Below are 255,335 nucleotides of genomic sequence, written 5' to 3' on the forward strand. Positions count from 1 at the left end.
ATGTGAAAATTTTATTTTTACAGCTCAATATTATAAACTTCTGTGAAGCACCTTGAGGTTCAAGGTGCTCACCACACATCTAGATAAGTTCCTTAAGGGTCTAGTTTCCAAAATGGTGTCACTTGTGGGGGGTTTCCACTGTTTAGGCACATCAGGGGCTCCCCAAATGCAACATGGCGTCCGCTAATTATTCAAACAAATTTTACATTCAAAAAGTCAAATGGCGCTCCTTCCCTTTCAAACCCTGCCGTGCGCCCAAACAGTTGTTTGCCTCCACATATGGGGTATCGGCGTGTTCAGGAGAAATTGCACAACAAATTTCATGGTGCAATTTTTCCTATTACCCTTATGATAATGCAAAATTAAGGGATGAAAAACGTTTTTGTGGGAAAAATGTGAAAATTTTATTTTTACAGCTCAATATTATAAACTTCTGTGAAGCACCTTGGGGTTCAAGGTGCTCACCGCACATCTAGATAAGTTCCCTAAGGGGTCTAGTTTCCAAAATGGTGTCACTTGTGGGGGGTTTCCACTGTTTAGGCACATCAGGAGCTCTCCAAACGCAACATGGCGTCTGCTAATTATTCAGACAAATTTTACATTCAAAAAGTCTAATGGCGCTCCTTCCCTTCCGAAACCCTGCAGTGCGCCCAAACTGTGGTTTTCCCTCACATATGGGGTATCAGCACGCTCAAGAGAAATTGCACAAAAAAATTTGGGGTCCATTTTTTCCTGTTACCCCTGTGAAAATAAAAAAAAATTGGGTCTAAAGTAACATTTTTGTGAAAAAAGTTAAATGTTAATTTTTTCTTCCACATTCCAAAAATTCCTGTGAAGCACTTGAAGGGTTAATAAAGTTCTTGAATGTGGTTTTGAGCACCTTGAGGGGTGCAGTTTTTAGAATGGTGTCACTTTTGGGTATTTTCTGTCATAAAGACACCTCAAAGTGACTTCAAATATGATGTGGTCCCTAAAAAAATGTTTTTGTAAATTTTGTTGGAAAAATGAGAAATCGCTGGTCAACTTTTAACCTTTATAGCTCCCTAACAAAAAAAAATTTTGGTTCCAAAATTGTGCTGATGTAAAGTAGACATGTGGGAAATGTTATTTATTAACTATTTTGTGTGACATATCTCTCTGATTTAAGGGCATGAAAATTCAAAGTTTGAAAATTGCAAAATTTTTGCCAAATTTCCGATTTTTTCACAAATAAACACGTTATATCGAAGAAATTTTACCACTATCATGAAGTACAATATGTCATGAAAAAATAGTCTCAGAATCAGGGGAATACGTTGAAGCGTTCCAGAGTAATTACTTCATAAAGTGACAGTGGTCAGAATTGAAAAAATTGGCCCGGTCACGAAGGCAAAAACAGGCTCTGGTGCGAAGTGGTTAACGTAATATTTAGTTGAACAACATTTTGAGGCAATCACTGCAATCAAACGATTCCTGTAACTGTCAATGAGTCTTCTTCACCTCTTGACAGGTATTTGGCCCACTCCTCATGTGAAAACTGCTCCAGTTGTCTCGTGTTTGAAGGTTGCCTTTTCCAGACGGCATGTTTCAGCTCTTTCCAAAGATGCTCAATAGGATTTAGGTCAGGGCTCATAGAAGGCCACTTCAGAATAGTCCAATGTTTTCCTCTTAGCCATTCTTGGATGTTTTTATCTGTGTGTTTTGGGTCATTATCCTGTTGCAAAACCCATGACCTGCGACTGAGACCAAGCTTTCTGACACTGTACAGCACATTTCTCTCTAGAATCCCTTGATAGTCTTGAGATTTAATTGTACCCTGCACAGATTCAAGACACCCTGTGCCAGATGCAGCAAAGCAGCCCCAGAACATAACCGAGCCTTCTCCATGTTTCACAGTAGGGATAGCGTTCTTTTCCTGATATGCTTCTGACGCGCCCCTGGGCCTGTGTCGCGCTGCGTTGCGCACGCGGGAGCTTACCCGGAGCCGGATCTGTTGAGGGTTGTAGTCTCGTGGCGGTGATCCGGTCCGTGCCCAGGGAGTCAGACTAAGTGGCGCTGTTTTAGCGGTAGATGTTGGACGACTACGCCACCCGTTGAGTGCAGCCAGGGAGCTGCTGCTGCAGGGCAGACCGCTGAGGCCAGTGGTAGGATTGTGCAGCGTGATAGTATAACCCCCAACGGGAGGGGTATGGCCTCAGGGCAGCCGACGTGGATGATGGGGGTAGCAGGAACCACTCGGAGACGGTACTGTGTAGTTCAGGGTCTTTACTGGTGACAAAGATAGACCCTCCCGGAGTACTGGCTAGCGATTGGGGCCTGGTCAGTCCTTGAGCAGATGGGATCTCCCCTGGCCAGGCGGAGTTGTAGGCCTCCCAAACTAACGATACTCTTCTGGCTACCTTGCTAGTGGCGGGTATAAGTAGCCCACGTCCCTGAGTGTACCGTGTGGTGCTCACCCGTATGGCCGGTGACTCGGGGCCTTCGGGTTTCTGGGCCAGAGGACCTGCAATCCCCTGCCGGTCGGTTTCTGCTGCTGGATAGGAGTTAGTCCCCACAGCCTCGGACTCCGGGTCCGGTGATAACTTCTCAGTCAGGGCGAGCTCTGCAGCTGCCAGCCCCTGACTCCTTGTAACACTGCTTCCACAGAGCTCCTGTTGTTTCTTCCTATATTTGCTTCTTTTCTCTGCTTCTTCTCTACTCACTCACCCTGCCTCAGCCCTAGGTTTATATAGGGGAAGTTCTTCCCCTCCCAGGACTGGGCAGGAGGTGTGGCATGCATAGGATCCCTGACCAAGAGACCTCCCACCTGCTCTCAGACATAACATTGCTGTTACTGTGGAAAACCAGACCCCTGGGGTGCCACATTCCCCCCTAGTGAAATTTAGTACTCCGGGACTAAACATATTTTAGAAAAACATAACAAGATATAACAATAACAATAAAGAAACACATAAAGGTGGTCACGGCATGTCCGTAACCGGGTGCAGTCTTTGAAGAAAGCAAGGTGTCCATTTCACCAAAACAGGGAGACGTAACCAGGTAGGGGTCTGTCCTGCCCCGAGTCCTTAACAGTCTTTAGTCCGTCCTGGGTTACGCTCCAACTATGTACAAAGGATTCCCGGTAAATCCACCAAGGACTCCTAAAAATAACTAGAAACACATAATTATACACAAGCAACAATAAACAGGTAACCACAAATAAAACAATTTATACACTTCAAATCCTCCAACGTGCGGATAACTGGCCCCTAGTGGCCCTAGTGGACCTACGGAGCTGACTGTCTGGCCCTGAACTACAGGGTGTAGAAGCTGTTAAGGGTAAACTGGGCAGCGGTCTACGGGCCCTTTGGCTCACTAGGGATATGGCAGGCTCACTGCAAGCAGAGGGTTGATCCTCCTGGTCTGCTGGTGTGGGGTCTTCTGCCTCCTGGACCGGCTGTTCTTCCAGCTCTACCTGTTGCTCCGTAGGTGCTTGGGATGCTGGTTGGAGGAAGGTGAGTACGGGTACCACAACTGCACCATTGACTTGAGTCCAAGACCGAGGGAAGTCTCCGAGCACAGTATTAACCATGTCTTCCCTTTCCTCTACGGGTCGAGGGTCTTCTTGTTCCTCTTCAGGGTTCCGTAGCTGTTCGGGACACTTCTTCAGGTGATCCCGGGATACAATGGTTGTGGTTTCCCCTCCGTCTTTACTGATGGTACAGACCTTTGGGTTGTCGTGGCTTGAGGGCAGTACGGTGTACGGGTCCTTCTCCCACTGGTCGTCCAACTTGTGGAGCCGTCTTTTTCTCTTCAAGACCTGCTCTCCGGGTACCAGGGGAACAGCGGGAGCATACTGGTTGTAAGTTTTCTCTTGTCTTTCCCTAGCCTGACAGAGACTTCGCTCCACGCTCTCCTGTACTCTCCGGTACTGCTGCTGCCTCTCTGTGTCCCAGTCTGCTTCTGGTGAAGTGTCCTCAGGTGTCAGGACTCCCATTTCCAGGTCAACAGGTAACTTACCAGGTCTCGCCCTCATTAGGTAAGCCGGGGTACAGTTGGTGGAACCTACCGGGATGTGGTTGTATAGGTCCACCAGATCGGGCAGCTTCTCAGGCCACAGACTGCGTTCTTCCAGGGGCAACGTTTTCAGAAGATCCATTACCACCTGGTTCATTTTCTCACAAAGTCCATTAGTTTGCGGATGATAGGGTGTCGTCCTTATCTTCCGGCAGCCATACAGAGTGCAGAATTCTTGGAAGACCTCCGCTTCAAAGGCAGGTCCCTGGTCTGTCAACACTTGGTCCGGGTACCCGTGTGGACGGCAGAAATGCTGCTGGAAGGCTCTCGCTGCTGTTCGAGCTGTTAAGTCCTTGACGGGGACGACAACCAAGAACCGGGAGTAGTGATCCACGATGGTTAGTGCGTAGACGTAGCCACTTCTGCTTGGGGTCAGTTTTACATGATCCAAGGCTACCAGTTCCAACGGCTGCCGGGTGACGATGGACTGCAGGGGAGTCTTCTGGCTGGCACGGTCCTTCCTTCTTAGGTTGCACGGGCCACAGTCTCTGCACCACCTCTCGATGGTTCCCCTCATGCCTACCCAGTGGAACCGCTCGCGCAGCAGGAACTCCAGCTTCTTCCATCCGAAGTGTCCAGCCCCGTCGTGGTATGCCTCCATCACCATGGCTGCGTCTCTTCGTGGCACCACTACTTGCCAGATTAGTTCATGCGTCCGGGAGTTAACCATTCTGCGGCACAACTTCCCCTTATAAAGGAACAGTCGACTCTTCTCAGCCCACAGTTGCTTGGCTTCCTCCGGAGCGTCTGGGTCAAGGCGAGCCTCTGGCCGAGTCAGCATCTCCTTCACCAGTCGGACGGCAGGGTCACTGTCTTGCGTTTCCTCCCAGTTGTAGTGAGGCAAGGGGTTAAACGTAGCGGCTTGCTTACTCCTTACCCGGTGGGAATACTGGATAGTCCCATGCCGGTGGAACGCAGGGAGTTCGACTTCTTCCAGTCCCTCTGGATCTTCTCCTACGTCCGGTAGGTTTGGCGTCCGCGTTGGTATTGGAGCGTCCTGCCCGGTATTTGATTGTGAACTCGTAGTTGGACAGACGGGCCATCCATCTCTGCTCTAGGGCACCGAGTCTTGCTGTGTCCAGGTGTGTCAACGGGTTGTTATCCGTGTACACGACGAACCGGGAAGAAGCGAGGTAGTGCTTAAAGCGTTCGGTGACTGCCCACACCACTGCCAGGAACTCTAGCTTAAATGAGCTGTAATTCTCAGGGTTTCTCTCGGTGGGTCGCAGTTTTCGGCTGGCGTAAGCGATTACTCGTTCTTTCCCCTGCTGGATCTGGGACAGCACGGCTCCTAGCCCGATGTTACTTGCGTCGGTGTAGAGGATAAAGGGCTGGCTGTAATCCGGGTACGCCAGGATTTCATCCCCCGTGAGGGCCATCTTCAGCTGGCGGAAGGACTCCTCTTCCAACTTCTCCCATCTGAAGGGCGGCTTCTGGTTCTTGGCCTTCCGGGACTGGCCTATCAGGAGGTCCTGCATAGGAGCTGCCTTTTTGGTGAAACCGGGGATGAACCTGCGGTAGTAGCCTACCAACCCGAGGAACTGCCGCACTTCCTTTACACTGGAGGGACTTGGCCATTCCTTAATTGCGGTGATCTTATCAGGGTCGGGAGCCACTCCGTCAGCGCTCACCATGTGTCCCAGGTACTGCACCTTTGGTTTCAGGAGGTGACACTTGGAGGGTTTCACCTTTAGGCCGTAGCTTGCCAGAGCTTCGAACACTTCCGCCAGGTGTTTCAGGTGGTCCTCATAAGTCTTAGAATATACGATGACATCGTCCAGGTACAACAGGACCGTCTCGAAGTTTCTATGGCCCAGACAGCACTCCATTAATCGTTGGAAGGTTCCTGGTGCGTTGCAGAGTCCGAACGGCATGCAGGTAAACTCGCTAAGTCCCATCGGGGTGGTGAATGCGGTCTTCTCCCGGTCCGCCTCTGCTACAGGAACCTGCCAGTACCCACTAGTGAGATCCAAGGTAGAGAAGAAGTTAGAAGATCTTAAAGCAGCCAAAGACTCCTCTATCCTTGGTAAGGGGTACGCATCCTTGTGTGTGATACGGTTGATTTTCCGGTAATCTACACACATCCTCATGGTGTTGTCTTTCTTTTTGACTAAGACTAGTGGAGCTGCCCAGGGGCTACAGCTATCCCTGATCACCCCAGCCTCCTTCATGTCTCTAAGCATCCCCTTGGCGTGTTGGTAGTGTGCAGGGGGTACGGGTCGATACCTCTCTTTTATGGGAGGATGGTCTCCCGTGGGGATGTGGTGTTCTACCCCCTTGACTCGCCCGAAGTCTAACGGGTGTTTACTAAACACTCTCTCGTACTCTTGAACCACCCGATAGACTCCCTGTTTCTGATGTGAGGGAGTGGAGTCAGTACCCAAATGTAGTTGCTGACACCAGTCCTCCATTGTTTTCTTAGAGCCGTTACCTTCCTCCGGGTGAGATGGAGGCAAGGGTTCCACAGATTGTATAGCATTTTGGTTAATGGTATATAATTTGGCTAGCGTGGCATACCGGGGCAGGTACACTTCCCTCTTCCCGATATTGATTATGCGAACGGGCACCCTCCCATGGCGTACATTAACCACCCCCCGTGCTGTCAAGATGGTGGGCCTACTGTCTGAGTAAACTGGTTCTACCATTGCCTGGTAATCTCTACCTCTCAGACCAATAGCTGCCCGGCACCAAATCATCATTTCACTTTTTGGGGGCATGGCAATAGGGAAAGGGTCACACATTCTCACGCTACCAATCTCACCGCCGGAGAGTTCCACCTGTTGCCGTCGCATCAGTGCCCGGATCTCTTTTTGGAGCACTCGCTGCTCGCCGGAGCTGGCGTTCTTGGCAACCTGCTGTAAAAGGAAAATCACCTCTGCAAGACAATTTTCAATTACATTAGTTCCTAGAGTTATCTTTGGGTGACTCTCGTGTTTGTCAATGTCTACAATGATCAGTCCTTGTGCTGCCAGTTCAACTCTACCAATTTTAATGGTCACCTCTTTAAATCCGATCTGTGGCACGGGCTGACCATTGCTGGCGATGATACTCAAGTCGTCGTCAGGGTAGCGGGTAATATCCGAGTCATTCCAGTACTGCTTGAAGAGCACGTACGGGATGGTGGTGACCTGTGACCCGGTGTCCAGTAGGGCACTCATAGGAATGCCATCCAGTACCACAGGCAAGACTGGACGTCCTCCCACATATTTGTCGCGCCAGTTTGATGGGCCTGATGATCTTTTTCCTAGGGGTTGGCCCTCTACCCTAGGTTGTGCCAGTTTAAAGGACAGTACCTTGCCATATGTCCGGGTTGATTACAGCGGCGGCAGATGGGTCGTCCGTCCTCGTTGTATCGGTCGCTGGGTCTTCCTCTGGCCGGTGGGGTCCTCCTTGGTCGACGCCACGGGATGTCCTCCGGTCCGGATGCCAGCTGGATCTTCCCTGGAGTGGAAACCTGTAAAGACTGCACAGTTCGGGTTAGCGCAGCAACGCTTTTAGCTAGCTCTTGGACCTGATGGTGCAGGTCTGGAGCCGAGTCATTGTTCAAAGCCTGCGCATCAGCTCCCACAGGCCCTGCTGACAAGGGCGCCGCCTCCTGGTGGTAGGTGGTAGTGGGGCGTCTGTGGGTCACAACGCCACCTGGTGCCGGTTCTCGGAGCACCCGGATGGCTCTGTCCTTGAACTGTGCAAATCCCAGATGAGGGTCCTGTAAGGCCATTGCCCGCAACTGGGTTCGGTGGGCATTGCAATATAAACCCTCTATAAATTGTTCAGTTAACAGCCTGTCCTCGTCTCCCACGCCGTCAGGGTCGGTCTGCTTAATGGCTCTCAGGGCCTCTTGTAGGTTCAGGGCATAGTCCCTTATACTCTCATGTGCCCGCTGTTTGCACCCGTAGAATCTAAACTTGATCTCGGCTGAGGTGCGGGTATCAAAGGTGTCCCTCAGCCGGGTTAGTATCCCTGCGACAGTCCTCCCCCCAGGTGGCCAGGACTTTACCTCCCTTTGGGCTGCCCCGGTTAATTGGGCCACCAGGATGCTTACTTTTTGCTCTTCTGTGAGGGGGTACACCTGGAAGAGGCTATCCAGTTTTTCTCTAAAGTCCTGCAGGGTATGTGACTCCCCTGAGTACTGGGGTAGCCAGGCTGCCCCCGGCATATAGGGCATGGTGAAAGGCATGACCGCAACAGCGGTGGCGCTGGCGGGGGTTGGAGCGGTGAAGCTCTCCTCCGTATCCGACATCCTTCTCCCCCCTAGTGGACCGTGGCCTACCTTGCGATGATCCTCTTCCGTAGGCCGCGGCTCCGCAGTGGATCGTCAGGGTTGAGGACCTTCCGTCGCGCTCCTGTGACGTCGGCGTCTGCTGGGCTCCTTCCAGGACCTTACGCAACGTCCGGACGTGAGGCGGGGCTTCAGTTCTCGCGCGTTTTCGGAGTCCACGCCCCTCTTCTTCCCGCGCGGCGTCCTCAAGATGGCGTCCAATGGCGGGAAAACTCCACGGATGGCGGGAAGAAGGCCGAAGATGGCGCCGGATGGCGGGAAAACTCCACCGATGGCGGGAAGAAAGCGGAAGATGGCGCCGGATGGCGGGAATCTTCACCACGGGTAAGTTTTCACAGTCTTTTTCAGGCACGCAGTACCCGGTGGTTGCGGGCACGAGATCCTGCCGACTACGCCAAAAGTTGACGCGCCCCTGGGCCTGTGTCGCGCTGCGTTGCGCACGCGGGAGCTTACCCGGAGCCGGATCTGTTGAGGGTTGTAGTCTCGTGGCGGTGATCCGGTCCGTGCCCAGGGAGTCAGACTAAGTGGCGCTGTTTTAGCGGTAGATGTTGGACGACTACGCCACCCGTTGAGTGCAGCCAGGGAGCTGCTGCTGCAGGGCAGACCGCTGAGGCTGGTGGTAGGATTGTGCAGCGTGATAGTATAACCCCCAACGGTAGGGGTATGGCCTCAGGGCAGCCGACGTGGATGATGGGGGTAGCAGGAACCACTCGGAGACGGTACTGTGTAGTTCAGGGTCTTTACTGGTGACAAAGATAGACCCTCCCGGATTACTGGCTAGCGATTGGGGCCTGGTCAGTCCTTGAGCAGATGGGATCTCCCCTGGCCAGGCGGAGTTGTAGGCCTCCCAAACTAACGATACTCTTCTGGCTACCTTGCTAGTGGCGGGTATAAGTAGCCCACGTCCCTGAGTGTACCGTGTGGTGCTCACCCGTATGGCCGGTGACTCGGGGCCTTCGGGTTTCTGGGCCAGAGGACCTGCAATCCCCTGCCGGTCGGTTTCTGCTGCTGGATAGGAGTTAGTCCCCACAGCCTCGGACTCCGGGTCCGGTGATAACTTCTCAGTCAGGGCGAGCTCTGCAGCTGCCAGCCCCTGACTCCTTGTAACACTGCTCCCACAGAGCTCCTGTTGTTTCTTCCTATATTTGCTTCTTTTCTCTGCTTCTTCTCTACTCACTCACCCTGCCTCAGCCCTAGGTTTATATAGGGGAAGTTCTTCCCCTCCCAGGACTGGGCAGGAGGTGTGGCATGCATAGGATCCCTGACCAAGAGACCTCCCACCTGCTCTCAGACATAACATTGCTGTTACTGTGGAAAACCAGACCCCTGGGGTGCCACACTTCATTTTTCTGTCTGTGAACAAAGAGCTGATGTGCCTTGCCAAAAACTTCCATTTTTGTCTCATCTGTTCATAGGACATTCTCCCAGAAGCTTTGTAGCTTGTCAACATGTAGTTTGTCAAATTCCAGTCTGTTTATTTATGATTTTTTTTTCAACAATGGTGTTCTCCTTGGTCATCTCCCATGAAGTCCACTTTGGATCAAACAACGACGGATGGTGCGATCTGACACCGATGTTCCTTGAGCTTGAAGTTGACCTTTAATCTCTTTAAAAGTTATCCTGGGCTCTTTTGTTACCATTCGTGTTATCCGTCTCTTTGATTTGTCGTCAATTTTCCTCCTGTGGCCACGTCCAGGGAGGTTGCCTACAGTCCCATGGATCTTAAATTTCTGAATAATATGTGCAACTGTAGTCACAGGAACATCAAGCTGCTTGGAGATGGTCTTATAACCTTTACCTTTAACATGTTTGTCTATAATTTTCTTTATAATCTCCTGAGACAACTCTTTCCTTTGCTTCCTCTGGTCCATGTTGAGTGTGGTACACACCATGTCACCAAACAGCAGAGTGAGTATCTGTACCCCTATAAACAGGCCCACTGACTGATTACAAGATTGTAGACACCTGTGATGCTAATTAGTGGACACAACTTGATTAAACATGCCTCTTTTGTCACATTATTTTCAGGGGTACCATCATTTCTGTCCAGGCCTATTTCATGAGTCTAATTTTTTTAAAAATGCTGTGGAAGCAGGGTTGAAAAGCAATGTCTGACTTTCATTTGTTCATTTTCATAGATTTTTAATTTATTATTACTTTTGTCAGATTCAAGTTATTTCTGTGACCATTGTGGATTTTTCTTTCATTAAAAGAGGGGTACCAACAATTTTGACCACATGTGTATATATCATCATCTATCTATATCTGTTGTAAGATGACCGCCGGACAGGTCCTTGAGGGGACATATGTATCATCGCGGTCGGTAGCTTTGGTGATGTAACCTGGAAAGCATGCTCCAGCACGTATAGTGCTAAAAGGGTTAATAGGGCTATCAGGGTCGGTTTTACGAGCTTTCATAAGAGATGGGTGGGAATGGCTGCTCACATATCCCCACCCCGGAGGCGTGGTTTGGTAAATAGAATGGAAACCAAGTGTCTCATTCAGTGTCTGTGTCTGGAGATGCGTGGATCTTCAGTGTGTTGGTCTGTGCTGAGGGCTTGAGAACTGGGCACTGACCTGAGTGGGCAAAACTGCAATATTGTATGGAAATTTTTCTGTGTGTTTCCCCTTTGTGCCGAAGAAGATTGTTTTTATGTTTTTGCTTCCTGAGTGTTTTTTGCTGTCTTAATAAACCAGCCTGGATATTCCAATGAAAATGCTTCCTGTGTCTACCTCAACCGCAGCCGAGTGAGTACAAACCCTACACTGTATATAAGATTGTTTTATTAGTTCAAAAACTATATTGAAATTACATAGAGAATTACTGTATGTAAAAGCTGATGTTAAAAATACATTGCATACAGATTGCATACGCATGTCATACTGATACTAGGTGGAAAAAAAATGCATGATACTTGCCTGACACTCTCCCAATTTTTATGGCTGAAAATCTCAGCTACTTTATATACGCAAACCCTAATGTGCATCCTCGAACGCATATTCATCTGAAATGCAGGCGCAGAGAGCCACCAGTAATCTGCACCACAACTGTTAAACATGCTGCCGGCCAATCAGAGGCGATGAATGACATTACGTCTCGCTCCTCTGCACAGAAAAAGGACACCGCGTGCTGTGGGCGTGAGGACAGGTGAGAAGAATTGTTTCATTTTTTGTTTGTTTATTTATGTGTATATGAAGAGCAGATGGGGGCCAGTATTACAGGACAGAGGCCAAAACAAAGGACATTCTTACAGCATGAGGCCAGGATGATTGACATTATTACTTGATAGAGGCCAGAACAGAGAACATTATTGCAGGACGGAGGCCAGGATGGGGGGACATTATTACAGAATGATGGACATTATTACAGGATAGGGGCCTGGACAAAGGACGTAATTACAATATGGGGAAAATTAAAATAGGAAGGGGCACCGGACAGGGTACATTATTACAGGGTAGAGCCCAAGACACAAACATTATAAGATGAAGGACAATATTACAGGGTATGGGCAAAGAAAGGGGACATTATTACAGAATGGGGCACAATATTATAGAACGAGGGTGAGGATTGGACATTATTATAGGATCAGGACCAGGATGGTGGACAATATTATTTAGACTTATTGGGGGATAATATGATTGATTGGAGAATATTAACCTCTTAACGACCGCCGTAATGCATATTCACAGCGGCAGTTAAGGGTACTTATTCCTCAACGACGCTCTTTCACGTCGCTAAAGAATAATAGTGTAGCGGCCCCAGCATCAGAAAATCTCGGGGGTCTCAACTACCAGGGATAGCTGAGACCCCAGAGAACATGATCAGGAACAGTTTTTATGGTCCCCTGTCACGTGATCGCTGTTATTAACCAAATAACGGGGATCACAAAAAAAAGTCCAATTTAAAATTAATTTCTCTCTACTCAGATATGATCTAACATATCTGAGAAGAGAGAAATGGGGTCCCCGAACCCCCCCCTCCCACGGTACCTTAGGTACCGAATCCGTGATCCCCAGGCCCTCTTCCTCCTTGTGCAGAAAGAAAATGGCAGGTGCATGCCCAGTGCACCCGCCAAGATCTGCCAGCCGGTACCTGGCAACAATAGGGAAATTTTCCTATTGGTTTCTTTTGATCACTGTGATAGAGAATGCTAAGAGTATGCAAAGCAGTCATCAAAGCAAAAGGTGGCTACTTTGAAGAACCTAGAATACAAGACATATTTTCAGTTGTTTCACACTTTTTTGTTAAGTATATAATTCCACATGTGTTAATTCATAGTTTTGATGCCTTCAGTGTGAATGTACAATTTTCATAGTCATGAAAATACAGAAAAATCTTTAAATGAGGTGTGTCCAAACTTTTGGTCTGTACTGTATGTTTTTTCATTCTTTGCCATTAGCCATTGGTTAGGGTTAGGATTAGGATTTTGTTAGGGTTAGTACTGTATTGTGTTAGGGTTAGAATTGTGTTAGGGCTAGGCTTAGGGTTGTGTTAGGATTAGGGTTGTGGTAGAATTAGGGTTAGGTTAGGATTAGGGTTGGGGATAGGGTTGTGTTGGGGTTAGGGTTGGGGTTGTGTTAGGGTTGGGTTAGGATTAAGGTTGGGATTTTTTCAAAAGTAAATTTTAAAAAAATTCTGATGATATGACTAGTGTTAAGTGCAAGTGCTCGCTACTTGAATTTTAATAGGGTGCTCTGGTATACACTGAGAATCGCAAGTGCTTGAGTGACATGCTTGAGTCCCCGCCCCACATGTTTCACGGCTGTTATATAGCCAAAAAATACACGCGGGGATTGCCTGCCATACACTGGCAATCCCCGCATGTTTTTTTGGTGTCTAACAACTGCAAAACATACGGGGCAAGGACTTGAGCATGTAACTAGAGCATCTGTGATACTTGGTGCATATCCGAGCACCCGATGCAAATTTAAGTAGCGAGCATGTGCACTCAATACTTATGACAACATATTCAATATGATGACCTAAAGTTATCAAATTCTGTGTCGTACCTCTGGGTTCAAAAATGCTCACTATACCCCTTGATAAAATCCTTGGGGGTCTAGTTTCCAAAATGGGGTTACATGTGGGGGGTTTCCACTGTTTAAAAAAAAATCACACTAAAAGATAATGCCTTACCAACACCAGGTCAGATTACCAATGCACTGCAGGATGCAGCAAGCCTCCATGATAAAGGCGGGGGCTGCACATGTGCAAGATACTGATGCAGACAGCCTCTCACTAACCTACCAATTCATGGAGGGGGTGGCTGTGTAGTATTATACATGCACACCGAATCAGTCTGCATAGGACGCCAGTCACATAGATATGTGTGAGGCACAGTGTCTGGCTTGCAGCCTATTGATGATGCCCATATTATTAGATCAGGCAGGTTGCCCTGCCCAGCACTATATATGTGTACCCCCACAGGACAGACGCCCTAATCCACGCAGCCAACACTAAAGAGGCCTGGCCGCATCCTGCAAAAAAATGTGCAAAAAAGATGAAAAATAGTGTATAAGATAAATACACCACATGAAGTATTGGTCGATATTTTGGCCAAAATACGCAAGCTCGCAACCCAAACGTCAAGGGTCCTCATACTTGCGAGTCCTAACACTAAACATTAAAAATGGTAAACATTGGACATAATTTCAAAAAACATCACAGTAAAACATAATGCCTTACCAACACCAGATCAGATTACCAATGCACTGGAGGATGCAGCAAGCCTCCATGATTAAGGCGGGGGCTGCACATGGAGGCTTGCTGCATCCTGCAGTGCATTGGTAATCTGACCTGGTGTTGGTAAGGCATTATCTTTTACTGTGATGTTTTTGAAAATATGTCCAATGTTCACCATTTTCAGGGTTTCCACTGTTTAGGCACATCAGGGGCTCTCCAAACGCTACATGGCGTACGCTCTAGATTCCAGCCAATTTTGCGTTCAAAAAGTCACACGGTGCTCCTTCCCTTGCAAGCCCTGCCGTGCGCTCAAACAGTAGTTTTTTCCCACATATGGGGTATTGGCGTGCTCAGGAGAATATGCACAACAATGTTTGAGGTCTATTTTCTCTTGTTACCCTTGTGAAAATAAAAACATTTGGGTCTAAATTAAAATTTCTGGGAAAAAAGTTAAATGTTCATTTTTTCCTTCCATGTTGCTTCAGTTCCTGTGAAGCACATGAAGGGTTAATAAACTTTTTGAATGTGGTTTTGAGCACCTTGAGGGATGCAGTTTTTAGAATGGTGCCTCTTTTGGGTATTTTCTGTCATTCAGACCCCTCAAAGTCACTTCAAATGTGATGTGGTCCCTTAAAAAAAAATGTTTTTGTACATTTTGTTGGAAAAATTAGAAATTGTTGGTCAACTTTGAACCCTAATAACTTCCTAACAAAAAAATAATTTAGTTGGAAAAATTGTGCTGATGTAAAGTAGACACGTGGGAAATGTTATTTATTAACTATTTTGTGTGACTATTTTATGAGCCTTTGGAACAGCAAGCTCTGGTGGCCTCTAAGGCCTTGCAATAAGCAGGATCTAACAGGCGAAGTTTCAGGGTAAAACTGACAGATCTAATATCCTGCAGTACAGAAGTATTGTAGGATATTTGATCAGAAATCAGGCAAGTAATGGTTAAAGTCCCATATAGCAATTAAGTAAAGAAATAAATAAAAAATTAAAATGTAAAAAAAATTCAACACATTATTGCAGCCATGGCTCATTTTGTCTAATCTCTGAATCAAGTAACCCGTTTGTAACTCACAATACAGAACATTCAGTATCATATCAGAAGCATTTACTAACGGCAAACACAAGCCCTCCAAGCTTTCAAAAACTACCATAGAATCAATTGTTATGATCGACATTGGCCAAAAAGCCTCTATTTCTACAGATTGTATTTATAGGTAGAGTGATCGCAAAAAGAATATTTGTATACCAAACATTCTCTCATAAAACGTTTTATATAAAACTTTGACATGAAATGCCTCTTATAACTGTGAAGCCATGAGCACCAGCTTCTAAACCACAGAATCCAAACTGTCGCCAACATGTTTTACCTGGCAGTATGTTCATGAATAACATTCTTCAGTAATTTATAGCTGTAGACTTTGTGAAAGTTTTAACAATAGACTTCAGGTTCACAGGGTTTGAGAACAGACAAACTTCATGACACTTTAACTTTCCATGGTCATCCAGTCCTTGTAAGCAATTTGCTGAATTTGCCTGACAGTATTTCCCATTTTGCTCCTTATAATCTGGCAGCCATTTTTACATGGATATGCCTGAACCTGGTCTGTTTTTTTTAGTCAATCAACTTACTGTATATATTTTTTAAAACCAATTGGCGGCTACATGTAAGTTATTGTGTAATTTACATTTGAGTATTTGCATATTTGCGGTCTTGTGCTGAATAGAGTCTCAGCTGGAACGGCTGGAACTGACAAGCCGAGCCAAATCCTAACAGTGTGTACACTACACTACATGCCGTTAGGATTCGACATGCTACAGTGCTAGCCAAAAATTTACTCAGTGTTGTACAACCCATTTAACAAACATATCTGTAACAAAACCAACATTAACATCAATATTGCAATATAAATAATATTTTCAATACTGCATATAATATAGAATAATATATGTAGTAGTGACAATACTATGATATTACTGAAAACCTCTATACAAAGATTAACATTTATATTATTACCATATAGTGACCATATAGTGGTAAATAACAGTGCTACAGAACACATAAGAGATTACAGTGCAGTTATTGATGGTGGCTTACAGTTGACGTTGTTTCTAATGGAGTCGTTTACTTTTCCCATTTCTTCCATCTGGTCCAGGCCGATATCACAACAGGTGGCAGGCAAAAAAGATCAAGAATGTTCCCCGGAAGTAAGCAAAATGGCCAAAAAGTCAGCCTTAGTGGGAAGCAAAAAAAATCCCCAAAATGTGCAACATTGGCAGGCAAAACAGCGCACACCGGTGGTAGGAAAAAATGCCTAAGCATGTAATGTAAATGCAGAGAAACGTGCTCTTGTGGTACGGAAACACTAAACTGCACGCTTCGATAACACACAAACTTTAATCTGTGAGTTCCAGTGGCACACAAAAGCCAGGACATGTGCTCCGGTGGCATGCAAATGCCAAGTCACGTGCTCTGATGGCACCCAAACACTAAGCCACATGCTTCGGAGATACCCAAACTCCCAGATGAAAGCTACAATGGCATGCATAAGCTGAGGTATGTGCATCGGTAGCACATAAACGTCAAACTGTATGATCCTTTGGCATGTGAACGCTAAGCCACGTGCTCCGATGGCATGCAGACACGAGATACATGCATCGTTAGCCTGCAAAAAGCCAATCCTCGTGCTCCAGCAGCAAGTAAACGCCAAGTTCGTGCTCCAGTGGCACACAAACATAAAGCCACGTGCTCTGGTGACGCAAAATCGCTAAGCCACATGCTCTGATTGCATTCAATCGCTAACCCACATGCTCTGATGGCATTTTATCGCTAAGCAACATGCTCTGATGGCATGCAATCGCTAAGCCACATGCTCTGGTGGCATGCAATCGTAAGCCACATGCTCTGATGGCATGCAATCGCTAAGCCACATGCTCTGGTGGCATGCAATCGTAAGCCACATGCACTGATGGCATGCAATCGCTAAGCCACATGTTCTGATGGAATGCAATCATAAGCCACATGCTCTGATGGAATGCAATCGCTAAGCCACATGCTTTGATGGCATGCAATCGCTAAGCCACATGCTCTGATGGCATGCAATCGTAAGCCACATGCTCTGATGGAATGCAATCGCTAAGCCACATGCTCTGATGGCATGCAATCGCTAAGCCACATGCTCTGGTGGCATGCAATCGCTAATCCAAGTGCTCAGTTGGCACACAAGCACCAAATCGAGTTTTCTGATAAAACACAAACGCTATGCCAAATGCTTTGGCATACCCAAATGCCCAGATAAGTGCTGTGATGGAACACAAACACCGAGATATCTGCATTGGTAACATGCAAACGCCAAGCCTTATGCTTCTTTGGCATGCAAACACCAAATAGTGTGCTCCAATGGCATACAAATGCTAAGCCACTAGCTCCAGTACCATGCAATCCTCAAGTCTCATGTTTTGGTGGCACGCAAACTCCAAGCTACATGCTCTGATGAACACATACACCAAGGCACATGCAAATGCCAAGATGTGTGTGTCATTAGCACACAAACACCAAGTCGCATGCTTAGGTGGCATGCATCCTTATGAATTGAAGGAAAATAAATTTTCAGGTAAGCAAAATGTATGCTTTCTCTACATCCTCCAGGTAGCACCAAAGGATAATAGCAAACAATAAAAATAACTATTGCGGAAAAACTGAAACTGCCTTAGGGCTAAATGCGAGAAGAGCAACATCCATCTTGTAATGTTTCATAAAGATTGAAGAAAATGCACAAGTACCAGCCTGGTAAATCTAATGAATGGACAACTCCAGAAATACCCAGGAAGCCTCTCAGGATCTGATTGAATGTGCTCTAACCTTCAATGGAGAGGATCGACCTTGAGTTAAGTAAGCAGCAGAGATGGTATTTTCAGACCCTTCATGATGGGGACTATTTCCGTTTTTCTTTCCTTCCCTTCTTCCCAGAGCTACAGCTTTTATTTTTCTCTCCACATAGGAAGCCTGTTTTTTTGCGGGACAAGTTGCACTTTTGATTGACACCATTCATTTTACCACATATTGTACTGCAAAACAGGTAAAACAATTCTAAGTGGGGGAAAATTGTGAAAAAAATGCAATTCTGACATTGTTTTTTGGGAATTGTTTTTACGGTGTACATTTTGTGGTAAAAAATGACCTTACAATATGATTCTGCTCATCAATATGATTGCAGCGATACCAAACATCTCCAGTTTTTTTTATTATTTTAGTGGTGAAAAAAAATCAGACGTTTGCAAAAAAAATTTTTTTTTAGAACTGTATCACCATTTTCCAAAGCCCGGAACGTTTTTATTTTTTGGCCGATGGAGATGTGTGATGGGTTCTTTTTGCAGGGCAAGTCGTTTTTATTGATAGCATTTTGGGATGGATGTGACATTTTGATCGCTTGTTACAGCATTTTTTGTGGAATTGCAGTGATCAAAAAAATATAATTATGGTGTTCTTGAATTTTTTTCATTGTTTACCGATAAGGTTAATTATTTTTATATATTTTTCTCACTTATATCACACCATTAATTCCACAGCACTTTACAGACATTATAGGCACTGTCCCCATTGGGCCTCACATGTAAATTCCTTATCAGTATGTTTTTGGAGTGTGGGAGGAAACCGGAGAAAACCCACACAAGCACGGTGAGAACATGCAAACTCTTTTCAGATAGTGTTCTTGGCTGGATTTGAACCCAGGACCCCAGCACTGCAAAGATAAAGTGCTAACCACTTAGCCACCATACTGCATATAGATCTGACTTTTCTGAATGTGCCAAAACCACATATGAGTATTTTTTAATTTTTATTATCCTTATTTCCAATCGGTGAAAAAGTGGGGGATTTGAACTGTTATTTTTATTTTTTTACTACTTTTTTTTTTACTTTTCACTGTTCTTGCTAGTTCCCTTAAGATACCTGAAGCTGTGATTGTCTGTGCTATATACAGCGATGCCATAGCATCGCTGTATGTGGCAGAAATCAAGGCCTCACTTGAAGCCCGATCACAGGCAGGATTTCAAAGGAGCTTTGTATTGACAAGCAAAAAGGTCTTCAATAGACCCCTGGTTGGCATAGCAACTAGTGATGGGCGAGCACTAAAATGCTTGGGTGCTCGTTGCTCGGGTCGAGCACATTGGAATACTCAGGTGCTCGACCCGAGCAACGAACCCAATGTAAGTCTATGGGAAACACGAGCATTTTTCAGGCGGCTTCCTCCAGTGGTCTGCACAGGGCCTAAAAATTGCCCAAATCGATGGAAACAGTGCTCAAATGACATGGGAACAGCATCCCAGGTCACTGCTGTCAACAACGTTGTCAGAGGTATTACACCACTTTTACGGACAATAAAACATACAAAAATGAAACCAAAATGGATTTTCCTGGGAGATATTTTAAGGAACATCCTTTCCAAAACCAAAAATACTCCTCCACACCTTGGGCTATGTTCACACGTAGTGTTTTTGATGCGTTTTTGCACTTTTGCATTGCTTTCAACCGTGACAAATGCATTCACCGGGAATTGTCATTTTAACATTTTACAACCTTATCTGGCCATGTGGTGTGTGAGACATGATCAGACACATCCTGTTTCATTTATGAAGGAGGGACTCTGAAAGTCACAAAGCCTATTTTTATAGAGCCATCAGGCGGCCTTTACTATTCTTAAAGGGCCAGCAGTCGGCCCTCACTATTGTTAGAGAGCCATCATCCAGCTATGCTTTGTTGTTTTGATTACTAAAAAGTGGGTCTCCTCTACTGTTATTGTGTATGCAGTGAGTGCAAGGGCTGCCAAAAATTGGGAGGCACTCCAATGCACCTTGGAAAAGACGTGGAGGAGGGTCTCATAAAAAAATGTTCCCATAAGAAAGGAGCGGGTCTCCTATACTTGTAATGCCCATGCACTAAGTGTATGGGCTGACAAACATTTAACCCTGGGGGGTATATATGAACATACTGTCTAAAAAACATTTTTTGTGGGCATCATAAACACCCTTTAAAAAAATTATGTGGGTGTTGCATCATGGACCACGGTCACCCTGGTGATATGGTGGTGGAGGATGAGGATGCGGAGGAGGAGGGCAAGAGCAAATAGCCTAAATCAGGAAGCGTATACCCATGTGTTGGTGTTAAAAGTTGCATGGGAATACACCTCCCAAAAAAAGACACTGGATTTGAGTTTATGTTACGCTGCTATCATTCGGTGGTGTTGAGAAGTCTGGCCCAATCCAGCCCTTGTTCATTTTTATAAGAGTCAGCCTGTCAGCATTTTCAGTTGACAGGCGGATGCGCTTATCAGTTATAATTCCACCAGCGGCACTAAAAACCCGCTCTGACAAAACGCTAGCGGCAGGGCAGGCCAGGACCTCCAAGGCGTAGAGAGACAGTTCATTCCACGTGACCAGCTTGGATACCAGTAATTATAAGGCACAGAGGAATCACGGAGGACGTTGGTACGGTCGGCAAGGTACTCCCTCAGCATCTTCCCAAACTTTGCACTCCTTGTGAGAGTACCCCGCGCCTCAGGGCCTATGCGATGGGAGTGGCTAAGAAAACTCTCCCAGAACTTTGACAGTGTTCCCCTGCCTCTGCTGGATTGGAGTTGTGTCTCTCTCGGCTGTACTCCTTGGTTGTCCAACAAACTGTGACCTCTGCTGCCAGCGTTTTCAAATGGGAATTTTTTTAATAGTTCCGCAACAAGGGCCTTCTGGTACTGCCCCATTTCTGTACACCTGTCCCCCTCAGGAATAAGAGATAGAAAGTTCTCTTTGTAGCATGGGTCTAGAAGTGTCACCAACCAGTAATGACTGTCACTCAAAATTTTGAGAATAAGAGGGTCATGCGAAAGGCAGCGTAACATAAACTCAGCCATGCGTGCCAGACTTCTAACAGGCAAGACTTCTGTGTTCTCACCAAGAGGACTACTGACCATGCTCTCCTCCTCCTCCCTGTCCTCAGGCCATACACGCTGAACAGACGGTACCACAGTTGTGCAGGTAGTTCCGTCTATAGCGCATGAAAGTAGCTCCTGTTCTTCCTCCTCCTCTTCCTCATTGTCACTCAATCCACATTGGGATGAGATGAGACTGGGCTGGGTGTAATCACCCTGTATGGTTCCTTGCTCCATCTCATCATGCCCTGCCTGCAATGCATCCTCTTTGATTGTGAGCAGAGAGCGTTTCAGGAGACAGAGGTGGGATGGTGACGCTAATTATGGTATCATCACCGCTCACCATCTTGGTGAAGTCCTCAAAGTTTTGGAGAATGGTACAGATGTCTGACATCCATGTCCACTCCTGAGGTCTTATGTGTGGAGTCTGAAGTGATCAATTACTTGTTGATGCTGGTAGTCAACAACTGCCCTCTTCTGCTCACAAATCCTTCCCAACATCTGCAGTGTAGGGTTCCAATGTGTGGGGACATCACACACCAGTCGGTGAGCCGGAAGCTGCAAAAACTGCTGAAGCACGGCAAGGGCGGTGGAAGCTGTTGCTGACTTTCTAAAATGGCACACAGGTGGCGTACTTTGACAAGCAGATCTGACAGCTCTGAGTAGGTTTTGAGAAACCGCTGAACCATGAGGTTAAGCACATGGGCCAGGCATTGTACATGTGTGAGCTCGCCTCGCCTCAGAGCCGCCACCAGGTTCCGGCCATTGTCACACACGACCATGCCTGGCTGTAGGTTCAGCGGTGTCAGCCACAGATCTACCTGCTCTTTCAGAGCTGTCCACAACTCTCCAGCATTGTGCGGTTTGTCACCTAAGCATATTAGCTTCAGCACAGCCTGTAGCCGCTTGGCCGAGGCAGTGCTTCCAGCTTGTGACTGCTGAGGTCATTTCGGAGATGGAGGCTGAAGAGGAGGAGGAGGATAAGGTACAGGAGCTGTTGACTGTGGGGGCCACCCTGATTGACCTAGGGCCCGCAATCCTCGGCGTCGGGAGGATGTATTCCGTCCCAAGGTCCGACTGGGTCCCGGCTTCCACTATGTTAACCTAGTGTGCCGTCAGTGAGATGTACCGTCCCTGCCCACAAGCACTTGTCCACGTGTCCGTGGTTAGGTGGACTTTCCCTGTAACTGCATTGTTGAGGGCACGGCTAATGTTGTGGAACGCTTGCTTGTGTAATGCAGGGACGGCACACCGGGAGAAATAGTGGCGGCTGGGGACCGAGTACCAAGGGACGGCCGACACCATCAGGTTGTGGAAAGCTTCCGTTGCCACAAGCCTAAAAGGCAACATTTCGAGTGCAAGCAGTCGCGAAATGTGGGAATTTATTAGTGTGGCCTGTGGGGCGTTGGCTGCGTATTTGTGCTTGTGTTCCATGGACTGGGGTATGGACAGCTGAATGCTGTGTTGGGACAAGGACGTGCTTGCTGATGGTGTTTGTTGAGAGTGTGCAACGACAGGTGCAGGCCAGGAGGCATCTTCGCATGCACTATGGACAGGTGATTGGCTTGCACGCACAACATCGGAAGAAGCAGTGGTGTTACCCGCAGACACTGTTCCTGGACCCTGGGGTTCAGCCCACAAAGTCGAGTGCTTTGCTGCCATGTGCCTGATCATGCTAGTGGTGGTCAGGCTGGTAGTTTTGCTACCCCTGCTGATGCTGGACTGGCAGGTGGTGCAAATGGCCTTTTTGGGGTTATCGGCAGAGTCTTTAAAAAACAACCAGACTCGGGAAGACCTAACAGTTGTACTGGCAACTTCCGTCGTGTTGGTGTTACAGGGAACGGTTGCCCGCCTTCTGTCTGCAGCCACTACACTGCTTCTTCTTGCCTGTAGGGGTGCTCCGCCTCCTTCCCCCCTGTGTGCTGCTGTCCTCACTCTTCATGTCCTCCTGCCAGGTTGGGTCAGTTATATCATCCACCACCTCGTCTTCCACTTCCGCATCCTGGTCCTCCTCCTGACTTTCTGGCAATTGTGTCTCATCATCGTCCACCTCTTGTGATACTTTCCCACCATCGCCTTCGTATGACCGTGGCTGCTCAAATATTTGGGCATCGCTACATGCGATCTCCTCTTGCCCTGCTTCAAGTGTACCAGGCGAGAGGCCCGAATCTATAAATGGAAAAGTGAACAGCTCTTAGGAGTGTCCAAGTGTGGGATCAGTTGTCTCTGGGTACTTAGCATGGTGGGAGGAAGGAGGATCAGGGTGAGGAATATGCAGTCCAGATTCACGGCTACTGAGACTTGACCGTGTGGAAAACAGGGCGGTGGCTAAGTGACTGGAAGCATTATCTGCTATTCAACCAATAACCTTTTCACACTGTTCTGTGTTCAATAGTGGTGTTCTGAGGTCCCCTATTAATTGGGACAGGAAGGTCGAGCGAGAAGATGTGGGTGTTTGTTGTGGCACAATTTCAGCTTGCCTATGGCCTCGGCCTCTGCATGCACCATCACCATCACATCCAGTTCCCTGTCCCTTGCCACGTGCCTTGCCCATTTTAAATGGAGGGCAATATCTTCCACGCTCACTACAAATGGCTGAATTTGGTGCGAACTTATATGTGATCCGTGTGACAGCTAAACCACAGTTTTAAATAGGTGGCCTGTAGGTAACTATTTTTAACAGCGCCAACCTCATGTCAATAAGTTCACTGACACACTGCAACAAAATTTCAATGAAGGCCAGAAATGGCAATATTTTCAGCACAATTATATATGATCTGTGTGATGGAAAAAACACAGTTTTAAATAGCTGACCTGTAGGTAATTTTTTTAACAGCAAACTGGTGTCAATAACTTCACTGACACAGTGAAACTAAATTTTAATGGAGGCCAGAAATAGCAACATTTTCAGCGCAATTATATGTGATCCGTGTGACGGACAAACCACAGTTTTAAATAGATGGCCTGTAGGTAGTTATTTTTAACAGCGCCGACCTCATGTCAATAATTTCACTGACACAATGCAACAAAATTTCAATGGAGGCCAGAAATTGCAATATTTTCAGCGCAAATGTATGTGATCCGTGTGACGGAGAAAACACAGTTTTAAATAGCTGGCCTGTAGGTAACTTTTTTAACAGCAAACTAGTGTCAATAACTTCACTGACACACTGAAACAAAATTTTAATGGAGGCCAGAAATGGCAGAATTTTCAGCGCAATTATATATGATCCGTGTGACAGACAAACCACAGTTTTAAATAGCTGGATTTTTAGTGCTGTAATATGGAAAGGACCTGGCTGCATTCTGCAGTGCCAACAAGCAAATGGTGCAGATAAACGGTGTTCTCTGGATTGCTTTTTAAGCAAATAATCAGGATTAAGATAAAAAAAAAATATTCCTGGCCCCTGATAGCTGTGCCTATTTGTACAAATATCTGTAAAAGTACCAGCAGACAGAACTGGAATGGACCTTCTTGCTATGTGCACTGCAGTCTGCTATATACCCTGCCTGCCTAGCACTGATATCTCTGCAGCTGGATTAGTCCTCGGAAGAACTGTTATTTGAGATGGATATGTGTCTCTAATATAGTCTGGCATACCTACACTAACTAGAAACAAGCAAATCTCTCCCTAGCTCAGCAGCACCTCTCCCTACACTGTCTGATTCCGGAGTGAATGTGACGAGCATGGCAGCGCCAGGTCTGATATAGACCTGATGACGCTGTGTTCGGCCAGCCAATCACTGTAATGCCACAACTAACATGCCTACGGCATTACAGTGAGTGGCAGGCAATCCCTGCATGTCTAAAGAGCGCCAAACATGCAGGGAGGGGACCCAAACTCCCGCCGAGCAACCCCGGAAATACTTGGAGAGTGCCAAGCATCTCGAGCAGTGAGATGCTCGGGTGAGCAGCGAGCAATAGCGAGCATGCTCGCTCATCACTAATAGCAACCCGTTGGAGACCCGCGATCATGTCACGGGCACGCCAATGGGCTCATGGAATGATTCGCCCCCATTCTAGCGTGTGTTAAATGCCCTGTCAGAGATTAATAGAGATTACAGATTAAGGAGCTCCGCTCCATCTGAGGCAGATCCAGGCTGTAACACACTGCTATGACCTGCCAGGTATGGGACGAGCTCACACCGTGAGCCTGCTCCATACACCTGCTAAGGACTTGCGCCGTACATGTACAGCCGATGTCATGAAGGGGTTAAGCCACCTGGATAATGAGGTCTTGCTTTACAAACCTTCTTAGGTCCTTGGAATTGTAGGAATACCAATTTATATTTTCAAACAAGAAAACATTCTTCAAGTTCTTTTCACATCCAAAAGATTAAGTACTTTTTAATTCTTAGGCCATGTTCACATGTTCAGTATTTGGTCAGTATTTTACATCAGTATTTGTAAGCCAAAACCAGGAGTGGGTGATAAATACAGAAGTGGTGACGAGTTTCTATTATACTTTTCCTCTGATTGTTCCACTCCCTGTTTTGGCTTACAGATACTGATGTAAAATACTGAGCAAATACTGAACATGTGAACGTGGCCTAATTCTGAGGATCAGGACACGGTTCTAGAACAAAGATTTATTGGTTGGTATTGGTATCTGAGAAAACTTAAAGGAGAAATGAAGGCATCAATTTCAGATTAATTTTATCCGGCATAATCTTTATATTTCTCCTTGGAAGAAAAGGCTTGCAATTTGCTAATCCTTTTGATCTGTATAAATGGCCACCAAGTAGAGTCTTTCAAGAAACATTTTTAATATCAGCATCCTGCAAAGGTTCATAATGAGGTAGTGTTAGGGCTTTAAGGCCATGAGAAAGATCCCATGGAGGACACGGATCACGCACACAAGGCTTTAGATTTCTGATGCCTCTAAAAAAAACCTTTAAATCAGCAGAAGTATTCATGTTTTCTAAAAGAGCACTGATTGCAGCAGCTTTGACCTCCAGAGCATTATGTTTACAAGCCTTCATGAAGAAAAAGAAGTTTAACTCAAAAGCAAAATAATGTAATGTTATTCTTTTTTTCAGTGATCAAACTTGTTTCAAATCTGATTATAGGCCTTAGGCCACATTCACACATTAAGAATTTGGTCAGGATTTTACATCAGTATTTGTAAGCCAAAACCAGGAGTGGGTGATAAATACAGAAGTGGTGAAGTGTTTCTAGTATACTTTTCCTCTGATTGTTTCACTCCAGATTTTGGCTTCCAAATACTGACGAAATACTGAATGTGTGAACGTGGCTTTATTAGAAGAGACTTTTCTATTCCCCAAGAGGGCATTCTGGAATTTAGATGGCATTCCTCTATTGATCAAGTTTTGTTTGTCAGCCTATAGGCAGTAATATGTAAATCTTGAATTTGGAGATGAAAAATTCCTTCTGGCTGAGAAGGTTCACTTGAACTGGAAGTTTCCAGTAATTGTTCTGTGATAGCTCGAGCATGAGAAGGAACTAAGCTCTGCAAAGCCAGTATGGAGCAATTAGAATGGAAATTTGATCTGTTTTTTCTGATATTTTTTAGTACTCTCTGCAAAAATGAAATTGGGGCAGCACGGTGGCTCAGTGGTTAGCACTGCAGCCTTGCAGCACTGGGGCCCTGGGTTCAAATCCCACCAAGGACAACACCTGCAAGGAGTTTGTATGTTTTCCCCATGTTTGCATGAGTTCTCTCCGTGGTCCAAACACACTGACATGTCTATTTTTTACCCGGTACGCAAGCCACAAAACATCCCACACTGATGACATCCGTGTGTCATCAGTGTGACACATACTGGCGCCTTGTAATCAGCGGTACAGTCCCCAAGCGCCGGGTACTGAAGGAATCACTCATCATTGTCCCCTGCTTGCACTGTAATCAGCGCTAGCAAGGGACAATGTTTGGAGTAATATTCACCTCCTGATGTCTCCAAAACCAGTAAAAATAAGAATAAAATAAAAAAAATCATTATGTTCACCTGGCTTGAGGCTAACCGCACACACTGAGGAACAGAAGAGAATGATGCGCCACACGAACACACAGAAACGGATATCTCTGGTACTGGTTTTCCAGTACTGGAAATATCTGAACGTGTAAAAGAGCCCTAAAGCAGTTCTTTTCCCTCATTACAAGGGGAGCCTAAGTTCCTCCCTTCTTGTTTGCAGAGCATTCAGCAAATTGTCTGCTGAACTCACCCCAACTTGCCCTGATTATCTTTTCCTGAAACTGAAGTAATACCAATTTGATGGCTGATAATTCTCTCAGGCTGGAGTATAGGGGGGCCACTTTCATATACCTATTTGTTGTTGAGATGTGCCTCCAAGACTTTTAAGGATGCATCCATGGTTAAGACAGTCTAATTGGGAAGGAAAATAATTCCTGGCGAAACTGTATATCTGATCTTTCCACCACCTCAAATTGGTATGGGGTTTTGCCTGTAGTCAGATTTTTTAAATCTAGAAGGGTGTGCGCATTCATACTATCAATAAAGTTTTTTTTTGCAGTCTTGAAGTGAACCTTGGTCCATGGTACTACATCTTTAGCATATTTTAATAGACCTAAATTCATCACCTCTTCATCATAAATCTGGAAAAGGAACAGTAACTCCTGAAGTGAAGGATAGCAGATTCGATCTTCTGTACTTAATGTAATTGACCAACGTGGTTCTCCCAAGGAAGAAGTTTGAAGTCCAACTTCGAAAAAAGTTGTGATTAAACCGCACCAATTATCTTCATTATTGTCTCTTTTGGATTTTATTGGAATTACAACATCAGCAGCACAGATCATCATTTTTTCCCTGGAACACTTGTGATGAGATGGTAGGATACCTATCTAAGAAGTCATTGTGGATTGAATAGTTTCCATTCTGAACTTTCCATACCGGTTCAGAAGTGTTAAAGAGAACCTGTCAAGTGAAAAAACGCTATTAACATAATTAATGACGTGCAGTAATGTTATAAAAAATTATGGATTTATATGAATTCATCCTTAGGTCACTTTTACACCACATTACTATTGTCAATAATTTCCTTTTACTAGGGCCATATTCACACATCTGTGTGTAGCGGTCCATATTTGTGCATGGACCGGCCATGGGTCTCCTGACCCGAACTTGACAGTCTCATATATGCCAATGAAAAGGTTGAGTTCACGTCAAGAGACCCAGGGTTGGTCCGTGAATCAGGATCGTGCTATACGGATGTGTGAATGAGGACAAATTAATAAGATTACTGACAAAATGCTGCTGGTGAAAGAGACCTTAAAGCTTAGTAATATGTAAGTAATCAACAAACTTTCTTCTACATTCTCTTATTTTTTGTGTATTCTCAAAATATACATGGTGTATGAATTTATTGACAAGCTATCCTAATTTCAATCTCTAGAGCAGTTAAGGCATAATTACTTGTTGATATTTCTTTCTGATGACGTCTTCTCAAGCTCTGATAAGCACTGTAGTGCTTGCTGAATGAGACATTAGAAAAACACTCTTTCTGAGCACAGTATTGAATGGGTGATGACTAAATCAAGTAAATGAACCAACACTGCCAAATAAAATGTGTAGGACGTTGGGACAAGAAACAGGAAAGGTGGGGATTTAGGAAAGTCTGAATGTAGGTAAAAAAAATCAAAAGAAAGTTTATGTCTTCAGAAGGATACAAAACCATAGAACATAGTAACGTCAACACAATTCTTTCTTGTAGTTGGTTGGATGAAAGCTGTAATCCCTTAGAACAAATGGACATATCTACGTCCAAGCTGAGCCCCCTCCACACTGGGAAGGTGGTGGCTGTGTTAAACAGCAGGCATGTGTCTCTAATAGCAGAATTTACTGCTGTTTAACTATTTAGATGCCACTTTGATTCTATGTCAGCACCATTTAAGCAACATGATTGCAGAGTACCAATGACTTACCATGGCAGCCGAGGACATGTTGAATCACTTGCACAATATGCCATATCAATCACTTGTGCACTGCCCCAGTTTTGCAAAATAGATTGTATATATAGTGTATAGTACTGGACAAGATCGATGTTTATTCATACCGACTGTGGAAATTATTGTACTTTTGCGCTCACACCTCATGCCAGCAAAATACTATTGAGGATCCCACAAAGACGGGTATAGCCTTACTTTGACAAAAAGCTGCACAGGAACAAGCAGGATTCTGTCAAGGGGACAAAAACTTAAACCTGACAGATCCCTGTTCAGACTGGTAAAAGTCCTACCTGATCGCGGAGGTTGGCACCCTAAGATAACGCAATGGCGCCCCCACTGGACAGTGCCTCACAGTGAATGCCCCTAACAGCTCGTTGAATAGCTATGACTGTGTAGCAACTCACTAGGGAAAATAGGTTATACACTAAAAACTGAAACTGACCCTGCCTGTACATACTAGATATCCTGACTCAGCAGTTCCTAGTGGGGCCTAGTGGTACAAAGATAAACCTAACCGCAGACTAGAAGATGGCAACTCTGGCCTAAACTGTTTAAAAGGCCCAAGAGTTGCTTTGCGTTTTTCCTAAAGAACCGGGGACAAAGCAGAGTAAATTACCTACAAGAAGAGAAGTGTGCTGAACAAAGAAAAGATCCCAGAGTAAGAAAAGTAACATACAGTGCTGGTCAAAAGTATTGGCACCCCTGCAATTCTGTCAGATAATACTCAGTTTTCTTCCTGAAAATGATTGCAATCACAAATTCTTTGGTATTATTCTCTTCATTTAATTTGTCTTCAATGAAAAAACACAAAAAGAATTGTCCTAAAGCCAAATTGGATATAATTCCACACCAAACCTAAAAAAGGGGGTGGACAAAAGTATTGGCACTGTTTGAAAAATCATGTGATGCTTCTCTAATTCGTGTAATTAACAGCACCTGTAACTTACCTGTGGCACCTAACAGGTGTTGGCAATAACTAAATCACACTTGCAGCCAGTTAACATGGATTAAAGTTGACTCAACCTCTGTCCTGTGTCCTTGTGTGTACCACATTGAGCATGGAGAAAGGAAAGAAGACCAAAGAACTGTCTGAGGACTTGAGAAACCAAATTGTGAGGAAGCATGAACAATCTCAAGGCTACAAGTCCATCTCCAAAGACCTGAATGTTCCTGTGTCTTCCGTGCGCAGTGTCATCAAGAAGTTTAAAGCCCATGGCACTGTGGCTAACCTCCCTAGATGTGGACGGAAAATAAAAATTGACGAGAGATTTCAACGCAAGATTGTGCGGATGGTGGATAAAGAACCTTGACTAACATCCAAACAAGTTCAAGCTGCCCTGCAGTCCGAGGGTACAACAGTGTCAACCCGTACTATCCGTCGGCGTCTGAATGAAAAGGGACTGTATGGAAGGATACCCAGGAAGACCCCACTTCTGACCCCGAGACATAAAAAAGCCAGGCTGGAGTTTGCCAAAACGTACCTGAGAAAGCCTAAAACTTTTGGAAGAATGTTCTCTGGTCAGATGAGACAAAAGTAGAGGTTTTTGGCAAAAAGCATCAACATAGAGTGTACAGGAAAAAAAAGAGGCATTCAATGAAAAGAACATGGTCCCTACAGTCAAACATGGCAGAGGTTCCCTGATGTTTTGGGGTTGCTTTGATGCCTCTGGCACTGGACTGCTTGACCGTGTGCATGGCATTATGAAGTCTGAAGACTACCAACAAATTTTGCAGCATAATGTGGGGCCCAGTGTGAGAAAGCTGGGTCTCCCTCAGAGGTCATGGGTCTTCCAGCAGGACAATGACCCAAAACACACTTCCAAAAGCACTATAAAATGGTTTTAGAGAAAGCACTGGAGACTTCTAAGGTGGCCAGCAATGAGTCCAGACCTGAATCCCATAGAACACTTGTGGAGAGATCTCAAAATGGCAGTTTGGAGAAGGCACCCTTCAAATATCAGGGACCTGGAGCAGTTTGCCAAAGAAGAATGGTCTACAATTCCAGCAGAGCATTGTAAGAAACTCATTGATGGTTACCAGAAGCGGTTGTTCGCAGTTATTTTGGCTAAAGGTTGTGCAAGTATTAGGTTGAGGGTGCCAATACTTTTGTCCGGCCCTTTTTTGGAGTTTTGTGTGAAATGATCAATGATTTGATTTTTGCTTCATTCTCTTTTGTGTTTTTTCCTTGCAAGCAAATTAAATGAAGAGAATAATACCAAAGAATTTGTGATTGCAATCATTTTTAGGAAGAACCTGAGTATTATCTGACAGAATTGCAGGGGTGCCAATACTTTTGGCCAGCACTGTAGTAACATAATAACGTAGGTTGAATAAAGACCTAGGTCCATCCAGTTCAACCTTTCTCCCGAATTGTACTCCCTACACTAATATACTAACTTACTGGGACTAGGCCTCACAAATGTATTATTATTATTACCATTTTTATTATTGCTGCACTATTACAATTAAAAATGTACCCGTTTATAATTTTTTAATTAGTTTTATCTTTTGCACTACTCTTGTGATTCTAATAATGGTGTTATTAAAATCTCTATGCCTAAATCTGTTGATGCAGAAGAAGGCAAAAACCCCAGGACACATTCAACTAATTTGCATCACGGGGAAAAATTCCTTCTTGACCCCGAGAAAAGGCGATCAGTCCTAGAACCCTGGATGAAACCTAATTATGATACTAGTTATGTAATTACTATTACCGTACTAAATGTACTACTATAGGTGTAACACTTTGTCTAATTTAACTGTAGCACACAATGTTATGTGTATCGAGGAAATCGTTTAGCCCTTTTTTGAAAGCTGTGTCGGCAATTACTACCTCTTGTGGTAGGGCATTCCACAGTCCGACTGCTCTGACTGTAAAGAACCCTTTCCTGTTTAGGAGCTGGAATCGCCTTTCTTCCACTGGTAATGAGTGCCCCCTGGTCCTTAGTATGGACTTTGGAAAGAATAAGTCATGTGCTAGTCCTTTGCACTGACCACACATACACTGTGTGAAGAATTATTAGGCAAGTTGTATTTTAGAGGGTTATTTTTATTATTGATCAACAACTATGTTCTCAATCAACCCAAAAGACTCAAATATCCAAGCTTAATATTTTAGGAAGTTGGAGTGGAGTTTGTGCAGGTAACTATTACTGTGCAAAATTATTAGGCAACTTAATAAAAACCAAATATAATCCCATCTCACTTGTTTATTTGCACCAGGTAAACCAATATCGGTGCACAAAATTTAGAAATAAACATTTCTAACATGCAAAAACAAAAAACCAAAAATTAGTGATTAATATAGCCACCTTTCTTTATGATAACACTCAACAGCCTTCCATCCATAGATTCTGTCAGTTGCTTGATTTGTTTTCGATCAACATTGAGTGCAGCAGCCACCACAGCCTCCCAGACACTGTTCCGAGAGGTGTACTGTTTTCCCTCCCTGTAGATCTCACATTTGATGATGGACCACAGGTTCTCTATGGGGTTCAGATCAGGTGAACAAGGGGGCCATGTCATTATTTTTTCTTCTTTTAGACCTTTACTGGCCAGCCACGCTGTGGAGTAGTTGGATGCATGTGATGGAGCATTGTCCTGCATGAAAATCATGTTTTTCTTGAACGATACCGACTTCTTCCTGTACTACTGCTTGAAGAAGTTGACTTCCAGAAACTGGCAGTAGGTCTGGGAGTTGAGCTTCACTCCATCCTCAACCCGAAAAGGTCCTACAAGTTCATCTTTGATGATACCAGCCCATACTAGTACCCCACCTCCACCTTGCTGGCGTCTGAGTCAGAGTGGAGCTCTCTGCCCTTTACTGATCCAGCCTCTGGCCCATCCATCTGGCCCATAAAGAGTCACTCTCATTTCATCAGTCCCTAAAACCTTTGAAAAATCAGTCTTAAGATATTTCTTGGCCCATTCTTGACGTTTTATCTTATGTTTCTTGTTCAAAGGTGGTCGTTTTTCAGCCTTCCTTACCTTGGCCATGCCCCTGAGTATCGCACACCTTGTGCTTTTTGATACTCCAGTAATGTTGCAGCTCTGAAATATGGCAAAACTGCTGGCGAATGGCATCTTGGCAGCTTCACACTTGATTTTCCTCAATTCATGGGCAGTTATTTTGCGCATTTTTTGGCCAACACACTTCTTGCGACCCTGTTGGCTATTTGCCATGAAACGCTTGATTGTTCGGTGATCACGCTTCAAAAGTTTGGAAATTTCAACACTGCTGCATCCCTCTGCAAGACATCTCACAATTTTGGACTTTTCAGAGCCCGTCAAATCTCTCTTCTGACCCATTTTGCCAAAGGAAAGGAAGTTGTCTAATAATTAAGCACACCTTATATAGGGTATTGATGTCATTAGTCAACACCCCTCCTCATTACAGAGATGCACACCACCAGATTTACAGAACAGACCAAAAGTTTGGACACACCTTCTCATTTAAAGATTTTTCTGTATTTTCATGACCATGAAAATTGTACATTCACACTGAAGGCATCAAAACTATGAATTAACACATGTGGAATTATATACTTAACAAAAAAGTGTGAAACAACTGAAAATATGTCTTATATTCTAGGTTCTTAAAAGTAGCCACCTTTTGCTTTGATGACTGCTTTGCACACTCTTGGCATTCTCTTGATGAGCTTCAAGAGGTAGTCACCGGAAATCGTCTTCCAACAATCTTGAACCAGTTCCCAGAGATGCTTAGCAATTGTTGGCCCTTTTGCCTTCACTCTGCGGTCCAGCTCACCCCAAACCATCTCGATTGGGTTCAGGTCTGATGACTGTGGAGGCCAGGTCATCTGGCGTAGCACCCCATCACTCTCCTTCTTGGTCAAATAGCCCTTACACAGCCTGGAGGTGTGTTTGGGGTCATTGTTCTGTTGAAAAATAAATGATGGTCCAACTAAACGCAAACCAGATGGAATAGCATGCCACTGCAAGATGCTGTGGTAGCCATGCTGGTTCAGTATGCCTTCAATTTTGAATAAATCCCCAACAGTGTCACCAGCAAAACACCCCCACACTATCACACCTACTCCTCCATGCTTCACTGTGGGAACCAGGCATGTAGTGTCCATCCGTTCATCTTTTCTGTGTCGCACAAAGACACGGTGGTTGGAACCAAAGATCTCAAATTTGGACTCATCAGACCAAAGCACAGATTTCCACTGGTCTAATGTCCCTTCCTTGTGTTCTTTAGCCCAAACAAGTCTCTTCTGCTTGTTTCCTGTCATTAGCAGTGGTTTCCTAGCAGCTATTTTACCATGAAGGCATGCTGCACAAAGTCTTCTCTTAACAGTTGTTGTAGAGATGTGTCTGCTGCTAGAACTCTGTGTGGCATTGACCTGGTCTCTAATCTGAGCTGCTGTTAACCTACGATTTCTGAGGCTGGTGACTCAGATAAACTTATCCTCAGAAGCAGAGGTGACTCTTGGTCTTCCTTTCCTGGGGCGGTCCTCATGTGAGCAAGTTTCTTTGTAGCACTTTGTTACGGATCCGGGTGGTGGAACCTCTATGCTGCGGTGCAAGGATGGACCAGAGGGGCGTAACTAGGTATCAACTCGGACTGACCAAGGTCGCACGGCGTCTCAATCGACTCTATGAACCAGGGAAGGACCGAGCAGAGGGACCAGGTGCTACTCTGGGCCAGTCCTTGTATGAGAGCAGGTGACTCCCACGGGTCAGAAGGCAGGGACTGACCAGTACAGCAGATGAGCACGGCAGGCAGGCACACGGGTGATCCGGGTAGACGGACTGGCAGACACCACGGGTAACTGGCAGGAGCCTCCAGGTAGGCAGGCTGGTAGGCACGGCAGGTAACAAGCAGGGGCCTCCAGGTAGGCTGGCTGGTAGGCACGGCAGGTAACTGGTACGTTCTCCGGGTAGGCATGCTAACCTGGCCCATAGACAGACTGGCGGGTTTGGACCGTAGGCAGACCGTCGGGCTGGAGAGAGTACTTGGCTGGTGGAGACAGGTAGCAGGTAAAGGCTCCGGATTAGCGGACTGGCCAAGCCCATAGACAGACTGGCGGGCTGGGCTGTAAGCAGACTGTCGGGCTGGACTGGTAGTCAGGCTGGCGGACTGGACTGGTAGTCAGGCTAGCAGTGGGACCTGAGGGCTGAAGCAGAGTTAGTACACAGAGCTACAATCTTGCACGGGCACCTCCACTTTGGAGGAGGTGCCTTTTATATGAGAAGTACTCCGGCCAGTGGCCGGGGACTCCTTAGGACGGCATGCACGGCCCCTTTAAGAGGGAGGGAGGGTGCGTGCACCCTAAGCACAGTGCCCGGGTAGCAGCAGGAGAGCCAGAAGACGCCGGTCCAGGAGCGCAGCGGTAAGGGGGACGGCGTCTCTGCCTGTCAGGAGGCAGAGACGCCGATGCTACAGTACCCCCCCTTTACGCCCCCTCTTTTTTAGGCCTGAAAAAAATTTTTTTAAGAAGAAGCGGGACGTGGATGTTCTCCCTGGGTTCCCAAATTCTCTCCTCTGGGCCAAACCCCTTCCAATCCACCAGAAAAAAGGTTTTTCCTCTTACTCTTTTGGTGGCCAGAATGTTCTCTACCTCATAGACGTCCTCAGCGGAGACCGGAGCTGGGGAGGTACCTGGATCGTCGGAAACAGAATTAAGAACAACTGGTTTGAGGAGAGATACGTGGAAGGAGTTGGGAATCCGTAAGGTGGCCGGGAGTTTTAACTTGTAGGCCACTGGATTGATTTGCTTGAGGACTTCAAATGGACCGATGAACCGTGGACCCAACTTATAGGAGGGTATTTTGAGACGAACATGTTTGGAGGAGAGCCAAACCTTGTCTCCCGGACGGAATTGAGGTAGGTCCAGACGTCTCTTGTCGGCATGTCTCTTCATCCGCTCGGAGGATTGAAGAAGTGCGGATCTAGTATCCTCCCAAATGGTGGAAAATTCGCTGACCAGAGACTCCGCGGCAGGATTGTCCACTGAATCGGAGACGGGAAACGTAATCCGGGGGTGTTGACCGTAGACCACAAAGAACAGGGACTTGGAAGAAGATTCGCTCTCATGGTTGTTATAGGAGAACTCGGCCCATGGTAGGAGCTCTACCCAATCGGTATGGTGAGCGTTGACGAAGTGCCGGAGGAAGCTGGTAAGGATCTGGTTGATACATTCCACTTGGCCATTGGACTGAGGATGACAAGCAGAGGAGAAATCCAGGGAGACATCCAGCAGCTTACACATAGCTCTCCAGAAGCGCGAAGTGAACTGGACCCCTCAATCAGACACAATGTGGAGGGGTAGGCCATGGAGAGAAAGATGTGATGGATGAAGTCCTTAGCCAGCACAGATGCAGACGGGAGACCAGGCAGAGGGATAAAGTGGGCCATCTTAGAAAAGCGGTCAGCGACCACCCAATTGACAGTACAACCAGCAGAAACAGGAAGATCAGTAATAAAGTCCATAGCAATGTGTTGCCACAGGGCAGCAGGTATGGGAAGAGGCAGGAGACGGCCGGCTGGAAGATGTCTGGGAACCTTGTTGCGGGCACAGGATGAACAGGCCTTGATGAAGTCTACAACATCCTTGCGCAGGGAAGGCCACCAGTAATGCCAGGTAATGAGCAGGAAGGTCTTCCTCTGGCCAGCATGGCCGGCTAGTTTAGATGAATGACCCCAGTGAAGAACCTTCTTACGATCCGGAACCGCTACAAACATCTTACCGGGTAGGAGACGAGACAGGTCCAACGGAGCCACATTCATCACTTTGGAGGGATCGATGATATGCACAGGCTCCTCCTCTTGATCGGAGGACAGGAAGGATCAGGACAAAGCGTCGGCTTTAACATTCTTGTCCGCAGGGCGGTTATGTAGGGTAAAGTTGACACGGGCGAAGAACAAAGACCACCGGGCCTCATGCGGATTGAGTCTTTGGGCATTTTGTAGATATGCCAGGTTTTTGTGGTCAGTGTAGATGACCACCGGGTGCAGAGCCCACTCTAGCAGGTAACGCCACTCCTCCAGCGCCAATTTGATGGCTAGCAGTTCTCGGTCTCCTATGGAGTAGTTGCGCTCGGACGAGGAGAAGAGCTTGGAGAAGAAGCACCAGGTTACAATTCTCCCAGACGGAGATTTCTGGGTGAGTACGGCTCCGGCTCCGGAAGAGGAAGCATCAACCTCCAGAAAGAACTGTTTGCTGCAATCCGAATGGTGCAGCACCGGAGCAGAAGAGAAGGCTTGTTTTAAGGAGAGGAAGGCCTCCTCCGCTTCGGACGTCCATTCCTTAGGATTTGCTCCCTTACGGGTGAACGCAGAGATGGGTGCTGTCCGGGAAGAGAAATGTGGGATGAAGAGGCGGTAATAGTTAGCGAAGCCCAGGAATCGCTGAATCGCATTAAACCCCTCCGGTCGGGGCCACTTTAAGACGGCAGAGACCGTCTCGGGGTCCATCCATAGACCAGTCTTAGAGAAAATATAACCCAGGAACGGAAGAGAGGTCTGCTCGAAGAGGCATTTCTCAAATTTTGTGTATAGGTGATTCTGCCTGAGCCTAAGCAGGACCTGACGAACATCCCTCCGGTGTGTGGGTAGATCCGGAGAGAAGACCAAGATGTCGTCCAGGTACACCACCACGCATGAATATAAGAGGTCACGGAAGATGTCGTTAACTAGTTCTTGGAAGATGGCTGGAGCATTACAGAGACCGAAGGGCATCACACGGTATTCATAGTGGCCGTCCCGGGTATTGAATGCCGCCTTCCACTCATCTCCTTGGCGGATCCAGACCAAGTTATACGCCCCACAAAGATCGAGCTTGGTGAAGATCTTTGCGCCTTTAAGGTGGTCGAACAGCTCTGAGATGAGCGGCAGGGGGTATTTGTTTTTGATGGTAATCTGGTTGAGTCCCCTATAATCGATACAGGGGCGTAGTGAACCGTCTTTCTTTTTTACGAAGAATCCTGCTCCAGCCAGGGATGTAGATTTCTGGATGAATCCCCTAGCCAGATTTTCTTCGATATACTCAAACATGGCCCGGGTATCGGCCAGCGACAAAGGGTAGATACGCCCACGGGGTGGAGAGGCACCGGGTACCAGGTCGATAGGGCAATCATATGGCCTATGAGGTGGCAGTGTCTCAGCTTCCTTCTTGTCGAAGACATCTGCATAGGACCAGTAAGGTGCCGGTAGACCAGGTTAATTAGCCGGAGTAGACGGAGGTCGAGCCGGGCGAACCGGAACCAGGCAGGTCTCATGGCAATCCTGCCCCTAACGGAGCACCTCACCAGATCGCCAATACAGAATGGGTTCATGTCTCTGTAGCCAGGGTAGACCTAGCAAAAGGGAGTGAGAGAGTCCGGATAGCACATGGAAGGAGATCCTCTCCGAGTGCAGCATTCCCACCTGAAGGGTTACAGGCTCTGTGACGAGCAGGATGGTCACCAGAAGGAGTCTTCCATCCACGGAAGCAACTGCCAATGGTTCAGCCAGAAGTTTGGTGGGAATCTGATACTTCTCCACAAGGGACTGAGAAATGAGATTCCCAGCAGCTCCGGAATCCAGGTGGGCGGTTTCAAAGAAGCGGGTCTCTCCACAGGTAATAGAAACGGATAGAGTCAAGGACATAGAGGATTTACTCTTGCCTAGGACGACCTCTCCGAGCGGTCCTAGACACTGGAGTTTCCCGGTGTAAAGATGTGCGGTTGTTGATTTTAATAATCACCTAGGCAGGTTATCGATGCAAATAGTTTTATTCCTTCCGACCACGGTGAACAGCAATTCCAGGTAAATGTCCAACAGGCAATTCTCTTAGTCCTCGAATTTCCAACCTGGGATCAGTAGTTCCACTGCCCCGTACCAGGTGATACCCACTGTCCCCCAACTTTTGGTTGGCCCACAGCTTTTTGTATCTCCCGCCAGTATATTGGCAGTCACAGCATATGCTCCTTCGGATGATGGATATCATGACCGCAGCCCGTGATACCACCCAGCTCTCAGTCCGACTAGCAATGAATCTTACCTTTCTCCTGCACAGGGTTCAGCCCCCTGAATCGGCAGAAGAGCTCACCCCTCCCTCCCCCAGCTAATTGTGCCTTAGTGGAGATATTTTCTCAGGTGGAACCCATCCCCTGGGTTTGCATGTGAGACTACCTGTGGTGACGGAGAGAACAATGGCCCAAGGTCTCGGAGATATGGTCAGTGAATGGAATAGATACCTGAGGTTGAACTGATGAGCAAACAAATCACTAACAAAACACAGCAAGCAAATTTCTAACAAAATACAAAAATAAGATCGATGAAAATGGGTGCTCAGTGCTGGAAAAGTATTTAGTAAGTGGCCAGGTCCTCACACCCGGCTTCACCGGACAGGAACGGATCAGATGCTCCTTACTACCACAGTAGAAATAGCTCCCCTCGGCTCAACGTGTTTCTTGGCGACACTTGACCATCTTGGTAGCTAGTGACACCAGGTCATCCAGGGTGGTAGGAATGTCCCGGCCGGCTAGCTCGTCCATGATCCGTCCAGAAAGACCCTCCCAGAAGGTGGACACCAGGGCCTCATTGTTCCAGGCAAGCTCAGATGCGAGGGTACGGAACCGTATGGCATACTGGCCCACGGTGTGACTCCCTTGGCAGAGACGGAGCAATGAGGAGGCAGTAGAAGTCCTTCATCCGGGCTCATCGAAGACCTTCCGAATGGCCGTGAGGAAAGCTGGAAGATCGGACACCAGGGGATCCCCTCTCTCCCATAAAGGGTTTAGCCATGCCAATGCTTCCCCGGTGAGGTAAGACATGATGAACGCCACCTTGGCCCGGTCGGAGGGAAACTGATGTGCCAGGAGTTCAAAGTGCAGGGTGCACTGGTTCAGAAAACCCCGACATAAGACGGGGTCACCCCCAAAACGAGGAGGCGCAGAGAGCCGGGGTCCAGAGCTGGATGCCATGGCACCAGTAGGCTGAGGTGCCACCGGAGCGGGTGCCGCTTGGCTCGAGGCGGACACAGGTGGGATGGACAGCGTGTCCAGGCGGGAGCTGACAGACCACAGGTAGGTCAGGATGGTTTCCTGTTGGGATCTCTGACGAGAAACCTCCTGATACAGATCAGCAAGCGAATGAGCCTGGGGGCCACTGGGTTCCATGGCCTGTGTAAACAGTTATGGATCCGGGTGGTGGAACCTCTGTGCTGCGGTGTAAGGAGGGGCCAGAGGGACGTAACTAGGTATCAACTCAGACTGACCAAGGTCGCACGGCGGCTCAATCGACGCTGTGAACCAGGGAAGGACCGAGCAGAGGGACCAGGTGCTACTCTGGGCCAGTCCTTGTATGAGAGCAGGTGACTCCCACGGGTCAGAAGGCAGGGACTGACCGGTACAGCAGATGTGCACGGCAGGCAGGCTGATGGGTGATCCGGGTAGATGGACTGGCAGACACCACGGGTAACTGGCAGGAGCCTCCAGGTAGGCAGGCTGGTAGGCACGGCAGGTAACTGGTACGTTCTCCGGGTAGGCAGGCTAACCTGGCCCATAGACAGACTGGCGGGTTTGGACCGTAGGCAGACCGTCGGGCTGGAGAGAGTACTTGGCTGGCGGAGACAGGTAGCAGGTAAAGGCTCTGGATAAGCGGACTGGCCAAGCCCATAGACAGATTGGTGGGCTGGGCTGTAAGCAGACTGTCGGGCTGGACTGGTAGTCAGGCTGGCGGACTGGACTGGTAGTCAGGCTGGAGGACTGGTAGTCAGGGTAGCAGCGGGACCAGAGGGCTGAAGCAGAGTTAGTACACAGAGCTACAACCTTGCACGGGCACCTCCATTTTGGAGGAGGTGCCTTTTAAATGAGAAGTCCTCCGGCCATTGGCCAGGGACTCCTTAGGACGGCGCGCGCGGTCCCTTCAAGAGGGAGGTAACGCGCGCGCCCTAAGCACAGTGACCGGGAAGCTGCACGCCGGCAGCAGCAGGAGAGCCCGAAGACGCCGGGCCAGGAGCTACACGCTTGATGGTTTTTGCAACTGCACTTGGGGACACTTTCAAAGTTTGCCCAATTTTTCGGACTGACTGACCTTCATTTCTTAAAGTAATGATGGCCACTCGTTTTTCTTTACTTAGCTGCTTTTTTCTTGCCATAATACAAATTCTAACAGTCTATTCAGTAGGACTATTAGCTGTATATCCACCTGACTTCTGCACAACACAACTGATGGTCCCAACCCTATTTATAAGGCAAGAAATCCCACTTATTAAACCTGACAGGGCACACCTGTGAAGTGAAAACCATTTCCAGTGACTACCTCTTGAAGCTAATCAAGAGAATGCCAAGAGTGTGCAAAGCAGTCATTAAAGCAAAAGGTGGCTACTTTGAAGAACCTAGAATATAAGACATATTTTCAGTTGTTTCACACTTTTTTGTTAAGTATATAATTCCACATGTGTTAATTCATAGTTTTGATACCTTCAGTGTGAATGGACAATTTTCATAGTCATGAAAATACAGAAATTTTTTTAAATGAGAAGGTGTGTCCAAACTTTTGGTCTGTACTGTATAAGGAGCTGGCACAGGGGTAACCTTTAAATTATATAGTCTATTGAAAGGGCAGTACCACGGTCAACGCGAAACGCGCGTTGGGAAGTCGCAACAGCACTTTTTCTATTCCTTCTGGGGTCTCTAGCCTGTAGGTAAGCGGCCTCATATGTCCACGCTTGATGCCTTTGGTACAATACTCTATTACAGTTATAAGTCCCCCTTTTGGCCAACTTCAGGGTATTATAGCAGCATTGTCTGCCCTTTCAATAGACTATATAATTTAAAGGTTACCCCTGTGCCAGTTCCTTATACATTAGGGCTTATTTATTCTTGTATTTGAATACTATTATGTACCTTAGCAGGATTATATGCTTACTACTTGTGCATCCCTGGCTGGTCACTCTTTAGGGTGTTTGTTCTGTCCCTAGCACACTGTATTTTAAGTGTTTTTCACATGTTTTTTATATGTAAAATATATATGTATCTAATAAAGACTTTGCTATTTTAATTACATCTTAAAACTCTATTTGTCTCTTGTTCACATGTTTTTTGGAGTGATGTTGTGTCACGGGTGTGTCGCCACGAAGATCGTCACGATTACACAGCCTGACTTCTCACAGCTAACTTTTTGGTGCTTTGTGTTTTTCGGCAGTGAGGGAGTTAATTCTCTCTCTCTCTGTGCTAGACGAGGTCCAGCCTCGCCCAGCTGCAATCAATGCTGCTGGAGTGAGACTCCTTCAAATGCCTGCTGGTCTGTTAGGGAAGTGTCGGTGAAAGCATTTCATGCAGACTAACAGAGCGGATCGTGGTATTTGGAGTTTCAGAGATAAGTGTATTCGGAGAGTTTTTTCCCTTCCTCGCTTTATCATTTATCTCCTTTCCCGTTGGTGTTCCCTCTGTTGTAGTTGTGTAGTTTTTGTATGCAAGGTGGTTTTGGTTTTTCCCTTGTACTGTCTCGTTCGTCTAAGTACTGTGTGTGGGCATATTATTACTTGTCCCCTTTTGTTGTGATCGGGGTCCTTCTCAGGACTAGATTACTTAGGTGCAGGGATCCTCAGGAGGTAGGGGTTACGCTGGCGGCCTGGACCTCTGTACCTTTAACAGTACCTCCAGGTTGAGGGATTAGCCAGGGCCCCAGCTTAGGGTCAGCTTAGGCCCCCTACCTCCAGTATACAGAGACAGCGTGACATTTTCACCGACCACTTAGTTTTTCTCCAGCTACCATGGATCCAGTAGCCGGTCTAGCTCGGCAGTTGCAGAGTTTGTCCATGGAGCTGGCGGACGTTAGGTCCAAGGTTTTGTATCCTCAGGAGCAAGCCGGACCAGAACCTAAAGTAGCTCTCCCTGACAGGTTCACTGGGGGGCGGGACAAGTTTTTTGTTTTCCGGGAGGCATGCAAGTTGTACTTTCGGCTGCGGCCTCGGTCATCGGGGAGTGAAGAACAAAGGGTGGGAATTGTCATCTCGCTCCTACAAGGGGACCCACAATCTTGGGCGTTCTCTCTTCCCCCGGGCTCCCCGGCTCTCCAGTCAGTGGATAGGTTTTTCGCTGCTCTGGGACTCGTATATGATGACCCAGATCGGATCTCCCTTGCTGAGTCTAAGTTACGTAGGATCCAGCAGGGAGATCGTCCGGCGGAGGAATTCTGTTCGGAGTTCCGTAGGTGGGCCACGGACACCCAGTGGAATGACCCGGCTCTTAGGAGCCAGTTTTGTCAAGGTTTATCCGACAAATTACAGGATGTGTTGGCACAGTATGACTCTCCCGCGTCACTGGAAGCCGCTATGGCCCTTGCTATTCGCGTTGACAGACGGCTTCGGGAGAGGTGCGGGATAACTCTACCCCCTGTGATGACTCCACCTCCTACAAGGTCCCCTCATATGGTGGTTCCCCTGGTCAGTCCAGAGGAGCCTATGCAATTAGGAGGGACATCATTTCGGGGGAGGGGACCGGTGGTGCGCCATAAGACAGGAAGGTGTTTCTTCTGCGGGAGAAAGGGACATTTTATTGGGGGGTGTCCATCCCGTCCCTTGCAGGGTGAAGAGTCGTCGGAAAACTGTTGATCCCAGGTTGTGTGGTGGACGGCAATCTGGGAGTAGGTATTTCGTCCCTAGGTTCGTCTCAGTTTCTCGTACCGGCGGAGGTGGTGGTGGGTACGAGAACTGAGAGGATATCTGTTCTTCTGGATAGTGGGGCCGGGGATAATCTGGTTGATGCTCGGTTTGCCCGGGTTCAGGGTACGCGATTGAGTGAGTTGGCTAAACCCATCCCCATATTCTCGATCGATGCCAGGCCTCTCGGTCAGGGAAGTTTTTTGCAAGCTGTGCATGACGTAAAACTTCAAGTGGGGGCGATACATAAAGAACTGTTGTCTTGCTACGTGTTGGAGGGTCTTCCCACTCCTATAGTGTTGGGCCTTCCTTGGTTAACTAAGCATAACCCGGTTATTAATTGGCAAACCAGAGAGATAAGCCAATGGAGTAAATTCTGTAATAAAAACTGCATGAACACGGTCATCGGTGCGGTTACTCCTTGGGTCTTACCTCCATTTCTGGCGGACTTTGAGGATGTATTCTCGGAGAAAGGGTGTCAGGAACTACCTCCTCATCGTGAGTATGACTGTTCTGTAAAACTGCTCCCTGAGGCCAAGTTACCTAAAGCTAGGTTGTATAACCTTTCTGGTCCTGAGAGGCAGGCCATGAAGGATTATATTTCAGAAAGTCTGGCTAAGGGGCATATTAGACCTTCATCTTCACCGGTGGCTGCAGGGTTCTTCTTTGTTAAGAAGAAAGATGGAGGCCTACGCCCTTGCCTGGATTTCCGTGAACTTAATCGGATTACGGTCCGAGATCCGTATCCGCTCCCCCTTATTCCCGATCTCTTTAATCAGATCGTGGGCGCCAAATGGTTCTCTAAGTTGGATCTCAGGGGGGCGTACAATCTGATTAGGATGAAGGAGGGGGATGAGTGGAAGACGGCGTTTAACACTCCGGAGGGGCATTATGAGAACCTTGTCATGCCATTCGGTCTGACTAATGCCCCGGCGGTGTTCCAACACTTTGTTAATGACATTTTTCGCCGCCTGGTGGGACAGTTTGTTGTCATATATCTGGATGATATCTTAATTTACTCGCCGGATCTGGTGTCTCATCAGGAGCATGTTAGGCAGGTGTTACAGATCTTGCGGGATAATAAACTGTATGCCAAATGGGAAAAGTGTGTGTTCGCCGTACAGGAACTCCAGTTTTTAGGCTTCCTGGTTTCAGCGTCCGGTTTTCGTATGGACCCTGGGAAAGTGCGGGCAGTTCTTGAGTGGGATCGGCCAGAGAATCTTAAGGCACTACAACGTTTCCTGGGGTTTGCTAATTATTACCGGAAGTTCATTCGTAATTTCTCGTCCATGGTTAAGCCTCTCACAGACATAACTAAAAAGGGGACGGATTTTTCTAGGTGGTCTGACAAGGCTTGTCAAGCATTCTCCTCCTTGAAAAAATGTTTTGCCTCGGCACCCATACTCATTCAACCGGATGCGTCACAGCCATTCATTGTAGAGGTAGACGCTTCCGAGGTAGGGGTGGGAGCAGTATTGTCACAAGGTTCGTCCCCTGGTAAGTGGCATCCGTGCGCCTTTTTCTCTAAAAAATTGTCGTCCGCTGAGAGGAATTACGATGTCGGCAATAGGGAACTCTTGGCCATTAAGTTAGTTTTTGAGGAGTGGCGCCATTTTTTGGAGGGGGCAGTCCATCCGGTCACCGTCATCACCGATCACAAGAACCTGCTATATCTGGAGTCCGCGAAACGTCTGAATCCCAGACAAGCTAGGTGGTCATTGTTTTTTACCAGGTTTAATTTTGTCGTTACATATCGTCCTGGGTCAAAAAATGTAAAGGCGGATGCCTTATCTCGTAGTTTCCCTGGGGCCGGGAATACAGACGACCCGATTCCTATCCTTCAGGAGGGGGTGGTGGTTTCGGCAGTATGCTCTGAGCTGGAGGAGGAGGTATTGGAGGCTCAGGGGGACGCCCCTGTTGGACCTCCGGGGAGACTGTTTGTTCCAGATCAGTTGCGACAAAAGGTGATCGAGGCACACCATAACTCAGTTTTTGCAGGACACCCGGGGAGTAGAGCAACTGTGGATCTCCTCTCGCGTCGGTTTTGGTGGCCTAACTTACATAAGGAGGTGGTAACTTTTGTCGCGTCCTGTGGGGTTTGTGCGCGCTCTAAGACCTCACATACCCGTCCGTCTGGGGCCCTCTTACCTTTGAAGATCCCGGAGCGTCCTTGGACTCATCTGTCTATGGACTTTATTACGGACCTCCCTCCGTCTTCGGGTAAAACGGTCATACTCGTTGTAGTGGACAGGTTCAGCAAGATGGCACATTTTATCGCTCTTCCGGCTCTCCCTAATGCCAAAACTCTTGCGCAGGTGTTCATTGGGGAGATTGTGAGGCTTCACGGGGTACCCTCCGAGGTGGTGTCTGATCGGGGGTCTCAGTTTGTGTCCAAGTTCTGGAAGGCGTTTTGTGCACGGCAGGGTATGCATTTGTCGTTCTCATCGGCTTTTCATCCTCAGACCAATGGTCAGACGGAACGTATGAACCAGAGCTTGGAGACATATCTCCGGTGTTTTGTGTCAGAGAACCAGGAGGACTGGGCTTCTTTCTTACCTCTGGCAGAGTTTGCTCTTAATAATAGGTGGAGCGAGTCCACTGGTAAGTCCCCGTTTTTTGGGGCATATGGTTTTCACCCCCAGTTTTGTACTTTCAGTAGGGGGGGCTCTTCGGGGGTTTTTGAGGAGGAACGTTTTTCCTCATCACTCGCTTCAGTATGGAGAGGGGTGCTGAAGAATCTGAATACTATGGGGAACCGATACAAACGTATGGCTGATAGGAGGAGAGTGTCTGGTCCGGACCTAAGTGTGAACGATCGGGTATGGTTGTCTACCAGGAATATAAAACTTAAGGTTCCCTCCTAGAAACTGGGTCCCAGGTTCATCGGGCCGTACAGAATCAGTTCTATTATTAATCCGGTGGCATTCCGTCTTGACCTCCCCCCTACGTTTAAAATTCACAACGTGTTCCACAGATCGTTGCTTAAGAGGTATGTGGCGCCGGTGGTACCGTCACCTTTACCTCCCCCTCCAGTGGTGGTCAAGGGTAACTTGGAGTTCCAGGTATCGAGGGTCATCGATTCACGCTTTAATCGCCGGTCCCTTCAGTACCTGGTTCATTGGAAAGGGTATGGTCCTGAGGAGAGGATGTGGGTTCCTGCGTTGGATATTAACGCAGACCGATTAGTTCGGGCCTTCCACACGACTCACCCGGATAAACCTGGCCCTGAGGGTCCGGAGGCCCCTCGTAGAAGGGGGGGTACTGTCACGGGTGTGTCGCCACGAAGATCGTCACGATTACACAGCCTGACTTCTCGCAGTTGACTTTTTGGTGCTTTGTGTTTTTCGGCAGTGAGGGAGTTAATTCTCTCTCTCTCTGTGCTAGACGAGGTCCAGCCTCGCCCAGCTGCAATCAATGCTGCTGTAGTGAGACTCCTTCAAATGCCTGCTGGTCTGTTAGGGAAGTGTCGGTGAAAGCATTTCATGCAGACTAACAGAGCGGATCGTGGTATTTGGAGTTTCAGAGATAAGTGTATTCGGAGAGTTTTTTCCCTTCCTCGCTTTATCATTTATCTCCTTTCCCGTTGGTGTTCCCTCTGTTGTAGTTGTGTAGTTTTTGTATGCAAGGTGGTTTTGGTTTTTCCCTTGTACTGTCTCGTTCGTCTAAGTACTGTGTGTGGGCATATTATTACTTGTCCCCTTTTGTTGTGATCGGGGTCCTTCTCAGGACTAGATTACTTAGGTGCAGGGATCCTCAGGAGGTAGGGGTTACGCTGGCGGCCTGGACCTCTGTACCTTTAACAGTACCTCCAGGTTGAGGGATTAGCCAGGGCCCCAGCTTAGGGTCAGCTTAGGCCCCCTACCTCCAGTATACAGAGACAGCGTGACATGTTGCTGCTGTGGCACACTCTTGCTTATGGGTGTTGATGTGCCTCCAGGCATTATGTATCTGGGATTTCTGTTATTAGTACTTCTTTTTATGTTAAACTAGTTATATCAGGTGGTGAACTTTGAATTTTGCCGTGTTGAAAGATCTCTGGAACATACGGTTTGTTGGTGAACACCGATGAAAAGTGCCTGTTTAATATCTTAGCCTTTTCTTTGTCCTCTGTAATTATTATTTATTATTATAGCGCCATTTATTCCATGGTGCTTTACATGTGAAAAAGGGGGTATACATAGCAAAAACAATTACAATCAAAAACGCAATGGCAAACTGGTACAGGAAGAAAGAGGACCTTGCCCATGAAGGCTCACAGTCTACAAGGGATGGGTGAGGATACAGTAGGTGAGGGTAGAGCTGGTCATGCAGCGGTGTGGTGGAGCGATGGTTACTGCAGGTTGTAGGCTTGTCGGAAGAGGTTCCTTTTGAAGGTTTCCAAGGTAAGCGAGAGTCTGATGCTTTCGGGTACAGAGTTCCAGAGTAGGGGGGATGCACGGGAGAAATCTTGTATGCGATTGTGGGAAGAGGAGATAAGATGGGAGTAGAGAAGGAGATCTTGTGAGGATCGTAGGTTGCGTGTAGGTGTGCTCCGGGAGACTAGGTCACAGATATATGGAGAAGATTGGTTGTGGATGGCTTTCTATGCCTTGGTTAGGGTTTTGAGTGTCTGGGCAATGGGGAGTCAGTGAAGCGCTTTGATAGAGAGAAGAGGCCGGGGAATAGTGGGGGGACAGGTGGATTAGTCGGGCAGCAGAGTTTAGGATAGATTGGAGGGGTGCGAGAGTGTTAGAGGGGAGGCCACAGAGCAGGAGGTTGCAGTAGTCAAGGCGGGAGATGATGAGGGCCTGCACTAGTGTTTTTGCAGATTCGTGGTTGTATCCATGTTAAGTTTTAGAAATCTAGCAGAGAAGAAGGATGAGATAGCGGACAGACATTGTGGAATTCTAGTTAGTAAGGAGGTGATATCAGGTCAAGAGAGGTAAATCTGTGTGTCGTCAGCATAGAGATGATTCTGAAAGCCATGGGACTCTATGAGCTGTCCCAGGCCAAAGGTGTAGATGGAAAAGAGCAGAAGTCCTAGGACTGAATCTTGGGGGACACCGACAGATAGGGGGTGAGATGAGGAGGTGGTGTGTGAGTGAGAAACACTGAAGGTCCTGTCTGTTAAGTATGAGGAGATCCAAGATAGGGCCAAGTCTTTGATACCAAGAGATGAGAGAGTCTATAGTAAGAGGGTCCAGGAGGAGAAGGACAGAATAGTGTCGCTTGGATTTGGTGGTTAGTAGGTCGTTGGTGACTTTCGATAGGGCAGTTTCAGTAGAATGGTGCGGACAGAAGCCAGATTGTAAGCGGTCAAAGAGGGAGCAGGAGGAGAGGTGGGTGGATAGTTCAAAATGAACGTGTTGTTCCAGAAGTTTTGAGGCATAGGGGAGAAGTGATATGAGGCAATAGCTAGTCAGAGAGGATGAGTCAAGGCAGGGTTTTTTGAGGATGGTTATGATCGAGGCATGTTTGAAGCTTTAGGGGAAGACACCAGTTGTTAGTGACAGGCTGAAGAGGTGGGTTAGAGTTGGGATGAATACTGTAGTAAGGTTAGGGATGAGGTGGGACGGGATAGGGGCAAGTTCACAGGTGGTGAGGTGTGACTTGGAGAGTAAGGAGGAAAGTTGATCTTCCGTAATGGCAGAGAAGTTGGTTTTGGAAGAAGGATTGAGTAGATATGAGGAGGGGCTATGGGGACTTTAGGCAAAAGCTTTGTCTGATGGTATCAATCTTCTGCTTGAAGAATGAGGCAAAGTTCTCGGCTGAGATGAGATGGAGAAGGCGCTGGGGGACGGAGGAGATAATTGAAAGTGTTGAATAGCTTTTTAGGGTTGTGTGACAGGGAGGATGTGAGAGATGAGAAGTAGGTTTGTTTTGCTGCAGTGAGTGTGGACTTAAAAGTAGTGAGGGACTGTTTGAATGCGATGAAGTGCTCGTTGGAGTGGGACTTTTTCCATATCTGCTCAGCAATCCTGGAGGTCTGTGTCAGTTCTTTAGTCAGGCTGGTGTGCCAGGGTTGCCTGTTGATTTGGTATGTGTGAGGGGGGCGACTGAATTGGGGGCTGCAGCTGTTGTGGTGTGTTATATAAAGCAGCAGCATCTGCATCCTGTAAGGAACTTATGTCTGTAAGAGGGAGAAGGGATTCAGAGAGTGAGTGTAGGTCGAGGTGTTTGAGATTTCTGCGAGGGTATGCAAGTTTGTGGAGTGGGGATTGTGCACCTGGGGAGGAGAGGGAAGAGAATGTGAGTAGGTTGTGGTCAGATAGAGGGAGAGGTGAGTTGGAGAGCTTAGATAGGGAATAGAGGAGGGTGAAGATGAGGTCCAGTGTGTGGCCATCTTTGTGGGTGGCTGCGGAAGACCATTGAGCAAGGCTGAAAAAGGAAGTGAGGGATAGAAGCTTAGAGACAGATGAGTGGGAAGTGTCAATGGGGATGTTGAAGTCGCCCATGATGATAGTGGGGATGTCAGCGGAAAGGAAGTGAAGAAGCCAGGTGGTGAAGTGGTCGAAGAAAGTGGTGGCTGGCCCTGGGGGGCGGTAAATGACAGCCAGTTGGAGATTGGAGGGGGAGTAGATGCATAAACAGTGTGCCTGAAAAGAGAGGAAAGTAACAGAGGGCGGCAGTGGAATTGGGGAGGAGCAGTTATCTGACAGGAGGAGACCAACTCCTCCGCCATGCTTGCTGCTGGAGCGGGGTGTGTGGGAAAGATGGAATCCACCATAGGAAAGGAGAGTTTGTTAGCAATGAAAAGATCATGGATGTAGGAAGTTTGTTGCAGACAGAGCGAGAGTTCCAGAGTGCTCCTGTTAGTGGGACTGGGGAAGCGGGGGCTGGGAGGATGGGTATAAGGTTAGAGAGGTTACGGAAATTTGTGGTAGGTCATGGATAAGAAGTAGAAGTGACTGTGGGGATGTAGTGAGGAGGGCCAGGGTTTGGTGAGACATCGCCAGCAGTGAGGAGGAGCAGAGAAAGTGTTAGCAGGTGGGAGCAGGAGAGAGCATGAGGTGGCTGTCTGTGTTTGGAGACAGAGGATTGAATATTAAAGAACAATTCTGAGGAGGTGAGATGAAGGGGTAGGATGGAGGGAGAGATGAACAGTTCATTAAAATGTTTGGGTATCAGGGGGGTTAGTAGAAAGTGGAGGACTATAGGGGAGAGAGTGAAATCATATAGAAACACTGGTTAATGTGAATGTGTACTATCTTTCAGTGCATAGTTAAAGAGGGTATAAAGTGTGGTTACCTGACTCCTGCAATGACTAACTGCCAAATGAAATAACTGCCCACACTTGGCGCCGAAGACACCTAGCACGAGAAGACACGTGCATGAACCCCACATATTATGTTGATATCGGCCCCTTAAAAGACGATAATAAAATCTGATTTTTTCTTTTTAGCATTGATATATGTATAAATTTTGGGGGGAATTATTTTAATGTGGCTGACGATTTGTTGCTCTGTAGATAATTTTGCTAGCTTGATTTCTATTTTACATTTCTTATTTAGGTCTTTAGACTCCTGAAATGCTATTTCTGTATTCTCGGCCTTCAAGATTTTTGAACGCCCTTTTTTTTGTCTTATTAAACTTTGTACTACTGTCTTATTTATCCATAATGGCATCTTTTTATTCCTGGACATTTTATTACCAGAGGGTATAAATAGTCGACAGGATTCTAGTAGTATTTCCATAAACATGCCCCATTTATGTTCGGTATCCCCAGTTACCATGACATGGTCTCAGTCTACATGATTAAGCTCTTCCCTTAATTTGTTGAAATGAGCTTTCCTAAAGTTCCAGGCTTTTGCACTTCCATTTTTAAATGTTTTATTGAATAATACATTGAAACTTACCATATTATGGTCGCTGTTTCCCAAATGCTTCCAGACCTGTAGATCTGAAATTGTATCTGGTCTATTTGACAGCACCAGATCCAGCAGATTACCTCCCCTGGTTGGTTCATCTACCAGCTGAGAGAGGTAATTGTCCTGAACTGTGTATAAGAACTTGCAGCTTTTAGCACAACTGGAAGATTCTATGTCCCATTGAATATCTGGGTAGTTAAAATCCCCCATAATAAGGACCCTATTATTATTTGCTGCCTTTTTAATTTGTTGCAGCATTTCATTCTCTACCTGTTCAGCTATATTAGGAGGCTTGTAACAAACTCCAATTAAAAGATTTCCATTATGGCCATCCCCATGTACATTAACCCAGACTGACTCTACATTGTTGCAGCTCCCCTCAATGTTGTCATTGAGCACAGGTTTTAAGTTGGATCTTATGAAAATACACACCCCTCCACCTTTTTTTTTTTCTTTCCTGTCCTTTCTAAATGTAGTATATCCTTTCACGTTTGTCACCCAGTCATGGCTTTCATCCAGCCAGGTTTCCGTAATGCTAACCACATCATATTCTGTGACCCGACATAAGAGTCTCCAATTCATTCATTTTGTTTGCGAGACTTCTTGCATTTGCGAGTAGACATTTAATACTATTAAACATTTGGTACTCCTATGAAGCTTCCTACTTTCCTTGCGCATCCCAGCCCCCCTACATTCTCATTAACCCCTGCTGTCCTACTCTCTCTGTCTACTCTATCTATCCCCTTATTAGCACGAATACCCTCCCTCCCTCCAGATCCTAGTTTAAAAGCTCCTCCATCAGTCTGACCATTTTTTCCAACATAGTTGCACCCTCCCTGTTGAGATGCAGCCCGTCCCTACTGTAGAGCCTGTAACCGACAGAGAAGTCGGCCCAGTTCTCCATGAACCCAAACCCTTCCTTCCTGCACCAATTTCTAAGCCACTTATTTATCTCCCTAAGCTCCCGCTGTCTATCTATTGATGCATGTGGCACCAGCAATATTTCTGAAAACACCACCTTGGAGGTCCTGGCCTTCAGTTTCTCTCCTAATTCCCGGTAATCATTTTTAAGGACCTTCCACCTCCCTCTAACTTTGTCATTGGTACCGATGTGTACCATGACAGCTGGGTTTTCCCCAGCCCCACTCAGCAATCTGTCTATCCGATTCGCAATATGTCGAACCTGAACACCCGGCAGACAACACACTGTTCGGCATTCACGGTCTCGGCGGCAGATGACCCTGTCTGTCCGCCTAATTATAGAGTCCCCTACCACCAACATCTATCTGGCCTTTGCTGCACTCCTATTTCCTTTCTTCCTACAGCAGTCGTCTTCCTGGTTGCTAGGAGCAACGTTCTGCTGCAGTGATCCCAGCCCTGGGCTAGCATTCCTAATATGAGCCAAACAGGCACATTTACTAGGCTGTGCAAGATCAGGACAGGGCTCCCTGGCACTTTTCCCCCTACCCCTTCTTGTAACTGTTACCCAGGTACCTACTTCTGGGTCCTGATCTTCCCCACCTCCACCTTCCTCCATATCACTGGCCCCAGCCAGCGCAAGCTCAGTGTGTTAGAACCCTCCTGTTTGTTTTTTCCATCTTGTGTTTTGCGGTCACGTGACCATCTGCCTTTATATTCCAGCTCCGCCCTTTTGGCTGTGCTGGACTTCAGTGTTTGACTGTTTCTCTAGCCAGGTGCTTCTGTGCCTTTCTCTGACAGTTCATTTGGTCCTTCTGGGACCTCTAGTACCTTTTTGTCAGTTTGTATTTTTGTGTTCTGCAACTACTTCTCTGTTTAGGAGGTGTCCCATTTTTGTCCCAGTCCTTAGTTCTTTTAGGGGCCCCTCCCTTTATGCTCTAGGTCTTCGTTCAGACTAGCCGAGGACTTAGGCGGGTCTGTTCGCTACATCGTAGGGATTCAGCTTAGTCTTACTGTAGGGACAGCCTTCCCCTATCTTTCCTTAGTTCATGTTGCAGGACCAGAACCTAAAGTAGCTCTCCCTGACAGGTTCACTGGGGGGCGGGACAAGTTTTTTGTTTTCCGGGAGGCATGCAAGTTGTACTTTCGGCTGCGGCCTCGGTCATCGGGGAGTGAAGAACAAAGGGTGGGAATTGTCATCTCGCTCCTACAAGGGGACCCACAATCTTGGGCGTTCTCTCTTCCCCCGGGCTCCCCGGCTCTCCAGTCAGTGGATAGGTTTTTCGCTGCTCTGGGACTCGTATATGATGACCCAGATCGGATCTCCCTTGCTGAGTCTAAGTTACGTAGGATCCAGCAGGGAGATCGTCCGGCGGAGGAATTCTGTTCGGAGTTCCGTAGGTGGGCCACGGACACCCAGTGGAATGACCCGGCTCTTAGGAGCCAGTTTTGTCAAGGTTTATCCGACAAATTACAGGATGTGTTGGCACAGTATGACTCTCCCGCGTCACTGGAAGCCGCTATGGCCCTTGCTATTCGCGTTGACAGACGGCTTCGGGAGAGGTGCGGGATAACTCTACCCCCTGTGATGACTCCACCTCCTACAAGGTCCCCTCATATGGTGGTTCCCCTGGTCAGTCCAGAGGAGCCTATGCAATTAGGAGGGACATCATTTCGGGGGAGGGGACCGGTGGTGCGCCATAAGACAGGAAGGTGTTTCTTCTGCGGGAGAAAGGGACATTTTATTGGGGGGTGTCCATCCCGTCCCTTGCAGGGTGAAGAGTCGTCGGAAAACTGTTGATCCCAGGTTGTGTGGTGGACGGCAATCTGGGAGTAGGTATTTCGTCCCTAGGTTCGTCTCAGTTTCTCGTACCGGCGGAGGTGGTGGTGGGTACGAGAACTGAGAGGATATCTGTTCTTCTGGATAGTGGGGCCGGGGATAATCTGGTTGATGCTCGGTTTGCCCGGGTTCAGGGTACGCGATTGAGTGAGTTGGCTAAACCCATCCCCATATTCTCGATCGATGCCAGGCCTCTCGGTCAGGGAAGTTTTTTGCAAGCTGTGCATGACGTAAAACTTCAAGTGGGGGCGATACATAAAGAACTGTTGTCTTGCTACGTGTTGGAGGGTCTTCCCACTCCTATAGTGTTGGGCCTTCCTTGGTTAACTAAGCATAACCCGGTTATTAATTGGCAAACCAGAGAGATAAGCCAATGGAGTAAATTCTGTAATAAAAACTGCATGAACACGGTCATCGGTGCGGTTACTCCTTGGGTCTTACCTCCATTTCTGGCGGACTTTGAGGATGTATTCTCGGAGAAAGGGTGTCAGGAACTACCTCCTCATCATGAGTATGACTGTTCTGTAAAACTGCTCCCTGAGGCCAAGTTACCTAAAGCTAGGTTGTATAACCTTTCTGGTCCTGAGAGGCAGGCCATGAAGGATTATATTTCAGAAAGTCTGGCTAAGGGGCATATTAGACCTTCATCTTCACCGGTGGCTGTAGGGTTCTTCTTTGTTAAGAAGAAAGATGGAGGCCTACGCCCTTGCCTGGATTTCCGTGAACTTAATCGGATTACGGTCCGAGATCCGTATCCGCTCCCCCTTATTCCCGATCTCTTTAATCAGATCGTGGGCGCCAAATGGTTCTCTAAGTTGGATCTCAGGGGGGCGTACAATCTGATTAGGATGAAGGAGGGGGATGAGTGGAAGACGGCGTTTAACACTCCGGAGGGGCATTATGAGAACCTTGTCATGCCATTCGGTCTGACTAATGCCCCGGCGGTGTTCCAACACTTTGTTAATGACATTTTTCGCCGCCTGGTGGGACAGTTTGTTGTCATATATCTGGATGATATCTTAATTTACTCGCCGGATCTGGTGTCTCATCAGGAGCACGTTAGGCAGGTGTTACAGATCTTGCGGGATAATAAACTGTATGCCAAATGGGAAAAGTGTGTGTTCGCCGTACAGGAACTCCAGTTTTTAGGCTTCCTGGTTTCAGCGTCCGGTTTTCGTATGGACCCTGGGAAAGTGCGGGCAGTTCTTGAGTGGGATCGGCCAGAGAATCTTAAGGCACTACAACGTTTCCTGGGGTTTGCTAATTATTACCGGAAGTTCATTCGTAATTTCTCGTCCATGGTTAAGCCTCTCACAGACATGACTAAAAAGGGGACGGATTTTTCTAGGTGGTCTGACAAGGCTTGTCAAGCATTCTCCTCCTTGAAAAAATGTTTTGCCTCGGCACCCATACTCATTCAACCGGATGCGTCACAGCCATTCATTGTAGAGGTAGACGCTTCCGAGGTAGGGGTGGGAGCAGTATTGTCACAAGGTTCGTCCCCTGGTAAGTGGCATCCGTGCGCCTTTTTCTCTAAAAAATTGTCGTCCGCTGAGAGGAATTACGATGTCGGCAATAGGGAACTCTTGGCCATTAAGTTAGCTTTTGAGGAGTGGCGCCATTTTTTGGAGGGGGCAGTCCATCCGGTCACCGTCATCACCGATCACAAGAACCTGCTATATCTGGAGTCCGCGAAACGTCTGAATCCCAGACAAGCTAGGTGGTCATTGTTTTTTACCAGGTTTAATTTTGTCGTTACATATCGTCCTGGGTCAAAAAATGTAAAGGCGGATGCCTTATCTCGTAGTTTCCCTGGGGCCGGGAATACAGACGACCCGATTCCTATCCTTCAGGAGGGGGTGGTGGTTTCGGCAGTATGCTCTGAGCTGGAGGAGGAGGTATTGGAGGCTCAGGGGGACGCCCCTGTTGGACCTCCGGGGAGACTGTTTGTTCCAGATCAGTTGCGACAAAAGGTGATCGAGGCACACCATAACTCAGTTTTTGCAGGACACCCGGGGAGTAGAGCAACTGTGGATCTCCTCTCGCGTCGGTTTTGGTGGCCTAACTTACATAAGGAGGTGGTAACTTTTGTCGCGTCCTGTGGGGTTTGTGCGCGCTCTAAGACCTCACATACCCGTCCGTCTGGGGCCCTCTTACCTTTGAAGATCCCGGAGCGTCCTTGGACTCATCTGTCTATGGACTTTATTACGGACCTCCCTCCGTCTTCGGGTAAAACGGTCATACTCGTTGTAGTGGACAGGTTCAGCAAGATGGCACATTTTATCGCTCTTCCGGCTCTCCCTAATGCCAAAACTCTTGCGCAGGTGTTCATTGGGGAGATTGTGAGGCTTCACGGGGTACCCTCCGAGGTGGTGTCTGATCGGGGGTCTCAGTTTGTGTCCAAGTTCTGGAAGGCGTTTTGTGCACGGCGGGGTATGCATTTGTCGTTCTCATCGGCTTTTCATCCTCAGACCAATGGTCAGACGGAACGTATGAACCAGAGCTTGGAGACATATCTCCGGTGTTTTGTGTCAGAGAACCAGGAGGACTGGGCTTCTTTCTTACCTCTGGCAGAGTTTGCTCTTAATAATAGGTGGAGCGAGTCCACTGGTAAGTCCCCGTTTTTTGGGGCATATGGTTTTCACCCCCAGTTTTGTACTTTCAGTAGGGGGGGCTCTTCGGGGGTTTTTGAGGAGGAACGTTTTTCCTCATCACTCGCTTCAGTATGGAGAGGGGTGCTGAAGAATCTGAATACTATGGGGAACCGATACAAACGTATGGCTGATAGGAGGAGAGTGTCTGGTCCGGACCTAAGTGTGAACGATCGGGTATGGTTGTCTACCAGGAATATAAAACTTAAGGTTCCCTCCTAGAAACTGGGTCCCAGGTTCATCGGGCCGTACAGAATCAGTTCTATTATTAATCCGGTGGCATTCCGTCTTGACCTCCCCCCTACGTTTAAAATTCACAACGTGTTCCACAGATCGTTGCTTAAGAGGTATGTGGCGCCGGTGGTACCGTCACCTTTACCTCCCCCTCCAGTGGTGGTCAAGGGTAACTTGGAGTTCCAGGTATCGAGGGTCATCGATTCACGCTTTAATCGCCGGTCCCTTCAGTACCTGGTTCATTGGAAAGGGTATGGTCCTGAGGAGAGGATGTGGGTTCCTGCGTTGGATATTAACGCAGACCGATTAGTTCGGGCCTTCCACACGACTCACCCGGATAAACCTGGCCCTGAGGGTCCGGAGGCCCCTCGTAGAAGGGGGGGTACTGTCACGGGTGTGTCGCCACGAAGATCGTCACGATTACACAGCCTGACTTCTCGCAGTTGACTTTTTGGTGCTTTGTGTTTTTCGGCAGTGAGGGAGTTAATTCTCTCTCTCTCTGTGCTAGACGAGGTCCAGCCTCGCCCAGCTGCAATCAATGCTGCTGTAGTGAGACTCCTTCAAATGCCTGCTGGTCTGTTAGGGAAGTGTCGGTGAAAGCATTTCATGCAGACTAACAGAGCGGATCGTGGTATTTGGAGTTTCAGAGATAAGTGTATTCGGAGAGTTTTTTCCCTTCCTCGCTTTATCATTTATCTCCTTTCCCGTTGGTGTTCCCTCTGTTGTAGTTGTGTAGTTTTTGTATGCAAGGTGGTTTTGGTTTTTCCCTTGTACTGTCTCGTTCGTCTAAGTACTGTGTGTGGGCATATTATTACTTGTCCCCTTTTGTTGTGATCGGGGTCCTTCTCAGGACTAGATTACTTAGGTGCAGGGATCCTCAGGAGGTAGGGGTTACGCTGGCGGCCTGGACCTCTGTACCTTTAACAGTACCTCCAGGTTGAGGGATTAGCCAGGGCCCCAGCTTAGGGTCAGCTTAGGCCCCCTACCTCCAGTATACAGAGACAGCGTGACATGTTGCTGCTGTGGCACACTCTTGCTTATGGGTGTTGATGTGCCTCCAGGCATTATGTATCTGGGATTTCTGTTATTAGTACTTCTTTTTATGTTAAACTAGTTATATCAGGTGGTGAACTTTGAATTTTGCCGTGTTGAAAGATCTCTGGAACATACGGTTTGTTGGTGAACACCGATGAAAAGTGCCTGTTTAATATCTTAGCCTTTTCTTTGTCCTCTGTAATTATTATTTATTATTATAGCGCCATTTATTCCATGGTGCTTTACATGTGAAAAAGGGGGTATACATAGCAAAAACAATTACAATCAAAAACGCAATGGCAAACTGGTACAGGAAGAAAGAGGACCTTGCCCATGAAGGCTCACAGTCTACAAGGGATGGGTGAGGATACAGTAGGTGAGGGTAGAGCTGGTCATGCAGCGGTGTGGTGGAGCGATGGTTACTGCAGGTTGTAGGCTTGTCGGAAGAGGTTCCTTTTGAAGGTTTCCAAGGTAAGCGAGAGTCTGATGCTTTCGGGTACAGAGTTCCAGAGTAGGGGGGATGCACGGGAGAAATCTTGTATGCGATTGTGGGAAGAGGAGATAAGATGGGAGTAGAGAAGGAGATCTTGTGAGGATCGTAGGTTGCGTGTAGGTGTGCTCCGGGAGACTAGGTCACAGATATATGGAGAAGATTGGTTGTGGATGGCTTTCTATGCCTTGGTTAGGGTTTTGAGTGTCTGGGCAATGGGGAGTCAGTGAAGCGCTTTGATAGAGAGAAGAGGCCGGGGAATAGTGGGGGGACAGGTGGATTAGTCGGGCAGCAGAGTTTAGGATAGATTGGAGGGGTGCGAGAGTGTTAGAGGGGAGGCCACAGAGCAGGAGGTTGCAGTAGTCAAGGCGGGAGATGATGAGGGCCTGCACTAGTGTTTTTGCAGATTCGTGGTTGTATCCATGTTAAGTTTTAGAAATCTAGCAGAGAAGAAGGATGAGATAGCGGACAGACATTGTGGAATTCTAGTTAGTAAGGAGGTGATATCAGGTCAAGAGAGGTAAATCTGTGTGTCGTCAGCATAGAGATGATTCTGAAAGCCATGGGACTCTATGAGCTGTCCCAGGCCAAAGGTGTAGATGGAAAAGAGCAGAAGTCCTAGGACTGAATCTTGGGGGACACCGACAGATAGGGGGTGAGATGAGGAGGTGGTGTGTGAGTGAGAAACACTGAAGGTCCTGTCTGTTAAGTATGAGGAGATCCAAGATAGGGCCAAGTCTTTGATACCAAGAGATGAGAGAGTCTATAGTAAGAGGGTCCAGGAGGAGAAGGACAGAATAGTGTCGCTTGGATTTGGTGGTTAGTAGGTCGTTGGTGACTTTCGATAGGGCAGTTTCAGTAGAATGGTGCGGACAGAAGCCAGATTGTAAGCGGTCAAAGAGGGAGCAGGAGGAGAGGTGGGTGGATAGTTCAAAATGAACGTGTTGTTCCAGAAGTTTTGAGGCATAGGGGAGAAGTGATATGAGGCAATAGCTAGTCAGAGAGGATGAGTCAAGGCAGGGTTTTTTGAGGATGGTTATGATCGAGGCATGTTTGAAGCTTTAGGGGAAGACACCAGTTGTTAGTGACAGGCTGAAGAGGTGGGTTAGAGTTGGGATGAATACTGTAGTAAGGTTAGGGATGAGGTGGGACGGGATAGGGGCAAGTTCACAGGTGGTGAGGTGTGACTTGGAGAGTAAGGAGGAAAGTTGATCTTCCGTAATGGCAGAGAAGTTGGTTTTGGAAGAAGGATTGAGTAGATATGAGGAGGGGCTATGGGGACTTTAGGCAAAAGCTTTGTCTGATGGTATCAATCTTCTGCTTGAAGAATGAGGCAAAGTTCTCGGCTGAGATGAGATGGAGAAGGCGCTGGGGGACGGAGGAGATAATTGAAAGTGTTGAATAGCTTTTTAGGGTTGTGTGACAGGGAGGATGTGAGAGATGAGAAGTAGGTTTGTTTTGCTGCAGTGAGTGTGGACTTAAAAGTAGTGAGGGACTGTTTGAATGCGATGAAGTGCTCGTTGGAGTGGGACTTTTTCCATATCTGCTCAGCAATCCTGGAGGTCTGTGTCAGTTCTTTAGTCAGGCTGGTGTGCCAGGGTTGCCTGTTGATTTGGTATGTGTGAGGGGGGCGACTGAATTGGGGGCTGCAGCTGTTGTGGTGTGTTATATAAAGCAGCAGCATCTGCATCCTGTAAGGAACTTATGTCTGTAAGAGGGAGAAGGGATTCAGAGAGTGAGTGTAGGTCGAGGTGTTTGAGATTTCTGCGAGGGTATGCAAGTTTGTGGAGTGGGGATTGTGCACCCGGGGAGGAGAGGGAAGAGAATGTGAGTAGGTTGTGGTCAGATAGAGGGAGAGGTGAGTTGGAGAGCTTAGATAGGGAATAGAGGAGGGTGAAGATGAGGTCCAGTGTGTGGCCATCTTTGTGGGTGGCTGCGGAAGACCATTGAGCAAGGCTGAAAAAGGAAGTGAGGGATAGAAGCTTAGAGACAGATGAGTGGGAAGTGTCAATGGGGATGTTGAAGTCGCCCATGATGATAGTGGGGATGTCAGCGGAAAGGAAGTGAAGAAGCCAGGTGGTGAAGTGGTCGAAGAAAGTGGTGGCTGGCCCTGGGGGGCGGTAAATGACAGCCAGTTGGAGATTGGAGGGGGAGTAGATGCATAAACAGTGTGCCTGAAAAGAGAGGAAAGTAACAGAGGGCGGCAGTGGAATTGGGGAGGAGCAGTTATCTGACAGGAGGAGACCAACTCCTCCGCCATGCTTGCCGCTGGAGCGGGGTGTGTGGGAAAGATGGAATCCACCATAGGAAAGGAGAGTTTGTTAGCAATGAAAAGATCATGGATGTAGGAAGTTTGTTGCAGACAGAGCGAGAGTTCCAGAGTGCTCCTGTTAGTGGGACTGGGGAAGCGGGGGCTGGGAGGATGGGTATAAGGTTAGAGAGGTTACGGAAATTTGTGGTAGGTCATGGAAAAGAAGTAGAAGTGACTGTGGGGATGTAGTGAGGAGGGCCAGGGTTTGGTGAGACATCGCCAGCAGTGAGGAGGAGCAGAGAAAGTGTTAGCAGGTGGGAGCAGGAGAGAGCATGAGGTGGCTGTCTGTGTTTGGAGACAGAGGATTGAATATTAAAGAACAATTCTGAGGAGGTGAGATGAAGGGGTAGGATGGAGGGAGAGATGAACAGTTCATTAAAATGTTTGGGTATCAGGGGGGTTAGTAGAAAGTGGAGGACTATAGGGGAGAGAGTGAAATCATATAGAAACACTGGTTAATGTGAATGTGTACTATCTTTCAGTGCATAGTTAAAGAGGGTATAAAGTGTGGTTACCTGACTCCTGCAATGACTAACTGCCAAATGAAATAACTGCCCACACTTGGCGCCGAAGACACCTAGCACGAGAAGACACGTGCATGAACCCCACATATTATGTTGATATCGGCCCCTTAAAAGACGATAATAAAATCTGATTTTTTCTTTTTAGCATTGATATATGTATAAATTTTGGGGGGAATTATTTTAATGTGGCTGACGATTTGTTGCTCTGTAGATAATTTTGCTAGCTTGATTTCTATTTTACATTTCTTATTTAGGTCTTTAGACTCCTGAAATGCTATTTCTGTATTCTCGGCCTTCAAGATTTTTGAACGCCCTTTTTTTTGTCTTATTAAACTTTGTACTACTGTCTTATTTATCCATAATGGCATCTTTTTATTCCTGGACATTTTATTACCAGAGGGTATAAATAGTCGACAGGATTCTAGTAGTATTTCCATAAACATGCCCCATTTATGTTCGGTATCCCCAGTTACCATGACATGGTCTCAGTCTACATGATTAAGCTCTTCCCTTAATTTGTTGAAATGAGCTTTCCTAAAGTTCCAGGCTTTTGCACTTCCATTTTTAAATGTTTTATTGAATAATACATTGAAACTTACCATATTATGGTCGCTGTTTCCCAAATGCTTCCAGACCTGTAGATCTGAAATTGTATCTGGTCTATTTGACAGCACCAGATCCAGCAGATTACCTCCCCTGGTTGGTTCATCTACCAGCTGAGAGAGGTAATTGTCCTGAACTGTGTATAAGAACTTGCAGCTTTTAGCACAACTGGAAGATTCTATGTCCCATTGAATATCTGGGTAGTTAAAATCCCCCATAATAAGGACCCTATTATTATTTGCTGCCTTTTTAATTTGTTGCAGCATTTCATTCTCTACCTGTTCAGCTATATTAGGAGGCTTGTAACAAACTCCAATTAAAAGATTTCCATTATGGCCATCCCCATGTACATTAACCCAGACTGACTCTACATTGTTGCAGCTCCCCTCAATGTTGTCATTGAGCACAGGTTTTAAGTTGGATCTTATGAAAATACACACCCCTCCACCTTTTTTTTTTTCTTTCCTGTCCTTTCTAAATGTAGTATATCCTTTCACGTTTGTCACCCAGTCATGGCTTTCATCCAGCCAGGTTTCCGTAATGCTAACCACATCATATTCTGTGACCCGACATAAGAGTCTCCAATTCATTCATTTTGTTTGCGAGACTTCTTGCATTTGCGAGTAGACATTTAATACTATTAAACATTTGGTACTCCTATGAAGCTTCCTACTTTCCTTGCGCATCCCAGCCCCCCTACATTCTCATTAACCCCTGCTGTCCTACTCTCTCTGTCTACTCTATCTATCCCCTTATTAGCACGAATACCCTCCCTCCCTCTAGATCCTAGTTTAAAAGCTCCTCCATCAGTCTGACCATTTTTTCCAACATAGTTGCACCCTCCCTGTTGAGATGCAGCCCGTCCCTACTGTAGAGCCTGTAACCGACAGAGAAGTCGGCCCAGTTCTCCATGAACCCAAACCCTTCCTTCCTGCACCAATTTCTAAGCCACTTATTTATCTCCCTAAGCTCCCGCTGTCTATCTATTGATGCATGTGGCACCAGCAATATTTCTGAAAACACCACCTTGGAGGTCCTGGCCTTCAGTTTCTCTCCTAGTTCCCGGTAATCATTTTTAAGGACCTTCCACCTCCCTCTAACTTTGTCATTGGTACCGATGTGTACCATGACAGCTGGGTTTTCCCCAGCCCCACTCAGCAATCTGTCTATCCGATTCGCAATATGTCGAACCTGAACACCCGGCAGACAACACACTGTTCGGCATTCACGGTCTCGGCGGCAGATGACCCTGTCTGTCCGCCTAATTATAGAGTCCCCTACCACCAACATCTATCTGGCCTTTGCTGCACTCCTATTTCCTTTCTTCCTACAGCAGTCGTCTTCCTGGTTGCTAGGAGCAACGTTCTGCTGCAGTGATCCCAGCCCTGGGCTAGCATTCCTAATATGAGCCAAACAGGCACATTTACTAGGCTGTGCAAGATCAGGACTGGGCTCCCTGGCACTTTTCCCCCTACCCCTTCTTGTAACTGTTACCCAGGTACCTACTTCTGGGTCCTGATCTTCCCCACCTCCACCTTCCTCCATATCACTGGCCCCAGCCAGCGCAAGCTCAGTGTGTTAGAACCCTCCTGTTTGTTTTTTCCATCTTGTGTTTTGCGGTCACGTGACCATCTGCCTTTATATTCCAGCTCCGCCCTTTTGGCTGTGCTGGACTTCAGTGTTTGACTGTTTCTCTAGCCAGGTGCTTCTGTGCCTTTCTCTGACAGTTCATTTGGTCCTTCTGGGACCTCTAGTACCTTTTTGTCAGTTTGTATTTTTGTGTTCTGCAACTACTTCTCTGTTTAGGAGGTGTCCCATTTTTGTCCCAGTCCTTAGTTCTTTTAGGGGCCCCTCCCTTTATGCTCTAGGTCTTCGTTCAGACTAGCCGAGGACTTAGGCGGGTCTGTTCGCTACATCGTAGGGATTCAGCTTAGTCTTACTGTAGGGACAGCCTTCCCCTATCTTTCCTTAGTTCATGTTGCAGATCATAACACAGTGAGCTCTAAAGTCCTCTCCAGGTTTGCAATGCTCCTGAGTGTTGCTAACTACACATTTAGATCCAGTATCTGGGCTTCCAAACATGTAACTCACTGACATCGAGTGCAGACATATTCACCCTCAAACGGCTGTTCAAGGCATACATACATCTCACAAGACGCATACCTGGAAGCATTGCCTATGGAGCACATATAAAATGGGAATAAACAGTACAGGTAAAAGCAAAAAAACAAATAGAAGGCTATTAAGGAAAACAAACTATGCTCTTGCGTTAAACTATGATATTGAGTTTAACTATATACTTATCTGCCTCCTTTGTACTTATGCAGCCTCTGCACGCTCAGTAGCCTCGCTAGACAGGTCTGCATTTGTAGTACTCCAGTTAGCAAAGCCCAGTAAATAACATAATACCAAACAAAGAATAAAGCAAGTACTGTTAACAAATACACAGCCTACCTACAGAAGATAGGTGCAAAGAATAGCAAAGAAATAGCAAGGTAATAATCCAGCTGGAATCTCACAGACTTACTCCAAACATCAACAGAATGTCAGAATATACAAATAAATCTATCACCAGCAGGAAACGCCAGCAGGGGGACAAAATATAAAGCCGCACCCAAAAGGTGATTGTCACGGGTGTGTCAGATGTGACAAACAGTTGCCCTGCAATTGGTTGCAGGAGATCTCTACATTTGGCATTACAGACATCTTATGGCTAATTAACACCCTGCCTGGGTGTATAAATACCTACTGTGTTTCAGAGGGAGGTGCCAGTGATATTCATTACTACCTTTAGCAAGAGCAGTATTTCGCCCTCTCTGTAGCTTGAGGACGCATTTGTCTAGAGTTCGTCTAAAGATAAGCTTTCTCCCCTGGTTGTCTACTTTTGTTGTATATATTGTTTAGTGGAGATCGAATAGTGCTCATCTCCTCCCTTCCCTAGCCTTAGTCTTACACCAGGGAAAGACAGGGCGAGGCACGCGTGCGGCAATTGGTGAAGAGCCAATACAGGGACGTTAGGGGAGACAGGGTGATGCTAGATCAACCTAGGAGGTCTCCACTTTCCCCCTTTCCCTAGAGTCTGGGCTCCCTTTCCCTCTTCCCTTTGTGTTGCAAGTCTTTCCCACGCCTTGCGTCTTAAACTAAGCAGAATGCAGCCAGAAAAGTAGAGCCCAAACACCCAGAGAAAAGGTGTGTCTCCTGTGTCTCAGCAGAAAGAGAAGCCGACCACAGAACACAAAATCAAGGGATTGGATCCAGGGCTATGACATTAGTAGGTGCACCTATACCTAAATGTTTGTTTGGTGGACAGCTATCCATCGTTTATTGCATCTATATTTAAGCTAATATAATAACCAAAACATTGGCGGAATTGCTGGAGATGATGTGGAGACCTTGGTCCTTATCTGAACTTCCATTGGGAATCCCCAAAACAGAACTTTAGCTTAAAAAGAATGACTCAATCTGTCCTTACCACAAGGTTATAAAAATACAAATATAATTAACATGTGCTGTATATTTCCTTATGGGAGGAAATAGTTGCATTTTATAAAGATCTGTAATTTTCAGGGCTATTTTATGAATTGTCCTTGCATTATTCGCTATTCTATATTTAACATCTTCATGTATATACCATTTTCTTCTTATTCTTCTATGGTAGATTTAACTTTTTGGCAGCATTAATCATTTATCACTTTATGCAAAATACAGACACTTTTTATATTATAGTAGCACTATTATAAAGGGGTCACTTAGATATGCAATCACTTACTAATTGTGAAGATCCATTTACCATGACAAGAATTCCTTAGAATGAAGGAATAATAGTTCTGGTTAAATGAAACTATCATGTGCAAAACCATATTTACATGCAGATATAGGGCTAACTTGCAGGTAAATGCTGCCTGGCCACCTTACTAAAAGCATGGTTACCATGAGGAAATTAACTTTTATCCTTCTTGTAATTGCTCACTTTCAGTCATAGTGGTGTGCACGGAGAGGTTACAGTCACCGCTCACTATACTGTGAGTGGCGGCTATAATCACTCTTTGGCACTTTGATTGACAGCTCGCCCTGCAGTGCATCTGTGCAGAGGGAACTGTCAGTCAATTGGTAGAAACACAACTCGGCGTGTTTGGAGGAGAAAGAAGCATGGGGGTGGCAACATTATGCCTTGGGACTGTTTCTCTGCCAAGGGACCAGGACGAATGAATGGAGCCATGTATCGTGAGATTTTGAGTGCAAACCTCCTTCCATCAGCAAGGGCATTGAAGACGAAATGTGGCTGGGTCTTTCAGCATGACAATCAACCCAAGCACACCGCCAGGGCAACGAAGGAGTGGCTTCGTATGAAGCATTTCAAGGTCCTGGAGTGGCCTAGCCAGTCTCCAGATCTAAACCCTATAGAAAACCTTTGGAGGGAGTTGAAAGTCCATGTTGCCCAGCGACAGCCCCAAAAACATCACTGCTCTAGAGGAGATCTGCATGGAGGAATGGGCCAACATACTAGCAACAGTGTGTGCCAACCTTGTGAAGACTTACAGAAAACGTTTGACCTCTGTCATTGCCAACAAAGGATATATAATAAAGTATTGAGATTAACTTTTGTAATTGACCAAATACTTATTTTCAACCAAAAATTGAAAAAAAATTCTTTCCAAATCAGACAATGTGATTTTTGGATTTGCTTTCTCATTTTGTATCTCATAGTTGAGGTCTATCTATGATGTCAAATACAGGCCTCTCTCATCTTTTTAAGTGGGAGAACTTGCACAATTGGTGGCTGACTAAATTTTTTTTTTACCCACTGTATCAGCGAAAAGGTAACAATCCCCAATCACATGAAAAACTGACAATGGTAATGAGTGCCTCAAAAACAAACTGTTAAATGTATCTAGAGGAAAGCCCTGTGATTTCTCCTACCTAGGCAAATGAGATTGGCATCCTAGGGACAAGCACAAAATGACGCCCCTGCTCAACAATGGCTGCCCCTATGAAACCCTATAGTTAGTGCCAAATGATACTAAATAGATTATGCAGTACAGTGGTGTGAAAAAGTGTTTGCGCCATTCCTGATTTCTTATTCTTTTGCATATTTGTCACAATTAAATGTTTCAGATCACAAAACAATTGTAAATATTAGACAAAGATAACACAAGTAAACATAAAATGCAGTTTTTAAATGAAGGTCTTTATTATTAAGGGAAAAAGAAATCCAAACCTACAGGGCCCTGTGTGAAAGAGTGATTGCCTCCTAAACATAATACCTGGTTGGGCCACCCTTAGCAGCAACAACCGCAATCAGGTGTTTGCAATAATTGGCAAGGAGTCTTTTACAACAATGTGGAGGAATTTTGGCCAACTCATCTTTGCAAAGTTGTTGTAATTCAGCCCCAATGGAGGTTTTCCGAGCATAAACCGCCTTTTTAAGGTCCTATCACAGCATCTCAATCAGATTAAGGTCAGGACTTTGACTAGGCCACTCTAAAGTCTTAATTTTGTTTTTCCTAAGCCATTCAGAGGTGGACTTGTTGGTTTTGGATCATTGTCCTGTTGCATAACCCAAGTGCACTTCAGATTGAGGTCACGAACAGATGGCTGGACATTCTCCTTCAAGATTTTTTGGAAGACAGCAGAATTCATGGTTCCATTTACCACAGCAAGTCTTCCAGGTCCTGAAACAGTAAAACAGACCCAGACCATCACACTAACACCACCATATTTTACTGTTGGAATGATGTTCCTTTTCTGAAATGCTGTGTACTTCACCAGATTTAATGGGACATACACCTTCCAAAAAGTTCAACTTTTGTCTCATCAGTCCAGAGTATTCTCTTAAAAGTCTTGGCGATTATCAAGATGTTTTCTGGAAAAACTGTGTTCTTTTTGCTCAGCAGTGGTTTTCGTCTTGGAACTCTGCCATGCATGCCATTTTTGCCCAGTCTCATTCTTATGGTGGAGTCATGAACACTGACCTTGAGGCAAGTGAGGCCTGCAGTTCTTTGGATGTTGCGTGGGGTCCTCTTGGATGAGTTGTCGCTGCGGTCTTGGGTTAATTTTGGTGAGCCGGCAACTCCTGGGAGGTTCACCACGGTTACATGTTTTTGACATTTGTGGATAATAGCTCTCACTGTAGTTCGCTGGCGTCCCCAAAGTTTTAGAATTGCTTTATAACCTTTTCCAGACTGATAGATATCAATTACTTTGTTTTTCATTTGTTCCTGAACTACATTGGATTGCAGCATGATGTCTAGCTTTTTAGGATCTTTTGGGCTATTCCACTTTGTCAGGTAGGTCCTATTTAAGTGATTTCTTGATTGAGAACAGGTGTGGCAGTAATCAGGCCTGAGTTTGGCTATGGAAATTGAACTCAGCTTCCCAAAGATGTGATAAACCACAGTTAATTTATGTTTTAAAGGGGGGGGGATCACTTTTTCACACAGGGTTCTGAAGGTTTGGATTTCTTTTTCCCTTAATAATGAAGACCTTTATTTAAAAATTACATTTTGTTTTACCTGTGTTATCTTTCTAATATTCTGTTATCTGTCTAATATTTAAATTTGTTTTGTGATTTGAAACATTTAAGTGTGACAAACATGCAAAAGAATAAGAAATTGGGAAGGAGGAAAACACTTTTTTACACCACTTGTATATAGGGGTAACCAAAATGGAATAGAAAATACCCAAAGGTAACTACAGGTCACCCAATATGAAATATCCTAAACAATAACTAAGAAAACTAGATGTGTATCGATAGACCACCATTGTCAATATAAATCAATAAATACAATGCAGAGTATCACAAAGATAAAAAATGCCAAATTCTCCTAAATATATAACATGTGCCCATCTTATAACAAGGTCCACATATTAAAAGTATATAAAAGATTCCTTCAAAATCAAGTAACCAGAAAAACCACATGTGTCATAAGATACTCATCAGCCCACATGATGTGCCTCGATGCGTTTCCCCTCTGGAAAATAGGTTCATCAGGAGGCTGTTCTTTAAAGGATGCATAAAAATATTAAGGAGTGGAAATGTAATAGAATAGAATGTTCAGTGTTCTTAGTGTCCACCATCTATAATATAATAAAGCGTCCCTCTGTCCCACATACCAGGATTGGGGGATGAGGGGGCCACACATACCAGGATTGGGGGATGAGGGGGCCACACATACCAGGATTGGGGGATGAGGGGGCCACACATACCAGGATTGGGGGATGAGGGGGCCACACATACCAGGATTGGGGGATGAGGGGGCCACACATACCAGGATTGAGGGGTGAGGGGTACCATGCATACCAGGATTGAGGGGTGAGGGGTACCATGCATACCAGGATTGGGGGGTGAGGGGACCATGCATACCAGGATTGGGAGATGAGGGGTACCATGCATACCAGGATTGGGGGATGAGGGGTACCATGCATACCAGGATTGAGGGGTACCATGCATACCAGGATTGGGGGATGAGGGGAACATGCATACCAGGATTGGGGGATGAGGGGTACCATGCATACCAGGATTGGGGGATGAGGGGTACCATGCATACCAGGATTGGGGGGTGAGGGGACCATGCATACCAGGATTGTGAGGTGAGGGGGGGCATGCATACCAGGATTGGGGATGAGGGGTGCCATGCATACCAGGATTGGGGGGTGAGGGGTGCCATGCATACTAGCATTGGGGATGAGGGGTGCCATGCATACCAGCATTTGGGATGAGGAGTACCATGCATACCAGGATAGGAATGCGGGGTACCATGCATACAAGGATGATGGATGGGGTGCCATGCATACCAGGATGAGGGGTACCATGCATACCAGAATAAGGATGAGGGGTACCATGCATACCAGAATAGCAATATGTTGTGCCATGCATACCAGGATTGGGGGGTGAGGAGTGCCATGCATACCAGGATAGGGATGAGGGGGCCATACATACCAGGATTGGGGATGAGGGAGCCATGCATACCAGGATGAGGGGTTGGGTGTCATGCATATCAGGATTGGGGGATGAGGAGGCCATACATACCAGGATTGGGGGATGAGGGGTGCCATGCATACCAAGATGAGGGGTACCATACATACCAGAATAGCGATGTGGGGTACCATGCATACCAGGATGAGGGATGGGGTGCCATGCATACCAGTATGAGGGGTACCATGCATACCAGAATAGGGATGAGGGGTACCATGCATACCAGGATAGGAATGCGGGGTACCATGCATACCAGGATGAGGGATGGAGTGCCATGCATACCAGGATGAGAGGTACCATACATACCAGGATAGGGATGCGGGGTACCATGCATAACCAGGAGGAGGGATGGGGTGCCATGCATACCAGGATGAGGGGTAACATACATACCAGGATAGCGGTGCGGGGTACCATGCATACCAGGATGAGGGATGGGGTGCCATGCATACCAGGATGAGGGGTGCCATACATACCAGGATGAGGGATGGGGTGCCATGCATATCAGGATTGGGGGATGAGAAGGAGATACATACCAGGATTGGGGATGAGGGAGCAATACATACCAGGATGAGGGGTTGGGTGCCATGCATATCAGGATTGGGGGATGAGGAGACCATACATACCAGGATTGGGGGATGAGGGGTGCCATGTATACCAGGATGAAGGGTACCATACATACCAGAATAGGGATGTGAGGTACCATGCATACCAAGATGAGGGATGGGGTGCCATGCATACCAGAATAGGGATGAGGGGTACCATGCATACCAGGATAGGAATGTGGGGTACCATACATACCAAGATGAGGGATGGGGTGCCATGCATACCAGGATGAGGGGTACCATACATAACAGGATAGGGAAGGAGCGCCATGCATACCAGGATGAGGGGTAACATACATACCAGGATAGGGGTGCGGGGTACCATGCATACCAGGAGGAGGGATGGGCTGCCATGCATACCAGGATGAGGGGTAACATACATACTAGGATAGGGGTGCGGGGTACCATGCATACCAGGATGAGGGATGGGGTGCCATGCATATCAGGATTGGGGGATGAGGAGGCCATAAATACCAGGATTGGGGGATGAGGGGTACCATGCATACCAGGATGATGAATGGGGTGCCATGCATACCAGGAAGAGGGGTACCATGCATACCAGAATAGGGATGAGGAGTACCATGCATACCAGAATAGGAATATGTGGTGCCATGCATGTCAGGATTGGGAGATGAGGGGTGCCATGCATACCAGGATAGGGATGAGGGGGCCATGGATACCAGGATTGGGGATGAGGGGTAGCATGCATACCAGGATTGGGGATGAAGGGTGCCATGCATACAGGATTGGGGGTGAGGGGTGCCATGCATACGAGGATTGGGGGTGAGGGGTGCCATGCATACCAGGATTGGGGATGAGGGGTGCCATGCATACCAGGATTAGTGGTGAGAGGTGCCACGCATACCAGGATTGGGGGTGAGGGATGCCATGCATACCAGGATTGGGGGTGAGGGGTGCCATGCATACCAGGATAGGGATGAGGGCAGCACATAACAGGATGGGGGCAGCACAAATAACAGGATGGGGGCAGCACAAATACCAGGATGGGGGCAGCATATACCAGCATGGGACACCATATACCAATAAAAATGCTCGCCACCCGGGCGTAGAACATGCTCAATAGCTAGTATTTAAATATCACACTAACGTGACATCATGAGGTATCCCATTCATAGGGAGCCAATCCGTTCTTACTGTGTCCCTCGTTCAAAAAGGAAAAAGGAGGCATGAGTGTGGTGCACGAAACACTAGTGCACTACATGATGTGCATGTAACCCGGGCATGCACAGAGGCGATGCACGGTCCCAGATAGAAAATCATGTAATGGAGCACGTCATCAGCGTATGCACACAAATGGTTCCAACATGCGCAGACCCAGATAATGAAAGAAATCTAACCGCAAACCAGTGTTGGAGTTAGCGAACAAGCATATCAAGTGCTTAAAAATCTGCATAGATACATCAGATACAGAGATGCGCATATAAGGGACCATACAAAATTAATTCAGGCGCAAAAAGGTAATTGCGGACTACAAAACCATATATGTCCTAGGCATACCATACTGAAATAAGAATCAATGGATACTGTCAGATGGCCAAAAGTCACATCATTGAAGGGAGATTTGTATCACAGAAGTGGTTATCCTCAGTGATGTAAGCCCGGAAGCCAGCTCCAGGACATATAGTGCTGAGAGTGTTAATAGGGCTTGGCAATACCCTGTTTACGAGCAATCAGAGAAATGGGTGGGGCTGACTGCTCACACATCCCATACTGAGGTATGGTGGATATTAGGAAGTCCAGCTGTATCATTATTGCAGTGTGTGGAGGTAAGCTGGCCTCCTGTGTGATGTCTCCAGATTCAGTTTGTGTACTGATTCTATCCAGCACGACTGTACCAGACCAACACCAAAGTGCCGTTATTTGGACTGTTTACTCTGTTTTTTGTTTTGTCTGCACTGAAAAGCCATTTATTTCCTTTGTCTGAGGCATGGTTTATGGAGTCTTAATAAACCAGCCTGGATGTTTTTACTTAAACCGCTTCCCATGCTTACCTCAAATGCATCGAGTGATTAGAAACTTTACAGTTGGTACTAGAAGCACAGGCACGATTTCCAAGGAACACGGATGACTGCTGTGAGGAAACTGCATGTCCGAGGTGAAGATGGCCATAAGAGTGAAAGCATGGTTGGACAAAATGGAGGAGGTGGTCAAACAATTGGTCCTGCAACAACAGGCCCAGCAGGAGACCAATAGGCTCTTGGTCCAGCAGATACAGAAGCAGCAACATCAGTTACAGCAGCAGCAGGTGCTCTACCAGCAGATGGAACTCCTACAAAACTTGATCCGTGGCAGGGCAACAGCCCCACTCCCAAGTCATGGTGATGATTTATACGTGAGGAAGACTGTAAGGAGATCTTTGCAGTACGCCAAGTTTAAAACAGAGATCTTGGCGCGCTTAGGAGTAACTCTGTCAGTGACAAACCTCCCAAATGTTTGACCTATTACACCTGGTTCAAAGGTCATTGCAACCGGAACCCTCCACCCCAGCACAAATGGTGCTTCAGGTCGTCATGGATAGGTTCATACACCCACTTCCGAGGCAGGTGCAGTCCTGGGTTTGCTCAAGGAGATCCCTGGAATACCGATGACGTGATGGGCCAGGTAGAAAAGTACCAGTGAGTTCCTTGGGGAAGCAAGGGTTATTAACATCTCCATTACTGGGGTCCCAAAGGGGGGGCTGACCCCCAAAAAAGGGGAACTAGAGCCACATCTGGGGGCGTCCAAGGGCCCAGGAAGCGTCTGAGTTGTTGCCGAAGGCCCCATCTAATAACATGATTTGCTGGATGTGTCACACAGAGGGTCACATATCCGCCCATTGCCCCATGACCATCGAGCTAATGGACTGAAGCCTCAGTCAGCGCTGCTTATATTATGCATATCCTGCCTGCAGTACTGACCCTCAAGCCGGCGAGGAGCCGCAGGTATGTCCTGTATCAGTGAACAGAGTGCCAATGACTGGTATGTTGAACTCGGAAAGATTGGTAACCTTAGTGAGGGTGACACTTCCTCACTGGCTGATTCCTGGGAAGATGGTGGGTGTCCACTGTATCTATGGTGATGCTAAAGACTACCTTGTGGCCTGAGTGGTCATTGACACAAACTGTGGCACCGAGTCCCATGAGGTTGAAATAGTCAAGGACCTATTAGGCTGTGTGCTCATGATCAGGCTATAGCAGTGCTTTGGACGCAGCGTATTTTCGCTACGTCCAAAGCGCTGCGTCCAATCCCGCATGTAAATCCGCATATGTTCATTGAACACATATGCAGTTACCGTACCCTATCCATTCTATTGTGGAAATTGACATACTGCGGCTTGTAAAGCTGCGCCGCAGTTAAGTTTACGCGGCGGCAAATAGAAGCACAGTGGGCATGGGATTTCTATAAATCCCATCCACTGTGCTTCTACTGTACAACGCAGCAGTTTGGACGCAGAGCAGGTGAGCTGCGTCCAAACCACTACCACTACGGATCGTGTGCACGTACCCTTACACCCTGTTATAATAGGATGGGACTCTCCCTTGCGTTGGGACTTGTTTTGCATGGTAGGGAGGATGTAAGGAAGTCCAGCTGTATAATTATTGCAGTGTGTGGAGATAAAAAGGTCTCCTGTGTGATGTCTCCAGACTGAGTTACGTACTGGGTACTATCCAGCAGGAGTGTACTAGACCAACACCATAGTGCCGTTATTTGGACTGTTTACATTGCTTTTTTGTCTGCACTGAAAGGCCATTTATTTCCTTTGTTTGAGGCATGGTTTATGGAGTCTTAAAGGGAACCTGTCAGCAGGATTGTGTTAAGTAAATTACATACTATACAGCTATATGTGGTCATAGTATATACATGAATAGAATATGACAAACCAAACTAATGTGTTTCAAAATGGGACCATGATACCAATTATATTATTATTTTATATTATATCAAACATTATTTTCTGCTTCAATGGAATAGGTGTTAGGTAAGTACAACAGTGTTTGTTATTTTTAAATAAAATACTTTTTTTCCGGCTGTGTGTTTATTTACAATATAACTATAGGATTAGTAATGGAGGGGCGTCTTATTGACTAACCCGTGGGCTTGATGTCACTGGACAATACAAAGCTGACATCAGTCCCGCAAATATTACCCCACTTGCCACCGCCACAGGGCAAGTGGGAAGAACCGGGCAAAGCGCCAGAGTTGGCGCATCTAATAGATGCGCTTTTCTGGGGCGGCTGCAATTTTTAGGCTGGGGAACACAATATCCATGGCCCCTTATCGGCCTGAGAATACAAGCCCCAATCTGTCTGCTTTTGCTTGGCTGATTGTCAAAATGGGAGAACCCCACACCGTTTTTTTTAAGTAATTTATTTAAATAATTTAAAAAACAGTGTAGGGGCCCCTCTAGTCTTCATAACCAGCCTTGCTAAAGCTGACAGCTGAGAGTTGCAGCCCGCGGCTGTCAATTTTGCATGGCTGGTTATCAAAAATACAGGGGAACCCACACCATTTTTTTTTTTAATTTATAGTGCCGGAAGATGAACACTTCCATCAGCAGTGCCTGCTCTCGCTGATATCTGAGACAGCAGGCATAGGTTGATGGGTGTAGTAGTCCCATCTGCCGACGCCTGAGACCGGAGGTAAACTTTTTACCTCCGGTCACAGCTGCGGGCCTGACAGCGTGGGAACTGCAGCACTCTGACCAGTGGTATTAATCTTTCCGCCGATCAGAGGCAGTGTTTGCCGCGCTGTCATCTGCATGACAGTGCGGCAAACACTAGATATTCGGGCCCCCCATTCATATGAATGGAGTCTAGGTTTGGGTACTGTTCTGATACCCGAACCTGAACTTTTAATAAACTGTTCGATGTTCTGCCGAACCCGCCAGACCCGAACATCCAAGGGTTCGCCCATCACTAATCAGTATTTGTAAGCTAAAACAAGGAGTGGGTGATAAATACAGAAGTGGTGACATATTTCTATTATACTTTTCCTCTGACTGTTCCATTCCTGGCTTTGCCTTAAAAATACTGATGTAAAATACTGACCAAATACTGAATGTGTGAACGTGACCTGCTTAGAGCATACATGTCAAACTCTGGGCCATGGGCCAAATCTGGCTCGCAAGGTGGTTTTATTTGGCCCGCGACACCAGAACCACCACCTCTATGTGGGACCATTATTCTGTATGGAGGATTATATGGACCCATTATACTGTATGGAGCACTATGTGGGCCCATTACACTGTATGTAGGACTATGTGGTGCCCATAATACTGTGTGGAGGACTATGTGGGCCCATTACACTGCATGGAGGACTATGTGGGGTCCATTACACTGTATGGAGGACTATGTGGGTCCATTACACTGTATGGAGGACTATGTGGGGCCCATTATACTGTATGGAGGACTATGTGGGGCCCATTACACTGTATGGAGGACTGTGTGGGGCCCATTACACTGTATGGAGGACTATGTGGGGCCCATTACACTGTATGGAGGACTATGTGGGGCCCATTACACTGTATGGAGGACTATGTGGGGCCCATTACACTGTATGGAGGACTATGTGGGGCCCATTACACTGTATGGAGGACTATGTGGGGCCCATTACACTGTATGGAGGACTGTGTGGAACCATTATTCTGTATGAAACACTATGTGAGGCCCATTATACAGTATGGAGGACTATGTGGGTCCATTACACCGTGTGGAGGACTATATGTGGCCCATTATTCTGTATGGAGGACTATGTGGGCCCATTACACTGCATGGAGGAATATGTGGGGCCATTACACTGTATGGAGGACTATGTGGGGCCCATTATTCTGTATGGAGCACTATGTGGGGCCCATTATTCTGCATGGAGGACTATGTGGGCCCATTATTCTGTATGGAGCACTATGTGGGTCCATTACACTGTATGGAGTATTATGTGGGGCCCATTATTCTGTATGGAGTATTATGTGGGGCCCATTATTCTGTATGGAGGACTATGTGGGGCCATTATTCTGTATGGAGAACTATGTGGGACCATTATTCTGTATGGAGGACTATGTGGGACCCATTATTCTGTATGAAGGACTATGTGGGACCCATTATTCTGTATGAAGGACTATGTGGGACCCATTATTCTGTATGGAGGACTATGTGGGACTATTTTTCTGTATGGAGCACTATGTGGGGCCTGCTTAGTGTATATTGGTTGGCCCTCGACTTTGTTCAAATTTTTAATTTTGGCCCTCTGTATGTTGGAGTGACTAAAAATGTATCTAAAAACACAGAAATTGGATGGCAAAAAAAATCCTCAATGTTGACTTTTAACCCTATAATTATTTTTTTTTTTACTTAACGGCAGACAAACAAAAGCCAAACTTGCTGCAGTTTATAATGACCAGATCTCCCAGCCCCTCTCAGCTCCCCCAGCTCTGGGCAGATCCACCCCCCGCCCCGCACAGTTGCCCCAGCCCCTCTCAGCTCCCTCAGCCCCATGCAGCTCTCCCAGTTCTGCACAGATCCCCCTGCCCCGCACAGTTGCCCCAGCTCTGCGCAGATCCCCCCGCCCAGTTGCCCCAGCCCCTCTCAGCTCCCCCAACCCCGCGTAGCTCCCCCAGCCCTGCACAGCTCCCCCAGCTCTGCGCAGATCATCCCCGCACAGTTGCCCCAGCCCGGCGTAGCTCCCCCAGCTCTGCGAAGATCATCCCCGCACAGTTGCCCCAGCCCGGCGTAGCTCCCCCAGCTCTGCGCAGATCCCCCCGCACAGTTGCCCCAGCTCCTCTCAGCTCTCCCAGCCCGGCGTAGCTCCCCCAGCTCTGCGCAGATCCCCCCGCACAGTTTCCCCAGCTCCTCTCAGCTCCCCCAGCCCGGCGTAGCTCCCGCAGCTCTGCGCAGACCCCCCCGCACAGTTTCCCCAGCTCCTCTCAGCTCCCTCAGCCTGGCGTAGCTCCCCCAGCTCTGCGCAGATCCCCCCGCACAGTTGCCCCAGCTCCTCTCAGCTCCCCCAGCCCGGCGTAGCTCCCGCAGCTCTGCGCAGATCCCCCCGCACAGTTTCCCCAGCTCCTCTCAGCTCCCTCAGCCCGGCGTAGCTCCCCAGCTCTGCGCAGATCCCCCCGCACAGTTGCCCCAGCTCCTCTCAGCTCCCCCAGTCCGGGGTAGCTCCCCCAGCTCTGCGCAGATCCCCCCGCCCAGTTGCCCCAGCCCCTCCCAGCTCCCCCAACCCCGCGTAGCTCCCCCAGCACTGCACAGCTCCTCCAGCTCTGCGCAGATCATCCCCGCACAGTTGCCCCAGCCCGGCGTAGCTCCCCCAGCTCTGCGCAGATCCCCCCGCACAGTTGCCCCTGCTCCTCTCAGCTCTCCCAGCCCGGCGTAGCTCCCCCAGCTCTGCGCAGATCCCCCCGCACAGTTTCCCCAGCTCCTCTCAGCTCCCCCAGCCCGGCGTAGCTCCCGCAGCTCTGTGCAGATCCCCCCGCACAGTTTCCCCAGCTCCTCTCAGCTCTCTCAGCCGGCGTAGCTCCCCAGCTCTGCGCAGATCCCCCCCGCACAGTTGCCCCAGCTCCTCTCAGCTCTCCCAGCCCGGCGTAGCTCCCCCAGCTCTGCGCAGATCATCCCCGCACAGTTGCCCCAGCCCGGCGTAGCTCCCCCAGCTCTGCGAAGATCATCCCCGCACAGTTGCCCCAGCCCGGCGTAGCTCCCCCAGCTCTGCGCAGATCCCCCCGCACAGTTGCCCCAGCTCCTCTCAGCTCTCCCAGCCCGGCGTAGCTCCCCCAGCTCTGCGCAGATCCCCCCGCACAGTTGCCCCAGCTCCTCTCAGCTCCCCCAGTCCGGGGTAGCTCCCCCAGCTCTGCGCAGATCCCCCTGCCCAGTTGCCCCAGCCCCTCTCAGCTCCCCCAGCTCTGCGCAGATCCCCCCGCCCAGTTGCCCCAGCCCTGCACAGCTCCCCCAGCTCTGCGCAGATCCCCCCGCCCAGTTGCCCCAGCCCTGCACAGCTCCCCCAGCTCTGCGCAGATCATCCCCGCACAGTTGCCCCAGCCCGGTGTAGCTCCCCCAGCTCTGCGCAGATCCCCCCGCACAGTTGCCCCTGCTCCTCTCAGCTCTCCCAGCCCGGCGTAGCTCCCCCAGCTCTGCGCAGATCCCCCCGCACAGTTTCCCCAGCTCCTCTCAGCTCCCCCAGCCCGGCGTAGCTCCCGCAGCTCTGCGCAGATCCCCCCGCACAGTTTCCCCAGCTCCTCTCAGCTCCCTCAGCCCGGCGTAGCTCCCCAGCTCTGCGCAGATCTCCCCGCACAGTTGCCCCAGCTCCTCTCAGCTCTCCCAGCCCGGCGTAGCTCCCGCAGCTCTGCGCAGATCCCCCCGCACAGTTTCCCCAGCTCCTCTCAGCTCCCTCAGCCCGGCGTAGCTCCCCCAGCTCTGCGCAGATCCCCCCGCACAGTTTCCCCAGCTCCTCTCAGCTCCCCCAGCCCGGCGTAGCTCCCCAGCTCTGCGCAGATCCCCCCGCACAGTTGCCCCAGCTCCTCTCAGCTCCCTCAGCCCGGCGTAGCTCCCCCAGCTCTGTGCAGATCCCCCCGCACAGTTTCCCCAGCTCCTCTCAGCTCCCTCAGCCCGGCGTAGCTCCCCCAGCTCTGCGCAGATCCCCCCGCACAGTTTCCCCAGCTCCTCTCCGCTCCCCCAGCCCGGCGTAGCTCCCCAGCTCTGCGCAGATGCCCCAGCTCCTCTCAGCTCCCCCAGCCCGGCGTAGCTCCCCCAGCTCTGCGCAGATCCCCCTGCACAGTTGCCCCAGCTCCTCTCAGCTCCCCCAGCCCGGGGTAGCTCCCCCAGCTCTGCGCAGATCCCGCTGCACAGTTGCTCCAGCTCCTCTCAGCTCTCCCAGCCCGGCGTAGCTCCCCCAGCTCTGCGCAGATCCCCCCGCACAGTTTCCCCAGCTCCTCTCAGCTCCCCCAGCCCGGCGTAGCTCCCCAGCTCTGCGCAGATACCCCCGCACAGTTGCCCCAGCTCCTCTCAGCTCCCCCAGCCCGGCGTAGCTCCCCCAGCTCTGCGCAGATCCCCCTGCACAGTTGCCCCAGCTCCTCTCAGCTCCCCCAGTCCGGGGTAGCTCCCCCAGCTCTGCGCAGATCCCCCTGCCCAGTTGCCCCAGCCCCTCTCAGCTCCCCCAGCTCTGCGCAGATCCCCCCGCCCAGTTGCCCCAGCCCTGCACAGCTCCCCCAGCTCTGCGCAGATCCCCCCGCCCAGTTGCCCCAGCCCTGCACAGCTCCCCCAGCTCTGCGCAGATCCCCCCGCTCAGTTGCCCCAGCCCTGCACAGCTCCCCCAGCTCTGCGCAGATCATCCCCGCCCAGTTGCCCCAGCCCGGCGTAGCTCCCCCAGCTCTGCGCAGATCCCCCCGCACAGTTTCCCCAGCTCCTCTCAGCTCCCCCAGCCCGGCGTAGCTCCCGCAGCTCTGCGCAGATCCCCCCGCACAGTTTCCCCAGCTCCTCTCAGCTCCCTCAGCCCGGCGTAGCTCCCCAGCTCTGCGCAGATCTCCCCGCACAGTTGCCCCAGCTCCTCTCAGCTCTCCCAGCCCGGCGTAGCTCCCGCAGCTCTGCGCAGATCCCCCCGCACAGTTTCCCCAGCTCCTCTCAGCTCCCTCAGCCCGGCGTAGCTCCCCCAGCTCTGCGCAGATCCCCCCGCACAGTTTCCCCAGCTCCTCTCAGCTCCCCCAGCCCGGCGTAGCTCCCCAGCTCTGCGCAGATCCCCCCGCACAGTTGCCCCAGCTCCTCTCAGCTCCCTCAGCCCGGCGTAGCTCCCCCAGCTCTGTGCAGATCCCCCCGCACAGTTTCCCCAGCTCCTCTCAGCTCCCTCAGCCCGGCGTAGCTCCCCCAGCTCTGCGCAGATCCCCCCGCACAGTTTCCCCAGCTCCTCTCCGCTCCCCCAGCCCGGCGTAGCTCCCCAGCTCTGCGCAGATACCCCCGCACAGTTGCCCCAGCTCCTCTCAGCTCCCCCAGCCCGGCGTAGCTCCCCCAGCTCTGCGCAGATCCCCCTGCACAGTTGCCCCAGCTCCTCTCAGCTCCCCCAGCCCGGGGTAGCTCCCCCAGCTCTGCGCAGATCCCGCTGCACAGTTGCTCCAGCTCCTCTCAGCTCTCTCAGCCCGGCGTAGCTCCCCCAGCTCTGCGCAGATCCCCCCGCACAGTTTCCCCAGCTCCTCTCAGCTCCCCCAGCCCGGCGTAGCTCCCCAGCTCTGCGCAGATACCCCCGCACAGTTGTCCCAGCTCCTCTCAGCTCCCCCAGCCCGGCGTAGCTCCCCCAGCTCTGCGCAGATCCCCCTGCACAGTTGCCCCAGCTCCTCTCAGCTCCCCCAGCCCGGGGTAGCTCCCCCAGCTCTGCGCAGATCCCGCTGCACAGTTGCCCCAATCCCTCTCAGCTCCCCCAGCCCCGCACAGGTACCGTAGCAATGTCAGGTCTTGTGCATTTATCACTAAGTAACCATGCTGCACTGCACCCCGCCGCCAGCTGAGTGCACCGTAGTCGTGCTGTACTCTTGCTATACACACTTGTGGCCGCACGATGTCGCCCTGTGCAGATCTTCTCCTCCCCGCTTCATCAGTGTCACGCTGTGGTAACGGGGGGAGGAGAGGAGCTGCGCACACAGGAGCAGTAATCTCCTGGTAGCGCACACACAGCACACCGTCCGCAGCCGCTGCCTTCTTCTCCCTCTCCTCCATTGTCTGGTGATGGAAGATCTGTCAGCAGCAGCAGCTATCTGTAACGTGCCTCCTCCTCCTGGCCGCAGATCACTGCTGTGTGGGAGGGCAGGGATGGTCCTGATCTTTGGCATTTCTTGCTAGGCAGCCACATGCGGACCGCTATCTGCTGCTCCGGGCTCGGTCGTCGGCTGTGTCTGTGCCGCCCAGGTCTATAGCCCAGAAGCTCAGAGACTATGGTGAAGCTCCCGGCGCTCACTCCTTACTGGCCGCTCATCCGCTTCTTGGTGCCGCTGGGGATCACCAATATCGCCATCGACTTCGGGGAGCAGGTAGGCGGCACTGGGGATCATCATCATCATCACCACCATCAGCAGCAGCACTACTACTATGGGCAGCAGGGGTATTAGTCTCATCATCAGCGCCAGCCATAGTATTTATTATCATTCATGTTATTAATGACAATATTATTCTTACGATTATTACCATCATTATAGCTATCCATATTATCATATTCATCACCATCCTCCATGTTATTAGCAGTAACATGATTTTCATAATATTATCATCCATATTAATATCACTATGATTATCTTCTCTCCAGCCATATTATACCATTTATTATTATTTATACAATGATTAGTTTATTAACTCCTCGCTGACCATATCTGCCTCCCCAGGGCTGTGTAGTGATGGAGGTCAGCGCCTGGTGATGCCGGCTGTCAGATGAGGTCATCTGCTGTATAATGTGCACAGTCCCCTAGTGATTGCCAATTACATGCATCACAGGCCACTTCCATAATGTGCACTTGCCCTAGAGATGAGCTGATCATTTGGCCGGCACTGTATGTAGCCGCTTCATTGTGCCATACGTTACCTGACCACCATCACCCGCTTGTGACTGGCAATGACTGCTCTTACCTGGCTGGTAAGCCAAGTGATCACAGCAGATGAATGGCCGACGGATTCCACAATGTCTTTCATAGTTTTTTTTGCATTTTTTGGATATTCTTCTTTTAGAGTTTCCCTGTTTATGGGCAGAATTACACAGAATCCTATAAAAATCCTATAAATTCCCTATACCCCTATGTGGCCATTATGCTGTTTTATCACAGTTTGCCTTCTGCTGTGTAGGCAGCTGCATACAGGCTGTCATAAGAGGTGGCCTGTATTCTGCATTCAGAGAGCCAGGGGTGTAGCTGTAGTGGGTGCAGGGCCTTATAGACTAGGGGGTCCATATGAGAAAACCAACTACTAAACACCTGTGATAATGTGATAGTTGTGGGCCCAGGTGGAGATTTTGCATTGGGGCCCATGAGCTGCAAGTTCCGTCACTAAAGCTGCTCCCCACTTATATATTGTATTTCCTGCCCTCTTGAAGGGAACAGTAAGGGCATTGATGTGCAATGTGAGCAGTTCCTGATATCTCTGGGTAACTTGACCAAGGTCTGTGGGCAGCTGGAGATAATGTTCGTGAATAATCTGCTTTTCCCACCTCGTTGTGCGGCCTTGTTCCCGTCTTATCATATAAAGTCCCCAGCCCGGCAGTATGTGACAGTGAGTGAGCAGTGTAATCTGTCTTGTACCGTCATTAACTATGCACTCTGTGCCCTGGCTGATTATGCAATGGAGCATTATGTAAACCATTGGCTCAGGCTGCCATCAGCTGTAGGCAACCTGTACAGGCGGCGGGATGAGGAGGCCGGCCATCCCTATACAACGTCTGGCCTATGCTGTCTTATGGTTGATCTTCATTCATTACCTTCGTCTTTCAGCAGTAACTAGATAATATATTGTCATTGTCAGATGTGGCAGGAGCGCTAATGTCGCCCGTCACCTGACAGCCTGACCCATGTTCAACTCTAATGCATGTCTGGTACCACATTAGTATTAACCAGCCGCGGAGCACACCTTTAATCCCAGTTATACACACAGTATCTTCATGTTGTCTTTACATCTCCTTATGTATTAGCATTACTGCATATACATGATACGTGTGTGTACAGTAGCCTATCAAATAAAGAATTTGGATAATATATTGAGTCACAGGTTTAAATTCTAGTCAGCTGCTCCTTTAAGTATAGGGATGGGCAGTCCGCCTCTCTTTTTGGTGAGTTCTTACAAAAAAGAGCCGTCTCTTTTGAATCCCAATCAAATTGCTATTAAATATGTGCCCCATAATGTCTGCTGTCCTGTAATAATTAATGTCTGCCTTCCTGTAATAATGTCCCCTGTTCTGTAATAATGTCGTTGATTGTAATAATGTCTGCCATCCTGTAATAATGTCCCCTGTCCTGTAATAATGCCCCCTGTCCTGTAATAATGCCCCCTGTCCTGTAATAATGCCCCCTGTCCTGTAATAATGCCCCCTGTCCTGTAATAATGCCCCCTGTCCAGTAATAATGCCCCCTGTCCAGTAATAATGCCCCCTGTCCAGTAATAATGCCCCCTGTCCAGTAATAATGCCCCCTGTCCAGTAATAATGCCCCCTGTCCAGTAATAATGCCCCCTGTCCAGTAATAATGCCCCCTGTCCAGTAATAATGCCCCCTGTCCAGTAATAATGCCCCCTGTCCAGTAATAATGCCCCCTGTCCTGTAATAATGTCCCCCGTCCAGTAATACTGTCTTTCATCCTGTAATACTGTCCTCCATCCTGTAACAATGTCCTGCATTGTAATAATGTCCCCCGTCTTGTAATAATGTCCCCCGTCCTAGCACATATTCTGTAATAAAAAATATATGGTATCCGGCGCTCTAGTAGAGTGGCGGATTCCATATATTTTGTATCATAAGGTTTGGGAGCCTGTCCATGCACCTTTTTTCATTTGAGGAGGGTCGTTCTGTTCAACTTTGAATAACCTATTCTGTAATAAACACAATATTTCTGGTAAAATCACCCCATCCCACTTGTTCTGTGTTTTGCTCGTTTAACCGCTTTTAGGGTTCAGGAACTGGGAAGCAGTTAGAAAAAGTATCATGCTCATTCTCGCCACTATAGTGTAGAATAAAGAGAAAAGATGCCTGCGGTTTGGCTGCTACAAAAACTACGGCGCAGCCTCTTAAGGAAAAAGACCATCAGCATTTTCCTGAACCAGCTTGAACTTGGCGGCTCCGCCAGCTTAACAGAGACATTGTGTGTGCACATGCCCTAAAGGTGATCACAGGGTTTTCCTGAAGTCCTTTGTAATGCACCTAGAAATGTGATAATTATAATTATTTAGGTGGTCGGTTTTAAATTTTACAGAGGTTTTTGTTTTATTGCCACTGAAAAAAAAGGGACGGACTGACATAGGGGTCCTAGTGGCTGCTAAAATCTTTGACAACTTGGTAATCCCTCTAAGGCTAGGGTCACTCGACAGTATTTTCTCTCATCTGAGTTGTGTGTGTGATCACATTGTGTGTGTGTGTGATCAGGATGTGTGTGTGATCAGGATGTGTATGTTTGTGTGATCAGGATGTGTGTGTGTGTGTGTGATCAGGATGTGAGTGTGTGTGTGATCAGGATGTGAGTGTGTGTGTGATCAGGATGTGTGTGTGATCAGGATGTGTGTGTGATCAGGATGTGTGTGTGATCAGGATGTGTGTGTGATCAGGATGTGTGTGTGATCAGGATGTGTGTGTGATCAGGATGTGTATGTTTGTGTGATCAGGATGTGTGTGTGTGTGTGTGTGTGTGTGTGATCAGGATGTGTGTGTGTGTGTGATCAGGATGTGAGTGTGTGTGTGTGATCAGGATGTGAGTGTGTGTGTGTGATCAGGATGTGAGTGTGTGTGTGTGATCAGGATGTGAGTGTGTGTGTGATAAGGATGTATGTGAGTGTGTGTGATCAGGATGTGTGTGTGATCAGAATGTGTGTGATCAGAGTGTATGTGTGATCCGATTTTCTTGGATGAGGAGAAGATGATAAAAAAAAAAAAAAAACTCCATCTTCCCCATTCTGTCAGTCACTCCTATGTTATCCGAGTGCGGTCTGATGTCAATTATTCAGTGGAAGACCTGCATAGCCAAGTTTGATCCGAATATCTGATGCAGATCGAGCGTGCTGCGATTTTTTATTTTTTTTTCCTCAGACTGACTTTGCCCGAGGAAATAATTGGACATGTGCATGGCCCCATACAATAACATTGGTCAAATAACATTGACAAAACATTGGATCGCAGTCGGACCGAAAATACTGCCGTCTGAGAAATGAAGTTAGTAATATTTATAATATTTGTTGCCGTTAATTGGGCCAAATTCTTCAAAATGGCAAATGTGGGTCATGAATGTTGCTCAAAATTAAAAATAGTCTTTGATGTGTTTTTTTGGCTTTCTTTGTTCAAAAAGCCGCACGTTTGCAAAATGTCATAATGTTTGCACCAAAATAACTAGCGTACATAAAATCATTACAGGGGAATGGAGCAGATTTTCACCAAATTTTGTGAGATTTCAAAATGTTGCAATTGATGAATCACAAACATCTCCCACTACGGTGAACATGAAAAACCCTACATATAAAGTAGATTTTAAAATGGATACAAATTAAAAGAAGAATTATGCATAAATGAAAAGCAAAAAAATAGAAAAAACTAGGCCAAAAAAAGGCACAACAGCAATAATGAATCTGGCCTTAGGCCACATGCACACCTTGAGTATTTGATGAGTTTTTTACCTCAGTATTTGTAAGCCAAAATCAGGAGAGGAACAATCAGAGGAACCTATGGTAGTTTCATATGTAGCGGAGGCTCCATTGACGGTTCCCGGCATTGTTCTTCTGTGTAACCTGGCCTTCTATGAAGACACCGCTTTCCATGGGACTGCTGCAGTGTCCTATTGCCTGGGTTCTCGGAGGCTAGGCTGTACATACACCTGCAGAGGACTAGTCAATACAGTATGTTGAAATCCCTTCCACTTTGCTGCTTGTGAATTTTCGGGTCAGAAATTGAGACTAAATCCACAATTATTCTGCCATGTGTGAACAAGCACTGAAACTACTGAACCTCGTTATGTGGGGCGTGGATAGAATCAGGAGGATGGGTGGCATTATGCTGCTGTTCGGTACAGGACGGACTTTCTTCTGTGAATCGTCCGCTTCAAACCCCAAATCAGTGACCCACAGTGCCTTGTATCTTATAATAGAAGACAATGGCATTGTTTTTTACTGAGTGGGAAAACGGCATTCAAAGAATCGCTCATGTTATACCAGTCTTATTGTGACTAAAATGGAGGATGGCGCCACAGTGTTGTGACATCTCGACACACAGGAATGTTGTTCAGAAACTAAATCTGACGAAGAAAAGCAAAAATGTCTAAAATTGTATTTAGAAGTAGAAGATTATCTGTGACAGCATGTAAGATTTGTCAGATGCCCAGAAGGACAGGAGTAGGACTTGTATAGTATCTATCATTTTAGTTACAATCTTTTGGGCAGACTAGCCGTCTCCTGACAGTCTCTAGGCCAAGAGATAGACTAAAGAAGTAACCACTCATTGCTCAACTCTTGTGTGAAGACTATGGCGGCAGCCAAGCAAAGGTGATGTGCTAGATGTGGATTCACACGTACCATTCCTATGTATACAACTGTCCCCTATATGTCACTGATAACAAAACCGCTGTCTGTGGAATGTCACCGACAACACACCGGACCCGCTGACAGTGACAACACACGTGTCACTGGCAACACACCGGTCCCGCTGACAGTGACAACACACGTGTCACTGACAACACTCCGGATCCGCTGACAGTGACAACACCCGCTGACAGTGACAACACACCGGTCCCGCTGACAGTGACAACACGTGTCACCGACAACACACTCGACCTGCAGACAGTGACAACACACCGGTCCCGCTGACAGTGACAACACATGTGTCACCGACAACACACCCGACCTGCGGACAGTGACAACACACCGGTCCCGCTGACAGTGACAACAGACGTGTCACTGACAGCACACCGGACCCGCTGACGGTGACAACAGACGTGTCACTGACAGCACACCGGACCCGCTGACGGTGACAACAGACGTGTCACTGACAACACACCGGACCCGCTGACTGTGACAACACACGTGTCACTGGCAACACACTGGACCCGCTGACAGTGACAACACACGTGTCACTGACAACTCACTGGACCCGCTGACTGTGACAACACAACGGACCTGCTGACAGTGACAACACATGTGTCACTGACAACACATCGGACCCGTTGACAGTGATGACACACCGGACCCGCTGACAATGACAACACACGTGTCACTGACAACACACCGGACTCACTGACAGTGACAACACACCGGACCCTCTGACAGTGACACACGTATCACTAGCAACACACTGCACCCGCTGACAGTGACAACACACGTGTCACTGACAACACACCGGACCCGCTGACAGTGATGACACGTGTCAGTGACAACACACCGGACCCGCTGACGGTGACAACACACCGGACCCGATGACAGTGGCAACACACCGGACCTGCTGACAGTGACAACACATCGGACCCGTTGACAGTGATGACACACCAGACCCGCTGACAGTGATAACACATGTCAGTGACCTCACACCGAACCCGCTGACTGTGTCAACACACCGGACCCGCTGACTGTGACAACACACGTGTCACTGGCAACACACCGAACCCGCTGACAGTGACAACACACGTGTCACTGGCAACACACCGGACCCGCTGACAGTGACAACACATGTGTCACCGACAACACACCCGACCTGCGGACAGTGTCACTGACAACACATCGGACCCATTGACAGTGATGACACACCGGACTCGCTGACAGTGACAACACACCGGACCCGCTGACAGTGACACACGTATCACTAGCAACACACTGGAGCCGCTGACAGTGACAACACACGTGTCACTGACAACTCACTGGACCCGCTGACTGTGACAACACAACGGACCTGCTGACAGTGACAACACACGTGTCACTGACAACACATCGGACCCGTTGACAGTGATGACACACCGGACCCGCTGACAATGACAACACACGTGTCACTGACAACACACCGGACTCACTGACAGTGACAGCACACCGGACCCACTGACAGTGACACACGTATCACTAGCAACACACTGCACCCGCTGACAGTGACAACACACGTGTCACTGACAGCTCACTGGACCCGCTGACTGTGACACACGTATCACTAGCAACACACCGGACCTGCTGACAGTGACAACACACGTGTCACTGACAACACATCGGACCCATTGACAGTGATGACATACCGGACTCGCTGACAGTGACAACACACCGGACCCGCTGACAGTGACAACACACGTGTCACTGACGTCACTGTCAGCGGGACCGGTGTACTAACACACGTGTCACTGACAACACACCGGACCTGCTGACAGTGACAAAACACGTGTCACTGACAACACATCGGACCCGTTGACAGTGATGACACACCGGAGTCGCTGACAGTGACACACGTATCACTAGCAACACACTGCACCCGCTGACAGTGACAACACACGTGTCACTGTCAGCACACCGGACCCATTGACAGTGATGACATACCGGACTCGCTGACAGTGACAACACACCGGACCCGCTGACAGTGACAACACACGTGTCACTGACGTCACTGTCAGCGGGACCGGTGTACTAACACACGTGTCACTGACAACACACCGGACCTGCTGACAGTGACAAAACACGTGTCACTGACAACACATCGGACCCGTTGACAGTGATGACACACCGGAGTCGCTGACAGTGACACACGTATCACTAGCAACACACTGCACCCGCTGACAGTGACAACACACGTGTCACTGTCAGCACACCGGACCCGCTGACGGTGACAACACACTGGACCCGATGACACTGACAACACATCGGACCCGTTGACAGTGATGACACACCAGACCCGCTGACAGTGACAACACATGTGTCAGTGACAACACACCGGACCCGCTGACAGTGACAACACGTGTCACTGACAACACACCGGACCCGCTGACTGTGACAACACACCGGACCCTGCTGACTGTGACAACACACCGCACCCGCTTACTGACAACATACTGGACCCCCTGACACTGACAACACAACGGACCCGCTGACAATACGCACATACTAATATCCCTGTCCTACTGACAACATGAAAAATAATAAAGGCTTGTCTGGCTGACGTACCATTGCCAAAGGTTTGATCTGAGTGAAAATAAAGACAAGCAGATCTGGTTATTTTCACACACATCAAATCTTTGGACAATTTTATTGTGAATCTGCACATCTCCTTTAGGAGTTGTGCAGAAAAGCCGCTTTGTGGACTGTGAGCCAATAAGACATTACTCATTGGATGTGGAATAGCCATCCTTCAACACATTGTAAGCACAATAGCTTGGGAGATCCGAGCTCATTCGTTTAATTTATGTGACTTTAGGTGCATTTACACGGGCCAGTTATCGTGAACAAGCACTCTTAGTAATTCCCCATAATCAGCCAGTGTAGACAGAATGTCAGGCATCCAACTCGGCAACACATCATCCTGTGTAAACAAGACATGTGCTGCCGAGAACAATCAGTGTATGTGCACAGAACGATCAGAATGCTGCTAATTATTATGTGTGGAATGGATGTGCACGTGGCCGGACTAACCAGGCTACTAAATAACAGCTGCTCAGCAGTGGTTTGATGAACCCTTAGCTGAAGCTCTCATCTTTTTTTTAATCAGACCTCCAGATCCTGTGCATAGAGGTGAATGCTAAAACTCTGTCTGCCTGCAGTCAGCACTAGATGGAGCCTAGGAGCTGTCACCAGTTTTTTTTTTACCCATCTGAGAGCAGTATGATGTATGGACAGAGATCCTGATTCCAGTGACGTGTCACTCTATTTACTGGGTGCTTCGGTTTTGATTATGATCTGTTTTCTCTGCTGCAGAACTACCAGTTCTCTGAATGCTGAGCCCTGTATAGCCTCACCCACACCCCTGATTGTCTGCTTTATCAGTCAGTGGGGGGGGAGGCATGGTTGGACTACCTGGCAGCAGACCAAGAAATGCACTAGTGATAATCTCCTGCTTATAAAACAGTGATTTCATAAAAACTGCAGCAATCACATCACTGGAATCAGGGTATCTGCCCCTACATCATGCTGCTTTAACGTTAAAGTATCACTAAACTATTAGGCATCCCGCACGGATATGGTTCGGAAAATATGAAGCTTATTATAGTACCAACAAAGTGAATGAGATTTCTGAAGTGGCATGCACATGTTGCTTATTTTCCTTTCAGATTAAAATCTGCAGCTTGTCAATTCATGCAGCGTATTTCACTCATACTAATGAGTGGTGAAAATTTCTGCGACAAAAACACTTGGATTTTACGCTGCAAATCCTGAAGGTGTGCACATAGTCTTAAAACGTATGAGCCTGGCTGCAGTTTTCCGCGCAGCCTTGTGGGTGGGAGTAAGAATAACTATAAAGGGGTCACAGGGTTACGCAGCACTGCTGCTTGTTCATTCTAGTGGGATCCCAGAGGTCAGACACCCAGTAATAGTTAGGTAATGGCATATCACTAGGATTTACCATCACTTACTAATATGTGAATACCCCTTTAAGTCAATATGTTGTTGGATACACTAGAATTAACAGTTATCTAGCAGTAAGTAAGAAAAAAATGGCACTAGAAGGTGAAAAATAAGGTGTATGGTTCACACTCCATAACGCCAGACTAAAGGGGTTGTCCAGTCTCATATGACTGAAGACTGCCAAAGTGAGCAGTCACATGACTGCATGTATGTGATTTGCATACGTGCGGTCACATGCAGACAACCCCTTTAGTCTGGCGTTATGGAGTGTGAACCATGTGGTCAAGTGAACGCTCAGCCGCATCGGGCAATATAAGGGAGTTGTGCAGATCACACACTGTCACGATACAGCAGCCTGCAGTCACTTACTGGGCTGTTTGTTGTAGTTTTGATAATTCCTATTTTCTCAGCAACAGATTGTCACAAGAGGACTAGTAAACCTGCTGCCATGAAGTCCACCATATTCATGAGTTTTGTATAACTCCGCCCCCACCACTGATTGGCTGAGCCCGCATCTTTCCCAGCACATGACAGCTGATTTTATTTTACTTTTTTTCACCACATAAATAAAAAAGAACCTATACATGTTTGGTATCTACGAAACCCTAATGACCTGGAGAATCCGAATGGCAAGTGAGTTTTAGCATTAATTGTACATGGTAAAAGAAAAAAAAAATTGTGAATTTTTTTTCCAATTTCCAGTACACTATATGGTAAAATAAATGGTGTCGTTTAACAGTACCACTCATTCCGCAAAAAATAAGCCCCCACATGGCCATATTGTAGGAAAATAAAAACGTTCTGGCTCTGGGAAGAAGGGGAGCAAAATATGAAAACGCAGAAACGAAAAATGGCCCGGGGGTCAATAGGCAGTTGGTGAGCCGGCAGTCTGTCTTGATTTAACCAAAATAAATTTTAGCTGTTTTTCAGACTAAATGAGTTAAAAGAAAACCTGTCACCTCGGCAAATGCCATATACCTTCAGATATAGGGTTATTTTGCCGGTATGTATAGTGTTACAATTCTGACTGGCCGCCTTATTGAAAGTGCTGCTACCAGGAGAAAATTAACTTCTTTTCTCCCGAGAGCCGCTCACAGCGATCGTACGGCCCTTCACCCTTATATCTGCAGGTAAATAACGTTTTCTGAGATGACAAGTTCCCTTTATCTATGCCTCTTTCAGGATAGTTGAAAAAAAATTAAAAAACTGCTGATAATTGGGGACACTCCATGTAATTATTTGGTTTGTCTGTTTTTTTTAATCTACTTGATTATGATGGGAAAGAGTAATTAAATCAAAAGAATATTCTTCTCAATGGGGTGTGATCTCCAGCCTCCATGAAGCCGAGCCTTACGATTGTGGGCTGATTTGCTATGCATGCTGTACTTTTTCTTCTAGACATTATGGTTAGCTGTATTTTGTAGCTTAGGAAATGGAGGGGGATACAAATACAGATTCATCCAGTTTTTCATTGAAAAAAAAAAAAAGAACCACATTTTTAACGGCTGTATCGTTCTTCAGAAAACAATTTTTCCTTTGAAAGCTTTAATTGCCTGAAATTAAAATGAACATTTTAGGAGTCCAGCTGCCCATTTAAATATGTTAGGAAACTTTGAAAAGTTTATACAGCCATTTTGACAGCTAGAGCTAGACCCATACATTGCTCATTGTAAGATCAGCTGAAAGAACGTGCCATTCTGTCAGTAGATTGTCAAAATAAGCACAACAGTCTCATCAAGTCCAGAAGCTATTTTAATGTGTGTACAGTTTGCATTGTAATTTCTGCTGACAGATCTCACAGTACTTAGTACAATACTTCTACCCAATTTATAGCTCAACATTATTATAAATATCGAAAGCAAAATATTTACAAATGTACTCAGCGTTTTATAAAGGCTCTAATTATACAAAGTTATTTGTTATGTAGAAGTGAAGCTGTAACATGCGGCACATTGTAATGTATCCATGGTGTTGTCTTCAGAGTTCACACGTACTTGTTTTTAATTAAAGATCTATTTACGTAGATGGTCATGTGTAAGCTGAAACCTTTCTATACTAGGGGACCTGTTCTTCATGGAAAGTATGGTGAATGCTCACTCAGGCATACCATTGCTAAAACACCAGCACTTACTGCAATATGCGCTCTGGTCTCGTGAGTCATAAGGCTTCTCCTCCTATATATCCACACATGTGGGGTGTGTGTGTGTATATATATATATATATATATAGATATAGATATAGATATAGATATAGATATAGATATAGATATAGATATAGATATAGATATATATATATATATATATATATATATATAGATATATATATATATCTATATACTTGGGTACAGAAGAAAAACCCATCAGTAATGTAAAAAAAACGACTTGTCCTTCACTGCTCGGTATTTGCTGTTGTAATACCATTGGCATGTAGATCTATTTTTACCAGCCATATCAGGTTAACATTGAACATGTACAAACCGTGGTAGTCAATAAATTTGCTTAAAAACCCCCTCAAAACAATGAATAGAAATAAATTCAACAACCCAAGCTGAATTAGACTCCGGTATCAAACAGAAGAAGTTAAAATCTAACTTTTAGGAAACTGTCAGCAGGATCAACCCTTTTAAGCCGTCTATATGGACATGTAGATCATAGAAAGTTTAGTAAAATGACACTTTAATATCTGAGATCCAATGTCTTATTCCAGAGAAATGCACATTTTTTTAACAAATATGTAAATGAGCTGTTAAGATTTATGGGCCTGACGTAGATCTCCCTTAGAATAAATGGTATGTTACCAGTGTGAGACTTGTAATGGCTGACAGTCTGCTCTCCTGATCTACATGTCTCACACTGGTCATGCTCCCTTTCATTTATAATAAGCTCTGGAGGCAGGTTCTCCGGGAGATCTATGATAAATCTCAACAGCTAATTTACATATAAGAAAAATTTGGATTTCTCTGGAATATGACATCAGATCACAGATATCAAGGTGTCTTGTTATTCAGCTTCCTATGACCTACATGCCCATATAGACGTCTTAGGAGGGTTGATACTACTGACATATTCCCTTTAATAGATGGATTAAAAATCATGAAAAAAAAAAAGTGAATTAAAAAATTCTCTCCATTGGCTTGCGCGTTTCAGGTCGGTAAACCATTATTCATATTATGATCAAATCTGCAGCGTGCGTATTCTTCTGTGGGTTATTTATTTTTTTTTTTTTTGTTTTTCATTGAGAATTTCTCCCTGCACAATGCTTTGGAAAGGAGTAGGATGAAATCCACAGCCAAATCCGCAATAAAACCTGCAAGTAAGGATTTTGTATACAATGACTAAATCCACAGCGGAAATTTCTACAAGGTGTGAACATGGCCCTATTGTTAATCTTCTTGCTTAATCCTCTTCTGTCTTTGGTTTAAAAATAAGAACAGCATAAAACCTGTGATTTCAGCTAAAATCTTCTCCATGAAAACAGAGCAATATACAGGTGCATCTCACTAGATTAGAATATCATCAAAAAGTTAATTTATTTCAGTTCTTCAATACAAAAAGTGAAACTCATATATTATATAGAGTCATTACTAACAGAGTGATCTATTTCAAGTGTTTATTTATGTTAATGTTGATGATTATGGCTGACAGCCATTGAAAACACGAAAGTCATTATCTCAGTAAATTAGAATACTTTATAACAACCGCTTGAAAAATGTTTTTAAATCCGACATGTTGGCCTACTGAAATGTATGTTCAGTAAATGCACTCAGTACTTGGTCGGGGCTCTTTTTGCATCAATTACCGCATCAATGCAGCAATGTGGCATGGAGGCGACCAGCCTGTGGCACTGCTGAGGTGTTATGGAAGCCCAGGTTGCTTTGGTAGCAGCCTTCAGCTCGTCTGCATTGTTGGGTCTGGTGTTTCTCATCTTCCTCTTGACAATACCCCATAGATTCTCTATGGGGTTAAGGTCAGGCGAGTTTGCTGGTCAATCAAGCACAGTGATACTGTTGTTTTTAAACCAGGTATTGGTACTTTTGGCCGTGTGGACAGGTGCCAAGTTCTGCTGGAGAATGAAATTTCCATCTCCAAAAAGCTTGTCAGAAGAGGGAAGCATGAAGTGCTCTAAAATTTCCTGGTTGACTGCTGCACTGACTTTGGTCTTGATAAAACACAGTGGATCTACACCAGCAGATGACATGGCTCCCCAAACCATCACTGATTGTGGAAACTTCACACTAGACCTCAAGCTGCTTGGATTGTGTGCCTCTCCACTCTTCCTCCAGACTCTGGGACCTTGATTTCCAAATGAAAATTGGAGCTCTGGGACCTTGTGGAGTGTGACAATGACTGCCTTCTGGACATCTGTCAAGTCAGCAGTCTTCCCCATGTTTGTGGAGCCTACTGAAACAGACTAAGGGACCTTTTAAATGCTTAGGAAGCCTTTGCAGATGTTTTTTGTTACCGTAATTATTTTAATTTACTGAGATAAGGACTTTTGTGTTTTCATTGGCTGTAAGCCATAATCATCAATATTAACAGAAATAAACACTTGAAATAGATCACTCATGACTCTATATAATAAATGAGTTTCACTTTTTGTATTGAAGAACTGAAATAAATTAATTTTTTGATGATATTCTAATTTAGTGAGATGCACCTGTAAGTAAATTTCTTAAATCTCTATGTGGTAGAAGACCATCCTCCTGACTGTCTTGTGTCAGGATATAAGACAAGGCCTGGGCAAGAGCTGTCTTCCTTTTAGTTGTCTGCTTAGGACAGAAGGGGAGTTAAGCCCTCCCCCTTGACTAAACCCCAGCTCCTCAGACCTTTCCTAACTGAAAATGAAACATATTAGCAAGCGAATGACCTCTATTTTATCCAGGATTCTAAGAGTGCTTCAGGAACCTGCAGGAAATGCTGCCAATGGACTAGCGTTGGGGTCAAAATGATCTCCGGTTCACCTTTTATCATGCACTTAGAGTTAGTGTGCCTTTAAAAATAACCATGGGAGGGAAATTAACGGATATCCTGGGACAGAAAATAAGTGATCTAGCAATCTTTTCCATGTTTAGAGTGTTGTCCCTTGAACCACGCCTTGCTCCTCGCGCATACTAAATCGTGAAAGGAGATTCCCTAAAGCCAGGATATCAATTTGTAAGAACGACGGTCATAAGTCTGGGTAAAATTTGAAGCTAGAGTTAAGATATTTATGAGGAGGAATGTATTAAACCCTTCGGCTTATATTAAAGTATATAAAAAGAACAAACATTTTAATACCAGTTTTAGGAATTTAAAGGGAATCTGTCAGTAGGATCAACCCTCCTAAGCCGTCTATATGGGCATGTAGGTCATAGGAAGCTGAATAACTTGATACTGTGATATCTGTGATCCGATGTCTTATTCCGGAGAAATCCACATTTTTCTTAATATGTTAATGAGCTGTTAAGATCTATGGGCCGGACACTGATTTCCTGGAGAATCTGCCTCCAGAGCTCATTTTAACCACTTCACACAATGGCCATGTTCCATTTTTTCATTTTTTGTTTTTTCAAGAGCCATATTTTTTATGTTTCTGTCAATATAGCTGTAAGGGGCTTGTTTTTTTGTGGGACGAGTTTTACTTTTAATTGACACCATTGATTTTACTATATAGTGTACTGGAAAATCTGTGCAAAAAAAGTGCAATTTCACAATTCTCTTTTGTTTTTGTTTTTTACCATGTTCACTATATAATAAAATTGACTTGCTAATATGATTCCCCAGGTCAGTATTAGTATGCAGATACCAAACATGTATAGTTTATTTTTTATTTAAATGGTAAAAAAAAAAAATCCGAAACTTGTATGAAAAAGTTTTTGCCTTTGTCGCCACTTTCCAAGACCTGTAGCGTTTTCATTTTTCGGGATATTAGGCTGTGTGAGGGCTTATTTTTTGCGAGCTGAGCTGATGTTTTTATTGATACCATTTTGGGGTAGATACAACCTTTTGATCGTCTCTTATTGCATTTTATTGTAATGTTGTGGAGACCTAAAAAAAACAAAAACGTAATTCTGGCGTTTTGTTTTTTTTTCTCTCGTTACGCCATTTACCGATCTGATTACTTTATATTTTAACAGATCGGACATTTCTGAACGCAGTGATACCAAATACGTGTATTTTTTTGTTGTTTTATTTTCAATGGGACAAAAGGGGGTAATTAGAACTTTTGTGTGTTGTTTTTTTTTTTATACTTTTAAAAACTTTTTTTTTTTTTACTTTATTTAATAATCCCCTAGGAGACTTGAAGCTGCAATCGTCCAATCGCGTGTACTATATATAGCATAAATTACGATCTCCTATGAACGCCAGCCACAAGCCAGCGTTCACAGGAGTATCATAACGACGGGCACAAGTTTAATCAGTAGACCCTCAGCTGTCATGACAACCCATCGCCGCCACCCAATCACGTGACAGGGGCACAGATGGGCGGGATTTTTGACGCGTTTTGGGATATTTGGGGTCGCAAGGGATCAACTGGCTTATCTTTTAAAAGGCTATACAATGATATTAATGGTTTGGGACGGTAAAAGTTTCTGACAGGTTCCCTTTAACTAGGAAAATATATTTAAAAGTGTCCAAATTGTCAGTCACAAGTATGGTTAGAAAACGTTTGCTTCTGATGCTTGAAAAGCAGTAAACCATTTTGAATTGCCAGCTGGTAACAGAACACAAGGTGAAGGGGAAAAATCTCAAAAATAACAGATCAGACACTGTAAAACTAAACCCAGTAGTTTTCCACTCTGGAAAACCACAGAGAAAAAAAACTTGTTGGCGTGACCTAATCGATGTGTATAGGATTGTCTATATTCACACAGACTGGATGATGAAATGGAGAAACACGGTGGGCAGAACTGGGCAGATTGTGCCACACCACGGAGGAGAGAGGTCATTTCTATAAACAGTATTTCAGCCGCAGTCTTTAAGCCTTTCATGAGCTCCATTCTACGGAGGTTGTGGATCTTGGGAAGCATTAATCACACAGATGTCACTGTTAATAGTTTCCGGATCTCGAATTATGCATGTAAACTTGTAAAGTGAGTAGCTCGTCTTCCTGGACGGTTATGTACAGTATTCCTCTCTTTCTCCATGTATTCATTCATTGACAAGTCTTCTTTTCTTTCATCTTGTTTTTCTGAGCTAATTTCGCTTCCCTCCCATTTACTCCTCCATCCACATGGTTCCTGTGCTGTGTCACTGCATGTGTCTCTACGAGTCCTGGCCTTAGGCTGTGTTCACATTCCATCAGAATGCAGCAGTGGTTAGTCAGTTTCTCTAAGTTGTACAGTATGATGACACTGAGTTTTTAATACAGATTTTAGAGCAAATTCATCTATAAAATCCATGTTAAAAAAATGCTTGAAATGCTTTTTATTGACTTTATTTTAATGTGAAGACACACCTATCAGTGCAACTGGAAGGGTTTTTTTGGTAGGGAAAGGGGAAAGCATCATTAAAATTTGCTAATTGAAAATCGCACCGCATAAAATGCTTGTATAATAAAAAATGCATTAAAATTGTGTGTTTTCAAACTTTCTATACCATATTTTGTTCTTCACACTGTAGAGCAAAAGACGCCAGTAGCGGAGCTGCCACAAAAACAATGGCAAAAGCACTGGCGGGGCTGCTTCAGGAGAGGACTGCTGGCAATTTCCTGAACCGGCTTTACCTAGGAAAATATCAAAAAGCTGACCGTCACTTCCAAAACAGAAAACTGAGTCTGCATGTACTACTTTATTTGATAGTTCTATATGGACATGGCTACTCTTGGTAAGCACCTGTACACACCAGTTTTCTGTTTTGGAAGTGATGGTCAGTCTTTTTGATATTTTCCTAGGTAAAACCGGTTCAGGAAATTGCCAGCAGTCCTCTCCTGAAGCTGCCCCACCAGCACTCCTTAGGTCAATATGGCGGCAAGCGGAGGAGTGTGTGACTAGGCCTGGCCATCAGAATCATCCAAATGAATGACAATGCTTGTGGCAAAGCTGTATTTCATTTGGAGGAGGCTGATGGACTGGTCTTGTCACAAGCTCCTCCATCCGCAGGCATTTTGAGGAGTGCTGTGCAATCTGCGAGGAAGGGAAGGCTAACAAGTAGGCAGCACTTCACAAAGGACGAAAACTTGTAAGTGCTACCAAATCATGTCCCTACCACATCTGTTAAAGTAATAGGTAAAGTGGACTGCTGAGCTACCAAAGCCACCACATAGCCCCTGATTCATCATTTGCGTTTTGTTGTTTTTTTAAATTGTTTTCCTTTTTTGTTATGTGGTATTAGTTGCCTTTAGTGCTATTTTGGCCCCAAATTCATTAAAATGGCGCGCTTGATTCATGAATTTATTCCAAAGCTAAAAATGGGCTTCTGTCCTATCTTGAACTTTTTTTTTTTTTTTTTGCCAAAGTTGCACTGATATTTGGACGTACTAGAAAATACACCAGGGGGGAACTAAAGTGAAGTCACATCATATTTTGTGACTTTTTCATGTTCCCCATCCTGGTGTATATGTGGCCCATCCTTGTCCCATCCTGGTATATATAATCCCCATCCTGGTATATATAATCCCCATCCTAGGCCCATCTTGGTATATATGGCCCTCATCCTGGTATACTGTATTTTTTTTAAACAATAAAACGTACCCGACCATAAGACGCACCCCAAATTTTGGGGTGGAATATAAGAATTTTTTTTTTATTATAAGATGGGGGTCCGTCTTATAGTTTGAATAGATACTTTATCTTACCTGGGGGGCTGTGAAGCGAGGGTCACATGAAGGCCGGGTTCTTCAGGAAGCAAGTGCTCCAGCAGCGGGGAGTTGCGGTGGTGGTGGAGCAGGATCGCAGGGTCCTCCGTTACCTCCTTCAGGAACCTGGAGGCTGCAGCAGAAGAGGTGAGATGGCTGAGGCCCTGTGCATGGCTGGAGGCCGGGTTGGTGTCTGGCTGCAGACCGGTGAGCAGCGTGCGCGGCTTTCCGGTGTGCGCGGCCATCTTCCTGAAGCTGTGATCTACAGGGAAATGGCCGTCCGAACTACCAGTCTGCACATGCGCTGTCTCGGGCAGCCATTTTCCTGTAGATCATAGCTTCAGGAAAATGGCCGCGCACGCCGCTCTGCCATGCCGCTCACCCGCCCCCAGTCAAACACCGGCCCGCATCATCTCACCTCTTCTGCTGCCGCCAGGTTCCTGAAGGAGGGAGGGAACTGAGGGCCCTGCGATCCTGCTCCACCACCACCGCAACTATCAGGTAAGCTCTGCGTTCGGACCATAAGATGCACCCCCCATTTTCCTCCCGAATTTATGGGAAAATAGTGCGTCTTATGGTCTCAAAAATACGGTATATGATACCCATCCTGGTTTACAGTATATGATCCCCATCCTGGTACACAGTATATGATCCCCATCCTGTTATACAGTATATGGCCCCCATCCTGGTATGTATGTCCCCCATCAAACAGCAAACATTAAAAAAATAAACTTCTGATGCCAGCAACTGACTTCAGCGTGTAAGCAGCGCATGACATCACTGTCATGCCCCCACACTCCGACATCAGCTGCTGGAATATTCACTGCTCTCCACGCCCGGGATTATGTGCGTGGGGAGCAGTGAATATTTATTCTCCTTTATAGCGGATACACGTGATCGCCCTGTCGCTGCTGGAGATGGCGGCTGCACCTAACACATGAGCCCGATATAGAGACTGAATATGTACTGCTCTCCGCTCCCTTAGTCCCGCCCACCTCTCCACACCATCTTCAGTACAGAGAGGTGGGCGCGATTGTTGGCTTGTGGAGCTGAGCATATTCATCTCCTTTAATAGTGGGCTCATGTGTTATCCCCAGCACCGCTCCCTCCTCCTGTGACCCGCTCCTTCTCCGTCGCCAGCCCCCCAACCCAGAGCCACAGCCAGGTACATCCGGGCTATAAGATGGAACCCCCAACTTTCCTCCAAAATTTGGGGGAAAAAAGTGCATCTTATTGTCCACAAATTACTTTGTCTTCTTGGAAACCCTGCACTTTTTCAGAGTAAAACATACATGGCTGCAATAGTACAACATGAATTAGATGACAGGTTCCCTTTAAATATATTGATGCAACTTAAATCATTTATTGGATCAAACTTTCTTTCAATGGCTATGCTGCTTAAAATGGTAGCTCACTGAAAAGGGGATTAACTATGAAACTTAGCCTTTATTAATTATAGTAAACAGTCCAAAAATACTTGACCTACTACATAAAGTGCCCTATAGTAATAGAAATCCTGAACAGACAATACGTCACTCAGGAAATGGCTAATACATGAACAAAAAAGGAGACATAAAGGAAAACCACACACATATACCCTCAGTCTCTCTTAGTTGTGTAGGAATAACTAATATACAATTATAATCCCTGAAACCAATCTCTGGTTTCCATGCGTTTCGTCCTCCCCGTCACAGACAACTCATCAGGTGACAAGATCAGTGTTCTACTCGAGATTCTCAGAAAATTCTCATAAAAACTATTCTATATGTTCTATTGTGAGAGGGGTGTGTACAAGCCTTATAAAGAAGTATTATGTTACTTAAGGTACCGTCACACTTAGCGACGCTACAGCGATCCCTACAATGATACGACCTGGCAGGGATCGTTGCTGTGTCGCTATGTGGTCGCTGGTGAGATGCTAAACAGTCAGATCTTCCCAACGACGCAGCAACGATATGGCGACCCATAGCGACCTGTATAATGATGCAACGCAAATGCACGCCTATGTGTCTCAGTTCTGAGTCGCCAACGAGGTCGTTGGTAAGGTGTCAAACACACCGATGCATGCTACCCTGCGGGACCTCAACGATCAAAAAATGGTCCAGGTCATTTCGACACGACCAGCGATCTGACAGCAGGGGCCTGGTCGTTGCTACGTGTCAAACGTAGCGAGATCGCTGCTGAGGTCGCTGTTGCGTCACAAAACTTGTGACTCAGCAGCGATCTCGCTTAGTGTGACGGGGGCTTTAGTTACAACATTCTATTCAGGAATATAATCGTATCCAGGCCAGAGGCTATTAATATATAAGATGACATTTACCGTATGTTCATGCTCGCAGGACTGAACTATCACCTAAGTGACTTTATCCTTTAACGAGAACCGGTCACCAGGTTTTTCCCATATGAGGTAAGGCCAGCTCCTTTCAGCTCTGATATACAGTATTCTAATATGCTGTATATATGCCCCAAATCCCGCCTGCAAGACAAGAAAAAGATCTTTTATTATACTCACCTACATGGCGGTTCGGTCCGATCGGCATCGTTGGTCTTGATCCAACACCTCCTCTCTTCTTGCGATGTCGTCCTTCTGTGCTTTGGGTGGATAACGTGTTCTATGTCATCCAGACAGTGTCCCCTGGCATCGTGCTCCTGTGCAGTCGTACTTTTCTTCCTGCGCATGCACCGGCGCTGGTCTTTTCCTGCGCATGAGCACTGCAGTACTTTACTCTGCCCTTGACGGTTCCTTTTAATCTTATATACAGTACTTCTATATGTCAGACAGAGTACCATTGGTCCCCTTTAATTATTCATATAGATGTCCATACTGACACTCTGCTCTCGTACTGCTGGATTGATGTGTTTGCAATGGTAGCAAAATGTCAAGATGAACATTGTCAGGAAAACGACACTTGGTCAGACCTTGCAGCTCTCTGGCGCCCCCTTATCCTGCTGGTCAAACACGGTATTGACCGAGGATAAGCACGGGCGCAGCTGCTCTAATTTATGTCGACTATTGTGGCACGTGATGTGACAGGACGTATATATACCACCAGTTCCTTCCAGGAACGTATATATACCTCCGTCCAGCCACCCTCAAACCACAATATCACATAAATACTGGTATACTGCCACCACCGCTTAACAGGTGGATCGGGTACCCGTTAGGTAACGTGAATTAGCGGGTGAGGAACTTGTTTGCTCGACATAGGACAAGAAGAACGAAGCTGGTAAATAATAATGATTTACTCTCGAAAGTGGGCAGTGTTTACAAAAGATATACAAGATGTTATAAAAGATCAGTTCACAGCTGAATGCATTCTCTTACAAATATATTGAGAGCCAGGAGTCTGTGTCAGACTTTAGTCTGTGTCCATCACCTTAAGTGTCCATTAGCTGAAGTGTGAGAAATATGAATTAATTCTGAATTGAATCTGAAGTGAACTGAAGGTAACTGGATACTAAGTCACAGTAAACAATGTTTGTCTTTGTTTTCACTCTCACCCCCTTAATCCTTCACTTCTTACAACCACCCCTAATCCCTACACCTAGTAAGGAACTCTTCATCTCTCCCTCCATTCTCCCCACCCATCTCACCTCCTCCTCAGAGCTATTCCTCAACATACAATCCTTTGCCTCCAAACACAGACAGCCACCTCATGCCCTCTCCTGCTCCCACCTACTAACGCTTTCTCTGCTCCTCCTCACTGCCGGCGTCATCTCTCCAAATCCTGGCCCTCCTCACCACATCCCCACAGGCACTTCCACCTCCTACCCACAATCTATCCCAAACTCTCGTAACCCTTCTAACATTATACCCATCCGCCCAGCCCCCGCTTCCCCAATCCCCCTAACAGGAGCTCTATGGAACGCTCGCTCCGTCTGCAACAAACTTTCCTACATTCACGACCTCTTCATCACCAACAAGCTTTCCTTCCTTGGCATCACTGGAACCTGGCTCACCCCCTCTGACACGGCCTCTCCTGCTGCACTTTCGTACGGCGGATTCCACCTCTCCCATACCCCCCGCCCCACCGGCAAGCACGGTGGAGGAATAGGTTTCCTCCTCTCAGAAAACTGCTCCTTCACCCATATCCCACTGCCGCCCTCAATTACTCTCCCCTCTTTTGAAGTGCACTGCATGCGCATCTACTCCCCCTCCAACTGGCTGTCATCTACCGCCCCCCAGGATCAGCCACCACTTTCTTTGACCACTTCACCACTTGGCTACTTCATTTCCTCTTCGTTGACATCCCCACTATCCTCATGGGCGACTTCAACATCCCCATTGACACTTCCCTCTCAGCTGCCTCTAAGCTTCTATCCCTCACTTCCTCCTTTGGTCTTACCCAGTGGTCGTCCACACCCACCCACAAAGACGGCCACACGCTGAACCTCATCTTCACCCGCCTCTGTTCCCTATCTAACCTCTCTAACTCACCTCTCCCTCTCTCTGACCACAACCTACTTACATTCTCTACCCTCTCCTCTCCAGGGCAACAATCCCCACTCCACAAACTTGCATACCCTAGCAGAAATCTCGAACACCTTGACCTACACTCACTCTCTGAATCCCTTCTCCCTCTTACAAACATTAGTTCCTTACATGATGCAGATGTTGCTGCCACTTTATACAACACCACAACAGCTGCAGCTCTCGATTCGGTCGCCCCCCTCACACATACCAAAGCTCGCACAATCAACAGACAACCCTGGCACACCAGCCTAACTAAAGAACTGCGACGGGCCTCCAGGGTCGCTGAGCGTAGATGGAAAAAGTCCCACTCCAATGAGCACTTCATCGCATTCCAACAGTCCCTCACTACCTTCAAGTCCACACTCACTGCAGCAAAACAAACATACTTTTCATCTCTCATTTCCTCCCTGTCTCACAACCCCAAACAACTATTCAACACCTTCAATTCTCTCCTCCGTCCCCCAGTGCCTCCTTCCTCTCCTCTTATTTCAGCCGAAGACTTTGACACCATCAGACAAAGCTTTTACCTAAAGCCCCCACAGCCCCTCCCCACACCTACTCAACCCTCCTCCTCTAAAACCACATTCTCCACCATTACTGAAGATCAACTTTCCTCTTTATTCTCCAAATCACACCTCACCACCTCTAAACTTGACCCAATCCCGTCCCACCTCATCCCAAACCTTACCACTATCTTCATCCCAGCCCTAGCCCACCTCTTTAACCTGTCACTAACAACTGGTGTCTTCCCCTCATGCTTCAAACATGCCTCAATCACACCCATCCTCCAAAAGCCCTCCCTTGACCCATCCTCTCTGTCTAGCTATCGCCCCATATCACTTCTCCCCTATGCCTCAAAACTACTGGAATAACACGTCCATTCTGAGCTGTCCTCCCACCTCTCCTCCTGCTCCCTCTTCGACCGCCTACAATCTGGTTTCCGACCGCACCATTCTACTGAAACTGCACTGACCAAAGTTACCAATGACCTACTAACCGCCAAATCTAAGCGACACTATTCTGTCCTCCTCCTCCTAGACCTGTCATCTGCCTTCGACACGGTGGACCATTCCCTCTTACTAAAAACTCTCTCATCTCTCGGCATCACAGACTTGGCCCTATCCTGGATCTCCTCATACCTAACAGACCGGACATTCAGTGTCTCCCACTCACACACCACCTCCTCATCTCACCCCCTATCTGTCGGTGTCCCCCAAGGTTCAGTTCTAGGACCGCTGCTCTTCTCCATCTACACCTTAGGCCTGGGACAGCTCATAGAGTCTCATGGCTTTCATTATCACCTCTATACAGACGACACACAGATCTACCTCTCTGGACCTGATATCACCTCCTTACTAACCAAAATCCCACAATGTCTGTCAGCTATTTCATCCTTATTCTCTGCTAGATTTCTAAAACTTAACATGGACAAAACAGAATTCATCATCTTTCCGCCGTCTCATTCAACCCCCCCAACTGACCTATCCATCATAGTCAAGGGCTACCCACTGTCCCCAGTCCCTCAGGCTCACTGCCTTGGGGTAACCCTGGACTCTGAACTCTCCTTCAAACCACATATCCAAGCCCTTTCCACTTCCTGCCGACTCAAACTCAAAAATATCTCCCGGATCCGCACATTCCTCAACCATGAATCTGCAAAAACACTAGTGCACGCCCTCATCATCTCCCGCCTTGACTACTGCAACCTCCTGCTCTGTGGCCTCCCTTTCAACACTCTTGCACCCCTCCAATCCATCCTAAACTCTGCTGCACAACTAATCCACCTGTCCCCCCGCTATTCCCCGGCCTCTCCTCTCTGTCAATCTCTTCACTGGCTCCCCATTGCCCAGAGACTCCAGTTCAAAACCCTAACCATGACATACAAAGCCATTCACAACCTGTCTCCTCCATATATCTCTGACCTAGTCTCCCTCTACATACCCGCACGCAACCTCCGATCCTCATAAGATCTCCTTCTCTACTCCCCTCTTATCTCCTCCTCCCACAATCGCATACAAGATTTCTCCCGTGCTTCCCCCCTACTCTGGAACTCTCTACCCCAACACATCAGACTCTCGTCGACCGTGGAAACCTTCAAAAAGAGCCTGAAGACCCACCTCTTCCGACAAGCCTACAACCTGCAGTAACCACCACTCCACAAATAATGCTGCACGACCAGCTCTACCCCCACCTACTGTATCCTCACCCTTCCCTTGTAGACTGTGAGCCCTCGCGGGCAGGGTCCTCTCCTCTTCTGTACCAGTCGCCGTCACATTGTGTTCAAGATTATTGTAATTGTTCTTGTATGTATACCCCTTCTTCACATGTAAAGTGCCATGGAATAAATGGCGCTATAATAATAAATAATAATAATAATTTATATGGATAATTTAAAGGGATGAATATTATCCTGTCTTTAACACAGACATAACTACTATTATTTTGGATAGGCGGATACAACGGGAGTAAGAGTGGGCTAAATTCATGACCGTAAATAAATTGAAATGTAGGGATTTGGGAATTGATGAGAGACTTTCCAGTTTTAAGGCTGTTTCACTCAATATGACTTGTACTTTAAGACCGGACAACACCTTTAATAAGACCACCGGAGATAGCCAAGTGCTGCAGTCTGCTGATCTTCAGCAGTCCCATACGAAAGAATGGAGTGGAGGTGCTCAGGTTCAACCACCGCTCCATTCACATGAGGTTCTTTACATTCTCAGTTCTCAAGATAGGTGGGGGTCCCAGCAGTTGTACCCACAGCGATCAGGAAGTTATTCCCTGTCACAATGTATAGGGGATAACTTCCAAACGTGAAAATTACCTAAAGCCATGGCCCCACTATCGGTATTTGGTCAGTATTTTTTCTCAGCAGTGGGAGCCAAAACCAGGAGTGGGTGATAAATGCAGAATTGGTGACTTGTTTCTATTATACCTTTTCTCTGATTGTTCCTCAGCTGGTTTTGGCTCTCACTCTTGAGAAAAAATACTGACCAATCAGAGAAAAGGTATAATAGAAACAAGTCACCAATTCTGCATTTATCACCCACTCCTGGTTTTGGCTCCCACTCCTAAGAAAAAATACTGACCAAATACTGATAGTGGGGCCGTGGCCTTAGAGCACAAATCACTGAAGATTAACTTGAGACTTTCCGCTTTAATGGTATAACAGTAAAATTCCTTTTGATTTGGCATTCATAAAATAAAGTCTTAGATATTGTGGTTGAGAGACCTCCAGGAAGACAGCCCAAGTAAATGTTACTTTCTATTATGTAGTCTTAAAAACTCAGATGTTATGTAGTATAATGCTACATAACTACTCATGTTTTACATGTCTGGACTCAGGTTGAAGAAATTCCATTGTGTGATTCTGAGTAATGTAAATCCCACACTTTATTGAGAACAGAACCACTGAATATATTTTTGCGTTGTTACCATACGCTTTTACAGATGCTTGTTTGCCATGAATAAATTGTTCTTGTGTTGATTAGTTGGTAATGGAACATCAGCGGACAGTTTCACAGTTGTCTATGACCCGGCCCTGGAGCCATTAATCATGGGTTCTCCAATGATGGAACTGAGAAGGTGTCTGGATAATGTCACACTTCCCATGAGCTTTTCACTTCCATGTGACCATCACAAATACTCTTTTGTGTTGCTTGTTTATTCATCTTTTAAGTACATTGACCTTTTTAATCCATAACACTCAATGGATTTGTAATGTGGTTATAGATTTTGGGGAAATTGTTGATTCACTATGAAGACGAATAGTTTGGAACACCATACCACATCTCTTTCCACTCATGTCAGTGTCTGGGGCTTGACTTGGCAAATCAAAAAAACAAATTTGAGCTTCAGATCTGCAAACAGTCCGGTATATTTCCTTGGCAGCCAAAACTTTTATAAGGAAAGTCTGAGTAATCTGAAGGGTTATTACTCTCTGATATATTAATGTAATATACCTTGATGATCACTCGTTTACCTGTAGACAGAAGTTCTAAAAATGAATATATTGCATAAAAATTTAATTATTATATTCTTTTATAACTTTGATTCACACCCAGGTAAGAGCAGAGTAGTTTCATCATTAAAGATTGAAAAAAAGACACAGGTCCATCGAGTTCATCCTATAATCCTGACGTGTAAATAGACACAACGGCCGATGCTGATGAAGACAGTAGACACTTATTGAGAGCCAAGGAAATTCAACCAGTGACACCTACCTGAGTGAATATAGTTGTTTTTACAGATAACAGTGGAAGATTTCAGAAAGTTTCTCTTGTAGACGGTTGGTGATTCAGTGGTTTGTGCAGTTATGCAGTATTCATAGGGATCCAACCTACTGACCATTACATAAACATATGAAGAATATAATAGACCTATTTTGCCAATACTTCAGTGTTGCTTATTCATTCGTCTTAAGGATAGACACTTTGCTGTAGACCCCTTACATCACACCGGAAGCCAGGCTATGTGTAGTAGTTGCCAACTCACCTGCTTTTACTCATTGGGGCACCACCCCATCACATTTAGTTAAGACTGTGTTCACACACGCCATTACAACAACAGGAAAATGGAACTCCTGCAAGAATTTGCCTGTCTTTTAATAAATAAAAATGGGACGAGACAGATCCTATTGACTATAAAGGGGTTCTTTTTGTGGCCATCATTTTACTGGAAAAATCACATAGTATGCTACACTTTTTGCTGGTAGAATTTAAAACAAAACATGATTAGTGTGGTTGATCGACTCACTAGGTTTCTTAAAGAGGCAGACACAGGAACTGTTTCTATTTAAAGTGCGGCTGATTTGTTGCAGTCCTCATAAATCACGTCACCAGAAAACGTAAATACAGCCTTTGTCCGGCAGAAGGTAAAACATAAAATAACAAGTCCATACAATAGTGCTGGTTAGCCCACCTGGCTTAGAGTCCAGCGTCCATGACTTTAAACAAAGGAATTCACACCAGGAGGCCTGCAATCTCCATACATCCAGCATATGTGATACAAACAGCTCAGAGCTCTCACCTCCAGCACACCCCACACCAAAATGCTCTAAAAGGCTGTCTAACCTATTCTCTGAGTTCCTCCCTTTCTACTGGTGTTCAATCAGCACCAAGATGGCTGCTTAACCTACTCGAGTGCTGGAACCTTTTCACTATGCACAATCACTGCAGCTATCAATATCCGTGCTACACATCTCTCTCCCCAGTACCCTGCCAGTAACTCTGTCACATATTCCCCCCCTCCGTTCAAAGCCGTTGGTTTTGGCACCTTCAGTCACCAAACTGGAGTCTAAACTGGCTTCTGTGTTACTATGCAGCTTCCCTGGCATGTGTTTACATGAAAGATTAAATTTTCCCGATGACGCACTTCTTTGGGTTTATGGTAAGCCCCACTTTCCTCAGCGTATCCAGCACGGCCTGGACCTTCTGCAGATGCAGATGACTTCCCCAATCTGGGCTGAATATCACAATATCGTTGAGGTAAGCTGTGGCTTACTTTTTGTGAGGGGCTAAGATCCAGTCCATGGCTCTCCGGAAGGCAGCTGGGACTCTTTGCCGGCCCAATGGTCTTCTGGTATACTTGAAGCAACCATCAGGTGAAAAGGAGGTCGTCGTCTTCTTGGCACTTTGAGAGAAGATTTGCCAGCAACCCTTCGTCAGGTTCAGGGAGTAGATGTATCTGGCTGAACCTAGCTTCGATCTAAGTTCATCGTCGCGGGGTATCGGATATGCGTAAATTTTAGCCCCTTCCTTTGAAATCACCTTGCGGCGGACTTCGGGGATTCTATACTGCTTTTGGTTCACCTGCACATGTGGTTCCGTCAGGATTTCTTGTTCATCAACCTGCATATGTCTTCGTAGCTCCGAAAACAGGTCCCGGTTCTGCTGAAGAAGTTCTCGGCACTGTTGTTTCTGGTCTGGTGACAGGGTCTCTGACACAGGGATGCCATTAGTGTCGCCTTCTGGTCTGTCCAGCCCACATGGAGTTTCAACTTGGTTTCTCTGTTGCCCTGCTTTGACGGATAGTGGCATGAGAGGATTTTGAAATAGAGAGGTGGTTGCGGTTAACTGGCAGGTGGGACAGGACTTGCAATATTTTAGGATTTCACGGTGACCCGTTCTTGCGTTTTGTCCACCACCAGATGGCCACCCTGGACAAGTGAATGGGCCTTGCCCAACACCCTTTGTCTATAGGGACCTGTAACGAATAATTGCTCCACTATCTCCTCCCTCACCTTAGTAACTCGGTACAATAAGTCCCCACTCAACATAAAATAGGGAAACCTGGTGTCAGCCCCCGACTCCTGTGCTATGCTGTTTTTGACGGTTACCTTATTGAACGCTTCTTTTAGTGAAAGGTCTCTATGTTGGGTGAGCCCCAATTTTTGTCTGGTCACCCCTATCTCGGGAATGTCTGCCTCATTGAATACTACTTTCTCCTCATTTCTCATTACACCGAAAGGAAACCCGTCAGACTCTGGAGTTGGTGAGACTTTTTTAGGGCCAACCCATTTCTTACCCAAGTAATCCAGGTCTCCGCCCCTCCCCCATAAGTCCCAAAACAACACAAAGTCCCGGCCTATGATGATTGGGTGCAACAAATCCGGGACCACGCTGACCTCATGAGACTCAGTACCTCGGGCCGTCTCAATGACCACTCTGGCCACTGGATAGTGTTTAGCATCCCCGTGGCTGCAGCGATCGCCAACCTTCTTCCCAGGGATCAATTGGAGAGGGAGCGTGTCACTCACGAGGGTCACCAAACTTCCTGAGTCTAGTAGTCCAGTCATTTGCAGGTCATTCACTGTTACAGGACAAGCTTGAGGCTCCTTGCTGGGTGGATAGTCCACACTGCAAGCTGGATATGTGTAGAAGGAACATCGGTGTCCCATGCTACAGTCCATTTGCTCGGTGATCAGGGGACAATGGTCTGCTATATGACCTGGACCATGACATCTTTAGCAAATTACATCCCCCGATGATGGTCTCGGCATGACCTCTGTCGCCCCCTTGGATTTTTGATGCTCCACCCCTTTTTCAACATCCGCCCTCAGTATGGAATAGGTTGCCTCCCCTGGGACCCTTCGACACCCTGATACCTTTCGACCAGTCCGACCAAGTCATTGATGTTCCGGGGATCTTCTGGGCAACCCAAGTCTGCATGGCGCTCGGAAGGAAGTGCACAAACCGGTCCATTACAACTCGCTCCACCATCTGTGCTGGGGTAGAGGACTCCGGCTGTAACCACTTTTGGACGAGGTGCAGCAGATCAAACATTTGGGAGCGAGAGGGTTTGTCATGGTGATATGCCCAGCGGTGGACCCGATGTGCCCTGTCAGACATTGTTACCCCCAAGCACGCTAAAGTGTCTGTTTTCAATTTTTCATATTCTTTGGCGTCCTGTAGAGCCAAATCATATTATGCCTTTTGTGGCTCCCCCATTAAGTCTGGTGGTAGGACTTCAGTCCACTTCTCTCTATCGGTGACCCTTTCAAAAATGGTTAAAAAGGCCTCTATGTCATCACCCGGGGTCATTTTCTGCAAGGCTCTCCTCACCGCCTTCCGGACAGAGAAATCATCAGCTGACAATGGAGTCGGAGCCGCTGCAGTGCCACGAACCTCCTCTGTGAGTAAATCAATCTGCTGCTGCTGTTGTCGACTCTGCTGATGGTACTGTTGGAGCTGCTGCTTGTGCTGGTGTTGCTGCTGCTGCATAAGCAGCTTACTTGTCTCCTGTTGTGCCAGCTCTTGCTGCTGCAGCTGCTCCTGATGCTGCTGCTGCTGGTTCTGGCTTTGGACCAGGTGCTTTATCAGCTCCTCCATTTTGTCTGATTGCTGTTCAATGCTCATAGCTGCCTTCACCCAGGACATGCAGTCTGTCCACAGTCATTACACTTGCTTCCTGGGGATCTTGCCCGCACTTCTAACACCAACTGTGGTAGATCGACTCACTCGGCTTCTTAAAGAGGCAGACACAGGAACAGTTTCTATTTAAAGTGCGGCTGATTTATTGCAGTCCTCATAAATCACGTCACCAGAAAATGTAAATACAGCCTTTGTCCGGCAGAAGGTAAAACATAAAATAACAAGTCCATACAATAGTGCTGGTTAGCCCACCTGGCTCAGAGTCCAGCGTCCATGTCTTTTAACACCTTAATAACATCTGACGTACTAATACGCGTCTGTGCCCAGGGACTTAAGAGCCAGACCCGTATTAGTACGTCATCGTGATCGCGCGCGCACACAGGCTGTGCGGGCGCGATCGCCGCCGGGTGTCAGCTGATTGTCACAACTGACACCTGGTACTATGTGCAGGGAGCGGTCCTGCACCGCTCCCAGCACATTAACCCCTGCGATGCTGCGATCGAAGCCGATCGCAGCATTGCCGGGGCAAGGGGAGGTGATCGCAGATACTCACCTCCTCTTCCGGCTTCCAGCGCTGTCTGCAAAGGCTTCCCGGGTGTTGCCATGACGACCCGATGTCGTCATGACAACATCCGGGTCACCAGACAGCAGGAAGATTGTTTGGACATGAGCAGTGCATCTCCAAACAATCTTCTCACTGTGCATCGCTGATAGCCTGTATGACACAGGGATGGTGCTGCATTCCTGTGCCATGAAGGCGATCAGAGAAAAAAAAGTGAAAGTCCCATAGTGGGACAAAGTAATAAAGTATAAAAACTGTCAGAAAGTGAAAAAAAAAAAAAAAATTGCAAAAATATAAAAATAAATAAAATAATTCACCAAAAATAAAAATATAATGTACCCATCAATAAATATTATAAAAAAAAACAAAAAAAACAATAAAAGTACACATATTTGGTATCGCCGCGTCCGGAACAACCTGACCTATAAAACTGTCCCACTAGTTAACCCCTTCAGTGAACACGGTAAAAAAAAAAAAAAAAAAAAAAAAAAAAAAAAAAAAAAAAACGAAGCAAAAAACAATGCTTTATCACCATACCTCCAAATAAAAAATGGAATAACACGCGATCAAAAAGACTAATATAAATAAAAATGGTACAGCTGAAAACGTCATCTCGTCCCGCAAAAAACAAGCTGACATACAGCTCCATCAGCCGAAAAATAAAAGTTATAGCTCTCAGAATAAAGCTATGCTAAAAAATATTTTTTTCTATAAAATTGCTTTTATTATGTAAAAGTGCAAAACATAGAAAAACGATATAAATGTGGTACCGCTGTAAACGTACTGACCCGAAGAATAAAGCTGCCTTATCACTTTTACCACACGCGGAACAGAATAAAAAAAAAACAATTCCTGAATTGTTGGTTTTTGTTTATTCTGCCTCCCAAAAATCGGAATAGAAAGCGATCAAAAAATGTCACATGCCTGAAAATGGCACCAATAACAACGTCAACTCATCCCGCAAAAAACGAGCCGTCACATGACTGTCTGCCAAAATCTGGAAAAATTATAGCTCTCAAAATATGGCGATGCAAAAACTAGATTTTACAAAAAATGCGTCTTTTTGTGTGTGACAGCTGTCAGTCATAAAAACCCCATATGATTCTGGTATGGCTGTAATCACACCGACCCGAAGAATAAAGTCGTCTAATCACTTATACCGCACGAGGAACGACGTCAAAAATAAACTCTTGGGTTAGGGCTGGGTTTGGGGTTAGGGTTGTGCTAGGGTTAGGGTTGTGCCACGGTTAGGGTTGTGCCACGGTTAGGGTTGTGCTACGGTTAGGGCTGGGGTTGGGGTTAGGGTTGTGATGGGGTTGGGATTTTTTTCAAAAGTAAGAAAAAAGATGACGATATGGTGACTAGTGTTGAGCGCAAGTGCTCGCTACTTGAGTTTGCATCGGGTGCTCTGGTATGCATTGAGTATCGTGGGTATTTGAGTGACATACTAGAGTCTCTGCCCCATATGCTTCGCGGCCAAAAAAACTTTACGGGGATTGCCTGCCATGCACGAGCGATCCCCGCATGGTTTTTTTGGGTGTCTAATAACCGTGAAACATGCGGAGCAGGGACTCGAGCATGTCACTCGAGCACACGCTGTACATGGTGCATACCTGAGTACCCGATGCAAACTCAAGTAGCGAGCACTAGCGCTCAAGACCAATGACAACTTATTCAATATGATGACCTAATGTAAACAAATTCTGTGTCGTACCTCTGGGTTCAAAATGTTCACTATACACCTTAATAAAATCCTTGAGGGGTATAGTTTCCAAAATGGGGTCACTTGTGGGGGAGCTCCACTGTTTAGGCACATCACGGGCTCTCCAAACGCGACATGGTGTCCGCTAACAAATTGAATGGAAAATCGGCTCAATTGTTAGCGGACGCCATGTTGCGTTTGGAGAGCTACTGCGTGCACAAACATTGGTGCTCCCCCACAAGTGACCCCATTTTGGAAACTAGACCCCCCAAGGCACCTATCTAGATGCATAGTGAGCACTTGGAACCCCCAGGTGCTTCACAAATTGATTCGTAAAAATGAAAAAGTGAAAAAAAAAACACTTTTTCATATTCATGAATCAATTTGTGAAACACCTGGGGGCTACCAAGTGCTCACTATGCATCTAGATAGGTGCCTTGGGGGGTCTAGTTTCCAAAATGGGGTCACTTGTGGGGGAGCTCCAATGTTTGGGCACACAGGGACTCTCCAAATGCAACATGATGTCCGCTAACAATTTGAGCCGATAATTTGCTTGACATTGTTATTCCACGTGATCCCTGCACCCAGTCACTGGCCACTATTAGCTCACTGGGCTCTCTTATCCTTCGGACGAACCTCGGACAAGCAGAAGTCGTGAGAACGCAGCAGTCCAATAGCGGCCGCTGATTGGTTGCAGGACAACAATGTCATGTGAGACCCGGCACTGACCATAATATGAGAACACTATATGTTCTAATCTAGGGGGAGTAAAACTAGGAGAGTCACTTGTAGGGAAGGATCTGGGTGTAGTAATAGATCAGTGACATCACATGTTGTAATTTAGTCTATCAGCGGCTTCTAAGACCAGGAGAATATTGCCATGTATGAAAAGAGGCATGGACTCGTGGGACAAGGATGTAACTCTACCACTTTACAAAGCGGTACTGCCACCTTCAATAGGGCAGACAGGCTGAAGCATTGTGGTTGTATACGTATTCCTTTTATCCTTCCCATCCATCGGTTGAGCTCCATAGACACTTGTTTTTTCTCCACCGCATTAACTATGTGACCATATAACCAGTGCAGACCTTTCTAGAATGTATTCAATAGCTCCTAGTTACAGTATATACTGTACAGTGTAACCTTGTGGAAGTTCACTTTAATAGAATGTGGGTGAATATTGATAACACCCATACACAGGCCAGCAGAATTCCTATATACTAATGTGCGCTTGCTTATTATACTCGCATTTAAATGTGAAAATACTTCTATAAACTATAGAAAATAATAAGCAAACATTGCTAGTGTTTACGCCAGGGACTGATACAGGGAGTACAGTGTCTCGCTGAACACGCCACTGATTTCATTGCTATGGTAACAGTGATGGCAGAGAATGTAATTGGAATTATAATGAAACATTGGAGCAAGTGCTCTACCACAGTACTAAGTATGTAATGGAGTATATTGGCACGGATAGGGGCACAGCCCACTGTGGTTTGTTATCAAATTCAAATTGGAAACAAAAAAATTGAGGTCCCTTTTACATTTATTATATGTAATATGTAATATGTAATATGCAAACAAGCACATGCCTGCCATTGACTTCTCTTAAAAAGTATACTTTAGGGTATGATCCTTAACAGTGTATATAAACATGGAAGTCATGATGCCAGGGGATTGACAAAACACTATTATACTATCCTTTTACTTTTGCTACTTTAAAGGGAATCTGTAAGAAGCTTTTCCTATGTAATCCGACAGCAGCATAGAGTACGGGCAGAGACCCCAATTCCAGTGTTTTGCTGTTTCAATACAATCAGTGTTGTATCAGCAGGAGATTATCACTAGAGGACAACTGGCCTTGTGCCTCCTGGTCCAACCTCACCCCCAGCACTAATTAGCAGCTCTCCGTCAACATACAGGTGCATCTCACTATATTAGAATATCATCAAACCGCTAATTTATTTCAGTTCTTCAATACAAAAAGTGAAACTCATATATTATATAGAGTCATTACAGACAGTGATCTATTTCAAGTGTTTTATTTCTGTTAATGTTGATGATTATGGCTTATAGCAGGGGTCTCAAACCCGCGGCCCGCGGGCCGCATGCGGCCCCTCCGGCTGCTTCATGCAGCCCGCAGGCACATAGACCCCATAACGATCGCGGCTCTCTCCAGCAGCCGCCGCCATCAGCCCTGTAGTGCAGTGTATTGCCGCGCAGAGACCGGCTCTCTGCACAGCAATACCAATGCCAGCCGCTGGCCTATCAGAGGCCAGCAGCTGACATCTGTGTCCCAGCGCAGCGGCGTATCACGTCACTGCCATGCGCAGATGTCAGCTGCTGGCCTCTGATAGGCCAGCGGCTGGCATTGGTATTGCTGTGCAGAGAGCCGGTCTCTGCGCGGCAATACACTGCACTACAGGGCTGATGGCGGCGGCTGCTGGAGAGAGCCACGATCGTTATGGGGTCTATGTGCCTGCGGGCCACAGGTGCAGAAAGGACGCAGAGGGAACGGAGGACAGGTGAGAATAATCTTTTTTTTTTTCTGTCATGTCTATGTGAAATACCTGGGGAGGGAACCTGTGCACAGTATATGGGGGGGGGGGAGAGGGAGCCAGTGCACAGTATATGGGGGGGGGGGGGAGAGGGAACCAGTGCACAGTATATGGGGGGGGAGAGGGAACCAGTGCACAGTATATGGGGGGGGAGGGAACCTGTGCACAGTATATGGGGAGGAGGAGGGAACCTGTGCACAGTATATGGGGGGGGGGGAGAGGGAACCAGTGCACAGTATATGGGGGGGGTGGGAGAGGGAACCAGTGCACAGTATATGGGGGGGGAGGGAACCTGTGCACAGTATATGGGGGGGAGGGAACCTGTGCACAGTATATGGGGGGGGGGGGAGAGGGAACCAGTGCACAGTATATGGGGGGGGGAGGGAACCTGTGCACAGTATATGGGGGGGAGGGAACCTGTGCACAGTATATGGGGGGGAGGGAACCTGTGCACAGTATATGGGGGGGAGGGAACCTGTGCACAGTATATGGGGGGGAGGGAACCTGTGCACAGTATATGGGGGGGGGAGGGAACCTGTGCACAGTATATGGGGGGGGGGACCTGTGCACAGTATATGGGGGGGGAGGGAACCAGTGCACAGTATATGGGGGGGGAGGAAACCAGTGCACAGTATATGGGGGGGGGAGGGAACCTGTGCACAGTATATGGGGGGGAGGGAACCTGTGCACAGTATATGGGGGGGAGGGAACCTGTGCACAGTATATGGGGGGGAGGGAACCTGTGCACAGTATATGGGGGGGGAGGGAATCTGTGCACAGTATATGGGGGGGGAGGGAATCTGTGCACAGTATATGGGGGGGGAGAGGGAACCTGTGCACAGTATATGGGGGGAGGGAACCTGTGCACAGTATATGGGGGGGAGGGAACCTGTGCACAGCATATGGGGGGGGAGAGGGAACCTGTGCACAGTATATGGGGGGAGGGAACCTGTGCACAGTATATGGGGGGGAGGGAACCTGTGCACAGTATATGGGGGGGGGAGGGAACCAGTGCACAGTATATGGGGGGGAGGGAACCTGTTAACAGTACATGGGGGGGAGGGAACCTGTGCACAGTATATGGGGGGGAGGGAACCAGTGCACAGTATATGGGGGGGGGGAACCAGTGCACAGTATATGGGGGGCAGGGAACCTGTGCACAGTATATGGGGGGAGGGAACCTGTGCACAGTATATGGGGGGGGAGGGAACCTGTGCACAGTATATGGGGGGGAGGGAACCTGTGCACAGTATATGGGGGGGAGGGAACCAGTGCACAGTATATGGGGGGGGGAGGGAACCAGTGCACAGTATATGGGGGGGGAGGGAACCTGTGCACAGTATATGGGGGGGAGGGAACCTGTGCACAGTATATGGGGGGGGAGGGAACCTGTGCACAGTATATGGGGGGGGAGGGAACCTGTGCACAGTATATGGGGGGGGGGGAACCTGTGCACAGTATATGGGGGGGGGAACCTGTGCACAGTATATGGGGGGGAGGGAACCTGTGCACAGTATATGGGGGGGAGGGAACCTGTGCACAGTATATGGGGGGGGGAGGGAACCTGTGCACAGTATATGGGAGGGGGGGAACCTGTGCACAGTATATGGGAGGGGGGGAACCTGTGCACAGTATATGGGGGGGGAGGGAACCTGTGCACAGTATATGGGGGGGGGAACCTGTGCACAGTATATGGGGGGGGGAACCTGTGCACAGTATATGTTGGGGGGGGTGACCTGTGCACAGTATATGGGGGGGGAACCTGTGCACAGTATATGGTGGGATAACCTGTGCACAGTATATGGTGGGATAACCTGTGCACAGTATATGGGGAGGTAACCTGTGCACAGTATATGGGGAGGTGACCTGTGCGCAGTATATGGGGAGGTGACCTGTGCGCAGTATATGGGGGGGTGACCTGTGCGCAGTATATGGGGGGGTAACCTGTGCGCAGTATATGGGGGGGTGACCTGTGCGCAGTATATGGGGGGGTGACCTGTGCGCAGTATATGGGGGGGTGACCTGTGCGCAGTATATGGGGAGGTGACCTGTGCGCAGTATATGGGGAGGTGACCTGTGCGCAGTATATGGGGGGGTGACCTGTGCGCAGTATATGGGGGGGTGACCTGTGCGCAGTATGGGGGTGGTGAACCTGGATGGGGGACGTGTCTGCTATATGGCGACCTGGATGGGAGACGTGTCTGCAGTATGTGCAATATGGGGACCTGGATGGGGGACGTGTCTGCAATATGGGGACCTGGATGGGGGACGTGTCTGCAATATGGGGACCTGGATGGGGGACGTGTCTGCAATATGGGGACCTGGATGGGGGACGTGTCTGCAATATGGGGACCTGGATGGGGGATGTGTCTGCAATATGGGGACCTGGATGGGGGACGTGTCTGCAATATGGGGACCTGGATGGGGGACATGTCTGCAATATGGGGACCTGGATGGAGGACGTGTCCTCAATATGGGGACCTGGATGGGGGACGTGTCTGCAATATGGGGACCTGGATGGGGGACGTGTCTGCAATATGGGGACCTGTTCAAAAGGTGTATAGAAAAAAAAAAGGTATCACTAAAAATGTCCTGTCCTACATCCTTTTTCAGGGAGCCAGCACATAAAAAGTCTAGCCATTGTGTGGACTTGTTCTTCTGTGAGCACGGTCCATTCATAGACTGTAGACTATAAATTGTCAGGAAGGGAAATGTGCTTTCCTTGCCTCTACAACTTCCTTTCCTATATGTTAGCTTCTAGGTCTGTTCTATGAAGAATTATGTAATGTTGCAACAGTTTCTAATATTTCCATTACTTTCTTGCAAAATAAAACCAATTATCTTGCAATTGCTGTATTTGCCAAATGTTATATTGTACAACAGAAACTTAAAGGGCTTGTCTGTTGATAACTTAGTAGTCGGACTCCCACAGATCAATAAGACGTGCATTCCAGTTACAATACAGTGGTAGTGCACATATTTGACCACTGCTCCATTCACTCTCTATGGTGCTGCTGTGTTCTGCGCGCAGCTGTTCTCAGCAGCTCCATAGAGAGTGAAGTCGGCCATTTTCTGTATAAAGAACGTTCATTTTCAACAACAACCAATCCCTAAAACTTTAATTTAATGTTTTGGGTTGTTGGTCATTATCTGTCTTTGAGACTGTACAGAAATATTTGTTAGTACAACCAATGATTTAAAGGCAGCCTGTCACCCGGTTTGACCGCTATGAGATGACCACCACCTTTCAGCCCTGATGTACAGGATTCTATGATGTTCTACACACGTGGTCAAAATTGTTGGTACCCCTCGTTTAATGAAAGAAAAACTCACAATGGTCACAGAAATAACTTGAATCTGACAAAAGTAATAATAAATTAAAAATCTTTGAAAATGAACAAATGAAAGTCAGACATTGCTTTTCAACCCTGCTTCCACAGAATTTTAAAAAAAAATTAACTCATGAAATAGGCCTGGACAGAAATGATGGCACTCTTAACTTAATATTTTGTGGCTATCACTGCAATCAAACAATTCCTGTAACTGTCAATGAGACTTCTGCACCTCTCGACTGGTATTTGGCCCACTCCTCATGAGCTAACAGCTCCAGTTGTCTCATGTTTGAAGGTTGCCTTTTCCAGACGGCATGTTTCAGCTCTTTCCAAAGATGCTCAATAGGATTTAGGTCAGGGCTCATAGAAGGCCACTTCAGAATAGTCCAATGTTTTCCTCTTAGCCATTCTTGGGTGTTTTTAAGCTGTGTGTTTTGGGTCATTATCCTGTTGCAAGACCCATGACCTGCGACTGAGACCAAGCTTTCTGACACTGGGCAGCACATTTCTCTCTAGAATCCCTGGATAGTCTTGAGATTTCATTGTACCCTGCACAGATTCAAGACACCCTGTGCCAGATGCAGCAAAGCAGCCCCAGAACATAACAGAGCCTCCTCCATGTTTCACAGTAGGGACAGTGTTCTTTTCTTGATATGCTTCATTTTCCCGTCTGTGAACATAGAGCTGATGTGCCTTGCCAAAAACTTCCATTTTTGTCTCATCTGTCCATAGGACATTCTCCCAGAAGCTTTGTGGCTTGTCAACATGTAGTTTGGCAAATTCCAGTCTGGCTTTATGATTTTTTTTCAACAATGGTGTTCTCCTTGGTCATCTCCCATGAAGTCCACTTTGGATCAAACCACGACGGATGGTGCGATCTGACACTGATGTTCCTTGAGCTTGAAGTTCACCTTTAATCTCTTTAGAAGTTATCCTGGACTCTTCTGTTACTATTCGTAATATCCGTCTCTTTGATTTGTCATCAATTTTCCTCCTGCGGCCACGTCCAGGGAGGTTGGCTACAGTCCCATGGATCTTAAATTTCTAAATAATATGTGCAACTGTAGTCACAGGAACATCAAGCTGCTTGGAGATGGTCTTATAACCTTGACCTTTAACATGCTTGTCTATAATTTTCTTTCTAATCTCCTGAGACAACTCTTTCCTTTGCTTACTCTGGTCCATGTTGAGTGTGGTACACACAATGTCACCAAACAGCACAGTGAGTATCTGTAGCCCTATATACAGGCCCACTGTCTGATTACAAGATTGTAGACACCTGTGATGCTAATTAGTGGACACAACTTGATTTAACATGTCCCTTTTGTCACATTATTTTTAGGGGTACCATCATTTCTGTCCAGGCCTATTTCATGAGTTTAGTTTTTTTTAAAATTCTGTGGAAGCAGGGTTGAAAAGCAATGACTGACTTTCATTTGTTCATTTTCATAGATTTTTAATTTATTATTACTCTTGTCAGATTCAAGTTATTTCTGTGACCATTGTGGGTTTTTCTTTCATTAAACGAGGGGTACCAACAATTTTGACTACATATGTATATAAGCCCTCAATCCCACCTGCAAAACAAGAAAAAAAGCTTTTTATTATACTCACCTGGGAGGTGGTCCGGTCCGAGGGGGTGTCACTTGTGCTGGTGTGGTGCCTCACTTCTTCTTTCGATGCAATCCTCCTTCTTGCCTCGTATGGATGACCCCAGTATAACGCTCCTGCGTAGGTGGGCTTCTCTGCCCTGTTGAGGGCAGAGCAAATTGACACTGCAGTGCGCAGGCACCGGGAAAGGTCAGAGATGCCGGGGAGACTGTGTGGATGACATCAAGACATGTCATCCACATGAAGCAAGAAGGAGGACGGCATCGCAAGAAAAAGGGAGGCGCCGGACCAAGACAGTGACACCCCTCGGACCGGACCGCACCCCAGGTAAGTATAAAAGATCTTTTTCTTGTCTTTCAGGTTGGATCAGGGGCTTATATACTGTACAGCATTATAGAATGCTGTATATGAGGGCTCAAAGGTGGTGGCCGTATCTCATATCAGTAAAACCTGGTGACAGGTTCGCTTTAAGTGATGGCTTCAAAAGAGTACTAAAATACATAGGAGCAAGATGGGAGATGCATGAGACCCAAAGTGTATCTTCCTGCAACATATGCAATTAAATTTACTAACTGATTTCATAAATGAATTTGTAAAAAGTACCTACTTCCAAGTTTTATGTAGATGTTGATCTCTCTCCTAGATGAAAATATAGGAGTCGGCTGGGACCTTAGGGAAAGACCAGACTAGTCCGGCGCCGCCCCTACTGATTGACAGGTCTCTATCGTGTGTGCAAAGCGAGAGTATCCCTTTAAATTATGTCAAAGAATTTCTAAAAAGTTAAAACTAAGGTTTATGAGTTTTTGGGGATTTGTGCATACTTAACTCCTAGTGTAACAAACAGAACCCAATTTTGAGAGGCTTATTGTACAGTAATTGTTTGGAGCTTGTCAGCCCTTGCTTGAGAAGCGCTCCAGCTGTGTGCACTTTCATTATGTGTTTATACGCATTTCACACTTGCTGACAAGCAGTTGGCAGGCAACGATCATTCCATATTTATCACACTGTATTATTCACAATACTGAAAGTTGGAAGTTTTTGGTTTGCATGGAAATGTATGTAAAATGTGTGATTGCTGTCTGATAATTTTTGGAATACCCATGTACACCTATCCATCGGATAGGTAATAATTGTTAAATAAATTTGGGTCGCAATCTAAATTATGCTTTGAATGAATCCCTGAGCGAGCCAGCTGCTGCTAGACAAGTCATTCATAATAATAATAATAATAGTAATAATAATAATAATAATAATAATGTGATGAGGTGTAGAACTCACCTTTTTACACCATTCATAATTTTTAAAGCCTATAGGCTTGCTCTTGCTTAAAATAGGAAAGAGTTTTACTTACTGACTCCTGCTTTAGCGAAGGCTCTCCACTACTAGTCCTGGTGAGTGTGCAGTGGTAACTTCACAACTATAGGGCACATGACCTCTGCAGCCAATCACTGGACTCAACAGCTCTGTTTAGGTTGTCTATTTTAGGGTAGCACTATATTATTATTCTTATTATTATAATATATAATTTTTATAAATATCAGCCTAGGTGTATGTGTACACCTTATTTGCTGTGTTTTTGTCGTGTTTTTTTTTTCTCGCAGTTTTGCCCCCCCAAAAAAAACTGAAGAATTTCCTAGTACCACCAAAGTGAGTGAGATTCCTGAAGTCTAATGCATTTGTTGCTTATTTTCTTCCTTGCAGATTGGAATCGGTGTCAAATCTGCAGCAGGTCATTTTTCCTGCCAAGAAATGCGTTTTTGCTGCAGAAATTTCTGTTGCAAATACTTAAAGGGAATCTGTTATGTCCCCACATGCTATTATGGGCTGCAGGTATGGGCTTATTCCTCCCAGCAACCTCGGGCTTTCAGTCATAGAGGCATGGCTTCAGTCATCGCTCAATACACAGTGAGCAGAGGCTGTAACCAGGCCCTGGCACTGACTGACAGCCAGCTCACCAATGCATCAGTGCTGAGCTGACTGTCAGTGCGAGTGCCTGGTTACAGCTGCCGCTCTCTATGTACTGAATGGTGACTGAAGTCATGCGGGCCCACTGCTATGATGACTGAAAGCCCAAGGCTACCAGAAGGAATAAAGTTAATTTCCTCCCTGTAGCCGTGCTTACAGTGCCCATATCTGCAGGTTAATAGCGTTTTCTGACATGACAAGTTCTCTTTAACATGTGCACATACTCTAAAAGTTCATAAAAAAAGCTAAAATTGTGTGCGTAAAAATATTAAATAAAAGAAACCTGCATTAATTTGAAAAATAATGCTGATCATGGTGGTCGCTCCCTTCCCCTGAACAAAAAAAAAGCTGTAGCTGCTAGACTAACGCTTACTACAAACAGCTAGGTTGTGTCTTGAGTTGAAGGCCCACAATACCCTGAAACTGAACCAGTTATGGTTCCGTAGTGATCTTACTGAAATATTATATCATCATGCTGCTATATCATTTAAAATTGTAAACGTTCTGTCCCCATATTCCTTAGTAGTAGATATTGCATTGAGGTTCATCACATGCATTTTTTTATGGAATTTCTAATATGACATGTCTGCAAAGTATAATTCACGTGAATTGCCTACATGAGTCAACATTTACTTCGACCAGTGTTGTATTTCAGCATTCCCCTGGGAACTTGAATGATCTAGAAAAGTGTAATGTTTACCTCAGACATGTCATGTTATGTTTTCTCACAATGCTCAGGGGAATTTGTTCAGAAGAATTGTTTCTATAATTTGCTTTACCCTGTTATGCATATCTAGTAAAAAATGTGATACTTTCCCTAGAATTAAGATCGCTCTGTACATTATACTGACCTTCTAAAGCACATACGTCAAACTCTGGCCCGCGGGCCAAATACTGTATGGTGCACTATGTGAGGCTATTATACTGTATGGAGCACTATGTGGGACCCATTATTCTGTATGAAGGACTATGTGAGGCTATTATACTGTATGGAGCACTATGTGGGACCCATTATTCTGTATGGAGGACTATGTGAGGCTATTATACTGTATGGAGGGCTATGTGGGGCCCATTATACTGTATGGAGGACTATGTGGGCCATTATACTGTATGGAGGACTATGTGAGGCTATTATACTGTATGGAGCACTATGTGGGACCCATTATTCTGTATGGAGGACTATGTGAGGCTATTATACTGTATGGAGCACTATGTGGGACCCATTATTCTGTATGGAGGACTATGTGAGGCTATTATACTGTATGGAGGACTATGTGGGGCCCATTATACTGTATGGAGGACTATGTGGGGCCCATTATACTGTATGGAGGACTATGTGGGCCATTATGCTGTATGAAGGACTATGTGGGGCCCATTATTCTGTATGGAGGACTATGTGGGGCCCATTATACTGTATGGAGGACTATGTGGGCCATTATACTGTATGGAGGACTATGTGAGGCTATTATACTGTATGGAGCACTATGTGGGACCCATTATTCTGTATGGAGGACTATGTGAGGCTATTATACTGTATGGAGCACTATGTGGGACCCATTATTCTGTATGGAGGACTATGTGAGGCTATTATACTGTATGGAGGACTATGTGGGGCCCATTATACTGTATGGAGGACTATGTGGGGCCCATTATACTGTATGGAGGACTATGTGGGACCCATTATTCTGTATGGAGGACTATGTGGGCCATTATACTGTATGGAGCACTATGTGAGGCTATTATACTGTATGGAGCACTATGTGAGGCTATTATACTGTATGGAGCACTATGTGAGGCTATTATACTGTATGGAGGACTATGTGGGACCCATTATTCTGTATGGAGGACTATGTGAGGCTATTATACTGTATGGAGGACTATGTGGGGCCCATTATTCTGTATGGAGGACTATGTGGGACCATTATACTGTATTGAGGACTATGTGGGGCCATTATTCTGTATGGAGGACTATGTGGAGCCCATTATTCTGTATGAAGGACTATGTGGAGCCCATTATTCTGTCTGGAGGACTATGTGGGGCCCATTATTCTGTCTGGAGGACTATGTGGGGCCCATTATTCTGTCTGGAGGACTATGTGAGGCCCATTATTCTGTCTGGAGTACTATGTGGGGCCCATTATTATGTATGAAGGACTATGTGGGGCCCATTATTCTGTATGAAGGAGTACATGGGGCCCATTATTCTGTATGGAGCACTATGTGGGGCCCATTATACTGTATGGAGCACTATGTGAGGCCATTATACTGTATGGAGCACTATGTGGGGCCATTATACTGTATAAAGGACTATGTGGGGCCATTATACTGTATGGAGGACTATGTGAGGCCATTATACTGTATGGAGGACTATGTGAGCCCCATTATACTGTATGGAGGACTATATGGGGTGCATTATACTGTATGGAGGACTATGTGGGGCCATTATTCTGTATGGAGGACTATGTGGGGCCATTATTCTGTATGGAGGACTATGTGGGGCCCTTTATAATGTATGGAGGACTATGTGGGGCATTTTATACTGTAATGAGCACTATGTGAGGCCATTATACTGTATGGAGGGCTGTGTAGAGATTACAGTTGGAGAATCATACTGTGATGGGGTCACCATTTTTTGTCGGGGGGGGGTAGAGTAGGGTCATCATACCGTGTGTGTAGAGGAATTCACTGTGGGGGTATCTTACTGTGTTTGGGGGGCACTTTTGTTTGCATCATACTTTAGTATCTGTATTATTCAAGGTTTTTTATCCTTTGTTATTACATACTAGATGGTGGCCCGATTCAAACGCATCGGGTATTCTAGAATATGTATGCGGTAGACCGGGTGCAATCAGCAAAGCGGTGTTTAAATTTGGCGCCAATATCGCTGATTGGTCGGCGCCCGCGACCAATCAGCGAACCGTGTTAGTGAGGACCGGAGAGCGGCGCTGCCTGTGCGGGTACTTCCGCTGCGAGCAGCCGGGAGATGACCGGCTGCTCGCAGCAGAAGTATCCCGACCGGCGGCGCCGCTCCCCGGTCCTCCCTTCAAACTTGCCTTTGGGAGATCAGCGGCTGCCGCTGATCTCCCGACGGTAGCCGCATGGAGGTCAGCGGCACTGCCAGTCGGGCTAGTTCTGCTGTGAGCAGCCGGGAGATGACCGGCTAGCACCGGTCATCTCCCGGCTGCATCGCCACTGATCTTCGTGCGGCAGATAAGCCGCTAACGGCCGCCATCTTTTTCTGAAATCCCGCGTCGCTGATTGGCCGTTGGCCGCGGCTGGACCAATCAGCGACGCGGGATTTCCTGGACAGAAGGACAGACGGGATAAGACGATTATATATATTAGATTGGGCCATATGCTTTTTACTGTTCTTACATAACATATTATATTATATTCCAATATTTTATTTGAAGATCTATTAATTAAAATGCACTTTGTTCGTGGGACAACCTCTTTAAGTTTGTTTCCGTATGAAAAAGTTAATTGTTATATTTGATGAAAAAGAAAAACTTCCTCAGTTATAGACATTTTTTAATAAATATCAAGGTTGGCCCGCGACTTTGTCCTTGAGTTGACATCCCTGTTCTAAAGGGATTGAAGAAAGAAGAGGACAATTATTTGACGACTTGCTGTGATATCTTAGGAAATCCCATCCAAAAATAAGCACAGACCACCACTGATTTCCATAAAAAAAGAGGCTGCTGCACGTCATAAAGAGACCCAGACACCTTTGACACAAGATTCTCCATAATCACAGGCAGTAATTCTTTCTTTTATGTCCAACATGTTGTAATAGTTGATAAGCTAAAAAAGTTCAAGGAGGGCCTGGATGTCTTTCTTTAAAAATATTATATTACAGGTTATAAGTTCTAGATTTTTGAGATGGCACATTGATCCACGGAAATAGTTTCATTGTTATAGATGGAGTTGAGAAGGAATTCTCCCCTAATATGGGGCAATGGCACCCGACTCACTGGGTTTCTGCCTTCCTCTGGATTAATATGTTAGCTTACATGTTGAACATGAATGGACTTTGTGTCTTGTTTCAACCTTAAAACTATGAAATTATCATACTACCTCTCCGAACATGCTCCAGTGCTGCCGCTCTGGTGGGCATCCGTTGTGATGATGGTGTCACTTATTGGCTGCGGGGTCAGCTGTCTGAAGGACAAGACATTACAGCACCACTCCAGTGTTTTTTATTGCCGCGCTGGAGTGGTGCTATTAATGTAAGGTCCCTGCCCCTAGTCTTATACTCACCAGCCACAGTATTCATCCTGTATTTGCACCGCTCTAGTCAGTCTCCAGCAGTTTGTGACCTGCCTGATCACCCCCGGCTTACCCAGCAAACACTTAAGTCACAACTCAATGTAAGTCTATAAGAGTTAGAATGAAGCTCTCATGGATTTACACTGAGGGCTTTTGACCGTTTCCTCTGACTTCTGGTCAGTCTCAAGATGGCGGCGCAGGACCGGAGCGGTGCCGGGAAGAGCTGAAGACAGCAGGTGGTGAGCATAATATTAGGTACAGGGACCTTATGTTAGTAGCACCATTCCAGCGCTGAAATAAAAAAAAACAAACACGCTCGCTTGGTGCAATAAGTGACCTTAGCGGTCTGGTTTCTGTCCCGGTCAGGGAAGGTAATTAAGACTCTTTCTTTACTTGTACAAATATCAGACTTTCTTATTATGTAAGGAAGTGTGTAGTCTTGAAATGGCGCTACACTTTGTTTATTGCTAATGTATGACTTGATGAATAACTTCTTAATCCTCTAAGCACTGAAATAATGGCCCTTGCCAAATACATGTAGGAAATTTAATCTTATCTGCTACAGATGAAAATCCTTCACAACAAGAATTAAATAGCATCCTCCTCCTGGTGCTGTGATTCATCATTGTCAGCAGGGTGCTGTGCCTGCTGTCTCACACTGATATTATTTTTAGCATTTTCCTATGTCGGTGGAATACATTTACTGGGCATTCCTATAAGTGGATCTATGATTGTAGCTCACCGCTACCAGAATAGGCTCAGAATTCTGGTATAAAACACATCACGTCAATTAGGGCCAGCAACGCCAAAATGGTCAGGACAGACTGTGGCAAAGCCTTTGTGGCAAATTTTTCAAAATCTACACCACCTAAGCTAGGCCAGAAATGTGTTTCAGTCCCTGACTGGAGTAACTCTTCTGACATTCGCGCATGGCACTTGTAATATGCGCCTAATTTATTAAGATGCTTGCACCTCTTAGTGAATTGGGCGCATCTTACTCTAGTCCTCTTTTCATTAAGGGTCCTGTACAAAACTAGAGTCTTAATGAATCGGGCCTATTGTTCTGAAATTGCCCTTTATATTCCTAGACTTTTGTCGTTGCCAGTATCTGTATAGATATCTTTTTAAAATATTTTATTATTAGTATGTATGACCAATGTAGGATTTCTGCATTCTCTCAGAAGACTGGATGCCTAAGACAAGTGTAAGATTTGCCTCAAATGTTTCATGTTTTCCCAGCAGTCTTTGAAGGCATGTTTCTATTATTTTTTTTACCTTTTTTTATTTTATTATTTATATCTTCTATGTAGAAATTAGTATCTTCCCTAGAAAGAAAATTGCTATAAAGATTGTACTGTCTAATTTAAACAGATATTGAGCATGTTTATGCAGTGATGAATAGTTGACAATGCTCTTTTTGTACAGTTGTATCCCTCAATAAGTGGTTTCTGGCGTGGTATATCTATATAGCGGCTTACATTCAAGGTGTACTTCAGCGGGTAAACTATGTTTATTGCACATGTATGTATCGACAAATTCATTATATATATATTTTTTTTCATTCAACATTTTTTTTTAACAATAACGAAATAGAATGAATGAATGTCGGTAAACAGCAGTCATGGTATGTACTAATGTTAAATATGAGGTTGTGATGAAATTTGACAATAGTCCAAAGACGTAAAGGGGTTACATTTTAATTAATAGATCTTGGAACAATAATAGGTCTCACAAGTGGCTGTTAATACACAAATTAGGATAAATAGACCCATTTTAATCTACATCAAAATAATTATAGGTTTGAGGGTGCCAAAAATGAATATCGTATCCAGACTATTACCACCATAATAGAAGTAGAAAGATAGACAACTCCTCTGCCCAGTACCCCAGTGTAGTTCAGCATCATGGCACATGGTTTGTACTGATTGATTTTGTGGCTAACGCTCTATTGGCTACCTATTATGATTAAGGGGTAATGGTTTGTAGAAGCCTAAACACTCTTGCAACATTGTAAGTACCTCTGGTGTGGCACTGGTGTATTTGTATATTGTTGTATATTTACAGTGTTCATCTATATATTTGGGTCTATGCGTAACCTCTGTATATATACCTGCAATCATATGCAGTTTGCATATATATGTCCTCATATTTACGTGTGCCACTGTTATTTCTAGAATAATATTTGTTCCAATTGTTTATTCCATCTTTCTAACAACACTGCCCTTTCAGTTTTTAATAGGGTTTTATAGAGGCTGTTTTCTGAATTTTCGTGTGTTTCTGTGTGTGTTAATAATAAAGATTATAACTTTGTGATAATGTAATTGTAGTCTATATTTCTAAGTCTATTATGGTGGTAATAGCCTGGATATGATCACAATTGGATGTGTTTAAAAAAAATGTTCCTGTGCTGAGATAATCTTATAAATGTGCCCCTACTGTGTACTGTGTAATGGCTGTGTCTGTTGCAGAGCTGCTCCAGTTAATGGTCGGCACACACCAGAGCTCCTTGCCAGAGGGGAAAGCATGAGTCACTTATGATAAGTGAGTATAGAGACTAAACAGCAGGAGCTCGCAACCTGCTGCTTTCCAAGGTAACATATTTCACTGCCTGAGGTAATACATTTCCTTGTTTTATCACATGAGGAGTATTTCCGCCTTGTCACCAGTCCTGTGAGCTCATCATCAATCAAGTCAGTGATTTATAAGCTCAGCTCCTATGTTGCTGACTTGATTTATGATGAGCTCAGAGAGCTGGAGAAGCTGCAGAAACTCTTATTCCTGTGTTACCTCAGCCAGGGAAATGTTGTACCTCAGAAAGCAGCAGATACGAGCCCCTGCTGTTTCGCATGTATACTCACTTATCATAAGTGACTTATGCTTCTCACCATAACCCCCTGGCCAGGAGCTGTGGTATGTGCCAACCCTGAACTGGAGCAGCTCTGCTGATCAGATGTAGCCATTACACAGCAGGAGCACATTTATAACATTATCTCAGCAAAAGGAACATTTGTTTAACTCATCCAATTGTGGAACTTATTATTATTATTCCAAGGTCTATTTATTAAAATGTACTTTGTGGGACAACTTCTTTAAAGCGCACCTGTCAGCAGGATTGTGCTCAGTAAACTAGATACACTGTCAGGTGGGCGCCGTTACACTGATTAATATGATACCTTGGTTGATGAAATTCGTCCTGTGGTTCTTGTGTAATCTTTACTTTCAGTTTGGGGATAATGATATGCCCATGCTTTGCGGAGGCCTGTGGGGGGGCGCTCTATCTGGTGCTCTGCTTATGTATTCATCTGTATGCTTTTATGACAGCTGACTGTGCTTTCACTGACCTGCCTCCTATTTTACATAATGCATCTAGTAGTGCGCGGCTAGGTAAAATAGGAGACAGGTCAGTGAAGGCACAGTGAGCTGTAATAAGAGCATACAGATGAATATGTAAGCAGAGCACCAGATAGAGCGCCCCCCACAGGCCGCCCCGGAGCACCAGCATATCATTATCTCCAAACTGAAAGAAAAGATTACACAAGAACCACAGGACGGATTTCATCAACCAAGGTATCATATCAATCAGTGTAATGTCGCCTGACAGTGTATGTAGTTTACTGAGCACAATCCTGCTGACAGGTGCGCTTTAAGCCCTCCTATACACTTTAGATAACTGTCGGCCAAACAATGGTTCAGCCAGTCATTTGGCCGGCATCTATCTCACCAGAGTCTCCCATACACAGGAGCGCTTGGCCAGACACCCTCTTACATTACTTTTTACAGAACAAAAGGAATGGCAGTCTGAAATCGGACATGTCAGATCCGCCAATGTCATCTATCACAGAACAGCAATGGGCTTCCATACACGTTAGACTATCGTCTGAACTCGTTGATATCGGAGGGTTCAGTGAAGTTAGCCTAATACATGGGGGGCCTAAGTCAATTTAGAAGGCATATTGTCATCTTTCAAACAAAAAACATGAAAACAAGGAGTAAGCAGACATTTATGTCTAGACCATATAGTACGTTGGTGGTAATTCAGGCCCAGGATCAAAAGACGAGTATTAAAGGGGTTTTCCACTAAGAGAGTTTTGATGAGCTATCCTTAGGATAAAGAGATCACTAATATCAGATTAGTTTAGAGGCTGCTGCTATGTACTGCAGAAGTAAAATATGGACGCATTTCTACAGTACTTTGCCACAACCACTATACAGTGTAGGGAACAGTAGTGTTCCGCTTCCTACAGTGTTTATATCCAGATGCTGCTGGAGGTGAAACAGCTGATTGGCAGGGGTGCAGTTGACCGACCCCCTCCGATCTTACATTAACAACCTAAGATATCCCGACAATAGGCCATCAATATAAAAATAGCGGACAACCCTTTTAAAAAGACATTTCAGAGAAACCTAATGATGGTCGTCCCTTTCAGCTACTTTCAACTCTTTACTGAGAACACTAACGGAGACATTGATTAGCTGAGGACTGACTGCCAGATGTACTTTTCAGGTGATCCCAGGCGCAATATACAGTCCCCTAAATCTGCTTCTGGGAGCTGTATATTTTAAGAAGCTCATCAAACCCAAAAGCTTAGCCATTTATCAGTGTCGTATGGATTTCCTTGTTTATAGTGCCTTTGTCGCATTACTGTTTTAAAGGGATTGTCTCCGATAGACATTCCGTGTCTATATGAATTCTTAGCCTGTGACAAATTGTAGGATCTGTAATGTTCAGTAAATTACACCATAAAATCCATTTTCTGCTCAGTTATCAGTAAAAAGAGGACACCTCTCATTTTATGTGAGAAAAGGGTCCGACAGAACAGACTAAATCTCTAGAACTGAAAGTCATTGTTTCGTTACTAGTATGTCTCCTGAGTGAAATTCATCCATGCTAAGGAGACGTTTCTCACAATGTCTGAGCTGGCACTTGGCCTTGGATGGCTCGGTTCCAGATCAGGAGCCCAGTGTGTGTACCTTCTTTATGCTTTGAATTAAAGAATGGAGTCAGTTAGAAGAGAATAAGAGGCTGTTCAAGGGCAGATTGTCATTTTGAGGACCTTTACTGTAATATTTTAATAACAGAGTAGAGGGCAATTCCTGATATTTTATCTGAAGCTTACAAAGATGGCGATACACAATGCCTTCTCTGTGCTGAGGACATTTACCTTTCTATTACATGCTTCATGAAGACAGCACTTCTCAGCCCAATGTGAAACTAGATATTCTGATTAGGTTGCTGGGTAATTCTGAAGCCTGCCGGACCATCCCTTCCATTGTAGTTGGATTATATAGTGGACTTTGTCCAGTAGTTTTAAAAAGTTGGCAGGAAAGTTTTGGATTCTTCTGTGAAGTAGTTTGATTTTGTTCAGCTGTTATATAGTTTTAACTCTTTCCACAAAAGTGGATGAGCGCACATAAACTAAATTTTCCGCCCCACATGGGTTTTCCTGCAGCTGCAAATTTGACTATATATCTGAATTTACCCGGTTTCATTGGGGCACTGCCATGGAGGAGGAACGTTGCACCCATGCACGAGATTTGTGAAGAGCCTGCGGTTACGCCACCCTTGCAAATCATATTATTCACACCCACTATTTTGCATAGCAATAGCCAAATGTATAAAAAAATGATTTTAAGGAAATGTAATAATCATGAAGTACCCAAAACGGGCTTGTTTGAGTCAATATACAGAAAGTAATAAAGACATGGGGGCAGTTTGGGGGACATGGGGAAGGGGTCAGGTTCCCTTTTAATTGTGGTGTTTCTGTTTTTGCAGATGACGCCAACCTATGTAGTATAGTGCAGTCTATAGAATATGATCATAAGTTACAAGCTGACTTGGACAAAATGAGTGTTTGGACATCCACTTGGCTTATGAGGTTTAATGTAGATAAATGTAAAGTTTTGCATCTGAATTATAATAATATGCGGGCACCATATGCTCTAGGGGTAAAAGGATCTGGATATACAGTACAGACCAAAAGTTTGGAAACACCTTCTCATTTAAAGATTTTTCTGTATTTTCATGACTATGAAAATTGTACAATCACACTGAAGGCATCAAAACTATGAATTAACACATGTGGAATTATATAGTTAACAAAAAAGTGTGAAACAACTGAAAATATGTCTTATATTCTAGGTTCTTCAAAGTAGCCACCTTTTGCTTTGATGACTGCTTTGCACACTCTTGGCATTCTCTTGATAAGCTTCAAGAGGTAGTCACCGGAAATGGTTTTCACTTCACAGGTGTGCCCTGTCAGGTTTAATAAGTGGGATTTCTTGGGGTTGGGACCATCAGTTGTGTTGTGCAGAAGTCTGGTGGATACACAGCTGATAGTCCTACTGAATAGACTGTTAGAATTTGTATTATGGCAAGAAAAAAGCAGCTAAGTAAAGAAAAACGAGTGGCCATCATTACTTTAAGAAATGAAGGTCAGTCAGTGCGAAAAATTGGGTTAACTTTGAAAGTGTCCCCAAGTGCAGTTGCAAAAACCATCAAGCGCTACAAAGAAACTGGCTCACATGAGGACCGCACCAGGAAAGGAAGACCAAGAGTCACCTCTGCTTCTGAGGATAAGTTTATCCGAGTCACCAGGCTCAGAAATCGCAGGTTAACAGCAGCTCAGATTAGAGACCAGGTCAATGCCACACAGAGTCCTAGCAGCAGACACATCTCTTCAACAACTGTTAAGAGGAGACTTTGTGCAGCAGGCCTTCATGGTAAAATAGCTGCTAGGAAACCACTGCTAAGGACAGGCAACAAGTAGAAGAGACTTGTTTGGGCTAAAGAACACAAGGAATGGACATTAGACCAGTGGAAATCTGTGCTTTGGTCTGATGAGTCCAAATTTGAGATCTTTGGTTCCAACCACCGTGACTTTGTGCGACGCAGAAAAGGTGAACGGATGGACTCTACATGCCTGGTTCCCACCGTGAAGCATGGAGGAGGAGGTGTGATGGTGTGGGGTGCTTTGCTGGTGACACTGTTGGGGATTTATTCAAAATTGAAGGCATACTGAACCAGCATGGCTACCACAGCATCTTGCAGCGGCATGCTATTCCATCCGGTTTGCGTTTAGTTAGACCATCATTTATTTTTCAACAGGACAATGACCCCAAACACGCCTCCAGGCTGTGTAAGGGCTATTTGACCAAGAAGGAGAGTGATGGGGTGCTACGCCACATGACCTGGCCTCCACAGTCACCAGACCTGAACCCAATCGAGATGGTTTGGGGTGAGCTGGACCCCAGAGTGAAGGCAAAAGGGCCAACAAGTGCTAAGCATCTCTGGGAACTCCTTCAAGATTGTTGGAAGACCAATTCCGGTGACTACCTCTTGAAGCTCATCAAGAGAATGCCAAGAGTGTGCAAAGCAGTCATCAAATCAAAAGGTGGCTACTTTGAAGAACCTAGAATATAAGACATATTTTCAGTTGTTTCACACTTTTTTTGTTAACTATATAATTCCACATGTGTTAATTCATAGTTTTGATGCCTTCAGTGTGAATGTACAATTTTCATAGTCATGAAAATACAGAAAAATCTTTAAATGAGAAGGTGTGTCAAAACTTTTGGTCTGTACTGTACTTGTTGATCACAGACTAAATAGCAGCATAAAGTGTCAATCAGCAGCTTCTAAAGCCAGCAGGATATGATCAAGTATTAAAATATGCATGCACTTACGGGACAAGGCGTAATACTACCACTTTAATAAATATTAGTGCCACCTCGTCTGGAATATGCAGTTCAGTTCTGGGCACCAGTTCATAGAATAGATGCCCTTGAGTTTGAAAAGTACAAAGAGCCACAAATTTGATAAAGGGTGTAACGGATCTTGGTTATGAGGAAAGATTAAAATAATTACCGTACATAAATTTACTCTTTAAAGAGACATTTAAGGGGCGATATGAGTAACTTGTCCATAAATGGCCCATGCAAAAAATATGGTCAAAAGCAGTTTCATGTAAATCCCCCTAAAAAGGGGAGTCCGTATCTCTAGAGAAAAAATGGTTCAATCGTCATAGGAAACAAAATAATAAATTCCTTTTTAAATGTGTAAAATGTATGGTCTGAATGCTGATCCATTCAATCATCAATTGGGATGAGGAGGGAAAACTTGCCTTTTTAGGGCAGAGTGGGACAGGCAGTATGGTTGAACTTCTACGGCATTCCCTTTATCCTTTCCCATCCCTTGGTTGAACTTGATGTATATGAGTTTTTTTCTACTACTCTATGGCTGTGAGATGAAGATCAGTCAGTAATATATTTCACTTTTTGAAGGTTGTGTTTTTCTCTGTAACTTATCTGTGATGATTAATTTTGTTGCATTTTTCCTTCCTGTAAACAATAATTGCTTTTGGTACCAGTCTCAAGGTTGTTTAGACTAGATGAAGCTTGCAAAAGAATATTGTTAATACTGCTTCATCTTTTACAAATGTTTTACTCTCTAATATTTTGGAAATACTATTGGAAATGAGTATGATTTGATGTCCTAAGGAAAGCAGTGGATGCCCAGTAACTGGTTTCTAATATTCATCCTCTGTGCATATTCATATCTCTAAAACTTTCTGTATACACAATAAAATTTAGATTAGAATCAAAATTGGAACTGACTCTGGTTTTGACTGATCAAGATTCATTTTTTTAAGAACCTTCATGATAGGTTGCATGAAAGCATAAAAGACAAAAAAAACTCCAAAAACTTGACAGCATTTATGGGACTACGTTATCAATAACTGTTTTAAAGAATTTATTTTATACTCAGTTTATTTATTTATTTTACTCACTTATATTGCGCCATTAATTTCACAGCGCTTTGCAGACATTATCATCACTGTCCCCATCGGGGCTCACAATCTAAATCCCCTATCACTATGTCTTTGGAGTGTGGGAGGAAACCGGGGAACCCGGGGGAAACCCACGGGGAGAACATACAAACTCCTTGTAGATGTCGTCATTGGTGGGATTTGCACCCAGGACCTCAGCGCTGCAAGGCTGCAGTGCTAACCACTGAGCCACCGTGCTGCCCATAGTTGAGGAGTTCTTTCTAGGACGGCTTTACTCAAATGCCATGATCTGGATGTCTTCTGTTCTCCGCAGACAGCAGATATCATCTATCCCACAACAAAATACTGGTTTGTTGTAGAAGATGCTATACTTAAAAACTTAGTGTTATGGCTAAACTGTTATATGGATTCTCTAAGCCATAGGTCAGAGTGAGCAGCATGTACTGGAGGAGATGGTGCAGTGAAGCGGCCATTGACATTCAGCACATGGATCGGCGAGGACTAGGATTGCAGGATATGCAGAGGGGCAAACAGACAAGTGGATCAGGAAACACCATATGAAGCAGAGCCAGGTGTGTGGATACACACAGAAATAGTAGATGTATAGACAATCACAGTTGCAACAAGCAAATGTTTAATAGCAGACTTATGCAATCTGGGGTTTGTAGTAATCGGGAAGTTGCTGCAGGCAAATAATAGCAGAGATGTATGTATTCAGGAACTTGCAACAGACAGACGGTTAATAGCTGATTTATCAAACCGGGAACTTGCAGCAGGCAAATGGTTAACCTTAGGGTAGCAGTGATGAATAGGCAAACTGGTTACTTGCTTGCAGTGATGGAATTACACATAGGAATAATATATATGAATAATAATTAGGTACCCAGCTTGCAAAGACATTGGTGTGAATGGCACCAGTATTAGTTAAAATGAGATTGATAAACAGGTACCTGTAGCAGCAGAGTTGAGAGTGCAATAGCACCAGAATTCACAGAGCTAGGAAATAATTGCAGATGGTAGGATAGCAGGCAGGGGTTTGCTGGAGAAATGATTAGACGGCTGCATGAAGTGGATGATGAGGCATACTCCTGTAATACAGGTAGCTGAAAGCTATGTTTTCTGAATACTCATGCAGCATAGATCTTAAAAGCCTTGGGTTATCATGTCAGACGAATTTACCAGGTTAGCTGGCATAGGCTAGCACAAAGGGAGACAGACATAAGGAGGGAAGCAAGGCCCAGCGCCTGAGCCAGGACAGATGGGTAACACTTAGAAAGACGCCACTAAAATATGGACGTCCAGTCTTTGAAAAACATTTTTTCCTTTTATGCGTTTATGTAAAAATTGGACACTGAACTATAAGAAGTCTAGTGTGGATTGTGACAGATAACTAGGAGAGAAGGAAGGGCGCTTTGGAATATAAATATGACTGGTGGAGATCGTTTGATTGACATTATTCTCTCTGAGAGAGCTGCTGCCAGACTCTTCTGGAGTTGACTAATTTCTCAGAGGAGAAAAAAAATTGGCCTTTGGTAATCTTATATGCTGAATCTTTCTCTCCCTCAACATCACCTGTCAGGGCAGAGTTTGGACCCTCCATATACATTAGATTTCAGGTGAAATGTGTATTTTGGCTTTTTGGGAAGTGATTTGCGAATCCGAACTTAAAGTTCGGGGTTCGTACTGAATAGTTAGTGTCTGGTGCTAAACGCCGAACACGGACTTCTGCCGGACGTCTGTTGCAATGTTTGGAGTTCTGGGGGAAGAAGAGAGAGAGAATTTTCCTGCTCCAAAGTTCAGTTCCCCATTGTTTTCAATGGGGTTTGGATTCTGGTTCAAGTTTGGGTCGGGTACCAGAACCTGAACTTCCACTGGTCTGCTCATCCCTATTTATGGGCTTTGGCTATTGCTGTTTATGATTATCCCTTTTGAACAGCGAAATGTGAATTTGAGCGTTCCTGATAAAATCTTTTTCACTTTGTATGACTGTTGTGTGAAACAAAGTAGGGCGCTTAGAGATCTCATGATGATTATTATTCTTTGCTCAGATGAATGAACCAACATGTACTGTATGTAAATAGAAAACCGAGGCAGCCAAGATCATGAGAACTAGCAGTACCATAGGGTGCAATATGGCATAGAAAATAGTTAAATGCTTTATTCATTCTGTTATGGTACCACATTTTGACTTTGTAAAAAGTTTGCTTACATATAATTATAGAACTGCAGCTTTTTTGCTTTTTAATTTTTTTTAATAGAAATGTTTCCAGAAGCATCATTGTAATCAGGGTACTAGAGATGATGCCTGCATCACCATGATTGGCATTAGGTATTGGAACATGACAGTTGATAGTGGTGTACTTTGTGGCACCCTAGTGGTAGCAAAACTTCATCTTGTAAAATGCCCGCAACTTGGAAGTGAAGACAAGGACACTGGAAAGAAATCTACTGCTTCTTTGTTTTTACCTTATCTACAGCTAGATTCTTAGGGATGCCAGACCATATCTTTTGCACTGTGTCCTAGAAACCCTATAAAGCCTTCTAAGCAAAGCCTTTTTTTGACTTGGGGAAAACAATGCCATAATTTTGTGCATTTTCTTTATCGTGTGTTATTTTTTCTGGTCTGTTTTTTCTTATACAAATGTGCTTTTTTTCCTATAGAGAAGAATATGGGAAATACATACAAGCACGCCACACCTAGAGCAGGCTGCATTAAAAAATTGCCAGGGACCTGCAGAAAGCGTGGAAAGTGTTTACAAAAAAATAGTTTGTAGTGCGTTTTATAGTGCTGCAAAAAAGCCCTAGAGAAGCATTTTTGTAAAAAAAACAAAATGCTAGCTGAATCTATGCTAAATGACTTCAAAGAAGATTTGTACTACTGTTGGAATGTTATATCAAATGTCATAGAACTTTGGGTTAATTGTGATATTGGAGATATGCAGATACAGTACAGACCAAAAGTTTGGACACACCTTCTTATTTAAAGATTTTTCAGTATTTTCATGACTATGAAAATTAAATGTGTCACTCTGGCCTGGATGCCACAAAATGTAATAAAGCTGTGTCTGAGAGCAAGGGGGAGGTTCTCTAGTCGGGGGAACATTAGCATGCAGTACCTCCTGTCTCAGGCCAGTAGGGGGAGCAGGCTGCCCCTATAAAAGCTGGTGCTGGGGGCAGGGTTAGGGAGAACTGGATGACCTGTCTCAGTACTGAGACTTGTCCCGGAGCAGAGCAGGGACGGAAAGATGTATTGCACCTAAGAGGAAGTGTGGCAGGAGGAGAGCCACAAGCCAGAGACAAGAGGCGAAGTGAGCCTGTCTTAGCAGATAAAGGACTTAATTTACCAGACTTTGGTGTCTGAGGCTGGGAGGATTCCACATCCCACAGCAGATAACCAGTCCGCAGGGGACTGTATGTTCCTTGGCCTAAGAAACCTGGAGGCTCTGCCACAACAGAAGGGACCAGTAAAGCCGTACCAGGCCGGGAGCAGAAAGGAACCCACGTCGCAGGCCATACAGGCGAGAGTACACGGAAAGCTCGGAAACGTGGGCTGTTACCCTATAAGGAGGAGATAGCCAGAAGGAGCACAGAAAGCACGGTAGGCCTACACCCTCACCCTGACCAGGGCCAATTTCCCCATTGCTCTCAGACTTCCAGGTCCCCTCCTAGCCGGGACTGTTTATGGGTCAGTTTACCTGTTTTAGTAAAGGCCCTGGACTGCAACCTGTTGTCTGTGTGCTCCTTCGCGCCTCCAGCACTACCGGTACTGGCACTCTCACCACCATCACTCCCACCATGCATTATACTGCCCTGGGGCCGCACTCTTCCCGTGGGGAGTCACACTACCCTAGCTGCACACCTCATCAGCCCCAGCGGTCTGCATGCAGCGGCGGTTCCTAATAACCGCAATCCACGGGTGGCGTAGTCGGACATAATCATCAGCGCATAACGGACTACCACTGGCCTGACCACCCTGAGCCACGGAACCGGGTTGCCACTACTACTCCCATCGTTCCCCTACTGCCCGGATCCGAGTGCCCCACGGCCCAGGGGGTGAGTCATATACATTCACACTGAAGGCATCAGAACTATGAATTAACACATGTGGAATTATATAGTTAACAAAAAAAGTGTGAAACAACTGAAAATATGTCTTATATTCTAGGTTCTTCAAAGTAGGCACCTTTTGCTTTGATGACTGCTTTGCACACTCTTGGCATTCTCTTGATGAGCTTCAAGAGGTAGTCACCGGAAATGGTCTTCCAACAATCTTGAAGGAGTTCCCAGAGATGCTTAGCACTTGTTGGACCTTTTGCCTTCACTCTGCGGTCCAGCTCACCCCAAACCGTCTCGATTGGGTTCAGGTCTGGTGACTGTGGAGGCCAGGTCATCTGGCGTAGCACCCCATCACTCTCATTCTTGGTCAAATAGCCCTTACACAGCCTGGAGGTGTGTTTGGGGTCATTGTCCTGTTGAAAAATAAATGATGATCCAACTAAACGCAAACCGGATGGAATAGCATGACTCTGCAAGATGCTGTGGTAGCCATGCTGGTTCAATATGACTTCAATTTTGAATAAATCCCCAACAGTGTCACCAGCAAAGCACCCCCACATCATCACACCTCCTCCATGTTTCACGGTAGGAACCAGGCATGTAGAGTCCATCCGTTCACCTTTTCTGCGTCGCACAAAGACACAGTGGTTGGAACCAAACATCTCAAATTTGGACTCATCAGATCAAAGCACAGATTTCCACTGGTCTAATGTCCATTCCTTGTGTTCTTTAGCCCAAGCAAGTCTCTTCTGCTTGTTGCCTGTCCTTAGCAGTGGTTTCCTAGCAGCTATTTTACCATGAAGGCTTGGTGCACAAAGTCTCCCCTTAACATTTGTTGAAGAGATGTGTCTGCTGCTAGAACTCTGTGTGGCATTGACCTGGTCTCTAATCTGAGCTGCTGTTAACCTGCAATTTCTGAGGCTGGTGACTCGGATAAACTTATCCTCAGAAGCAGAGGTGACTCTTGGTCTTCCTTTCCTGGGGCGGTCCTCATGTGAGCCAGTTTCTTTGTAGCGCTTGATGGTTTTTGCAACTGCACTTGGGGACACATTCAAAGTTTTCCCAATTTTTCGCACTGACTGACCTTCATTTCTTAATAGTAATGATGGCCACTTGTTTTTTTTTTTTACTTAGCCGCTTTTTTCTTTCCATAATACAAATTCTAACAGTCTATTCAGTAGGACTATCAGCCGTGTATCCACCAGACTTCTGCACAACACAACTGATGGTCCCAACCCCATTTATAAGGCAAGAAATCCCACTTATTAAACCTGACAGGGCACACATGTGAAGTGAAAACCATTTCCGGTGACTACCTCTTGAAGCTCATCAAGAGAATGCTAAGAGTGTGCAAAGCAGTCATCAAAGCAAAAGGTGGCTACATTGAAGAACCTAGAATCTAAGACATATTTTCAGTTGTTTCACACTTTTTTGTTAAGTATATAATTCCACATGTGTTAATTTATAGTTTTGATGCCTTCAGTGTGAATGTACAATTTTCATAGTCATGAAAATACAGAAAAATCTTTAAATGAGAAGGTGTGTCCAAACTTTTGGTCTGTACTGTATATCGAATTAGAGAGAATTCTCAACTTGCTGTTTTTATTTTTTCAAGAGGGGTTGCTCACTGAATTTTTGAGATAATTAACAATCTGGAACGATAACAAGAGATCCAGTATAAATGGGTCCACAGTGATGAATGCCACCTAATTGGACAAGTTGCTGTACCAGGCACAACGAGCTGCCCATTCCCATGAGCTTCCGTAGTAAACCGTGTATGGGTGTCCACCTCCAGTAGGCGTATACGCACGACAGTGTGACCGTTCGCTCTGCCGACACCATTATAGTTTATGGCCCCATCGGCACATACGTCCGAATTCCATTTTTTGGGGGTGGGGGGAAATTCAGACGTAAACCCCGACAGGGCCCTTGAACGGAAGCCTGAATGCAGTATGAAAGCACAATTAAAGTGTGACTTCAGGTGAGTTTTCAGAATCAGCGGTCATGTGTATACACAGTAATAACTCTATTTCTGGTCATTACAGCACATGCATCCTGCTTTTTTTCGCAGTTTTTTCCCCCGTTTTCTCCCTGCAGCTTCTCCTCCATACCTCCCCCATTGGCTGTTATAAGAACTGCAGATAGATTTGTTGAGTGTTCAGTGCAGAAGACAAGATAATACTTATAGCAGATTTCTGTGATAATATGTATTACAACATCTCTAATCTTCTTTTGTACTATTATTTATGAAAAGAAAAGATGTAGCTATTAATTTGTAAAGTATACAGTTGTGCTTTTAGATGTGGCTCGTGTAAACATCTGTATTTTCCCAGAATATTCTGATAGAATGAAGTATATAACCAATACTTTTTCGGATGACTTTACTTTTCTGACTTGCCTCCCTGTCATACATTGTGAGGTCTCCTTGATTGAAATGTGCAGTGAATGAGACATCCTGTCTTTCACATGCCAAGAATGTGTATTAGAATGCAAGATCAATGACAAGATCTTTATGGTAGACGGAGACGGTGACAAGTATGAGTCCATGAGGATGGGATAATACAGTGATTGCAGACCTGCTGTAATAACTCCTATAATATCACATTTCCATTTCATGAAACTTCTTCTAATAGTTCTTGGTACATTTTTGTGTTTTGCATCCAATCGAGGCTGTTTTCTTTTTTTATACACCTTTTATCATTTGTCAGAATCACTACAACTTTCTAGAGCGTTGCGAGTCATGGTTATTCTTCTAGTTATTCTTCTATTCTTCAGCTATAAGTTCTAGGTAATTTTGGATGTTGAGGCCATTTCATTTACACTGGGCTGGAAAATATGGGGCCAATTCAACAAAGTGTTTACGCCAGATTTATGACTGAAAGCACTTCGAAAAGTCGCAATTTTTTTTGCACAATGGAAAGTTGTACAACAATTTTGCGACTTTTTGGTGTTTTCACACTTGTCCCTGTTCCATCAAAGTGGGTGAAGCATGGTTGGGACGTGACGGTTACATGACATAACTTACGCCAGAAACTTTACTTGACTTGAGTAGCATTTCTGGTGAGGCGCACACCACTAATTCATTAAGTGGCGTTTACCTCTTAATGAATTCAGCGCATCCTACTCCACCGCACTCCCTCAATAAGACAAGCATGTACTACGCCAGTCTTAATGAATCAGCCACTATGTCCGTATCTTTGTGGGCTAGTCCCTGAATGTGCAGCCAGGGCAAGTTGAACAACGTGCTTTGGGCAGTACTGAATGCAGCCATTCGCATTACTGCTGAGGGTGTTTTTTTGAACTCCCATAGAAGTATAGGCATAGATCTGCTTCCTTTCCCAAGCAAATTGTAATTATAACATCTTACATTGCATATAAAATTGTGTGTCCAAGATTCATAATGACTTAAACCTAAGTAAAAAAATGAAAGAAAACTCCCTGGTCCCTCATACAGACGGAGCATTGCATGTCAGACACCGGCTGAAGCTTCACCAGGACGATACAAGGGAATACAAAGTCCGGACTATAGTCCTGGACTGCAGCTGTATAAACCTTCTGCGTGTGCCTTTTCAGGTTTCAGGAAATTGGCTTTAAGGTTATGTGCACACAGTGCATTTTTTTCAGCGTGGAAATGGGCCAGAAACGCCTTGCATATCTTATCCCATGACTTCCTATGACATTTTGCAAGGTCTGTGCACATGATCAGGAATTTTCCTGAGCGGAAAAAAACGCAGCATGTCCATTCTTTGTGCTTTTCCACATGCGTTTTTGCCTATACAATGCATTTGAAAAAACGCATGGCAAATCCGCAGGCAAAACATGCAAAAAAACACGTCAAAACCGCGTGGATTTTCAGCAGTGTTTTTCCTGCCAAGGAGATGCGGAACTCTGCGAAATTTCTACTTCGAATCCTGAACATGTGCACATAGCCTTAAACTAGCTTGAACTTTATGCCTTTGGACTTTAATTGTGACCTTCTATCAGATTAAATGTAATGAGGCCACAAGATAGTAACACAAAGGCAAAATTATACCCTGAGAACGCTCCGATTTTATATGTGCAACCGGATAGCTAGATGATTCACCTAATCCAAACAATACTGGTTATTGAGGACGCGTGTAATCCATCTGCAGTGTAACACATTAGAGATCTGCTTCCCATAGCTCAATGAAGAACCCTGAGAGTTTGGGGCATTCATTTGTCCCTGACATAACGTCACTCATCCTTACTGCATAATGTATGTTTAACAATGTACATATACAGGTGGGACTGGGTGTCTACACTATGGGAGTAGTGCCAGAAGGGCAAGGCAAACCCCCCATCCAGGAACATTCAGAATTAGGCGCTAAAGAAGGGTGCTTCATTTACCAATGCAGGAAATTTTCTAATTAAAGAGGATTTCTGGTCTAAGAAGAATTGTCTGCAGTTGTAAGTGTGTGATGCGCACACTGTCACAATTCCCGTGTGTTCCCCTTGTGAGTGGTCTTTTGACCACATGTATGTGATACGCTGACTAGACTCGTCCAGCTTCTCTTAATTCTGTTCTGTTGAAATAAGATGGATGAGACTAGTCTGCAGACTTGTGTCCTAAGCCTAGACAACCCCAATAAAGGAAATCTGTTACCAGGTTTTTGCTACCCCAACTAAGAGCAGTAAGATGTCAGGGCAGAGACCCTGATTCCAGTGATGTATCACTTACTGGGCTGCTTGCTGCACTAATGTTTTCTCTTCTATAGATTTACATGTTCTTGGAATACTGAGCTCTGTATAACCCTGCCCAAACCACTAATAGGCAGCTTTCTGTGTACACTGTGCATAGCCAGAAAGCAGCCAATCAGTGGTGGTGGTGGGTTTATGCAGAGCTCATGAACATGGAGGACTACATGGCAGCAAGTTTTTATCAAAACTACCGCAAGAAGCCCAGTAAGTGACACATTGCTGGAATCGGGGTCTCTGTCTCTACATTATGCTGCTCTAGGATTAGGTGGCAAAAACCTGATCACCGATTCCTTTTAAACCATCCGGTGCATTAGAAGTTGTTCTGCTTAGGCGTGAACGTACAGTTTAGCTTTCTTTTCTGGGCTAGATGGGGCATTTTAATACCTACATTTAGAATTTGAATATTTCTCCAAGTGTTGAAACCAAGGAGCATACTAAAAGTAAATTAGCCTGTTGCCATTGAAGTAATTGCCCAGGCAATTCTTCTTTACATGACATAAGGGATCATCGTGACCCAATTAATGAGAGTGGCTGCTTTTAAGTGTCATTATTTTAGTCAGTAGTTTGCATTGGTATTTGTGAGCTAAAAAATGAGTTGAGTTCAAAACATAAAATAGGAATACATGCTTCCATTATATTTTCTATATAGGGTCTGCTCCTGGTTTTGGCTTAGAGCCATAATGATAGAAAGTGGCCTTGGGGCAGTTGTAACGGGGCCTCATCGATGTCATGCGCTGGTTCTTTTGTGCAATGTGATAACAATTTGATATCCCTTTCTGTGGTCTCGAATGACAAACCCAATCTACTACATTGGTGAATGACAGTGATATATTCTAATGTTACAGATTTGGCGAATCCAACACATATTTACTAGTAATTCCCTGGAAGACGCCCCCGGGTGATACGCAGACTTTAGCTGCAGATAGTCCTCACAAGTGTCTGCAGATCCACGTATGGCTTCTCCCCATTCCATAGAGCTAATACTTTCACTCGCAATGATTGTTGTAATGTTTGCGGGTTTGATGAGTATTGCTTTTAGAATCTCTGTCATCAAATCCTCAAGTGTCTGAAGATATCAAACTGCTCCTGTTGAATATGTTTAGACCATGGCTAAGATTTCCCCGAATGTGTGTCACAACCTGCGCATTCTTTAATACAATATTAAGAAATGGAAATGACAACTTCATACATCAAAATCTGATACAAACTACGGTAATCTGGCTGTATGCTAAATATTCTGACTTGTAGGGTTAATAGGCTGGTTTGGATATTAAGCAGTGATGCAGAATATGACGTTGGAAGATCGATAAATCACAATGATAGTCAGTCCATGTACTGTAACTACCAATGATCATCAGCAGAGGGTATCTACACTATAAGCGCTTTTATTTTTACAGCTACACATCTGCTTGGAATGATGATTGGTACTATATACGATACATGCTGTATATTCAGGGATGACAACAATAAAGCCACTACACTGCTGCCTTCATTCTTGCATTCCACAGTTGAAGGACCACATCAATCATTTTATCCATTTGTGCAGTCATTTTGTCTAGACTTAATCATTACTGCACGTAATTTATGGCTGATGTGTATTTCCTCCAGTGCTAGTGAGTTTTCTGTGTAAAATACTATGTTGGTAGGTGGCAAGTGTACTTATATCATGTGGGTCAAGTGTGAGCAACATGGCCTGGGAGCCACAAGCAGCTTGCAGCACCTAACCAGAATTTGGGCCTCTTGATTCCTGTGTTGCACCCCAGTCAAGTTTTAAGAGAGTAGTAAAAAACTACACCGTACATAGTCTCCTTCTTCCTGGAGTACACACACACAAGAAGGGTGTCCTCACTCTCCCCATACGTGGCAGTCCTAGAGCAGACATAGTAACAGCTTAAAATAAGACCTAGGTCCATCAAGTTCAACCTTCCTCCCTCAATTGTGCTCCCTACACTAACACTACTAACCTACTAACTGGGACTAGGCCTCACAAATGTATTATTACCATTTTTATTATTGCTGCACTATTACAATTAAAAATGAACCCGGTTATAATTTAATTTTTTAATTAGTTTTATGTTTTATATTACTCTTGTGATTCTAGTAATAGTATTACTAAAATCCCTATACCTAAATCCGTTGATCCAGAAGAAGGCAAAAACCCCAGGACAAATTCAGCCAATTTACATCACAGGGAAAAATTCCTTCTTGACCCCGAGAAAAAGCGATCAGTCCTAGAACCCTGGATGAAACCTAATTATGTTACTAGTTATGTAATTACTATTACCTTATTAAATGTACTACTATAGGTGTCTAATTTAACAGTAGCCCACAATGTTATGTGTATTGAGGAAATCGTCCAGCCCTTTTTTGAAAGCTGTTATAGTGTCTGCCATCACTACCTCTTGTGGTCGGCATTCCACAGTCTGACTGCTCTGACTGTAAAGAACCCTTTCCTGTTTAGATGTCGGGATCACCTTTCTTCCACCGGTAATGAGGGCCCCTGATCTTTAGTATGGTCTTTGGAAAGAATAAGTCATGTGCTAGTCCTTTGTACTGACCACACATATATTTATTCATGTAAATGAGATCTCCTCCGAGGCGTCGTTTTTCTAAGCTAAACAAGTTCAACTTTCCCAGCCTCTCATCATATGAGAGGCCTTCCATCACGTATAATAATCTAGTTGCCCGCCTTTGAACTGACTCTAACTTCTGAATATCCTTTATAAAATGTGGAGCCCAAAACTGGACCCCATATTCCAGATGTGGCCTCACCTGTGATTTATAAAGGGGTAACAGTACGTTGGGATCGCGGGACTTTATTTCTCTTTTTACACATCCTAAAATCTTGTTTGCTTTCGCGGCTGCTGCTTGACATTGAGTACTGCTGCTCAGCTTACTTGTAACCAGAATACCCAAGTCCTTCTCCTGTTCTGTAGCCCTGAGTATACTCCCATTTAATGTATATGCAGCAATAGGATTATTCCGTCCTAGGTGCATTACTCTACATTTATCAACATTAAACCTCACCTGCCAAGTGTTTGCCCATTCAGTCATCTTATCCAGATCATTCTGTGATATCATAATGTCAAGATCAGATTTTAATATCCTACATAGTTTGATGCCATCAGCAAAGACTAACACTTTACTCTCAATCCCATCCCCCAAGGTCATTAATAATGTGTAACGCATACTTCCAATATACAGTAAATGTATAAGATGGCAATACTCCTTGTAACACCTGGGATGGATTTAGTCATAGAATGTGGCCCTCAGTCCAGAAAAGGCTGTGCACCACTGATGAAGGGTCACTTAGTATATTACTCAATAACATCTGGTCTTCAGGTGAAAGACTGCAGTCACTCTACGTGACTTCAGACTTCTGAATCCTTACAGCACACACACACTGTACGCTCTCAGGATTCTCCAGTGTTGCTGCCAAGACCAGGCAATCATGTGAACACAAGTATGCGATTTTGCTTACATGCTGTCACATGCCGACTAGACGTGCTCAGCCTCGCGTAATACAAGTGAATTGAGCGAGGCAGAGCATATCTAGTCTGAATGTGTCTGGAAGTATGCAAATCTTATTTTTCCGGTCATATGACCACCCAGTCTCTGCAGTGACACCGGAGAAACCTGACAGCGTACAGTGCGTGTATTGTAAGGACTCAGAAGTCTACAACCTCTTTAATAGTAATGCATTTCAATGAGAAAAATGGCTCTGGAGACCTGTTCTTAACAATGCAATGAAGAGATTGTAGAAGTGCTTAGCACTTTAGTTGTTGGGGGCTCTTTGACATTGGTGAGGTCCAGTATATGTATGTAGAATGCTACCCATGGTGCACATATATAGGATACATATTTAAGGGTAAAATATTGTCACACATTGCAGTACTAGTTTAGGATATAGTCAAACCCTTGTCACATACATTACCTCTTTTATTAATATTTGCCAATCCAAAATATCAGCAGTTAGCTGTTAGGTAAAGACAGGTCAGACTTGCCGTAGGAGTGATGAAATGTCACATACAGTGCCTACAAGTAGTATTCAACCCCCTGCAGATTTAGCTGGTTGACACATGCGGAATTAACTTGGCATTGTGACATTTGTACTGTAGATCAGCCTGGAAGTGGGAAATGCACTGCAGCAAATTTTCTTTTTGTTTTTTTTTGTTTTGTTTTTTTAAAACGTAAAAAGTTAATTCAGAGTGTCATTTATTATTCAACCCCTCAAACCACAAGAATTCTGTTTGGTCCCCCTAAAGTATTAAGAAGTAGTTCAGGCACCAAGAATAATGAGCTTCACATGTGTGGATTAAAGATCTCTTTTGCCAGCCTTTTCTGACTATTTAAGACCCTCCCCAAACTTGTGAACAGCACTCAGACATGGTCAACATGGGAAAGACAAAGGAGCATTCCAAGGCCATCAGAGACAAGATCGTGGAGGGTCACAAGGCTGGCAAGGGGTACAAAACCCTTTCCAAGGAGTTGGGCCTACCTGTCTCCACTGTTGGGAGCATCATCCGTAAGTGGAAGGCTTATGGAACTACTGTTAGTCTTCCACGGCCAGGACAGCCTTTGAAAGTGTCCTCCCGTGCCGAGGCCAGGCTTGTCCGAAGAGTCAAGGCTAACCCAAGGACAACAAGGAAGGAGCTCCGGGAAGATCTCATGGCAGTGGGGACATTGGTTTCAGTCAATACCATAAGTAACGTACTCCACCGCAATGGTCTCCGTTCCAGACGAGCCCGTAAGGTACCTTTACTTTCAAAGCGTCATGTCAAGGCTCGTCTACAGTTTGCTCATGATCGTTTGGAGGATTCTGAGACAGACTGGTTCAAGGTTCTATGGTCTGATGAGACCAAGATCGAGATCTTTGGTGCCAACCACACACGTGACGTTTGGAGACTGGATGGCACTGCATACGACCCCAAGAATACCATCCCTACAGTCAAGCATGGTGGTGGCAGCATCATGCTGTGGGGCTGTTTCTCTGCCAAGGGGCCTGGCCATCTGGTCCGCATCCATGGGAAGATGGATAGCACGGCCTACCTGGAGATTTTGGCCAAGAACCTCTGCTCCTCCATCAAGGATCTTAAGATGGGTCGTAATTTCATCTTCCAACAAGACAACGACCCAAAGCACACAGCCAAGAAAACCAAGGCCTGGTTCAATAGGGAAAAAGTCAAGGTGTTGGAGTGGCCTAGTCAGTCTCCTGACCTTAACCCAATTGAAAACTTGTGGAAGGAGCTCAAGAATAAAGTCCACATGAGACACCCAAAGAACCTAGATAACTTGGAGAAGATCTGCATGGAGGAGTGGGCCAAGATAACTCCACAGACCTGTGCCGGCCTGATCAGGTCTTATAAAAGACGATTATTAGCTGTAATGGCAAACAAGGGTTATTCCACAAAATATTAAACATAGGGGTTGTATAATAATTGACCCACACTTTTATGTTTAAAATTTAATAAAATTCAACTGAGCAACATAACTTTTTGGTTTGTAAGATTTATGCTTCTGTTCATAAAACCTACTCTCGTTTGCAGTTTGAAGGCTCTAACTTATTTGCATCTTATCAAACCAGCTAAATCTGCAGGGGGTTGAATACTACTTGTAGGCACTGTATATGGCTGACCCCTGACGAAGCATTGTTGAAAAACGCATCGGGTGTTTGAAGGGTCAGCCTCAACATGTCCCTACTATTACATTGTTCTTTACATTGTTATTGTATGGGACTTGAATATTGTTGGCACCTCAATTTATATCTTTTACTCTTCCTGTATGTGAAATGGTTACATGTTTATTTCCTGACTGTACCTTACGGTATAAATGTCACTTCATTTTTGGAACAATCCATTATCTGCTACCTCTTTAATCTGTGACAGGCATGAAGGTATATGCATTCTTTTGCTCAGGGGGCATTTTGTATTACTTTATTCTCTGGGGTATTTTTTCCTCATTGGTCTATGTTTGTTATGTTGGATATTTATTCTCTTTTAGTGATTATTTAATAAAGATTTTTGATAATTTTTTATACATTTACTTTAGTCGTTGCACATTTTTATTTTTTCTTGGTTTTGCATGTGATTGGAGCTTTTTGGACGTTCACCTTGTTCAGGGATACCGCCCTGGTCTCCGGCTACATGTTGGCCGACCGGCTCCTTGCATCTTGCTTATATGGGACACTGCAGGATCCTACCTGTGATATACATTGAACCTTTTTTTCTTTTGGATTTTGTAATTCAAGTGCTGTATATAGTTTGCTTCTAATGTTTGCTTTGCTCTTTTCACAGGCTTTAAATCGGGGTATAGCAGCCGTTAAAGAAGATGCAATTGAGATGCTTGCCAGCTATGGCCTGGCATATTCCTTAATGAAGTTCTTTACCGGTCCTATGAGTGACTTCAAGAATGTCGGGCTTGTATTTGTGAACAGCAAGAGGGACCGAACAAAGGCTGTACTATGTATGGTGGTGGCCGGCATTGTGGCCGCTGTCTTCCATACCCTCATAGGTACGTACACTAGATTTATTTGCTTATTTCAGATATAGAAAAAGACTACACGTTAATGTCATGTGATTCCTGTTTTAAAGAGGACTTGTCACTAGATTATGTAACAGTGATTTTGGAATAGTTTTCTTTTTTTTCTGTACCACTCTATTCCAAAGTTATACCACATGGTAATATAGGGCACCCAATATACAAATGTCTCCCGCTCTCCAGAAGCAAGAAGAGACCTCTCTGGGCTCAGGAGAACGCGCTGGGCCAGGCTGCCGGCATCTCATTCTCTGGCCATTTGCTTTTTCTCCTCTGTCCAAAAAAAAAAAGTTACACACACAAATTGCCGCACGTTCACTATTAAATAGAAAATGCTTCATTAAGGGCGACCTGATACAATTAACAAATGGAAAGAGGATAGGTCGGCACTACTAGTAATTGCAATCAAATTAATGGAGTAACATATGGAGCGAAATATCATTGTCTAAGCCCTGAGTCAGTTATAACATAGCAGCCACATGTGCTGCTCAACAGGAGACAGGCAATATCCCAAATAGGAACAAAGAAAAAACTGTGCCACTCACCCCCCGGCTAAAGAGATATTCCACAGGGTGAGTGCAATAGTTTTTTTCTTTGTTCCTATGTTTTTTAATACAATTAACAACTAAAAACAATTTAAAACTGACAAAACACAAGAGGCTCTACATTTCGCCTCCCCAAATTATTTTTCTTGGGTGCTTCATTGGGGGACACAGAAACAATGGGTAATATGCTGCCACCTAGAGGCTGACTCTAAGAATACATCTTAGAAAAAAAAAAGTCAGCTCCTCCCCAACAGCCTAGACCTGGCCATCTGCATCCAGCTATTCAGTGTAGCTCAGCCTTCAATCGATTGATGCAAGTGTTAGCAGAAGAGTACTGCAAGCGTCAGTTGATGGAGTAGTAATCTGGGGGATTGCTATTCCCTCTGCAGTGCTGTTATTAGTTTTCTTAGTGACTGCTTTAGGACATCCCATGGTTTCTGTGTCCCCCAATAAAGCTTCCAAGAAAAGAGGATTCTTGGTACCCACCATAAAATCTCTTTTTCGTAGACTTCTTTGGGGGACACAGCACCTTCCCTTGTTTGGGTGGTCTTGGTTTTGCTCCTCCCACTGCTTTTGCACTAACTGAATAGGTGGGTGTCGGATGTCCATATTTAGGCTGCTGAGGAGGAGTGGACTTTTTTTCTAAGATGTACTCTTTGTGTCAGCTTCCCTGTGGTCGCATATTACCCAAGATTTTTGTATCCCTCAATGAAGGCTATGAGAAAGAGATTATAGGGCGAGTACTATTTTCTTTTTTTCTTTTACTATCTTTTATAGCACATATAATTCAACGGCATTTTACAGACATCATCGTCTGCAATCCTTCCTTTTTTTTTTCTGATTCCAGAAACCTCCTCGTGCACAGTCTTTGTACTATTGTATTAAATGCAATCAAAATGCAATTAAAGGGGTTGTCTACTACTCAGACAACCCCTTCTCAATTGCTATATTCCCCCTTATAAAATAATAAAAGCTTATACTCCCCTCCAGCCGGAGCGCCGTCGCAGCCTGGTCTCACAGAGCTTCCGTGACGTCATATCTCGCAAGTCCTGAAGCCAATCAGCAGCCACTTCACTCTCACTTCCTTCGGACATAAGTGACGTTTGGAGAAAGTCGGAGGGAGCAGCAGCTCTTACTACTTCCGGGTGTCCGTTGTGTCCAAAGGAAGTGGGAGTGAATTGGCTGCTGATTGTCATCATGGGAGACCAGGAGCCGACGTGGCTGGAACGTCACCTGAGCAGAGTATAGGCTGTTTTTTTATTTTTTATTTTGTAAGGGGGAATGTAGCAATTGAGAAGGTGTTCTGTGATTAGTGGACAACCCCTTTAAGACTGATACAGTAGGTAGTAGCTTATTCAAGAGCTACCAAATCCAACACCTTTTATCCTCTTTTCCCCTCTATGACACGGCTGTTTTTGATTGACCAGAGTCAGAGAAGAAAAAGCAAATGCACACAAAAAAAGTTCTGTGGCATACGTCTAGTTGGTTGAAGAAAAAATGTGAATATCTATCACTGGGAGGCATAACTTTGGAATAGAGGGGCACAAAAATAATAAAAAATGTTCCAGAATCAATGGTCAGCACCAATTAGAGAAGGTGCTCAGTTTAAATAAAACAAATCCTGTGAAAGTTCCTCTTAAACCCTAAATGACGTACACTTTCATTGTAGGCTGCTAAGGAAAGTATGACGCACACTCATTTGCTGGGCCTGTTTCATACTAAGGCAGATGCTGGCTGTGCTAGATAGTCGACATCTGCCTCTAACTACAGTGACCAGACTGTGCTCCGATCGCTGTAGTTTAACCACTTACATGCTTCTGTCAATCTCTGACAGTGGCATTTAGTGCCAGTGTATCCCAAAATGGTATCAATAAAACGTTGCCATCTCAGTGCAGAATAAACAAGCCATCATCCAACAATATTAAAAGAAAAAATGTAAAAAAAAACTTACGGGCCTCAAAAATGGCAAGACAAACACATTTATGTATTTATTTATTTTGTTTTACAAATTGCTGAATTTTTTTTTTTACCATTTTAATAATAAGCAAAAGCTGTGAGAGTTTGGTATCACTGTAATCACATTGTCCTGAAGAATCATATTCCCATGCCATTTTTATAGCAAAATAAATGCTGTAAAAACAAAACCCAAAATAAAATGGCAACATTTTTTTTTCCTCACAATTTGGCCACATTTGGAATTTTTTACCCGTTGTTTTAGTATATTTTGATGAAACGAATGGTGTAATTCAAAACTAGAACTTGTCCCACAAGAAAAAAAGCCCTCGTATGTCTATGTAGAAGGGAAAAAAAGGAAAAGTTGTGGCTCTTGGAGCAAAAGGAGGTAAAAACGAAAGCTCAAAAATGTAAAAAGTTCTCGGGTCATTAAGGGGTTAAGCTGGATTCACCTACAACCATTTAATGACCAGACAATTTTTCAGTTTTCCGCTTTCATTTATTTTTTTCCCCTTGTTCCAAGAGCCATAACTTTTTTTTTGGGCTTGTTTTTTTGCAGTACAAGTTTTAATTTTGAATGGTGCCAATAAATTTACCGTACAATGTAATGGAAGATGGGAAAATTCCAAATGCAGTGAAATTGTGACGAGAGAACCCAATAAAAATTCAACTTGTTTTAGAGGATGGGAAGGGGGTTTATGGGGTTCATTATATGATTTAAAAATGACCTGGCAGCATGATTTTCCAGATCAGTATGACAATTCCAATTTTTCCATTTTTCTTTTTTATTATTTTATTGGTGAAAAAAAATAATAATGAAGAAATAAATGAAAATGTTGTTTGTGTCACCATATTCTGAGAGACTTGCTGAGCCTAAATCACTTCTCTCATTGTTGTATTGAGAGAAGTGGTTTAGACTCTATTTGACACGTCACCCCCCACTTGCACTGGGAATCGTCAGTGTCCGCATTGCCCACATTCAGGAATTGTCTAGAGCTCAGAAAACTTCTTTAAGAATCCCTCACTAATTTTCTTAAAAAGGTTATCTCGTCATTATAAATGGGTACATATGCAAAGTGCTTATAAAAACAAGCAATTTACCTTTTATTAAAAATCTTTTAATTTTGTTGTATACTGCTTGTCACCTAGGTTACTGGCCACCTCTGCAGTATATCAGTGCCTGATAGTGCTGCTCATAAGCTGGGTGTGTAGCATGTGCTTGCGGCATCAGAAAGCGCACAGTTTGGGCCAGTGGCGCAGTCATGGTGCTGGTCTGTACTGTCATATGGAGCGCACCGCACCCGTATGTAGCATGTGCTCGCGGCATCAGAGAGCGCACAGTTTGGGCCAGTGGCGCAGTCATGGTGCTGGTCTGTACTGTCATATGGAGCGCACCGCACCCGTATGTAGCATGTGCTCGCGGCATCAGAGAGCGCACAGTTTGGGCCAGTGGCGCAGTCATGGTGCTTGTCTGTACTGTCATATGGAGCGCACCGCACCCTAAGCACACAGGAAGCCGCTTACCAGTGGAGCAGTGCGCTTCTAAAGACCTATCAAGAGAATAACCTTATAAGATACTGAACCTTTCCTACAAGATAGTGTGATCAAATTCCCAAATCTCCTTCCTGCGACCTGTCTAGTAGCTGTATTCTGTTTTTTGTGTCCAGTAGTCACCTAATTCTTCTAGATAGATACTGCACATGTTTTTTTCTATTCCATCACAGCATATAGTGACCTGGGATATTACATCATTAACAAGCTTCACCATGTGGACGAGTCTGTGGGGGGTAAAACACGGAAGGCCTTCCTGTACCTGGCAGCTTTCCCCTTTATGGACGCCATGGTGAGCAATGTTGTATTAGATTTCTACATTTTCTTATCATCTTGTTCTTGGGATTACCAACACTGTGTTTAACACTTAGCCCCCGATTCATCAAGACTGGCATATTCTTAGCAGATATTGATGAAAATCTTGCTGGAGTAAGATGCTCAAAATTTATTAGGAGTCGCGCACCTGTTTATGAATTTGGCTCATGTTTTAGGTGTCATGTGCCAACTAAAACATGCTATGCATACATATTGGGTTTGAATAGATTTTAGAGATTTTTTGAGTTTGACAATGTGTATGGGAAAATTATACACTGCTCAAAAAAATAAAGGGAACACTCAAATACCACATCCTAGATCTGAATGAATGAAATATTCTCATTGAATACTTTGTTCTGTGCAAAGTTGAATGTGCTGACAACAAAATCACACAAAAATCATCAATGGAAATCAAATTTATTAACCAATGGAGGCCAGGATTTGGAGTCACCCCCAAAATTAAAGTGGAAAAACACACTACAGGCTGATCCAACTTTGATGTAACGTCCTTAAAACAAGTCAAAATGAGGCTCAGTATTGTGTGTGGCCTCCACGTGCCTGTATGACCTCCCTACAACGCCTGGACATGCTCCTGATGAGGTTGCGGATGGTCTCCTGTGGGATCTCCTCCCAGACCTGGACTAAAGCATCCGCCAACTCCTGGACAGTCTGTGGTGCAACGTGACGTTGGTGGATGGAGCGAGACATGATGTCCCAGATGTGCTCAATCGGATTCAGGTCTGGGGAACGGGCGGGCCAGTCCATAGCTTCAATGCCTTCATCTTGCAGGAACTGCTGACACACTCCATCCACATGAGGTCTGGCATTGTCCTGCATTAGGAGGAACCCAGGGCCACCCGCACCAGCATATGGTCTCACAAGGGGTCTGAGGATCTCATCTCGGTATCTAATGGCAGTCAGGCTACCTCTGGCGAGCACATGGAGGGCTGTGCGGCCCTCCAAAGAAATGCCACCCCACACCATTACTGACCCACTGCCAAACCGGTCATGCTGAAGGATGTTGCAGGCATCAGATCGCTCTCCACAGTGTCTCCAGACTCTGTCATGTCTGTCACATGTGCTCAGTGTGAACCTGCTTTCATCTGTGAAAAAGCACAGGGCACCAGTGGGAATTTTGCCAATCCCGGTGTTCTGTGGAAAATGCCAAGCGTCGTGCACGGTGTTGGGCTGTAAGCACAACCCCCATCTGTGGACGTCGGGCCCTCATACCACCATCATGGAGTCGGTTTCTAACCGTTTGTGCAGACACATGCACATTTGTGGCCTGCTGGAGGTCATTTTGCCGGCCTCTGGCAGTGCTCCTCCTGTTCTTCCTTGCACAAAGGTGGAGGTAGCGGTCCTGCTGCTGGGTTGTTGCCCTCCTACGTCCCCCTCCACGTCTCCTGGTGTACTGGCCTGTCTCCTGGTAGCTCCTCCAGCCTCTGGACACTACGCTGACAGACACAGCAAACCTTCTTGTCACAGCTGGCATTGATGTGCCATCCTGGATGAGCTGCACTACCTGAGCAACTTCTGTGGGTTGAAGAGTCTGTCTCATGCTACCACAAGTGTGAAAGCATAACCAACATTCAAAAGTGACCAAAACATCAGCCAGAAAGCATTGGTACTGAGATGTGGTCTGTGGTCCCCACCTGCAGAACCACTCCTTTATTGAGTATGTCTTGATAATTGCCAATAATTTCCATCTATTGTCTATTCCATTTGCACAACCGCATGTGAAATTGATTATCAATCAGTGTTGCTTCCTAAGTGGACAGTTTGATTTCACAGAAGTTTGATTCACTTGGAGTTATATTCTGTTGTTTAAGTGTTCCCTTTATTTTTTTTGCGCAGTGTATATCTTTGTACCATGTTAGCCAGTAGATAGAAAAATATTTAGATTTGAGAGTCCTCAGTGGTGGATCAGGTGTATGATGATGTGGTTGTCAACTACAGTCCAATCACTCCAGTAATCCTGTGTGTCAGAACACAGCCTTATTATACAGTGTTAGGCGCTGCATGATTGAAAACTTTCATTACTTTGTTTTTGTTTAAAGGGGTATTCCCACCTCCAAGTTCCTATCCCAATATGTAGTAGGCGTAATAATAATAATATTATCAAATATCTCCGATTAGAAATGTAGTATAGTTTTTCTGATTCGCTATGTCTCTTTCCTCATGTGCAGGCATTGCAGGACCTGCATATTGGCATAGGATCTTGGAGATGGGAACACCCCTTTAAGGGCTCATTCAGACAAGCGTATTAAACGTCCATGTGCTGCGTGTTTGCAAAATGGGTAGAATTCCGACAGCACACTGACCCGTGCAAGGCTATGTGGTATTTCACATGAACGTTTTTACACACGGACCCATGATCTGCATGTATAAATGACAGCATGCACTATTTTGATATGTATTTTGTATCAGTCTTGCCTATTTCAAGTCAATGCGTGAGCAAACAATGGATCACAAATTGATTACCATCCGTATGTCATGTGTTTTTCATGAATCTATTACATTTGTTAACATCAGGAACTGTATTTGCCTATTATTTATGAAATTATTCATGTAAAAACTGGACACTATGTGCGTATACAAAACAGATATACGGATGGCACATGTACATAAAAAACACGGATGACAATACAAATGAACATGCCAATAGGTAGTGAATAGATGTGAATTTTCTTTCATAAAATCACAATGTTTAACTGTCCTGATGTTTTTTTTCTTGAAGGCCTGGACGCATGCTGGCATTTTACTGAAGCACAAATATAGCTTTCTAGTTGGATGTGCCTCCATCTCTGATGTCATCGCACAGGTCTGTATCTTACATTGAGCTCATCTGTGATGTTATAGCCCGAGATAGACATATACTTTTGAGTTCATGTCTGTCGTAGCACAGGTGAACACATGTAGTATTTTCTTTGACAGTAGAGAACAAATACATTCATGTCCGCAAGTGTTGGCACCCTTGAACTTGTTCCAGAAAATGAAGTATTTCTCCCAGAAAATTATTGCAATTACACGTTTTGTTATATATATATTTATTTCCTTCGTGTGTATTGGAACGACACAAAAAAAAACGAGTAAAAAAGGCAAATTGTATATAAGTTCACACTAAGCCCCAAAAATGGGCCGGACAAAATTGTTGGCACCCTCAACTTAATATTTGGTTGCACACCCTTTGGAATAAATAACTGCAATCAATCACTTCTTATAACCATCAACAAGCTTCTTACACCTCTCAACTGGCATTTTGGACAACTCTTCTTTTGCAAACTGCTCCAGGTCTCTCATATTTGAAGTGTGCCTTCTCCCAACAGCAATTTTAAGATCTCACCTCAGGTGTTCAATGGAATTTAGATCTGGACTCATTTCTGGCCACAAGAACTCTCCAGCACTATGTTTCCATCCATTTCTGGGTGCTTCTTGAGGTATGTTTGGGGTCATTGTCTTTTTGGAAGACCCATGACCTAAGCATCTTTCTGACACTGGGCATTACATTGCGACCTAAAATCCTTGGTAATCTTTAGATTTCATGATGCCTTGTACACAGTCAAGGCACCTACTGCCAGAGGCAGCAAAACAACTCCAAAACATCTTTGAACCTCCACCATATTTGACTGTAGGTACTGTTATTTTCATTGTAGGTCTCATTCCGTTTTCAGTAAACAGTAGAATGATGTGCTTTACCAAAAAGCACTATCTTAGTCTCATATGTCCACAAGACGTTTTCCCAGAAGGATTTTGGCTTACTCACGTACATTTTGGCAAGCTGCATTCTAGGTTTTTTTGTGTCTATCAGCTGTGGGGTCATCCTGGGTCTCCTGTCATAGCGTTTTAGTTCATTCAAATGTTGACGGATAGTTCACACTGACACTGATGCACCCTGTGCCTACAGGACAGCTTGAATTTCTTTGGGACTTGATTGGGGCTGCTTATCCACCATCTGGACTATCCTGCGTTGCAACCTTTCATCAATTTTTCTCTGCCGTCCACGTCCAGGGAGCTTAGCTACAGTTCCATGGGTTGTAAATGTCTTGATTATATTGCGCACCGTGGACAAAGGGACATCAAGATCTCTGGAGATGGACTTGGAACCTTGAGATTGTTGATATTTTTCAACAATGTTGGTTCTCAAATCCTCAGACAGTTTTCTTCTTCTACTATTCTCCATGCTTAGAGTGGCACCTAGACACACAATGCATATAGTGAGTCAACTTCTCCCCTTTTTTTTAATCTTGTTTCAAATGTGATTTTCATACTTGCCACTTGTTGCTTACCACAGGTGAGTTTGAACGAGCATCACATGCCTGAAACAAAGTTGTTTACCCACATTTTTGGAAAGGTGCCAACAATTTTGTCTGGCCTATTTTTGGGATTTAGTGTGAAATTATGTCCAATTTGCCATTTTTTTTTTGTGTTGTTCCAATACACACAAAGGAAATAAACATGTGCATAACAAAACATGTGTAATTGAAATAGTTTTCTGGGAGAAATTCTTCATTTTCTGGAACAATTTAAAGGATGCCAACACTTTTGGCCATGAGTAATTGTTATTTTAAGCTTTTTTAATATATCATTGCACAGTTGACTATACTTTAGTAAGTTGATATCGTATGTTATAGTACAGATGAGAATTCTTTATTGAGGTAATCTCAGATGTCATATTGCAGGCAGGAATGTTCTATTGTATAAATTCCTTATGCCATAGTAGCACAAAGAGTAACTGACAGAGACTTCTAAATCTTGTATGTGTATAGATGAGGAATAATAGTATGTCAGAGAATTATATGACTTATATCTTGCAAACATTAGCAGTTTTGACCTTAATATGCTCCACATCTAATTGTTTGATATCTTTGAATTTGGATCCAGAATGGGAAGATAGATCCTACTCACCTGTCTTTTTAGGACACATTCAGAACCAGCGGTACAGAGGAGGACATTGTACCTCAGTATGAGCAGTGTAACTGTGAATCCAACACTAGGTTCAGGTTAACACTCAAAAGCAGTAGTAGAATCTGGCTCTCTGCTTTTTTTGTCTCCAAAAGAAGATGCTTGCAGTACAGGCAATAAGATAAGTTAGATATGATGCTGGTTATACATACTCTAATTTTTCAAGATAGTTTCAGTATTCGTCCCCAGAAGGGTGGATCAAAATGCAGATCCGACATATACTGTATGATATACAGTGCTTTGTCTTGATCACAGGCGGCATGCATGTTTCAAGTACCTTGGGTTAGAACTAGTGCATGATCCTAGTAAAGTAGTTCTGTGTGAGAGTGAAACAAATGTAAGGTCTGTTCATATTCACCACTTAAGGCCTCTTCTACCAAGTCCTGTTACTCAACGTCTTCTTTGCCAACTCTCCCTCTTTCGCTCTATATATATATATATATATATATATATATATATATATATATATATATATATATATATATATATATATATATATATATATATATATATATAGAAGTTGAGTAACAGGACTCTGTAGAAGAGGCGTTAAGTGGTGAATATGAATAGAACTTACATTTGTTTTACTCCTTAGTATATACTATGATATAATGTGAAAGGTAGATATTTACTTTAGCCATGTAGACAATGGGAACTATTTTCTGGATTTAAGTTTTCCTGCACTGTTGGACCATGACTGGAAAGTCTGATGTGGTTAATGATTGTGTCTACATGAAAACTAGTTTCTCCGTAAGTGATAGATTATTCCTTGTACTAACTTCTCCCACACATTTCATAGCGTGCTCAGGAGGTCCAAAACCGTTTATTGTGCTACTATTACTCCGGCCAAAGTACAAATGTGCAGGGAAAATTACATGGATGACTTGTGAATGAATCAGATCCCTTGAAAAGTCTCTATGAATAGAAGTGCATCAGCCATAAAAGATAAGATTTTATTGATTTCTTGATTAAAGGTCTGATTATATTGACATGACATTTACATTAACATCCCTCATTAGATTCAATCTAAAATAAAAAATACTGACACTTTACAAATAGATAAAGGGAATCTGTCAACTGAATTTCACCCCCAAACTATATGTGCATTTCAAAGATAAGTCAAGCAATACCTTTATATGGCCGGTCTGTTCCTTCATTACTGAGAAATCAGTGTGTGAATTGGCAAATGAGGCTGTAGATCTGAAGCCTCTGTCACTCCAGCTCTATTCTCTGACCAGTGCTGCCAAGTCCTGCTTGACTGACAGCCTCTGGTGTGCACCTTCAGGCAAAGGAGCTGTCTGTCAAGCAGGAAGAGACATAGTGTAACGCACTGATACATTGTTGCAAGCTCACTAAACAGAAGAGAAATTTGTGTTGCTGATGTATTTGACTTTAAGAAAATTTGATACTATTGTAGCAAACTCAGCTGAGAGTATGATTACGTCTGAAATAGTTTTTAGGCTCTTCTACTGTCAAAAAGCAGAGCTCTTGAAAGTGTCTAAACAATAAGAAAACCGCTTGTTATATTACTTTACACTTTGTTTACCCCCTTTAAGACAGGTCTGCACGGTCACAAAATGATTTTTGTTCTAGCTTTACACACATAGGGAAAAAACCTGTTTTCATGGAAGCTTACGTGTGACATTAGGATACATTACAATATTGATTATTATTTTATATATCGATCACCATCTTTACTGTTGAGTATTCCTAGGGTGTCAATGACTGTACCCGGCCGGGTATGTGGATATTTTTTTTGAGCCACAATGCCTTATTGTTGAGCTTCTGCCCCTTTAGAATCGGGTTTACGTAAAGAAGCAAATGCCTCTAAATATGTAATGTGGTGTGTTAGTAGACATTTTCTGGCAAAGAAATGTTATTGGAAATGTAAAATGTATCCCTGGGTGAGGTGGTGATAGAAATACAGAGCTGTCATATCGTGGAAGCTTTTTACAGCCACAAACTGATATTTTCTTGAACACTTTGCAGTTCCAGGCGCCCAACAACTGGCACATTTCCTGCTCCTATTTCTCACATCTCTCCAGGCTAGAGATGCCATATCGGGAATTACAGCTGTGCTCCTTCCCCCTCTGAAAAGAACACTGAGTGTTTTTACAGATTGCAGCCTCTATATAGCTGCTATATATTTTCTGCACAGTTTGGGTCTGATTCATTGAGCCATTAAAGGGAAAGTATCCACTCACAGAACAGAAATACAGTTTTCTGAAAATACCAGTTTTTCTCAATAACAATGGACCACTTTAGGTGGAGTTTCAGCATATTGGATCTTCTTTTTCACTCCTGTGCTGAAATCTTAAATTACCAGTTATAGTGCATTTATACTTCGCAGTTATTTGGAAGTGAATGTTCATCGGATTGCTTGTTTTCCAATAACCAGGCAGTGCAAACATGCTTCCAATCACCCAACAGCAAATTGCTCATTCGTCGGGTGAAATGATTTTTTTTAAGCTGGCTTAAAGGGGTTATCTTTAAATTCATAAATGAGTAAAAACATGCAACTTTACAATCTGCCCTTAATTAAAAATCCTCTCTCTTATCAGGAATGGAGGGATTTTGTTATTTCATAATGTACAGCTCATTTCCGAGGTTATTGGCCACCCTACAGTCCTAGTATAGCTGGTTACCTAGGCAAAGAGCAAGCAAACAAGCAGGCTGTATACTTTACAGTCTATTTATGCTACTCTGAAGATGGCCAGATTACTGGATCCAGCCAGCCTCAGATCCCGGGCGCTTCTTCTATGCTGCAGAGTGTGAGGCAGTGACCGGGATCATATACGAGGGATGTTATATATCCCCCAGAATGTGTACAGAGACGTATTAAATCCATTGGAGTGCATTGCAGTCACAAACTCACCTGCGGCTGCAATGCAGGAATGAAGGTGAGCATTGACCTGGTCAGGCTATCTGGCTAAGGCAGATTAGTAAAACCCGGCAGGACCTTCATTTCTTGGAAGAGGCTACAGGAAGGCAGTGGGGCGGCCTCCTCCCTCCAACCCGGGTTTTCCAGTGGCTCTTGCCATAGGTCTTTTAAAAACCCTGCACTAAAAATTAGTGTTGTTCATTGTTGGGACCTGCTAGAAGTATAGCAGGAAAGTTTGGCGGGCCTGTGAGTAGCTGAACCCACGCCTGGGAAGGCTCTGCACCCGTAAGGCTCTGAGTGGCACAGCGCAGCCGTTGCCCACGGCAACCATTGTTTAAGGACTCATGTTATCCCGGCTGCGAACCGAAGGACTTTTCTGTTTACCCGTGAGTTGCTGAATAAAGCAGTTTATATTGGACTTGCTTGGGTCACTGCCTCAGTTACTGCACTGTGTGAACACTGCCGCCTTACAACTTGGTGGAGAAAGCTTGTATTGTGACTGAGGCATACCCCACCGGCAGCTGCATGACTACAATCCGGTCTGCCACCTTTCAGCCCCACCCCGTGGACAAAATGGAGGCGCTGTTAAAGCAGCTGGTACTTACCCGGCAGCAGCAGCTGAAGTCTCAGCGGCAACAGCAGGAGCAGCACCAGAGTCTCCAACGGTAACTGCAGGAGCAGCAGTACAATCAGCAGCAGCTGCAGTGTCAGCGGCAACAGCAGGAGCGGGAGCCGCAGCACAATCAGCAGCAGCAGTTACTTGTACCAGCAGCAGCAAAAAACAAATGAACTTTTTGCTGCAACAGATTTCTGCCCTGCGGGAAACGGCCACAACACCGATTCCGGAACGTCGAGAGGCCCGGGACAAGGTTCGCTCAGCGTTGAGGAAGATAGGACCGGAGGACGACGTGGAAGCCTTCCTGACCGTCTACGAACGCACAGCAGAGCGGGAAAACCTACCAGCCGGCCAGTGGGTGGAAGTGGTGGCTCCGTTTTTGGTCAGCGATGCCCAGAAGGCCTATTTCAACCTCAGTCGGAAGGACGCCCAGGACTACAAGAGGCTCAAAGGTGAGATCCTTGCCCGGCTGGGGGTCAATACGTATGTGAGGGCTCAGCGCGTGTTTTCATGGGGCTTTGTGGAGACCCGACCCACCCGGTCTCAGGCTTATGATCTTTTGTAGCTGGTAAAGAGGTGGCTCCAGCCTGAGTCTTTGACTCCAGCCCAGATGGTGGAGAGGGTGGTGGTCGACTGGCTGGTGAGGACTCTGCCGGCCGCTATCCAATGTTGGTGGGGACAAGGGGACCCAGGCACCCTCGACCAGGACTTTATCCGGGACTCTGCCCCCTCGCGCCTGTCACGCTGATCCCTGCCAACCCATGAACCGGGAGAGTAGCAGGAGACCGTTTCCCTCCCAAACGGTCATAAGACCTAACAGTACCTCCACCATTAGGTGCTGGCGGTGTCAGGGGCCTGGACATGTGGTTGCTAACTGCCCCCTGACTACGGAGCCATTGGACTGTGGGTATAATCGCCGGGTTACAGTGTACGCCCAGACCGTCTGCACTGCGAGTGCCGACCCCTCGGACAGTGAACACCAGGTACTGGTTAATGGGTACCCCACGGAGGCCCTCCTAGACTCAGGAAACCTAGTGACTTTGGTGCATGGGTCGCTGGTGGCAGGAGACAACCCCAGTGGACGGACAGTTGGGGTTGTGTGTATCCATGGGGACCTCCGAGAGTACCTAACCACGGAGTTAGTTTTGTCTACGCCATGTGGTGACATAAAACATGTGATGGGGGTGTTGTGGACTCTGTGGAAAAACAAAATCCACTCTCCCCCAGTAAAATTTATTACAGGTGCTGTACCCGACGAACCAGTGTCGGAGATACCTGCCGTAGGGGTGTCCAACCTAGGGACAGAGTGTGACCCCGATAGGTCTCCCCTAGAGGTGCTGGCAGGAGAGGTCGAGGAGACCCCATCAATCCCCGAGCTGGAAGTGTCCCAAGACATGTTTGGGACAGCTCAGCTACAGGATCCCACCCTGACTCGGCCGCGGGAAAGGGTGTTAGAAGTAAATGGCGTAGCTCAACAACCCGGTGCAGATACTGTATTTCCACGCATGGTAGTCAACGCTGAGTTGCTCTATAGGGTAGACAAGATCAGAGACTATGTTGTGGAACAGTTAGTGGTACCTCAGTCGTACCGTCGGGCGGTTCTAGATTTGGCACACACACCTGCTGGGTGGACACTTAGGGGTTAAAAAGACGCAAGAACGTATCTTGCAGCGGCTCTTTTGGCCGGGGATTTACGCGGAGGTCCAAAAGTACTGCGAATCCTGCCCCGAATGTCAACTGACCACACCCACCGCAAGTTTCCGTAGACCATTGGTACCCCTGCCAGTGATAGAGGTACCTTTTGAACAGATTGCAATGGACTTGGTAGGGCCCATTGTAAAATCCGCTCGTGGCCACCAACATATACTGGTGGTCGTCGACTATGCCACCCGGTACCCGGAGGCTATGCCGCTACGCCACACCTCGGCGAAACTGATTGCACGGGAGCTGTTTGCCATGTTCTGTCGTCTTGGACTACCTAAGGAGATCCTGACGGATCAAGGGACCCCTTTTATGTCCAAGGTGACAAGGGAACTGTGCAAAATGCTAAAAATTAAACAATTGCGCACCTCGGTGTACCACCCTCAAACTGACGGGCTAGTATAACGGTTCAATGAAACCCTCAAGTCTATGTTAAAAAAAGTGGTTTCTAAGGACGGAAGGGATTGGGACATGTTGCTACCCTATTTGATGTTCGCCGTCCGTAAGGTACCCCAGGCTTCCACAGGGTTCTCTCCCTTTGAGTTATTGTACGGCAGACACCCCAGGGGTCTGTTGGACGTAGCCAAAGAGACGTGGGAACAAGAGCCGACTCCACATAGGAGTATAATTGAACACGTGGCTAGTATGCATGACCGGATTGCGGCGGTCATGCCCATCGTGAAAGAACATCTGTTAGATGCCCAGGCAGTCCAGAGGCGCACATATAATAAAAGAGCCACTGTCAGGTCTTTTAACAAGGGCGATCGGGTATTCGTACTGGTACCCACAGCCAAGAGTAAGCTCATGGCCAAGTGGCAAGGGCCATATGAGGTTTGAGAAAAGGTGGGGGAGGTAAATTACCAGGTGTATCAGCCCAGAAGGAGGAAACCTGAGCAGCTTTACCATGTAAACCTGCTAAAACCTTGGAAAGATCGAGAGTGTTTAGTTACAGACGTCACTTCGGGCATATCGCCAGAGAGTTCTCTACCTTCAGCCAGGGATGCGTCCAGGGGAGAGGTCAGGATAAGTAATGCTTTCACTAAACAGCAGCGACGGGAGGCTCGCTCATTGGTGCAGCAGAATACCGATGTGTTCTCAGAGCTACCGGATAGGACTACCGTTCTCCAACATGACATTGTCACCGATCCTGGGGTAAGGGTGCGAATGAGACCGTACCGGGTACCTGAAGGCCAGAGGCAAGCCATCACGGCTGAGGTAAATCAAATGCTACAGTTAGGCGTCATTGAGGAATCACAGAGTGAGTGGGCTAGCCCCATCGTACTGATTCCGAAACCAGACGGATCGTTACGCTTCTGTAACGATTTCCGGAAATTAAATGAAGTGTCGAAATTTGACCTATATCCAATGCCCAGGGTGGATGAGCTGATTGAGAGACTGGGGCAGGCCCAGTACTTTACCACGCTCGATCTCACCAAGGGTTACTGGCAGGTACCTCTCACGGAATCGGCGAAGGAAAAGACCGCTTTCATAACTCCGGAGGGTCTATATCACTATGTGGTCTTACCTTTTGGGTTACATGTGGCTCCGGCTACATTCCAGAGGCTGAAGCCCCATCAGGAGTACGCTTCTGCGTATCTAGATCATATTATCATCTTTAGCACCGACTGGCATACGCATCTATCTCAGGTACAAGCGGTGCTGGATTCTCTCAGAGCCGCCTGGTTAACGGCAAACCCCAAAAAATGTGCGATAGGGCTGGAGGAAGCCCGATATTTGGGGTATGTGATTGGCCAAGGAGTTATCAAGCCCCAAATCAATAAAGTTGAGGCCATAAAAAACTGGCCTAAACTGTCAAGTACAAAGCAGGTGAGGGCGTTCCTTGGCATGCTTGGGTATTATTGCCGGTTTATACCTAATTTTGCTGGGAGAACGGCGGCCCTGACTGATTTCTTGAAAGGAAAAAAATCAGTAATGGTTTGGTGGAACCCTCAGGCAGAAGAAGCCTTTCAGTCCATGAAGTTGGCCCTGTGTGGACAGCCGGTCCTCATCAGCCTCAACTTCAAGGAAATCTTCATTGTACAGACAGGCGCCTCGGAGGAGGGCCTCGGGGCGGTATTGTCACAAAAAGTGAATGGCGAACAGCACCAGGTCACCTACTTGAGTAGAAAACTTATCCCGGCAGAGAAAAACTATAGCGTGGTAGAGAAGGAGTGTTTTGCTATTAAGTGGGCCTTGGTATCACTATGTTATTATTTACTCAGGCGTCAGTTCCGCTTGGTGACAGACCATTCACCCTTGGTATGGATGAGGAACGCCAAGGAGAGGAATGCGCGAGTCACCAGGTGATTCCTGTCACTGCAGAATTTCAATTTCTCTGTAGAACATCGCCCTGGGAAGTCGCAGGCAAACGCGGATGCCCTGTCCCGGGCACCCTGTATGGTGACAGATGTTCAACCCCACAGGTTTGAACAGAGGGGGGGCGGGGGGATATGTGAGGCTGTGACCGGGATTATATACGAGGGACGTTATATATCCCCCAGAATGTGTACAGAGACCTATTAAAACCATTGGAGCACATTGTAGTCACAAACTCCCCTGCGGCTGCAATGCAGGAATGAAGGTGAGCATTGACCTGGTCAGGCTATCTGGCTAAGGCAGATTAGTAAAACCCGGCAGGGCCTTCATTTCTTGGAGGAGGCTACAGGAGGCAGTGGGGCGGCCTCCTCCCTCCAACCCGGGTTTTACAGTGGCTCTTGCCACAGGTCTTTTAAAAACCCTGCACTAAGGATTAGTGTTGTTCAGTGTTGGGACCTGCTAGAAGCGTAGCAGGAAAGCTTGGTAGGCCTGTGAGTAGCTGAACCCACGCCTGGGAAGGCTCTGCACCCGTCAGGCTCTGAGCGGCACAGCACGGCCGTTGCCCACGGCAACCGTTGTTTATGGACTTGTGTTAACCCGGCTGCAAACCGGAGGACTTTTCTGTTTACCCGTGAGTTGCTGAATAAAGCTGTTTATGTTGGACTTGCTTGGGTCACTGCCTCAGTTACTGCACGGTGTGAGCACCGCCGCCTTACAAGAGACAGATTGGGAGAGAGCACCGTTCAGACCAAGGGAGCAACCATGCTACAAGGCTGAACTGTCAGTCTTCAGGATGCCTGGCCCCCAGCAAAGTAGGAAGCCAGGGCCAGGAGGGGTGCGCTCAGTAAGATTCATGTTGAGAAAGTTCCTTTAAATATCGCTCTTCTCCACAACAAACAGGTAATTTGCTGCTGAGAACAATGGCAGCCTGTGCATACAGAATGATCTATCAGCGTTCTGTCTCTAAGCACACTATTAATCAACTGCAGATCTATGTAGCCGATCTACGTTCATTTATAGCTGTAAGTCGCATAGTGTCAACAAGCAGTTAATGTTTGATGCACAGAACTTTAGGCATTTTTATGTATTTCCTGCTGCTTATATAGCACCAATATATTCTGCTGTGTTGTAGAGGGATTATTACCACTCATATCAGTCCGTCTACATTTGAGCTCACACACAAAGTCTTTAAAAGATTATTTTTAACATTTATGGCTGGTGTCCGACCGCTGACACCTTTACTGATCCCAAGGATGAGGCCCCAAAATACCCTTTTGTAATGGAGCTGTGTTCTGCTCTAACCATTGTTTATTGGACTATTGGAGAAATCCAAGTGCTGTGCTCAGCTATCTCTGTAGGTCTCACAGACCATGAATGAAGTGGCTCCATTCCAATAGAGTATGGTGAGTTCCCAATGGTCAGATGCCAACCAACCAGCATGTTTTCACCTTTCCCATGGATAGGTGATAATTTGTTGGGAATGCCCATTTAACCTATCAGTATGTTTTTGTACCTGGAGGAAGCTTGCGTAATGCAATGAAAATCCCTGGTTGGACCCCAATGTTGACAGCTTCAGTTTTTAGCACCAAGCTAACATGGTACATTAACAAAAATGTTGTATATACTGTATTTTCATAGTAGATAATGGAAATAAAAATACAGCAAGCGCATGTACCTCACTTCTGGCCTACACTTTTGTTGCATGGTTCCTGGTTTTCACATTGAGGGTTTGTGCTACATGCTCTCAAAAGTTCCCCAAATTTATAAACCCTAATTCGTTTTTCACCTATCTGTTCCGTTATACCAGTCACTCCAAGTGACATTTTCTTGAAATTGAGGTAGGAACGGGAGTTCCTGATTATTAAGGGAGAGCTATTACTCCAATATTCCCTGAGGTAGGAACGGGAGTTCCTGATTAGTAAGGAAGAACCATTACTCTAGCCTTCCCTGAGGTAGGAATGGGAGTTCCTGATTAGTAAAGGAGAACTATTACTCCAACCTTCTCTTAAGTAAAAATGGGAGTTCCTGATTACTAAGGGCGAGTCACTACTCCAACCTTCCCTGAGGTAGGAATGGGAGTTCCTGATCAGTAAGGGAGAGCTATTTATCCAACCTTCCATGAGGTAGGAACGGGAGTTCCTGATTATTAAGGGAGAGCTATTACTCCAATATTCCCTGAGGTAGGAATGGCAGATCCTGATTAGTAAGGGAGAGCCATTACTCCTGCCGTCCCTGAGGTAGGAATGGGAGTACCCGATTACTAAGGGAAAGCTATTACTCCAATATTCCCTGACATAGGAATGGGAGTTCCTGGTTAGTAAAGGAGAGCAACTACTCCAATTTTCCCGGAGGTAGGAACGGAAGTACCCGATTAATAAGGGAGAGCTATTTCTCCAACCTTCCATGAAGTATGAATGGCAGTTCCTGATTAGTAAGGGTGACCCATTACTTCAACATTCCCTGAGGTAGGAACGGGAGTTCCTTATTAGTAAAGGAGAGCCATTGCTCCAACCTTCTCTGAGGTATAAATGGGAGTTCCTGATAAGTGCAGGAGAACTATTTCCCCAACCTTCCCTGAAATAGGAATGGGAGTTCCTGATTAATAAAGAGATCTACTACTCCAACCTTGCCTGAGGTAGGAATGGGAGTTCCTGATTAATAAAGAAAGCTACTACTTCAACGTTCCCTGAGGTAGGAATAGGAGTTCCTGAAAAATAAAGAGAGCTACTACTCCAATCTTGCCTGAGGTAGGAATGGGAGTTCCTGATTAATAAAGAAAGCTACTACTTCAACGTTCCCTGAGGTAGGAATAGGAGTTCCTGAAAAATAAAGAGAGCTACTACTCCAATCTTGCCTGAGGTAGGAATGGGAGTTCCTGATTAGTAAGGGCGACTCATTACTCCAATCTTCCCTGAGGTAGGAATGGGAGTTCCTATTTTGTACAGGAGAGCTATTTCTCCAACCTTCCCTGAAGTAAGAATTGGAGTTCCTGATCAGTAAGGGAGAGCTACTACTCCAACCTTTCTTGAGGTAGGAATGGGAGTTCCTCATTAGTAATGGAGAGCTATTACTCCAACTTTCCCTGAGGTAGGAATGGGAGTTCCTGATTAGTACTGGAGAGCTATTTCTCCAACCTTCCCTGAGGTAGGAACAGGAGTTCCTGATTAGTAAGGGAGAGCTATTTCTCCAACCTTCCATGAAGTAGGAATGGGAGTTCCTAATAACTAAGGGTGACCCATTACTCCAACCTTCCTTGAGGTAGGAATGGGAGTTCCTGATTAGTAAGGGCGACCCATTACTCCAACCTTCCCTGAGGTAGGAATGAGAGTTCCTGATTAGTAAGGGCGACCCAATACTCCAACCTTCCTTGAGGTAGGAATGGGAGTTCCTCATTAGTAATGGAGAGCTATTACTCCAACTTTCCCTGAGGTAGGAATGGGAGTTCCTGATTAGTACTGGAGAGCTATTTCTCCAACCTTCCCTGAGGTAGGAACAGGAGTTCCTGATTAATAAGGGAGAGCTATTACTCCAACTTTCCCTGAGGTAGGAACGGGAGTTCCTGATTAGTAAGGGAGAACTATTACTCCAACCTTCCCTGAACTAGGAATAGGAGTTTTTGATGAGTGGCATTTTTTTTAGGTCCCCCTATTAGGTTAGGAATTGCTGAGCTAGTTGTACAGTATTATGTCCCGCAATCCTGCTTGTCCCAAAGATCTTGCAGTGTCACGTAAAAGAAGTAGCAACTTCATATCATTCTTATCTTATACTCTCCATTTTATTAGTGACTGCTTCTTTTTAGAATTAAGTAAATTTGCATAATGTTCTCTGCAGTGTTGCATCTCTATGTAATACGGATGAACTAGATGATCATGCGATAATAGATGACATAAGCTGTAATATATGTTAAAAAGTTCAACAGCCAATGGGTGATATAATAATAATAATCTTTTTATTTATATAGCGCCAACATATTCCACAGCGCTTCACCATTCAGACACATTATCGGCACTGTCCCCACTGGGGCTCACAATCTAGATTCCCTATCAGTATGTCTTTGGAGTGTGGGTGGAAACAAGAGAACCTGGAGAAAACCCATGCAAATACAGGGAGAACATACAAACTCCTTGCAGATGTTGTCCTTGATGGGATTTGAACCCAGGATCCCCCATAGTCCTCCATACAGAGTAAAGGACCTCACATAGTCCTCTATACTGAATAATCGTCCCCCCATAGTCCTCCATACAGAGTAATGGTCCCCACATAGTCCTCCATACAGAGTAATGGGCCCACATAGTCCTCCATACAGAGTAATCGAACTCGCATAGTCCTCCATACAGAATAATGGCCCCATATAGGGGTGGCGGTTCTAGTAGCGCGGGCCAAATATAACCACCCTGGGGACCACATTTGGCCCGCGGTATTTTTTCAAGGTATTTAATTCATTTTTTGAGCAAGTGTCAGTCATTTTTTAAAGTTTTTTTTTTCAAAATCTTTCAAATATCAGTAAGTAATATACCTTAGAGCACGCCGTTGCCTAACTTTCTAATATACCGTAGTCTTTTTTTAAAGTGAAGTCATGTATGATGAGACTTATTTATCCAGTTAAACCTGTTTAGCTTTTCTCTGATGTGTACGTACGGTAACTTTCTCTTGGCATGTGGATGGGCAGGTTTTTGATCCATTTTGTCCTTTTCCTAGACAGAATATTGAAGCGACCACTGAATCTGTCCATCTTCTTTTTCATTATGTCTTGGATATTTGTTACTTTTTACTTGGATCTGACGACACAGAATACAGTATTAATGCATCGATCTTATTATAGTCCAAGCCAATTTTTTATTTTTTTTTAAAAAGCCTTTAAGTTTTCTTATATAAAGTTATCTTTAACTTTGCTTCCTGAGCCTAGTAAAATATTAAATGCACACAAAATTAGTTAACTATGCTGTTAAACCAAAGATCGAGCAGTTTATAACCTCATCAGTCAAAACTGCATCTTACCAAGAATTTAAGGGAGTCTTTCATCCTCAAAATGCATTATAAATGAGCTATGTAGTGCCTGGTTCGTTACCTGTTACTGGTACAGAGCATGAGAAAATACATTTAAATTTGTATGTAAATGAGGGGCTTTGGTACATTATTTGCCTGGCCAAGAGCTCAGTCCACTGTTATGCCCCTTCATTTTGCATGTTGTGGGCTTCCCGTGCTTCTGATTGGCAGCACTCGCTTCCCAGAGCAAGCTCTGCCAAAATTGAGCCGGCCTGTGTCCTAAACTGACACTGCCTGTGACCAGCAACGAATGCACGCATCAGCGGGGCACATTCTCTCCCTTGGCTCCTCTCTGCTGACGCCACTTACCAATGTGATACACCAGGAAGTGTAGTGAGCAGGGTAAGCAGAGAGGAGCTAGAGAGGAGAAGGCACGTGGTCACTGTGTGCGCATGCGGCCGGTCACAGGCAGTGTCAGAGCGCTCACATGTCAGATGAGTTTAGGCAGCGTTTACTCTTGAGAAATGAGTGCTGTGAATCAGAAGTAGGGAAGCCCCCAACATGCTGGTCATAATAATGCTGCACCAAAGCCACCTCATTTGCATATGAATTAAGTTATTTTCTCAGGCCTTGTACTAGTGACAGGTACAGTGATGATTTTTATATGGTCTAATTTCCCTATGTCACTGTCTAGCTAATTGTTTCTCTGAAGCACAACCTATGGTTTAGTCGCAGAAACTGCACAGAATGTGAACAGGTCCTTCCAATTATTGAGTCGCCCACATACATGCAGGAGCCATGTGGGTAATAGAGGACTGCAGATGTTGATAATTCAGATTGCTTGTGGTTTCTCTCCTGGTGCTGTCAAACAAATATCGTCATCTTTTAGTTCAGCTTGTATTTATGGAAAGAAGAGCATTCACAGAATACTGATGGAATAAGTGGCATCTATATTCTGGTTCTGTTACCAGGAGTGCCGCCAATGGGCATGTGTAGCGGAGGCAGCGGCCGGTGGTTTGTTGGTGATTGTTCTTCAATGCCTTCAGTCTACAACCACACACACATGAAAGTTGGCCACACCTGCTGATTATGGCAGGACCAAACAGTGGTCTTATATGAATGATGGCCTCTCGACACTCCTTGCATTGCAGATATTGGGGGAAGGAGAGGTCTGTTGAACTATAACTATAACAATGTTTGTTCCCACGTTGGGTAAGCCACTATTCACTGTCTGGCAGCACCTGTATTCACCCTTTCCCATCTATTACAATAAACCTGCATGCTTGGCTGAGCCAACATACATGTTTATGGTTGAGACGGGAAATATAGTTGTAGGATGATGGCTCTTTCATGTATAAGGTTTGCTTAAGAGACAAGGCTAACCATTGTTACCTATATAAAGCTCATAGTTCACTTTTATTTTTTGAATTATATTATCATATCAAGACATAAACCAATAAATTATACATGACTCGCTATGATGTCACAGGGAAACAGAGTTCTCCATGGCATAATATATAATAATGGCTGGGTACGTATCATTACCATTATTTTGTACAATTTGCATGAATGAACCAGCATTGGATAACCTAATAACTAAGTGGAAATTATGATTGAGACTTTTCATTAGTCCCCCCTTTATACATTATGAATTATTATAACCCTGACTTTATCAGAGATCACACTGAACGTTTAGTTGCCTTGTAACCCAAAGCTAAGCTCTGAAACTTCCCTGCACTAATTCCTTCCATGCCTATACCTGCATTACATGCTGTTAAGCTGGGTACATTGCTTTGTTGTTTTCTGATTGTACTGCGCTGTGAAATCCTTATCACGGCTTTGGATTTGCAGCCATAGTATGAGGCGTTTTCCCAGCCTCTGAATATGGACCAGTTATTGGGCATTGGAGTTTTGCAGTGGAATATTTTTTTAGTTTGTGTTGTTGTCTGCTTTACCTTTTATCTGCCCATCATACTTTTTGACCGACCATAAAAATACCAGTATTTTCTAATTATTTTATAATTGTAAGCTATAATACTTATATATGTGGCACTTTGGTAGCAATTAGTCTAAACAATTAGCATTTATTGCTCTAGAATTATTCACTTTTGTTAGCAGTAACTACTAAGCCATTGTTTGTTTTATGCTTTTATTATGCTAAAACAACATTTCCATTAAATTTCATATTTATTTATTTACTTACTTATATAGTTAATTTCACAGCGCTTTACAGACACGCTATGGGCACTGTCCCCATTGGGGCTCACAATCTACATTCCCTATCAGTATGTGTTGTGGGAGGAAACCAGAGAACCCGGAGGAAACCCACGCAAACACGGGGAGAACATACAAACTCCTTGCAGATGTTTTCCTTGGTGGGATTTGAACCCAGGACCCCAGTGCTGCAAGGCTGCAGTGCTAACCACTGAGCCACCCTGTGGCCCTGGTCTGAAACATTTGGGAGGAATACAACTTTAACTATTTAATAGGACCTTCCTCTTACCATGTTCCCCTAAATCATCAGGGTATCTGGGTCTGCATTCCCTATAGCTACCCTGTTATAGGGAGCCTGTCATATTCTGCTGAATTCTTGGGCAGCATAAATCAGAAACTGGTTCCTTTATTGAAATATGTACAGTACAGACCAAAAGTTTGGACACACCTTCTCATTTAAAGATTTTTCTGTATTTTCATGACTGAAAATTGTACATTCACACTGAAGGCATCAAAACTATGAATTAACACATGTGGAATTATATACTTAACAAAAAACTGTGAAACAACTGAAAATATGTCTTATATTCTAGGTTCTTCAAAGTAGCCTCCTTTTGCTTTGATGACTGCTTTGCACACTCTTGGCATTCTCTTGATGAGCTGTATACATATATATATATACACTGCTCAAAAAAATAAAGGGAACACTTAAACAACAGAATATAGCTCCCAGTAAATCAAACTTCTGTGAAATCAAACTGTCCACTTAGGAAGCAACACTGATTGACAATCAATTTTACATGCTGTTGTGCAAATGGAATAGACAATAGATGGAAATTATTGGCAATTATCAAGACACACTCAATAAAGGAGTGGTTCTGCAGGTGGGGACCACAGACCACATCTCAGTACCAATGCTTTCTGGTTGATGTTTTGGTCACTTTTGAATGTTGGTTGTGCTTTCACACTCGTGGTAGCATGAGATGGACTCTACAACCCACAGAAGTTGCTCAGGTAGTGCAGCTCATCCAGCATGGCACATCAATGCGAGCTGTGGCAAGAAGGTTTGCTGTGTCTGTCAGCGTTAAGAAAAAAGAAAAAAAAACGCACCCATACACAATATGCCTAAATAGGCACCTGTTGTTCATAGACGTCTCCTTGAATTGAACTACAAACGTTTTGAATCGTTGTAGTCCTGGTATCCGATGTTGGAAAGCTCTACATGTACATTAAAATAGTGGTCATTTTCTTGCATATACCTTTATTTCTTACGGGTTATACCCAAAGGAACCATGTAGCAACCGCATCAGGAAAGCTTTGCAAGGCATTTTATTTTGTAGTGTAGATGTATCAGTAATATGTGTTGTTTCTAGTAATAGGAGTGTTTAGTCGTCGCTGTACATGATGAAGTGTTCATATATTATTAATCTTTCTTATAATGGCAGGTGCACAACCTCTTCATGCATCAATAATCCCTGTTGCCTTTTCCCTTCTTTCTAGGTTGTGTTTGTTGCTATTCTGCTACATAGTCACTTGGAGTGCAGGGAGCCGCTTCTGATCCCAATCCTCTCCTTATACATAGGAGCACTTGTGCGCTGTACCACATTGTGTTTGGGATACTATAAAAATATACATGATAAAATTCCAGAGAGCAGTGGACCAGAGGTGGGGGTAAGTGTGATAGTATTAATACTCCCCAGAATACATTAGGAGTAACTGAACTGTATGGCATCATTTGAGACCTTAAAGGGAACCTGTCACGTCTTTGTTTTATATTAAACTGCCCCCAATGTCTTGTTAGTGATGCACCTTGCATCACTAACATGGTTTTTCTCAAGCAAAATGTCCTGGTATTTTTTGCAAAAAACACTTTTTATACTTGCTGATTGCCCATCTTACTTTCTGTTTCAGTCACAGGGGTGGGCATGTCTATCTTTCCAGTCACGGCCAGTCAAATGCCTTTTCAAATTCTTCAACCCCATCGCATCATAATTCCTTCCCTTCACTGCTCCCTACATCATCGAAATCTTCCAGCAGATCCCGCACTTGCTCAATGACTTCAACCCCAATACTATTACCCCACTTGCACCGTACCAGGGCAAGTGGGAAGAGCTGGGCAAACCACCAAAATTGGCGCATCTAATAGATGCACCTTTTTTGGTTTGGCTGCGGGCTGCTATTTTGAGGCTAAGGAGGGCCAATATCCGTGGCTCGTTCCCAGTCTGAGAATACCAGCCACCAGATGTCTGCTTTAGCTTAGCTGGTTGTCAAAAATTGGTGGGGGGACCCCAAGCCGTTTTTTAAAATTATTTAAATAATTGAAAAAATACAGCGTGGGACCCCTCTATTTTTGATAATCAGCCAAGATAAAGCTGTCAGCTGGGGGCTGCTGCCCGCAGCTGTCTGTTTTTTGCCTGTCCTGGTTAGAAAGAATAGAGGAGACCACTTGCCATTTTTTAATTTTATTTAGTGCACAGGCGCCAACTGGTGAATACTCCCATCTGCGGCGCTTGTTCTCGCTGCTATCAACAAGGCCAGGCGTACGATGATGACAGTAGTACTCTAAACAGCCGACGCTTGTGACCGGTGGTAACCTTCTTACCGACGGTCACAGCTGCTGGCCCACATGCTGTCACTCTGTCATCTGTGTGACAGCTTGGGAACTGCAGTGCTCTGACCGGCGGTAACAAACTTACTGTCGATGAGAGCCGTTGTTTTTCGCGCTGTCACACAGATGACAGCATGTGAAACTCCGGATGTTCGGGCCTCCATACATTTGAATGGGGTCCGGGTTCGAGTTTGGGTACTGTTCTGATACCTGAACCAATCATTTTTTTTAATGTTCAGCCGAACCCGACGGACCCATCACTAACAATGACTAATCCGAAGAATAAAACACAAATAGCTGCAATAATGCCACCAGTGTCTGGTTTGTGCTGCATGTGGTTTTAAAGTGCACCTGTCAGCAGGATTGTGCTTAGTAAACTACATACACTGTCAGGTGGGCGCCATTACACTGAGTAAAATGATACCTTTGATGATGAAATCCATAGTGTGGTTCTTTTATAATCTTTAGCTTCAGTTCTGCCATAATGATATGCATGTGCTCTGGTGCTCTCATTATGTATTCGTGTATTCCTATCTCTGGCCTCTGACAGGTCACTGTGCTTTCGGTGACCTACCTACTATTTTAAATACTGACTGTTTAATTTCTCTGCCCATGTGAAATTTACATATCCCAATATGGACGCCCGACACCCGCGCATACGCAGTAGCATCTTTTGGTTGCCGAGAGATGTTACTGCGCACGCGCGGGCGCCATTTTGCTTTTGGAAAAAGAGTGTGGTTGCAGCAATATGGCGCCGCGCATGTGCAGTAGCATCTCAGCAATCAAGAAATGCTACTGTGTAAGCACGGGCAGAGGGGCCATATTGCTGCAGGCAAATTTATTTTTCTTCTAGAAAAATGGCGCCCGCGCTGGCGCAGTGGCATCTATCGCTTGCCGATGGCAGTCTATATAATCTGTATGCCCATATTAATAGTTTAGATAGGTCAAATGTTGTGACAGATTCCCTTTAAGGAAGCACTCCTCCCATCAAAGTTTTTATCCCCTTAATATACTGCAGTCATCATATGATATAGCACTGTATACTTAAAATTGCTAATTTTCCTTTCTCCCGAGATAATTCTTCTCTTTCCTTTGCTCTATGTAGAAACAGGAAGTCTCTTGTCCCTGCATTTATCATTCCCCTCTTCAACTCCTGACCTAGCAGGTCTGCTCCACCCCCCTGACAGGACTTTTGCAGTGACTCATGATTCATACAGGGAAAATTGACCTCCTGTTTCTACATAGAGCTTAGAAGGATTCAGCTAGTCCGGTTTTAATCACGTGATGTCATAGACCTAGTGGAAAAGAGAAGATTTAGCTGGGTAGAAAGGCAAAGGGAGCAGTTCTAAGTATACAGTGCTATATAATATATGATGATTGCAATATATTAAGAGGATAATAAATTTGATATGAAATCTCTGCTCATAGTTCAACTGGGTGTTTCTTCAGAGTCTTCTCTGGGGGCGTGCACTCCGAGATCCTGCCAATCTCAGCTTGGCAGCTGATCTAGCATCTAGCATTCTCAGACGCTGTCGAACTGTGATTGGCAGCATTTGGGAGGGAGGGGTGAAAGCACAGGCCCCCAGAGAAGAATCTGAAGAAACACCCAGTTGGACTGCAAGCAGAGATTTCATGTACTGCGCTCCAAAAGCAACAAATGTGAAAATCTTTGTAAGGGAGCAACACAGCATAAAATGTAAAAAAAAGCTTCAGAATCAAGAGAGCTCAGGGATTTTTGGAAGGCATTTAAATCCATTTTTAGGGGAAAGTGGCAGGTCCTCTTAAAGGGAATCTGTCAGCAGTTTTTTGCTATGTAATCTGAAGACAGCATGAAGTAGGGGTTAATACACAGATTTCAGCATGCCTCTGTTATCAAGCTCTGTGGTTTTGTTTGCTTACACAGATTGTTTTAGCACCAGTAGCTTATCATTGCTGTGACTAGCTTGTCATGTGAGCCCTGGTCCCACACGCCCTCTCCTGTGATAGGCAGCTCACTGTCTATGGGCTTTGTACACGGAGAGACTGGCTTGGGTGGGGTTAGCTTGCTCAGTTCTGCTTCATGCTAAATCTAAAAGCTCTTATTGTGTCAGAACGGCTGCACCCAGTTATCTAAGTGATACATCGTTGGATTCAGCTTCTCTTTACCTACATCAGGCTGCTCTCAGATGAGGTAGCAAAAACCTGCTGACAGATTCCCATTAAATGGGAAGCCCCAATCAGAATTACCGTTTTTAACTACACTACATCTTGAGTAGTATATTAAAGCACCACTCAAGCGTTGCTGTTTTTTTTTTTTATTGCAGCGCTGGAGTGGTACTTCCCTGCCCACGGTCTTATCCTTACCTGCCAAAGTCTACACCATCTACTGCCGCCATTTGGGTCAGTCTCCAGCAGCCTGCGACCTGCTGGATGGCTCCAGTGTTTGCTGGAGTGAGCCGGAGGTCACTTTTCAATGCAAATCTATGAGTTCCTCTTTCTGGATCTCACAGACATGCATTGAGAGTTTGTGACCGTTACCTCTGACTTCCGGCCAGCCAGAAGTTGCGGTCACAACATGGCACCGATAAAAGGTGAAGTCGGCAGGAAAGTATAAAACTACGGTAATCAACCTTAGATTAGAAGCACCACTCCACACTGAAAAAAAAGGCTGGAGTGGTGCTTTAATCTATAATTTATAAAGGTTCATTGGCCCTAAACATTCACACCCTGGAATAAATTCACTAACGCTTGAGATTTTCTTACAGTATAGCACATGTTTTGTACATTTATAATTTATTAGTGATTAGAGTGGATAATAGCATTGCAGTCCATTATAAGGTCAGTGGCTTACTACTTGTAACCCTTTGCATAATTATTATCACCATTTACATTTTGTTAGTTGGTCAATTATTAAATCTTTATAGTGTTTCACCACTAAAAAGACATTTTTGCAGCACCAGACATACAAAGGAGGTGGCTGGGTGGAAGAATGTCTTTTTTCGAAGCATCATATCAATTAAAGTAATTTTAACATTTAGCGCACTCTTTATAAAACCTTCTATCCAGTTTCATGGCCTTATTTTGAAGCAGCGCTATGTGGCGATGAGCTTACGCTGCTTGCTTCACATCTTTTTAATGGCAGTGGAAAAACTGTGTTTTTGTGTTTCCTATTTTCTGCTTATGAACTGGTTTGAAGGCTTCACCTTTGGAAATAGCAGTATCAGCAGCGAGGTGCGAGAAGAGTCAATGCCCTGTTGTACTCCTGCCGGTGTATTGTTCTAATAGAATGGGCTTCTCTTTTACCCTGCAGGGAGATGCCACAATAAGAAAGATGCTGAGTTTTTGGTGGCCGTTAGCACTAATATTGGCTACTCAGCGGATCAGCAGGCCCATTGTTAACCTCTTTGTTTCACGTGATCTTGGCGGTAGTACTGCAGCAACAGAGGTAAGGCTGGAAATCTAAGAAAGGTAATAATACTGATATTAGAATTGATGTTTTATGTTACATATACAGTACAGACCAAAAGTTTGGACACACCTTCTCATTTAAAGATTTTTCTGTATTTTCATGTCTATGAAAATTGTACATTCACACTGAAGGCATCAAAACTACGAATTAACACATGTGGAATTATATACTTAACAAAAAAGTGTGAAACAACTGAATATATGTCTTATATTCTAGGTTCTTCAAAGTAGCCACCTTTTGCTTTGATGACTGCTTTGCACACTCTTGGCATTCTCTTGATGAGCTTCAAGAGGTAGTCACCGGAAATGGTCTTCCAACAATCTTGGAGGAGTTCCCAGAGATGCTTAGCACTTGTTTGCCCTTTTGCCTTCACTCTGCGGTCCAGCTCACCCCAAACCATCTCGATTGGGTTCAGGTCTGGTGACTGTGGAGGCCAGGTCATCTGGCGTAGCACCCCATCACTCTCCTTCTTTGTCAAATAGCCCTTACACAGCCTGGAGGTGTGTTTGGAGTCATTGTCCTGTTGAAAAATAAATGATGGTCCAACTAAACGCAAACAGGATGGAATAGCATGCCGCTGCAAGATGCTGTGGTAGCCATGCTGGTTCAGTATGCCTTCAATTTTGAATAAATCCCCAACAGTGTCACCAGCAAAGCATGCCCACACCATCACACCTCCTCCTCCATGCTTCACGGTGGGAACCAGACATGTAGAGTTCATCCGTTCACCTTTTCTGCGTCGCACAAAGACACGGTGGTTGGAACCAAAGATCTCTAATTTGGACTCATTAGACCAAAGCACAGATTTCCACTGGTCTAATGTCCATTCCTTGTGTTCTTTAGCCTAAACAAGTCTCTTCTGCTTTTTGCCTGTCCTTAGCAGTGGTTTCCTAGCAGCTATTTTACCATGAAGGCCTGCTGCACAAAGTCTCCTCTTAACAGTTGTTGTAGAGATGTGGCTGCTGCTAGAACTCTGTGTGGCATTGACCTGGTCTCTAATCTGAGCTGCTGTTAACCTGCGATTTCTGAGGCTGGTGACTCTTATAAACTTATCCTCAGAAGCAGAGGTGACTCTTGGTCTTCCTTTCCTGGGGCGGTCCTCATGTGAGCCAGTTTCTTTGTAGCGCTTGATGGTTTTTGCAACTGCACTTGGGGACACATTCAAAGTTTGCCCAATTTTTCGGACTGACTGACCTTCATTTCTTAAAGTAATGATGGCCACTCGTTTTTCTTTACTTAGCTGCTTTTTTCTTGCCATAATACAAATTCTAACAGTCTATTCAGTAGTACTATCAGCTGTGTATCCACCAGATTTCTGCACAACACAACTGATGGTCCCAACCCCATTTATAAGGCAAGAAATCCCACTTATTAAACCTGACAGGGCACACCTGTGAAGTGAAAACCATTTCCGGTGACTACCTCTTGAAGCTCATCAAGAGAATGCCAAGAGTGTGCAAAGCAGTCATCAAAGCAAAAGGTGGCTACTTTGAAGAACCTAGAATATAAGACATCTTTTCAGTTGTTTCACACTTTTTTGTTAAGTATATAATTCCACATGTGTTAATTCATAGTTTTGATGCCTTCAGTGTGAATGTACAATTTTCAGAGTCATGAAAATACAGAAAAATCTTTAAATGGGAAGGTGTGTCCAAACTTTTGGTCTGTACTGTAGTTACATAGGTTGACTAAAGACCATGGTCCATCAAGTTCAACCTTTCTTCACCAATGATAAATTCTTTATCACTAAATGATCTATAACCCACAATGCCATTTATGCTGAGGATCCAGCTCTTTTGAATTCTTCAGAGTTCAGTATAGAGATAATGTAAAAAAATACAAGTATATTTTATTGTGCAGAACTAGAGAAGTTGAAGATTTAGGCTACGTCCACTTGGGTAAGATATGCTTTGGATTTTCCATTGTGGATATTCCGCGTTGCTGGTGATGAAGGGCAACTCCAGGTACACACAAGAAGGGAAGGTTATCCGTTTTTTTATTGTCATTTTGAAGTAACTTACTTCTTCTTCAGGACAAAAACGAAATGCATGCTAACATTAGCAGCGCGGAATATCCACAATTTTTCCTTCCTTCAAGTTTGGATCTGGTCCTAGGACCCGTGGACCTGCAGTAGCTGGGATTACATGAGTTTTCTATAATAGAACTTGAATAGGGAAAAAATCTGCCCCAAATTTAGACTATATCCAGACTTATGACATAAACTTCCCCTTGGAAATTGTGAACTCTGCACTAAAAATCCACAGCTTTAATTGACAAACTGTGGATTTTCAAGATGTTCTGAAGATAAGATCGGTATGACCCTGAAATGCGGATGAGTAAGGCTATGTGCCCACGATGCAGAAATGAAGCCGAAAATTTCTGCAGCATTTCTGCATCTCCCTGGCAGAAAAAACGCATGCAGATTGTGCATGCGTTTTTCCTGCAGAATACATGCGGATCCACATGCGGATTCACATGCGTTTCCGCATGCAGATTGACAAGCGCTTTCCAGGCGATAGCATCACTTGGAAAGTGCTTGACAACTAGGTCACACTATATAAATCCATGCAAACAGCATGGATTTATACAGTGTGAACCGTAAAAATTAAAACAAATAAAGCTATACTCACCCCCGATGTCTCGGCGTGGCTGCAGCGCTGCTTCCTGGCTGGTTCCTGGATGCCAGCATATCGCGAGACAGAGCGGTGAAGGGCCTGCGGTCACATGACTGTGACGTCACCACAGGTCCTCAAGCGATGCCGGCATTCAGAGAGAAGCCTTCGGAAAGGTGAGTATAAACTTTATTTGTTATTTTATTCTTTTTTTCACAGGTACAATGGTACCCAGGTCTGGATGAGAGTCTCCTCTCCTCCAGAACTGGGTACCATCCGCACATAGAGACGCATAGAAGCCGCTTGTACAAATGTACAGTCACGGTTTCTATGCGTCTCAATGCAAGTCAATGGCGGGAGTTCCGCTGCGCTTCCGCAAAATTAAATGACATGCTGCGGATTTTTGTACGCAGCGTAAACGCTGCGGAAAAATCCGCAGCATGTGCATAGAACATGCGGAATCCCCTTGGGGACCATGGGGTGCGGATTACCTAGCGTTTCACAAGCGTTTACGCTGCGGAAATTCCATAGCATAAACGCTTGAAAAACGCTCCGTGGGCACCCAGCCTAATAGAAGGTTTCAACTGTTTCAAAGAAAACCAGGTTTGGTGTACTTTCCTCCACCAAACATTTTTACACATGTTCCACTCATTGGCCTTATTAACCACTTCTAGAAAGCTAAAGCCAATAACTACAACTCGAGAAATGAGGTATGCTTCTTTACGATCCTCTTAAGCAGAATGTATTTCCATCGGTTGCCAGTATCTGTGTCTTATGGTGCTAAGGTTGTCCTTTGATGGACAGCCATTTAGTTATAGCACGTGAATATGGAACCATCCCTTTTCCTAATGAGTCACCATCCATCGTCTTCATTTACAGGCTGTGGCAATCCTCACTGCTACTTACCCTGTTGGACATATGCCATATGGCTGGCTAACGGAGATCCGAGCTGTCTATCCTGCCTTTGACAAGGTAAACTCAGATCATCTCCACTTGGTTCAGTGTCTGTTCTGAATATCATTACTTGATACCTCTCTGTTTGCAAATGCATATGTTTTATGTGTAATATATTATTACTCCTATTTATAACTAAATGCAAGGGAATGTTTGAAAGATTACTCCCCATGTCCATTTCATAGTCCAAGATGAAGAATAGTTTTCCTAAGGTTTGTTGTGTGATTCCATATTTTCATTTCTGTGTTTGTCCAGGCAGAGAGCATTGTATCGTTGTATTATTGAGGTTCGCTTATTAGTAGCAGTAAAAAAAATCCAGATGTATTTCAAATTACACTATTTGTGCCACTTTGAAACCTAGGGCAACTTTACGGTGTCGGTCTAATATGATCAGAGTCCAAACCCTGTTCTGAGTCTTCACAATTCCCTGCCAGTTTCTGCACTTCCTGCTCCAGGTAAGACACCAGAACATGGGCATGTGATGACTTGAAAGTGTCCGTCAGGACATCACTGCCAAAGCAAGAAATGCAAAGACCGACGGGGACTGGGAAGTGTCAGAACAGGAGTGACAGGATCTGCAAGGGTATGTGCAGACGTTAAGTATTTGCTGCAAACAATTCTGCTGCAAATACTGGAGTGTTGGCAGGAAAAATGCAGCATAAAATAAGCGTGATTTTTATACGTTTTTTACACTTTTTTGCATGTGTTTTTGATGCATTTTTCCCAGTCATTAGAATAGGTGAAAAACGCCGAAAGGACTGACATGCTACAGATTTGAAATTGGAAAACATAAGCAACGTGTGCATGGTACTTCAGGAATCTCATTCAGTTTGCTGGTAATAGGAAATTCTTCAATTTTTTAGACGAAACTGTGTGGAAAAAGTGCAACAAAAATGCAGCAAATACTTAACGTGTACACATACCCTAAGGTGGTTATTACTACCTTTTGTTATTATCTGCCATTAAAAGCCTTTTTTTAAAAAAAAAATGTGACAACCCCTTCAACTTTACAGGTATAGAATACACAGTGTGCAGAATTATCAGGCAAATTAGTATTTTGATCACTTCGATACTTTTTATACATGGTTGTCCTACTCCAAGCTGCATAGGCTTGAGAGCCAACTATCAATTAAGTAAATCTGGTGATGTGCATCTTTGTAATGAAGAGGGGTGTTGACTAATGACATCAACACCCTATATAAGGTGTGCTTAATTATTAGGCAACTTCCTTTCCTTTGGCAAAATGGGTCAGAAGAGAGATTTGACGGGCTCTGAAAAGTCCAAAATTGTGAGATGTCTTGCAGAGGGATGCAGCAATCTTGAAATTTCCAAACTTTTGAAGCGTGATCACCGAAAAATCAAGTGTTTCATGGCAAATAGCCAACAGGGTTGCAAGAAGCGTATTGGCCAAAAAAGGCGCAAAATAACTGCCCATGAATTGAGGAAAATCAAGCGTGAAGTTGCCAAGATGCCATTCGCCACCAGTTTTGCCATATTTCAGAGATGCAACGTTACCGGAGTATCAAAAAGCACAAGGTGTGCGATACTCAGGGACATGGCCAAGGTAAGGAAGGCTGAAAAACGACCACCTTTGAACAAGAAATATAAGATAAAACATCAAGAATGGGCCAAGAAATATCTTAAGACTGATTTTTCAAAGGTTTTATGGACTGATGAAATGAGGGTTACTCTTGATGGGCCAGATGGATGGGCCAGAGGCTGGATCAGTAAAGGGCAGAGAGCTCCACTCCGACTCAGACGCCAGCAAGGTGGAGGTGTGAGGTACTGGTATGGGCTGGTATCATCAAAGATGAACTTGTTTCGGGTTGAGGATGGAGTGAAGCTCAACTCCCAGACCTACTGCCAGTTTCTGGAAGACAACTTCTTCAAGCAGTGGTACAGGAAGAAGTCGGTATTGTTCAAGAAAAACATGATTTTCATGTAGGACAATGCTCAATCACATGCATCCAACTACTGGCCAGTAAAGGTCTAACAGAAGAAAAAATAATGACATGGCCCCCTTGTTCACCTGATCTGAACCCCATAGAGAACCTGTGGTCCATCATAAAATGTGAGATCTACAGGGAGGGAAAACAGTACACCTCTCGGAACAGTGTCTGGGAGGCTGTGGTGGCTGCTGCACGCAATGTTGATCGAAAACAGATCAAGCAACTGTCAGAATCTATGGATGGATGGCTGTTGAGTGTCATCATAAAGAAAGGTGGCTATATTGATCACTAATTTTTTGGGTTTTTGTTTTTGCATGTCAGAAATGTTTATTTCTAAATTTTGTGCACTGATATTTGTTTACCTGGTGAAAATAAACAAATGAGATTGGATTATATTTGGTTTTTATTAAGTTGCCTAATAATTCTGCACAGTAAGATAGCCAAATCTAAAAAAAACCCACTCCAACTTCCAAAAATATTAAGCTTGGATATTTATGAGTCTTTTGGGTTGATTGAGAACATAGTTGTTGATCAATAATAAAATAATCCTCTAAAATACAACTTGCCTAATAATTCTGCACACAGTGTATATATATATACTGTCATTGCTTTGTGCCACCTAAGTGCAAGGCCGACAGTGTTTGCAGCAATAATAAGGATAGCTGAATAAATTATTTTTTCTTCTACTTCTTCTAGAGTAATCCAAGCAATAAAATGGTTAACAATGGTAATACAGTATCTAAAACCCATATCAAGAACTTCACTTTTGTCTGCATGGCTCTTTCGCTAACGGTAAGGACATATGTTCATTCTCCTGCCTTAAAGAAAGTAAGGAGGGGGCTGGGAAACTTGAAAGAAAAGTCATCTTCTTCTCCCCAGAAATGGCTCCATTATTGGCTTTCTTCGGTATCTATCTCATTGGACATAGCTGTACGTTTTTTTTCTTTTCTTTCTCGCTGAAACGAAGACTGCAGAGACTGAGACTACAGACTTTTGTGTAACTTTTGTGTAACATGTAACAGCCAGAGGTCGCACTACATATTTCACAACAGGGTAAAAATCTAAACATTTTCAAAACGTCTCGATTTATACAGTATCACGTTTGAGCGGCTTGTGCAGATATACACGTGCTTACAATCCTTGGCTGCTATTAATGAGGTTATTAATGTTTGTCTGTGGAATGTTCTGCCACGGTGAATGATCTTGGGCAAGTAAATCATCAAGATCTGCTGCTGGCAGCTCCCTTTGTAATTGCTGACCATTGATGTCTCAGATGTGCTCAATGGGAAGTGCAGAGGCGCTGCAGGCCATGGTAGCACTTATAGGCCATGCAGGCTGCTCACAGTAAGACAAGCAATACCCTGGCATTGTTGTTTTGAGAAACGGCCGTAGCACTGGTTCCACAACCAAATTAATGTAACAATGAACAGCAGGGCTCTGGAGTTGGAGCCCATTTTGGTGGAGTCGGTATAAAATGGACCAAAATATATAATAAATTGGGTACAGTAGTTCAATGCAGTTTGTGGGGAATATTTTTTCATAAGAATTTGGGAAAGTTATGAAATGTGCTATAAATGTCTGTCCTATTCCTGATCTAAGGGTCTATACTTTTAGCTAAGATGAATCTGTGCTACAGTAAATTTATCACTTAAATATGAGCCATGTATGAGGGAGTCGGTGTCATGGATATTGAGGAGTCTGAGTTGGAATCGGAGGTTTTGCTTACCGATCCACAGCCCTGCAGAGCAGTTAGTGTACATGATCAGAGGGGTCTGACTGTTCCCTTGTGAAGGCCTCTTCATGGCATTGCACATGTGGTCTCCAGACTAATCTTCAGCTATCATTACTTCGAAGGATAAAGTGTGACTCGCTGTTGAAGAGGATAGACCTCCATTCCAGCCTCCATTGTTGTCTAACCCCACATCATGATAGCCTTTGAGAGAGTGGCTTGAGGTCAATAGAACACCTGTACCTGGACATCTGGGTTGTAGCCCAGTGTCATGCAAATATCTTCTGGTGGATTGTGCAGACACTGTTTGCCTTAGGTTTTTTTGTGACGTCCAATTTCACTTGCAGTACAGAATGGATCAATCGTGGAACCAGTGGTACGGCTATTTCTCCAGAGTGTCTCACAGTTGCTCATCCATGCTAAATCCATGACTGTCAATGTTAAGGAGTATGGATATTTACAGAATATTAACATATTCAGAAAAATCTCACTGTAGCACAAGTCCTTATAGAAGTGGAGTGCAGGCCTCTTGCTAAAACCACCACTGTATAGCTCAAAAAGGCAGTAGCACTCCAAGGCAGCACGTTCAGGGAAAGAAAAGTAGATATTAAATCATTTATGCAAAAGTTTGGCTCTATATACTGAGTATCCACTTGAATGGGTAAAATTGGAATTTACTTGTAGAAACAAGCATCTTTGAAATTTACCTCTTATTAAAAATCCCCTCCTCCTTTTTTAATAACGGGGGGATTTTTAATTCTGTAGCCTACAGCTCGGTGCCTAGTTTGCCAGCCATTTCCGAGCTGCTGGTTTCTTAGACACTGAGTGCTTGCTTGTAAGCTGTTTTGCTGTATATCTTGAGGGCAATTCTCAGCTGGTCGGATAGCAGGATCTTGCAGCTTTAGTGTCCCTGCACTGTTTCAGTGCTGCAGCTGTAAAGAGTTGACGAGCAGGCAGTTTGGACCAGCAGCTCAGCCTTGCTGCAGGTCTGAACTGGCTATCTTTACGAGCACATTTCCTCCCCTGCAAGCAGTAAGTGAAGGAGCAGTGCGCTCCTAAAATGGGTACTTGAGACTAGCCCTTTATGACAACTAAAGTAAATAAATGATAGTGTTACTCAGCAATAATGAAGTGGGGGGTGGAGGGGGGATGGGGGTGGAGGGGGTCAGAGGCCGCACATATATGATTTACTCAGGATCTTGTGAAGACAGTGGAGACCTCTGACTCTTGTACTGCTGACAGATGGCAGCACATAGGATAACTCCTGGTTAGAGAAGATTTCATGGATGGTTAGGGACATCTTTATATGTTTCCACAACCTCCAGGTCCCTAATAAATTATTTGACTCTCTCTCGGGGATTGATGCTGTTTGTTGAAAGATGGGTTAAATGGAAAGAGAATAATTTCCTCATCATTTCCAACAGTCTGAGCATTGTTATAAGCGAGAAAGATGTATTGCATGTAAGACAAGCTAATAATCAGCGAACAAGCTTTTGTAGGAACACTCGTTCACGATGATCTGCCCAATTATACATGCCAAGCATCACTTGTCAGGTGATTAGATCATTGATGTTGGCATAGAAATCTTCATTATCAGCAGTACATATCCCATGTAAATAGATGTGCTGCCGATAACATGATGCTGTTCGAGGGCAGAAAAATCCTATTAACAATTGTTCTGTTCCCATTATTGTTCATCAGCCTGTCCAAAAAGGCTGGTAAACGAGCGCTGAAGGATTTGTATATCGTCAATCTGCGCTCATTACTTGCCTGAAATTGGCCCGGAAATATATGAGTGTGCTCACTTCACAGCAAAAAAAAGCAGCACAGAGATAACTGATAAAGAGCTGGCACTCAGTGGAAAACGCTCACAAGGAGTGTCTCCTCCCCAGTACGTGCAGCCCCCATCCTTATTGAAATGGACACCATACTAGTCACCCCCTCACCGATCACCCCTTCTTTGTGACATAATAGATTTATATTACCCAGAGTGAGTGACTTCCAAACCCATTCTCTGCGGTCACCCGCACTATTGCTGCTAGTAAGTCTGCTAGGACACAGGAATCCTGCCATTCAGTGCTGCAGACCGCTCCACTGTGCAGTGCATCCTTCAGGTTCTTCCTCCTTAATGGCAGGGCTTACAGCCTTAATGGCAGGGCTTACAGCCTTAATGGCAGAGCTTTGCTTTCTCTCTTCTGTTCAGCATTGTCTCACACTTATGTCTGGAATGACTTTTAGGCCTCTTTCACACATCCGTATTTTTTGATCAGTATTTCGTCAGTATTTGTATAAACCAGTTGTGTCTCCAAAACACAGAACAGGTGTCAATCTTTCAATTTTAGTTTTTTCTCTGTAAGTTCCATTCCTGGCTTTGGCATACATACACTGATGCGAAATACTGGCGTGCGAATAAGGCCTTAAACTTACAAATGCATTTTGGAGGCGTTATTGTGACCTCTGGGTGTGGTATATATGAGGAAGGTAAAGCACAACAAAAATGCAGCGTTAATATGCCCTAAACGTATCTGTTGGCTGTCAGGTAGTAAACCCAGTGGGCAGAACAGGCTGCTGAATCACTGCTGAAAAGGCCGGCTGGAGTAGGCGCTTCCTGACCTGACAAGCCCAGCTTTGTTTTGTTACTCACCGTCATAGTGAGATGCAGGTGGAAAGTCAGGTGAGATGAGCGTCACGGGGAACATCCCTGCACGCCTCTGCCTCGTTGCAATCACACTAACCTTTCCTTTTTAGCTCTATAGACTTTGTGTATTCGTTGTAGCAGTTTTATATGTTACTCTTTAGATACCTTAGAAAGAAACATTTTACTGATCAACATCTGACCTGTGTTTCTTTTTGAAGACATCATCAGAAATAATGAAAGAGTTTACTGAACATACACATGTCTGGCATATGGATACAAACTTGCTAAAGTTTCTGATCCTTGGGAGTCTTGAATGTAGGGCCATCTTCCACCCGGTTCCTGTGTGGAATAGATGTGACCACACATGATGTAGTGGCTGAGAGATACAGAAAAACAAGTACCCTGTCTGCATATTTCACATAGGCAATAATAGAGAGCGATCATGCATGTGCCGAGATCTTTCCAAAGCAAATATGGCAAATGGCATATTAGATATAAGGTTTCGTAATGAGATGGATTCAAGAGCCGCCAATAATGTGGTAGACTGATTACAGCAAGTATCCTATCTGTACAGGGGAATGGCATGGCGTGACTGCAGCTCTGTGCTGTCATCACTGTGCCAATCCAGCTTTGTGCTGAGCAACAGTCACGTCAGGCAGTCTGGTTACTAGGGACACGCTGACTAACAAGCCGAATAAAATAGCTGAGCCATCCGCTGTCCTTACTGCCATACTAAGGATCTGCCTTTATGCTGAGCTTAAGAACATTTCCTTGTTTTCCCTAGAAATGAGAATCACTGACTTCAGTTTGTCCCCCATCCCTCCTAAACCACCACCATAATGTTATATACGCCTATTCCAGGGTTAGAAGAAAGCCCTTTATGTGCCATACACTCACATCTAAGTCTGAAAAATCAAGCTATAAATCCATCTCACGGTATTGAAACTATTTAGGACTAGTCCTGCTTCGGATCCTAAAAAACAAAACCTAAGGCAGAAACAAAATGAACATATACCCTGCTGTAAGTAAGTAAGTAAAAGCAATAGTGCATGTAAATGACATAGGGGACTTAGTAAACACCGTTTTCGATAGCCATCCCATCAACTTCAAGGTGTACCCAAATTCAGGATGGTCCTAACCTCTAGTATTAAAACCTTTCCCTACGTCATAGTGACGTCCTGTGTGAATAAGGGCCGAGCAGGACCGGGTCCCAAACATGGACACACAGCAAATGGTAAGCTATATAAACGTAATGTAAGGAAGGGAGGCCACAGCCTTACCTTCACTAACTGCAGAACCTAAACCGTAAAAAATGAACTGGATTATAAGTTGGTATGCAAAATATGTATTCAGTTCACATTGACCATTAAACAGAAAAAACTTAAGATAGAAACAAAATGAATAAATACCCTGCTGTAAGTAAATAAGTAAAAGCAATAGTGCATATAAATAATATTGGGGACTTAGTAAACACCGTTTTTGATCAAAAGTAGCGTAGAAGCCATCCCACCAGCGTCAAGGTGTGCCCAAATTCGAGATGGTCCTAACGTCTAATATTAAATCTTACCATGCGTCATAGTGACATCCTGTGTGAATAAGGGCTGATCAGGACCGGGCCCCAAGAGTACCCATCAAAATGCTTCGGATCATGTAATCACACACAGGCAAGGTCACCATCCGGGCCCTGCAACTCTCGTGCATGAGCACGACGTTCTGCCCTCCTGGCCATGCGCAATGAATCTGGGTGTACGCTCCTTGGTTTCATTGGTACTCTGCTCATGCCCAGAGGGGCATTACTGAAACTGATCTTGCTTCACTGCTTTATGAAAGCGGGATCAGCATCACTATTGATAATAGTATTATTGTGTTATGATAATAATTCCAGTAGCCAGAAAGGATAGCCATTGCAGAAAATGGCTTCTACCCTGTGTTGCATTCTAGATAAATGGTTACGGTGAAATCCTATATAGGAGGAATCACATTCACTTTACAGCAGAAACGTAAATGGCACACCTATAATGTAATGCGTTACTATGGCCACCACATTATTTGGCAGGACTGTCTATAATTAAGGGTTTGTATTGGTTGTACTATGAAACTGACTGACCAGACTTCAGTGATGCGTGTCCTGCCTAAGGACGCAGTCAGACGGCCGTATAATCTGGACTGTGATCGGACCGCTGTGCTCGGACTGACTGCGGCTCTCCTGACCTGAGCGTGACAGCTGCATAGAAATATATGAGGCTGTCACACTCGGGTAGGGAGAGCCACTGGCCAGTCCATGCATTGTGGTCTGATCTCAGTCCGATTTATACGGCCGTCTGACTGCGACCTTAGAATGGCTGCTTTCTCCAGAAATGCCGCCACCTTGTCTATAGGCTGTTCTTGGTATTGCAACTCACTACTATTCAAGAAAAAAGAGTGAGCTGCAATACCAGATGCAGCCTATGGACAAGAGTTTCTACAAAATAGTAGTCATATTTTTCTATATTTATTACCACTATTTTTATGTGTTACTGCTACTTCCAGCACAGAAGAATAGGTCGGGCAAAGGCAGGGAATACAAAAATATCTGTTTGGGCTGTTCCAAATTAGATTAAAGCACGTCCTATAAAACTATTTCAAAGTCTTGAAAGATATAAGATTTAGGTGATTTAAAGATGTTTTTTGTTTTGCCATCAGCTGTGTTTTGTGATGTTCTGGACTCCAAATGTATCGGAGAAGATACTTGTTGACATAATCGGAGTCGATTTTGCATTTGCTGAGCTTTGTGTGATTCCTTTGAGACTATTTTCCTTCTTTCCTGTACCAGGTAAGTGAAATGATATGGTATCTTTACATCCGCAAAAGTTATGTACTATTAAATAATTCTAGACTTAGTCAAAGTTTATTACACCCTTTTCTAAGGCCTTATCCACATTTCCATGCTTAAACACGTACATGCAAAATGGTACGGGTGTCAACAGTGTTTTGGATCAGTGTCATCCATGTTTGGTCCTTGTGTCCATTTTTACCATCAGTGGTTTTCACGGATGGGTAAATTCCAAAGCTTCTATACTTTTCAGTGTTAAATACGTACTGCACACGGATTGTACACTGATGCCGTCCATGTGCTGTTCGTGTTTTTCACGGACCCATAGACTTGTATTAGCTCTGTGGAACTTATTATTATTCAAAAATCTATTGATTAAAATGTTGATTAAAATTAACTTTATTCGTGGTAAAACCCTTTTAAAGGAAACATATACTTTCAAAAGTATTTTATTACTCAATTGCTTCGAAAATTGTGTCTGACAAATTTGCAGACCTAGATGTCGGCTCTCGGGGGAGAGTCTTCGCACCCTCATACATATTACACTGTAAGCCAGTCCCATCAAAATTAGTGGGTTTGGCCATCTTTTGTCTAATATTTATGGCCACCTATATTCGTCCTACATGTGCCAACGCTTCTCCAGTCTGTATGTAAATATGATCTAGGGAGTCAGAGAAGTGCATGACTATAGAATTAGGCTACACAAGGCTTGTTCGTAGACTGTAACCTTTAGGACACAAAGGCCTGTAGTTTACAGAATTGTAAGATTTGTTTTTTTAATTGGGTGTATTTGCAAATTAGCTTCATTTTTTATTTTAGATCCAGTGGAGAAGCTGATAACAAAGTTGAACCTAGCCTTAAAGTGGTTGTCCAATACTGAGACAGTCCCTACTCAACTATCATTTTCCCCTATGTAAAATAAAAACAGCCGGTACTCACCTTTGGTGCCAGCGCCTTTCCAGCGATGTTGACGCCGGGTCTCCTGGGGCTAGCATGACGTAATGTCACGCGAGCCCTGGAGCCAATTAGCGTCCACTAATGGGCCGCTTTACTCTCACATCCTTCGGATGTAACTGACATTTGGAGAAATTTAGAGAGCAATGGAAGCTCTCAGTTTTTCTGGATGTTGGTTTCGTTAGAAGTAAATGAGTGAAGCGGTCCATTAGCGTACGCTGATTGGCTGCAGGGCAAATGCAGAATCAATAGTAAAAAATAAAATAAAATGGTGAAAAATAAAAAAAAACATTATACTCACCTTCCGATGGCCCCCGGTCTCCTTATCTGGTGTCTTCGGCAGCTCGCGGTGGTGTAAAAGGACCTTCCATGACGTCATTTAGTCATGTGACAGGTCACGCGACCGCCTCAGTCGCTTGACCTGTCACATGACTAAATGACGTCATTGAAGGTCCTTTTACACCACCGCGAGCCACTGAAGACACCGGACGCACCGTAGAGAAGACCGGGGACCATCAGAAGGTGAGTATAATGTTTTTTCTATTTTAATTCTTTTTTAACTACAGGTACTATGGTACCCGGGTCTGGATGAAAGTCTCCTCTTCTCCAGACCCGGGTACCATCCGCACATTGAATCGCTTAATATCTGCATGTTTACATGTAGTCATGCGGATATTATGCGATTCAGTGCAAGTCAGTGGCGGCAATTACGCCGCGTTTCTGCAAAATTAATGGACATGCTGCGTATTTTTCCGCAATGATAATCCGCAGCAGAAATTTCCGCAGCATGTACACAGCACATGCGGATTATCATTGGGGACCATGGGGCACGTATTACCAAGCGTTTTCGCGGCGAAAACGCTTGAAAAACGAATAGTGGGCACGCAGCCTAAGGGTCGAATAGTCCTTGTTTAATTTTAATTTCTTTTTATGTATGTATAAAGATGTTGTCCTCTTTCCAAAACTTTTGCCCTCATGACCATGTAGCTTCTGAAAAAACAAACAAACTGCTTTATTTACCTTTCCTGGGTCAACGCTGTGTTTTATGCTGCTGCCCTGGTCTTTGTCATTTGGCTGCAGCGACAACATCTTCTTTCCAGAAGACAGCAGCAGAGCCACAGCGCTGGACCTAGGGAAGGGAAATAAAGCACAATTTGTTTTTCTAAAGTTAATTGTGCCTGCAGGAAAAAGTTTTCTGAAAGAGGACAACCCCTTTATAGTATATTTTGACCTTCAAAGACAAGTAGGCTTAACCTGCAAAAAATAATAATAATAATTAAGCATACTTTTTGAATTCCACTGCAATGTCCAGTAGCTATAGTTATGTTGTCCAAGTCTATTACATACACAAGCCGATCTAAAGAACATTTTAATTGTAAATCTAATAAACTTTTTTTTTTTCCTTTTTACATCTTGGACTTTTGTAATAAAGTGAACTTGCCCGATGCTGTCCACACGAAAGACTAGTCAGACAGCCGGGTCCCTGGCTGCTTCTACTGGCCTGCTCCCCCTGAGTGATCGGTCTCTCCTTATACAGTACAGACCAAAAGTTTGGACACACCTTCTCATTTTATGATTTTTCTGTATTTTCATGACTATAAATTTGAAGAACCTAGAATATAAGACATATTTTCAGTTGTTTCACACTTTTTTGTTAAGTATATAATTCCACATGTGTTAATTCATAGTTTTGATGCCTTCAGTGTGAATGTACAATTTTCATAGTCATGAAAATACAGAAAAATCTATAAATGAGAAGGTGTGTCCAAACTTTTGGTCTGTACTGTACATGCCCACAAAGAAAGACCTGTCAATCACTGGCAACGGGCGGGGAGAAGCCATCAGGGACCTGCCTGTTCAACTAGCTCCCCATGTGGCTTGGTCCCCTTTGGCTAGTAAACTGTTTTTCTCTGAAACGCTGCAACGTTTTAGAGTTAAGCACATGGCTGGAACCATGCAGCCATTGTCTGATACATTCAGCCCATTTCTCTGATTGTTCATTACCCTATGTATAATCTTGCAAAATATGTGTAGCATGTACAGTGGGAAAAATAAGTAATGTAGAAAAAATATTTCAGCTCACCTACCCTTTCATCAGTGGGAAGAATAAGTATTTGATACACTGCCGATTTTGCAAGTTTTCCCACCTCAAAGAATGGAGAGGTCTGAAATTTTGTCCCTGGTGTCCTTAGACAGCTGTTTGGTCTTGGCAATGGTATAGAGGTTGTAGTGTGATTGATTAAATGTATGAAAAGGTGTCTTTTATACAGGTAACGAGTTCAAACAGGTGCAATTAATACAGGTAATGGGTGCAGAGTAGGAGGGCTTCTTAAAGAACAACTAACAGATCTGTGAGAGACAGAATTCTTGCTCGTTGGTAGGTGATCACATACTAATTTCATGCAATAAAATGCAATTTAATTATTTAAAAATCATACTATGTGATTTTCTGTTTTTTATTTTTAGATTCTGTCTCTCACAGTTGAAGTGTACCTACGATAAATATTTCAGACCTCTCCATTCTCTGTAGGTGGGAAAACTTGCAAAATCAGCAGTGTAACAAATACTTATATTCTCCACTGTATGTGATACAAAAAGTCACATATAATAGTAACTGCTTTCATGAGCTTTCCGATAATGTGCGGATTTCACAGATCTAACTGCATTCAGAAGAAGCTACATCAGTACAACATTGTTGAATTCTGTACTCTTCCTTTCCTTTATTTAGTTACTGTGCGGGCTCACTTAACTGGATGGCTAATGACACTCAAGAAGACATTTGTGCTGGCACCAAGCTCCGTTTTAAGAATAATCGTCCTCATCTCGAGTCTTATTATCTTGCCTTATCTAGGGTAAGTTTCTCCATCACATAACTGCCTGGAAAGCCATGACCTTGAGTACTGGATTACACTAGTTACTGCCAGCCTGTGTTCACTGTAATGTAAAGAATTTGCCTGTACTTTAATATATCATAAGTTGTAACCAGTTACACAACATAAAGTTAATATTTAAGTGGCAAAGAATGTTGGCCACTTAATTATACTTTAGATTTTTTTTCTGCAGTTAGACTGCTCCAGTCATATATTCTAAATCATGGCTTTTCAGTCTTTTTCTATTGCAGTCTCAACAGGTAGGGCATGAAGCCTGCGCCTTACCATTGTCGAGATCAGTGTCAATTTTTTCAAAAATATCCTTACTTAATCTTAAAGTTTGTTTCCTGAGCCCAAAAGACCAATAAAACTAGCACGAAAATAGCCAGTTATGTTCCCAAACCATAGATTAATGGAACTATAGATAATCTATATCTTCTGGGGCACCTTTTAATCATACTTCGAGAGCGATATCATCAGTAGTCATTGTAGTAGTCCTAATGCTAACCTCATAGAAGTTGTTGCGTAGCTCTCCTCTACTATGGAGTGTGAGACTTAGCTGCACATGCTCCATAGCTGCTCTCTATCCACATCAGTAGGCAGAACGTTGCATGGTTGTGCGCTATTAGCCGGTGTTCCATGTCGCTTCCTGTGCTGATCTTTATCATTAGTGATAAGTGCAGTAAGAGTACCCTATTACTGATCACTTTGAAGGCATGGATGGCATCTCTGCCAAAATTCTGCCACTCTGTAGTCGGTGTTCATTTTTAACCAAGGATGTGTACTCCTACATAAAGCATGAGATATTGACTTACAGTCATGGCCAAAAGTTTTGAGAATGACACCAAAATTATATTTTCACATGATCTGCTGGCCTCTGGTTTTTATTAGTGTTTGTCTGATGTTTATATCACATACAGAAATATAATTGCAATCATATTATGAGTACCAATAGGTTATATTGACAGTTAGAATGAGTTAATGAAGCAAGTCAATATTTGCAGTGTTGCCCCTTCTTCTTTAAGACCTCTGTAATTCTCCCTGGCATGCTCTCAATCAACTTTTGGACCAAATCCTGACTGATAGCAGTCCATTCTTGCATAATCAATGCTTGCATTTTGCCAGAATTTGTTGGTTTTTGTTTGTCCACCCGTCTCTTGATGATTGACCACAAGTTCTCAATGGGATTAAGATCTGGGGAGTTTCCAGGCCATGGACCCAAAATCTCTATGTTTTGTTCCATGAGCCATTTAGTTATCACCTTTGCTTTATGGCAAGGTGCTCCATCATGCTGGAAAAGGCATTGTTGGGCGCCAAACTGCTCTTGGACAGTTGGGAGAAGTTGCTCTTGGAGGACATTCTGGTACCATTCTTTATTCATGGCTGTGTTTTTAGGCAAGACTGTGAGTGAGCCGATTCCCTTGGCTGAGAAGCAACCCCACACATGAATGGTTTCAGGATGCTTTACAGTTGGCATGAGACAAGACTGGTGGTAGCGCTCACCTCTTCTTCTCCAAATAAGCTGTTTTCCAGATTTCCCAAACAATCGAAAAGGGGATTCATCAGAAAAAATGACTTTGCCCCAGTCCTCAGCAGTCCACTCCCTGTACCTTTTGCAGAATATCAGTCGGTCCCTGATGTTTTTTCTGGAGAGAAGTGGCTTCTTTGCTGCCCTCCTTGAAACCAGCCCTTGCTCAAAGAGTCTCCGCCTCACAGTGCGTGCAGAAGCACTCACACCAGCCTGCTGCCATTCCTGAGCAAGCTCGGCACTGCTGGTAGTCGGATCCCGCAGCTGAAACAGTTTTAAGATACGGTCCTGGCGCTTGCTGGTCTTTCTTGGGCGCCCTGGAGCCTTTTTGACAACAATGGAAGCTCTCTCCTTGAAGTTCTTGATGATGCGATAGATTGTTGACTGAGGTGCAATCTTTGTAGCTGCGATACTCTTCCTTGTTAGGCCATTTTTGTGCAGTGCAATGATGGCTGCACGTGTTTCTTTAGAGATAACCATGGTTAACTGAAGAGAAACAATGATACCAAGAACCAGCCTCCTTTTAAAGTGTCCAGTGATGTCATTCTTACTTAATCATGACTGATTGATCGCCAGCCCTGTCCTCATCAACACCCACACCTGTGTTAATGGATCAATCACTAAAACGATGTTAGCTGCTCCTTTTAAGGCAGGACTGCAATGATGTTGAAATGTGTTTTGGGGGTTAAAGTTCATTTTCTGGGCAAATATTGACTTTGCAAGTACAGTAATTGCTGTTAAGCTGATCACTCTTTGACATTCAGGAGTATATGCAAATTGCCATTACAAAAAATGAAGCAGTAAACTTTGGAAAAATTACTATTTGTCTCATTCTCAATACTTTTGGCCATGACTATACATGGTAGCCTTTTAAATATTACCCGAGAGACAGCTTTTGTAGTAGGAGAGCTATCTGTACATCCTAGGGAGAATTGTCTGAAGTCTATCACACTTTTCTCTGACTCTGCACAACTAGAGTCTGTATTCCAGAGGTAAACTCTACATCCTTGCTAATGGGAAGGTGCCACTTATGCAGATCATATATTTACTCTGCTGGTGTGGATAGGCCTGGCCACAGCTAGACTCCAGGTGCTACGCCAGGGCAGTTCCCGGGACTGCGGCAGCTGAGCGGAGGCTCAGAGATACGGGTACGCGGTACGGGGAGGGGTGAGACAGAGGCGAAGTCAGACGGTCCAAGGTCGGGGTATGCAGCACAGGATCAGAAAACGTAACAGAGGTTAGGAGCGGAGAGGTCAGGCAGGACGGATAAACAGGCCGGGTCATTAACGGGAAGCTGGATACAGAAGGTTGCATGCACATAGACCAGTGTTCCCCAACTCCGGTCCTCAAGAGCCACCAACAGATCATGTTTTCAGGATTTCCTTAGTATTGCCCAAGTGATGGAAATATTGCCTGGGCATTTAATGCAATTATCACCTGGGCAATACTAATGAAATCCTGAAAACATGACCTGTTGGTGGCTCTTGAGGACCGGAGTTAGGGAACACTGACCTAGACTAACAGAGCAGAAACCACTTTTGAGCAAGGGGTGGAGATAGGAGCTGCCTTAAATAGAACCTGCTTGCATGGGATAAGCCGGGGAAACAAATATTTGCGGGACACAGCAGGGTTAAATTCCTGCATAGACTTTTAATGCCCCCCTAATGCCAGATGGAATCACCATGATTTAGTAGCAGTGCAAAGGAGTGCAGCAGGAAACAAACCTCAGCAAACCGACCTGATGTGAGGAGACGCTGCACGGTGACCATGGTGAGTAGGGCTGCGCTGAGGAGGCACTCAAGTTACCGCTGTGACACATTCATTAACCGAAACAAGAAAAACTGCTTTAAAAAACAATAACTGCAGAGTCATTGTAATCTATATGAATTCCTACTATATTAATTTTACTCCTAGCTATATCTGCTTTCTCGTATCAATTAGTAGTTGCTCTCATTAGATATAAAACGTGTCTGCAGGACACACATCTTGATGAACCACTGCTATTTAAGGAAAAATGACTACGCTCACGAGGAAATGAGCAATGGCGCCACTAGAAAGCCACAGACTCTTTACATTCTTGTGTGTAACATCATAATGGGCATGTAGTAAATTAGCCACTGACAGTACACCACACAACATTTTATCAAGGTGGAGATGATAACGTCCAATCAGCAAGTTCGTTATAGTGTGTGCTGGAGTGACATCCGGCTTCACCTATCCTCATTAGACACGTACTGCTTCTGGCTCTCGTTGCTTGGGTCGCATCACTGACCCTAGCACATGCATACTGACTTCAATCCAAAATATGATGCATCTCGACAATCTTCCCAGTATCCATCTTACTTGATGTTGGACTTTGTCTCCAGATGAATGATGAGTTTACATGTGTTAGCTATTAATTCATTATTAATGGGTGAATGCGGTTTTGGTACTGGTTCTTCTTCTTTGGAACATTATTATTGATAGATAAGAAGCACTGCATTCAGGGAACACCACAAGACCTGCAGATTTGGTCTGTTAACTCATTTAGCCATCAAATTGGCCCAAATCTTTATATATGCCCATTTTTCCTACTTCTACCACATTAATTTAAAAAAATTAACTGTTCAATTGCTGCATAATATTCCACCTTTTGACAGCTACAGTTGTCACAAAATAATCAGTGCATTCTTTCAACTTTAAAACTATGAATTACAAGTCTATGAAGTACAACTTATACCCTAACATGTTGATCCAAAGGAAAGCAAAAAACCCATGAGCCAGATGCTAATTGCCCCATGTTAGGGGAAAATTCCTTCCGGACTCCACCTATGGTGATCAGACTATTTCTTTGGATCAGCATCTCAATGCAGACGAAAGTACTGTAATATATTTCTCAAGAAAGGCATCAGGTCCTCAGTGAACTTTTGTAGTGAATCAACCATTACAACATGTTGTGGCTGAGAGTTCCATAGTCTCACTGCTCTTACAGTTAAGAATCCGTGTCTGTGATTATGCCTTCTTTCCTTTAGATCTAGAGGATGCCCCCTTATCATTGATACAAGCCTAGGTGTAAAAAGATCAGCAGAAATATCTCTGGCCTGTCCATTCGTATTTTTGTACATTGTAATAAGATCGCCCCTAAGCTTTTGGTTTTCCAAACTGAATAACCCCAAGTTTAATAACCTGGTATTGCAGACCCCCCAGTCCCTTAATAACCTTGATCGCTCTTCTCTGCACCCGCTCTAGTTCACCTACATCCTTAGATTACTATATATAGTTTTGGGCTCCAGTGTTTGGCCTGACGAGTGACTTATATTAAGACAAAACTATGTTCTTGTCATGAGCCTTTTTTAAAGGGAATCTGTCGCTACTAGTGATGATCGAGCATGCTCGTTGCTTGAGATTTCCGAGCATGCTCGGACGAGCATCTATTATCTTCAGCGTGCTCGGGCATTAAGTTTTCGCTCCGTGAATATGATTTGCGACTGACAGCTTTAATACATGTGAGGAATGCCTGTTTTTCCAGCATTCCTCACATGTATTAAAGCTGTCAAACAGTCGCAAATCATGTTCACGGAGCGACAAAAACTTAAAGCCCGAGCACGCTGAAGATAATAGGTGCTCGCCCGAGCATGCTCATAAATCTCGAGAACTAGTCTCTACGTTTTTGGTACCTAATCTGAGAACAGCATGATGTAGAAGCAGAGACCCCTATTCCAGCAATGTCACTTACTGAGCTGCTTGCTGTAGTTTTATTAAAACCACAGTTTTATCAGCAGGAGAATATCACTAGAGGGCGATTGAAATTGCTTCCATGTAGTCCTCCATATTCATAAGCTCTGTCACCCTGCCCCCACCACTGGTTGGCAGGTTTCTGCCTACGCACAATGTACTCAAAAAGCGGTCAATCACTGGTGGGAGTGGGGTTATACAGAGCTCGGGATTCGGAGAACTGGTAGATCTGCAGCAGATAAAACAGAGATTTTATTAAAACTGCAGCAAGCAGCCCAGTAGGTGATACATTGCTAGAATTTATCATGCTGCCTACAGATGAGGTAGCACAAAACTGCTGACAGGTTCCCTTTAATGCATCCCATGATTGTATTTGCCTTGGCAGCAGCTGCCTGGCACTAGTCACTGAGGTTGAGTTTGCTATTTTCAGTGACCGTTTCACCCAGTATTTTTCTATTTACTTCATAGTTGTATATTTTGTTTCCCTGACCTAAGTGCATGACCTTAATAAGTGTTTAAACTTAGATTGCCTTTTCTTGGCCTCCAGCTTGCCAAAGTATCATTGGCAAATATTGAAATGCTACTGTTTCCTCAACATGGTCACTAATAAATATATTAAAAATAAAGGGGCCCAACGCTGATCCCTGTGGTACCCCACTTTTAACTGTGACTGAATCCGAGTTAATTCCATTATTAACCACCCTCTATTTCCTATCACTGAGCCAGTTGTTATTCCAATTACATATATTTTCACCCAGTCCTATTCTTCTCATATTATGTACCTAACTTTTTTATTACCGGAGTTCAAATGCCATTGAAAAGTCCAGATAGACATCCTTTATGGCTTTATGGTTGTCCAGTCTGAAACTTAAGCTCCTCATAAAAGCTGATCAAATTAGTTTAACAGGACTGATGTCTCATAATCCCATGTTGATTCTTGGTTAGAAGCTTAATTTATTGAGAAGCTCCAGAATAGCATCTCTTAGAAAATAGTCAAGATTTTGCCCACAGTGCAGGTTAAAGAGGACATTTGACTGATTTTTGCCTTATAAATTGTACATTCCTGCACATAGTAGCAGAAATGTATATAAAAGGTTTTTTCTTCCTTCACTCTTGTGGAGATACATAGCACCAAAATTAGTGGCGCCTAATGTTTTTTTTATCATTCAACAGGATATTTCATTACATTCAGCTCTTTGGGGTCGTACTTTCATCCCAAGCTGGTCCTCTGTCTTCACAAGATTCAACCTCCTGATATAGGAGGACATGGACCTTTTTTGTATTTGATAAACTCAATAAAGCAGTTAGGTGGTTCCAAACAACATATACAATAGTGTTCTTTTGAGGGTTTGCATCAGTTCATCTAACGAACATGTCTACAACTGTGAACGTTTGGATTTCTTTTTATTGTGAACCAAACAAGAAATTGGACAAAATAACTGAAAACTTCAGTGTGCATAATTATTCACCCCTGTACAGTGAGTACTTTGTAGAGCCTCCTTTTGTGGCAATTACAGCTGCAAGTCACTTTAGATAAGTCTCTATGAGCTTTCCGCATCTTGCCACTGGGATTTTTGATCATTTCTCAAGGCAACACTGCTCCAGCTCCTTCAAGTTAGATGGTTTCCTCTGATGAACAACAATCTTCAAGTCTGACCACAAATTTTCAATTTTATTAAGGTCTGGGCTTTGACTAGGCCACTCCAAAATAATTATATATTTCCCCTTAAACCACTCGAGTGTCACTTTAGCAGTATGCTTTGGATCAATGTCTTGTTGGAAGGTGAACCTCTGTCCCAGTCTCAAATCATTGACAGACTGAAACAGGTTTTGCTCAAGAATATCCATGTATTTTGCACCATCCATCTTCCCCTCGACTCTGACCATTTTCTCAGCTGCCGAAAAACATCCCCACAGTATCATTCTGCCACCACCATGTTTCCCTGTGGGAATGGTGTTCTTGAGGTGATTAATTGGCTTGGCACCAGACATAGCATTTATCTCGGCACTGAAAAAGTTACATTTTGGTCTCATCTGACCATAGTAACTTCCACCATATATTTGGGGAGTCTCCCACATGCCTTTTGGCAAACTCAAAACAAGCCTTACAATTCTTGTGTGTATGTAAAGTTTTTTCTTCTGCCAACTCTTACATAAAGGCCCCCTCTATGGAGTCTGTGGCTTATTGTGGTCGTATGGACACATACTCCAGTCTCTATTTGGGATCTCTGCAGCTCCTTCAGGGTTAGCTTTGTTCTCTGTGCTGCTTCTCTGATTAATGCCCTCCTTGCCCAGGCTGAGCGATTTGGTGGGCGGCCTTCTATTGGCGGTTTGTTGTGGTACCATGTTCTTTCCATTTTATGATAATGCATTAAATCATCAGAGATTGGAATATTTTTTTATAACCCAACCCTGACCTGTACTTCTCAACAACTTTGTCTGTGACTTGTTCGGAGATCTCCTTGGTTTTCATGGTGTTTGGTTAGTGGTGCCTCTTTTTTTAATGGTGTTGCAGCCTCTGTGGCCTTTCAGAAAAGTTTTGCATATACCGACAGACCATGTGACACGTCGGAAGTCCACCTGTGTGCAATGTTTCACTAAGCATGTGACTTATGAAGGCAATTGCTTGCATCAGAAATTTTTAGGGGCTTCATAGCAAAGGGGGTGAATACATATGCACATGCCAATTTTTAGTTTTTTTAAGCCATAAATTTAATTTATACCTATATTTTTATCACTTCACCGACTTAGACTATTTAGTGCTGATGCCTCACACACAAATCGGATTACAAAAATATTTAAACACCGGTTGTAATGTAACAAAATAGGCAAAGAACCAAGGTGGGGATACTTTTGCAAGCCACTGTAGAAATTCCTGTCATACCAATAGGTCTTTTAAGTTGAATATCACCTTCCAAAGCTCATGGACCACCAGTGACCCTATTATGCCCTTTTACTGGCCTCTTCCTGACTACATGCTTGATGTATTAGCTCTTTTCAGAAACAAAAATAATTATACTGATTATCTGGGAATTGAGCAAATGATCTGCTAGAGGATTTCTGCAAGAAGAGGGTTAATCTCAATGTGTGCATCTGTTATGCATTTACTAAAATCGTACTCTTCAATTGTGTCATTGTGGTCAACAAACATTGAACATTGTTCATGAAGCCCTATGGACTATTTGATATGGAACAAGGTGAACACACAGAATTGAACACTTGTGTAGACTATGAGAACATTAAATAGCCCATAGGAAGGTTTGGTAGCTCATTGAGGAACTTATTTATTTAGCTGGTAGGAAAAAGGGACATGGAGGTAACTGTACACATTACTGGGATGACAAAGAAAAGAGAAGATTTCAAGTTAGTTCTTTATTACAAGAACAATTCACCTACTTGTTCTGAAGTTGTGCTACATGTAAAAAGATGCTGAATTCTACAAGTGTTACACACATTGATATTGATTGCTTCACCTTAATGGTACCGTTGTCCAATGTGTTTTATAACAGATTACATGTACAGTGGGTACGGAAAGTATTCAGACCCCTTTAAATTTTTCACTCTTTGTTTCATTGCAGCCATTTGGTAAATTCTAAAAAGTTAATTTTTTTTCTCATTAAAGTGCACTCTTCACCCCATCTTAACTGGAAAAAAAACCAGAAATGTAGAAATTTTTGCAAATTTATTAAAAAAGAAAAACTGAAATATCACATGGTCATAAATATTCAGACCCTTTGCTCAGTATTGAGTTGAAGCACCCTTTTGAGCTAGTACAGCCATGAGTCTTCTTGGGAATGATGCAACAAGTTTTTCACACCTGGATTTGGGGATCCTCTGCCATTCTTCCTTGCAGATCCTCTCCAGTTCCGTCAGGTTGGATGGTGAATATTGGTGGACAGCCATTTTCAGGTCTCTCCAGAGATGCTCAATTTCGTTTAGGTAAGGGCTCTGGCTGGACCAGTCGAGAATGGTCACAGAGTTGTCCTGAAGCCACTCCTTTGTTATTTTAGCTGTGTGCTTAGGGTCATTGTCTTGTTGGAAGGTAAATCTTCGGCCAAGTCTGAGGTCCAGAGCACTCTGGAAGAGGTTTTCATCCAGGATCTCTCTGTACTTGGCCACATTCATGTTTCCTTCAATTGCAACCAGTTGTCCTGTCCCTGCAGCTGAAAAACACCCCCATAGCATGATGCTGCCACCACCATGTTTCACTGTTAGTATTGTATTGGGCAGGTGATGAGCAGTGCCTGGTTTTCTCGACACATACCGCTTAGAATTATCACCAAAAAGTTATATATTCATCTCATCAGACCAAAGAATATTATTTCTCATAGTCTGGGAGTCCTTCATGTGTTTTTGAGCAAACTCTATACGGGCTTTCATATGTCTTTCACTGAGGAGAGGCTTCCGTTGGGCCACTCTGCCATAAAGGCCCAACTGGTGGAGGGCTGCAGCGATAGTTGACTTTGTGGAACTTTCTCCCATCTCCCTACTGCATCTCTGGAGCTCAGTCACAGTGATCTTGGGGTTCTTCTTTACCTCTCTCACCAAGGCTCTTCTCCCACGATTGTTCAGTTTGGCTGGACAGCCAGGTCTAGGAAGACTTCTGGTGGTCCCAAACTTCTTCCATTTAAGGATTATGGGGGCCACTGTGCTCTTAGGAACCTTGAGTAATGCAGAAATTCTTGTGTAACCTTGGCCAGATCTGTGCCTTGCCACAATTCTGTCTCTGAGCTCCTTGGGCAGTTCCTTTGAGCTCATGATTCTCATTTGGTCTGACATGCGCTGTGAGCTGTGAGGTCTTATATAGACAGGTGTGTGCCTTTCCAAATCAAGTCCTATCAATTTAATTAGCTGGACTCCAATGAAAGGAGTAGAACCATCTCAAGGAGGATCACAGGGAAATGGACAGCATGTGACTTAAATATGAGTGTCTGAGCAAAGGGTCTGAATACTTATGACCATGTGATATTTTAGTTTTTATTTTGTAATACATTTGCAAAAATGTCTACATTTCTGTTTTTTTTCAGTCAAGATGGGGTGCAGGGTGTACTTTAATGAGAGAAAAAAAAATAACTTTAGAATTTACCAAATGACTGCAATGAAACAGAGTGAAAAATGTAAAGGGGTCTGAATACTTTACGTACCCACTGTATATTTGTATTGATGTATATAAAATGCATACTGACAAGCTGTGTGACCATCCATGCTTATAAAATATGTGCAGGTGCTGAGTTGGTAATACATAATGGGGCTTTAACCCCTTTACGACATAGGGCGTATTAGTACGTATCTGTGCCCTGGGCCTTATGGACCAGATACGTATTAATACGCCCTATCTTTAATGCGGCACGGCGACCGAAGGCGCGGTGATAGCATTAAAATTCCGGTGCCATCTTACCTTAGGGTAGATGGCGTCGGCATCTCGGGGGGTGTCGCCGCCCCTTCACACCCACGATCGCTGTGATTGGCTGTTCAATTCTGAACAGCCAATCACAGCATTTCTCACTGTTTCCGGCAATCAGATTGCCGGAAACAGTGATGTGCAGCCTAGGATCGGTGCGATCCTAGGCTGTTGCCTAGTAACCACAGCCCTCTCCCCAAACTGCTAGGATCGGTGCGATCGCTGATCAAATCGATCGCACCGATCACAGCGGGACCACGCGGTAACAGGGAGGTCACGGGGCGATGACCGGCTTGTGACCTGCCTGTCACCTCCCCATGACCCCCTGTGATGTCAAAGAAGCCCCAGCCAGCTCTGATTGGAGCAATCGATGATGACAAAAATGTCCGGCTCATCCCAAACTCGCTATTCAGCGGAGGAGGCATACGCTATTGTTGCCTCCGACACTGAGACTGACAGCGAGGGCGAGGATCCCACATTTCTTTACTTTTCCGACGCCTCATCGTCCTTCTCAGGTGCCGCTGGACCGCCCCTCAGTCGTCGCAGGAGAGGAGATGTTCCAGCGCCCCCCACTACTGACCCCATATGGACCTCGCCCCCCGAAAATTTTGAGCCACTGATTCCTGATTTCGTGGCGGAATCAGGAATCAAGTTTGACACCACCGACCTCACAGAAATAGACTTTTTCAAAGTCTTTTTCTCTGAGGATTTTATAAACCTCATGGTGGGCCAAACTAATTTGTATGCTCATCAATTTTTGGAACAAAACCCTTCTTCATCATTTTCTAACTGGTCTCCTGTAGACGCAGAAGAAATGATGAAGTTTTGGGACCTGGTCCTTCATATGGGGATCCTGAAAAAAAACAGAGGTTCAGCAATACTGGAGTGTTGACGTTTTGTATAACACTCCAGTGTTCCGAATGGTCATGACCCGGACACGTTTTGAGGCCTTCCGCAAGTTCTTGCATTACGAAGATAATGCAAGGTGTCCTGCACGCGATGACCCGAACTTTGATCGTCTTTTCAAAGTTCGGCCGGTCATCGAGCACTTCAACAACAAGTTATCAAGGCCCTGATATTTGGCAGTGGTGGCGGAGCGGGCCCCACTACTTCTGGAACTGAAGGACCTCGAATTGTACCGGGCCAGCATTTCCCGTGGCAGATACCTCACAGCGGAAAAAAAGGTAAGTCACAAAAGAAGTGCCGAGTGTGTTACCGAAGGGGAATACGCAAGGACACCATTTACCAATGTGACACCTGCCCCGACAAACCTGGCCTCTGCATGAAAGACTGCTTCAAAAGGTACCATACTTCCATGGACTATTGAATTAATTTCTGACGTATGACAACCTGACGAACACTACACAGCTGACGTAGTGTTCGTCAGGTTGTCATACTTCAGTTGTGTAGTGTTTGTCAGGTTGTCCTACACAACTGGTGTATAACACTACATTATAAAATTGACAAATCAGGTATCTGTTCCAAAAAGGGGGCACTTGTTGGGCATTTCCACTGTTTAGGCACATCAGGGGCTCTGAGAACGTGACATGACATCCACAGACAATTCCATCACAGTCTGCATTCCAAAGCGTCACTCCTTCCCTTCCGAGCCCTGACATGCGCCCAAACAGTAGTTTTCTCCAACACATGGGGTATCAGCGTACTCAGGAGAAATTGCACAACAACTTTTGGGGTCCAATTTCTCCTAGTACCCTCGTGAAAATAAAAATATTGTGGCTAAAAGAGCGTTTTTGTGGAAAAAAAATGATTTTTTTTTTTCACGGCTCTACGTCATAAACCTTTGCAAAACACTTGGGGGTTCAAAGTGCTCACCACACATCTAGATAAGTTCCCTGAGGGGTCTAGTTTCCAAAATAGGGTCACTTGGGGGGGAGCTCCAATGTTTAGGCACACAGGGGCTCTCCAAACGCGACATGGCGTCCGCTAATTATTCAAGCAAATTTTACAATCAAAAAGTCAAATGGCGCTCCTTCCCTTCCGAGCCCTGCCGTGCGCCCAAACAGTACTTTTTCCCCACATATGGGGTATCTGCGTGCCCAGGGGAAATTGCACAACAAATTTTGGGGTCCATTTTTTCTTGTTACCCCTGCGAAAATAAAAAAAAAATTGGGTCTAAAGTAACATTTTTGTGAAAAAAGTTAAATGTTCATTTTTTTCTTCCACATTCCAAAAATTCCTGTGAAGCACCTGAAGGGTTAATAAAGTTCTTGAATGTGGTTTTGAGCACCTTGAGGGGTGCAGTTTTTAGAATGGTGTCACTTTTGGGTATTTTCTGTCATAAAGGCCCCTCAAAGTGACTTCAAATCGCTGGTCAACTTTTAACCCTTATAGCTCCCTAGCAAAAAAAATGTTGGTTCCAAAATTGTGCTGATGTAAAGTAAACATGTGGGAAATGTTATTTATTAACTATTTTGTGTGACATATCTCTCTGATTTAAGGGCATAAAAGTTCAAATTTTGAAAATTGCTAAATTTTTGCCAAATTTCCGTTTTTTTCACAAATAAACGCAAGTGATATCGAAGAAATTTTACCACAATCATGAAGTACAATATGTCACGAAAAAACATTCTCAGAATCAGGGGGATCCGTTGAAGCGCTCCAGAGTAATTACCTCATAAAGTGACAGTGGTCAGAATTGTAAAAATTGGCCTTGTCATTAACGTGCAAACCACCCTCGGGGGTAAAGGGGTTAATTCCCCTATTGGTTTGAAAAAGTTCATAATGCACCTTTAAAATGTAGTACAGATGCAGGAGTGAACTTGTTCTTAACCTTTTCGTGCCAGAGCCTGTTTTCGCCTTTGTGACCAGGCCAATTTTTTCAATTCCGACCACTGTCACTTTATGAGGTAATTACTCTGGAACGCTTCAACGGATCCCCTGATTCTGAGATTGTTTTTTCGTGACATATTGTACTTCATGTTAGTGGTAAAATTTCTTCGATATCACTGGTGTTTATTTGTGAAAAAATCGGAAATTTGGCGAAAATTTTGCTATTTTCAAACTTTGAATTTTCATGCATTTAAATCAGAGAGATATGTCACACAAAATAGTTAATAAATAGCATTTCTCACATGTATACTTTAAATCAGCACAATTTTGGAACCAACATTTTTTTTTGTTAGGAAGTTCTAAAGGGTTAAAAGTTGACCAGCGATTTCTCATTTTTCCAACAAAATTTACAAAAACATTTTTTTAGGGACCACATCTTATTTGAAGTGACTTTGAGGGGCTTTTATGACAGAAAATGCCCAAAAGTGGCACCATTCTAAAAACTGCACCCCTCAAGGGGCTCAAAACCACATTCAAGAAGTTTATTAACCCTTCAGGTGCTTCACGGGAATTTTTGGAATGTGGAAGAAAACAATGAACATTTAACTTGTTTTCACAAAAATGTTACTTTAGACCCAATTTTTTATTTTCACAAGGGTAACAGGAAAAAATGGACTACACAATTTGTAGTGCAATTTCTCCTGAGCACGCTGATACCCGATATGTGGGGAAAACCACTGTTTGGGTGCACTGCAGGGTTCGGAAGGGAAGGAACGCCATTTGACTTCTTGAATGTAAAATGTGTTTGAATAATTAGCGGACGCCATGTCGCATTTGGGGAGCCCCTGATGTGCCTAAACAGTGGAAACCCTCCACAAGTGAAACCATTTTGGAAACTAGACCCCTTAGGGAACTTATCCAGATGTGTGGTGAGCACCTTGCACCCCCAGGTGCTTCACAGAAGTTTATATTTTCCCACAAAAATGTTTTTCATCCCCTAATTTTGCATTATCATAAAGGTAACAGGAGAAATTGCACCATGAAATTTGTTGTGCAATTTCTCCTGAGTACGCTGATACCCCATATGTGGGGGAAAACCACTGCTTTGGTGTACGGCAGGGTTCGGAAGAGAAAGGAGCACTATGTTGGCTGGGATAGGTTGCAGACACCATGTCACATTTGAAGAGTCGCTGACATGCCGAAACAGCAGAAACCCCCACAAGTGACCACATTTTGTAAACTACATGTCTCAAGGAATTCATCTAGGGAAGTAGTGAGTATTTTTTAATTTTTAAATTTATACCATTAGGCAGTGAAGAAAACATAATTATATTTTTACCACAAAAAAATGTTTTACCCTCAGATTTTACATTTTCACACAGGGCAATGGGTAAAAATGGTGCCGAAATGTGTCACACAATTTCTTCTAAACGTAGCAATACCCCATATGTGGCTGTACGGTACCGCTTAGCCATACGGCGAGATCTGGGAGGGACGGAGCGCTATTTGACTCTTGGAGAACAAATTATTGTAGAATAGTTTGTGAACTCCATTTACACAGCCCCTAAGTGCTAGAAGAGCAGAATCCCCTCTCAAGTGACCCCATTTTGGAAATTATACCCCTTTGGGAATTTACCTACAGATGTGATGATTTTGACTCCATGGGTCTTTTCTAGAAACAAGCAGCAGTGGATGTTGCGGAGTGAAAATTTCAAACTGCCGTTGAAGCGACCAGTACGCTGTAGTGACCAGTACGTTGTGCCCAGCTCGTGCTTCTGGAGACATGCACCTGTAAATTAGGCAAGCTCTCATCGCCACAGGAATGCCAAACATGTGGACCCTAAATGTAGTTTAGGCACATTGTGGGGCTCAGAAGGGAGGGAGGCATTTGGATTTGGGAGCACAAAATTTTCTGAATTTCTTTTGGGGGGCAAGGGCCATTTCGCTTTTCCAGAGCCTTTCTGCTACCAGTAACTTGGAAGTCCCTTATATTTTTAACAGATAACGGACCTGAGAGGGGACTAGCTTTTTTTGAGGACTGAGTTGAAGCTTTTATTGGGAACATTTTACATAACATTTATCTGGCGCTCTAGGCTGAGCACTTACATCAGGGTTTCCATCTAAATTTCCAAGTGATGTAATTCAGATGAAACCCCTGCGGGATCCATTCACTATAATGTGGCAGCAGAGTTACTCTGGACTCCGTCTGGCCTCTGTTTAGCGGTGTCCTTTTTTCAGAAGTGCACAAAATTGTGGCCAACCGCACTTTTATGCACGCCTAAAAAAACTGACACCGTGGGATCACAGGCCAGACAGCATCCACAGTGCCTAGATCTGCCTCATTACAGGGAATCTTCCGTCATGGGTTCCTTCTGAATCATGTATTTCAGAGATTTACACGGAAACTCTGGTGTAAATGCTCAGCGCAGAGCACAGGATAAATGTGAGCAGAGCCTTACTGTGATCTTTGGGAGACATAATAAAGAAATCAGTAGCAGGTGAAGAATTGGTTTTATTTATTTTTTACGCCGTTCCTCGTGTGGTATAAGTGATTAGATTACTTTATTCTTCGGGTCGGTGCGATTACAGCGATACCAGATTCATATTGGGTTTTTATGACTGACAGCTGTCACACACTAAAAGACGCTTTTTTTTTGCAAAATCTAGTTTTTGCTTCGCCATATTTTGAGAGCTATAATTTTTCCATATTTCGGCCGACAGAGTCATGTGAGGGCTTGTTTTTTGCGGGACGAGTTGACATTTTTATTGGTACCATTTTTGGGTACGTGACATTTTGTTGATCAAAGCGATCCGTTTTTTGGGAGGTAAAATTAACAAAAACCAACAATTCAGGAATTGTTTTTTGAGGGTTTTGTAATGCCGTTCTGCGTGTGGTAAAAGTGATAAGGCAGCATTATTCTTCGGGTCAGTACGTGTAGAGCGATACTACACTTACTGTATATTTTTTTTAATGTTTTGGCGCTTTTACACAATAAAACAATTTTATAGAAAAAATATTTTTTTTACATCGCTTTATTCTGAGAGCTATAACTTTTTTATTTTTCGGCTGATGGAGCTGTATGGCGGCTTTTTTTTTTGCGGAACAAGATGATTTCAGCGGTACCATTTTTATTTCCATTTTGCTTTTTGATCGCATTTTTTTCCACTTTTTGTTTGGCGATATGATGAAATAGCATAGTTTTTTGCTCCGTTTTTTATTTATTTTTTTTACGGAGTGCACAGGAGTTAATTAGTGTGACAGTTTTATAGATCGGGTTGTTTTGGACGCGAAGATACCAAATGTGTACTTTTTTTGTTTTTGCATAAATATACGGATTTATTGGTTTAATATTTTTCTTATTTTTATTTATTTTGTGTTTTTTTTTTTTAACAGTTTGAAAACATTTTTTAGACTTTTTTTTTACATTTTTACTTAGTCCCTGTATGGGACATTAATTTTTATTTTTCTAATCACTGGTCTCATGCAATAGACATGTATTGCATTGCATGAGAGCTCTGCTGACAGTGTAAAACTGTCATTATCTCCTGCTAGACTCAGCTGCAGGCTGAGCCTAGCACGACACCGTGCATGGCAGACCCAGAGGCGGTCATGTGACCTCCGGCTGCCATGACAATGCCAGGTCCTCTCAGACATCAGGGGGCCATCGGAGAGGTAAGTGGACGACCCCCTCTCCTCTCACTATCTTCTAAATGCCGCGATTGCTATAGATCGCGGCATCTAGAAGATAGCAAAGGGTTAACATCATTGGGACCTGATCCCCTGTCAGAGCAATCGCTCTGCACCGCACCCGCAGAGCTTGCAGGACCCTGGGGGTCCTGAGCGCTGTGGGACCACCGACCGTTTATAAACGTCGGCGCTGCACAGAGCCCAGGCAGCGCCGACGTTTATATACAGTGGGCGGTCGGGAAGCGGTTAAAGGTAGTTTGTCATCAGGGTTTTGCTTCTCCATCGATGAGCAGCATGATGTAGGGACAGAGACCCTAATTCCAGTGATGTATCACCTACTGGGCTGCTTGCTGCAGTTTTGAAAAAATCACTTATCTGCTGCAGTTCTACCAGTTTTCTGAATGCTGATCTCTACCCCCACACTACTGATTGACAGCTGTCTATGTACACTGTTCATAGACAGAAAGCTGGAGAAACCATACATGAAATGGGAACCAGAACTAGAAGGATAGCACTGACTTGTAATGAAATCATATCTTCCTTTATATTGGTTCAGTTCAAATTTACCCTTATCGGTAAATGGTAGTCTCATCCTGCCAGGCTGATGCACAGTGCCTTTGTATCCTATTACTCATAATAATTATGCTGCTTACTTTTTGCAGGGTTCATGGAGCCACATTAGGTGTGGGATCCCTTCTGGCTGGCTTTGTTGGAGAATCCACCATGGTGGCTATTGCATCTTGCTATGTATATCGAAAACAGGTAATATCTGTTTGCCTCCATTCATGATGAGACAGCAGGACAGTGGATATGTTACTTATAATTAGGCAGAAATATTCCATGCCCATGAATCTGTTAGACTGATGAAGCTATCAATAGGGTGTTATTAGTATATATGCTCGTTCATACAGCAGAAGGTTTCATCTCACCTCACTGGCTTGGCACTGTTTGATGGATCGGGGCCTTGGAGTTTGAAACACACAGCATAGTAATTTCACAATTTATCTGGAGTAAATGCCTTTTTGAAAAGTCACAAAAAATTTGCAATTGTGCAACATTTTTGCGACTTTTGGCATTTTCATGCCATTTTCTCCTAGTTCTGACAAAATGGGCAGAGCAGGGGTGTGGTGCCACAGCTAGTGTAGTTCATGACGATCTGAGATCCTACTACAGAAATGTTACGCCATCCATAGACTGCAGTAAGATTTGTGTCGAGTTGCATGCCACTCGTCAGACACTCCTGATTCATGAAGAGACGTGCATCTTCTTACTGAATCATGAGCATCTGACTCCTACACCCCCCCCCCCACCTCACCAACACCAGCGAGGAAATTGGCGGTGTTAAAGAATCGGAGCCCAAGTGTGTATTTAACTATTGCGTAGGAGATAGTGTTACCTATAGCATAGATATTGAAGCTTCACCACCAAATTATGTTACTACGATGCCTTATAGCCTACAGAAACCAGTGCTCATGAGACCAAAATTACATAGAACATGGTCTTTGAGTCACAAAACGTATATAAAGACAGATTAAAAAATGTGTCATCCAGTGGATGGAGTCACAGCACAGCAGGGGGTAAGTATAGTGAAATGGAGTAATACTATGGGCCTAAATCGGTGGTAGAATAATGTACATTAAGGATTTACCAAAGTCTTATATCACATACAGCAAGAGGGTTTAAAGTCACAAAAAGTGCAAGATGATATAAAAGGTAGTAAATGCCTTTGATTCTCCCCCGATATTTTCACTATGCCCGATGGACATTATGATAATAGGTAAAGGGAGTAAATATACATAAAGCCTTCTCCTGGCATGGCTCCAAACACCGACACGTTAGGTACTGTGCCTACAGCTGTGGGTTGCGTCACATCATCAGGAACTCTGCTTATATGCCAAACTGGCCAATAGTATGGAATAACCCAGAGATGAGTGGCACATGCAATGGTGCTGGCCCAAAAGTGGGTGCGTCTCAAGGAAACGTCAAGCAGCACATGTCAGGTCGTGAGACCCAAGTCCAGATCTACATGCCCAATCACATGAACAGAATTTAGGTCACACAACAAGAACAAGCACGGCTGAAGAGAAAACCAAGGATTCAAACGCCTCACCAGCCGCCAACCATGCGAACCGGCAAATAGCAAGAAGCCAAGCCAGACGGCGTTCAAGTGATTGAAGCAATGAGATATCGTAGAAAGAGGTTTTATACTGTAGTTACAATAATATATAGTAACAGTAATTCATCAATAATTTAAAAATATATTTGATACCACAGAGACAATGAATGAGTAAAGACAATCTACTTTGTAATTTTTGGTTCTATGATCACTCTTCTTTGTAGGATATATAGTATTGTGCGTGACCACAACTAAATGACATGCTCAATGATTCCCCTTATCAAGTGTAATATGACATTATATACTATTTATCTTGGTAACATCACTGTATGCAGAGTTCTGATTAATTGTAATGTTGCCTTGCAAGAACCAAAATATGTTACATTCTACGTATTACATCATTTTTCTATAGCACTAAGAGCTACATGTACATGTTATGCATTGATCTAAATTGGATCTATAGTTAATCAATTATCTGTCTCAATATATAAATTGTGCTCAGCATAAATGAGTACACTCGCTTTGAAAAGTAAAATTTTAATTAATATCTCACTAAACACATGAACAATTTCCAAAATTTTGACAAGACTGAGTTTCATAGAACATTTGTTTAACCCATAACATGAAAGTAAGGTTAATTACTATAACTTTACTCAAATTTGAAGAGACAGAAATTAATACACACCTCCATAAAAAACAACTACATCTAGAATTTCATATGACCTCCATCATTTTTGAGGACAGCACCAAGTATTTTAGACATGTAATGAACAAGTTGGCGACATATTGCAACATCTATATGAATGCTGGATGGAGAGTGATGATCAACTTGTCTCTCCGGAATTCCCCCCATGGGTTTTTCAGCTGGGTTCAGACAAGGAGATACACTTGGCCACTAGATCCCTTTTACCCTGTTTAGGTGTTAACTTCTGTAGCCGGCCTGGATGTTTATGAGAGATAGTTGCGTTCCATCTTTGTTACAATGTTACATCACTTTTGCTACAGTATTGTGACTGATAATTAAAACTTCATTGATCTTCTTGTAGTCTTCACCTTTCTTTTGTAAAGAAATTAATTTCTCTCTCAGGCTTGTGACAGTTCTCTTCCATGTGGTGCCATTGCTGACAGCATGAAATTGGAAGGGATTTTCTTTAAGTAACGCCGGTTTATAGTCCACTGTCTTTTGGACACCTATTTAATGAATAATTAGACTTACCTGTGGTTGAATTGTTGATAATTAGAATTTTGTAGTCTACACTTTAGCTTTGCTCCTGACTTTCATTGGGGTGTATTCATTTTGCAACATGGTCTTGAATACATTTGATTAAAAAAAATTACTTTTTTGGGTCTGCAAAAAACTAAAGGTTTTGTGACAAATCTGTTGGTATACTCATTTATGCTGAGCACTGTATGTTCCCTATACATCTGACAAGTATGTTTATTATATAACAATTGGTGAGTTTACCATTAGTGTATTAGTCATAAACTGGTAATACAGTTATCCTGAAACAATAAAAAATAGTATAACATTATGGTAAAAGAAGGAAAATATAGCACTAGACTCGCAGAGAAGTCACTAATAGAGGAGAATCTTGATACAACACCATTTCCCTAACTGGAATTATATGCCCAAATATAGCATATAGACAACGGTTATAGATTATATAGCATATGGACAAGGGTTATAAATTATATAGCATATGGACAAGGGTTATAAATTATATAGCATATGGACGGGGGTTATAGATTATATAGCATATAGACAATGGTTATAGATTATATAGCATATGGACGGGGGTTATAGATTATATAGCATATGGACAGGGGGTTATAGATTATATAGCATATAGATGGGGTTATAGATTATATAGCATATGGACAGGGGGTTATAGATTATATAGCATATGGACAGAGGGTTATAGATTATATAGCATATGGACAGGGGGTTATAGATTATATAGCATATGGACAAGGGTTATAAATTATATAGCATATGGACAAGGGTTATAGATTATATAGCATATGGACAAGGGTTATAGATTATATAGCATATAGATGGGGTTATAGATTATATAGCATATGGACAGGGGGTTATAGATTATATAGCATATGGGCAGGGGGTTATAGATTATATAGCATATGGACAGGGGGTTATAGATTATATAGCATATAGATGGGGTTATAGATTATATATCATATGGGCAGGGGGTTATAGATTATATAGCATATGGACAGAGGGTTATAGATTATATAGCATATGGACAGGGGGTTATAGATTATATAGCATATGGACAGGGGGTTATAGATTATATAGCATATAGACAAGGGTTATAAATTATATAGCATATGGACAAGGGTTATAGATTATATAGCATATGGACGGGGGGTTATAGATTATATAGCATATGGACGGGGGGTTATACATTATATAGCATGGGCAGGGGGTTATAGATTATATAGCATATGGACGGGGGTTATAGATTATATAGCATATAGACAATGGTTATAGATTATATAGCATATGGACGGGGGTTATAGATTATATAACATATGGACAGGGGGTTATAGATTATATAGCATATGGACAAGGGTTATAGATTATATAGCATATGGACAGGGGGTTATAGATTATATAGCATATGGACAAGGGTTATAAATTATATAGCATATGGACAAGGGTTATAGATTATATAGCATATGGACAAGGGTTATAGATTATATAGCATATAGATGGGGTTATAGATTATATAGCATATGGATGGGGGTTATAGATTATATAGCATATGGACAGGGGGTTATAGATTATATAGCATATAGATGGGGTTATAGATTATATAGCATATGGACAGGGGGTTATAGATTATATAGCATATAGATGGGGTTATAGATTATATAGCATATGGACAGGGGGTTATAGATTATATAGCATATGGACAAGGGTTATAGATTATATAGCATATGGACAAGGGTTATAGATTATATAGCATATGGACAGGGGGTTATAGATTATATAGCATATGGACAAGGGTTATAAATTATATAGCATATGGACAAGGGTTATAGATTATATAGCATATGGACGGGGGTTATAGATTATATAGCATATAGATGGGGTTATAGATTATATAGCATATGGACAGGGGGTTATAGATTATATAGCATATGGACAGAGGGTTATAGATTATATAGCATATGGACAGGGGGTTATAGATTATATAGCATATGGACAGGGGGTTATAGATTATATAGCATATGGACAGGGGGTTATAGATTATATAACATATAGACAAGGGTTATAAATTATATAGCATATGGACAAGGGTTATAGATTATATAGCATATGGACGGGGGGGTTATAGATTATATAGCATATGGACAGAGGGTTATACATTATATAGCATGGGCAGGGGGTTATAGATTATATAGCATATGGACGGGGGTTATAGATTATATAGCATATAGACAATGGTTATAGATTATATAGCATATGGACGGGGGTTATAGATTATATAACATATGGACAGGGGGTTATAGATTATATAGCATATGGACAAGGGTTATAGATTATATAGCATATGGACAGAGGGTTATAGATTATATAGCATATGGACAGGGGGTTATAGATTACAGTTATATGAAAAAGTTTGGGCACCCCTATTTATCTTAAGCTTAATGTTTTATAAAAATTGGTGTTTTTGCAACAGCTATTTCAGTTTGATATATTTAATAACTGTTGGACACAGTAATGTTTCTGCCTTGAAATGAGGTTTATTGTACTAACAGCAAATGTGCAATCTGCATTCAAACAAAATTTGACAGGTGCATAAGTATGGGCACCCTTATCATTTTCTTGTTTTAAATACTCCTACCTACTTTTTACTGACTTACTAAAGCACTTTTTTTGGTTTTGTAACCTCATTGAGCTTTGAACTTCATAGCCAGGTGTATGCAATCATGAGAAAAGCTACTTAAAGTGGCCACTTGCAAGTTGTTCTCCTGTTTGAACCTCCTCTGAAGAGTGGCATCATAGGCTCCTCAAAACAACTGTCAAATGATCTGAAAACAAAGATTATTCAACATAGTTGTTCAGGGGAAGGATACAAAAAGCTGTCTCAGAGATTTAACCTGTCAGTTTCCACTGTGAGGAACATAGTAAGGAAATGGAAGAACACAGGGACAGTTCTTGTTAAGGCCAGAAGTGGCAGGCCAAGAAAAACATCAGAAAGGCAGAGAAGAAGAATGGTGAGATCAGTCAAGGACAATCCTCAGACCACCTCCAGAGAGCTGCAGCATCAACTTGCTGCAGATGGTGTCACTGTGCATCGGTCAACTATAAAACGCACTTTGCACAAGGAGAATCTGTATGGGAGAGTGATGCGAAAGAAGCCTTTTCTGCAAGCACGCCACAAACAGAGTTGGCTGAGGTATGCAAAAGCACATTTGGAGAAGCCAATTTCTTTTTGGAAGAAGGTCTGTGGACTGATGAAACCAAGATTGAGTTGTTTGGTCATACAAAAAGGCGTTATGCATGGCGGCAAAAAAACACAGCATTCCAAGAAAAACACTTGCTACCCACAGTAAAATTTGGTGGAGGTTCCATCATGCTTTGGGGCTGTGTGGCCAATGCCGGCACCGGGAATCTTGTTAAAGTTGAGGGACGCATGGATTCCACTCAGTATCAGCAGATTCCTGACAATAATGTTCAAGAATCAGTGATAAAGTTGAAGTTACGCAGGGGATGGATCTTTCAGCAAGACAATGATCCAAAACACCGCTCCAAATCTACTCAGACATTCATGCAGAGGAACAATTACAATGTTCTGGAATGGCCATCCCAGTCCCCAGACCTGAATATCATTGAACATCTGTGGGATCATTTGAAGAGGGCTGTCCATGCTCAGTGACCATCAAACTTAACTGAACTGGAATTGTTTTGTAAAGAGGAATGGTCAAAAATACCTTCATCCAGGATCCAGGAACTCATTAAAAGCTACAGGAAGCGACTAGAGGCTGTTATTTTTGCAAAAGGAGGATCTACTAAATATTAATGTCACTCTTCTGGTGAGGTGCCCATACTTATGCACCTGTCAAATTTTGTTTGAATGCAGATTGCACATTTTCTGTTAGTACAATAAACCTCATTTCAAGGCAGAAACATTACTGTGTCCAACAGTTATTACATATATCAAACTGAAATAGCTGTTGCAAAAACACCAATTTTTATAAAACATTAAGCTTAAGATTAATAGGGGTGCCCAAACTTTTTCATATAACTGTATATAGCATATGGACAGAGGGTTATAGATTATATAGCATATGGACGGGGGTTATAGATTATATAGCATATGGACGGGGGTTATAGATTATTTAGCATATGGACATATGGACGGGGGTTATAGATTATATAGCATATGGATGGGGAGTTATAGATTATATAGCATATGGACTGAGGGTTATAGATTATATAGCATATAGACAAGGGTTATAGATTATATAGCATATGGACAGAGGGTTATAGATTATATAGTTTATGGACAGAGGGTTATAGATTATATAGCATATGGACAGTGTTATAGATTATATAGCATATGGATGGGGGTTATAGATTATATAGCATATGGATAATCTATAACCCTCTGTCCATATGCTATATAATCTATAACCCCCGTCCATATGCTATATAATCTATAACCCCCGTCCATATGTCCATATGCTATATAATCTATAACAGGGCCGGCTCCAGGTTTTTCTGGGCCCCGGGCGAAAGAGTCTCAGTGGGCCCCTTTAACACATACCACGATTCATGATGCAGAGATACGGCGGAGAAATATATATATATAGTACAATGCAAAGATTTCACTTCATGAGTGATATCTATTGTAAATTCCACAATAGCTCAGAAACCGGTGAATCGCTCCACACAGAATAGTGGCCCCCATATAAGGCTCCATACGGAATACTGGTCCCCATATAACGCCCATACGGAATACTGGCCCCCATATAACGCTTCATACGGAATACTGGCCCCCATATAAGGCCCCATACGGAATACTTGCCCCCATATAAGGCCCCATACGGAATACTGGCCCCCATATAAGGCCCCATACGGAATACTGGCCCCCATATAAAGCCCCATACGGAATACTGGCCCCCATATAAGGCCCCATACGGAATACTGGCCCCCATATAAGACCCCATACGGAATACTGGCCCCCATATAAGGCCCCATACGGAATACTGGCCCCCATATAAGGCCCCATACGGAATACTGGCCCCCATATAAGACCCCATACGGAATACTGGCCCCCATATAAGACCCCATACGGAATACTGGCCCCCATATAAGGCCCCATACGGAATACTGGCCCCCATATAAGGCCCCATACGGAATACTGACCCCCATATAAGGCTCCATGCGGAATACTGACCCCCATATAAGGCTCCATGCGGAATACTGACCCCCATATAAGGCTCCATGCGGAATACTGACCCCCATATAAGGCTCCATGCGGAATACTGACCCCCATATAAGGCTCCATGCGGAATACTGACCCCCATATAAGGCTCCATGCGGAATACTGACCCCCATATAAGGCTCCATGCGGAATACTGGCCCCCATATAAGGCTCCATACGGAATACTGGCCCCCATATAAGGCTCCATACGGAATACTGGCCCCCATATAAGGCCCCATATGGAATACTGGCCCCTATATAAGGCTCCATATGGAATACTGGCCCCCATATAAGGCTCCATAAGGAATACTGGCCCCCATATAAGGCTCCATACGGAATACTGGCCCCATATAAGGCTCCATACGGAATACTGGCCCCCATATAAGGCTCTATACGGAATACTGGCTTCCATATAAGGCTCCATACAGAATACTGGCCCCCATATAACGCTCCATACAGGATACTGGCCCCCATATAACGCTCCATACAGGATACCGGTTCCCATATAATGCTGCATGCAGGCTGTTACCCCCCACATAATGCCCCATACAGGCTGTCCCCCCCTTATAATGCTCCATGCAGGCTGTTACCCCCCACATAATGCCCCATACAGGCTGTCCCCCCCTTATAATGCTCCATGCAGGCTGTTACCCCCCACATAATGCCCCATACAGGCCCCTCCCTTTTAATGCTCCATGCAGGCTGTTACCCCCCACATAATGCCCCATACAGGCTGCCCCCCCCTTATAATGCTCCACGCAGGCTGTTCCCCCCCACATAATGCCCCATACAGGCCCCCCCTTTTAATGCTCCATGCAGGCTGTTACCCCCCACATAATGCCCCATACAGGCTGCCCCCCCCCCTTATAATGGTCCATGCAGGCTGTTCCCCCCCACATAATGCCCCATACAGGCCCCCCCCTTTTAATGCTCCATGCAGGCTGTTACCCCCCACATAATGCCCCATACAGGCTGCCCCCCCTCTTTATAATGCCCCATGCAGGCTGTCACCCCTCCTCTTTATACTGCCCCATGCAGGCTGTCACCCCTCCTCTTTATAATGCCCCATGCAGGATGTCCCCCCCTCTCTTTATAATGCCCCGTGCAGGCTGTTCCCCACCTTATAATGCCCCATGCAGGCTGGTCCCCACCTTATAATGCCCCATGCAGGCTGTCACCCCTCCTCATTATAATGCCCCAAGCAAGAATCCCCCCCTCTTTATAATGCCCCATGCAGGCTGTTCCCCACCTTATAATGCCCCATGCAGGCTGTCACCCCTCCTCTTTATACTGCCCCATGCAAGCTGTCACCCCTCCTCTTTATAATGCCCCATGCAGGCTGTCACCCCTCCTCTTTATACTGCCCCATGCAGGCTGTCACCCCTCCTCTTTATAATGCCCCATGCAGGATGTCACCCCTCCTCTTTATAATGCTCCATGGAGGATGCCCCCCCTCCCCTCTTTATAATGCTCCATGCAGGCTGTTCCCCCCCACATAATGCCCCATACAGGCCCCCCCTTTTAATGCTCCATGCAGGCTGTTACCCCCCACATAATGCCCCATACAGGCTGCCCCCCCTCTTTATAATGCCCCATGCAGGCTGTCACCCCTCCTCTTTATAATGCTCCATGCAGGCTGTCACCCCTCCTCTTTATACTGCCCCATGCAGGCTGTCACCCCTCCTCTTTATAATGCCCCATGCAGGATGTCCCCCCCCCTTATAATGCCCCATGCAGGCTGGTCCCCACCTTATAATGCCCCATGCAGGCTGTCACCCCTCCTCATTATAATGCCCCAAGCAGGAATCCCCCCCTCTTTATAATGCCCCATGCAGGCTGTTCCCCACCTTATAATGCCCCATGCAGGCTGTCACCCCTCCTCTTTATAATGCTCCAAGAAGGATGCCCCCCCTCCCCTCTTTATAATGCCCCATGCCAGGGCCGGCGTCAGCACCCGGTGCACCCGGGCAAATGCCGGGGCCCTGAGCAGGCAGAGGGGCCCACTGGCGGTCGCGCACCCCGCTGGGCTATGGGCGGAGGAGAGCGGTGTCAGCGCCCGCCCTTCTCCGCCGCTTGCTCAGGGCCCCGGCAGCCGGATACTTACCTCTCCCCGTGCCTCCGCAGATCAGCTGTCTTCCTGCTCTGCGCTCCCTGTGACGTCTCAGGTCAGAGGGCGCGGTGACGTCTTTACACCGCGCCCTCCCCTGAGCAGTCACAGGGAGCGCTGAGCGGGAAGACGCCGACAACGCTGGAGTTCGGAGCCGAGCAGCGAGCGGCGGGCAGCAGGCAGCGGGCAGCAGGTAGCAGGTGAGGAGAAGGGAGGTAAGTATTTGATTTTTTTTTTTTTTTTTAATGTATGGAGGCATGGGGCATTATAAAGAGGGGAGGGGGGGCATCCTTCTTGGAGCATTATAAAGAGGAGGGGTGACAGCCTGCATGGGGCATTATAAGGTGGGGAACAGCCTGCATGGGGCATTATAAAGAGGGGGGGATTCCTGCTTGGGGCATTATAATGAGGAGGGGTGACAGCCTGCATGGGGCATTATAAGGTGGGGACCAGCCTGCATGGGGCATTATAAGGGGGGGACATCCTGCATGGGGCATTATAAAGAGGAGGGGTGACAGCCTGCATGGGGCAGTATAAAGAGGAGGGGTGACAGCCTGCATGGAGCATTATAAAGAGGAGGGGTGACAGCCTGCATGGGGCATTATAAAGAGGGGGGGCAGCCTGTATGGGGCATTATGTGGGGGGTAACAGCCTGCATGGAGCATTAAAAGGGGGGCCTGTATGGGGCATTATGTGGGGGGGAACAGCCTGCATGGAGCATTATAAAGAGGGGAGGGGGGGCATCCTCCATGGAGCATTATAAAGAGGAGGGGTGACATCCTGCATGGGGCATTATAAAGAGGAGGGGTGACAGCCTGCATGGGGCAGTATAAAGAGGAGGGGTGACAGCCTGCATGGGGCATTATAAAGAGGAGGGGTGACAGCTTGCATGGGGCAGTATAAAGAGGAGGGGTGACAGCCTGCATGGGGCATTATAAGGTGGGGAACAGCCTGCATGGGGCATTATAAAGAGGGGGGGGATTCCTGCTTGGGGCATTATAATGAGGAGGGGTGACAGCCTGCATGGGGCATTATAAGGTGGGGACCAGCCTGCATGGGGCATTATAAGGTGGGGAACAGCCTGCACGGGGCATTATAAAGAGAGGGGGGGACATCCTGCATGGGGCATTATAAAGAGGAGGGGTGACAGCCTGCATGGGGCAGTATAAAGAGGAGGGGTGACAGCCTGCATGGAGCATTATAAAGAGGAGGGGTGACAGCCTGCATGGGGCATTATAAAGAGGGGGGGCAGCCTGTATGGGGCATTATGTGGGGGGTAACAGCCTGCATGGAGCATTAAAAGGGGGGGGCCTGTATGGGGCATTATGTGGGGGGGAACAGCCTGCATGGAGCATTATAAGGGGGGGGGCAGCCTGTATGGGGCATTATGTGGGGGGTAACAGCCTGCATAGAGCATTAAAAGGGGGGGCCTGTATGGGGCATTATGTGGGGGGGATCAGCCTGCGTGGAGCATTATAAGGGGGGGGCAGCCTGTATGGGGCATTATGTGGGGGGTAACAGCCTGCATGGAGCATTAAAAGGGAGGGGCCTGTATGGGGCATTATGTGGGGGGTAACAGCCTGCATGGAGCATTATAAGGGGGGGGACAGCCTGTATGGGGCATTATGTGGGGGGTAACAGCCTGCATGGAGCATTATAAGGGGGGGACAGCCTGTATGGGGCATTATGTGGGGGGTAACAGCCTGCATGCAGCATTATATGGGGACCGGTATCCTGTATGGAGCGTTATATGGGGGCCAGTATCCTGTATGGAGCGTTATATGGGGGCCAGTATTCTGTATGGAGCCTTATATGGGGGCCAGTATTCCGTATGGAGCCTTATATGGAAGCCAGTATTCCGTATGGAGCCTTATATGGGGGCCAGTATTCCATATGGGGGCCAGTATTCCGTATGGAGCCTTATATGGGGGCCAGTATTCCGTATGGAGCCTTATATGGGGGCCAGTATTCCTTATGGAGCCTTATATGGGGGCCAGTATTCCATATGGAGCCTTATATAGGGGCCAGTATTCCATATGGGGCCTTATATGGGGGCCAGTATTCCGTATGGAGCCTTATATGGGGGCCAGTATTCCGTATGGAGCCTTATATGGGGGCCAGTATTCCACATGGAGCCTTATATGGGGGTCAGTATTCCGCATGGAGCCTTATATGGGGGTCAGTATTCCGCATGGAGCCTTATATGGGGGTCAGTATTCCGCATGGAGCCTTATATGGGGGTCAGTATTCCGCATGGAGCCTTATATGGGGGTCAGTATTCCGTATGGGGCCTTATATGGGGGCCAGTATTCCGTATGGGGCCTTATATGGGGGCCAGTATTCTGTATGGGGTCTTATATGGGGGCCAGTATTCCGTATGGGGTCTTATATGGGGGCCAGTATTCCGTATGGGGCCTTATATGGGGGCCAGTATTCCGTATGGGGCCTTATATGGGGGCCAGTATTCCGTATGGGGTCTTATATGGGGGCCAGTATTCCGTATGGGGTCTTATATGGGGGCCAGTATTCCGTATGGGGCCTTATATGGGGGCCAGTATTCCGTATGGGGCCTTATATGGGGGCCAGTATTCCGTATGGGGCCTTATATGGGGGCCAGTATTCCGTATGGGGCCTTATATGGGGGCAAGTATTCCGTATGGGGCCTTATATGGGGGCCAGTATTCCGTATGAAGCGTTATATGGGGGCCAGTATTCCGTATGGGCGTTATATGGGGACCAGTATTCCGTATGGAGCCTTATATGGGGGCCACTATTCTGTGTGGAGCGATTCACCGGTTTCTGAGCTATTGTGGAATTTACAATAGATATCACTCATGAAGTGAAATCTTTGCATTGTACTATATATATATATATTTCTCCGCCGTACCTCTGCATCATGAATCGTGGTATGTGTTAAAGGGGCCCACTGAGACTCTTTCGCCCGGGGCCCAGAAAAACCTGGAGCCGGCCCTGCCCCATGCCTCCATACATTAAAAAAAAAAAAAAATCAAATACTTACCTCCCTTCTCCTCACCTGCTACCTGCTGCCCGCTGCCTGCTGCCCGCCGCTCGCTGCTCGGCTCCGAACTCCAGCGTTGTCGGCGTCTTCCCGCTCAGCGCTCCCTGTGACTGCTCAGGGGAGGGCGCGGTGTAAAGACGTCACCGCGCCCTCTGACCTGAGACGTCACAGGGAGCGCAGAGCAGGAAGACAGCTGATCTGCGGAGGCACGGGGAGAGGTAAGTATCCGGCTGCCGGGGCCCTGAGCAAGCGGCGGAGAAGGGCGGGCGCTGACACCGCTCTCCTCCGCCCATAGCCCAGCGGGGTGCGCGACCGCCAGTGGGCCCCTCTGCCTGCTCAGGGCCCCGGCATTTGCCCGGGTGCGCCGGGTGCCGACGCCGGCCCTGATCTATAACCCTCTGTCCATATGCTATATAATCTATAACCCCCTGTCCATATGCTATAAAATCTATAACCCTCTGTCCATATGCTATATAATCTATAACCCTTGTCCATATGCTATATAATCTATAACCCCCTGTCCATATGCTATATAATCTATAACCCTTGTCCATATGCTATGTAATCTATAACCCTTGTCTATATGCTATATAATCTATAACCCCCTGTCCATATGCTATATAATCTATAACCCCCTGTCCATATGCTATATAATCTATAACCCCCTGTCCATATGCTATATAATCTATAACCCCCATCCATATGCTATATAATCTATAACCCCGTCTATATGCTATATAATCTATAACCCTTGCCTATATGCTATATAATCTTTAACCCTTGCCTATATGCTATATACTCTATAACCCCCTGTCCATATGCTATATAGAGTATATAGCATATAGGCAAGGGTTATAGATTATATAGCATATAGATGGGGTTATAGATTATATAGCATATGGACGGGGGTTATAGATTATATAGCATATGGACAGGGGGTTATAGATTATATAGCATATAGATGTGGTTAGAGATTAGCATATGGATGGGGGTTATAGATTATATAGCATATGGACAGGGGGTTATAGATTATATAGCATATAGATGGGGTTATAGATTATATAGCATATGGACAGGGGGTTATAGATTATATAGCATATGGACAGGGGGTTATAGATTATATAGCATATAGATGAGGTTATAGATTATATAGCATATAGATGGGGTTATAGATTATATAGCATATGGACAGGGGGTTATAGATTATATAGCATATAGATGGGGTTATAGATTATATAGCACATAGATGGGGTTATAGATTATATAGCATATGGACAGGGGGTTATAGATTATATAGCATATGGACAGGGGGTTATAGATTATATAGCATATAGATGGGGTTATAGATTATATAGCATATAGATGGGGTTATAGATTATATAGCATATGGACGGGGGTTATAGATTATATAGCATATAGATGGGGTTATAGATTATATAGCATATGGACGGGGGTTATAGATTATATAGCATATGGACAGGGGGTTATAGATTATATAGCATATAGATGGGGTTATAGATTATATAGCATATGGACAGGGGGTTATAGATTATATAGCATATGGACAAGGGTTATAAATTATATAGCATATGGACAAGGGTTATAGATTATATAGCATATGGACAGGGGGTTATAGATTATATAGCATATAGACAAGGGTTATAAATTATATAGCATATGGACGGGGGGGTTATAGATTATATAGCATATGGACAGAGGGTTATACATTATATAGCATGGGCAGGGGGTTATAGATTATATAGCATATAGATGGGGTTATAGATTATATAGCATATGGACGGGGGTTATAGATTATATAGCATATGGACAGGGGGTTATAGATTATATAGCATATAGATGGGGTTATAGATTATATAGCATATGGACAGAGGGTTATAGATTATATAGCATATGGACAGAGGGTTATAGATTATATAGCATATGGACAGAGGGTTATAGATTATATAGCATATGGACAGAGGGTTATAGATTATATAGCATATGGACGGGGTTATAGATTATATAGCATATGGATGGGGGTTATAGATTATAACCCCCTGTCCATATGCTATATAATCTATAACCTCCTGTCCATATGCTATATAATCTATAACCCCCATCCATATGCTATATAATCTATAACCCCGTCTATATGCTATATAATCTATAACCCTTGCCTATATGCTATATAATCTATAACCCTTGCCTATATGCTATATTCTCTATAACCCCCTGTCCATATGCTATATAAATCTATAACCCCCATCCATATGCTATATAATCTATAACCCCGTCTATATGCTATATAATCTACAACCCTTGCCTACATGCTATATTCTCTATAACCCCCTGTCCATATGCTATATAGAGTATATAGCATATAGGCAAGGGTTATAGATTATATAGCATATAGGCAAGGGTTATAGATTTATATAGCATATGGACAGGGGGTTATAGATTATATAGCATATAGATGGGGTTATAGATTATATAGCATATGGACGGGGGTTATAGATTATATAGCATATAGATGGGGTTATAGATTGTATAGCATATGGACAGGGGGTTATAGATTATATAGCATATAGATGGGGTTATAGATTATATAGCATATGGACAGGGGGTTATAGATTATATAGCATATGGACAGGGGGTTATAGATTATATAGCATATGGACAGAGGGTTATAGATTTATATAGCATATGGACAGGGGGTTATAGATTATATAGCATATAGACGGGGTTATAGATTATATAGCATATGGACAGGGGGTTATAGATTTATATAGCATATAGACGGGGTTATAGATTATATAACATATGGACAGGGGTTTATAGATTATATAGCATATAGATGGGGTTATAGATTATATAGCATATAGATGGGTTTATAGATTATATAGCATATAGATGGGGTTATAGATTATATAGCATATGGACGGGGGTTATAGATTATATAGCATATGGACAGGGGGTTATAGATTATATAGCATATAGATGGGGTTATAGATTATATAGCATATGAACAGAGGGTTATAGATTATATAGCATATGGACGGGGGTTATAGATTATATAGCATATGGACGGGGTTATAGATTATATAGCATATAGATGGGGTTATAGATTATATAGCATATGGATGGGGGTTATAGATTATAACCCCCTGTCCATATGCTATATAATCTATAACCCCCTGTCCATATGCTATATAATCTATAACCCCCATCCATATGCTATATAATCTATAACCCCCATCCATATGCTATATAATCTATAACCCCCATCCATATGCTATATAATCTATAACCCTTGCCAATATGCTATATAATCTATAACCCTTGCCAATATGCTATATTCTCTATAACCCCCTGTCCATATGCTATATAGAGTATATAGCATATAGGCAAGGGTTATAGATTATATAGCATATGGATGGGGGTTATAGATAATATAGCATATGGATGGGGGGTTATAGATTATATAGCATATGGACAGAGGGTTATAGATTATATAGCATATGGACAGGGGGTTATAGATTATATAGCATATGGACAGGGGGTTATAGATTATATAGCATATAGATGGGGTTATAGATTATATAGCATATGGACAGAGGGTTATAGATTTATATAGCATATGGACAGGGGGTTATAGATTATATAGCATATAGACGGGGTTATAGATTATATAGCATATGGACAGGGGGTTATAGATTATATAGCATATAGATGGGGTTATAGATTATATTGCATATAGATGGGGTTATAGATTATATAGCATATGGACATGGTGTTATAGATTATATAGCATATGGACAGGGGGTTATAGATTATATAGCATATAGATGGGGTTATAGATTATATAGCATATAGATGGGGTTATAGATTATATAGCATATGGACAGGGGGTTATAGATTTATATAGCATATGGACAGAGGGTTATAGATTATATAGCATATGGACAGGGGGTTATAGATTATATAGCATATGGACAGGGGGTTATAGATTATATAGCATATAGATGGGGTTATAGATTATATAGCATATGGACAGAGGGTTATAGATTTATATAGCATATGGACAGGGGATTATAGATTATATAGCATATAGACGGGGTTATAGATTATATAGCATATGGACAGGGGGTTATAGATTATATAGCATATAGATGGGGTTATAGATTATATTGCATATAGATGGGGTTATAGATTATATAGCATATGGACATGGTGTTATAGATTATATAGCATATGGACAGGGGGTTATAGATTATATAGCATATGGACAGGGGGTTATAGATTATATAGCATATAGATGGGGTTATAGATTATATAGCATATAGATGGGGTTATAGATTATATAGCATATGGACAGGGGGTTATAGATTTATATAGCATATGGACAGAGGGTTATAGATTATATAGCATATGGACAGGGGGTTATAGATTATATAGCATATGGACAGGGGGTTATAGATTATATAGCATATAGATGGGGTTATAGATTATATAGCATATGGACGGGGGTTATAGATTATATAGCATATGGACAGGGGGTTATAGATTATATAGCATATGGGCAGGGGGTTATAGATTATATAGCATATGGACGGGGGTTATAGATTATATAGCATATAGATGGGGTTATAGATTATATAGCATATGGACAGGGGGTTATAGATTTATATAGCATATGGACAGAGGGTTATAGATTATATAGCATATGGACAGGGGGTTATAGATTATATAGCATATGGACAGGGGGTTATAGATTATATAGCATATGGGCAGGGGGTTATAGATTATATAGCATATGGGCAGGGGGTTATAGATTATATATCATATGGACAGGGGGTTATAGATTATATAGCATATGGACGGGGGTTATAGATTATATAGCATATGGACGGGGGTTATAGATTATATAGCATATGGACAGGGGGTTATAGATTATATAGCCTATAGATGGGGTTATAGATTATATAGCATATAGATGGGGTTATAGATTATATAGCATATGGACAGGGGGTTATAGATTATATAGCATATAGATGGGGTTATAGATTATATAGCATATGGACAGAGGGTTATAGATTTATATAGCATATGGACAGGGGGTTATAGATTATATAGCATATAGACGGGGTTATAGATTATATAGCATATGGACAGGGGGTTATAGATTATATAGCATATAGATTGGGTTATAGATTATATTGCATATAGACGGGGTTATAGATTATATAGCATATGGACAGGGGGTTATAGATTATATAGCATATAGATGGGGTTATAGATTATATAGCATATAGATGGGGTTATAGATTATATAGCATATGGACAGGGGGTTATAGATTTATATAGCATATGGACAGGGTTATAGATTATATAGCATATGGACAGGGGGTTATAGATTATATAGCATATGGACAGGGGGTTCTAGATTATATAGCATATAGATGGGGTTATAGATTATATAGCATATGGACAGAGGGTTATAGATTATATAGCATATGGACAGGGGGTTATAGATTATATAGCATATGGACAGAGGGTTATAGATTATATAGCATATGGACAGAGGGTTGTAGATTATATAGCAAATGGACGGGGGTTATAGATTATATAGCATATGGACAGAGGGTTATAGATTATATAGCATATGGACGGGGGTTATAGATTATATAGCATATGGGCAGGGGGTTATAGATTATATAGCATATGGACGGGGGTTATAGATTATATAGCATATAGATGGGGTTATAGATTATATAGCATATGTACAAGGGTTATAGATTATATAGCATATGGACGGGGGTTATAGATTATATAGCATATGGACAGGGGGTTATAGATTATATAGCATATGGACAGGGGGTTATAGATTAAATAGCATATGGACAGGGGGTTATAGATTATATATCATATAGATGGGGTTATAGATTATATAGCATATAGATGGGGTTATAGATTATATAGCATATGGACAGAGGGTTATAGATTATATAGCAAATGGACTGGGGTTATAGATTATATAGCATATGGACAGGGGGTTATAGATTATATAGCATATGGACAGGGGGTTATAGATTAAATAGCATATGGACAGGGGGGTTATAGATTATATAGCATATGGACAGAGGGTTATAGATTATATAGCATATGGGCAGGGGGTTATAGATTATATAGCATATGGACAGAGGGTTATAGATTATATAGCAAATGGACTGGGGTTATAGATTATATAGCATATGGACAGAGGGTTATAGATTATATAGCATATAGATGGGGTTATAGATTATATAGCATATGGACGGGGGTTATAGATTATATAGCATATGGACAGGGGGTTATAGATTATATAGCATATAGATGGGGTTATAGATTATATAGCATATAGATGGGGTTATAGATTATATAGCATATGGACAGGGGGTTATAGATTATATAGCATATAGATGGGGTTATAGATTATATTGCATATAGACGGGGTTATAGATTATATAGCATATGGACAGGGGGTTATAGATTATATAGCATATAGATGGGGTTATAGATTATATTGCATATAGATGGGGTTATATATTATATAGCATATGGACAGGGGGTTATAGATTATATATCATATAGATGGGATTATAGATTATTTAGCATATAGATGGGGTTATAGATTATATAGCATATGGACAGGGGGTTATAGATTTATATAGCATATGGACAGAGGGTTATAGATTATATAGCATATGGACAGGGGGTTATAGATTATATAGCATATCGACAGGGGGTTATAGATTATATAGCATATAGATGGGGTTATAGATTATATAGCATATGGACAGAGGGTTATAGATTATATAGCATATGGACAGAGGGTTATAGATTATATAGCATATGGACAGGGGGTTATAGATTATATAGCATATGGACAGAGGGTTATAGATTATATAGCATATGGACAGAGGGTTGTAGATTATATAGCAAATGGACGGGGGTTATAGATTATATAGCATATGGGCAAGGGGTTATAGATTATATAGCATATGGACGGGGGTTATAGATTATATAGCATATAGATGGGGTTATAGATTATATAGCATATGTACAAGGGTTATAGATTATATAGCATATGGACGGGGGTTATAGATTATATAGCATATGGACAGGGGGTTATAGATTATATAGCATATGGACAGGGGGTTATAGATTAAATAGCATATGGACAGGGGGTTATAGATTATATAGCATATGGACAGAGGGTTATAGATTATATAGCATATGGGCAGGGGGTTATAGATTATATAGCATATGGGCAGGGGGTTATAGATTATATAGCATATGGACAGAGGGTTATAGATTATATAGCAAATGGACCGGGGTTATAGATTATATAGCATATGGACAGAGGGTTATAGATTATATAGCATATAGATGGGGTTATAGATTATATAGCATATGGACGGGGGTTATAGATTATATAGCATATGTACAGGGGGTTATAGATTATATAGCATATAGATGGGGTTATAGATTATATAGCATATAGATGGGGTTATAGATTATATAGCATATGGACAGGGGGTTATAGATTATATAGCATATAGATGGGGTTATAGATTATATAGCATATGGACAGAGGGTTATAGATTTATATAGCATATGGACAGGGGGTTATAGATTATATAGCATATAGACGGGGTTATAGATTATATAGCATATGGACAGGGGGTTATAGATTATATAGCATATAGATTGGGTTATAGATTATATTGCATATAGACGGGGTTATAGATTATATAGCATATGGACCGCGGGTTATAGATTATATAGCATATAGATGGGGTTATAGATTATATTGCATATAGATGGGGTTATAGATTATATAGCATATGGACAGGGGGTTATAGACTATATAGCATATGGACAGGGGGTTATAGATTATATATCATATAGATGGGGTTATAGATTATATAGCATATAGATGGGGTTATAGATTATATAGCATATGGACAGGGGGTTATAGATTTATATAGCATATGGACAGAGGGTTATAGATTATATAGCATATGGACAGGGGGTTATAGATTATATAGCATATGGACAGGGGGTTATAGATTATATAGCATATAGATGGGGTTATAGATTATATAGCATATGGACAGAGGGTTATAGATTATATAGCATATGGACAGGGGGTTATAGATTTATATAGCATATGGACAGAGGGTTATAGATTATATAGCATATGGACAGAGGGTTATAGATTATATAGCATATAGATGGGGTTATAGATTATATAGCATATGGACGGGGGTTATAGATTATATAGCATATGGACAGGGGGTTATAGATTATATAGCATATAGATGGGGTTATAGATTATATAGCATATAGATGGGGTTATAGATTATATAGCATATGGACAGGGGGTTATAGATTATATAGCATATAGATGGGGTTATAGATTATATAGCATATGGACAGAGGGTTATAGATTTATATAGCATATGGACAGGGGGTTATAGATTATATAGCATATAGACGGGGTTATAGATTATATAGCATATGGACAGGGGGTTATAGATTATATAGCATACAGATTGGGTTATAGATTATATTGCATATAGACGGGGTTATAGATTATATAGCATATGGACAGGGGGTTATAGATTATATAGCATATAGATGGGGTTATAGATTATATTGCATATAGATGGGGTTATAGATTATATAGCATATGGACAGGGGGTTATAGATTATATATCATATAGATGGGGTTATAGATTATATAGCATATAGATGGGGTTATAGATTATATAGCATATGGACGGGGGTTATAGATTATATAGCATATGGACAGGGGGTTATAGATTATATAGCATATGGACAAGGGGTTATAGATTGTATAGCATATGGACAGGGGGTTATAGATTATATATCATATAGATGGGGTTATAGATTATATAGCATATAGATGGGGTTATAGATTATATAGCATATGGACAGAGGGTTATAGATTATATAGCATATGGACAGAGGGTTGTAGATTATATAGCAAATGGACAGGGGGTTATAGATCATATAGCATATGGACAGGGGGTTATAGATTATATAGCATATGGACAGAGGGTTGTAGATTATATAGCAAATGGACAGGGGGTTATAGATCATATAGCATATGGACAGGGGGTTATAGATTATATAGCATATGGACAGGGGGTTATAGATTATATAGCATATGGACAGAGGGTTATAGATTATATAGCATATGGACGGGGGTTATAGATTATATAGCATATGGGCAGGGGGTTATAGATTATATAGCATATAGATGGGGTTATAGATTATATAGCATATAGATGGGGTTATAGATGATATAGCAAATGGACAGGGGGTTATAGATCATATAGCATATGGACAGAGGGTTATAGATTATATAGCATATGGACAGAGGGTTGTAGATTATATAGCATATGGACAGGGGGTTATAGATCATATAGCATATGGACAGGGGTCATCATCGCTAACAGTGGCTCTACTACCATAACCACTCCGTATAATTTATTATACCTTGTGCGCTTGTGTCTCATTTATTCATAGTATTGCCATACCTTTGAGCTGTCTGGTAATGGTTATTCCTGTTTCCATCTGTTGTAGAAAAAGAAGAATGAAACAGAGACCGAAGTGGAAGGAGAAGACTCGGCAATGACTGACATGCCTCAGAGTGAGGAGTTAACAGACATTGTGGAGATGAAAGAAGATGGAGAATGAGCGGTACATTGGCTTCATTAGTACGGCTGCCCGCTCCGTGTCTCTGGTCTTCAGTTAATATTTTCTTTATATGGACCTTGGGTCCAGAAGGCTCCAGTGTTTAGCATACTGGGTATGCTTCCTATAGACAGGGCCTGACAGAGGCTCACGCTTTACGGATACCATGCATTATATCTTCCCCAACCATGGACATGCAATCAGCCGCAGCCTTCTGGCTTGACTTTGGACATTGACTACATTGAGCTTCATTGGACAATTCCCATTTGTCAACCAAAGCATTACGGTCTGTTTTTTGCAGGTAGCAAAGCTGCCGTCCCTGTTACTTTCTTCTTTTAACGACTATAGGTTTCTGAATACTGAAATTCATTTCTGTGTTTGTATTTTGGTTACATTTTGTAAACCAATTTTCGTCTCAAAAGGGATTTATTTTTAGAAACCAGATCCAAAAGCACACCTAACATGGCAACGATTTACTGCACAAAACCAGGAGAGGGTGCTTTTATACCACACGTCAATTACTAAGGGTCCCCAAGATCTTTGTACTGAGTTACATTCAACTTTTTAAGGATGTTTGATTTCATTTTTTCTGTTTGCTTGTACTTAGTGTAATTTCACCGATATCAACCTTCACAATTTAAATTTATGTAAAAACGTTGAGTTGCTTAGTGAGCACTTTGGCTCAACCTATTGGGTATTGTATTTGTGTTATGTATTTTCCATTTTTAGCTTCAACAGTGTCAAAATTCTGCTGGTGGCTCCTCAGAATTTATCATCTCCGAGATGATATCTATACTTGACAGACCAGTGATCTAGAATAAATGTTGGTGAGACAATGCGCCAACAGTTTTGTTCTGACACCCCCATAAGCATGACTGTTACCAAACAAAGGTCTTAAGGGTAAAATTTCTCCTCGAGGAGAGCACCAAGGTGGTGTAGGGAGATGAGTACTAGAAGCAATGGGAAAATAAGTGTGTAAATCAGCCTCTTCCAAGAGGAAGAGGTGGCATTAGAGGGCCAGCTTTATTAGCGGTAGCCACCCTTTAAGGCCTCGCACAGTAATGCAGTACCAGATATGGTAATAAGATTATAAAAAACTCATCAATTGCAGAAATTTTTGCGGATTTTAAAATCTGCAGAATGTCAATTCTTTGTGCAGATTTTATTACGGTCTTCACAATTTCAATGCATTGAATAAAATGTGCAACAAAATGCACATGTAACAGATTTTGATGAAGAAACTGCAAGTACGTAGTGGAGAAAAAGCATTGAACCTGAAATGTGTATATATAACTCTTTATATTCAGTTTAAAGAGTAACTAAACTATTATTTTTTTCATTTTGCGCAATATAGAAAGCTATGAAACTTTGCAAATCATGTTAATATCTGCACTGTGCTTATCACCAGCCTACTTGCCTGTCTTTAGCTGCATTGAGATCAGAATATACACATTTGGAGTACTGATGCTGGCAGTGAAAGGGTCAGCATTGGTCTCTTCTCAGTGTTGTGCTTATCAGCACAATCTCTTAGTTAGGGTGCAGTCAGAGGGGCATCCCAATCCTCAGACTGGCCCTCTGCTGTCCTGACCCAAGTGTGACAGCTGCATAGAAATACATGCTGTCACGCTCAGGTCAGGAGAGCCGACGGCCAGTCCGAGGATTGAGATGCAATCTTCGTGCAAGTAACACGGCCCACACCCTTAGTGAGACAGATGCTGAGCTGACTCTCACTGCCATCATCTGTACTCCAAATGAGTACAGTCTAAAATAAATGCAGGCAAATAGACTGAGAAAAGGAGGGCTTGGAAGCCATTTATAGTCATTTTTTGTTACAATGAAGATATATCCTTTAATATTTGCAAAGTTTCATAATTATTCCATGCTGGACACAATTATTAACAAGAAAGTTTAGTTACTCTTTAAACTTTCTCTTTGAGAAAATTTGGTAGGTCCCTGGGAAAAACGATATGCAAATTAGCCTCTTCCAAGACAGACACAGTAGTTATGTGAGAGTGTTTGGCTGGCTTTCTTGGGGATCAGGCAGGTTTTAACAAACGTTTTGAATGGCTATTTTTCCTGAAGATAGTCATCTGATCCTGCCAATAGGCTCACAAATAGTCCATGCCGTATTACTGGTCCATCATCATTTCATGATAATTAATGCACAGTATTTACAGATGTACTCAACATTTGTGTCCGAATCATCATTTTAGTTTTGGGAATTTTTTTTCTTTTTGTCTTGTGATATTTGATGACTTCGATAACACCAAACTCTTCATAATGGCGCATTTGGTTCATGAGTTTTGTGCAAGATCAAAAGTGCTTTATTTGTCTCTTTAACCTTTTTAGTGCAATAAACTGCATGTTCCGCTAAATCTTGAAAAATGAGCGCAAAAAAAAATTTAAGTCATACATAAAATCACTCCAAGGATGAATCAACCAACAATATCTGAAAACCCCAAACCCTGCCCACATTGAGAAAACATTAAAAAAAGAGAAAACACAAAATACGGTGCTTTAAAAAAAAAAGCGCAAGTTAAAATAAATAAGACACCGATGGAAAAAAGGTGAAAAACAAGACAAAAAAAAAGAGTCATGCCCTAAAAAACTAACACAAAGCTTTGTTAGGTCATGTTAGCCTTAGTTGTGACTACTAGTGTAGACATTGGCTATAATTGTAGCCCATGGCAAGAAACCAGATGCCAGTTTCATTGGAAGATGAAAACAGTCGCCCTATTGTTTGCGGTGGCAGAATGTTGTGCTGACTAGAGGTCCATATGTAATATGCGTAGAAACCTGGATAGTACAGTTGTTTCCAGTAACTTCAGTCATGAAATGGTCAATCTAAAATCCACGATGCGCTCGATTCTTTAAGACGGACCTTGTGCGTTCCAGTCTCAATGATTGGGACTGCTGGAGTGAGATGCGCCCAATTCATTAAGAGGCGTATGTCATTTAATGAATTAGACGCATCCCACAACTGATATGGGCCTCCGCCAGAGAGGTTACTCCAGTCAGGGACTGGAGTACACTTGTAGTAAAGATGGCTAAAATTTTCACGAATTACACAGGCAGGCTTAGCCATGCCCCTTCCCACCCATGCTCTTTTCATTTTGGCAGAGACTGGTGTAAAAACGCAAGAAGTCATGGCATTTTACGAATGAATTTTATGAATTGGGCCAAAAGGTTTTATTTTATTTTTTTTCCTTAGAAAAATTTATGTTTCTCCAACTGCCGCAGCTTTTACAGCACTTGCTCTTGCAATAACGCATAGATATACATTTTCTGGGCAGTGCTTTTATACTCCAATTGTTTGCATTATCCAGCCCCTTTTTTCACGCGTTCTAATTATACTATTTTTTAGCGCCATAGCTTTCATGGTTCTGGTCGATAAAACTATATACGGCATGTCTATTTGTTGCTCGTGTCTGGATGCAGACACTGGTTTCATACAATAGTTTAGCACTTTAAGTTATGTGGTGAAAAGGTCACTGTAGTTAGGGAAGGTTGTACATATTTCTCAAAGTAACGCAATACATAGATTTCTTATTGCTTTGCACTTCACAACCCTCTGAACTTGGCCAGAAGAGTGTGGTATAAAAACATGTAGAAAAACTGCCGTCAATACCGACCAGCCAATCAGAGTACTCTTTACATTTTGTCACAGCAATTTTGAAAATACAAGCAGAACTCTGATTGGTTGCTTTGGGTCATGTTGTGATACGAGGCCTGTACTCCATACAGCCCCTCCATGTATCTTGGCTCTACTTATTGTATGTTGTTAGATGTGATCTGTATAAAATTGGTATTTCCAACTGAGCCTCATGTGCCCTCTGGCTCTATAGAACTGAATATCTTTCTGGACACACAAGACAAAATGGAATATTTTTTTTAATAATATTTTTTTTCTCTGGGTACTTGACTAGAAATATAATCAGCAGTATTTTTGAATATTTGTGAATATATTTAAAATGTGTGTGGGGGGTTATGGCTGGAAAAAAAATATTGATATTTAAAACTGGAAAAAAAAAAGTAAAAAAAAAAAATGGAGAATGACTTGGATTTGAATGTGTTGTGCAGACACATTTACCAAATGGCAGGTGCGAATACGACTGGAAGAGAGATTCATTTTGTGTAGAAATTAAAGGGAATACAATAAAACATTTAAACTGAAAAAAAAAGTGTTGTCATTTACTGCAAAACCACATCACATTATGTCTGAACAAGAGAGAAAAAGAGATCTGTGTCCCCATTGTTTTCAATGGGGTTTGGGGGTTTGGTTCAAGTTCGGGTACAGTTCTGGTATCTAAACTGAACTTTGGACTAACGTTCGGGTCGGGTACCAGAACTCGAACTTCCACGCCAATAGATTCACGCTGCCCGTACCACAAGCTGCACGGATCAGTGCCTGGCGCTGCAATTACTGCCAGGTATGTTTCACTCTGAAATACTGCCGCGTTTTAGAGAAAACACCGTTTTTGAAGTGCTGATTGGGGACTGTAGGGAAGGACCTGACTAGTTCAGGGCTGCATGAATAGTTCTCTTTTAGGTTGTTTAAAATACAATTTATACCGTCCCACGTCTGTATAGGGCTCATACAGACGTCTGTGGATCTTGGTCAGATTATGGACTGCAATGCATGGACTGGCCACAGCTCTCCCATCCAGAGCTTGACCGCTTCATATATTTCTACGAGGCTGTCAGGAGACCAGTAGCCAGTCTGTGCGCAAATCAGTCCGAGGACGAACCGCTAATGCAAATGTCTGCATGAGCCCGCAGTCTTTTTTTATGGGTTTTGAGGCTTTTCGATCCAAAAACACCTAAAAAAAAAAACCTTAGTAGACAACCCCTTTAATTGATGGTGGATGATGCAAGAGCAGAAAATAGACCAAATAGTAATATAAAAGCTCTGTGTTCTGACGAAAATTTAGACAACCAAGACATTAATGGTTAAATAGGCCCAAATCCTGGTGCATTACTCCAGCTACTGTTCAAATGATTACTCATTAGTCTTGTATCTAAGCATGTCACAGTGAGGAGACTTTTAAAGCCGAAATGCTCCTCTGGGAAATATGCAAATTGTCTCTTCAGAGAGGAAGAGGACTAGAACTCTAGTGCCACCTACAGGAAGTAGCAATCCTAAAAGTCAATAGTGTCCCTTTAACTAGCCTTAGCACATGACTTCGGATATAAGCTAGAACCAGAAACTCAATTTGCAGACACTGTTTCGGGGTACTGCCTCTCGTCAGTACACTCTGCACCCCATCTTGACTGAAAAAAACAAATGTAGAAATTTTTGCAAATTTATTAAAAAATAAAAACTGAAATATCACATGGTCATAAGAATTCAGACCCTTTGCTCAGTATTGAGTAGAAGCACCCTTTTGAGCTAGTACAGCCATGAGTCTTCTTGGGAATGATGCAACAAGTTTTTCACACCTGGATTTGGGGATCCTCTGCAATTCTTCCTTGCAGATCCTCTCCAGTTCCGTCAGGTTGGATGGTAAATATTGGTGGACAGCCATTTTCAGGTCTCTAGAGATGCTGAATTGGGTTTAGGTCAGGGCTCTGGCTGGGCCAGTCAAGAGTTGTTCTGAAGCCACTCGTTTGTTATTTTAGCTGTGTACTTAGGGTCATTGTCTTGTTGGAAGGTGATCCTTCGGCTAAGTCTGAGGTCCAGAGCACTCTGGAAGAGGTTTTCATCCAGGATATCTCTGTACTTGGCCGCATTCATGTTTCCTTCAATTGCAACCAGTCGTCCTGTCCATGCAGCTGAAAAACACCCCCATACCATGATGCTGCCACCACCATGTTTCACTGTTAGTATTGTATTGGGCAGGTGATGACCAGTGCCTGGTTTTCTCCACACATACCGCTTAGAATTAATTACCAAAAAGTTCTATCTTCGTCTCATCAGACTAGAGAATCTTATTTCTCAAAGTTTGGGAGTCCTTCATGTGTTTTTGAGCAAACTCTATGCGGGCTTTCATATGTCTTGCACTGAGGAGAAGCTTCCGTCGGGTCGCTCTGCCATAAAGGCCCGACTGGTGGAGGGCTGCAGTGATAGTTGACTTTGTGGAACTTTCTCCCATCTCCCTACTACATCTCTGGAGCTCAGCCACAGTGATCTTGGGATTCTTCTTTACCTCTCTTACCAAGGCTCTTCTCCCACGATTGCTCAGTTTGGCTGGACAGCCAGGTCTAGGAAGACTTCTGGTGGTCCCAAACGTCTTCCATTTAAGGATTATGGAGGCCATTGTGCTCATAGGAACCTTGAGTAATTCAGAAATTCTTTTGTAACCTTGGCCAGATCTGTGCCTTGCCACAATTCTGTCTTTGAGCTCCTTGGGCAGTTCCTTTGAGCTCATGATTCTCATTTGTTCTGACATGCACTGTGAGCTGTGAGGTCTTATATAGACAGGTGTGTGTCTTTCCAAATCAAGTCCTATCAGTTTAATTAAACACAGCTGGACTCCAATGAAGGAGTATGACCATCTCAAGGAGGATCACAAGGAAATGGACAGCATGTGACAAATTTGAGTGTCTGAGCAAAGGGTCTGAATACTTATGACCATGTGATATTTCAGTTTTTATTTTTTAATAAATTTGCAAAAATTTCTACATTTGTTTTTTTTTCAGTCAAGATGGGGTGCAGAGTGTACATTAATGAGAAAAAAATGAACTTTTTTCAAATTTACCAAATGGCTGCAATGAAACAAAGTGAAAAATTTAAAGGGGTCTGAATACTTTCTGTACCCACTGTATATGTGCTGTCCGTATTTAACATTGCAATGTATAGGAGAATCTTTGTAATTTATTTCTTTCCGTACTGGAAAACCACTGGCCTAAGGCTGTGTGCCCACAATGTGTTTTCAATGCGTTTCCGCAGCTGCGGAAACGCATTAAAAATGCATGCTAGAAGGGCAGCAATGTTCCCCAATGATAATCCCCATGTGCTGTGCACATGCTGCGGAAATTTCCGCTGCGGATTATGATTGCGGAAAAAAACGCAGCACTACCAATTATTTTGCGGAAGCGCTGCGTTTTCGCCGTCATGGACTTGCATTAGAACGCGCCAATTCCGCAAGGCTGCATCTGTACTTGCGTAATTGGTGCGTTCTAATGTGCGGATGGTACCCGGGTGTACAGGACAGGAGAGTCTCCTCCACACCCAGGTACCATAAAAAAAAGAATAAAATAAAAAATAAAGATTATATTCACCTTCCGACGGTCCCCGGACTCCTTCTCTTCGCTTGCTGAAGTCATGTGACGGCAGGTCTTTTCAGTACCGCGATCTGCCGGCAGCCAGCACAGGAGCGCTGCAAGCCTGCAGGGGCCATCGGAGGTTAAGTATTAGTTTATTTTTAACCACTCTCTCGGGTCACACTATATAAATCCATGCCGTTTGCATGGATTTATATAGTGTGACCTAGTTGTCACAAGCACTTTCCAAGTGATGCTAAATTCGCTTGGAAAGCGCTTGTCAATCCACATGCGGAAATGCATGTGAAGAACGCTTCATTTCCGCATGTCCCTGGCAGGAAAACACATGTACAATCCGCATGCGTTTTTTTCTGCCAGCGAGATGCAGAAACGCTCAGGAAAAAATCCTGAGCATTTCTGCATCGTGGGCACATAGCCTAAAGGAGTTTTTTGGACCTTGATAATGATGGCAAATCCTAAGGCTAGCTGCAGATGACCATATAGTCTCTCATAAGAGAATCTGGTCGATTATACAAATCACACTCTAATCAGAGTGTGAGCACAGTGTGATCTCTCAAATGAGTAGAGAAAAAATGTTTCTACTTTCTGTCAATCCGCAGAAATCGGATTACACTCAGACGTCATCCGAGTGCTGTCCGATGGTTTCCATGGACTCATTGACTTGCATGGCCAAGTGCGATGCCAATATATGATCAAACTCGGGCATGCAGAGATTTTTTTATTCCCTTGTACCAACACGGTCAGGAAAAAAATCTGACATATGAACGGCCCCATAGAATTGGTCCGAGTGTGAGCCAATGTTTTGTCGAATCCCACTTTAACCGAAAATATGGCCATGTGCATGAACGCAAGAGACAAGTCAACGAGATCAGACCATAGAGATCTCACACCCAACACCCGAAAGGGCCGCATCCTCTTCATTATTTACTAGGCACAGCTGCTATCAAAATTGGGGGTGCTAAAAGTTTCAATGGTTTATCCTAAATATTGGTCTTAAATATCACAATCTGAGAAAATCCATTTAATGTCACCTGTCTCTGAACAAGTTATTATTTATTATTATAGCGCCATTTATTCCATGGCGATTTACATGTGAAAGGGGGTATACATACAAAAACAATTACAATAATCTTGAACAAAATGTGACGGCGACTGGTACAGGAGGAGCGAGGGCTCACAGTCTACAAGGGATGGGTGAGGATAGAGCTGGTCGTGCAGCGGTATGGTGGAGCGGTGGTTACTGCAAGTTGTATGCTTTTCGGAAGAGGTGGGTCTTCAGGTTCCTTTTAAAGGTTTCCATGGTAGGCGAGAGTCCGATATGTTGGGTTAGAGAGTTCCAGAGTAGGGGAGATGCACGGGAGAAATCTTGTATGCGATTGTGGGAAGAGGAGATAAGATGGGAGTAGAGAAGGAGATCTTGTGAGGATCGGAAGTTGCGTGCAGGTATGTACCAGGAAACTAGGTCACATATATATGGAGGAGACAGGTTGTGGATGGCTTTATATGCCGTGGTTAGGATTTTGAACTGGAGTCTCTGGGCTATGGGGAGTCAATGAAGGGATTGACAGAGAGGAGAGGCCGGGGAATAGCGGGAGGACAGGTGGATTAGTCGGGCAGCAGAGTTTAGTATAGATTGGAGGGGTGCGAAAGTGTTGGGAGGCCACAGAGCAGGAAGTTGCAGTAGTCAAGGCGGGAGATGATGAGGGCGTGGACTAATGTTTTTGCAGATTCGTGGTTGAGGAATGTGCGGATCCAGGAGATATGTTTGAGTTGGAGTCGGCAGGAAGTTGAAAGGGCTTGGATATGTGGTTTGAAGGAGAGGAGTGATCAGAGTCCAGGGGACTGCGGGACTGGGGAGCCGTGAAAAGCCATGGACTTTGATAGATAGGTCAGTTGGGGGGTTTGAATGAGATGGTGGAAAGAAGTTCAGTTATGTTTTTCTTGTAGAATAGTGCCCAAAACTAAACATAATATTCCATGTGTAGTATAACAAGTGCATCTTGGGCTCTTATGATCTATTCCAAATTGTATTTTCCTTGGCAGCAGCTGATTGTCAACTAGTAAAATAAAATCTACCAATGTTAGCTAGTCTCTTTAGCGTCAGTCACCATATTTTATCATTTACTGTTAGATTTACGTTATCTAGATGTCACACCCTTGCAGTAGGTCAGGAAAGATAACAGCACTCCTCTTGTATATGGGCTGAATGGGTCCAAGATTAAACCATTGTTGTAAAATAAAAATAAGCTTTTTAGGCTATGTGCCCACGATGCAGATTTGAAGCAGATATTTCCTGAGCATTTCTGCATCTCTTTGGCAGAAAAAACGCATGCGGATTTTACATGCGTTTTTTCAGGGTTTTTCAAGCGTTTTTACATGCGTTTATGCATGCGTTTTTTTCAAGCGGTTTGCCAAGCGATTTTGAGCATCACTTGGAAAAACATGTATATTACTTACCGGTAATGTTTTTTTCCGGAACCCATGACTGCACAACGAGAGAGGGGATCCGCCCTTCAAGGACAGGAAACCTTCAAGATAAAAAGGGCGGCACCTCTCTCCGCATCAGTGGAATACAGAGCACGAGAGGACTCTCCAGTTAGAGCACATAATTTTATTAACCATAAACGAATTTCACCCATGTGAATACTCAACACCCACCAACCGGAAGGTGAACACCATAGTGATAGGTAGGGAATGTAAAGGTGCCGTCATGGGTTCCGTAAAAACACATTACCGGTAAGTATATACGTGTTTTTCTGTCACCCATGACGGCACAACGAGAGAATTACAGAGAACTAGGTATGTAAGGGAGGGCCCACAGCCGGCAGAACCCTTCTCCCAAAATGTGAGATCAGAGGAGGCAGAAAGGTCAAGTCTATAGTGATTATAGAAAGTGGACAGAGATGACCACATGGCCGCCTTACATATTTTCTCAATGGGCACGTCCGCTCTTTCTGCCAAGGAAGCAGCCATGCCCCGTGTAGAGTGGGCCTTCAGATTGTTAGGAGGACCTCTGCCGGATCCCGTATAGGCCATCGTGATGGCTTCCCGGATCCATCTTGATAGAGTGCCTTTTGAGACCTTTGATCCCTTTCGGGAGCCCTGAAAGGAGACAAAGAGCCCTATCCTTCCTCCATGAGCTTGTGGATGCTAAATAATGTATAAGGCATCTCCTGACATCCAAGGTATGAAATCTTTCCTCCTTGATATTTTTTGGTTCAGGACAGAAGGAAGGTAGGGCTATCTCCTGAGACATATGAAATTTAGAAACAATTTTAGGAAGGAAAGCAGGGTCTGGACTCAAAACTACCCTATTGTCTAGCACAAAGGTAAAAGGTGGATCTGCAGACAAAGCCTGTAACTCACTAACCCTCCATGCTGATTTTAAGGCAACCAGAAGTATTGTTTTTAGGGTGAGTAATTTTATGGACCCTGAGCTAAGGGGCTCAACGGGAGAACCTGTTAGTGCTAAACGCGTTAAGTTCAAATCCCAAGAAGGGACCCTTATTATAGGGGCTGGATTGGCTCTACTGCATGCCCCCACGAACCTGGAAATCCATTTGTTACCGGCCAGATTATAATTATACAAGGCCCCTAAGGCAGAATTTTGGACCTTTAACCCCTTAAGCCCCGAGGGTGGTTTGCACGTTAATGACCAGGCCAATTTTTACAATTCTGACCACTGTCACTTTATGAGGTAATTACTCTGGAACGCTTCAACGGATCCCCCTGATTCTGAGATTGTTTTTTCGTGACATATTGTACTTCATGATTGTGGAAAAATTTCTTCGATATCACTTGCGTTTATTTGTGAAAAAAACGGAAATTTGGCGAAAATTTTGAAAATTTTGCAATTTTCAAAATTTGAATTTTTAAGCCCTGAAATCAGAGAGATATGTCACACAAAAGAGTTAATAAATAACATTTCCCACATGTCTACTTTACATCAGCACAATATTGGAACCAAAATTTTTTTTTGTTAGGGAGCTATAAGGGTTAAAAGTTGACCAGCGATTTCTCATTTTTCCAACAAAATTTACAAAACCATTTTTTTGTAGGGACCACATCACATTTTAAGTGATTTTTGAGGGGTCTATATGACCGAAAATACCCAAAAGTGACACCATTCTAAAAGCTGCTCCCCTCAAGGTGCTCAAAACCACATTCAAGAAGTTTATTAACCCTTCAGGTGCTTCGCAGGAATTTTTGGAATGTGGAATAAAACAATGAATATTTAACTTTTTTCACAAAAATGTTACTTTAGACCCAATTTTTTTTATTTTCACAGGGGTAACAAGAAAAAATGGACCCCAAAATTTGTTGTGCAATTTCCCCTGGGCACGCAGATACCCAATATTTGGGGAAAAAACACTGTTTTGGCACACGGCAGGGCTCGGAAGGGAAGGAGCGCCATTTGACTTTTTGATTGTAAAATTTGCTTGAATAATTAGCGGATGCCATGTTGTGTTTGGAGAGCCCCTGTGTGCCCAAACTTTGGAGCTCCCCCACAAGTGACCCCATTTTGGAAACTAGACCCCCCAAGGCACCTTTCTAGATGCATAGTGAGCACTTGGAACCCCCAGGTGCTTCACAAATTGATTCGTAAAAATGAAAAAGTGAAAAAAAAAACACTTTTTCATTTTTATGAATCAATTTGTGAAGCACCTGGGGTTCCATGTGCTCACTATGCATCTAGATAGGTGCCTTGGGGGGTCTAGTTTCCAAAATGGGGTCACTTGTGGGGGAGCTCCAATGTTTGGGCACACAGGGACTCTCCAAATGCAACATGATATCCGCTACCAAAATGTCGGCTCAAATTGTTAGCGGACACCATGTTGCGTTTGGAGAGCCCCTGTGTGCCCAAACTTTAGAGCTCCCCCACAAGTGACCCCATTTTGGAAACTAGACCCCCCAAGGCACCTATCTAGATGCATAGTGAGCACTTGGAACCCCCAGGTGCTTCACAAATTGATTCGTAAAAATGAAAAAGTGAAAAAAAAAACACTTTTTCATTTTTATGAATCAATTTGTGAAGCACCTGGGGTTCCAAGTGCTCACTATGAATCTAGATAGGTGCCTTGGGGGGGTCTAGTTTCCAAAATGGGGTCACTTGTGGGGGAGCTCTAAAGTTTGGGCACACAGGGGCTCTCCAAACGCAACATGGCGTCCGCTAACAATTTGAGCCGATTTTCCATTCAATTCGTTAGCGGACACCATGTCGCGTTTGGAGAGCCCGTGATGTGCCTAAACAGTGGAGCTCCCCCACAAGTGTCCCCATTTTGGAAACTATACCCCTCAAGGATTTTATTAAGGTGTATAGTGAACATTTTGAACCCAGAGGTACGGCACAGAATTTGTTTACATTAGGTCATCATATTGAATAAGTTGTCATTATTCTTGAGCGCAAGTGCTCGCTACTTGAGTTTGCATCGGGTACTCAGGTATGCACCATGTACAGCGTGTGCTCGAGTGACATGCTCGAGTCCCTGCTCCGCATGTTTCACGGTTATTAGACACCCCAAAAAAAACATGCGGGGATCGCTCGTGCATGGCAGGCAATCCCCGTAAAGTTTTTTTGGCCGCGAAGCATATGGGGCAGAGACTCGAGCATGTCACTCAAATACCCACGATACTCAATGCATACCAGAGCACCCGATGCAAACTCAAGTAGCGAGCACTTGCGCTCAACACTAGTCGCCATATCGTCATCTTTTTTTCTTACTTTTGAAAAAAATCCCAACCCTAACCATAGCACAACCCTAGCCCCAGCACAACCCTAGCCCCAGCACAACCCTAGCCCCAGCACAACCCTAGCCCCAGCACAACCCTAGCCCCAGCACAACCCTAGCCCCAAACCCAGCCCTAACCCTAGCCCAATCCTAACCCAAGAGTTTATTTTTGACGCCGTTCCTTGTGCGGTATAAGTGATTAGATGACTTTATTCTTCAGGTCGGTGTGATTACAGCAATGCCAGAATCATATGGGGTTTTTATGACTGACAGCTGTCACACACTAAAAGACGCATTTTTTGTAAAATCTAGTTTTTGCATCGCCATATTTTGAGAGCTATAATTTTTCCAGATTTTGGCAGACAGTCATGTGACGGCTCGTTTTTTGCGGGATGACTTGACGTTATTGGTGCCATTTTCAGGCACGTGACATTTTTTGATCGCTTTCTATTCCGATTTATGGGAGGCAGAATAAGCAAAAACCAACAATTCAGGAATTGTTTTTTTTTTTATTCTGTTCCGCGTGTGGTAAAATTGATGAGGTAGCTTTATTCTTCGGGTCAGTACGTTTACAGCGGTACCACATTTGTATCATTTTTCTATGTTTTGGCGCTTATACACAATAAAAGCTATTTTATAGAAAAAAATATTTTTTAGCATCGCTTTATTCTGAGAGCTATAACTTTTTTATTTTTCGGCTGATGGAGCTGTATGGTGGCTTGTTTTTTGCGGGACGAGATGACGTTTTCAGCGGTACCATTTTTATTTATATGCGTCTTTTTGATCGCGTGTTATTCCACTTTTTGTTTGGCGGTATGGTGATAAAGCATTGTTTTTTGCTTCGGTTTTTTTTTTTTTTTTTACCGTGTTCACTGAAGGGGTTAACTAATGGGACAGTTTTATAGGTCATGTTGTTCCGGACGCGGCGATACCAAATATGTGTACTTTTATTGTTTGTTTTTTTTATAATAATATTTATTGATGGGTACATTATATTTTTATTTTTGGTGGATTATTTTTTTTTTTTTATATTTTTGCAATTTTTTTTTTTTTTTTTTCCACTTTCAGACAGTTTATACACTTTATTACTTTGTCCCACTCTGGGACTTTCACTTTTTTTTCTCTGATCGCCTGCATGGCACAGGAATGCAGCACCATCCCTATGCCATGCAGGCTATCAGCGGTGCACAGTGTGAAGATTGTTTGGAGATGCACTGCGCATGTCCAAACAATCTTCCTGCTGTCTGGTGACCCGGATGTTGTCATGACGACATCGGGTCGTCATGGCAACACCCGGGAAGCCTTTGCAGACTGCGCTGGAAGCCGGAAGAGGAGGTGAGTATCGGCGATCACCTCCTCTTGCCCCCGTAATGCCGCGATCGACTTCGATCGCAGCATCGCAGGGGTTAGTGTGCTGGGAGCGGTGCAGAACCGCTCCCTGCACAAAGTACCGGGTGTCAGCTGTGACAATCTGCTGACACCCGGCGGCGATCGCGCCCGCACAGCCTGTGTGCGCGCGCGATCGCGATGACGTACTAATACGGGTCTGGCTCTTAAGTCCCAGGGCACAGACGCGTATTAGTACATCAGATGTTATTAAGGGGTTAAAGGTGCTAACCGCTAGGCCTTTTTCCAGCCCTTTTTGAAGACATTCCAAAATGGCCGTTATGGGAACCCCCTCCCCCAGGGAGAATCCCTGAGATGACAAGAACTTATTCCAGACTCTACTGTAAATTTTAGTAGTGATTGGTTTCCTACTACCTAGAAGAGTAGTAACTAGATTCGATGAGAAACCCCGACCTTCTACCAACGACCTCTCAAGTTCCAGGCCGCCAAGTGCAATCCTTTCACCTGAGGATGGAATATAGGACCTTGAGCAAGAAGGTCGGGAATCTCTGGAAGAATCCAGGGGTTCGTGACTGACATGTTCCTTAGCCAAAAGAACCATGGTCTCTTGGGCCAGAAGGGGGCTATGAGGACCACACGAGCCTGATCCTCCCGGATCTTCCTCAACACTGCTGGAATTAGGCACGTTGGGGGAAAGGCATAGGCCAGACTGAAATCCCATCTGCACTGGAAGGAGTCTACTACTAAAGGGTTTTCCATGGGATTCAGGGAGCAGAACTTTTTTAACTTGCTATTCTGACGGGTCGCAAACAGGTAGACCTCTGGAGACCCCACATGGCCACTAGCTGGCGGAAGACAGTGATTTAGAGTCCATTCTCCCTGCAATAATGGCCTGCGACTTAGAAAGTCTGCCTTCATGTTGTCCTTTCCTCTGATATGAAGGGCCTTTAAAGAGAGAACTTTTCTTTCTACTAGAGAATATATCCTCCCCGCAATCTGCATTAGTGATTTTGAGCGACTTACCCCCTGGTGGTTTACATATGCCACCGTGACCTGGTTGTCGGACAGAATTTTTATGTGATGCCCTTGTAGAAGGGGTAAGAAACTGATTAGTGCCTTCTCTACTGCTCGTAGCTCCCACATGTTGGAAGACTCCAGACTCTCCTCCTCTGACCAAGTCCCCTGTATCGGGCGGTTGTCTAAGTGCGCTCCCCACCCCCTGGGGCTGGCGTCCGTAGTAATCACTTTGGTAAATTGGGGAACCCAGGGGATGCCTGTCTGGAATGTGTTTGTCTCTAACCACCAATACAGAGACTGAATTACATTTTGTGGGAGTGTTAACCTGCCCTCCAGATGTCCGCTGAGGATGATTTCGTTTTTTAGGACGTCCTTTTTTTGCAATTCTCTTGAATGAAATTGGGTCCAGCATACCGTTGGGATGCAGGAGGTGAGGTACCCCAACAGAGACATGGCCCCCCTGAGAGTCATTACTGGGTCTGTTATGCCTGTCGAGACTAAATTTTTTATTTTCTCTCTTTTCTGCTCGGACAGGCGGCATACCTGTCGAACCGAATACAGAGTAAGGCCTAAAAAGATCTGAGTTGTATGCGGGATCAGTTTTGATTTTCTAGGTTTAAACACCATCCTAAGTTTTTTAAGATGGTGCACACCTGATCCACTTGGGCCAGGCAGTGATCATAAGTTTTGCCCACTATTAGGAAGTCGTCCAGGTAGGGAATGATCAATCTGTTCTCCTCCCTGAGATGAGCCGTAACCTCCGCTATAAGTTTTGTGAATATGCGGGAGGCTACTGCTAGGCCGAAGGGAAGAGCTCTGAACTGGAAGTGCTTGACGACTCCCTGTACAGTTACGGCTACTCTGAGGTATTTTTGAAAGTAGTGATGGATTGGCA

At 44.4% G+C, this 255,335-nt stretch overlaps 1 protein-coding gene across 1 annotated transcript; it reads left to right on the forward strand.

Moving 5' to 3' along the window:
- The first annotated feature begins 81,069 nt into the window (after positions 1–81,069).
- On the forward strand, positions 81,070–243,304 carry ANKH (ANKH inorganic pyrophosphate transport regulator). Its single transcript, XM_073678629.1, has 12 exons — positions 81,070–81,492; positions 151,686–151,902; positions 156,149–156,267; positions 159,028–159,111; positions 177,467–177,637; positions 181,864–181,998; positions 185,514–185,606; positions 188,234–188,329; positions 194,587–194,716; positions 198,399–198,522; positions 216,324–216,423; positions 239,013–243,304. The coding sequence occupies exons 1-12, from the start codon at positions 81,397–81,399 to the stop codon at positions 239,124–239,126; spliced, it is 1,479 nt and encodes a 492-aa protein (XP_073534730.1). The 5' UTR covers positions 81,070–81,396; the 3' UTR covers positions 239,127–243,304.
- Positions 243,305–255,335: the final 12,031 nt, after the last annotated feature.

This window comes from Phyllobates terribilis, unplaced genomic scaffold, assembly GCF_046119375.1.
Source record: "Phyllobates terribilis strain yellow unplaced genomic scaffold, ASM4611937v1 Scaffold_4__5_contigs__length_816908805, whole genome shotgun sequence".
Classification (NCBI taxonomy): domain Eukaryota; kingdom Metazoa; phylum Chordata; class Amphibia; order Anura; family Dendrobatidae; genus Phyllobates; species Phyllobates terribilis.

Coding starts and splice junctions, on each gene's coding strand:
- ANKH (XM_073678629.1), top strand. CDS start 81,397: ATGGTGAAGCTCCCGGCGCTCACTCCTTACTGGCCGCTCATCCGCTTC. Junction 181,999..185,513: donor GTAGTACTGCAGCAACAGAG/GTAAGGCTGGAA, acceptor CTTCATTTACAG/GCTGTGGCAATCCTCACTGC. Junction 188,330..194,586: donor GCATGGCTCTTTCGCTAACG/GTAAGGACATAT, acceptor TTTTGCCATCAG/CTGTGTTTTGTGATGTTCTG.